Consider the following 245,935-nt stretch of genomic DNA (forward strand, 5'->3'; position numbering starts at 1 on the left):
CAATGGAGATTTAGTGAATTAGCTCCTCCATAAATTAATTGGATTCAAATGGTTCAGCGCTAGCTGTGACTTACTATAAGAAAGACAGAAAGAAAAGCAAAAGCAGCTGAGACCACCATATTTTACCTTTATTATTATTATTGTTGTTGTTGTCGTCGTCATCGTCGTTGTTGTTGTCGTTGTTGTTGTTGTTGTCATTGTCATTGTTTCCCCCAATTAGTGGCAGAGCCATTACTCTGGGCAGCAAACAAATCCTAATAACACAATACAAACAACTCCAATAACACCCACATAATCAGTGAATCTGAAACATAGTAACAAAAGATAAAATACCTAGTAGACTATAAAATATTAAAAATATTAAATACAATAAAGACAGCAAAAACAGAGCAGAAGGGGAAAGCTCCATTCATTGACAAGATTATTCTGTGGTAAGGCCATAGAAGGCTGGTGAGAAAAGCCAAGTTTTAACTTGTCTTCTGAAACCAAGGAGAGATGGGGCTAATTGTACCTCAGGTGGGAGCAATTTCCAAAGTGATAGAGTGAATAATGAGAAGGTCTGGTTTTGAGTGGCAGATTTTCAGGCCTCCCTCGGAGTCACCACTTCCAGCATCCCAGCATATGAGATATGGCTGGGACAGGTAGGTGTTTTGAGGGAAAGTACTCAGACAGATAGCAAGGCCCTAAATCATTAAGATGTTTAAATATTACCATAAGTATTTTGAACTTGGCCCAGAAGCATACAGGCAGCTGGTGCAGACATGCCAGGACAGGTGAAAGATGGTCAAATTCTGTTGTTCTAGAAACCACCTTTGCTGCAGCTTCTGAACTGCCTTCAAAGGCAGCCCAACATAGAAAGAGTGGCAATAGTCTACAGTATTCTCAAGATTACCAGGATATAGACCAGTGTTGTTAGGGACTTCCCATCAAGATAAAGGTGAGTGTGTGCAATCTGCCTCAGATAGTAAAAGATAGACCTGGCCATAGCTGAGATATGATTTCCATTGAGTGAGGCAGGTCCAGAAGCACACCCAGATTTCATACCTGATCCTTCAGGGGGAGAGTGACACGATCAAGACCAGATAAACAGCCACCTAATTGATCAGAGGTCCTCCCCAACAATAGGACCTCTATCTTGTCATGATTCAATTTCATCCTGTTGACCCTCATCCAGTACATGACAGTGGCTAGGCAGCGCTCCAGCATTTCCAGGAAAAGTTCGGGCTTAAAATATCTGGAATCTACTTGTTTGTCTTTCTGGCAGGCCAGGGTATCCGCAAAACTCTCCTTCAGCACAACATTTCAAGCCTGTATTTTATGGCGGCCTTTATCCAAAGGATGGAAAATTAGCTCATGTAACAATGCACCAAATGATCACACTTTTGCAAATATTTGTGTCTTGTATAATGTTTTCTATATCAACATTTTTTAAAATTTTACATGTGGTCATGTTTGTGTTTGTATATTCATTTCGTATGTCAACATACTTCTAGTACAGTCACATAAACAAGTTAGTAACTAGCACCACTGTATGCCTTTCAAAACTAAGACCTCTAAATGTTGGGTCTCAGATGTACAATAGTTCAGCCAACTAAAGGTATGAAATTGGACAGAAAGGAAAATACATGTTTGATGTCATCCTGGGGCTATAATGAAATGTCCTGTGCGCTGAGGAAGGAAATAATTTCATAAACAGGGTATACTCTCTCCTTCATAAACAGGGTGTTAAGTTGTTCATTTATTCATTTTGTTTTTATATTAGGACACTATTTAGAATTAGCAGGTTCACTCAATGCTCACAATTGTGGACATCATTTTCATGTCATCAGGTCTTCTTGTGATCATGGGATAAATATTTAATCAGATGACAAATTTTGAGTTCTGGGCACTCTAGCAAACATTTGCTCATGGCTCTGCCCCTTCTTCTACAGTCCAGTTGTCAACTGAGAAGCCCCGTAATCAAAGCCTAGAAATTTATAATCAACAGCTGACTTTAAAACAGGTGGATGGAATGTTTGAAAGAAATATTGCACCTTGATTTATTCTAGTAAACTACTAAGATCACATTGCTACACCCACTTACCTGAGACTAAGCCCAATGAATGCAGTGACATTTACTTCTGAGAAGACATTATAGGTTTATGCTGTTGATATATTTATTTATTGTGCTGTTAGTCTTTCTACAAAAATATATACATAAAATTTACTTCCAGATAAGCAGTTCCTGCTAATATTTTAAAAACCTCAAAAGTTCTCCTCTAATATGAAATCCTAATTTTGTGCAGGGATTCTCTTTTCTCGTGTTTAAAAAAGAAAACCATGGAGGATGCTGTGCAAAAATATAGATATGCTATGAAGTGATGACTTCTTGTCCACCTAAACACTCTGTATAGGAAAGGGAGTGATTGCACAATAGAAGTATTGCCTTGAAGCACACACAGATTTTGTCTCCTTCTCCCTTCTCCCCCACAGACATTGCAGCTGTGAAATACCTACTATGGGTACGTACTGACACAAAGATTTCTTTCAGTCTTCAACTGAATGCCATGGGAAGCACTCTAAGTCTACTTGGACCAATTTGGAGCTGGTCTGCTTCAACTCAAGTCCCAAACTTAAAACAAGATCCATATGTTCATATCTCCCAATGATTATCCTTTATATGTGTGTTTGTGTGTGAGAGTGAGTGACTGAGTGAGTGAGAGAATTTGAGGAAATGTGCAGATTTAGTAGCAACTTATAGGAAGCTTCTAACAGGAAGCGACAAACTCTCTTCCACTCTGACATTTTCAATGAAAAAACAACACCTTAAAATAATGTGATTTCCCCACTTTTTGAAACCCAAAGCCTGCATACAGGTTTGGCAGGAGTCCAGTGTCAGTTGTACTAGTTTAGGAGGTAAACTCACAACCCTCCAAAGGAGCCTGTTTAATCTCAGACTTTTGGCTTTCTTTTAAGACAAAAAAAGTGATGTATGTGACTGTCATCTTTATTTAAAAGGGATGTATATTTGTCAAGATCAAATTAAAACCATCTGATGTAAACAACTCGAGTCCAGAGCTTGGAAACACCACATTTGTGGAGAGTCTCAGAATCTTTCCAGGCAGATAGGTTGGCAGATGAGAGGGCAGTTTCTGAGAGGCATAGTTCCACAAAGTAACATTTCCAAGTTGTGCTCTGCTCTAAGCATAAGTCTGGATTCACAAATCACACAGCACGCAGCAATGAATGCACAGAGAAGTGCTACTGCATTAATTAGATTTTTTTACAATAAAGGGGGCAACATGTTTCATCAGTAATCCAAGTGTTTAAGGCTAAAGTAATCACACAAATGCTCTATGGTTCCCAATTATTTGCATATTCCAATCTGTGACCCCTTGAGTTTGTCTAGTCCAAATTTCTGAGAGCTCTACTGGCAGTGCCTCCTTGTGTCCCTGACACAGCTCTACACCTAGAGGCAGGTCTAGTGTCCGTCAGAGTATGTGACAAGGTCTATATGTTCAATCATTGGCTGAAGTTTATCTTCTCATAAGTTTGGCATCATTGACTCTCTCCAACACCTTCCAATCGGAATGGAAGTGTCACCTGGCAAATGAAACTCTGCTAATTGGTCTTTGCCCAAAAACCCTTATAGTGATGGGTTATGCCGAGGCCAAATCAGTTGTCAAGCAAAGGATCTGGGACACAGAACTTCAAGAACATTTAGGTTTCCTCGACAAATCCAGTGTTGTAAAAAACAACACCTTTATACTTCCCACCTATATGACCAGTATGATACCACCTAAATCTAGAAGAGCTTTTACCTTAGCCAGATTTCACATGTTGCCCTCTTAATCTCCTGGAAGGGAGATTTCAAGGCATACCCTATTCTGATCGTTTATGTTCTTGTGATGGTGGTGAAGTAGAAACAATGGGGCATGTTCTCTTATACTGTCATTTCTATCGAGATCTCAGCAAGGATCTTCTCTCCCCTATTTTTCAAAAATTTCCTGGGAGGTTTGACAAATTTTATGCTATTTTGCTGCTCTCTGATAAGGTTTCTTACATTACTACGGTAGTAAAGTGACTAAATACTGTGCTGCCACAATAGCTTGTCACACTCCTGGCCACATAAGGTCTTTGAGTGCCCCCCCCTTTAGAGATGTTTTGTTTGTGATGATTTAAAAGTTTTTATATCCTTCAATGCTGCTGGCTAACTCAGAACATCTTTTTAAGTTTAATGTTGTAAAAGAGCCAGAAGGTGCATTGATGGTGCCATGCCTTGACCAATGTCTCTGATATTATGTGATTTTATCTAAATAAAGTATTTTTATCTTCCTGATCATTGACTGTAATCATTATTATTATTATTATTATTATTATTATTATTATTATTATTATTATTATTATTATTATTATTATTATTATTATTATTGATGATGATGATGATGATGATGATGATGATGATGATGATGATGATGATGATGATGATAATAATAATAATAATAATAATAATAATAATAATAATAATAATAATAATAATAATAATAATAATAATAAAAAATCACGAATTGTTCCTCGCATTTGGTTTTTAGTAATTGTACACTTTTGACTATTACGTTCAAATACTGTTTTTTAATTATGTAAACTGCCATGTGTCCTTTTTAAGGAGAAAAGCAGATTAAAAATCAAATAAATAAATGTTCTCTTCTTCTAGGAGCACCCTGGAACTGCCCAGCTTGTCCAAGGCTACATACTCTTTTCCCAACAAGAGCATGTGGAAATCAAACTCCTAACCACAAAGGCATTGCTTTCTGGTGGGTTTGCAATTTTGCTTTACTTGTATGGAACAACCATACATCATCTTTTTTTAAAGAGACCTGACATACTGTACACTAAGTGAAAGTGCCTATTTGTTTGGAAGTAACATGTTTCTATCCACTATTTTAGAATGTGATTATTTTTTCCTGGTGTATACAGGATTGTTTCTATTAGGCTGATTTAGGTATACCTAGGCTGCTTTGGAATGTCGTTGTTTGGTTCCTCTGTCTTGATGGACAGACTGTTGGATGACTTCACGCATTAACCAATCCAGCTCCTGAGGACTGGAATCAGACTCACCCATCATTAATCTCTTTTTCAATTTTGTAAATGTGCTTGAAGGGCTGTGCTGCATATACACAGACATCTTGAAACTGTTCCTTTCTTTCTTCCTGAAAAAGACAGATCAGGGAGAAAGGTGTATGATCTTACATTGGGGGTCTCAGCCTGTAAGTTAATTAAAATGTTCTTCGATTGGCATGGAATGTGAAAAACATTTAGGAATCAGGGCAGCAGATGATTTTCATTGGACTGTATTGCTTCAGTATAAATTTAGATGATTTATTTTCTCTGTAGTGGCTGAGCAGAAAAGCAGCAGAAAATAGTACACTTGGAGATGTCATTGACAGGTTATAAGAAGTGCTTATCAGTGCTAGAGTAGCAGTAGCAACCAGTGACAGCTGCAAAATGCAAAGGATCAGGTGACATATAATAATTTGCCTTGTTCTTCCTAACCGTAACATATTACAATGCATTACGTATTTTCTTCACATGTTTCTGAAAAGTATGTTTACATTCACATTTGTTTCCGACAAATGTCTTTTGCATATGCATGTCCATGTGTGGGTGATTCCGTGGGAAAGGAAGCAAGGAAGCAGTGTTTATCTGACATTAGTCAGTCATGCAAAACCAAAAGGGATTTTCTGGCATCTTAAAACATTACAAGTTTTATTTGGTATAAACTTTTGTGAACAGGAGTTCATGGCATCTGATGAAATGGTGTGCAGTCCATGGAAACTCATGCCAAACAATATGTATTAGTCCATAGCATACCGTTAGACTCTGTGGGTATCTAGTTATATGAGTTTGTGTATACAGTGTTAGATGGGAAAACATCAGGTCCAAGCAATTACAGTATATATTTGCATTCCTTGATCAGAGGTGTTCAAAGTAAAGAATGTTTGTGCCTTCTGTTTCCAGACTCAGAAATGGCTCATCTGAACACTGACATGTAATCACATATTCAAAGTCTTATAATAAAATTAATTCCTTTCATGGATTAATTAACTATGAGGATGCATGACCAAGTACTGAAAACACAGTAGATGTAAATGGGGTTTCTAGTGATTTATTTGTAGTTCTGTTTCCTGAATGTCAATTCAAAAATTTCTGATGATGAAAAAAATGCTGGTTCTTTTGAAGCTGGTGTATAGTTTAGTAAGCTCTTACATAGTTCCAAATCCTGCGCCACTGTTTCCATTGTTAACCTGTCTGGTCAATATCCTCTGACTGTCACACACAATAATAACTTTAAAAATACATTTTGCTCAGCAGTTGAATTCTGGAAAGTTTCCTGCCCACAGCATCAGTCATTTGATCTATATATTCAATTTATTGCATGTTTGGGTAGCATTTGTGTGTGAAACCTGGTTAAGAGGGTAAAAACCTTAAATAATGGTAAACAGTAGGAAATAGCTATTGCATTTACCATTTCAGAAAGCACCCCACTGTAAGAGACTCTGAACTCGTTCTGTCTTTGAACTTTACAGCTCAAAGACCAGAAGCAAGGTTATGCTGTTGAGACGTTGTCCTCCAAGTATATGATAATAGAGATGGCTGATCATCTCTTTAGTGTCCAGGATTGTTCTCCAGAACGGCCTACAAATAAATCATAACAGTGCTACATTTCATCCCATGGCTGTTGGAAACTGTTAGCAGTCTCAATTGGACAGCAACAGGCACTATTTCTTGATTGCTTCTGATTAATCTAAACATGAGGGGGGGTGATAGGATCAGAGGCAAACATTCAGTGGTTTTCTCTCCTCCTTCTCATCAGACACACTGGTAGAAAGGAAAACTTGTGAATCAGAAGGAGCAGAAGCCCTTTTCCTTTACTCCAGAAAAGAAATCCTTTAGTTATGACCACTGCATCCATTAGGAAATTGCAGTTATGAGACTGCATATACAGTAGTGAATACCTCTGACTAACTTACAGAAATGTAAACTGTTTCAGTTTGCATTGGTCCCCCTGCCATCCAAATATAAACCCAGAATACCTATGCAGTCTACATGATTGAATTTCTATGGTAAACATTTTTAGGTTGTGAGAAGCAAGATATTCTTTTAATGGGAACATATCTTAAACTCTTCCAGGTGTCCACGATACTGCTCAGCAAGAGCTAAAAGATGCCAGCATCTCAGTGGAGACAGAAAATCCCAGTTTCTGGCTGGGGAAAAACTCTGACATCTTCAAAGAGGTGAAGCTGCATAAGTCTTAAGTCTGGGGTACCTTATGGCAGCTTCAACGGCTCAGAAGGCAGAACGAGTCCACCTGGTGGGAAGGAGTTTGAACTGAATGGTGACTTTCATGTGCAGGTGTGCAACTTATGACTCTCCAGAGGTTGTTGCCCTGAACAGCCATAATCTTCCAGGAACAGCTATGCTCGCCAATATGGATGAGGAAGATATAGTCCAACAATATCTGGAGGGCTACCAGTGCTTCAACCCCATCGCTTTAATGCAAGGGGGGGAGCCCTTTTCCGGCAACCCACCCAGTCTTAAGCACTTCCTAGCTCTCCAGAAGCATATAGAGACCTGCTTCGTTTGGGCTTGAAAGGGCAACCCGTGGGCCCACCGAAAACAAAAACTTTAGCCGAAGAGAAACCATGGGAGAGATTAAAAAGGAGGGAGGGGGCGAGCTTCCCGGGAGGGGGGACGGGTGTCAGGTGAGCCCTCCGCCGAGCGCACCTGCTCCCTTCCCTCCTGAGGCGCTGCCCCGCTGCAGCAGCTGCCGGCTCCTCAGAGGCGACAGCTGCCAAGGGTCCAGCCCACCCAGGGCTCTTTCGTGCCCTCCCTTGCTGGTGGGTCAACCGCCGCTTCTCGAGGCCACCCAAGCAGCCAGGGCCTGCCCTGCTTGCTGCTCATGCGCCTCGGCAGGGTTTAAAGCCAGGGCGCGCGGTCCCCTTCGGCTCGCAGCGCTGGTCCAGCCAGACCACCACCTCGCGGGGGCGGCGGCAAGTGGCCGCTGCTCTTTCCTCCTCCATCGCCCGCTCCGACTGCCTTCTTCCCGCGCTCGTCTCTTTCATTCGCCGCGGCGGAGACGGCCGGAGGAAGCGCGCTTTTTGCCGGGCGCTTCCTATAATTAGAAAAAAGGGGGACAGCTTTTTACCTCACGTTCTTCTGGGCAAGTTGGACACCCACCCCACCGACCCCCCAGCTCGCCAGTGGTGAGGAGTTCGCCCTGCCTATCAGGAGCCGGAGGGAATTCCACCTTTCCCTCAGAGACGAAACTCTCTCTCTCTTTTTTTCCCCCTCCCCCCCTCCCCAGTTTCTTCCAGTTTGGGGAAGGGGAGAAACCAGCTCCCCTGGTTAACCCTGTCTTGGCTGGTTGGCTGCTTGTTGACGGTGCCTCTTTTCCTCTCCCAGGTGCGGCCATGACGCCTGTCCTACTCTTCCCAGGTGGGTGTCCTGTAACTGAGGCGCGCCTCCTGTGCATGTTTGTGGGGTGTGTGGGGGGGGGGGAGGAATCCCTCGGACAAAATCGTTCGTGAGGGTTAAACGGTCGGAGGGGAGGGGGCGCCAGGAGCAGCCATCTGCCTTGTAGGGGCGCTTATGACCCCTCTCCTCATCTTTGGTTACAGGTATCCTCTTTCTTATCGCCAGTCCTGGGAAGGCCACCGACAGCTCGGGTGAGTTGAGGAAATCTCTTTATAATAACAATAACTTTAGAACTGCAGAGCTGAAGGGACCCTATGGATCACTGACCAGCTGCTTCTCTTTTGGTGATGTCTCCCTTCCCTTCAATAAGAACTTTGTCGAGGCTTTGAATAGGGAGGTGAGAGAATTTATGCAGCTTCAGAGATTTTTATTTCCACCAGAAAAAGTACTGCCGTTTTACTGTTTTCCCGTTTCCAATGAATAATCTTTGATCCACCATAAATTATTCTGCACAACTTCTGGAAGACAGATGTGCCTTAAGAAGGTTTAGTATTTAGTCAGTCATTTTCATATCAGGTGTGCCTCTTGCTTGCTTAGCTTAGATCTTGTTTGTTAGTTTATCCTGATTTTTTTAATGTGTGGGTTTGGCAAAGATAGTTTAACAATATCTTTATCTGTTGTAATAAAGCAATGAATACCAGATTCCTCCCACATTCCACCCACCTGGGAGCAAAAACGTCTTCTAAAAACTTCCCTGAGTTTCAAAACTCAAAAAATACAAAAGTTGCAAACCTGTTTAGTGGGCAAATGTGGTAAAATAATTAGGGGAGGTTAGGTTCAATTCTGGTGTTGTAAGAAATTAACATGTAGTATTATCACATTGTTTCAACATCTTTTCCAGTTTACTAGTGCTATAGCAGTTTTGTTACTGTTTCAACAATATGCATTCAACATATTTGTTATAAAATTTCAGTTTCTTGTTGAGCCATTGGTCTTGTTGTTGTTGTATACTATGCTGCTCCTTTGCTTCTTCTGTGCAGAACTAATAACATGATTTTCTTTAATGTATTGAGGTTCAGGTATTGAATTTCACAATGAAAAGAAACTTTGCCTGTGTCTCTAATGACTAATACAATTGCACGTTTGGTTCCATAGACTGTATGGCAGCACTGTACTCTGAATTTATTTGAGTTAAGATGGCAATATGATTTGTGCCTATCAATGGGGTTTAGATTTGCCTTAAAGATATGAGAAAATAAGAAAAGGTAAATAATCTTGTGATTATAGATGAGAAAAGTAAATAATCTTGTTTTCTCTGCTTTTGTTCCCAATGTGCTGTAAAAATAGATTCTATAATTTGGGATGCTAATTGACAACTAAATGCCACCCAAATTATATTGGCCATATAAATGGAGAAGTTATGGGAAGGAGGGTTAGAGAAATGGCAGATGAATTAGGTCCTAGTGAGGGTCCTGCTACTGTGCCCCAGTAATGGGGTGGGCAAGATTCTTATAAAAAGTAAATAAATACATTTTTCAGTGCTTCAATCTGAATAATAGCTATAATGCCTATACATTATTATACAGTATATATGTACACATTATACATTATAACAATAGCTTACAAAGTGAGATAGTGAGAAACAAATAGGCATAAATCAATAGACTTGAGTTTTAACAATGTCTGAGTACTTTACAGCTGTAAGGAAATGCATAACAGATATTTATTTACTATTCTGAACTGAATGCAAAGATTATTGGGGGGAAAGCCAAAGCAAGTTACAAAGGCATGCTATTGACTTGAATTATACAAGAAGAGTTTTCTTCTATAAGAAGAAAAGAAATACCCAGTAAGCTATAGTCATTACCTAAAGAGAACTATTTAGTCAAAAGATAAAAATAACTGACCCACTGAAAGAAAACAAACTATTGGAACATGATTCTAGTGAAGAATTCATCAGTATCATTCAGTGGAGGCAGACTGAAGATGGGAAGAGTCACACAATTTCTAAACTCCATCAGCAGTAGAAAGAAAACATGAAACTCTTTTCAAAATAGTGAGTGAGGTCTTTTTCTGTGGGTTTTGCAGGGAGTTTTGTATATAAAACACAAAGATTTGAGCTTTGAAAACTGAAAATGCTTAAGATTTAGGATTCATTTTAAAAACCTACAGAAAGTGTCAAATACACAAAGACCCTGAACTTTGTCAAAAAGATTCTTTATACATATTGTGACTGGGTGATGGGCAGCAGTGAAAACTAGAGTCTACTTTCTTTTTCTTCTTGAACAAGTGCATTGAAGTCAACTAAATAAATAGTGATGCTGAAAGAGTTTGGGGATGGGAAGATCAAAGTTAAGATTTATTCCTGTAAGAATAAAATAATTTTGTGCAGTGTTAATAAAATACAGCAGAAAATTACACTTCAAGGGTACTGGATCTACTATTTTGTACCATTATTTCCTTAAGTATTTAAATCAAAAGATGCCCACTTCTGTTCTGTGTTATAAATTCTTGCTGTATTCTAGAGATTGTGGCCATTTTCAGTGCTTCAGTCCTATCATCTTTTACCTGGGTATATCCTCTACTAAACTCAGCGGGATTTACTTTACTTGTATGGCTAATCTTACAAGTGTTGTTTGCAGTTTGTTTCAGGATAACTGAAAAGTTCTAGGTACTTTCAAATTAGTCCCGTCAATAAAATTTTTAAAAGTTTTAAATACAATGCTGAATTTAAGCAGCAAAGTACAGTTTTCTAGGAAACTAAGTAAGTAATATCCTCATAGATAACAGGGTAAAAGTATGAACCAGTTTTACATTGCAATAAATAGTTTGTGCACCAGTGTTCATGAACTTAGCTCTTTAAATAAATATAGCAATAAAATGTTATTGATCCATCAGGACAGCCTATCCTTTGAGTTACAGAAAAGAGAAAAGGTCCTGGAACAAATTGATACAGTAGCTGGAGAACTTGGCAGTGGATGAAAGAGTAGATTTGTTTGTTTTGTTTTGAGTATCCAAGAAAGCCATAGCACTAATATAACACATTTAAAAAATACAGGGCTGAATCCAGCTAGCATCTAGCAACTGGTGCAGTGGGATTTTTATCCTCTACTCTTCCACCTGTAGCCCTCTGCATGGCCTAAACCAACACCTCTGGAGAATTGACCAGCGTTCCAAAGTAGGCACTGAGGGATGGGGAGGGAAATGAAAGTTAGCCTTTTTATCTCACAGGCAGAAGCTGTTCCCTTGGCAAAATAAACCCATAGGACCGTGACCTTAATTTCCAGCTCTCTTTAGTTACGCAGCAATAGGATTTCTTCATGCTGCTTTGTATTCATCTTTCCATGTCTTGCTACTTAACAGCTGTTTGATGTTGTCACAGTGACAATGCTAGGCATCTGTCAATCAGAACAGACTGAACTGTGGAGCCCTAAGAGTTGAGTGCAAATATGTAGCCTCAGAAAGCATGCACTGGACTGGGTCAAAGAGATGACTTACAAATTTTGCACAAGAAAACTGCCATGCAGTTTACAGATGTTCTTTTCTTTTATAAGTTTAGTGCTAAAATGGAACTAAAATAGAAATAAATTGTGCTGATATAAATACATTATCCTAAAGTGGTGTTTTTCAGTACTGTATTCAAGAATCTTGTTTTGCATCCCTTATTTCATTCTAGAATTTGAAGGGTGCAAGAATAAAAGATTTACAATCTTAGTAATTTATAAAAAATTAACCAATTATTCAACAAAGTAATGCTATTTAATTAACAACTATCAATTTATTACAACAAAACTAGATTTTGTAAGCTTTCTAAAGCACAAAAAGGACATATGTGCCTGCATATTTAAAGTGAGAGGAGTACTGAATGGCTTGCATTGTTTTTGGTAAAATCATTCCTAAAATCTGGCTTTTTCTAGTTTATCTTTCAAACTTAATGCTGATTTCTCTCTTCACCCAAGAAATTATTGTGAAACTTTGAAAACTTAGTTAAGATTGTGAATTATTTTATTAGAAAGTTCCTTCGTTTAACCAAAGCATCTGTTTGAACAAAGTGGAGAAGTGTAACTCCCCCCTTTCAAAAAAATACAAATCACTGAAGTGTATAGAATAACATATTATGCTATGAATATACTGTTAACCTTGACAAAGCCTTATATATTTAGAACAGGGGTCTCAAACTCAATTTACCTGGGGGCTGCTGGGCCGCATCAGATTTTCCACCAAGAGCTCGAGGAAGCCACCCAGGAGTTTCCTTAGCCTGGCTGGGGCTTCAGGGAGGAGGAGGAGGAGGGGTGCGTGAGCCCTCCTTGCCGGCCATGACCCCCTCTGGCTCCTTCACTACCACCACCAGCAGGATGAAGAAGCGGAGAAGGGAGGGAGCACCAGTGACCACCTAGCGGGGGGAAGGGCATGAAATATTTTTTTAAAAACCCTCACAGAATCACCTAGCAAAGGAGAAAAGCCCCCACTGGTATCTGCGAAATTAAACAGACTGGGGCGGGGCCCACACAGGTGCGCACGCATGCACGCACACATGCACACACACACACACGGAGGTCCGGCAACCTTCCTCTGAGGGCCCCCCTCAAAAAAAGGCGCACTCAGCAGCAGCAGCTACCACCACCATGACAGGGGAGCAAACTTTGCAAGGTGAGCCCAGGCAGCCTCCAGAGCTGGGGTGACTGAAGCAGGATGAAGAAAAGGAGGATTAGGAAGAGGAGGAGGAAGAGGAAGCACCGCCAGGCACTGAGGCAGCCGCTGGCTGGGCTAGTGCTGGGGGTGCTGAGAGAGAAAGAGAGCCAGAGAGCCGCTTCCCTGGAAGAAGCGGTGGCAGCTACTGTTGGCAGTGCTGTTGGAGGTGCTCTTCGAGGACGGGCTGGGAGTGAGCTCTGCTCTCAGGCATTGCTCGGCGGTGGCTCGGGGAAAAGGGCTGGCAGCGCACCTCACTCAACGGCTCTCCCCCAAGACAGTGCCTCTTGCATCCTCCATCCAGAACTGGAGCCTGCCAGCTGACATACAGGAGGGCTGGCTGGCAGGCTGCAATTCTGGATGGAGGGTGCAAGGGGTGCTGTCTTGGGAGAGACCCGGCGAGTGAGGCAAGGCTTTTTTTGACTCTTGACAGCAGAGGATGCTTGGGCGCTTCGGGGGGCAGGCAAGGCGGGGGCCACAAACCATCATCCGGCAGGCCGCAAATGGCCCCTGGGCCGCATGTTTGAGACCCCTGATATAGAAGAAGCAGTTTTATTTTGCTTTGTTTCTTTTGATTTTGCCTGATGTCCTTGTATACTTGTAGTTAATAAATTTAAAGCAGACAAAGTATTGCTAACTCTCAGGAGAATGAAGAGGAAATATGTGTAAGAATTTAGATCTCACAAGGTATGCAAATATATGTAAGAGATGTGCAATATTTGGATGCCATAACTATATCAAGAGCTATGAATTCAAAAGTTACTTTTAAATGCATTTTAAGGCATTTTTAAAGCAATTTGATATGACTTTCCAGCTTTTTTGCCTTTCTTTTCTGAGTCCCAAGGGACAATAATCCTAAAATATTATTTGGTTAAGTTTTTGTATTTTTATAAGTATTTCCAGGATGCAATATCAGAGAATTGACCACTAGACAGAGCCAGAGGGTATTTTCTTGTGTTTTCAATGGCCTGATGGTAACAGTAATATTAACAACATGCAACAGAATGAATATCACAACAATAATGGCAACCTGTGTGCCAAGAAGTAATGAATAATGCGAAGAGTTCCTTTTAAAAATGTAGCATTCTGATCTCTGCAGAAGTATCAACACGGATATTCTGCACACATAGGAATAAATGTAACTTGCACTTTTAAAATGTAACTTGCGCCTTTAATAACTTAATAACTTTTACCTCATGTAGTTTGTTTCACTGGTGCACAAGAGACCAACACATTTCAAAGCTTGTAAAGCTGATGTACATTCCAGGGAGTCAGTGGAAATTAACTGACCCACTGCATCTTGAATAGGCTGCAAACACATGAGAGACTTTAAAAAGAATGGAGAGGTTATCCAGCCAAGGGCCTGTCACATAACTTTGGGAATCTTGGCAGCAAGCATTGCCAAAGACTCATGAGTTTTTGAAGATTAACCAAATACAAGATTTCCCTAATACCCTGCTATGAGGTTAAAATTACAAATTAGCATCAAGGGGAACACCCGTGTTTCTCCTTGCAAGGACAAGCTAGTTTCAAAGTCTATGTGAAGAGCAATATTGGGTACTCTAAATATTTTGTATCAGGAACACTAACCAACAATTACTAGAGGAAGGTAAGTGTTCATAAATATTTTCTATTTAACATTACCAAAGAGGCAAACTAATGTTCTAATGTTTTTTTAATTAAAAGGAGAGATAGACAAGTGACAGACTATACCCCAGTGACATGACAAATTACAGTGCATTTAAAAGGACACCAGTTTACTGTCAATTTTCTTCTGTGCATGATGCCAATGCGACTAATAGTCCACCAGGGATATATTGCAACTAAATTTAAATTATGGAACATTAATACTTGCACATAATGTGAGACTGTACTGCAGATAGTCTTCTGATTTATCTATGAAGCATATGTTTAATTGTCATTTAGGAATATAGGAACAATGGAGGCTGTCTTAAAATGTGTCAGACTCAATAGGTTTGTATATCTTGGATCATTTGTTTAAATTTTTATACAGTGGTGCCTCACTTGACGAGGATAATCCGTTCCAGCGAAATCGCTGTAGAGCGAAATCATCATCAAGCGAGGGGGGAAAAAAACATTGAAACACATTGAAAACCGGTTCAGTGCCTTCCAATGGGCGAAATACCTCAGCGTCCAGCGAAGATCCTCCATAGGGCGGCAACATTCCGATCCCTGTTAAGTGAAAAATCCATCCTAAAAACAGCGGGGAGCCATTTTGCACAGCGGGTGGCCATTTTGAAACCCAACGATCAGCTGTTTTTTGATAGTCGTAATGGGAAGAATCAGTTCCCGAAGCAGGGAACCGATCATCGTCAAACGAAAATTGACCTTTGAAACATCGTTTTGCGATCGCAATAGCGATCGCAAAAACATCGTCGTGAAGCAATTTTGTCATTTAGCGAGGTAATCATAAAGCGGGGCACCACTGTATAGCCAAATAGTGTCAACTGACTCGCAGCACCTCCCCAGGGAGGATTTTTTTTAGTATATTCGCGAAGGCTTTTACAGCCGGGATCTAATAGTTGTTGTGGGTTTTTCGGGCTCTTTGGCCTTGTTCTGAGGGTTGTTTTTCCTAACGTTTCGCCAGTCTCTGTGGCCGGCATCTTCAGAAGACAGAGTGCTGTCCTCTGAAGATGCCGGCCACAGAGATTGGCGAAACGTTAGGAAAAACAACTTTAGAACACGGCCAAAGAGCCCAAAAAACCCACAACAATGATATTTTTTTTTAGCCTTCCCTCTGGTCACCTCCCATCTAGGCTCTAACCAGAAATAATATTACTAAGGTTCCAAAGTGAGCTTATATTTATGTGTTCAAAGTGGCATTGTATAATCTTTTTCACCCTCTGCAGCCCCCACTCCCATTAGCTGTTTTACAAGAGGACTCGATCTTAGGAATGAGAGAGCAGATGTCCTCTGTCCAGCAGGATGCCCCTCATTTCAGTTCTCTGTCTATGGAAATGTTGTCTATGCCTCCATCTCCAGCATCTGTGGAGCAGCTGTTCACAGGTAAGCTTATTTATCAGTAATGCAGGGGAAATGCTGATGTTAATTACTGGCGTAGTCTACATAGTTCTATTCCAATACATGATCTGAAAGCACATGGTGCAGCAAACTTACTAAATGAAAATAGACTTTGGAAGAGCTGGTGCTACAATTCCCAGAACCTACCAGACAGAAAGGCGGCTGGCCATGCTGTCTGGAAGATCTCTGTAGCCTAAAGAAAGTTTTGGATTTTGAACTGGTCAGTGTTTGCTGGGAGAGTGTTTTGGAAGCCTATGCACACCATTTTAACTTCCACCATCAAAGGGAAATTGGACAGAAATACAATAAATTAATATTTCTACTCTCCAAGTTCCATATCACTGTATTATCTTTTTTGTCCTACTAGTTTAAAAAGTGTGTCCATTTGGGGTCGCCACCTGTGACAGCCTCCTCTCACGTCACAAAGGAGCTGCCACGTCACTCTCACACCCTCACTTTATTCACGCTGCCACCAACCATTCCCTCATAAAACTCTTCAGACAAAAGTATGATTTTTAAAATAAAAAATTATGTTTATTGATAATAACAAAAGGAATGGTAAATCACTATAATAATTAAAATAAAAGGCAATCAGTATAATAAAGTACCCACACACATACTCTCTCTCAGACCTTCACTCTCTCTATATAGCACAGTACTACACAACATGTACAAGCCCTAACTCCCTAAGTCCCTAACCAGACCCTATCAAGTCCCTATCTGACTCACACCTCATTCACTCCCCCTTAAATACCCTAGCTCCACCGTCTTATGTCCCACCTCCCGTCACGCTATTGGCAGGTGACAGACAACCATAGCAATGACGGACAGATGACATCACCGTTACTGTAACACCACCCTTTTTACCCACTACAGTGTTTAAGAAGCCAGGGTTGAAGAAGAATGGAAAATAGTAGAAACAGAAAATGACCTGACCTGAAAGACTTTATGTCCCAATCTAGTTGTGATGGGGGGAGGGTGAAACAGCAGATAGTCAAAAGTGGCTCTCTCTGTTGACTTACTGTACTGCTGGTGTTGAAATGCAGCAAGAAGTAGCTAGTTTTCTAGTTAAGAACAAAGAAATAAGAATTTCTTTCCCTCATTCCTGCAATAGTAAGATCCAGCTGCGATTTTTCTCTGTGACTATCTCTGTTTGAATCTCACAGCCCTTTGTTATATGGTGAGCAAACATCCATTAGACAGACTCAATAGTAACAAGCCCGGAGATAGATTTAGAGGTTGTGCAAAGTAGAAAAAAGTCAATAGGTCAAATTGAATATTACTACCTAGTGATTCCCAGTGTGGTGTAGTGGGTAGAGTGATGGACAAGGACCCTGAAAAACAGAGTTTGAATCTCTGCTCAGCCATGGAAACTCACTTGGGGAGTGGAACTGGTAAAACCACTCCTTAAATATCTCACTTACCTCAAAAGCCCTATTAGGGTCACTAGAAGTCAGTTCTGACTTGACAGCATATAAAACCTAAAAGTCCCAGATCCTGGCACTTCTCCACAAGACCAGTGCTCAATGGCTAGAATAGGTAACCAGCCTAAATTACATGAATGCTTTAAAAAAACTATGGTGGCTACGTTAAATTATCTTCAGGCCATGTCAAAATGATGCCTCATTGACCTCTTCCAGCAGGATTTGGTGTATTTACATCACACAGGTATAGCATTTTGATACCACTTTAATCACCATGGCTCCATCCTATGAAATCCTGAGTTTGTGATTTGATTATGTACTTAGAACTCTCTTCTAGAGTGTCCTAGTGCTCTTGTTCATGGCAGTTTTCTAACAGACAAGTCTAAAGACTTTGCCAAACTACCAGGAAGCTTGCAGTTGAAGTGGTATCAAATTGTCATAACTGTCTAGTGCTGATACACTCACTGAAGTGTCTCAGAGATGGTGCCTGCCACATACTTTAAGTACAATACTCCTAAATCAGATTCTCTAGTGCTGCATTCTTGAATAGACAACTGGAGTTCTGATGGACTTGTAATGACAAATATAGCCCATGTGCTTAGGAGAGAGAGAAAATGCATTGTGTGAACTGTGGGGATTTTTTTTTACCTCAGTGAAAGTTCCATTGTATTCTGTGACATAATACTTAAGTCCAAAAGAGTGCCAGAAAAAAGCAAGGTGAAATAAAAGTAAATTAAAACTGGATAAAACAAAATATACACTTCTTGTGATGTTCAGTTTCTCCTATATAAAACTAACCCACAGAGAAACAGAGTGTGTCACTTGCTGCAGTATGACAAAAAGCATGGAATATGTCTGTTTGGCCCAGTATATTACATTGGCTGGGACAAAAATGGGTCTCCCATTCCAAAAAACTAATAGATTTGTTGAGATAATGTGGGTTTTTTTCCCACTTTGCCCTGGTTGCCCCAACCCAACCCACTTTTATATGAATATATATTAAAAAGAAACAAAGGCTCAATATAAGAAACATCACTGGGACTACTCTACACTAAGCAACAGGCTTTCAGTCATTGTTTACATAGAGATTACAGAGTCATACAATAGCCTATGGAAGTGCTAAAATGTCCACTACTGTTCATTGTCAATTGTAGTGCAGTTCATGAGGTGTGTCATGAATGCACATCACTCTTAATCTTTCCCTAAGACCCATATTATAGTGGCAGAAGATTTCTGAGACATTTGATGCAAGTAACATGCATAGTACACAGATTTCTGTGTAGATCCCCATTGAGAAATACTGAAAGCAGTAAAACAAAATAATAACTCTACATGGAAACGCTAAATAGCTTTCCATGAAAAGATATTGAAAAATTAACTGAATCATCACTTAAAAGGGATGTTTTCCATCTCTGGTTTCAGAAACTAAGCATGTTCACACTCACTCTTTCATAAATGATATAAAATAGAAGATATTATCCAAGTAACCATACAGATAATATCTCTTTGCTACACAGATGTTGTGTATTGAGTGTATTATTCTGGTTTGGAAAGAAGCTGGGTTTGTATAACATTGGTTGGCCAGTTAAATCATGAATCAATTTCTTGGAATAGGATTGTGCATAGGAATGCTTGGCTAGTTCATGGTCTATGATGAAGCCATCTCTCTCTTGAGCCCTGATCAGTTTCCAATGTAGAAAGAAATGAGAGTTTTAGAAGGACTGAAGAAGAGATTCAATATTGTAGAAATAGATATTTTTCCTTCAGCACCCTGTTCCCTTAACATTTCTTCTAGTATTCTAGTAGATCACCAATCCTCTGGGGCAGATTTGGCATACACATAGTGGAGTACAGATGGGAATTATCCTTCCTTTTCTGCTGATAGAAGTAGTTGCATCCACAATTGTGTAGCAATCTTAGCAAATCTTTAAGCAAATAAATATGTTGATGATCATGGATCGGGGGATGCTCTGAATCAGATTGGCCAAAGCACTGGGGAGCAACAATGAATAGTTTTTAGTGATGCGCCAGGTACATACTCAAAGGTACTACTCAGTAACAGGAAAAATCCTTGTTCCATCTTCTTTTTGACTCATACAGTTATATGCGGTTGCCCTTGTCATGGTGGTTTCGGGAAGGGGTTGGGACAGATAACCCACCAAAATTATGACGACTGGCAGGTTTGATCATTAGCAGTTTATGTCTCCTTGGCCAGCAGTGTTTCAGCCCATTTAGGATCCTCAGCAGACACTACTTCAGATTTCACTGAAAAAGACGTGATTGTTTTCCTTCTATTTCTCTGGTGGGAAACTGTGCTACTCGTACCTACCATGTTGACTTCACATGATCTCTGTCTTCCAGCCTTCTAGATGGCAGTATTCTTGGTCCTACATATTTTAAAAGACTACCTGTCCACCATTATATTATTCATGCAGAAAAAGCAACTAAATAATACTATTTTGGGTACTTGATTCTGTCCTTATGTGGCCTGCAAGAAAACTTAAGAAGCCAGTCAGCCAACTCCTTCTTTACACAATAGGAATAAATCATTTCTAATGCTGCACTGCATAGCCATAAATTCCAGATATTTGAAACTTTCCAAAAAGACTGAAACACTCACATCATTCTACATTCTTTCCTAGGAATGTATGATACAGGACATATTTTCAAGAGAAGAATGGTGGTTTTGTTGGCCCTTTAGGGCAACTGAGTTCAATTTTTTCATTCCTTTTTAAGGGCACAGAAATTCTTCATTTAATTTTTCTTATGGAACGACTCACTGAACTATACTTGATCAAGTTCTCACCTTAGATCAAGTTCTCACATTGTCCAAGGAAGACAGAAAAATGGAACAGGTTGTATCTCAGTGCCACAATCCATACAGGAAATCCCAGATTCTGTTCTTACCATTTCTAATTGAAAGGATCTTAAATGACTGGGCTAAGAAATTAACTCTGTCTTGGGCATTGAAGATCTATCACTAGACAACAGCAGTCTAGACAGACTAATATTTTTAGCAGTTTCAATGAATGTCCTTAACAGATAAAGGACCATTCAGATGCTGAACTTCAACTTTCCTGTGTTGTTGTATATTATTATTTCATCTAGGGATAAAAGATAGATTCCATGTTGTACTTGCCTTTTTGTGAGTGCAGCTAATAACATCTCCAGGGGGGAGGTAAAGGGTTACCTTTGGGAAACAGCTGAGGAGATGGGATAAACATCTATTTTTAGTGCCATAAACCCAATAGAAGGGAGAATAGGTAAAGGTTCCCCTTGACATTTAGTCCAGTCATGTCCGACTCTAGGGCACGGTGCTCATCCCCATTTCCAAGTCATAGAGCTAGCGTTTGTCCGAAGACAGTTTCTGTGGTCACGTGGCCAGTGCGACTAGATATGGAATGCCGTTACCTTCCCACCGTGGTGGTACCTATTTATCTACTCGCATTTTACATGCTTTCAAACTGCTAGGTTGGCAGGAGCTGGGACAAGTGACGGGAGCTCACTCCATCGCGTGAATTCAATCTTACGGCTGTTAGTCTTCTGACCTTGCAGCACAGAGTGCTGTCCTCTGAAGATGTCGGCCACAGAGACTGGCAAAACATTAGGAAGAACAACCTTCAGAACACGGCCAAAGAGCCTGAAAAACCCACAAAAACCATGTATATGGAATGTTTCCAGTCTGTGGGTCATTTTTTTGTTTTGCATATTTGTCAGCATATTCTTGTTAGGCTTTTGAAAGATCCAGTCTCTGGGACTTGAAACAGTTCTATTCATATCCCATCTACTTCTGGTGATTTATTTCTTCCTAGTGCTTTCAGAGCAGCTTTCAATTCACGTTCTAGATTTGCAGGTTCTTCATCATTGGATTCCTCTGTCATCCTTTTATCTCTTCTATAAAGTTCTTCAGTGTACTGTTTCCACCTTCTCTTTATTTTCTCCTGATCAGACAGTGTGTTTCCTTGTTTATTCTGCATTTCTAATCTAGGCTTAAATTTCCCTTTGATTTATTGGATCTTCTGGAATAAATCTCTTGCTTTCCCCCTTCTGTTGTTATCTCTTTCTTTGCAATGGTTATTGTAATAATTCTCTTTGTCTCTATGTGACAGTCACTAAAGAACTTCATTTGGGGTTCTGACCACATTTCTGTCACCTTTTACTTTTGTTTCTCACCTGTCATTTGCAATTTTAAGTGTTTCTTTTATCATCCATCAAGCTTTTTCTTTCCTTTTTTACAATAGGAATTGTCTTTTTGCATTCTTCCTAATAAGATCTCTGGTTTCAACCTACAATTCTTCTGATTCATGGTCAATTGTGTTTAGTAATGCAAACTTGCTCCTTATGTGGATTTTAAATTCATCAGGAATGTTCTTTAAATTATATTCTGGCACTACAATTATTTTATTGTTCCTTTTCAGCTTTACTCTAATGGAGATTAACAGTTCATGATCAGTATTACAATCAGCTCCTGGTCTTGTTTTGGCTGAGAGAATACTCCTTCTCCATCTCCTTCTTCCATTTATATAGTCTTAATTTCTTTCTATATTGACCATTTGGTAATGTCCATGTGTATGGCCTCTAACCCTAAATACATGGTTCTTTGAAGGATGTATTTGCAATAAACAAACTGTTGGCTTCGCAGAACACTACGAGTAATTCTTCTGCTTCATTTCTGTCTCCTAGACCAAATTTTCCAACAACATTTGGTTCTGATTTTTTTTTTTTTTTTTTTTTTTTTCATTTCAGTCACTCATGATTATAAACATGTCTTATTTTGTATCTGGACGTTCAGTCATGGCAACTAGACTTCTTTCTTGTTCGGTTGAAACATTTCACTGCTCATCCAGGTAGCTTCTACAGTCTGAGGAGAGTTGGTAGGAGACCCCTGACATATCTTCCACATTGGTTTCACTTTCCCTAGGGAAGTACAGTGGTGCCCTGCATAGCGAGGGTTAATCCATTCTGGATTAACCCTTGCTATGTGAAATCATCGCTAAACGGAATGTAAAAGCCCATTGGGCCCTAAACTTACCGTTCAGCGAAGTTTCCTCCATAGCGGCAGCCATTTTCGCGCCCTCGGTAAGCGAGGGGAGGGTGCGAAAACGCTGCTCGCTGCCATTTCGGGTGTCCGGCGGCCATTTTAGAACTGCCGAACAGCTGATCGCCCGACTCAGTGGGAGGCTTGGGGGGGCGGCAGCAAGAGGAGAAGAGGGAAAGTGGGGGGAGGACGCGCGAGCACGCAGCTTCCCTGCCTCGCCGCCTGCCTGCCTACTACTTGGATGAGTAGTGAAATGTTTCAACCTAACAAGAAAGAATTCCAGTTGCCATTACTCAACTTCCAAATAACCACACCTGGATGACTGAGAATCTTCACAGATATGTCTTATTTTGTTGTGTGATCAATTTCCTCTTGGATGCCTGCATAAAGGCTTTCAATTTCAACTTCTTCAGCTGGAGGCTATTTATCTCAGGGCTCAACAAGCTAAACAATGATCATGCCAAAAAGAATGAATGCCCTACTGCTGGGCCAGAAAGGTGCACGGCAGTTATTGAAGGAGAAAGATAGCTAATTCTAAGCAGAAACATTGGAATGATGGTTTATTTTTCTGATCCAAACTGTGCCATAAAGCCATATACCATATCTGGCCAGTGTGTTTGGTGTCTCAGCTGAGACCATTCTGCCTTGGCAACCCTGCTAGGAATCTAGACTCCTGATGGCATTCCTCAGAGCTTCACTGACACACCCAAACCCCCTCACCATGTTAAGATGTGCATGGAAGAAGAGGAATGTAATTATAATAGTGTAAAAACATTTATAATATCTTAGAAGCAGACTTTTGGAAATGTTACTATTTTGGAGCAGAGCTCAGCATAGTCAGTGGTAACATTTCTAATCTTTTAAAATACACAGTAAAGTGGTAAATGGTAAAGGGTTATTAGCAACTTTAAACTAAAGGGGATAAGAAGAGAGAGGAAATAAGCAGGGCAGCATTTAGTAGCTGTACACTTTTTACTTTGGGCATTCTTCTAATAGATAAACAAAAAGAAGCCCATTGTACTTAAATATATGGAAACACACTGAGAACAATTAATTATTTTCTGTTGAATTGTCTGCTCAGATAGATCCAGGAGGTATGTGTTTTATTTTCTGTTGGATGCACATATGGTTTTTCCATCTGTATCAAAAGAGAGCAAAGTAATAGCATTATGGTGTGTCATTTGGATCTCAAAGGAAACATGATTTTTCTTTGTATCCCAGGACTGAATGATGTGCACTGCTTGTAATGACATGATCTCAATTCTTCCTCTGTGTTATTTTTCAAGCTGTCATCATAGTGGAGTATTGTCTCTGTAGTAAATGTTATTAACCATCTTTGTTTACTTTGACATGTTTTTTCCTGTCTTTGCATGGCAACATTGACTTTGTTCTATTTATATGGACATTGTTTTGGCATCATTTTGTGCTCCCTGGCCAATCATGCAGAGTTGATCATTGCCTTGCTTTGACAGCACTAAGCCTGTCAAGTAAACAGGGACCTGGCCTCACTGTATGTAAGTAGTTTGTGCATAGAGACAAGATGTTTGTGTATCTTGAAACTAGAGCTTGGAAGCAGTTACTCAGAATTCTTTGTCATTGGCCATTGTTTTCCCAAGTGGAAACCCTTTCTTATTAAGCAAAGATAGTTTGTTGGCCTTTTCTTCTTATGCTACTGTTTGTTTGGGATTTTTTCTTGCACAACTGTCTAAGCACAAGTTCTTCCACAGTTACAGTATTAATAGCATACTTTGAAATTAAAACTTCACTGAATATGCAGATAATCCTTCTGATAGAGATATCAGAAGTTAGATATCCCTGTCAGAAGGAGCATCTGCATATTTACCATTCAAGTCAAACTAAGCACTTTTAGGTGGTGGTGATTTCCTTGGGAGAGAATTTAATTAAATGAACTCTAAAATATCAGGTCTGCAATTTTGGTAGGCTCCTGGACCCTGCAATCCCTATGGCCAGGTCTGCCTTCTTGCAACTGAGACAGATCTCACACCTCCTCCCCTATCTCAATGGCTATCTCAAAAGTCCCTAATGACATTGGTATATGCACTGGTAATATTGACTATAGACTGTTGCAATGCTGTCTGCGCAGGGTTATCCTTGAAGGCAGTTCAAAAGCTGCAGCACATGCAAAACGCAGCAGCCAGGCTGGTATCAGGAACATCAAAATATGATCATGTTTCACTAGCCATGGTTTGTTTGCAGCGGCTGCCAATATGCGTCCAGGCCAAGTTCAAGGTGCTATTGTTTACATTCAAATCCCGAAACGGTTTGAGACCCCGCTACCTGTCAGAGCACCTTTCCCTCAGACTGACCTTTTGTCCCATTCATGCTTCTCAAGCTATGATGCTATAGGTAGCCTCTCAAAGGAAGGCCCAGAAATCAACTACTAGGAACTGGACCTTTTCAGTGGTGGCCACCATATTACGGAATTCTTTTTTCTGTGGAAGTACATCAGGCCCCAACCCTCCTTGGTTTCGGAGGGGGAAAGACTTTACTTTTTACTTAGGCTTCTAATAGTCCTGCCCCTATTTAATTCAATGAATTATTTTTGTTTTTATCTCTCTTATTTTCAACAACCCGTAATTTTATTGGCTGATTAGTTTATCACTATCTTGTAAGTTAGTATAGATTTTATTACATATGTGAGTTGAGATTTTGTCTCTTTTCTTGTCTAATGTTTTATTGCATTTTAGTTTTGTTGTTGATGCTCTCATTGTAAACCACCCAGCGTAGTGGCCTGCTCACTAGATGGAGAAAAATTGAATTAAATAAAATAGATAAAATACCAACAGATCTGTAAAGTGCTTAATAGTGAATAGATTGTTTCTTAATTTTTCTGTTTTCCAAGACACCCATGTTATTGTGTTGCACCAGATACAATAACAATGTCTGTGGACTCTTACAGACCAGCAAGATTTTAATTGCATGATCTTTGCTGGACCCAATCCACTTTATCAGATGCAACATGCATTCAGCATGCATTTGATGAAGTATACTGTATCTGTACAAATTTATACATTAATAAATGTTTTAATCCACTGGTTCTTAACCTTGGGTTACTCAGGAGTTTTGGACTGCAACTCCCAGAAGCCTTCACCACCAGCTGTCCTGACTGGGGTTTCTGGGAGTTGCAGTTCAAAAGCATCCGAGTAATAAAGGTTAAGAACCACTGTTTTAATCTACAAGTTGCCACAAAGCTGCTGTCATTCTGTAAGGTGAGGGACACTAGGGGCTCACCTATTATGTGGTCACTGACTGCTGATTTTAAGATACAATACTAAATATTGATGACTTACATTTTCCATTACCTCTGGCACTAGCAGGTTCAGGATTTAGAGGTTGTTGGAGAATATCCTCTCAATAATTAAGACCTTGTTGAATCCACTACAAGTTTGGATGTCAGTCCACTTCTGTTAATGAAGAAAACAAAATAATGTGCTAGTGCTGTGACCGTTACACAATGCTCCACTGCTTTCTCCTCATCAAGGCTTCCTTAATGTTTCTTCTTTCTGAAAGTCATGATCTCATTATTCTACCCTGCAGAATCCAATATGTAAGATTCTCATTAAATAATAAAACATTGTTATGATGATTCACAAGGCAGCAGAGCATTAAAAAATGAGTGACATCTCCAAGGTTTCCCTACCAAAACAGCAGGGCAAGTAATGGGAAATGTGGTTAACCATTAGGTAAGTGCCAAAGTAAGAAAGAGTTATGGAACATTATCAGGGTAACTCTAGGGATGTTGACATGGCAGGTGGTGACAGCTCTGTGGCACACATAATGGGATGACAAGGTGAAAATAAAACCGTGAATTTCATAGGCAAAATTATTTTATTTGGGCAAATTCCAAAGTGTGTTCTGAAAGGCCTCACCCCAAGGCCCATGTCACCCTTATTTGAATGTCAGAAAGATGATGACATTATGAGAAGACACTACTGTACATCTTTATTTACTGCACACCTTCTGGTTCCATGGGGCTATCTTTTTAAATCAAGTATTGCAACATTTAACTGTGCAAATATTTGAATTTTTTTAAATCAGATAACAAAAGCAACAACAACAACAATAGCAATACCACTACAAGCAACACAATACAGCCAAAACTGGATGGTACAAAAATATACATATTTGCATTCCATGCACCAGAGAGGGGACAGAGGAAGTGATGCTCGCAGAAAATAATTTTTAAAAATCCATTTAATTAAAAATGTGTTAGGAATTATATCTCAGAATATCACTGTCTCCTAAAGTCTCCTTCTGAATAAGGATCCACAGCATAAAGAAAAGAGTTGCAGAAAGAAAATTGAAAGCCCTAAATCAAGGTGCAAGGGAATAGAATCTGGTTTCCTACCCAGCTAGCTCTCAGCCCCCCCACTCATTCTGCACTGAAACTTTACAACCATAGATCCTTCTTAAGGATTTCCCTTCCCACTGGATCAAACGAAATAGCCAATGGGGACTACATTTACATCAAATTATACTGTCCCAGCCCAACATACCAAGAACATAATTGCAACTACAGCACAAAATGATTTACAGTGAAGTGAAATCATTATTTTATTATCAGTCTCTATTGAGTCTACCCTATTGGTAGGGTTTCTGGTTTTGTTTATATGGTGAGAAAAGTTGAGGACTTCTTTAGAGGAGGGAGAAAAAGGAACTGAGGTAGAGTTTTTGTTTTTAGTGCCTTGCTAACTCATTCCTTCAGTGGGGAAGTTTGGGAGATCATGCCTTGGTTTTAATTCTCATAATCCAAGTTGATATAGTCATAGTTAAATTACTAGATAGAAAATCATGGTTAAATGTATGAATGAATTTTTCAGATTTAGTTATTTTTTTAGGTTTGTCCCTTCCATTAGCAGAAATATAAGGCTACAACAATATCCTCTGAAAGGAACACATACATTTAAGTATATATTTCTTTTAAAACAAATAATGTACAAAGTAATGAGATTTTTTTAAAAGAAGTAAATGAATACTAGTTTGTCACTTTTTTAAAAATCATGTTTGAAACTCTAGATGTATGCATAATATATGTAACAGTTGAGACAATCCAAGGTTTCTCCTTCGTGGCCTCTGTGAATACATACTAATGGGTTAATCTGCGCTGGAGCAGAGGATTTTCAGAAACTTCCACAGCTTTAAGCACTTAGTGCCAGGACCTCCCCTACACCGGCTATATAACTCTGCCCCCGGCACCCAGTGCCTCAGTTCTTTTTTTGACCGCCACTGTAGCAGCAGCTTTGTTCGGAACTTCACAAATCAAAAAAATTTCTATTCCTTTCCTTTCTTTGACCTCCCCTTGTTCTTTCTTTGTTAACAAGTTGTTTATTCTGCCTTGGGGAAGAGCACTAGGTTTGCAAATCCAGCTTTGGAGCCCTCAGAGCTTTTCTCTTAAAGAAAGAAGGCCTCTTTTACCTTCTTAGCAAGGTTACCCCCAGGCTCAAGAGCAACAGCTATCCACCTGTTTGCAATCTTCCTCTTCATGTCAAAAAAGAAGAGGACTACATCTGAACTAACTCTGCAGAGAGCTGGGCGCCAGCAGCCCTAGCTTGCCCTTGGAAGAAGAAAGATGGTGTAGGGCTTTTTAGTCAGAAAACTGTGGTTATTCTTGATAACCTGCTCAAGCTCCAGAAGGTGGCACGGTCTTTTGCAGTGTAACAGCCACAAGTACCTGGAGATATTCCTACCAGCATAGGGCATCCCAGGAACATCAAAAGCCTCAACCCCAAAGTTACCAGCCGCCACCCCCTAGACATGTGGGCAGGCAGCACCCTGACCAACAGAACCACAGGCAGGACTGCAAAACTGAGCAGTCTTTTTACTGCACCTGACTTCTCTGTCATTGGCCAATCAGTCCGTTTCACCCCTTGTCTTTCCGATTGGTGTTCCTTCATGTCTAACACTTCAGTACTCTCTATCATAGCTACCACTGATGCAACTGAATCCGTTATACCCCCGTCACACGCCAAGCTATGGCCACCCCAACCTCCTCCAAAAAGGATGGAGGCCTCTGCCCATCCTTGATTTTGGAGGCCTGAATTCTTTTGTTACTCTATGTAGTTTCCGTACGGCTTCCTTGGACTCCATTATTCACATGTTATGTCCAGAGAGTTGGTTTACCGTAAGATGCTCACTTTCATGCTGGTATCCAGTCAGATCATCAATGCTTTATCAGGGTTTCAGTTGGAGGAATCACTGTCTCTTTTGTCAGTGTTAGGACTAAAAGTCAACACAGAGAAGTTGACTTTGCAACCTGCACAATGTATAAATTGTATTAATGCGACTGGATACTTTCTTGAAACAGTTTTTTCCCCCTGACAACAAGTCTGTGAAAATGCATGATTTGTTATGCTCCTTTTCTTCAGGTGCTTAGTTCCAGCAACTCCTGGAGCTGATGGCATCTACCACAGCTTTGGGACAGCATGCTCGACTGAGAATGAGGTCTCTTCAAGTCTGGTTTCTCTCACTTTTTCAGATATCTTGCAACCACCCATCCATGTTACTCCAGGTGACTCCAGAACTCACTGCACAACTGGACTGGTGGAGATCTCCCCCCAACCTATGGATAGGGAGACCCTTTGGCCTCTTGACCTGGTTGGTTGAGTCAGTGGTGGATGCCAGCTCGCCAGGCTGGTGGGGGGCTCGGCTACACCACCATGTTGCCCTTTGCCACTGGTCCACGATAGTAGCTGGACTACATATCATTGTTCTGGACCTCCTGGCAATCACCAAGGCCTTTCGAGCCTCTGAGCCCATACTCCGGGATTGGGTGTTCCAGGTCGCATCAGACAATACCACTGCAGTTTATTATATAAACAAGCAGGGCGGCGCTCACTTGTTACACCTTCTCTTTCACACCATTGACCTTTCGGAATGGTGTTATGCTCACCACATTTATCCGGTGGCTGTACATTTGGCAGGTGAGAACAATTCCGTAGTAGGCCATCTCAGCAGACTACAGCCCTGCTCTCACAAGCGGGCTCTTGACGCCGCCATCTTTTGTTGCCTCTGTTGTTTATGGGAGATTCCAGACACAGACGTTTTCGCATCCCGGATGAACAAGATGTGTGCCATATTCTGCTCCCAAACTGGCATCAGCTGAAACTCCCTAGGGAATGCTTTCCTGATGAATTGGTCACAGGTCCTCCGTTACAGGTTTCCACCTTTCCCCCTTCTTCAAAGGACTGTTGTTTGAGTCCAACATGAGTGCGCAAATGTCATGCTTGGTCGCCTCACTAGCCATGGTTCTCGATCCTGCTCCCGTGAGCCGCAGAATACATCAGGCTGCAGCTAGTCCCTCACCTACTATCTCGGGACAAAGGTCGGACATTTCATCGGGACCTCAAGTCCCTCTACCTGTCAGCTTGGAGTCTTTCCTGACAGTAACAGACGTGCTCAGTCATGCTCACAAACCTTCTACCACCTTGACCTACTCCTTTAATGGGTAGGTGTTCTGTCACTTTGCATCAAGATGACATTTGCCTACTAGGCCAATTTATCTGGACGCATTCCTTCAGTTTCTCCTTCACCTGTTTTGCCTGGGACTGGGCCGTTTTACCTGCAAGCTATTTCTCTGAGGCCTGGAGAATATGTGCCCTGCCTATAGACCACTAACACCTCAGTGGTCTCTCCAATTAATTCTTCGGTGGCTTATGAGGCCTCCCCTCAAGCCCTTGGCATCAGTATCACTCCGCTTGCCAAACCTCAAGACTGGCTTTCTCCTGGTGATATCCTTAAGCTTGGAGGACTGGCTACACTAAGAACAGGTCCTCCTTTCTGCAAAGTAACCTTATGGCCAGACCTTACCTTCCTGCCTAAGGTATTTTCTGCCTTCCATTTGAACCAGCCAGCTGTCCTTCTTGTCTTCTTTCCCACACCATCTTCACCGCTTGAGACAGCTCTGCACGCTCTAGACATGAAACGTGCTCCGTCATATTATGTGCATCGCACAACCACTTTTCGTGCCTCACAACATCACTTCGTCACCTTTGCTGGCTCCTCCTTTGGAGCACCAGCTTCCTCTCAGGCCATCTCTAGATGGATAGTCCAGACCATCCGTCTTCTCTATGATTTGGCAGAGACTCCTCTTCCAAAATCAGGGAGAGCTCACTCTAATAAAGTTGTAAAATCCTCAACGGCCTTTCTCCATGGAGTGGACATTGTGAATGTCTGCCACGTGGAGACATGTGCCACTCCATCTATCTTTATCTCACACTACTGCCTGGATGTCCGGCCAAAGGCTCAGGCTGTGGTAGGTCAAGCTGCCATGGCTTCTGCACTTTCGTGACATCCCTCCTCCTGGTTAGTCAGCTTGCCAGTCACCCATTAGTGTGTATTCACAGAGGCCATGAAGGAGAAAGAAGTTACTTACCTGTAACATTGGTTCGAGTGGTCCTTTGTGAATTCACACATCCTGTCCTCCTCCCCGCTGTCTGTCACATGTGCCATGGCATGCTGGACAGAGGCGGTCAGTTTCTTAGGACTGAGGTACTGGATGCTAGGGGCAGAGTTATATAGCCAGGTGTAGGGGAGGTCCTGGCACCAAGTGCTTAAAGCTGTGAAAGTTTCTGAAACTGCTCTGCTCAAGCGCAGATTAACACAGAGGACTACTCGAGGAACCAGAGTTACAGGTAAGTAACTACTCTTTTTCATTGAAAATTACTGCCATGTAACTGACTGTACAGTTGCAATTTTTTAAGTAAATGTTTAGGACTGAAGTGAAAATGCATTTAATGCTTGCTTTCTTGTTTGCTTCTGAAATACATATCTTGCAAGAATTAATACTATATAACGTTTAATGGTAGACATGAAAATTGTGCCCAAATGCTTTCTGCAAAATACTCATGTGTGGAGTTAGACACATCTTTAGTTATTCTGGTAAAAGCAACTATACATAGATTGAAAAATCTTATTTTGCTGCAGAGGTCTGATTGCCAGTTCAGGTGGGCCAGTAAGAGTGCAAATGTTACCAGGACGAGAGAACTATCCTGCAATATATGCTAATGGAGTCCAGTCTCAAGTGCTCTCTAGATGGTCATCATCATTCTCAGTATCCAGTAAGTGAATGACAAAGTCTTACCAATTTAGTAAATGATGATGAAATTATCAGTACAGAATAAAAGTGAAGTTGATGTGTATTCCATTTTTTCTGGCTTTATTTCCTATTTGTCTTACTAGCAACATGCCAAACTATGCCTCTTCATATATTTGATGGAGAATTTCAGGCAAGCGTAGGAAAAAAATAAATCAAAGATTAGTTAAATAATGCACTACCAAGAAAAGGTTTGCCTTTTTAAAGTTGCATGAAGTGAACATGCATGCAAGAATATGTGCAACTGTCAAAACATTGGCTGTTGGATTATTTTTACTCAAAGGATGCCATGAGCAACAGCAATTACACATAGTCTAATTGCTGTTCAGAAGTACCAGTGTAGCTAACATTCTACTGCATAAGCCACAAGATGAGAGAGAGATCTTTATAAATATGTTTATGAAATGTTTGAGACACTGAATAACTAACTCGGTGGAAGATCATTCTATAGGTCAAATTATATGCCATAGATAACCCTTAGGTAGAAACTGAAACCATTTAATATTCCAGAGACTGATTCAGATTTTTGTGACTGATCTGTAACATATAGTTTGGGTCTCTGTCTCAGTGCTTATATTCGTGTAGGGCACTTGTTCATTATAACACTGAAATGGAAGTACAAAGTGATGATTCACACGCGGTGCATCTCTTGAAAGTGTGGACAGGCAAAGAGAACTCTCTGTGTGTCTCTTTTTCTACGCATTAAACAAAGTCAGTAAAACATTTACCGATTTCTATAGTTAAATGATCTCTGCACAGTATCAGGACACCCTCAGTGGCAAAAGAAGATATCATTTCTGGCTTAGAGAAGTCAGTTCTGAGTGAGCAAGGCAAATGAACCAGTTTTCATAACCACCTGAAAGTTACAGAACAGAATGGAGAGATGACTTTTCAAAACAAGTGTGTTTTTCCATCTTTTCCATCTTTTGTATAGGAAGTTGTAAATATTGGCAATGTACTCATTTGGTTTTCTGCTCTCTGCAGTTTTCTGCACTTTTGAAATCATAATACTGTACTATGAAGTGAAAGGGGTAGGAAGTGAAGGAAAACAAGCCCTTCCAGAAAGTAGATCCAACACCTTCAAGTTTCAGTCTGTTTGCAACTTCTGTTACAAGATGAAAGTATACACATAGAATGTATTTTATCACAACATTTATTGTAATGAAATAATGTTTCCCCTCCCCCCAATATGGTAATAGGTATCCAAAGTGGAGCACTTGAAGCAGCAGGGCGGCCAGTTTCAACAGCACGCCCATCCACGGGTGAGAAGGTTCTATCAATATATTTTTTTCTTGTTAGGAGTGTCTTAGAAATAAGCTGTCTCTATGTTTATTCTATTGTTTCTATATAATACATCATCCACACTGTATCACATGTACAAAGAAGCACATAGGGAGCTCTGTGTGAAGAGAAGGATCCCACTAATTTTCAAGACCTGAAAGAATTGTTCAGGTCATAATTTTATAATGTAGAAAAGTCTGGAAACGAGGGCCCTTCAGATGTGTGAAACTTCAGTTCCAATTGTACTATTTCCACTGCCATTATGACAACTAAGTTATGAAGCTCACTTGATTATTTTTGGCATAGCATGGTTTACATATTCATTATGAGGATAAATGGGGAAAAAAAAAACATGTATGTCACCAAACCCCTAAAAGAAAGATGAGATGCAACCTAGCTCTCAGTAGTTCCAATTAGATTCACTTCATGCCACATTATTGTACAGCTTACTTAGCTGTAAATAATTAATTATGTTTTGTACTTTTTAGGTAAAAGACTTAAGAAACCTCTTGAGAAAAAAGCAGGGAACAAAGGTAGGAGACAGCGAAGGCCATGCTACATGAAACAAATCTCTTGTGTTAATTTGACTTTTAATTTAATGTTAACTGTCTTGTGTGTTCATAGACTGTAAAGCAGATATTGCTTTTCTGATTGATGGAAGCTACAGTATTGGGCAGCGTAGATTTAATCTGCAGAAGAACTTTGTTGGGAAAATAGCAACGATGCTGGGCATTGGAACGGAAGGACCACATGTGGGAGTTGTACAAGCCAGGTACCAGAAATACATCCTATTTGGTGCATCACTCTTTCTTGAGTGCTTTAAAGCAGGCATCATTCAATTAAGACCTTTTCTTAATCTACATATTTGCTGTCATTGTTCGGTTCACCTAAGTCAATAGGATAGTAGTAGCCATTTACTGTCATTAATCCTCCAAATTTGTTGGTCTGCATCATATTGTTTCAGCAGTCTGTTTGTCTTTAATATGCTGTCTTTCTCTCCATAGGGGACTCCAGGTTGCTCACAATCAATTAAAATGATTGTAGTAATCACACCATTAAAACACCATAAGAAACAACAGTAAAAAATTAAACAAATAACAATATTTATTAAAACCACAATTAAAAACAATTTTAAAAACATGTATAAATATCTATATTAAATAGATGTACCATTACTAAAAAAACATTTATTTCTTGAAAGCCTGCCTGTAAAGGAAAGTCTTTGCCTGATAATGAGGCAAAGAGAGAATGAGGACAACCTGGTTTCTCAAAGATGTGTATTCCAAAACTTGGGAGCAGCCACAGAGAAGGCTCTTATTTTTTCACCAAGTGATCCTGTGAGAACAGTGGGACTGAAAGAAGGTCTTGTCGTGGAGATCTTAAAAGTCAAGGAAACTCCTTTGAGGTGATACAGTTCTTCAGATAGTCTGGACCCTAGCTTTATAAGGGTTTCTTAGGTCATAACCAATGCTTCAGTTTCCTCCTGGAAACAGATTGGCAGCCAGTAAAGCCATTGTAATAAGGGAGTTACATGATCTCTGTAACCAACACTGCAGTAATCTGGCTGCAGCATTTTGAACCAACTGGTTTCAGAAAGTCAAGCCCATGTAGTGCACACTGCAGTAATCCAGATGAACAATAACTAAGGTGTGTGTCATGGTGGCCAGATCAGACATCCTCAGGAATAGTTGCAGCTTGTACACCAGCTATAATTGTGTTAATGCACTTCTGGCCACCACTGAAATCTGTGCATCCAGGGTCAGGGCTGAACCAGGAGCAAATCCAAACTTGACTGTTCAGGCAGACTGTCAATCCATACACTACAGGCTGAATCCTGTAGGTTATCATGTGGCTTGCAATCACAAATAGATCTGATGTTCATGTTTATATCCTAACATTATTTTGCCCCTTCATGGATTGCTGCCTCATTGTGGCAAAGGCACCTGAGTAATTCAGAGAAGCTATGGGCTATGCTATGCAGGGATACCCAAGACAGACAGGTCATATTGGAGAGTTCTGACTGAATGCGATCCACCTGGAGCAGGAACTGGCAAGCCACTCCAGTATCTTTGCCAAGAAAACCCCATGAACAGAAATAAAAGGCTAAAAGATATGACACTGGAAGTTGAGCCCCTCAGGTCGGAAGGCCTCCAACATGCTACTGAGGAAGAGTGGAGGACAACTACAAGTAGCTCCAGAGCTAATGAAGTGGTTGGACCAAAGCTGAAAGGACGCTCAGGTGTGGACATGCCTGGAGGTGAAAGAAAAGTCTGATGCTGCAAAGAAAAATACTGCATAGGAACCTGGAATGTAAGATCTATGAACCTTGGTAACATCAGAGGACGAGATGGTTGGACAGTGTCATCGAAGCTACCAATATGAATTTGACCCAACTCCAGGAAACAGTGAAAGACAGGGGGGCCTGGCATGCTCTAGTCCATGGGATCACGAAGAATCAGACATGACTTAACGACTAAACAACAACAAACATTATTTTATTAGAGCAAACAGGCTGGAGACTTCAGCGTGGAGAATGTACTGTTGGGCTATTTGTAAGGGCCTGAGCCAGAGAATAATAATCATGTGAGAAAGGAAAGGTCAGTGTAGTTTGTTGACGTCATATTCCTCATCACTTCATAGCCTACCTGGTCTTCCTTAAGCTTTTTGCAATGCTGCTAATGTGCTTCCTAACTTTTTTCCCATTTTTTTAAAATGTATCTTGAAACCTTAAGTTTTTACAAGGCCAAAATCTGCAAAACAAACAAGCAAACACCATGTTTTGGCCTTGTAAACAGAGGGTATAGAAAATTGTGGTTTATATTGCATTATTCTCTTCTCTTTTCTTCTTACAATTCAGGAACCCACTTTAGCTAGATGTTGTAGATATATAGTGTACACAAGTGGACAGTGCCTTTTTTCAATGACCTCATTGCTTAGTCATACTCTCTTCCACAATAGCATCCACCTTTCCACAATAGTCAATAAGCATTTCATGACCACAGAGTATGCTGAACCCTTGATGGAGTTTTTTAGGACTATTACTATCCCATTCCTTTTCTTCTCAAATAATTTCTATGAGCTTGTTGGTACAGTCCCATGTGTGTTGTTGATGCTCTTTCAGCTGCATAAACATTCATGCTCAACTTTGTAAATACGTAGAATGAATTAAGGATAGCTAGCCAGCACCATGACATAGTGAAACATGGTTGTTTCAGTTATGTGATTATCATGAACATTGAAGGGTTATATTTCCTTCTAATATATTATTCAATATAATGGACACTCTGAAAGGCTTGGAGTAAATTTCAGCATATAAAGCTCTGTTATGCCTTTGTGTAACTTCATTATATCCTATATTTCTCCCAAATCATGAGCCCAGAAAGCTCACAAAATGCTGGCATGGAGGGAATGATGGATAAATAAAGCAGAATATTTAAAATGCTTTGAAACTTATAATAATAATGAAAGACCATTAAACTTAAGAGCAGAAATAAAAAATAATAATTTAAAAGAAGTAGTGCAGTACCCTGTTTAACATTCTGTCTGCAACCCAGTCAGCAGGCAAAAGCCTGACTGAAGAGAAAGATCTTTGCTGATGGAAGAACAAGAGGGAGGGGGGCAGCCTAGCCACCAGTGGAAAAACATTCCAAAGCCTGGGAGCATCCCATGGGGAAGGCTGTCTATGAAGTTCTTATTATGCATTTTAAAGCATTTTAAATATTCTACTTTATTTATCTTGTGAGGGCAAGAGTATTGAGAGAAGAGCTTCCCCTGAAGACCTCAAAACCTGGAGAGCCTCATATGGTCCTTCAAATAACCTAGACCTAAGCCATGAAAGGCTTTATAGGTCACAATCAGTACCATTGTAGTGGCCCAGAAATGGCTCAGCAGTCAATGTAATTGAAATAACAGGGGACCTATATGTTCTATAAAGAAGTGCTGAAGCGCATAAAACCGCACATGTCACTGGAAGGCAAAATAACAAAACTTAGACTTAGTTATTTCGGCCATCTCATGTGATCAACATCATTGGAGAAAGATGTTATGTTCAGAATGGTCAGTGATAAAAGATGACGAGGATGCCAAAGAACATGTTGGTTGGATGTAATCAAAGCAGACATCTAGCCAAAATATAAAGAAGCTCAAAGAAGCTGTACAAGATTGGAAATAATCTTAATAAGATTGGAAATAATCATGAAATTGCCAAGGGTCAGATATGGCTGAATGGATAATTTGATTTAATATGTTCTGTATTCCATATAATGGTTCTGAATAAGTCCAATGTGAATAAGCAGATTTTTTTTCAACAGACAGAGGTCATAGAATCTGCCTTATACCAGGTCAGTCTATTTTGACTTTAATAATAATCATGCACCATCAAGTCAATTCTGACTTACCATGATACCTTTTTCTCTCAGGATTTTCTTGGCAGAGAATACTCAGAAGAGGTTTATCATTCCCTTCTTCTGGGGACACCTTGGGACTTTGCAGCTTGCCCAAGGCTTTCTCTCTGCAGGCACAGTGGGGAAATCTAACTTTCAACCTCTAACTCGCTGAGTTGTACCTACTGTTTAATCTCTCTTTTGCTAGAGAAGCCTGAACCTGTCTGTATGCAGAGCATGTGCTCAGCGATTGAGCTGTGGTCTCCTTCCCAGTTTGAAAACCATACACCTATTTAGCCTGCATAATTAACTTGTAAACCGCCTAGAGTGCTTGAAGCGCTATGGGGCGGTATATAAGCAGCATGTTTTGCTTTGCTTTTTATTGAGCGTTTTTCATTCAGATCCCAACATCTGGTCTTGTGTGAAGGGCAAATCTCCAGCACTGTAACTTCTCTGGCAGTTATTTCTGGGCTAAAGGAAGAGTAAAAGCCTATAAATCTTTTTTCCCCTTCTCTAAAAGTTGAACCATATGTGAGATTCCAAAGTAGAGGTTTTTTCCCTGCCACTTTCCTCAACATTTTTATTAAATTATGAACTCTACTATATTCAGTACTTGTCAACAGAACAATGTTGGTTACAGTGTAAACGAAAAGAAAGAATAAGCACATCATGACCATGAGTTATCACATAAGCATTTCAGCCACAAAAGGATTGTTCCAATTATATTTGTTGACTGCACTAGCACCATTAGTGTTTCATCCAAGGGTATTAGTGTCATCTGGTCTCCAAAGTTCTTCAGAAAACTCTTGCAGTGCCAAGAAAATCTTTTGTTTTGAAAGGCTGACCATGATGGAAAAACACTTAAAAGAGATTAAGGCAGGGCTGGACTTAAACTGAAAATAGCACTCCTAGATTTAGTTGAGTCGTGTCCTTTGTTATACAGCCAATAATACAGTCATTCTACTTCTGGTAGTGCAGGTGGAGGGGGGGGGAGTAAGAGATCACAACAGGTGTTGGGAAACAGTTTATTCCAGTGAGCCCAATGCATTTTGAGTGGAATTATTTCTTTGGTGCATCCATGACAGACATACTAACAAACAGAAATTCATAATAAGGAACTTAAAAATACATCCTGTGAAAATAACTTTGCATTATATTTCATAGTCACGTTTATATGAGATGGCTGCTTTTATAACTGCATGGAAAAGAGCACATTTGGCTGAGGGGCTAATAACGCATTGCGCAGAAATGCATGCACCAGAATTCAAACACCCCTTTTTTAAAAAATGAAACAGAAAAAAGAAAATATAACTGCTTCGAAGGAGCAGGTTGCTTGATTACTGAGAATTTGAAGTGGAGATGCTGAGTGTGTGTGCATGTAATGTGTGTGTGTGTGTGAGAGAGAGACAGACAGACAGATAGAAAAATTTTGTTTATGTCTGTCAATTCTGCACTCCCAATTAGTATGTCAGTTGTCACTTCCATGTGGGATGTGGTGGCACCGTCATAAGATCGAATCCATGCAATAGAGTGAGCTCCCGTCGCTTGTCCCAGCTCCTGCCAACCTAGCAGTTTGAAAGCATGTAAAAATGCAAGTAGATAAGTAGGTACCATCATAGTGGGAACATAACAGCAGTCCGTGTCTAGTTGCGCTGGCCACATGATCACAGCAACTGTCTATGGACAAACACTGGCTCTATGGCTTGGAGAGGGAGATGAGCACTGCACCCTAGAGTTGGACACAATTGGACTAAATGTCAAGGGGAACCTTTACCTTTACCTGTCACTTCCATGGCATTCTTACCACTTGTTTGCAAAAGGAGACAACATAAACTGATGGTAAAATAGATTTTTAAAAGACTAATAGATTAAATTGTGTCACTGAAATGGCATAAATTTTAGAATTGCTTATTATAGCACAAATTTGTTCTGTTGTTGCTTTGTAGTGAGCATCCAAAAATTGAATTTTACCTGAAAAACTTCACTGCATCAAAAGATGTTTTATTTGCCATAAAAGAGATAGGTTTCAGAGGAGGCAATGCCAACACAGGTAAGCACAAGATCAGGCATGCAGAAGATAAGAACAGATTTTAGAATACAATTGGGCAAAGTCCAGCATGAAGTCCAGCATCTGCTCCTATGCTCCTCACCTTTCTTTTTCTTCCCATGGCAGTCTGGCTACTAAACATGCTCTAGAGTAGGGGTCCCCAATCCCCGGTCCATGGCCCGGTGTTAGTCCATGGCCTGGGCCACACCAGGCCGCCGAGACAGATCTCCCACCCACCCCTGCATGCACACACACACACCCAGCCCCTTCACGCATGCGCCCAAGTGCGTGCCCCAACCCCTTTGCGCATGTGTGTAAGTGCCTTCAAGCACATCCCACCCTTTGTGCATGAGTTTGCACAGGCCCACGCAAGGGCCCCACTCCTTTGCACATGCGTGCGAACATGGGGGTTGCCCTGCCTTCCCCAATCTGTCCGCAGTGTTAAAAACTTTGGGGACCACTGCTCTAGAGGGTGTCTCTGTAAAGGGAAAGGGAATAAACCCCTCTCTTAGTCATTCCATTGGTGGAAGAATTTAATGGGACACAGGCCTTGATACCCAGCACTGAAGTGGTTGACAACCTAGACTTCATCTCTAAAAATGAAGGGTTTTATATAATTTGCTCTACTGTTGAAATGAATTATCAGAAATGAATTATCACTGATCAAAATTCTTCAGTGCAGAAAACCAGTAGCATAATTGCAGAAGGTCACCTCTATATGGGAATGGCCTTCATTTAGGAAAACACTCAAAGACAGTGGCATCATGACTGTCAGTGCTGTGGTTTAAATCCATGGACCCAATACCCAGCTATGTGCATGAGCCTTGCAGAAAGCTAAACAATAGAATTTCAAATAAGAGAAGAAACACAAGTTTTTAGATGCAACTATACTTGTAACACCATTATTACCACCCTGCTGCTTGAAATGGTTGACTAATCTATGCAGTACAGGTAGGAATATCCCAATAGTTCTTGATACAAGCACTGTTTTGCATCATACAGAACCATTCATTTTTCTATTAATTAGGATTAATTTGCTAATCTGTGACATATTTAGATGTAGATGTCGAACTAGACCAAGCTGTGCTTTCAGTAGATATAATATGATAATAATAACAAGATGATTTCCACTTCTCTCCATATCAGGAAAAGCCTTGAAGCACACATCCCAGAGGTTCTTCTCTGCAGAACATGGCGTACGGAAAGGCATTCCTAAAATCATTGTAGTTTTAATAGATGGATGGCCGTCAGATGATATAGAAGAAGCTGGCATAGTGGCTCGAGAATTTGGTATTAATGTATTCATTGTGTCTGTTGCAAAACCTACAACTGAGGAACTCGGAATGGTTCAAGATGTTGGGTTCATTGAGAAGGTGAGAAGGGAATTTTAAAAAAAATTCTATTTTTTAAGGGGTTTAATTTTGTATCAAACTAAATTTCCAAATTGAGAAATCAGCACACTGCAAACGTAGTTGTGGCCAAGATAACATTTTAAAAAAGGAATGTCTACTAAATGTTAGCAAAAGTTAAATCACAATACGATGTTGGCATGCAGTGGGATTTTTCACTATTTATCACAAATCATGCCATGATGAATAGTTAGTGCCTTGATTAACATTTGACTCAGCACTCACCATGATAATAGTTAAGCTATCCAAAGGTAATAATTTTTCTAAGAGTTAAATCGTACATTTTTGAATTATAGGAAAATGTGTACTTTGCATAATACTGTGCCCCATGAAATGAGCCCCTGCTGTTACCACCATCACTCATCCACACGCAAAGTGGTTAGATAAAATCTATTTCCTCAGCAGAGGTATGATCATCCATGCATTTTCTGTTTTTCTTTTCAATACAGGCTGTTTGCCAAAACAATGGCTTTTTTTCATATAACATACCAAGTTGGTTTGGTACTACAAAATACGTGAAACCATTGGTTCAAAAACTCTGTGCTCATGAACGAATGCTATGCAGCAAGACTTGCTACAATTCAGTCAACATTGCTTTCCTGATAGACGGTTCCAGCAGTGTTGGTGATAGCAACTTTCGTCTCATGCTTGAATTCATCAGTAATGTTGCCAAATCATTTGAGATCACGGAGGTTGGTGCCAAAATAGCAGCAGTTCAGTTCACTTATGATCAGCGCACAGAGTTTGGCTTTACAGACTATAATACAAAAGAGATGGTTTTTTCTGGTCTTCGAGGAATCCGCTACATGAGTGGCGGTACTGCTACTGGAGAAGCCATTACCTACACTATCGTAAATGTGTTTGGACCCGTGAGAGATGGAGCCAACAAAAATTTCCTAGTCATTTTGACTGATGGCCAGTCTTATGATGATGTCCGAGGGCCAGCTACAGCTGCTCATAAAGCAGGTAAATAATGGACACTATCTGTATTCATAGGAATAACAACTCACCAGTTTTTAAAACCTAGGTGAATGACAGATGTTCATTACATGACAAGCAAGTTAGGTTATAAGTATTATAACCTAGGTTTTAAGTATTATATTCATTTAATTATTTAAAATATCTGTACCTTGCCTTCCTCCACAAGGCAACTATACAGTGTAACTAAGGGTGACTGAAATAGATTTCTCCCAAGTGAAAGGAAAATCCAATGCTGCAAAGAAAAATACTGCATAGGAACCTGGAATGTAAGATCTATGAACCTTGGGAAGCTGGGTGTGGTCAAACAGGAGATGGCAAGAATAAACTTCGACATCCTGGGCATCAGTGGACTAAAATGGACAGGAATGGGCGAATTCAGCTCAGATGATTATCATATCTACTATTGTGGGCAAGAATCCCGTAGAAGGAATGGAGTAGCCTTCGTAATCAACAAAAGAGTGGGAAAAGCTGTAATGGGATACAATCTCAAAAATGATAGAATGATGTCAATACGAATCCAAGGCAGACCTTTCAACATCACAATAATCCAAGTTTATGCACCAACCACCCCTGCTGAGGAGACTGAAATTGAACAGTTTTATGAAGATTTACAACACCTTCTAGAACTGACACCAAAGAAAGATGTTCTTCTCATTCTAGGGGACTGGAATGCTAAAGTAGGGAGCCAAGAGATAAAAGGAACAACAGGGAAGTTTGGCCTTGGAGATCAGAACGAAGCAGGACAAAGGCTAATAGAGTTTTGTCAAGAGAATAAGCTGGTCATCACAAACACTCTTTTCCAACAACACAAGAGGCGACTCTATACATGGAAATCACCAGATGGGCAATATCGAAATCAGATTAATTATATTCTCTGCAGCCAAAGATGGAGAAGCTCTATACAGTCAGCAAAAACAAGACCTGGAACTGACTGCGGCTCTGATCATCAGCTTCTCATAGCAAAATTCAAGCTTAGACTTAAGAGAGTAGGAAAAACCACTGGGCCACTCAGGTATAATCTAAACCAGGCTTGTCCAACCCGCGGCCCGAGGGCCGCATGTGGCCCAGGTCAGCTCGTAATGCGGCCCAGTGCAATTTTTTATTTTTAAAGAAATTCCAAAGTTTCAAGTTACACTGCCGGCGCTTGTGGCCGGAATGTGGCCAGGGCATGTCACAACAGTAGAGGGGGAGAGAGGGAAGGAAGGAAGGAGGGGGAGGGGAGGGGACAGGGGGGCCGCGTGACTGCATTGTGCCATCCCCGTCAATAGGTGGACCCCTTCTCGGCCCCATAAAGCCGCCAGAGTCGAAGCTGGCAGCCTCTGCTGTCTGAGATTGCAGCTGCCGGTAAACGCGCTTGGAGCAGGGCTGCGGAGGACGGCTAGGGCTGCCCCCCTATGCGGCCCAAACCAAATGTATGTGCGTCCCAAACCAAATTTTCATCTTCTAATGTGGCCCAGGGAAGGTGAAAGGTTGGACACCCCTGATCTAAACCAAATCCCCTATGCGTACACAGTGGAAGTAAAGAACAGATTTAAGGAACTAGATTTGGTGGACAGAGTGCCTGAAGAACTTTGGATAGAGGCTCGGAACATTGTCCAGGAGGCAGCAACAAAAACCATCCCAAAGAAAAGGAAATGCAAGAAAGCAAAATGGCTGTCCAACGAGGCCTTAGAAATAGCAGAGAGGAGAAGGGAAGCAAAATGCAAGGGAGATAGGGAAAGTTACAGAAAGTTGAATGCAGACTTCCAAAGAATAGCAAGGAGAGACAAGAGGGCCTTCTTAAATGAATAGTGCAAAGGAATAGAGGAAAATAACAGAAAAGGAAAAACCAGAGGTCTGTTCAGGAAAATTGGAGATATTAGAGGAACATTTCGCGCAAAGATGGACATGATAAAGGACAAAAATGGGAGGGACCTAACAGAAGCAGAAGACATCAAGAAGAGGTGGCAAGAATACACAGAGGAATTATATCAGAAAGATGTGGATATCCCGGACAACCCAGACAATGCAGCTGCTGACCTTGAGCCAGACATCCTGGAGAGTGAAGTCAAGTGGGCCTTAGAAAGCCTGGCTAACAACAAGGCCAGTGGAGGTGATGGCATTCCAGTTGAACTATTTAAAATCTTGAAAGATGATGCTGTTAAGGTGCTACATTCAATATGCCACCAAGTTTGGGAAACCCAACAGTGGCCAGAGGATTGGAAAAGATCAGTCTACATCCCAATCCCAAAGAAAGGCAGTGCCAAAGAATGCTCCAACTACTGCACAATTGCACTCATTTCACACGCTAGCAAGGTTATGCTCAAAATCCTCCAAGGTAGGCTTCGGCAGTATGTGGACCGAGAACTCCCAGAAGTACAAGCTGGATTCCGAAGAGGCAGAGGCACTCGAGACCAAATTGCTAACTTGTGCTGGATTATGAAGAAAGCCAGAGAGTTCCAGAAAAATATCTACTTCTGCTTCATCGACTATGCAAAAGCCTTTGACTGTGTGGACCACAACAAACTATGGCAAGTTCTTAAAGAAATGGGAGTGCCTGACCACCTTATCTATCTACTGAGAAACCTATATGTGGGACAGGAAGCAACAGTTAGAACTGGATATGGAACAACTGATTGGTTCAAAATTGGGAAAGGAGTACGACAGGGCTGTATATTGTCCCCCAGCTTATTCAACTTATATGCAGAATACATCACGCGAAAGGCTGGACTGGAGGAATCCCAAACCGGAATTAAGATTTCCGGAAGAAACATCAACAACCTCCGATATGCAGATGACACCACTCTGATGGCAGAAAGTGAGGAGGAATTAAAGAACCTTGTAATGAGGGTGAAAGAGGAGAGTGCAAAAAATGGTCTGAAACTCAACATCAAAAAAACTAAGATCATGGCCACTGGTCCCATCACCTCCTGGGAAATAGAAGGGGAAGATATGGAGGCAGTGACAGATTTTATTTTCCTGGGCTCCATGATCACTGCAGATGGAGACAGCAGCCCCGAAATTAAAAGATGCATGCTTCTTGGGAGGAAAGCGATGACAAATCTTGACAGCATCTTAAAAAGCAGAGACATCACCTTGCCAACAAAAGTCCGAATAGTCAAAGCTATGGTTTTTCCTGTCGTGATGTATGGAAGTGAGAGCTGGACCATAAAGAAAGCAGACCGCCGAAGAATTGATGCCTTTGAATTGTGGTGCTGGAGGACACTCTTGAGAATCCCCTGGACTGCAAGGAGAACAAACCTATCCATTCTAAAGGAAATCAACCCTGAGTGCTCACTGGAAGGACAGATCCTGAAGCTGAGGCTCCAGTACTTTGGCCATCCAATGAGAAGAAAAGACTCCCTGGAAAAGACCCTGATGTTGGGAAAGTGTGATGGCAAGAGGAGAAGGGGACGACCGAGGATGAGATGGCTGGACAGTGTCATCGAAGCAACCAACATGAATTTGACACAACTCCGGGAGGCAGTAGAAGATAGGAGGGCCTGGCATGCTCTGGTCCATGGGGTCACGAAGAGTCGGACACGACTAAACGACTAAACGACAAACGATGTAAGAATTTTATGAGCACAGGAGAAATGGTGGCTGGCATCCCATTCAATATTTATGTGTGCATGTGGAGCTCCACGTGAGGAAGCTGGCTGTGGACTCCAGGGTTGCTGGGAGTCCTCTCAGAATATTTATTTATTTATTTATTTATTTATTTATTTATTTATTTATTTATTTATTTATTTATTTATTTATTTATTTATTTATTTATTTATTTATTTATTTGCTTTTTACCCCGCCCCTCTAGACCCCCTCTAGAATATGGGGAAATGTTCTGGAGGAATCATTTGGTGGATTTCGTCCCTTTTTTAAAGTGTTTCTTTAAATGAAACTGTTATTAAGAGCTGTTAAGATATTTAAATAATGGCCATACTATTATTGGTGTTTGTGAGGTTTGTGTAACTTGCCTTGGCTAATGATGTTCCTGGTCCTCTGCCTAACTGAGCAACCAACATGCACAAACCTTATGTAAATGCCAATAGGATTCAGGGAATTAAATAATATCAGTGAGTTATTTAAAAAGCTGCCCAGAGTAGATTCATCAAATCTAGATGGGCGGGGTAAAAGCCAGGAAACAAACAAATAAAAAGAGGAACGAAAGACCATTGAGTAACAAATAATAATATTCCAAGTTTGATTTTATGAATGAAAATGGCCTTGAAGTTCTTTTCATGTCTACTGTACTTGAACTCTAAAGAGGCCTTCAAACAGCCTTGCTTTTTGACCAATTTGTTGTAGGTATCACAGTCTTCTCTATTGGCATTGCTTGGGCTCCACTGGAGGATTTAAAAGATATGGCTTCTGAACCTCGGGAGGCACACACCTTCTTCACAAGAGAATTTACTGGACTGGAGCAGATTGTTCCTGATGTCACCAGAGCTATTTGCAGAGATTTCTTGAACTCCAAGCAGTGAATGAAAGCCTGCAGATTTCTGCAAATGCACCAGGAAAGCCAAGGTGTTCTCTCTAGAATATAAGACTTTCTTTTATTCTAGCACCAGAGTCTTGACTTTGCTTAAGGCCCACTCTTTTAGGCAAAGTTCCTATTAAAATCAATGAACATTTTGCCTGAATCATTAGTAAGTAGAAAATTTGGCCTGAAGTTATAATTGTATATGTATATTTAATATTCCTCAGTTAAAGTGGTTCAAATCTTTTATTTAGGATTATTCCATATGTATTTTATGTATATATAGAAAATATACCGCTGCTCTTGGCATTAAATGCTATTATTAAGTCTCATCCCAAATTGAAAACAATCTGAGATAGATTCTATCAAGTGTAAAATGTCCTAGAATGGTGTCAACAGAGGTGAAAAGAATGTTATTGAGTATGTACCCTGTTTCCCCGAAAATAAGACAGGGTCTTATATTCATTTTTGCTCCAAAAAACACATTAGGGCTTATTTTCAGGGGATGTTTTACTTTTTGTCATGTACAACAAGCTTTGTTTATTCAAATACAGTCATGTCATCTTATTCTGGTTGCTGCTCAGTGGTGGAGGGCGGGGTTTCTCTTAATTGGGCCTTATTTTTGGAGTGTGGCTTATATTAGCATCCTGAAAAATCATACTAGGGCTTATTTTCTGGTTATTTCTTATTTTAGGGGAAATAGGGTAGTTATCAAACATATTACCAACATTACATTTGTATACCAGGTACTAGTCCTTAAAGAGTTGCATGCAACCCAATAGTTAATCTGCAATACGTAGAGAGAAATGAATTCAAGTAAAATACCATATTAAAAGACTGTGCATTGAGTGTGCTTAAACTATTGTACAACAAAAAGCCCATCAACCTATTTTAATTTCAGAATGCCTTGGTTATAGAATGACCTGCTGTTTTTTTTAAAAAATAAATCCTAAATTGCAACTTCCATATTGTATTGCATGTTTGAAACTTCTGAAATCTATTATGAAAAATGGTTTTGGTAGGAAGCTCTTAGCTTTATATTTAGCCCAATATATTTTTAATAAAGCTGACTCAATTTAAATCCAGGCACTTTAGACTGAATTCACAAAATATACATGGCAAGAATACCTAGTATTTTCTACCTAGTTGTCCAGATTTTTGTTTAGTGTATATAACAATTCAAATGTTCTAATTAAAAATGGATTCTGTTCAGATTACTAGAATTTTGCTCATGGATATTTTTATATGGAAAATGCACCTTACTTATATAACAAACTGTTCTTACATGTTTTTAGGGACTCAAAGGTGTAGTATGATGTAATTCAATAAAGCAGCAGTTTTAAAAATGCAGCTATTCAGTATCATTAACTAATAAATTATCACATGACACAGAATGTCATCACAATGTTTCTTTAAAAGACCAATACTATCAAACCCACTGAAACAGCATACAATGTAATCTTGATGAATTTGCTAGCTATATTCAAAACTGCAATAGGCGTTAGTTGTAGCAAAGGTTTTCCCTTTATATTCTATGAAATAATTTGATGAAATAATTTCAAAGATGAAAACTTATCTAATTTTTTTTCCTGTTTTGAGAGTTGCAGAACCAGAAGAAATCGCTCCTCTGAGCATCAGTGTGCCTTTCAAAACTCTCTGGAACACACTGAGGTGTAAGACTGGGAATGGGACAGAGAACAGAAGGCTCATTGGCACTGCTTAGATGATTTTGGCTTTAGAGAGGACTCCAGAGACCACTAGCAGCTGCATTGTCTACTGTTTCAAAAGTCCAGACCCATTATTAAAACATAAGCTGCACACCTTGTTTTAAAGGTACATCAAGCTTCTTAGAAGCTCCTAAATGCCATTCTTCTTTTCAGAAAATAATGAAACATATAATTAAGGAAGCATATCGGCCATGTGCTCACCTTCTCTGGCTTATGCTCTAATCCACACACAAAAGTGCGAAAATAAATGTATTCGTTGGTAAGATTCTGCAAAAGCAAAATGTGCTGCTTATATATTGCCCAATAGTGCTTCAAGCACTCTATGGGCAGTTTACAATTTAATTATGTGGGTTACACATTCCTCCCCCAGCAAGTTGGGTATTCAGTTTACTGACCTCAGAAAGATGGAAGACTGAATCAGCCTTGAGTACTGTTGAGTTTGAATTCAAGTCATGAGCAGTCTTGATTGATTAAACTTACTTCCACGCTTTGCGATTTTTCCCCATAGGCCCCATTTCCCCCAGCTGACCGGTGGGGGTTTCAGAAGGACCACGGGGGAGGGCTCCCCCGCAGTCCTTCCAAAGCTCCCGCCGGTCAGCTGGGGGAAAATGCCGGCAGGCGCTTCGGAAGGAGGGTGGGGCAGCCTTCCCCCACCCTCCTGCCCGATCGTCGGCCAAAAAAGCTGGCGTGCACTCGGGAGGAGGGCGCGGGAGCCTTCCCCCGCCCTCCTGGCCAAGTGCCGGCCCCATTTGTGGCCAGCTGATCGGCGGTTCCAAAATGGCCGCCACAAACATTTTCGGACGATTTCCTCACTTACCGAGGGCGTGAAAATGGCAGCTCTATGGACGATTTTCGCAGAACGGAGACTTTTCACCCCATAGGAACGCATTAAACAAAGTTTAATGCATTTCTATGGGGTTTTCCCACCCGCACTGCGATATTTCCAGATAGCAACGATTAATCCAGAACGGATTAACGTCGCTATGCGGGGCACCACTGTACTGCTAACTAAAGGAGCCACTGCACAATTTGACTATGTCGTGTCAAGTTTCGTGTGGCTTCATGATATTAATCTGCAGGTATTTGGGAAATATGGCAATTTTCTAACAAACCTTATCTAAAGGTGAACAAATAAAACAAAATTGTAGGCAAAAGCTATAATATAGGGTAACATTATGTGTAATGAAAATGCTTAAGTTTCCTCAACTGGTGAAACATATTTATACTTCATTAAACTTACTTCCACGGTCAGAAATTTATATCCATGCTCCTCATCCAAAGAGAAGTGCAGGGCAACAAAAGCATCAGAGCTGTTTCTACTGTAGTTGTGCAGAAGTGCAAAACCATTTCTGTTTTTGCTTTAATAAAAGTAAATTTACAAGGACTTTTGATTCTGAAAATATACTGGAAAACACAAAGGCCAATGCCTAACAAAAGCCCAGAAAGTCCAAGAAGATACATTTCTTAGTGATTGGGAAATTTCTGTGGGCCATCTCCTGCCAGCCGTCACTACTCAGAATTATGCAAAATAAATCATGTATGCTGGTTTAATCTGAATAAACTTGCTTTTTGGTTTTCTTTTTCCCCATTTCTGATGGGTCTTGTAGGGTTTATTTGCTTTTTGGGGTTCCCCCCCATTTCCGATGGGTCTTACAGGGTTTGTTTGCTTTTTGTTTTGTTTTTTTGCATTTCCGAAGGATCCTGCAGTGTCTGTTTGCTTTTTGCTTTTTTTTTTAATTTCTGAAGGGTCTTGCATGGTTTGCTTGCTTTTCTTTTTTCCTTCTGCTGGAATGGATTAATTGCGTTTCCGAGGGGTCTGGCAATGTTGTGTTTTATTTTGTTTTTTGGTGATTTTTTCCTTTGGTCGGAACAGATTAATTGCATTTCAATGCATTCCTATGGGAAATGGGGCTTTGACTTACAACCATTTTCAGTTACAACTGGAGTTCCGAAACCAATCAAGTTTGTAAGTCGAGGCACCACTGTACTGGTCAGATGTTTACCATAAATTGAAGAGTATGATAAATTTATTCGATGTAGTGTATGTTAAAACAGTTAATTACTTAGGTCCTCTTTACGTACTGCTACATATATGTAGACTCCCTATAAAGCTCATAGGAAGGCAACTAGTGGCAAAAGCATGTCTGAAGCATGAAACATTCTCACAACAGTGCATCAAGGAAGTGGTAATAGAATGCAGCAGTCAACCCACAATCATGCCTACAGTATTTTACCAAAATGCTGAATAGAAATGTAAAGGAAGCAGATAATATTCTTTCATTTATTTATTTATTTTATTTATTAGATTTCAGTGCATTTCCTGCTGACCTGTGTGATGTTGCTGGAAAAAGGGACTTATACCTTTTGTAGTCAATTCTTTTGTTTAAAATATTGTAAATTTATACAATAATTAAAAGTGTATTTTATGTAGGGTTTTTTGCATCAGGGCAACAACAGTCTACATAAAATACACTTTAAATTATTAAAGCATGCATTTATCAAACAGAATATATTAACAAGCATTTGTAATCCTATGAAGTAAATTTCCTACATTTGCAAAGGTTGTACTAGATTAAAATTGGGATTCCTTTGGATGCTGTGATTTTATAAAGAGCCATTACTATTTCCTGTCTCCAGATATTTGTATAAAGTGAAGCTGTTCAGGCTTAAGATTTATAATCAGAGCTTTTTGATTTCTTGAATAGGTGTGATCTTTCCAAATATTTTCTCCCAAACTCTAATAGCATATTTTGCTAACTTAAGAACTGAATCCACTGATCTACTTACTCACCTCTATATCCACCTAATTGAAAACATGCTCATTTAAAAGGCACAGTATATGCATGGAGGTGAAACATAATTCTGATACAAGGGGGTTCTGATAAGTATTGTTAGGAAGCTGTAACTGCCACACTATTCTACATATCCCCCCAGGAAGTCAATGCACTTTCAACATCTGTCCTGCAGCTTAAGTCCCTGCAAATAAAATTCTTCCGACTGCTGGTGTAACCACTCATTTGCAGCATTAGTTGCCTCCAGAATGCTCCCAAATCGTTGTCCCTTTAGGTGTTTTTTGAGTTTGGGGAACAGATAATATTCAGGAGCCAGGTTGGGAGAATAGGGTGGATGGTGCATCACTTGAAAGCCTAAGGATGTCAGTTTTGCCATTGTTTCATCTGCAGTGTGTGACGAGGCGTTGTCATGCAACAGAATGAGAACTTTGGAGAGCTTTCAACGTTTTTCCTTGATGTTTTGCCTCAACTTCATTAATAAAGTACAGTAATATTTTGCATTGATGGTTGAACCCTGTTGGAGGTAGTCCATCAGCAGAACTCCCTTCTTATCCCAAAAAACTGTTGGCATTTGCTTCTGCACCAATCTTTGCACTCGGAACTTCTTTGGCCTGGGGGAACCACTGTGCCTCCATTCCTTAGACTGTTCCTTTGTCTCAGGATCATAACAGTAGATCCATGTCTCATCATCAGTTACCAGTTTGCCCAGGAAATCTGACTCATTTCTTGCAAAATGTTCCAAAACAGCCACCAATGACCACACGTTTCCTCTTTTGTTCGGTTGTCAAAAGTTTGGGGATCTACTTTGCTGCCAGCTTTTTCATTTCCATGTCGTTGTAGATAATGGCACCAATTCTCTCACGTGATATTCTCAGATTTATAGCAATACTTTTGGCTGATATTTGGCGGTCCTCCATGATCATGTCATGGATGGCTTTCACATTTGCAGGCACAGAAACAGGCCTTCCACTGGGTTTCTCACTTTTAACACCGAAATGGCCAGTTCAAAAATTAACAACCCAACATTTAACTGTTGCATATGAAAGGCCACTGTCACCCATAGTTTGTGACATTTCATCATGGATCTGTTTTGCACCTTTCCCTTGGAGAATCAGGAACTTGATTATGGTCCTATGCTCTTTCACATTGAACTTTTCTGGAGGTGCCGCCATGTTCACTTTGGAATGGAAAATGGAAGTTAAGTTAAAATCATACGTACTGTAGTTGATTTTTGCACCATTGAACATAGATAAATTGGCCAATACAGACTGCAATTTATAGCTTCCTAGCTCAATTTTTTCTGGGTAAGGCTCAATACTTACCAGCACCCCGGTGTATCCCAAACATGCATTATCCATACGGATTTACTAAATTCAGGAAATGCATGAATGTGGTAAATGCAAGACAAAAGCTTACAATCTTTTTAAAATGACAAGCCTAGTATCTACCAGGAAAAAAAAACGCTGTTCAAGGGAACATTCTAGTATTACTTCATGAACAACATGCAAAGAGCAAACACCAGCAGTTATTTAACTTCATCCCATTTTTCTGCTTTGATACACACAGCATTAACAATGTCTGAAAACACAACTCTTTTGCCAATAAATAAAAATAATGTTCTGCATCCCCTCTTAACTACTTAAATATATTTGACTTAATACAATTCAAGCTCATAACACACTTCATACATTATTACAATCAGTCAAAATTGATAGAGAAAGCAGATGTGCAGATTTACAGAGACCATGTTAACCCTCTACCAAGAGCAAAAGGCTGGTGTTGTCCCCCCCCAAGAAGGGGGGGACAACAAGCATTCCCTCAGGCCACCCTTAAGGTTCAACAATATTGAGCTCATCAATTTGTCATTGGCTTTCCAGGAAATGTGGGGAGCAATTCTACCATGTTTCGTGGACCACTGGGCCCCACACATAAATATTTATTTCAAATGATTATTAGAGGGCACAAGGGGGCTCCCTCAGTTTAAAAAAGGCACAATTATTGTAAGAATGCTTGGGGTTGAGATGAAATTCCCTCCATGGTCAATAGATACGCATGTATGGACTCCTGATCTCTAGGCCTCACCCACCCCAGGCCTAAATAAATATATGAAGATTAATATATTACTCTCCTTCCATGTGCAGCCTACCTCCACCTACTGGCCAAAACTGCTGCACTGCTCATTAAAAAATAAAAAGAAATTTTAAGAAGGTCCCATAACCTTGGGAAATAGATCTGGATGCAGAGGAATCCTCCATGTCAGCAGCTTCTTTCCACTTGACATAGAGCATACAGCACTGGTTATACTCAAGAGGAAATCATTCTACAGAACTAGAAAAGAGATACCATTTCTCCACAGTGTAACCATTTATAGCAACAGACAGTGATACAATAGTTTTAAATATATGGATGTTTATATTTTAATGTATCCAACGGCTCCTTTCTATTTGTAGAACAGTCTTTGATCTGAGAGAGGGCTCCAATAATTGGCAACAAGGAGAATTTTCCCCTCATATCTTTCCATGTTGCTAAAGAGAATCCATCAAACTACCAAAGATGGGTGGCATACAAAGAAAACTAGTAGAAATCACCTATTAGTAGAATTATCTATTGGATCACGGCTCTTCCATCAATGGAACCACTGAATATGATGTATCTATTCATTAAAGTGTGTTCAGCAGAAATACTACAGTGGTTCAGATACTGCAAATAAATTAAATCTAGAAATATACACAAATACACCTCTTTCCCCACTTCAACATAATTTCAAAGAAAAGCAAAGGTTACATTTGGCAATGTTTATTAAAGAATCACATTTCATTTAAGCAATAGAATGTAGCAGTCTTGAAAATCTGCCAGAAACAATATTTGACTTAAGAAAAGGCAATTATGAAATTACTTCCAATAAAATAAAATTTAAAAAAAACCACACTCTTGCTTGTTAGTGAATGCTTTTGACTGGAAAAAAAAAACCCCAAGAAAGCAATTCAATAGCACGGTTAAAAAAAATCCTACATACACGCGTAACTCTTAAAAGCCTCATCTTGGTCTCAGTTGCCAAGTGTTGTATTTTCCCTTTTATTTACAATATAAATTTAATGCATCACAATGCAAACAATGATGCCATTTATTTAAAAAAAACAAAGTTATATGCAATTTATGATTACATTACTCAGTCAAGGGTACATTACTACTTTTTCCCCTTCCAGTTCAATCCAAGAGATACATTCTCTTTGCTAAACTAGACATAAAAACATGAAAAAAGGATGGCCACTCTTTATAAGAAGATCTTTCAAATTTCAGTAATTTTCTCAGCCACTGTTCCAAGACATACTCATTCTTAGTTTGTACTTTGCTGCTTTTCTCTTTAAGGAATAGGGCTGTGTATAGAAATGTGTCATGAAAAGAAGACAGCACCAACTACTGTGCTACAACCTGTTAGACTTAATTTAAAATATTAACTGGCAGATCCTGAAGTAAAATTTTGTTATTTCATCTACCTTTTAGTGTAAAGGCACATTATCGAAATAATGGTAGGTAAGAAAGATCAAACCTGAAACTTTTATAAAGCCACACAATTAAACTGCAAATCATATACACACTTCCATGTTAGTAAACTGCATTAAGCTCAACTGGGCTTACTTCAGACAAGATATGTACAGGATTGCACTTTGAAATACGCTTCTAATTTTATAGACTGGGGTCACTAGGCCATTATTTCTTAAAAATAATGACAATAACAAGCTGCCTTGGCATTGTATCTTCTGTTTTAAAAACAGATACCAGGAAAGGAAGTGCTATCTTGAAACAAATTCTTATAAGGAGTGGTATGGTGAAAAGTTGTTGATAAAATATTACAAGTGTCCAAAAGCAATGAATTTTATTTAAAATGTGTGACATACTTTTGCTAATTTAAACCTTCATTTTCTAATTTAATTATCTGGAGAATAAAATGACGTTTTAAAACTTTGCAACACAAAATATAGCCAACAGTAACATACAGGTACACCATTTATCATTTATTATATGCATTTTATATACATTTTTAAACAGCTGTACTCTTGCTATGTTGTACAATCTTAAAAATTTGCTGATTCATAGTTTGTAAAACAGAAAACTTACAAAACTCATCAAAACTTGCAAACTGATCAGAAAGATTTTTGTGGAAGACTAGAAAAAATACTTTATTGTCTTAATCATGCAGTTACACACAAAAAACCTTTTTGTTACACCATAAACTGAAGCACGTTTGAAAAAAAAAAGCAGAAAATAACTATTCCAAACACAGCCAATTTCTGACTCCTGATTCAACTACTTTTGCATTCTATTTGAACTGCAAATAAAAACATTTTCACTCCAAAAGTTCTGAAATGACTTTCTGGAATCAACTTTACTCCAGATGCTAACTGGAAAAAAGTCTGTCTGTAACTTTAAAAACTATTTCATGTCCCATTTTTAGTCTATTTTAGACTGTTCAAAGAGTGCCATAATAGATATACAGGGCCCCTTAAAACGCTACATAAAAAGAATATAAAGTCCAACAAAAAGTGAAATAAATAATAGGCCATTAGCCAGATGGGTAATCCTTGATAAATAATCTCGTAAATACAGTAAGATGTACAAAATATCACATAGTGATAGGATGCCAAGATTAATTTTAAAAGTTCATTGGGAAAGCTGGGGGTGCTTAGTTCCTTTGTGTTTCTTTTAAACATTTCTTTACAGTCCTTAAGGAAGCCACTAACTCAAAGAAGATGAATTAGCATCCAGGATGAAAGGACTAAGCTGAGCTCTGTTAGGCAACGAAGAAAACTGTATAGTCATAGGGCAGCAAGATCTCTGTGGTTTAGGGTACTATAATGCAGAAAAAACATCATCCATACAATCTTGAGCACTGTTGTGACAGGCTAAATATATAAAAGACATATAAAAACTAGAACTTTATCCAAATATTTTGTGCAACTAATGCTAAATATTTTAAGTTAATTCCTTTTTCTTTAAAGCAAAATAAAAGTTTAAAAGGGAATCTGTGGCATTTGACAGATAAACAGATGATACTAAGAGATGCAAAGAAAGCTACTCTTGGAGCTCACTTCCCCTTCCCCCACACAAGAGCACCACATTCCTAACCCTAAGGCAGCACAGAGTCCAAAATAAAAGTCTGTAATATCTGACTCCACGTTCGCTCAAAGACACACCTAAAGAACAGACAAACGCTCAGTTCATATCCAGTCAAGGCTACAAATACTGGTTTGCTCCCCCCCCAACCCAAAAATACAGTAATTACAGTTAAATGAATCAGCCGGCATTATCCACAAGATCGTGATTTGACCAGTTTATACCTGCCCCAAACACAGTCTCTGCTGAGGCTGGTCACATGTAGTGTCTCATTGGTAACCTTCTCAGTGATGGCAGTGACACATTTCCTCTTTTTGTCCAGGCAAACCTGCTACATAGGATGTAGGTTTGCTTTGTTATGTCACACAAATACTTTGGCAAGGGCATCAGCGCCTGCACTGGCAATATATGCTTTTGATGGATGGAAAGCTACATCATAAATGGATTCATCAAGCTTTTTCCTATGAGCTGTTATTTCTTGCACACATGTTTTGCTGTCCAGATTCCATAATCTAATAGAACAGTCATGGCCTGAATGAAGCAAAAAACAGAGTTAGGCTTTCAGACATGACAAAATGCATTGCAACAAAATCTGCTGGCAGTACAAAAGATCCTTAACTTACTTCCAGACATCAAGTAGATTCCATTAGGGTCCACTGCTAAACTTGTCACAGCATCCAAGTGAGCAACCATAGAATGGATCATTTTACCTAACAACGGGTACAGAAAATTTAAGAACTATTGAGGATTCATATTCTGACAGAAATACCATAAAACCCCAAAGAACTGCCTCCCTGGGTAGCACTGAGGTCCTTATATTCTAACATTTCATTTCTAACAAAGGCTAGCCAGGAATTCCATGAGCAGGGCACTAAAGTCATGCCTTATCCACGAATCTACCCTTCAGTTGCAATTAAGTGGAAGTATTTCAAAGAACCAGTTAGTTATATCATATTTAGATAATTATGCCAACTTTTATGAGATCTCTAAGATCTCCATGGTGTGACACTTACTAATTAGGATGGGAAAATGTAGGATTTAAGAGGTCTTTACAATTTAAGAACAAGAACAAAACCAGTAAATATATCTGCCACCCACTGAACAAAATTTCAAGACCATCCCCTGAAGTTCTGAATCCAAGGAAATAAGCAAATGTGAGAACAAGGAAAGAAAATATAACTTGGAACAACTACTCTACTAGCAGTTCCTAAGCTACAAGATATAGGTACTTCCTACTAGAGCTTTGGAAGAATAATCATATAAATCTTGTCCTTTAGCATATGACAGTTCTAACAATCACACCACAATCGGTAAGCTCTTACAGAGCTGCCAAGAGAAAGACAGTGAAACACACAGATGAGGAAGCTTAGAACTATTAGTAAAAGGCTAAAAGGAGGCCAGAATGTTGTGGACAAAAGGAAAAGGATGTTGGAACAAGGAATAAGACAAGGAGTAGTGAAAAAAGCAGGTGATAAGGGAAACCCAGGTGGAAAAGATACAATGAAAGCAATGAAAGTTGGGCAGTTCCAAGAGAATACATTTTCATTTCCTTACCCGTTTTATTGTCAAAAAACTTGATGTGTCTATCTTCATGAGCTGTTATTGTTACAGGAAGAGTTGGATGACTTACTACTCTGTTAATGTGATTGGTTGATGGTAAACCTGGAAAAAAAGGTGGGCAACAATCAACTGAAGCAAATTATATACAACTGTCAATAACAAGTTTCATGATTATATTCCAAAACTGTAAGGCTGAAAGCCATAAAAAAACCTACAGTAATGTAACTGCATTACCAAACTAGTCAAACTTGTGGTGTAGATTTTTATTATAGCTACATGTAAGAGCTTGTCTGTGTGCAGCCAAGGGCTGGATTAAATTTGATAAAAAGACACATTGGCTCAATACAAGAATAATGCACAGGCACAAATCACTCTTATAAGAATGTGTAATAGTGAGCTACATGTTCTCATGTCCCCTTCCTTTGTGCAGAAAGGAAAAGGATCACAGTCTCCAACTTCTGATTAACAGCAAAACATTTTTTTAAATGTGGCAAATGGTGTTCTGCTATACACTAAAATAGACACTTTTCATCTCCTTCTGTCATGCACAAAAGAAGCAGCAGCAGGAGAATCTGAGCCCAAGAGCAAAATCACTCTTTTGTTTTATATTCCAGCCCATATTATTTCAAAAGAGAACTTTAAATAAAGCATGTCTGCAAATAATTCATTTGGCCCATTTATTATGGCTCTAGCACCACAGAATTCATGTAATATTTCAGCAAGGTTATGGACCAATGAAGAGTAAGCGGACAAAAGAGAGCATAAAACTGCCACTTCCAATCCTTTAAGCAAGGAGTGGGCAAAGTGCAGCCTGTATGTGGCCCCAAGCCCTTTTTTGTAGCTCTCCAGAATTTTAATTTTAAAAAGAACAAATTGTGGTTTTCTATGGAAATCTGGCAGGAAACCATTCAATTGTCTGCTTATTCAATTCACTAAGTGTTCACTAAAAGAGGAAACTTTTAATTAGCACTTCTCTTAAATCTTAAGCCTTTTTTTAAAAAAAGAGGCTGGTATTTGTTATTCAAATTTAAGTACTTGTTATTTCAAAAGGGAATCATATGTACTCAAAAAGTCACTAGAAAGCCACATCCCTTCTTCTACCACAGTAACAAAATTTAAAGTGAATGGTTTAAGCTGGCTTAAAATTAATAATTTTTTTTATAAATCTCAGTTGGCAGGGAGAAATATCAAATAACATCACACATATAAATTAAAAAATGCAATGTAAAAGCTAACATTTTGCTAGACTTCCCCTTAGGCGGTGCCCCCTTTCGGCATTCAGTCTTTGGATAACTGCCCAACCAGAAACGTAGTCTTCAACTCTACAGATGTTGCCTACCCCTGCCCTGAGCAGAGGTGTCAGAAAGCACGTTTTGAGGTGGTCAAATTATTAATCTCCTTACTCAAAAGGAACTTGTGGCAGAGATAGTTCAATGTTAGCCTTCTTTTAGCAGGAAAGCAGGACAATCATGCCCCCTTCCCCATGTAGTGCCTCCCCAAGACCTCCAAAATGCACTCCAGAGAGTTAGGACACCCCTCCCCCCAGTTGGTTTTCAGACAATTCTGAGGACTTTAATGGGAGAGAAAGGAAGATAGATTGTTCTAGTGCTGCAGAGCCAGAACATTAATTCTGGCCTATGTCAGCAAAAAGCGTATCAGGGCTGTTACTGTGTGATATGGGCCATCTAGACCTAGCACATAATTGTTAAGGTACCAGTAAATTAAAATCGAAGTTATCCATGAACTAATGTAAAAGATCTATTTGAAAAGGAGTAGTTTATTATTATTTACATTAAAAATGCTAAATGCATGGCCTTGTCACAAAACTTCTGTTATGATCAAGTTTCAGCTGTAAAGATGTAAAGACAAAAGCTTATAAAATGTATTTGCAAAGGCTTTCACAGCCGGGATCTAATGGTTGTTGTGTGTTTTTTGGGCTCTTTGGCCGTGTTCTGAAGATTGTTCTTCCTAATGTTTCACCAATAGTCTCTGTGGCTGGCATCTTCAAAGGACAGCATTCCGACTCCTGTCCTCCGAAGATACCGGCCACAGAGACTGGTGAAATGTTAGGAAGAACAACCTTCAGAACATGGCCAAAGAGCCAGAAAAACACACAACAACTTGTAAAAGAGTGGTATAATATACCAGATGGGCGGGATATAAATCAAACAAATAAAATAAATAAAAACGGTTAAAATTTACCAGAATCTGTCTGAGAGGAAAGCAGGACAAGTGACTGGGATGTTTCCAAGTCGTAGATTACAGTGTTGCCAGTGCTAAAGGATGTCACCATATGAGCAGGATCACAGCCTATAAAATCAACTGATGTGGGTATTCCATACTCTGAAGCAGGAAAGAAACATGTTAACAGCAGTCATTTGCCAAAGCAGTATGACTCTTAAAATCATGTATTTTGTTGGAGATACAGACTAAAATAGCCTTTTAGTAGTCAGTACTAGAGATGGGGGTATTTGTATTTAAATACACCCACACAGATGGACTTAAGGAGCCTCGTGGCACAGTGGTTAAACCGCTGTAGTGCAGCTAAAACTGTGCTCACGACCTGGGGTTCAAATCCAAGGTAACCGGCTCAAGGTTGACTCAACCTTCTATCCTTCCGAGGTCGGTAAAATGAGTACCCAGCTCGCTGGGGGGGGGCAATGTGTAGCCTGCATAATTAAATTGTAAACTGCCCAGAGAGTGCTTGAAGCGCTATGGAGCGGTATATAAGCAGCACACTTTGCTTTGCTTTAATGAGGGTCCACTCACCTGTCCGCTGCTGCTCTGGCTCCACTCTCCCTTCCAATTGCTCCACAGTTCGTGATCAACTAGCCACTCCAGCCACTGCGAGCCTCCCTGCCAGGCTGACTAGTGGCTAGTTGATCATGAGCTCTAGAGCTATTGGAAGGGAGCGTGGAGCCAGAGCAGCAGCGGACAGGTGAGTGGATGGTCTGGCCCCAGGGGGCCAGATTCTTGTTATGTTCACCCATCTCTAGTCAGTACAATAGTATGAGCACATCTGGATTAGAGTTATATATTCTACATAAATATTAGGCAAAATCATTGGTTGTGGTTTTGTTTCTCTGTATTTATTAGGTATTCATTTAAAAAGTGTGGTTAAGTTTATTCCAACTGATGGATTGGCTACCCTTCCCAGAGCTTTCAAATTATAAAGTACTCGGAAGTGGTTTACCAATTCCATCTTCTGATGGCACTTTGAGACCATGCAGCTTGCCCAAGGCTGCCTCTTTTGCAGGCAGGCACAATGGGAAATCAAATTCCCAACTCCTGACTCCACAGTTCTAGCCAACTTGTTATTAACTGTCCTGTCCTATGCAAAACATAATGGAAGGGTAGAATGTAATTCTTTTAGTCAATAAATAATCATGTATCATAATTTTTTATTTTTCTGAAGAGTTATGTTACTTTGTCAGATTTCTTTTATTTTTTTAAAAAAATTACTTGCTTTCATTTCAAGAAAACTTTTAAAGAAGTAACATCCCAACTTCGTAACTTACCCCTATTTCCATTGTAAGTGCAAATACAGGGCACTTTTTCAGGTGGATTCCATAATCTAATACTGCCATCTGCTGAGCACGATAATAAGTGATTCTTTACACCACTGTAAGCGAGACCCCAGACAGCATCCGTGTGAGCAATTAATGTGCCAGCTAGAACGTTTGGCTCTACACAAAACAATACAAAAGAAAGAAAAAAGTCAATATAAATCATCATTTAATATACTGTGGGACATAAAGATTTCATCTTATAATAGTTAATCTATTAATGGGAATCACTAAATATCAAGAGAAAGCTTACCATATGTATCATAAGGATCAACAGTAGGGCTAGGCATGTTCCACCACTGAATAGCTGCATCAATACCACCACTGAAACATTGTTCTCCATTAGAACTAATTGCCAACGACAATACAGGTCCACTATTTTAAAGTACAAAAGCAGCATATTAATATTTGAAGTAAAGATCAAAAATTAAAACTTGACTTTAAAGTCACAATACATTATCAAGATAACTAATAATCTTCCTTATAAAAGTCACAAACAACCCTTTTACACACAGGTATTTGGTTACAATTTTATAGTTGATTTTACATATAAATATGGTTTCTGCAGCATTTAATATAAGGTTTTAAACATAATATTTTCAATTCCCTATAATATTTCTTTCTACAAACAGTATTAACTAACAACATTAATAGACTGATACCATCTGTTTCTATGCAGAAAATATGATTAAGCTAATGTTTAACAGGTCTGGAACACGATTTATAGTTGAAGCTTAACTTAATGTTTTGCCATCAGGTGAAAAAAAGATCAAAATCAAAGCCAAGCATCAACACCTGAAGCTGAAAACATTTAACCAAAACATTATGTTGTGACTTTCTCTTAGCTACTTAAATAAGTGTTTGGGAAATACTGAAATTTGAAATACTTACATATGAGCTCTAAATGTGTAGATAGGTTCCACATCTAAAGAGGCACTCCTAAAAATAAAAAAATAAAAATAAAGTGAAAAAGCCACATGTGAGCTTGATATCCCAAATATTACATTTCAGAAACTGTCAGAATATGAAGGACTTTAAATATATACAGTACTTACTTTTTGGCAGGAACTGTTTTTTGCAAGTTCCAAAGTTTTAGAGTATGGTCCTCAGAGGCTGTAACCAGCACAGGCTCTACAGGATGAAAAGCTAATGCCCGCACACCATCAAAATGGCTGCGTAGTGTATATTTAGGATTCCATGTTTTCCGAAAGGCATCTTTGTTGGCTGGTAACTGAAATAAAAATGCATAATATAAAGATATAAGAGGGGCATAAAACTAAGCATTTTTTTCCTTTGGTTTCCTTATTGAGATCTACATACATCAACCATATGAACAATACTTTTTCATTTTCTTAAAAAACAAAAAAAGTGTGTCAGCAATGCCTCTTGAGGTATCTGATATCAGAAGCTACCCAAAAGACCCAGAGGATTCTCTGTGACTAAACAATGCATTCTACTCTAACAAGCACCCACATCCTATCTTCCATTTTCCTGAAATCCTGTTTTTCTCATAGCACAATAGGAATAGTGAGCACATGAACCTACCAATGTTGGGGCCATCAACTCCCATCAATCTTTGTAACCAATAGGGTGAGGCAAGATAGGAAGTGAAGTCCAACCATGTGTTACGATACACCTAAACTTTGAACCACCTTTCTGTTAAATTACCTTATCTTTATTAGTTTCTGATTATATATTTTTTAAACATTCCCATTACAAACTCTTTTCCAAGAGAGGTTTAAGGCTTGGAAAGAACTCAAAACCATTAATCCAAACAGAAAAGAAGCAACTTTGTTTTATTCACATAGAGGTTTCTGATAAATTTATAGCTCCCATTAGAAGCAAGGGTTAGAGGCAGCTCTCATGTAGTAGTCTATAGTACTGTTTTGGAGGAATCCCTGGATCTTTGAAGAAGATTCTGGGAGAAACAGAGAGCTGCACAGAGAATCAGCAAGGAATGCTTGCCAACCCTCAGCAACCAACCGACACCCCCCAAATTTCTGCCAGTGCAGAAATCCCACAAGTGAAATGTTGCTCACGGGAAGTCTGGATCTGAAAAATAATTATACAATAATTGAAAATTTAAGGGTCAGCTACAACATCGTCTTATTAATTCTGCAGGTTTACCAACAATCTTATTTCATGTGTTTTTAATGTAGCCTTTACAGTGGACCCTCGACTTACGGAAGCTCCAAATGGTGCAGAATGCGGCAGCCAGACTTCTCAGTGGGGTGAGAAAATACCATCATATCACTCCCACTCTGGCTGCTTTGCATTGGCTGCACGTTCAATTCCGTGTTGATTTCAAAGTATTAATACTTACGTACAAAGCCCTAAATGGTTTAGGGCCTTGATATTTGGCGGAACGCCTACTCCCACCAAAATCTACCTGTATCACTCAATCTAGCCAGGAGGTGAGATTGAGGAGCCTAACACCGAGGGAGGCCTGGAAGGAAAAAACAAGAAACCGGGCTTTCTCGGCAGTGGCTCCTCGCCTTTGGAATAAACTCCCTCCTGAGATTCGTATGTCACCTTCGCTGGGCATTTTCAAAACCCAATTGAAAACTTGGCTGTTTAAGCAGGCCTTCCCTCCAGCCACTATTTATGTTTTTTCTTTTTTCTTTGCATTTTGAACAATTGATCATTGATGTTATATATTGATTTTATATTCAAATTGTTTTATTTTAAGTATTGTTAGCCACACAGAGTAGTCAACTGATCAGATGGGCAGGAAATAAATAAATAAATAAATAAATAAATAAATAAATAAATAAATAAATAAATCCATCCATCCATCCATCCATCCATCCATCCATCCATCCATCCATCCATCCATCCATCCATCCATCCATCCATCCATCCATCCATCCGTGCTGGGACAGTGGCTGCAGGTCGAAAAGTCCATAGGTTGAGGGTCCATTTCCCATAGGAATGCATTGAAAACCATTTAATCAGTTCCAAGCTGCTGGCTTTCAGCTTCTTGGGCTTCAAAACCCCCTCCGCTGCCCTGTCTCCTGTCCCCTTGGCCTTCTGTCCCCACAGGGACAGAAGGCAGGGGGCACTGGGGACGGGAGACAGAGGGCAGCGGAGACGGGAATCAGAGGGCAGCCAGGGCGGCTTTGAATTTCCCGCACTTTCCCCCTGCCTTTCATAGGTCGACGCTCCGGCTGCAAGTCGAACCAAAATTTTGTGGCCGGAGCTTTTTGTACCTCAAAATTTTCGTAAGTAGGGAACTTCGTAAGTTGAGGGTCCACTGTAACATTAAAAACAGACATAAACCCAGTTTCATACTGGGTTTATGTCATTGCTAGAGCAATGTACTTTCCTCTTTTTCTTTGTGGTGCTCCCCAATGTTTGTAGTACCTTCCCCAGTACTGGAAGGTACTACAGATATCTGGTAAGGTTTTTAAAACTTCATAAGACTGCTCCTGTATTGGTTCCCCTGGCAGAAGATGTTTTGTGGGTTCCTATACAATTTTTTAATAATTATAAACTACTGAATATATGGCACACAACTGTATATTCTAAACATGTCAGTTATTCTACAAATGCATTACTATTAGATGAAAACAAAATTACACTTACGTCATAACTATAGTCTGCATCATTAGCTACAGTCAAGTCTGCAAGGTCCCCAAGGCCCAGTACACTTAACAATACGTCATCTGAACCCATAATAAATGACTTGCCCCCTCCAGATGGAAATGTTATTGGCTCAGCTACAAGAAACAAAAGATAGTTTATTAGATTATGCAGTTAAAATTTTGAAGATGGTAATAAATACAAGTAACTAAGCAAAATATTATTCAACAAGTCTGTAATTAAGACAAATGTCATTTTACATCTAAATAGCTGTCTAATTTCCAATATAAGTGTACCAATTAGGAAATCCTTCTGTATTTGTTGCCACTATCAATATGATGTAATTATCACCACCAGATTTCCAGCAGCCAGGCATGATGGGAATTATAGTCCAAAACATGAAGGGGAACGCTGCTAAAATGAGCTGAACTTTTAAATTAAGCTAGCCAGAAGCTTATGTCCTTTTTATGCATCGTATCTATTTGCCAACTTCAAACCAGCAAGACTAAATATGGCACATAAGCAACACCAGTCTTGTTTTACATTCACTTACCCTTTCTGATGTAATTTCTCTACATTTTAAAATATTTTTCACTGAGAATACTAGGTGGAAGCAAACATTGTACAAGAGCTCGATTTACAGTACAACAATGTATCCCTCCTGTCTGCACCTAATTTCTTTTCCAACTCTGTTCCAAACAAACCCCCAAAGCTCCAGCACAGATTCTGAAAGTACATGTAGGCTGCCTACTCCACTATCTGAAGCCATTCCATTAGCAGGAAGACTGGATAACATTTAGCATCTTAAAGCAATCAAAATAGTGTCATGGAGAATAATTAATTCTACTGCACCCTTCTTGATTCTAAAAGTGTACATTCAAAGGGACTAACCCGGCCTGCCTTCTCTTTCCAGAGAAAGACAGCATGTAAATATTAGAAATAAATATATAAATAACAGAATCCGATTTACACGATATTTCCCTGGAGAAAGGTTGAGACCATACAACCCCCGGAAAGCTGCTTTATTATCAAAATGGTATAGAAATGGTTCTTTAGCTTGCAAGGGGAGGGGGGAATTGGAAGCAAGACACCATTGGACTTTAGTCTGTTAGGCTGGGGGTGGGCAAGTCTGGTTCCAATATAATGTCTTTATTTAAATCCAAAAAGCTGCATGTGTTATGTGCTGTGTTATTGTCAAAAAACCTGATGTGTCTATGTGTTAAAGGCCTATCACTCTGTCCACAACACCACACAGGGTATCCTTCAAAAAGCTAGGATGCTTTAAAATCCCTCAGTTAAAGAGAGAGATTTCTTCACAACCTTTTACCTTCCTTTTCAAACCATCTGCAAAAGAAAGAAATTGATTCCTCCACATTTATTTAGAATTTTCAAAAGAAGATTAGTATTCCTTGGAGAAAATTTTATTTAACCCAGCTGACATTTTCATATGAACATTTTCAGTTTTACTTTAGCAATAAATATATATCCTGTTTTCCTGAAAATAAGACAGGGTCTTATATTAATTTTTGCTCCAGATGACGTTTTATTTTTTCATGGTACACCAATCTACATTTATTCAAATACAGTACTTCATGTTGTCTTCTTCTAGTTGCTGCACAATGGTGGAAGGTGGGGTTTCACTTAACTGGGGCTTATTTTGGGGGTAGGACTTATATTATGAGCATCCTAAAAAATCACATTAGGGCTTATTTTCAGGTTAGGTCTTATATTAGGGGGAACAAAATTATATGTATCCTACAAACATCTTCTTCACTTGATAAACCCAACTTACTGAACAAGCCCGTTAGAACTCCTTTAAAAACGTGCATTTAAGATGCAGAAAAAATAATTTTCATTATGTTTACTTATTTTTAATACAAATTCAGGACATCTATCATATTACAAAAACTTTAGTCTCTTGTATTTTCTATGTTTTTTAAAATTAATGAAACTCTACTAAAAAGAGAAGAACAGATAAATAACCAGGAGATTCAAACACATGCACAGCATGCAATTAAACTAAAAGTAAATAAAATGAAATAAAAATTGTGCTCTGGGCTTTAATAGATTATAGAGATGGTAGCAGGAAAAGAAGGCAAAGTGCAAAACAAGGTGCTATTTTGACTCTCATGCAGTGCGCCAAAAAAAGGAGCGGGATCAACATGAGATAACTGAATCTTGCACTCCAGGAAAATAATGATTGATTCCCTCTATGCATCACAAGCAGACCCATTTTGCACTAAAAACCCTGAATTTTATGAAAATTACTTTTTGCTCCAACATACTGACTCCTCAAAAATATTTTTAAAAACACTGGGGTATAGTGAATTCATTATAGTTCTGTACATATATAGAACAAGACTGACAATATCTAATCTCCACAATGTACTGTTCGGGAGCTAAGATTGTATACAGATTCAAGACAAAGAACAGCAACAGCACATTAATAGAAACGGATGTTGAAAAGTTTATGTGAATCTGTTTTCTCTACACGTTGATTCTGGACTTCATAGCTTGTCACTTAAACATCACCATCTTAAGGGTTCTGAGTTGCAACCAATGAGTACCAATGTGGGGAAAGGTTTCTTACTCATTCACTTCAACAGTTATTTTAAGGGCTGTGATTTTATATATATATAATAAGAAAGACAAATTCAGATACTGACTCTAGTAATTCAAAATAAAAGTTGCAAAATGTAGAGCGGTTGTCTGCAGCAGAACCAATTTGCAAACAAGACATGACATGTTCATGTAAAGCATTCAGTTCAGAGGGACTATGCGTGGTTTTAAAATAAGACCTTCTGAAAACAAAACAAGTAGGTGAATTTGTTGTACCTTCCTCTGCTCTTGCACCTTCATGATCAGTCATTCTAGAAGAGGGTGACCTAGACTGATTAATGACTCCTGTAGGGATGTGGGGTAGCTCATCATCGCCCAGATCAGCTATCATGTCGTGCAGTTTTGTCCTGTTGACCCCTGTAAATTAATGTCAGCAGCAAAGATTCATTTGATTGCTACCGCCTGACATTATTGCTATTTACACTCCCTGTTTGCTTGCTTAATGTGATTTCACTAATATATATATCTATATATACTAAAGTAGAATATGTATGCTTCCATAATGATGTTTTGGAAAATGAATTAAAATTAATCTCTGACTTTAAAAGGAGGATTTAGACTTGGCTTTTTCTTTGTTTAATTACTGTGTTCTGCTTACAGAGGGAAAAGAAACACTTCAATGTGTGAACTCTTTGTAAAAAAAACTTCAAGAAAACAATTCTGGAACAACACAGGTAATATAATTAGATCCAGTGTTTATAGTAAAAGCTAACATCATTGCAAAGGCATAACGCTGGCTTACCAAAAGGGATGAAAAAATATATAGACAATTAGGTGATTGGGAGGCAACAAACATTTAACTTTCCCCCTTGTTTTTTTTAAACATTTGGACAATTTAATGACATTAGATGTACATATAAAGAATATATAAACCATTTAAACTAAACATCCTCTGCTTTAAAATAATTCAAAGTAAGCCAGAACTCCCCAGATAATTATTTAAAATGAAAAATCATAAGTATAGAGAACAAATTCAAGCTAGGACGCAGAATCTCTTTTTTCTATGTTCAGTCAACAGGACCACTAACGAACATTCTTCCTTCTTTGCTGGATCACTATCCAATCACTTTAGGAGCCAATATGACTTTTCCCAATGATTTAGTCCTTAATTACACTTTTCACTGCAAAATTGTTACAGATCTAGCTAGAACATACAACAACAGAACAAGAGAAAACAGTGGCTGAAATCCTTTTGCTTTAACTTACACTGTGAATAAGGCTGATAGCTTCATCAGCTGTGATTTTTCAGAAATTAAAACTATGATTCCACCCTGAAGGTTCCAAGGCTCGCTTACGTTCCCTTTCATCATGGGAAAGCCACTAGGGGCTGTAGGATGGGGGGAGTGTCTTTAACTTCTGACAATCACTTCCACCAGCACAGGGTGATGCCTGCCGACCTGTGGCCAACAACTTCCTCATGATAAGCAGTGTCCCATTTACTGGTCTTTGACCGTAATAAATTCATTCATTCAAGCAGCGTCCCAAGGGAACCTGTCAGTGGTTTGTTAGATACTTTTAATTACATAAAACTCACTGTTGCCAATTATGTCATCAGCCTTACATGGAGTAAGTTGAACAACTAGATTTTAGCCATGTCTTGATACTGCAGGAGTTGGAGCAAGAGAGAGAGAGAGAGAGAGCGCAAAGATACAATTTGCTTCTTTAAAAAAACAAGCAAATAAATAAATAAATAAATGGAGCCCTAAATTTATACTGTATACTAAAGAAGCTATACTAATTAAAAAGCATCTAATACCAACAAAATAAGTATGTGTGAATTTAACATCACTTTTGCAGGTCATGAATAGTTTGGTCATTTACCTTACACACTAGCGTAAGCAGGTCTCACTCTAGACTCATCTAATCAGGTAAATACGATTCCATCAGGAAAAAAAAGGCAGATTGGCCAAGGCTCAGACTACGTGGCATGTTAAAAACTAAATAAGATAATCACCTTTACTTTTAATCACCAGTGTTGAAACCAGTGAAAACTTAGATCAAAACAAGTAAGATGCATAAGCATACTCCCTAGCCACATTATAATTAGTAACAAAAATCTCAGCCCCTTTGTCAAGAGAAAAATAACATCTCCTGACAAATTTAGAAGGCCTCATTCTGACCTAAAGTGCCCAATTTCTAGTTAAGCATCTTAAGATGTTTTACATAATAATGAAAGAAAAAATTTCTATCAGAATGCCGCTGATGCAGCATCAGCAAGAAGAAACGAAAACAGAATTGAGTAAAACAGTGAGAACCCTGCACTTGTACAGGGAGAATGGAAAGGATGGGGCTTCTATTTTCTACAATGCTCCAAATGAGGAACTATACAGGGTTGCTGTCTTTGTGAGACTTTGTGTGTCTCACAAAGAACAAAAACAATGGCAAAAATTGGCTGCAATGTTTTAAATAAAGTCCTGATGCAGACAATGTAAACAGCATGTGACAGTGGTCTAGTGAAACCAGAACCATGAGGATGAAGTAGCAATCTGGCAAGGCATTCCTCTTAACACGCAGTTTTGAGAATACATCTACTTAGCAGAAGCACTGTGTGCACCTTCACACCATTCTTACAATACGGACTACAGACTGAGTGAGTGTTGTTCATTTACAGTTTTTACACTTCTGTTTTGTAATGTATCAATCTCTCTGGAAAAAAATGTAATTGCTTATTCCATTTTGTGAATAATTTTGGAAATTATTCCATGTCAGGAAGCATTTCACCTGGTTTTTTTTCCCCTGAGAAAACATGAACAGCATAACTTAGAAACAGACTATGTCCATAGCTTCCATAATGACAGGGAAGGGAGCTAAGAGGTATATACAACAATATCCAAATTCTTAGATGAAACATGGGAAGTTGCAGAATGACATCTTACAGGCCATGTATCTATAGTGCCCATTAGAGATGTATGCTTCGTATCCAATGGATACATGAAGCATGGCAGCACAGGTACCCCGGAGGTCCTGCCCACCTGGAATCAGCCCGGTCCACTTACGGGGCTCTGCACAGCATGTGCATCTGTCATCGGTGTTGTGCCAACTGCAGTAATAGTCCTGCTAGCATTTCCCATCTCTCCCCACAGCTGCACTCCAGTCAAGAGCTGGAAAGACAAATCTCCCTGTTCAGCGGCCGAGTGGGACTACTGCCATGATTGGTATGATGCCAATGTTGAAAGAAGTGTGTGCCACATAGAACCCTATAAGTGGACTGGGCTAGTTCCAGGGGGCAAGAATGAACATGTGGACACCTACCCGTGCTGGCATGCTTCATATTTGTATCCTCTGGATATGAATACTAAGTACACGTCTCTTTTCTTTCTTTAAATTTTTTTTCTTAAATTTTTTTCTTTTTCTTTTTTCCCCTTTTTACCTGGCCCCCCTGCTTTTGTTATTGGTAAGTTGTGCTATGTACAATTTTTTGTGTAATTTTATTTGTTGTTTATTTTTGTTGGAAGCCGCCTAGAGTGGTCATGGCACCAGATAGGCTGGGTATAAATTAAACAAACAAACAAATAAACTAGTGCCCATTCTTTTAAAACTAAAGGCTGATGTAACTGCTATGTTTTGCAGTGGTTCTCAGATACAGATTTCTTAGTTTCTTTGTCAAATGAAAAAAAAATTCAACAATGCTGAAAATGTTGGGAGAATTTATAAAAGTAGGGATGCTCGATTGCACCACAAATAATAGCTTCTAAGGCTTTGAAGTAGGCCTTTGTATTGTCCAGTGTTTTTGCCTGAAGACTGCTGGATCTAAATTAAATAATGGTATGATATTTATTGTGAAGAGATTCTACTGTGTTCCTTAACAGCAATTTCATAGCTATCATGGTTTTTAAATGAAACCTGAAGTCCTTAGTAAGGAAATGGTGTAGTCCTCATTCAGGAAATGTGATTTGTTTCTATGTTCTCTAAAATGCAGCATCCTGTGAAGAGCCCAACCAAGAAGAGGAACATGACAACTTCTACAAACATGACAACTTCTACAAGTAAGTGATTCAAAAGCTGAAGTCTTTCTGAAATCAGTGTACAATTCTTCTACTGATTAAAATTTTCAGTACTGCTGTAAGTAGAGATTTGGCCTTCATATTATTATGCAAATACAACAGGTGGCCAGCTTGATGAACACCCACCCTCAGACCCCACCAGACCACTTACTGTGTGGCCGGCATAATCTTCTGCACTAAAATTGCAGCAATAGCTTGGCTGCTGCAGCCCTGCCTCCCTATTTGCCTAGCCACTCCAGCAAGGGGGCAGGATGACAAGTCTCCCTGCTCAGCAGCAGAGTGGCTGGGTGAGTAGGGAGGCAGGGCTGTGGCAGCCGAGCTACTGCTGTGATTGAGACTCAGAAAATGACAACGACCACACATGATTCAGCAGGGAATATGAATACAAAGCCCCCATATCTAGTTGGAAGTCCAAATTACTTGTATCAAGATAAGAACTGTAAGTTTGTTTTCCTTTTTCTTTTCATTCTTCCAAAAAAGATTATGTATTTTTACTTAAGGTAGCTTTCCTATCATGAATTAGATGAATTCTGTGAACTTTATTTTATTATTATAAAGTTTTATTTTTGGGGTTTCATCACCTGGAAGATATCATGTACCAAAATCATCAGCTCTCCCAACTTTCAAACAGCTACCATCCTTCCTATACAATTTTTAGTTGTCTGAAGAACTGCACTGTGGATCTTTTCTACAGTTTCTCACAATTTTTCACCTTTAGCCAAAAATGTACACTATTTTATCCAACCTACTTTCAGGATATTAAACATATCCATAGCTCTCCAATACACATGTGTATAAAGCAGTTTAGATTTGGAATAATGGACTGAAATATATAGTGCAAGTGAAACAATTTTACAAAAGAAATCTAGGTATTTTCAGCACAGGATGACGCTACATAACAGGCAAGGAGAAGGCAAGAAACGCCATTCAAAGTAAGGTAATTAGTATAAGGTTAGGTAAACAACACAAAGAACATGCAACACTATGTTTCAAAATTTAAAAATCCATGCACGAATTCATTTATATTAAAATCTGCATATAGAGTAAACCCAGTTAGATCTTTTAGAATATTAGAAATTCCTTTTATGACCACAACTCCTAAAGTACATATTTTACAGGACCCAATTATCAATAAATGTAGCCATGACTAATGTGTAAAAAAAATCCATGGAATAGACATTAATCTTGTATTTCCGTAAGATATTACCTGGATAGGTCAAACCCATGCTAAAATCAGCATTGGCCAAAAAAATCTAGTTTTTCTTCACCTTTTTGCAACTTTCACAGTCAATGCAGCTGTTCTGGAGGCTACAATGCAAAGCCTCTATGTTTGGGCAAAAAATATCTCTGGCTCTTCCTGAAGTGTGGTCCTCTCACTTATATCAACTTTCTGTTCTCATTCCATCTTGTGCCACCACATACAGTGGTGCTTCGCATTGCGATGTTAATTCATTCGCTGTAGAATGAAAACATCGTAAAGCAAAATTAAAAAGCCCATAGAAATGCATTAAAACCTGTTTAGTGCGTTCCGATGGGCTTAAAACTCACCGTCCAGCAAAGATCCTCCATAGGGCGGCCATTTTTGCTACCTGTCTTGCGAGGAATCCATCCCTAAACACAGCGGGGAACCATTTTATTTACCCGGCGGCCATTTTAAAACTGCCGATCAGCTGTTGGAAAATTGTTGTTTTGCGAAGAATCGGTTCCCGAAGCAGGGAACCGATCATCGCAAAGCGAAATTCTCCCATAGGAAACATCATTTTGCAAAAGCGATCGCAAAAAGTTCATCGTAATGTGATTTCGTTGTTAAATGAAGCGATCATAATGCAAGGCACCACTGTAACTTATGCATCATTCTTCTAAGACATAAACTGGGGAAGGCATAATTGTTGCTGATCATCATCATCTTAATAAATATCTAGTGAAGAAAGGCATACCATCTTTCATCATCATATTTAGCTTGGGAGAGATTAAACTTCAACGATAAATTTCAGTTAGAAGTCAGATTTGCCAGTTCCTTCTCACTAACAAAACCCCCTCAAATAATCCATGAATTTCAGGGACCAGGGACAGGGGACACTTTGGCTCTTTCATGGTGACTTTGTAGAAGCAGCTCAGGTTTTCCCTGCTTCCATCAAAGCCCAAGACAAAGTAAAACCAAGCCCACCCCATCTCTGTGTCTTCTGTCATTCTCTACAGCCCAGAAGAAAATTAAGGAAAAGATCGTGCCCCTGTTACAGAGTCCTCTACAAGTGTCAGACATTCTGTAGGAGGGCCTGGGTTTGCACAGCTTTTTTTGAAGTAAGTGTTAGAAATATGAAATGAAACAAGACTTCAAGACCTTGGAATACAGAAAGAATTATAGGGACAGGAGGGGGTAATGGTGGTGATATAAAATTGTTGGCTAAGCAGGTAAAGCCATCAATTAATAAAAATGTGTTGATGAAAATTCTATTCTTTCCATATACTTATTAGGAAACAAAATAAAACAAAAATATTTAGGTTTGGGTAATTAACAAAGTCCAAAGATATACTACAAAACTTAATCAGAACTAATTTCAAAGCATCATTGCCTTTATAAGCTACTTTTAAGTGGTACTGATGCAGCAAAGCATGTTCACCTTCCAAACTTCATCCTAGGCTCCAATTAAAAACAAATTCATTTTAGATAAGATTCTGGTCTGCAGATTTATCAGACGGAAAGTTAAAGTTAGTTGCCCCCCAAAAACGAAATGTTAAGATGGAGGGGGAGGGGAAGAGAATACACTTTAAAAAAACTGTTGTCTACATGAGTCAGAGAACTGTTTCAAGATTCAGAATCTGCACTTACTCTTTACCCCTTTCTTTCCCTTTCGCTCCTTCTTGTACTGTTCCTTCAGTTTAGTTATTAGCCCTTGGTCTACATCCCAAACCTCAGCAGTTGGGGACAGGTCATCTTTGTCTACATGCAGCATGTTATTGAAAGAAAAATAAATCAGCAGTTGGCAATCCAAGCTGTTTGTGAATATTACAAGTTAATCAATAGGAAGTGTTATTCATTTACATTTCAGTATTGTAAAGGTGCAGTTTGTTATAGTTTTGCAAAGTGGTCTAATTTTGCCATAGATTTTCTTCACAAACTTTATGATAACATATCAGCAATGAAGAAGAATTTTGAATTTCTGTTATTACCAATGTGAACAAAATAATGGATTAACACTAATGCATTAAATTACTGCATCTTTAGTGAGACAATATTAACAAATTATTCAGCCAGATCTGAATAAGCAAATAAATATTTTTCATGCAATGCAACTAGAATGCAAACAGAATTGTAAGGACCTTTTTTTCCATGAAACTACCATGCAATTTTGTTCTATTCTTATTCTACATGCAGTAAGATCTACTAAATCTAAAACAGATCAGAATATAAACACAGTTCAGGGATATGTTCATCAATTTTAAATCTTTAATGGTAACTCAAAACATTACAAAATTATTTCAGAATTTTACTGGTTGAAATTTCTCTCTCTTTTTATGTTAAAAAAGCAGACAAAGATTTTTTTATTCTTAAACCCAACCATCCATGGCAAATGGGGAGGGAGTGAACTAAGGAAAGAGGCTTACTTCAGTAATTTAGGAAATTACCAAACATTTAAATTACAAAATATATTACATGGAAACTCCACTGACAAAACTGAGTCTTGTATGAATATATTTTGGTATAATTTCTATTATACTGTATAGCCAGCCTTTTGAATTCTAATACTTATCGTAGAGCATCAGTACCAGCATAATAAATCAAAAGAGACTGCAGAAAAAAACTGGGCACTTATTTTATACAGCAAGTTCAGTATAATGAACCTGCTATTAGAATGATTTAAGGGCGACATCTATAAGTTCCAAGTACAATTTAGCACCTATCTGCTTGAAACTAAGCCCAAAGTGAACTCAGTGTACTTGCATGTAGACAACTGAGGGTGTTACTTAGAAAATGACTGTTTTAAAGTCTGTTTCTCTGAACAGAGGGTATATAGTGTTAGCAGTTGATTTCCTACACAACCAAGTACTTTTCATTCATTTAATTTTGTCTATGCACATGTCTACAAAATAGTCCACACTTTTAGCATAATACCCCATGATAAAAGCTATATGTAAGGAAGGTACAAGGCTCCTTCCTCTCCATCACCTTATAAAGGTGAGAAACTAGTAAAGGACCAGGAGCTCCCAACATACCTACTGATGAAAACCGCAATTCAAGACACCACATATTTCCCACCTCAGCCTTAAATAAATTATGGTGATCCAGAAAACGGGTGGTTTTCAGCTGGGTAGAAGAATACTGCTCATACATGGAGTTCAAACATTGAAAGAGAACTGGTAATTTATAGTTGGCAGAAAATGGAGGTGGCAGGAAGTGATCATTTTAAAAATATGAAAGAAGCTACCTGAAACATTGGACGAATGGTAGCCAAGAAGCAATTCCAGGCAACAGCAGTAAGACATTATTTTCATGTACGTAGATTGGTGACACGACATGCAAACACACTCTTTATTCTAAGATCTGCTGAATGAAGTCTTTTACAGCAACCATTACCTGTTGGCAAACAAGGAGGCAAACCTGGACTGAGGTCACATGCCCCGCTTCCCTTGGCTGCTGATTGGAGTGAATTGTTTTACAACAACTAACTCTTCTCTTGGCGTTACACCGCTAGGGGAAAGCACTGAGACTTTAGCAACAGGGGTATAGCAATTGGCTAGGTTGAATGCTGTAATGAGTCTTCTTCATTCCCCACCTAATTACACCTGTTCCTTAAAGCATTAGCTACTTAAATGGACTGATACCACTGTAGGGATTTGATTGATGATGTCACAATTTTGGAAATTTAGCAGACTGAATCTTTACCCGTATGATAAAAATTATTATTATCGAACCCTCACAAATTAAGAAAGGCAAATTTTATAGGTGAAGGTTTTTCCTTCATCTATTCAATTTTTTTAAATCAAGAGAATATATGCTAGTGGGGCAGCAAAGGGCTCCGTTATGTCATAAAACAACCATATTTATTCTCACTTATGATGCCATATATTTAATCCATACCGGGACACTGTTCCTAAACATTTAGGACCAGCGGAAGTAAGGTCTACCGACTTCAATGGAAGTTGAAGTAAGCCTGATTCTGACGAAATCCTAAAACAGTGCTTTTATGTTATTACATGGTATTTCTCCTATAGGCTAAGAGAAACTTCAACTATTTGGAATAATTTTCCCAATATTCCCAATGGTAAATGTGGTTTTTAACATCTGCTTTATGCAAGTTTGTCTTCAAATAAAAAAGTGTCACATCATTTTAAATATTAAACAAATTGTTTGAAAATAAATAACCACTATTTCATAACTGCAGTTAAGCGGCATTAAGAAATAGAGGACACATGTAAAAACATAATGCAAAAGTAGAAACAAATAACATATTGAAAAGATTCCACTGTAGTTCAAACAGTATGAAACCTACTGTTCTTTTTAATTCCCAGTATTTGTAGCATCTGAATGCCATTAAGTATGGGCGAACTGCTGATGAATACATGTACAGACAAATGTTGCTATCTTTAAATTTGGCTTAATGGCTGCACATCTGAACTTCTTACCCCATTCTGTGCCATCCCCTGAACTCCGTGCTTCTCCAGCTCCTTCTCCATCCTCTGCTGTCACTAAGAAATCAAATTCTTTCAAAGCTTCTTCTGTGTCTGGGTCATCAGTAAGGTCAGCAGCCAGACCTTCATTTCCAATCTATAAGTCAAATGTGCCAGAATTATCACTATGCACACTATGGTTTAATGGTCATTTATCTCATTTTCCCACTAAGACTACATCACTTAGTATATATAACATGCAGATTAACTTCATTAATTTAAAATAAAAAGAGGCAAAACAGCATGTAAAATATGTTCTATCAAATTTAGCAAGACAGATGTTCATTTCTTTCCAGATGTCTTGATTAAGATAGCTGAAGTCAACAAGGGTTATGCTGGGAAGCAGGAATATAAGCACAGATGGCTATAGCTATAATTAAGAATTATCTATACCACTGCACTGAGATGTTTAGTTTGTGATGGCTGAGGAAACCTCCCATCATTTATACATGAGCACTTATATTGATTTAATACAACCAATACAGTAACAGCAATAGTAGGAACTTTAAATTATAATTTATTAAATGATACACTTTCTGAGACATGCTGAAACAACTATTGCTCAGTAGTTAGAAAGATAAAGAAAATGAACAGGTTACTTACCTGTAAACATGGTTCTTCAAGTGGATTCTCTATGAATACACACTGGTGGGTTAAACAGCGCCTGCGCTGGTTCCCCTCAGAATTTTCCAGAGCTATGAGGAAAAAGATACAAAGTTTAGGTTGCCCTGCACTGCGCAAGTGCAGCCCGCCAAAAATCCCCAGTTCCATGTGCCCGCACATAGAGAGAGTTGGAACTCAATCAGCAGTGACGGACACGTGGGGAGGTTGGGCGGGTCGTGTGTATTCATAGAGAATCCACTTGAAGAACCATGTTTACAGGTAAGTAACCTGTTCTTCTTCAACGTGGTTCTCTATGAATCCACACTGGTGGGTGACTACCAAGCTACTTACAGGATGGTGGGCCGTCACTGCAGCAGTGATGTAAGGACAGCCCTCCCGAATCTGGTCTCATTCTTGGCCCTGAGGTCCAGTCTGTAGTGCTTGATGAAGGTAGACACACTGGACCAGGTAGCTGCTCTACATATGTCAGGGATGTCTAGCCCTCGCAGCAGGGCCGTGGATGTGGCAACAGCTCTTGTAGAATGAACACGCAGGTTTTCAGGGAAAGGTTTATGCTGTAACTCATAGGCCAAAGAGATAGTGGAAACCAGCCATCTGGACAAAGTTGAAGTTGAAGCAGCAGTCCCTTTGCGTTGGCCACAGTAGCATAAGAACAGCCTTTGGACCTTTCTAAAGTCTTTGGTCCTGGAGACATAAAAGGATAATGCACGACGAACATCCAAACAGTGGAGCGTGCGTTCAACATCTGAAGAGGGTTCAGAAAAGAGAGTAGGTCACAATAAGGGCTGATTGACATGAAAATCCGACACAACCTTGGGGAGGAAAGAAACATCTGGGTGTAACACCACCTTGTCCTTGAAGAATTGGAGGTAAGGAGAATCAGCCCGGAGAGCAGCCAATTCACTAGCCCTATGGGCAGAAGTGATTGCCACAAGGAATAAAGTCTTTAGGGAAAGAAACTTTAGATCACAAGTAGCCATAGGCTCACAAGGTGGACGAACCAATGAGTGTAGCACAGTCTGTAATGACCATTGGGGCAATGGTCGTCTCACAGGAGGTCTCATATTGGATAGACCTCTGAAAAAAGCTTTTACAGTTGGATGGGAAAACCATTTGGAGGACTGTGATCCCATAGGCTGAAAGGTAACTATTGCAGACATATACACCTTTAAAGTAGACTTAGTTAGACCTAGGTCAAAAAGGTGTCTGAGATACAGTAGTAAGGTGGATAAAGAGACGGGAGATGCTTGTAAACCCCGCTCTGTAGTAAACTTGAGGAAACCTTGCCACTTGTGTTGGTAGAGACGCAAAGTAGAAGGCTTCCTTGCCTTGTCAAGGACTTCCCTTATTGATGGGATATCCTCCACGCTGTCAATTGGAGGGAGTCCACATCTGGGTGGAAGATCGAACCTGAGTCCTGAGTGATTAGGTGTGGGACGAGGGGAAGCTTCACCTTGTCGACTGCTGTTTGCAGAAGTAGAGAGAACCAAGGTTGTCTGGGCCACCAAGGTGCAATCAAGACTGCCTCTGCTCTCAGTTGGAGAGCTCTGACCACTGACTTCTGCACCATGGGAATGGGAGGAAACAGGTACACAAGGCCCTCGTGCCAAGGGATCATGAAAGCATCCCCCAATGACCCGGGGCCCCTTCCTGCCCTGGATGCATAGTGGGGACATTTCTTGTTGGAGACCGTGGCGAACATGTCGACCGTCGGTGTCCCCCACCTGTGGCAGAGTTCCTGAAAAATCTCTGAGTCCAGCTCCCACTCGTGGTTCTGAGTGGAGCGGCGACTGAGCTCGTCTGCAATGAGGTTGACTGTGGTGGCTATGTGAATGGCTACCGGGTAAATGTGCTCCTGGTAGCACCACTCCCAGAGATGTACCGAGAGAAGTAGAAGGAACTTTGACCTTGTTCCTCCTTGCTTGTTCACATAGAACATTGCTGTGGTGTTGTCTGTGACAAGCTGAACCGCCTTGCCTCTCACCAGAGGTAGGAAGGACTTCAAGGCCTTTATGTTGGATAACAGTTCCAGATGATTTATGTGTAACTGTTTTTCCTGAGGGGACCACAGAGCGTTGATCTGGTGACCCTCGCAATGAGCGTCCCATCCTAGAGGACTTGCGTCTGTAGTGACCTGTGCTGTCAGATGGACAGGGCGGAAAGGGCGTCCCACTAAGAGGTGAGGTCGGAAAGTCCACCACTGCAGCTGCTGTGACAGCTCCGGGGTGACAGTTAGGAGCTTGTTTTGACTGTCGAGGAGTGGATTGAAGAGGGACAGCATCCAAGTTTGAAGGGAGCGCATCTTCAGGCGAGCATGAGACAGAGTCGCCGTTGTAGAAGCCATGAGGCCTAACAGGTGTTGTGCAAGACTTGCTTTTACTCTTGCTTTGGGCCTGAATCTTTTTATGGCTTTGTTCAATTTCTGGATGCGTTCTGGAGGCATGAACATCCAACCGTGTACTGAGTCTATTCTCGCTCCGATGTAGTCCATCACCTGAGAGGGATTGAGTTTGGACTTTTCGTAATTTATAGTGAGACCCAGTGACTGCAACGTCTGGAGCACATACTGAGTGTCCTTTAAAGCCTGATGTTTGGACTTGGAGACAATCAGCCAATTGTCTATGTAGGGGAACACCTGAATCCCCTGAAGACGCAGGTATGCTGCCACCAGAGCCATGCACCTGGTGAAAGTCCTGGGTGCTGTGGAAAGGCCGAAGGGCAAGGCCACAAATTGATAAATGGTGCTGTTGAAGAGTAGACGCAGATATTTCCTGTGACTCCTGTGTATGGTGACATGGAAATATGCGTCCTTCAGATCCAGTACCACAAACCAGTCTCCCTGTCTCAGAAGGTGAATGATGGATTCTAAGGTCACCATCTTGAACTTGCGTGCTTTGAGAAACTTGTTGAGGCTTCTCAGATCCAGGATGGGCCTTAAACCCCCGTCCTTCTTGGGGACCAAGAAATATCGGGAGTAAAAACCGTTGAGGACCTCCTCTGATGATACCTTCTGGATGGCCCCTTTCTGAAGAAGAGTCAAGATCTCCTCCTCCAGGGCAGGGTCGAATGATGTAGGGTTGACCTGTCCTAGAGGAGGCAACCTTATAAACTCCAGGCGGTAGCCGGAGCTTATAATGTTCAGAACCCAGATGTCGTTGGTTATGAGAGTCCAGTTGTGGAGGTAAGGAGAGAGGCGGGTGGTGTGGGAGGGTGGTACTGGAATGGTCAGAAAGTCAAAGGTACTGTTTCTGCTTTTTTCCAGGTGTTTTGTAAGACTGCTTCTTACGAGGTGGTTGGGGTCTGAAGACAGCAGATGAAGAAGAGGAGGCCTGAGGAGGACGTTGAGAAGAATTGCCCCCGTAAGGACGGTAAGTGCTAGTGGATGGCTGTTGGTAAGATTGAGTGGTGTATCTTGAACGCCACTGTGACTTGGATTGTTTAGGTGGAGGTAGCACCGAATATGATTTGGCTGTCTTCTTACTCTTGTGCAAGTTTTCCAGGTTCTCATCAGTGTTTTGGCTGAAGAGGCCTGAGGCATCAAAAGGCAGGTTTTCCACTCTAGTTTTGATGTCTTCAACGATGTTAGCTGAGCGGAGCCAAGCATGTCTCCTCAAGGTGATAATAGAGGCAAAATTCTTAGATGTGGCCTCGGCCACATGGCGGGCAGCAACCCGTTGGTACTTGGATACAGTGAGAGCTTCTGAATGAGTATCCAGACAGAGCTGCCTTATATCCTCTGGAGCCATCTGAAGGGCTGGAAGAACCCTGGACCAAAGTTGTTTTTGGTAGGCACCCATGGCCACCAGATAGTTAACTGCACGTAGAATGAAGGGTGACCCTTTGTTGGAGTCTTAGTAGAACTAGATTCTACTATCAAAGAGTTGGGTGCTGGGTGCATGACGAGGAAGGAGGTATTCTCGCCATGGATTCTATAGAGATTTTCAGTCCTTTTTGAAATCAAGGTAGCATTAGCAGGATGCTCCCAGAATTCTTTTATAAGGTCTATCAGTTCTGGTATGAAGGATAGACTGACTGGATATGTCCTTTCAGCATCGATGTCCCCAAAGATGAGATTTTCCTCTCTTCTTGGTGACTGTTCAATTGCCAGCTTCAGAGCTTGGGCCATACGACCAACCATTTGAGTACAGGAAGAAAAATCTTCCGAAGGAGAGGATGGTTTTAAGTTAGCTGCCTCTGGGGGCAAAGGTTCCCCAGGGACTGGGACTTCTAAGGACACTTCAGACTCCTCGTCCTCTTCCGCATCCGAAGATTCATCCCTAGCATGCTCCTCCTCCGATTGGTATGGCGAGGATGGAGGACGAGGTACCTTTGGCCTCGAAGGCGCCTTTTTCGGGCCCGGAGGACACCCCTCTTCAGGCTGTTGAGGTGGCAAGACAGGAGGTACAGTAGGGGCATCCTTCGGCGCCGTGGGTTTGCCGGAGCCTGTGTCCAATGGTCTTTTCGGGGACAGGCTTCGACGTGGAGAATGTGACCGAGAGGATGACGAATAGGAGTACTTAGATCTCTTTCTCCTATGTCTCCTCTCCCTTGAGGTCGAAGAGGACTCGGTGGAAGAATCCCTTCTTCGCCGTCTCCGGTGGGACCTCTTCCGACCACGACTGTAATCTGAGTCGGACGGTGAGGAGTCCCTTCGGCATCGGTGGCCTCGTCGGTGCTTCCTTCGGTGACGGCACTTCTTTGCCGATGGTTCATCTTCGGCGGAGTTAGAAGCTGGGCGCCGAGGGACTGGTTCCTCAAGCGGCTTGGTAAGTCGACCCCATGGAGGGGGAGGAGACCTAGAACGACCCGACTCCGAGAGGAGCGAAGGAGATCGGGTTGTTCGCCCGGTAAGTATCGGGCTGAGCGGAACGCTCTCGGCGCCAGCAACGAGCTTGTCGAGCTGGCTAACCGTAGGCGACCTTCCCAAGTCCACCGGTGGAGGTTGACGAGGTGGAATGGGGACGCCTAAATCGGAGACCGAATCCTGGTCCCGAGAAGAGTCCTCGAGGAAGGGAGAAGGCACTGACGTCGAAACAGGCTGGACAACCAAAGTAATCTCTTTGGTCTTCGATTTAACTTTCGACGCAGTCGTGGATGGTGCCTTCTTAGTCGGTCCCGAGGCCGAAGAAGCAGGAACATCGGCAGATGACTTCTTCCCTGCAGGGAGTTTTTTGGATTTCCCTTTTAAAGTCTTCTTAGGAACTTCCTTGGACGTCGAAGGAGGGGAAGAAGAAACTAAAGTCACCTCCGAACGGACGGGGGAGACTGACTGGACAGATTCCATGTCCGACGGTTGGGAAGCAGACAGAGTCCGATTCCAAAGGAAATACTTGAGGCGTTGCTGACGAGATTTTAGGGTGGCCTTGGTGAATTCTTTGCAATGCCTGCAATTGGTGGGCGAATGGGCCTTGCCTAGACAGAAAAGGCAGAGGGAATGACGATCCTGGAAGGGAAGCTTCCCGGAGCAGGCAGAACAGCGGCGAAAAGGTCCTTTCTTCGCTGACATAAGCCAGGCGGTGAGGAACAGCAGAGAGAGTCGGTAATTGAACAAGTCCTGCAGGCGCGTGACGTCTCAGCAGGAGGTAATAGGCCGCAATTAGGATCAAGCGGGAAGCGAAAGTACTTGCAATCAGAACGCCAGAGGCAAAGAAAGGTCAGCCGGTCCGAGTTCAGGGCAACGGAGTTACGGGTAGACGAAAAACAAGCCAGGTCAAGCCGAAAATTTTCAAAAATAGCGAAAAGAGAGAATAATCTCAAGAGCTCTATCCGAGAGGTTCCAACTCCGCGGGTGGATAAATGGAACTGGGGATTTTTGGCGGGCTGCACTTGCGCAGTGCAGGGCAACCTAAACTTTGTATCTTTTTCCTCATAGCTCTGGAAAATTCCGAGGGGAACCAGCGCAGGCGCTGTTTAACCCACCAGTGTGGATTCATAGAGAACCACGTTGAAGAAACAATACATTTTTAAAGGAGCTGTTAGATCACCCTTTTAAGAGTTACTTTGACAGTGTGCTTGAAATTGTTGTACCAGTAAAATGCAGCAGATCACCGTGATTCATTTTTATTTTTAAATAAGTGCTGTACAACTTAAACATGTGCATTTGAAAGCATACTTTCAAGGAACTGTTTCCATGCTTATAAAAAAGTTAAAGTATTTTGCCCCCTCAGTATTATTTGAATAATTATGTGTCTGACTGTAGAATATGAGGCAATTAAAGGGGGTGGGAAGGGATAAAACATGCAAAAGGATTACAGAGGCCTCCCGGGGGTTGCTCAGCAGGCTAAAAGCAGTGCAAAAGCACCAGGGAAGCTTCTGAAAGTGGCACTTTGCTGCGGCGGGGGGGGGGACGGGCCTTCCCCCCACCCCACCCACCTCCACAGCCAAGCCCCGCTTTCAGAAGCTTCCCCGGGTGCTTTTGCACTGCCTTTTTACCCGATGAGCAAGCCTGGGGAAGCCTCTGAGATGAGACCCAGCGCAAATCAGCTGAAAGGCAGGGGGGGCGGGAGCGGAGAAGAGCAAAAATGGCTGCTACCAAGGCACTGTGAGGTGCCGGGCTCACCTACCAGTATCTGGTAAGTGACATTGTTTTAATTTTTTTCCCATAGGAACGCATTAATTAAATTTCAATGCATTCCTATGGGAAATTTGGTTTCGACTTAAGAACTTTTCAACTTACGAACTGACTTCCAGAATGGATTAAGTTCGTAAGTCGAGGGTTGACTGAGTTTTCAAGATTTCAAAAAAAATGATGTAGGCATACTGTTTATTTTCAGTCTACTTTGCTATTAAGTTGAATGCATTCCAGAATATATGGCTTTACACTCTTCAAATAAATGCAAACACATTTATATAAAATATTTATGAGACTATATTGGCTATATATCAGTAGGGGAAGACAATTTCGAGATGGTATCAATATGCCCATACATTAGGATATCAGCTAGGCTAAGCATCTATATTATTGGTTGCTCAACAAGACAATAAAGGTTAGAATTTTTTACTTTGTGTTTTTTATTTATCCTGTGTTTTTCCTTCCCTTCTGCAATATCTTCTATCATGTCACTTTCTTCTTCTTCATCACTATCATCTGCATTTTCCAAGAAATTAAATGTTTCAAGAACATCACCAGGGTTCCTACAAAAGAAAATTTCTTACAATAACAACGAAAGACTCTGTTTACTTTCAGAATTAAAAGATTTTGTCATTTCAAAGGAGGGAGGGAGTCTAATTCATAAAATCAAAGCGAAGCAGTCAACTGAGATTTTTCTACATTATAATCAGTTCCAGAACTAAAATTAACCAATTATAAATGGTCAGCTGGCTGTAACCACTTCCAGATTTCAAATTAAAGTCTGCAATCTAGCAGTGACATTCTGCTGATGGAAGCAATTCTCTCAGCAGAATTGGGAGGAGGGTCAGCATACAATGACCTCCTCCCTCCCCCAATTCAGTCTGCCCTGGAAAGATGGGAAGCCTCTACAGCGGCCATTCTCAATCTTTTCTTGGCTACAGCCATAAACACAGTATGAAATAAATATAGGCTGAATCAGGATAGTATACAGTGCATAATGAACCTTATAAAATGATGTGAGAAGAAGTGTTTCTGGTCTGTGGGTCCCCAGAGTGCCAAATGCCCCCCCCATTAAGAATGCATGTTCTAGAAAGATTTTCAGATAATGTGAATGGCTCCAGGGAGGGAGTTGAAGAAAATCCTGTTTGCACTACCCGAAATATACTAAAGCAACAGGGGATTTAGCACAATTAAAGCAGAAAATACACAGGTATGATTATCATTTTTTAAAACAAATTATTTAATTTCATGTAATTAAGATTCTTCTCAAGCAGAATACCTCAATAATGAACCAAAATCTCTTTAAAGCAAGCCATCTGACTACAAAGGCAAGAAATTGAATCCAATTTTGATATGGTTGAACTATGGCTTTGCTAAATATTCGCTGAAATCTTGTTGGCATAAGTATACCTCCAGAAGAGTGATAATGTCACCAGCAGGGTATGTCAGTAATTAAAGACTTCCCCTGTCTTTCCTCTGGCTTGTCCAACTTCTGAACAATCAGTTTTGCTGCAAGGGGAAGCTATGGGAGCCACAAAGAAATAAGAAGTCTTAATTATGAAAAATCTCCCTGTTTATGACATCATCACCCTTATATAGTAATTATACCCATATGGTTTCAGCCAGTAGTTGCCACGTGGAAGAAAAGAGGAAATGAGCCAATTAAAAAGTACTGTGTTGCTATCTCCACTGGATATGTTACAGTGTAAAAGCAATTAGTCAACACTACTCATTTAGCCTATCATACATAACTTTTCCATAATAATGTTGATACTATCTGCATTTTCTATTAGCTGCCATTACTATACATTCGACAGTAAGGCTGACATAGAATGCCATCTTTACTGATCTGTGTTACAAACTTCTCATTATTTTAACAGATCTCTTCTTTAAACAATTCATCAACTGAGAGCAGCTCCACTTTTTTCTACAAATATGGAAGGAGCCTTAAACCTTTCAAATTAAAAAAACCAAATCAAACCCTGTATTTGCAAAGACATGAAGTAACAGTAATTTTAAATGCAAATCTTACAAAAAGAATGCAGTGATTTCCTTAGCTTCCCCCATTATACCCAGAATTTATCTGCATCATAAAAATAAAAATGGAATGTACAAGTTTCAGAGGAGTGATTGACAACACAGCTGTAAAAACTCATCAACAGGTATCTTTGTAATCAATTAGTTAGAGAGAATATTGACGTCATAAATCTTACCTTTTCATGTCCTGTCCCTTTTGTTTTGATGCAGGAGATTCTCCTCCATTAAGAATCTGATCCAAATTTCTAGTTTCCACTGAGCCATTTTGTTCTGAACTAGAAAGGCCAAGTAAAGATCTCACCCTCTGTGACCGTACATCCAGTATTGTATCTGTATAACCCACTTCCTGAAGGTACCTAACAAGAGTGAAAAATTATTTTGATACAAACATAAAAGCTAACAATATAAAGCATGGATCTACTTAAGAATATACTTAGCCGCCTAGAGTGGTCGAGTAGACCAGACAGGCGGGGTAATAAATCAAATAAATAAAATAAAATAAAATAAGAAATTATTTTAACATGTCTTTCTCTACTTGATCCCTTCCAGATATACTGTGTTACCACTCTAAGCACGCCTAGCTAGCATGGCACTTTGGCTGGACAGGAGCTATGATCCAATACATCTGTGACACCAGGGTGAGGAAGAGTGCCTTAAATCATTCCCAAACTGTATAGCTTTGCTCATCATTTAAGGCCGCTTAATTCACATGGCATTTCAGATTCTACATAATGGCATTCCTTACAATATTTTCCCATGAAAAAGAGCTCTTACTGAGTTCTTTGTTTTACTCCAACATGTTTTAAGGTGGCAACTATTCCCTCCTCCTTTATTGCTGCTTTAGAGCAGTAAGTCTGTTGACGTGGAAGCTTTCCATGCAAACCAGAACTCCGGAAAATAAGGGTTCAGGCTTGCCTAGAGAAGCTGCACGTAAATAGGAACATATCCCCTGCAGATACATTCTACACAAGGTGAAAGCAATCAGAGAGGCTCGGTGCTCTATTCCAGAGGTCCCCAACCCCTGGTCCGGTGATGGTCCGTGGCCTGACCTGGACCGGTCTGCAGAGACAGACCTCCCCCCACCCTACCCCTGCACAGCCCCTTTGTGTGAGTGTGCATGCGCCTACACAAGCGCTCCCCCACCCCTTCGCGCATGCGCGCAAATGGCTGCCGAGCATGAGCGCTCTCCCACTTCTTCTTGCATGCACACAAGCATATGCACACAACTGCGGGAGGTGACCCGCCTTCCCCAAACGGTCTGTGGGGTTACTGCTCTACTCTAAAGGTGGAGGAGAGAATAGGGTAAGTAACAACTGAATAGAGGTAGTGAGAGAAACTTATTTCAACATACACAATCACATGATGGTCTCAGAACAAAAATATATGGTATAGGGGTATATAAATGTAACACTTACTGTCTTAATAACTGTCTGCCTTGCTTCCAGGTTAGCTGACTATTATGAGGTACTGTAGGAACCTCAGTATCTTTGGTTTCTTCTGAAATGCAAAGAAATACTTTTAATACAAATCTTATATGAAGAAGCATACCATCATTGACATCTACTTCTCTTTTATTTGAGAAAGAAAATTTCTAGTTAATTAAGAACTTGTTCCATTTTGATTCGAAACTGTTTTTGTTTTAATGAGTAGTTTGATTCCAAAACTGGGACTTCAAACAGTAATGGGCAAAATACCCTGAACAAACAAATAAAACAAACAAACACCCTCCTGAGCAACCACTTCAAGATTCATAGTGCTCTTGTACGGTCCCCTGATTTATTAGAATGTTCTAATTCTGTTTTTAAAAGTATATTCAAAGACTTCAATCTAAAGCCAATTCCACTTTCATTTTATATCATTTCCAAAGTTGCAAACTGAGAAAAAGCAGGTGTACAGTATGTCCTGTTTACCACTTCAATGCAGATTACAGCTGGAAGTTCATAGGTTTGACTGCATTAAGTCCCTATAAATGGGAAAGCTAACATATCTGAAATAACACAGAGAACATTTCAACATGCATTATCATTTATTTCTACACAGAATACTGAAATCTGATTTTGCAAGTCAGTCATTCAACACGATGAGTCCAAGAAAAGCCATCAGAGATCCTACTGCTCAATTTTTAATCACTTGTGCTTTTTTTATTTTGTGTGCTTTAAAGTCCGAACCAATTTATAACAAGGTGAAATTTTTAGCAGGGGAATAAAAACAATGGATAAAAACAATGATTTTTTAAAAAATTTAATTGATTTAAATCATAATTTAAATTTATTTTTTAATCATTAAAAATCTGATTTAAATCGAATTTAACTTGTTTCATAATATGATTGCTTTTACAAAATAAAGAGCAGAAGGATTATTAAACTATATTTACTAACCGTATCAAAGACACAGCATTCTGTATAAATTGAAAATGACACCAATAAAAGCTAGAACAAAAATGAATTCATTTTTATTTTAATTCCAGAACTAAAGATAGAGATTTATTTTCAAATAAAATGTGAGCAGTAGAAGAAATTAAAATAAATGCAAATGAACTATTACCTGATTCAAATGTTGGCATTTTCAGGTCACCTTGGTTCAGTTCTGTGCCATATTTTAGTTTATGATATTTTGCCCTTAAAAGTTAAACAAAAATACATTATCAGCAAAATCTCCCATTTTTACAATCAACTGCATTTAAGCTATATCCATACAAAGACATCCGCTAATCCTTCTCACTATAGCTGCATAGATTTTCTGTAAAAGGTTCTGCATGTCTCTACTCTCTGGAAGTGTGCATGATGCTTAAGTTGTAGCCTCCTCTCCTAGTACAAATGCATACTTGTCTGGCATTGGTTAGATTAATTTCAAGGTATTTGATTAATGAGTATAAATTATGGTGAGGAAAAATGGCAGTTTGGCCAATGATATTGTCATTTTGCATAAATACACTGGTGAATGAAGGTCAATCTAACTTCACTGTTGGAGGGAAGTGCAGATAGCTGTGTTGAGGAGAATTTCCTTCTGCAAGCCTCCTTATTAGAATGGTACTTTGTAAACTATAGGCCAGTGGTTCTTAACCTTTTTGAAAGAAACGCCCCCTTGAGCCATTGAGGAAGTTATCATCGCCCCCCTCCCCGCAGTGATGATTTATTTATTTATTTATTTATTTATTTATTTATTTATTTATTTATTTATTTATTTATTTATTTATTTATTTATTTATTTAAAATTCAATTGCAAGAAAATGAAATGCCCCCAAAGAGTAACATTTTATGATTTAGTTGCAAGTGAATTTTAAGACGCAAAAAGAAATATAAAAAGGGCATAAAACAAACCGCAATGCAGGAACTAAAAATTTCAAGACGAAAACTCTGAAACTAAATTAAGATTGGAGGAAAATATATATTCATGCACACTGTAAAAAGGCTGCAGCCATCTTCACAAGTTTGGCTTGCTCCTACGCCCTCCTACCATCCCCCTTCTGCTCCAGCGCCCCCACGCCGCCCCTTTTCGTTCTACCGCCCCCCTGAAAAATGAAATCGCCCCCTGGGGGGCATTATTGCCCACGTTAAGAACCACTGCTATAGGCTACATGCTGTCCCTCAACCACTTCTGACTACTGTGGTTTTCTCTTTTAATTAAGAGCCAAAAGCATATACTGTAACTCAATAGTTCTCCCTGACTGTGACATCGGGGAAATGAGAGTCATGTGACACTTTACTGAAAAATTACATTGTCTGTAAAGACAAATGAATAACAAGAATACTAACAAAGTCAGCCAGCCATTTTCTGAAACAAATAGGAAATCCTAATCATTAAATATCTGAATGGATTTTGTTTTACCCTGAAATACCAAACCAAAGCCTACTGGTCCTGAGATGACCTTTCTTTAATCCCTCCACAAAATAAATATATTTTCTAATATAATTTTTGCACCTGAGCAGCCCATCCATTTCCCCCACTACTGGAACTTCCAACAATTGTTTTTGGATGGTTAATTGTAAATAGAAACACTCAAGATATTATTTGAACCTAATCATTTCTAGCATTTCCTTTAAAAAGTGAATACATGCAATCATTAAACAATGTCCTGTTTGTTTACTTATCAGATGTCTGGACAATTGAGATTACAATCATCCTAATATTACCTATGCTGTAAAGCAACAATTCAACTTTGGATTCAGGAAATTTAGACTTGCTTTCATTTTTCAACAGCAATTCCCATAGAAACTTTAAAGTCTCAAGTGGCAGAAATGCTTCTATTAACTTTCCACCTTTATAATATGGTATCTTTCATATTTCTTTTCTAATGAGTGAAGTGATAACTTTTCATAAATATTACTCCTGTTAAATTTCAATTATACTGTCTTTCCACTGTCATGATTAATTTACTTATAAGAAAATTATTAATATTGCACAATACATTGTCATAGGAAGGGGATATTTTCACAAGTATTTAGGACAAATTGCTATGTCTCATCTCTGTACATTTAGCTATCCTCTGGAAACAATCAATCTCATTGCTTTAGCCCACATGTCAGCACTTATATGCATAGTTTGTTATGTCAAACAAAATCATAAAATGCTAATTATTTATCTCACACTCCTGTCAAAATCAGTATTACTCAATCCTCTGAATTTATCAGACTTCTTTCAATTTGGTGCACAGTAATTGTGAGAAAAATTATGACCAAGAGAACAAGATCTCAAATAATGCACTGGCAAGTTACAATACTCTGAAATGCAACCAATGGACTAAGGAAACAGTGGAAACTTAAAAGTTATATTATGCTCCAGATGCAGTTTCCAGTGGTATAACATTTCAGTCTAAAAGGATAAATCAGAAGGTAATTCAAAATTAGATTACTGCTTTAGTTTTTTTTAAAAGGCATTCCAACTCTTATGAGAAATAATCTATGGAATCTATAGACGAAAAGATGCCACCATAGGTGAATAGGCAAGTGATATGAGCAGATCCAAAAGAGAAAGAAAATTATGCTAAAGCTATATTAAATAGATTATTTTTATTTATATCTCTAAATCCTCTAAACTGGGACCAATTTTCATAAACTTCATTTAAAATATTTAGATATGAATTGCTCCATTCAGAAAGATGACACACATACCTTTCTTGTTTTAACGCATATTCTAACATTTTTATTCTTCTTACTAAGTCTTTCTTCAAGTTTTCTTGACCCTTTCTTTCTCCTTGCAAAAATGCTATCCGTGCCTGAAAATATAAAACAGGAAAATTACATTAAATATTTATTCATGTCTCATATACAGTATCATTTCTGGGGCAATCCTATTACATGTAAGTTATACAGACTAAAATGGGGGTTATTCCCAAATAATTCCCACTGGACCTGGTGATCAGCAGGCAAGGTCTTTCTCTCAGTTTTACCATTTCCCAAGGCTTGGCTTCTGAAGATGTAAGAGGGCCTTCCTTGGCTACTTCAGACACCCCTTCCTTCCTTGGCAGGCTAAGAATTTGTTATGGCAGATCTTCAGTAACTGATGCCTAATGGCAAATGATACAGGACTCGGTATGCTAAGTCTGTTGTATTTGTAATAGAAATTGTGACATGCGTTCTAAGTTGTTTTAAACTATTTTAATTTTAGTTAAATTATATACGGTACTGCAATAATTGTATTTTACTTATAGCAGCCAGACCCCAATTGGTTCTGTGCAGCATAAATAATTAATAACGCAATTGAGCCTGCCTACACTGCTTGAAAGCCACTGTGCTACTTGGCTTCTTCTGGTCAGGGAAGCAGCTGCGTGCTCAACTGTGCGATAAAAAGCAAATCATGATGGAAAATTGACCACAAGATTTACCATTAAGTGTACAGCTTTATCAACAGGATTTTAGCTACTGTTTTTTTTAAAAAAAACTATATTATAAGCAGGGTAGATTTGATCTGAATTTAAATTTAAATATATATAATAAATATATATTTATATAAATAGTGATTTAAATCATTTTTAAAAAATCATTGATTTTTATCCACCCTGGTTATAAGTCACCCTAGATCCCAGTTTTGGAAGCAGTATAGAAATATAATAATGAAATACAGAAATATAAAATGCAACACATATATTTTCTCCCTTGCAATTTTCAAGGCTTATGTTCTAAAACTATACAGAAGTGGGCTGGAACATACTGCTGTATTTTATGAAATAGATTAAACACATAGTTATGTTTCATAAAGCAACTTCTCAATCAAAGCAAAAAAGACCTGTTAAACATTCTTATTAAATAGCATAAAAGAAATGTGCACACTTACTTTCCACACCTCAGAATATAGTAGAAAATGTTGTCCCTATTATCTTTTGTCTTACTGGGATTGTCTTTTATCCCATGATCTGTCCCCCTCTTTATATGATTTAAAAAGACTGTGGAGGCAAAACATTTCTGGTGGGAATGTCAACAGTTCTTGTGATGAAGCATCATTTTTGAACATTCCCTTCAATGGAAGTTTTGAAAATGGAGCCTTCTGACTATTATACCTCTCTTGAAGGACCCCCAAAAGACATTTCCGGGAACCCCTCAGTACCACATGGGATGCATAAAAGGAAGATATGGATCCATGGAACCAGGATGGAGCACCTCATGCACAATGCTCTGTGCAGCTGTTATCATTCACCCATGTGTGAATTTAATTAAATTGGTGCTTCAGTTCTCATAAAAACAGTGGCATTAAAATCAAAGCGCAACAAAGTCCACCAACAGAAAAAGACCAAAGGGGGTTTCGTGCCCAATGTTCCCCCCCTCTTTAGTGACATACTAGGCTCCCCCCCCCCCCCCCGGGCTACCAGACAGAGAAGAGCAGCTCTCCTTAATTAAATTGCTTAGTTCATACAGCAAAACAAATGCAGATTTTAAAACCACAGTACAACTTTTACAGCAGCTAACATTCTCTTTTACTTTTCTGTATTAGACTGCAATGTCCACTAAAGGCCAATTCGAAAGCTAAAAACAAAACATCGCAGACAGTATTTCAGATATCCCTGAATATTTGAAAGCAACAGTGAGCTTTAGGTACCACTCCATTCAAAGCACAAAAATTAGTGCTGTGATGATTTGTGTTTTTATGTGTATTAGAATGGGATATGTAGTCCTAAGATTGTCCCAATAGCATCCATTTTGATTTAAAGTCTGTTCTGTAGTAGGAAAGTTTTACATGCTGTTTCAGAGAAGCTTCGCTCTCTGGTTATCTCGTTGCTAAGCTGAGTAGAGAGCAGAGACTTTCGTAGTCAAAATAATTCTGCCACAAAGTATGATAACAACTGAAGCTCCATGAGAAAGTTAGGCGGAACAACAAGACCCAGGAGGGGGTGTTCCTTAAGAAGCATTCTGGGAAGAAGAAGGAAGTTAGTAAGGAGTTGGAAAAAGATGGAGTTGGTCTGAGAAAGGGCAGACACGTGCTTTTCCCATAATGGACTATTTTTCCTACCTTGGACTGATGGAGGTCAACTGGTTTTCATCTAGCATCAGGCTATGAAGACCCAAGACACGTGAGATGGACTATGTTACCCTTTATATTAGTTAGCATAGTTTCATTTCTTTATTTTTCCAGCTGGAGTGGGGGGAGTGGAGTATTCCGTTGGTCTTGAGTGAAAATGTACCTACTAAACTATATTACTATCAACTGAATTCTTTTCTAAGCAATTCTTTTCAATAAAGCAGTAATGAATAAATCTGCATGTATTAGTTCTTGCACAGACTGGCTGTATGTCTAATTGGCCATGTGTATTCGCTACCGAAGATTTAGAGCCAGATTATTCTGAGTATAACTCAAGGATGTGTCTGTGTGTGTTGCTTTCTTAATAAGGAGATTGGCTTTTTGAGGAAGAAATTTAGACAGAACCTGGCTGAGATCTAAGTGGCTCGGCTCAGCAGTTAGAGGTTTGTCTGGATTTCGTACTCATCCCAGTTTCCGGCACCCCCATAAATCTTCTTGGAGATAAGGGGCTGCTTACAAGTGCCACCTGAGCCTGTAAGGTTCTCTTCCTCCCACTGTGAATACATTTATAACTACAACACATGTGGGTTGTGATAAGGAGAATAGAAAAAGAGCAATGCAATGACAGCCAGCCTACCTATCTGTCATTGTGAGGAGGAACAGTACTAAACTGTGATCTGTTCTAACAAGGTATTCATAAGCATCTATGTGATGCAACGGATTATTAACCTTAGTCTATACCAGGAAAGAATTTTCATCATACAACATTGGTACATTAAAAAGGGAATAATCTAGAATGAAAATAATAAATTAGAAAGCATCAAACTAATATGGCATATTTTTGCCTCTGGCAAGCAATTTTCCATTATAAAACTTTTTAAAAGCATTCTGTCCATAAAGATGCTCCGCTTATAGTGCAAATTATCTATGATGTTTAAGGCAGCTATATTTCAAATACAATATTACACAACTATCATTTGACTTGTTGTATACTTCCACAATTAAAAATTAACCAAAGCTTCAAAATCAATGTTAAAGTAACAATTACCTGTTCAATGTCATTCAGGCATGGAGGTAAAGACATTATCAACATTCCCACTTAAAACAGTAACAACACTGATAATATTTTTCCTTTGGCATATCAAGTAACATTTATATTCTACTCTTAAAATATTACTTCCAAGAGACTTTGGGGGCATTTGGGGTAATTTTTACACTTCCAAATGTTTTCTTTTAAATTAAAAAGTAAATAAAATGAGCAATCTCCAAGTGCCATCTTCAACTGTCCTGCTCAGTTCTACAGGGAGTCAATCCACTTCATATTTGGTCCTCCTTTTTCCTGCAGCACCCAACATTTCCCAGAATTATTGTCTTTTTGAGAAAACCCTGCCTTCTCATGATGTACCCAAAATAGGACAACCTCAGTTTCAACATTTTGTCTTCCAGACATAGGTTCCAGCTTGATTTGGTCTAGAACCCACATGTTTGTTTTTCTGGTAGTCCAGGGTACCTAGCTACAAAGCTCTTCTTCGGCACCATATTTTAAACTGACCATTTGTTTTCCTGTCAGCTTCTTTACTGTCCAACTTTCACCTGAATATAGTGATCAGAAATATAGCGTGGATGACGTTGGGCCTTGGACTCCAGTTATACAACCTTATACATGAGGATCTTTTCTAATTCCTTGCTGCCTTTCATGTCTGTCTTCTTCTGATTTCTTTACTGCTGTCTCCGTTTGGCTTGATGACTGAACCAAAGTATACAGATTCTTTAACAATTTCAATTTCTTCATTGTCAACAGTAAAGTTGTGTAATTCTTCTGTAGTTATGATTTTTGTCTTCTTAATTTTCATCTGCAGTTCTGCTTTGACACCTTTCACTAAAAGTCATTTCAACTCATTGTTGCTTTCTGCATGTATTCAATTATGGATTTTCTTTCACCAATTTTCACTCCTCCTTCATTTGAATCTAGTCTGGCTTTCCATATGATATGTTCTCTACCCAGAGTGGGCAGATACAGAGATAAAATGCACCCTTGTCTGATATTGTTGCCTATAGGAAACCATTCTGTTTTTCTGTTTTTTGCTTTAACAATAGCTTCTTGTCCACAGTACAGGTCATGTATCTGGACAATGAAAGACTGAGACACACCCGTTTCTTTCAGAACCCATAGTTTTTCATGATCCACAAATCAAAGGCTTTGCTGCAGTCTATAAAGCACTGATTGATATTCTTCTGTTTCTTTGATGTGTCCCAGTAGCCAGTGGATATTTGCACTTTCACAGGTGGGCTTGGTGGGGACACAGAAGGTCTTCTCTGTTGCTGCTCCTAGACTTTGGATATGCCTCCCACACACATATATGAGGCAAAAACATTTGTGGCCACATGTAAATCAAATCGCTTGCAGTTCTTACAGCCCTGGAGGCAATGCTGTTCAAATAACTGCATCAATAGGCAATGGAACAGGGCTTTTCCTGTCTTGATTGCCAGTTTCCAACTCAAGAGCTTTGTTAGTAAAACTGTTAAAAAATAAAGAAAATAAACAGGAGTGTTGCCCAGGAGAAACTTTTAGTTTAAAAAAAAGTCCTGGAGAGATGGGGAAGTGTGGGCTTGCACTGTGTAGTGTGTACATTTGCTCATGAGGTAAGAGGCCAGAAGTAAAGTGAGTTGTATGTACACACGTCTTCCCTTTCTGCATCGGTTCAAGCAATCTCTCTCTATCCTCTCTCTTTTTGTGCTTAAAAGCACAAACCTTTGTCTGAGGGGTCTGTTTGCTAGAATGGTTGCAGGAATTGTGTTTTGTTTTTGTGTGTGTGTGTTTTGTATTCTGTGGCTCCTAGGGTTTGTGTACTTTGACCTCTCTTTTGTTTTAAAAGGTGTTTTAAAATGTGTTGCTTTAAAATGTATTGGTTTAAAATGTGTTTTATACTCCAAGGTCTCCCCCCCATTGTCTTCTCTCTCTCTCTATCCTCTCTCTTTTTGTGCTTAAAAACTTTGTCTGAGGGGTCTATGTGCCCCAGTTATGACCTTCTTTCTTTCCGCTTTTCCCCACTGTTCCCTCCCTCCCTCCTTTCCTGCCCTTTTTTAACCTAAGCCATCTTTCCAGTGAGAAGAAAAGCTCACTAGAAAAAGCAGTAGGAAAAGAGGATGACTATACATGAGATGAATTGACTCAATAAAGAAAGCCATAGTCTTCTGTTTGCAAGACCTTTTGTTTGGTGTTGCAATCAAAGCAGGACCAGGTGCAGAGAGACTCAGATTCAGATTTGGGAAATAAACTATGATACTCTTGCCTGCTTTGGGGATGAGAAAGAGAAACACAATTGCTACACACTTCGGACATCTAGTCTCAGATGTGTCTGTTGTCTTTTACTAGGTGTTAGCTGTTAGCAAGACTCTGCTAAATATTCCAGTTCTGCCCAGTTCAATATAGAAGGTTTCTTTTTTCATGGCTTTATGAAAGAGTCAGTATCCCTCTGTCTCTGTCTCTGTCTCTGTCTCTGTCTCTCTCTCTCTCTCTCTCTCACACACACACACACACACATAGTGGAGATTAATTCTGGAAGTTTTTTTTTCATGGTTTTATGAAAGTGAGTCTCTCTCTGTCTCTCTCTCTCTGTCTATCACGCACACACCCTAAATTTTGTATAATCAGTTGCTTCAGTTCAGTATGTCCCCGTTTCCTCTCATTACATGTAAACAAGCTGGAGGAGTCCACCCATCCCTCCACCCCTATTGCTTTATCCATCCGCCCCTCTCTTGCATCTTCCTTCCCACCTTCACTGGAGTCTTTATTTATTTATTTATTATTAGATTTCTATCCTGCTCCTTTAGACAGAGTCTACTCCTTCCCTCCTGCTTGCAGTCATGTCCGGCGGAAGTAGTAATTCACAAGCCAGATTGACTGCTGCGGCAGGAAACACTAAAACAGTGTTATCTACGATCTCCAAAAGAGATCCAAGTGCCACAACCAAGGAAGGTAGCAGGGATAGGTTGCTTACAATCATGCAGTTTCTGAGGTTTGTTTTGAGGGGGGGGGGGGAAGCAATCTGGCAACTGATGGCTCATGTGCCCACAGAGAGGTCTCTGCATGCCACCTGTGGCACGCATGCCATAGGTTCACCATCGCTGTGTTATGAGGTCTTGGAAGTCTCACTGTCCTTGCTTACTTCCCAAATAAGTTATCTAACAAAGGAAGCAAGTTACAACAGCTTCTGTGTTATGACTAAGCTGAAAACCAGGATAAAATCTGTATCATCTAAGACAACCTGTTGCATGAATGAAAACAGATAATCACAGTAAACTAGAGTCAGTGTTTCTATCAACACATCTGAGAAAATTATTGTGCATGCCCTATGAACCTGAAATCTAAGTGTTCTTTTTAAATAAAATATATTGGAGTGAGCCTTCTCTTATTCCACTAAGAGTAATAAGAATCAGCCCTTATTGTCTTGTGTGTCTTCCTCAGTATTACAAGCCTGAATAACTGATACAAGTTTATACCAGGTAATCGTAAACTAATACACAAGGTTGGGAATACACTGGATGTGATATTTTAGTAATCTAAGCATGAATGTGCCAATTACTGGTTACAAAACTTTAAGACTAGAGTACCAAATAGTCAAAATATTGTAATGATATACTTTCTACTCATACTTTTATAGACTCTTACTTTTTACTAGTCTATAAAATATAAACAGTAAAATAAGTTAAAATAAGCAACAATAGCAAAGCATTTTAGCAAAAGAAGAAACAAGTGTTTATCCATTTATTTCACGTCCTACAGTAAAACTATCAATTTTTCATGTGTATAATACTTTTTATACACCCATTTTAGCAAATACCATACACTCAGTATGGTTTAAAAAAAAAGTCCAAAATGCTGGATTTAAAACACCAGAATGGCTTGGATCTAGGTCCCCTTCTTCAAGGAGAAAGAACAGAATCAATTTGTTCACAGAACTGCTCTTTTTGTTCACAGAAAGAATGGGGAATCCTTGGAATCCCCTCTACAACTATGCATGCCTCTTCAGAGATTTCCCCAATTCTCTGGAGCAGATTTTCAAGCAGTGCCAGTTGCTCAGGTATAACTGATATGAGTATTCTCCCTTCTGTTCTCAAGAGCCAAATTCACTGTTAGTGAAAAATCAATTTTTTTTCTTGGAGAACTGCAGTTCATTTTTTTCAATAAAATCATTTAAATGGAACTTGCTCATGAAGGCTGACAAAAACTAAGCAGAGAGAGGGAAGAAAAATGAGTACAACAATAATACATATTGAATTTGTGTCCCACTTTTCCTCCAGTAAGCTTAAACAGCTTTACTGAAAGACCATGTTCACTGTATTTATTTATTACAGTCAAGTGACCAGTTCGTAAACATATTACTGTATATGGCTAAACTATATAAAATACAAATAAAAGTGTGTACAACAGACCATGTTGACTAGACTCTTCTTTCAAAAGTACTTCTATATCAGCTGGACATCATGGCCTAAATTCAGCTGTTAGTTCAGAGTAGAATAAACCCACTGGATTATTGGAACTTAACATAAGATTTGACTTACCAAGTTTCCACTGATTCAGTCAGTCTGTTCTAGCCAAGACTAACAACTGGATTTGGGCCAATGAGAACAGCTACCTGCTGGCTGAATTTGCTCCCCAACTCATTTTACTGTGTTTCCCCGAAAATAAGACAGGGTCTTAAATTCATTTTTGCTTATTTTCAGGGGATGTTTCATTTTTTCAAAAATCTACATTTATTCAAGTACAGTCATGTCATTTTCTTCTGGTTGCTGCACAATGGTGAAGGGTGGGGTTTCACTTAACTGGCGCTTATTTTTGGGGTAGGACTTATATTATGAGCATCCTGAAAAATCATACTAGGGCTTATTTTCAGGTTAGGTCTTATTTTGGGGGAAACAGAGTAGATGGTCTTGTAGATATGCTATTTGGTTAGGACAGAAATGCAGAAGCACAGATACTTCCATATTTAAAGACTGCATGTGACCCGTATCAGAACTTCCTGTATCTATATTATACAAACTGATACTACACATCAAGTGGTTAACTCACTCTCCCTTAAGTTAAACTGATACCTCTATCTCTAATTTCCTCCCCATTCTTTTTAAAATGCTGATTATCAATGAAAGAATAGTAGAGAATAGCAGCAACAACAGGGAAGAAAAAAAAGAATAAAGAATACTACATAGAAGCAGAACAGATCAAGTGTCTTTTCTCTAAAGGCTGCAAATGGCTTTCTTATAGAGCATTATTTAAATGAGCTACTTGCCTCAAAAGAAGTTGGATGGCAACTGGACTGAATCAAAGCCCCTGAATAGAAGCAATTATTTTATAGAATGGTATGTGAGATATTCAGACATAAGTCACAACACAGGGTAAGATACAGAACTGAGCAAATCCTAATTTCAAAGGCTTTATAATTATCTTTAGTGTTTGTTTCATAATTTGTTAAACCAAAATTGGGAAAAAGATTTAATTCTTTTAAAAATATTTCTGACACACACTCAACCACAGCTGTCACAAAACATTGAGATGCATGCCACTGCTACCATAGATTTTGTACTGAGCTCTTCAATCAATAATTGTATGAATCGGCAAAAGAGAAGATATTCCTTTCTCTTCTAAAATCTACCACTTGATGTTTTGAAGATTTTTTCCCTTAGTGACAATCCAAAAAGTAGTGCAACCTTGTTCTTCTTTAGACACAGATTTCTTACTTTCCGTTTCCCCCCATATGAATAATTGTATCCCAAGTTCACCTTTTAAAAAACAAAACCGATTGTGTCTCTCCCTTCTCAGGCTACCACATCTATAGAGCTAAGAACAATAGAACATAGATACTGTATAAGCTTTAGGAAAACGGAGTTTGGGAAAATCACCATCATTATCCAACTTAATCTGCAGAAATACTGCACTGACCAGAAGGTTGAACTCAATGGCCTTGCAGGCCTCTTTCACATCCATTATTCTATGATTCTATGAATACTGTTTCAAATGTGAACATGACCAAAATGCATCCATAAGGTTCTCTGAACTAAATTTTATCTTAATCCAAAAGCAAATGCTGTATCTCTATTTGATTTACACACTTCAATAATGCAGGCAAACAAACTGAAATACTAGCATGCTATTCCTGTGGTCTCGCAGTCAAGCACTGGCACTAATAATAGCAACATAAATTGGTCTGACTATGGTCTCACATGAGATTTCATTCTGAGCAGTACATCTAGTGCAGTAAGAGCCTTTCCAGCTCTCAACTTAATTAATGGCCAATATATGAATCTAACCATAATTAATAAATATAGATCACTTCAATTTGATCATGCAACCCAATCTGTCACCTCTAGATACTGTCAGACTAAAGCTCTTCGCATTCCCCACTACTAGCAATGTTATTTAGTTATCAAAGTTGCAATTTAACAAAATATGGGTTACAAATTGCCCATGCTGCTGAAATCCATCTACAGTGGTGCCTCGCATAACGTTTTTAATTGGTTAAAAAAAAAAAACCTTATGCGAAAAAAACTTTATGCGAAACACCATTTCCCATAGGAATGCATTGGAAACCGGTTAATCCGTTCCAATAGGCACGGATTGGCGTCCTTAAGCGAAAAAACCCATAGGAAACATTGTTAAACGATACAATGTTTCCTCCATTGGAATGTATTGAAGCCGACTCAATACATTTCAATGGCTTTGCGAAGTCAATTTTTGCAAATTTAAGTGTGTCATGAAAGGGTCAAAAATGGTTTTAAATGCTTGGATTAGCTTCTGCACCCTCTAAAACGGATGCAAAAGTTAATTTGGCTTTGATCTGACTTTTCGTTAATTTATGGTGAATTTTTTCCCCCCAACTTTTGACAGCTGTCAAAATCTGACAACTCCATTGTTTCCTATGGGGGAGAAAAAAATTCACAAAAAATTAACGAAAAGTCAGATCAACGCCAAATTAAGTATGCACACATTTTAGAAGGTGCACTAACGATTCCAAGCATTTAAAACCGTTTTTCAACATGTTAAGACACTTTTGTAATTGAAAAAATGAACAAAGTGAAATGAAAAAAGTGAAGCAGGGGACCTAAAACCAAAAACGTTAAGTGAAGCATGGTCCCAAAATCGCTATGTGAAAATTGCCCATAGGGAAAAACGTTATACGAAGCACAATCTGACTCTGAAAAAATAAACGTTAAGTGAAAAAAACATTAAACGAAGCAAACGTTATGCGAGGCACCACTGTATATGGTAATACTGTACACTTTTTTCAATCACCATTTTTATCTTAAGCAAATAAAGTAACCTCTTTTAACCACATAGGATCTGTAACAGTGTAAAACTTACTTGTTCTGTGACATGTTCCACTTTGAATACTGACAACTAAAATGGACACTGTACTCCAGATGTTGTTCTACATATACCTTGAATAAGAGTTAACAGTATCCTAAACCATATTAAAACCATTTTGCCGGAAATGTCAAGATTCATAGTCATGAATTGTTCATGTATGTAGCACTTGATAAATGTATCACTCTGTGATTCCATACATTAGATAGGCTTTAGAAATATTGCTTCAACTTGCAGCCGGAGCTTCGAGTTGTGATCAAAAGAGGCAGGGAATTCAAATTAGAGGACTAACTGTTGGACGCCGAAGAGCTTCTTTGTAGCTCTTTTCACCCCAACGGTTAGAGTGTGTGCATTGGAGGAGGCTTGGAACTGCCTGGAGCTGCTTTCTGCTTCTGGTAAGTACATTTGATGGGTGTCGTTAGTACATTTACAGGGTTTTGCAGGGTGGGTTTGGGCTGGGGGGGCTATGTTTCTGTGCTGTGATTTTTTTTGTTTTTGTGTGTTTATTTTTTTCAGCCCCAGCAACTTCAGATGGGACTTGCTGTATTTATTTTTGGTTTTTTTTTAAAAGCCCCAATGACGGAGCTTGCTGTGTGCTTTAGTTTTTTGTTTTTTGTTTTTTTGCCAGTACGGATTAACCACGTTCCAATGCATTTCAATGGGAAATGGTGCTTCAACTTATGACCATTTCGAGTTACGTCCATCTTCTGGAACGGATTATGGTCGGACGTCGAGGCACCACTGTAGTGTGAATTCACTAACTGGGTGGCATATAAATTAAACATTGTGTAGCTAACATGTAGAGATAAAATTAGTCCAGAAAACTATAGTTACAAATTTATAATGTATTGATACTTTGGTTTAAGGCCAAATATATACAGTGGTGCCTCGCACAACGAGTGCCTCACACAACGATGAATTCACACAACGATGCCTTTTTCTGTTAAATTTGCTGCCTCACACAGCGATGTTTCCTATGGGGGATTTTCACACAACGATCTCCCTTTTCGCTCCTGTAAAAGTGTCTTACAATGTTTGGACGCTGTTTTAAATGATTGCAATGGTTAGTCCACCTCCTGAAACCTATGCAAACTGATTTTGGTGTTGTTCTGACACTTCGTTAATTTATGATGATTTTTTGAATTTTCTCCATTGGAAACCATTGGATGGTCTGTCTAATGGTTTCCAATGGAAAAAACAAAAAATCATCATAAATTAACGAAGTGTCAGAACAACACCAAAATCAGTTTGCATAGGTTTCAGGAGGTGGACTAACCATTGCAATCATTTAAAACAGCTTCCAAACATTGTAAGACACTTTTACAGGAGCGGAAAGGGAGATCGGGAAAGGGCTCTTTGATCTCCGTTTGCCTTTTAAAGTTCTTCCCGATCTCCCTTTTCGCTCCTGTAAAAGTGTCTTACAATGTTTGGAAGCTGTTTTAAATGATTGCAATGGTTAGTCCACCTCCTGAAACCTACGCAAACTGATTTTGGTGTTGTTCTGACACTTCGTTAATTTATGATGATTTTTTGTTTTTTCCATTGGAAACCATTAGACAGACCATCCAATGGTTTCCAATGGAGAAAATTCAAAAAATCATCATAAATTAACGAAGTGTCAGAACAACACCAAAATCAGTTTGCATAGGTTTCAGGAGGTGGACTAACCATTGCAATCATTTAAAACAGCGTCCAAACATTGTAAGACACTTTTACAGGAGCGAAAAAGGACTTCGCAAAGGCATTGAAATGTATTGAGTCGGCTTCAATACATTCCAATATAGGAAACATTGTTTCACTCAACGATGTTTCCTATGGGGATTTTCACTGAACGATGGCAATCCGTTCCAATTGGAACGGATTAACCGGTTTTCAATGCATTCCTATGAGAAATGGTGTTTCACAGAACGATGTTTCACACAACGTTGATTTTTTTGGAACCAATTAACATCGTTGTGTGAGGCACCACTGTACTTTCGTTCATCTTCAGAATAAAGGCCAACATGAAAATTCTTGATGTACAAGCCCTTTCATTAGTGGAAGAATTCTTTCTAGACAGAAAGAATCTTTGGTCCCAACATTATATGAACAATTCTACCAACTTGTATTCTCGAAGACTTTCATGGCCGGGATCCGATGGTTGTTGTAGTTTTTTTGGGCTGTTAGGCCATGTTCTGAAGGTTTTTCTTCCTAACATTTTGCCAGTCTCTGTGGCTGGCATCTTCAGACGACAGGAGTTCGAACTCTGTGTTCTGGTATAGTATGTGGGATAGTTGAGTATTTATAGCTTTGGGATCAGCTTTTTGTCCTTTTCAGAAGACTGGGTGATTATGATGATCAGAGTGTTTTTGTTATGGGTATATTGTTGTGATAAGGGGGGGAGATGATCTGTCACTGTGGTTGATGGGTGTCATTAGCTAGTATTTGTGTGCAGGCCTTGTGGCTGGGTAGAGTTTGTTGACCTTTAGCAGGCTGTATTTTTCAGTGCTGGGAGCCAGGCTTTATTGAGTTTTAGACTTCTTTCTTTTTTTGTTGAAGCTCTGCTGGTGTTTGTGGATTTCAATGGCTTCCCTGTATAGTCCTAACATAATGATTGCTGGTGTTGTCCAGTACTTCTGTGTTTTGAAATAGAATTTCATGTCTAGCTTGTTTCAGGGCATGTTCAGCTACACCAGAACACAGACAGAGTTCTAACTCCTGTCCTCTGAAGATGCCGACCATGTTCCAAAATGTTCCAATTTTAATAAATCAGCTTCTTACTAATGTACCACAGATAATCCACATGCTAAAATGACAACATTTTCCAGTTATTATATTTGTAATACTTTAACACCCAATCTATTTGGGATTTAAGTTTTGTTTTCAATTACAGCTATTCTCTTGTTCAAAGAAATTATCTTCTTAAAAAAAAAAAAGAAGTGATGGAGGAATCAATTCATTCAAAATGTGGTCCTAAAGAAAAGCTTTACAGATACTAGGGACTGCCAAAAAGACAAATAAGTAGATGTTAACTCATATCAGGCCTGAGTTCTCTCTAGTAGCAAAATGACTAAACTATACTACTTTGGGTGTATCATAAGAAGGCCCATTGGAAAAGACAGTAATGCTGGGAAAATTTCTCATTAGGCATCCTTCAGTCTCGAGAGACTATGGTAACATGCTCTGTATGGAGGACTTGGAACAGTTAGTGTGGCTAAGAAGGCCAATTCAAGAGTGACAATCCCTTCCACACTGAAGACAAATCCAATCTCTCCCCTGTCCAGCTCCCTGATTTTGCTGCTTTTGTGACTGCCTCTTTGCCTCGGCCTGCTGGACAAGGGTCTCTTAAAATTGGGAGAGGCCATGATGCACCACCTGTCTCCAGGCTGAAAGCTCAGATGTCAAGGTTTCCCATCTGTTGAGGTCCATTCCTAAGGGCTTCAGATCCCGCTTGCAGATATCCTTGTATCGCAGCTGTGGTCTCCCTCTGGGGCGATTTCCCTGCACTAATTCTTCCATACAGGAGATATTTTGGAATCCAACCATCAGCCATTCTCACAACATGCCCAAGCCAATGTAGACATCGCTGTTTCAGTAATGTATATATGCTAAAAATTCCAGCTCATTCTAGGACTACTCTATTTGGAACTTTGTCCTGCCAGGTGATACCAAAAATGCGTCGGAGGCGACACATATGGAACATGTTCAGCTTTCTCTCCTGCCGTGCACAAAGGGTCCAGGACTCACTGTAGTACAAGAGTGTTTTCAGGACACAGGCTCTATAGACCTGGATCTCGGTATATGTTGTCAGCTTCTTATTGAGCCATACTCTCTTTGTGAGTCTAGAGAACATGGTAGCTCCTTTGCCAATGCGTTTACCCAGCTCAACATCGATTGATTGATTGATTGATTGATTGATTGATTGATTGATTGATTGATTGATTGATTGATTGATTCTTGTGTGGAGATGGCAATAGAGGGAGGTGAGTCCACGCCCTGGCCCATGACTTGTGTTTTCTTAAGGAAGAAAAAGAACAGAGTCCAAATATGGGATGAACAACCCAATAAAGCCACAGCTTTGAGACTAGAAGAGCTGAGCAGGGCTGTTAATGACAGAATATTTGGAAGTCACTAATTCATAGGGTCAACACAGGTCAGAAAAAATCCGATGGCTCATAACTAGTGGGGGAAAACAGTACTAATCAGAATCAGAATACTGTATGAGGTTCTACAGATAAACCATCTCCCATACACAGTCAGTATCAGTACAGTCGTGCCCCGCTTAACGACTGCCCCACATTACGACGAATCCACTTTACGACGATGTTTTTGCGATTGCAACATGATGGTCTACATGAGGGAATTTCGCTTAGCGATGATCGGTTTCCCTGCTTCAGGAACTGATTTTTGCTTTATGACGATCAAAAACAGCTGATCGTTGGGTTTTCAAAATGGCCACCAGGTGCTTAAAATGGCTCCCCACTGTGCTTAGGGATGGATTCCTCACTATACAGGCACCGAAAATGGCCGCCATATGGAGGATCTTTGCTGGACGGTGAGTTTTTAGCCCACTGGAACACACTGAACAGTTTTCAATGTGTTTCAATGGGTTTTTTTATTTCGCTTTATGACGTTTTCGCTTAACAGCGATTTTCCTGGAACGGATTATCGTCATTAAGCGAGACACCACTGTACTGGTAGAGAGGTAGATATCTGAAAGAGTAGCACCTTAACTAAAGGAGAAGCAACTCTCTAAATTCATAATTAGCTTTAACACATTTGCAATTAGGATAACAGCAACATTTTAATCATTAATATGGGGGAGGATTCCAAATGAATAGATTTTCATAAAGAGAAGGTATCTCAGAATTTGCAATATATTAAAATATTGAATATATTTTAGTTCTGAATTCTGATACTGCTCACAAATGCCAATGAATTCAAAGCCAACACATTTGCTAATGTCCTGTTGCAAGAAATACACACATGTAAAGGCAACTGTAAAGTGGTTCCCCCATCCAAGGCTGTCCTTCAACAGATTTGTTTGCATGTCTGATTTCCCAACTGTGAATGCAAAGTACAATTCCCCAGAGGTAGGAAATGCTTTTGCAACTGCCTTTGCACAACATTTCCCTAACAGGATTTTCTAAAAGGCAGGGACAACATCTCTTTAATTCAGTGTCCTAGAAACATAAGGAAGTATCACTGGTGTAATGTGCTCAATGCTATCACTACTACTATACCATTTAATTAGTTAACTATATTTGCAAAATTGAAGGGATGGGGAGAGGGAAGTTTTTTTTTTTAATGCTGTGACCCTATAATGAAAAATGATCTATTACAATGTGTGCTTTTGTGGATAAAAATCCACTTCTTCCGATGCATGGTGTGAAAATACATGTCCTCCATATTTATCAATAGTCCCATGACCAGATGATAGTAGATGAAAAGACAATTGTTTGTCAACATACGTAAGAATAAGACTATCAGGCTTCAATCAGCAGCTCATGGATAAGGTAATAAACTGTATGTCAGACACACTTGGCTGTCATGGGAACGATGAGCTGTTTCTGGGACTGAAGTCATAGTTTGTCAAGGGACACAGGGTGGATTTAAATCATGATTTTTTTAAACAAAAATCATTTTTTTACAATTTAATTTTTAAAAATTAATTTTTAATTTAAATTGATTTTTACAAATTATTTATTTTTATCCACTCAGCAAAGGAGACAACTATTTTGTACACATATATATAAGACAGGGGTCTCAAACATGTGGCCCGGGGGCCATTTGCGGCCCGCCAGATGATAGCTTGTGGCCCCCGCCTTGCCTGCCCCCCCGAAGCGCCCACGCATTCTCTGTTGTCAAGAGTCAAAAAAGGCATTGCCTCGCTCACCGGCTGTCTCCCAAGACAGTGCCTCCTGCACCCTCCATCCGGAAATGCAGCCTGCCAGCCAGCCCGCCTGTCTGCTGGCTGGCAGGCTGCAGTTCTGCATGGAGGGTGCAAGAGGCACTGTCTTGGGGGAGAGCTGATGAGCGAGGTGTGCTGCTGGCCCTTTTCCCCGAGCTGCCACCGAGTGACGCCTGAGAGCGGAGCTCGCACCCAGCCCATCCTCAAAGAGCGTCTCCAACAGCACTGCCAACAGCAGCTGCCACTGCCTCTTCCAGGGAAGTGGCTCTCTGGCTCTCTTTCTCTCTTGGCACCCCCAGCACCAGCCCGGCCAGCGGCCATCTCAGTGCCTAGCAGTGCTTCCTCTTCCTCCTCTTCTTCGTCCTGCTTCAGCTGCCTCGGCTCTGGAGGCTGCCTGGACTTGCCTTGCAAAGTTTGCTCCTCTGTTGTGGTGGGGGTAGCTGCTGCTGCTGAGTGCGCCTTTTTTTTTGAGGGGGCCCTCAGAGGCAGGTTGCTGGACCTCCGTGTGTGTGTTTGTGTGTGTGTTTGTGTGCATGCATGCATGCATGCACTGTGGGGCCCCCGGAGCTTTTCTCCTTTGGCAAGGAGAATTCTGTGAGGTTTTTTTTTTTAATTTTATGTCGAGCCCTCCTCCCCACCCCCCAGCTAGGCGGTTGCCGGCGCTCCCTCCCTTCTCTGCTTCTTCATCCTGCTGTTGCTGGTGGTAGTGGTAGTAGTGAAGAAGGAGCTGGAGGGGGTCGTGGCCAACGACGAGGGCTCGTGCGCCCCTCCTCCTCCTTGGAGCCCCAGCCAGGCTAAGGAAACTCCTGGGCAGCTTCCTTGGGCTCTTGCTCTGCTTGGTGGAAAATCTTAATGCGGCCCTGCCTCACCCAGACTCTGCCTCCAGCAGCCCCCAGGTGAATTCAGTTTGATACCCCTGATATAAGAGATCTACTGGAACTTGATTAAGTAGCCAATTTCTGCTGTCCTTCTCTGAAGGCTCCCTTGGTAGTTCCTTTTTCCTACAACATTTTTTCTTCTTTGAGACCCATAACAGAGCATCCTAGGAGACTGGAGTATTCTGAAACTGGTTTCTGTCACATTTCCTGATGTCAGATTTGTGACCTTTCATTCTTTTGAGTAGAGATTGTCCCATGTAGAAAACAGAGGGGCATGGCTGACAAATGCCTCAGATCCTATTATAAGATGAAAAAAATAAGCAAACACCTAATGATGTGGGGACCTGTGATGGTTCTGCTAGCGTACATACAGGAGGCACAACTAGCATCTAGATTTGTGACATTGTGTTGTTCCTCTCTCTCTCTCCATAATGTGTTGCCTATTCCATGTCGGTATATGTTTAAGGTGTCTGTAAGCCAGTATGGACTGTCATTGCTAATCCTGGGAAAGCTAAGTATTGCTATCCAGAACAAGCTGCAGGCTACTTAGTAGTCTCAACTGAGATTTGCAGGTAACTGGTAATGGTATGTTGTCACTCCCTCTATCCTGTCTGTCATGTATCAGGCAGTTTCTTGGAACCAGTCTGGTTTTGTCAATTTCCTTTTTTACCATGCTGAGTGGATCAACAAACATGTCAAAACCCAGGATCAACTAATCTTTTCCTATTATCTCTGCACCTTCTGGGCTCACATCAGGTTAGTTAATCACCTGCATTCTCATCAATATATTACTACTAAAACTTAACCATTTACTTCTTTTTTACCATAAATGATGTATCTGATGGAGATGGTCATATCTGAAAACAAAGGACAAACTATTGTATCAAATGGGTACTGTTTTTTAAGAAATGCTTGCTCTAACCTCATGTGTTTTGATTCTCTGTCCTATGTTTCTCAGCTAATCTGGACATAGATAAAACAACCCAAGCCAGGGGGCAGGGCAGCTCTACAGAATTTATACTACCAGAAGCCATCTCCTTGTGTTTCAATACTTATTCAAACTTATGCTTCTTTAAACCAGGCAAGCTACAGTTCGAAAGATGAAGACAGCTCAGTAGAGTCTTGTGATCCCAGTAATGGCATAACTTTGTTGTGCCATTACCAACAGGTAATGATACTGTTACTTTAGCCACAAGAAGAACACTAAGCTTCTGATTTAAAAACATACTCAGATATCACAAAGGAAAGCAGTGTTAGGCTGCCACTGATTTCTTTCTCCATGTCAGATCATTAGACCCATCTGAAATACTGTACTGCCTTAATCCTTTAAGAGGACAAAAAGTCAGATATAGGATTTCCTAAAACACCAAAAACCATGTTCAAGCTAAAGAAAACTTATTTTTTTTTTCAAATGCATCTGTAAGGTTACTAAATAATAAGAGAACTGTCAGTAAGAATGCAATATCCAGCATTTTAAAACCAAATTGGGAAACTATAAAGAACTAAAAGAATAGAAAGCTAGAGTGTACAACTTTAAAATATTGGGAAACAGCCCTGGAGTGACCTGGTAACATGCATCTTGTCAAAGAGGAAAGGACAGTGAAATCTTAATTCCTTAAATGCCTGTTGTGGGAAGGGGGAAGATATGGCAAAAGTACTCCTCTTCTGACACTACAAAAAACCCTGAAAAACTACAGACTTCCACTGACACAAGGCTACAGCTGGTCTCCAAAGAGGATGTACTGCAGCAGAGTAGAGGCAATCTTGGACAGACTAGACCCAAAGACCACAGGATTCCCATAGGGCCTTATAAGTGGACCATACAGCTATGTCTGAAGGCCACTGTAGTCAACAGGAAGGAAACTGAGAAAAACACACTGCTGGGAAGGGCTTCAAATATGGTGGGATATTTGACATGCCACTTTCCTTGACTCCATATACTGTAGTAAGGTTCTATTTCTCTAATGCTCTGTGTTTTTCATTTTTTATACTTTGAACCTAACAGATTTTAATGGCTCAATTAAGAAAGGTCAGAATTAGATCTCAATGGATCTTACATTTTAAATATTTGATTCTGGATGCAAATGTTGGTACAGATAATCTCACAAATCAAGATGCCAAAAGTTAACTTTCTCTTAAAAAATTAATCTGCCCACAGCATCGCTTAGAAATCACCGAGACCCGTCATCAGTAACACTGCACTACATCAAAAAAGCACTCTTCATTTCAGGCTATAAAACTTTTGGAAGACAATTGTTAAGGTATATCACCACTATGCTCTACCCCTACACACAACCTTAGAGAGACAGATTACATGAATTTAGACAGGTTAGCACACATCCCTTCGGGTTTCTGAAGTATAAATTTTTACTTCCTTGAAAACCAATCACTGTATTCACAAAAGGCAGATTTGTATTTTTAAAACACGTGATAACCTTATAGCACAACCCCATTAGCTATACGTACATATGCCCCAATAAACAATGGGATACCATCTGTTAAGCAAATATACTTTTACACCTAAGGATCGAACTTTGAGTGCCCAGGCAGTGGCAAACTAGGATAACCACCTAGTACTGTACTGTACACGCTCAAGGAGGGAGATTTTGGACAATCCTTGATCCCCAGATGAGATACACAACATTCTGATCTGCTGCTACTTTTTATTTCACACATATAAACAAAATCACAGTGCATGAAATAATCAATTCGCTGAATTTATCAAGTCATCTTGTGCCCCCCACTTTCTTTTTTAGGTAACAAGGCCATTCATTTGAGTACTGAAACGGAACAGAAAGGGGATAACACGCCTCCTATGCCGGTGGAAAGAAGGCGGGTCCCTTGATCCGGACAGACAAGAAGGATGCGCGTGATTCACATGCCCAAAGTGGCAGCTGAGCATATCTTCGGGTGTTACGCACAGTTCCCTCATTGTGCCCTCACTAGGTATGACTTTTGTCTTCAAAGCCTCCGATATGTCCGGTGGGCTCCAAAGCCACAGTTGCAAACGCTGCCGCCTGAGAGCCGGTCAATGTCAAGGCTCCCGCCCTGCCCTCGAGACCCAGAGACGGTGCTTCAAATCCGGGGATCCGGAGGGTGGGCGGCGGCGGCGGCGGCCAGACGGCAACCCTCCTCTTCCCCAATAAGTTTGACAGGCCCAAGCAAGGCGGGCGCCATGCTAGATACCAAAATGGCTGCCCCGGGGAAAGCGGCCCAACCCGAGGAGCCGTGAGGGGCTGTGCCGAGTGACGCCCGCCGCGCCTCTCGCCGGACCCGCCACACGCAGGTATTTTGCCCTCCCCTCCTCTGCCCCACACCTGCCCACCCACTTTGCCCAACGGTACCCACCACGGTTCCCACATCACCGCCCAAAGCGGCGGCGGCTGCCTCCTCCTCCTCCTCCGACCTCCCCTTCCAACCCGGCACCGGCCCGTCGCTCCCTCATTGTGTCTCTCTTCCCCCCGCCGCGGCCCTCGCCCAGCCAAGGCCACCCGCTCTCGCCTCACCAGCGGGCGCCTCGGCCCTTACCTGGAGCTCGGCCCTTTCCACTTCCCAGTGGGCGCGCTCCATCTCGAAGCGAGCCCACTCGTGCTGGATGTAGTGCAGGATCCCCGGGATGGTGTAGTGTTGAGGCCGGGACAGCTCCGAGCCGCTCCCGGGGCCCACCGCTTCCTGAGCCGCCGGGCCTTGTGGCGGCGGCGGCGGCGGCTGTTGGGACGGTAACCCGCCGCCGCCGCCAGGCCCCGCACAACCTTGGCTGAGCAGCTGAGAGTTCACGCTTCCTCCGGCGGGTGGCAGCGGCTGCTGTGGAACTCTCGGGGCGGCCCCCGCCATGATCCCCCCGCCGGCGCCGGGATGTTCGTCCATTGTCTGTGGGGAGTCCTTCCCCCTTCCCGCCTGGCGTGTGTTCCTGACTCCCGAGCGGCGCTGGCGTGCAAGGTGGGACCGGCCCCGGAAGGAGGGCCAAGGCCAAGCGGAGGAGTAGGCGGGTGTCAGAGCAGCACGGAAGCCGAGCCGCCGCCGCCACTGCCGCCGGCCGCCATTACACTCTCAGCTCCATCATCGGCCGGGCAGATTCACTCAGCTCGCCAGCCCACACCGGGAGGGAGGCGGGGGAGAAGACGCGGGGCATGCTGGGAAACAGCACCCGCCTTGCTCTGGCACCATCGCTGCCTTGCAGCGCGCACGCGCCGCCCTTGTCTGAAGGGAACGGAGAGGAGAGGAAGGGAGAGGTTTGTGGGATCTCTGGGTGGGTTTGTTATCTTTCAAGTTTCCTTCCACCGGTCACAGTCTCTCCTGTTTCCCGTCGGGTTATGCGCTTTCAAGCAGTCTGGCCACTACTGGCTTGTGCTTTTCAAGTCTACTGTCCATTTATGGTTTGGATAGTGACTGCTTCCCATCTGTACAGCGCCTGATACTTCACCCGTCTTAAACGAGTAGTAATCTCCTGTGAGTAAAATACCCTCTAGAGACATAGCACCCTGCAGAAACATCCCCTCGTTTTTGGTCGTTGCTTGTTTTAGTAGGAATCTTAGTAATATTTAATAGTACGAATAGTCTGTTAACGGTGTACGGAAAAGAACACTTGTAAAGTGGTCCCAGATAGTCAAAATATTTTATGTACTGTATTGATCTGTAATTGTTCCTGTAAGGTAGGTCAGTCGCAGATATCAGAGGAGCAATTAAAATCAGGTGGTTTCTAATTTGTATTTGAGCCAGTGCATTGCACCACTAATTAGTGTATTTGTTGATAGTTAGGGTCTATGTACAGCTGCCTTTCTTCTTGAGGAGGAAATCCTCCTGTTACCATGTTACAAGTTCTACTTTCAGAAAAGTGACACAAATGGCAATAATACGTGCTGTTAATCTATAAACTCCTCCTAGAAGTTCAAACTGGCACTTGACACAGCTACACTATATCTGTTCCTTATTTTTGAAAACTATTCTTTGCAGTGGGACTATCTTTTTAAAAAACTGCTGAAGAGGACCATCCATGCTCCAATCCACTTCCAAAGACTATCAAACTAATTTCTTCCCAGTTTATAGCTTTTCCGTAGGCTGCTAATCTTCCCTGCAGCTTCAGCTTGCTTGAAACGGTCTCCTCTTGATGATTTGTGCCAACAAAAGATTCTTGGCATTGCAGTTGCATTCTTTGCATGGCTACAGCCAGCTTCTTGAGATGGACAAGTAGACTATTTCCCCTGCTACATATGTCCCCCATGCACACACACTCTCCCAGGGCATTAAGCATGTTCTGTTTTCCCCGCTGATGGTATTATTACACTGTCACCGAAACCAGCAAGACAGCAAATAGAAATTGGAGTATGGGTAGCCAGCAGCCTAGTATCAAATTACTACTGTGAGTATGAGATTAAATTAAAAGAGGTTAACCTTTCTCTGCAAAAGGAGGAAGAGCTTTCTGATCCCTTGAGGGAAGCAGTGAAAAATTCCCTCGCTGAGACATGCTTACTCAGAGCACAAGGGAACATGCCTTCTTTAGTCTTGATTAAACTGTCTGTAACCTTTCTTAAAAGAAATATTCTAATATATGAACTATATATGGGAGGTGTGCTGATACAGTTCAACATAACAGGTTTCCTTTAAATAAAGGAACTGAAGTGTCCTTTCGTACCCTGCACACTTGAGCACGAGAATGTCTCATTGAAAAATACTTCTTACTCCAAAATAAATTTTGATTAAAATATTGGGCCTTTAACTTAATTGAAATGTTTTGGATACAACCACTTCTTACATCATGATCTCTTCTGCTCTGTTCTTTAAAATTACCTTATATGAGTCATTCTTAACATTTAATACTTGCCTTGTTAATTTTAAAACAGAAGAAGTCATGCTAAAAAGCCACCTACTCTTGCAGACCCAGCCACAAAAGTAATAAAACAAATTTTCACTTTACACTACTCAGAATATAATAGACTAAAACTTATTTATTACGGTCAGGTGACCAGCTCACGAAACATATCCATGGCTAAAACATACAAAATACAGTTTAAAAATATGCAAACAATTCACAAAACATACCATGTGGCCAAAATACAAAAAATGCAGTTCAAAAGTGTATAGCCAATCCATAAAAAGAGCCTCGTGGCGCAGTGGTTAAAACGCTGTACTGCAGCTAAAACTGTGCTCACGACCTGGGGTTCAAATCCCAGGTAGCCGGCTCAAGGTTGACTCAGCCTTCCATCCTTCCGAGGTCGGTAAAATGAGTACCCAGCTTGCTGGGGGGGCAATGTGTAGCCTGTATAATGAAATTGTAAACTGCCCGGAGAGTGCTTGTAGCACTATGGGGCGGTATATAAGTCCAAAAATAAATAAATAAAATAAATAAATAAAACACACTACATGGTCAAAACACACAAAATGCAATTTAAAAAGTGCACACACAGGCAATCAACCGTACACTGATTGTAAAACACAAGCACCTCTACAGCTATCCCCAGGGCCATTGTCCCTTCGATTGGGACCATAACACCTCTCCATGCTAGACAATAAACTACCCCCATGTCAAAACCAGTCAGCCTGTGACCTTAGGAGACTGCAAGGGAGCACTGTGCCATTGCTGCTGCACAAATTACACCACTCAGACAGAAACCTTCTTTCTCTTTTCCCTTGATGGGGGGTGCTGGCAGACAACACTCCACTTCTACTCAGGAGCTACTCACATCAGCAACAGATCATGAAAGAAAAGTGTGCAGACAAGTTCTACTTCAACAAACCCAAACTGTACCTCTTGAGCATTACTTATGAGAGTAAAGTTCTAGTTAAAGGCACAATAGACTGAAAAGTCTTAGCAGCACCTTGCCAGTTGACACTAAACAGACAAGCACTGCCTGTTTTTAATGTTAAAATGTCAGATTATATCTGAAAAAAAAAGAAAGAACACCTCAGAAAACACTGCAAAACTGGTTGAACAGAGAATGGTGATTTCAGATGAGAAATATTTTTCTTTTTATGAAAATTCATTACTAAGAGTAGTAATCCACTCTAGATCACCAGAGGTGGTTAATGTGGAATGCATCATACTATGTTAACTAGCTCTTGCTTTTATTATTTATTTTCTGTAAAATAAAGATAGAACTTTCATGAAGTCCAAAAACTGAATCAGTATCGCTGTAGATCTTAAGTTCTAAACTATGGCTAAATCAGTGAAAGTAAGGGCAGTTTCTTTCATTATACATTTAATTTGCGCTTGAAACTGTAGCTAGTCAGTTCCCAAATGAAGATATCTGTATTGTGCATATTTTTATCACATAATGAACAAATTAAAAAAACTGTCTCAAAGTATCAACACAGTAATTAATTTAAATTGATAGAAGATTTCAGGACAAATAAAAGGAAGTACTTACATGATACATAATTAACAGAACTTATTTCCATAGGATATTGTCATATTAGTGTTATTAATGGTGATAAAAAGATTTAGGTCATTACACAGTGGAAGTGTGGCCAATAGCAGCAATAACAACCACCACGAGATGTGTGTCCAGAGACTGTGTACCAAGTACAATGCAGATATAGATGGTGAGGTTCAGACCTTTCTAGAAGTAATAACTTCTAGCCTGGAGGTAGTTTGACACTCATTGCCTTTGTCCATACTGAGTGGTCTACACAACTTTTTGAATACATGTTCCCTTGACCAACTGTTCTGCTGAAAATAGATTTCAGAGGTCAGTATCACATATTATGATCTACTAGTATCTGTCACTTCCAGATATAAGAGTAGCATATGTGGAAAGCAGTGGCCAGCCTTGTTTCCAGAAAACTCTTCCCAGCTGCAAGCCACTGGATATAGTAAATAAGTGTCGGGTTTCACTGCTACATGAATCATGTTCAAATCCTGGGGCTACAGATTTCACCTCTATAACGAACAAACCGTGTAGCTGTCCATTTTAGGCACTCTGGACTCTCTTCCTGTCTCCTCTCTAACTCTAAAGTGTGGTTATGAATACTAAACTAAATGCTGATATATATATTCTAGATTCATTAATTCTTGTGGAGAAAGCAACAGAAATAAACATACCAAAAACTGACATCCCAATATGTTAAAAAGACTTAGTTGTCAATTATTTATATTTATTTTTAGTTCTGTCTCTAAAGCTTTGGAGTGCCCTTTCCTATCAATCACTTATCTGCCTCAGAAATTTTATAGCTAAACCCATTAGCAATGGCAACAACCTGCTTTGTGAGATTTTCAGAAGATTTTTCGGACTTAGCAGTTGAATTATTGAGTCATTAGGAGGAAGAGCTGTATTCTATAACATCCCTATAATACTCTGAGCAATTTCCTTATTAGGATTGATTTGAGTTTTTCGTTTGTTTAGAATATACTGTCTTTATTTATAAAGTATTATTATTTATCATCATTTATTTAAATAGCATAATCAATGTACATGGCTCTATAAATAAGTACAGTACTGCATATAGTTTGAATGTTGGCAATGATTCATGCGTGAAGAAATCCAGCTTCCTCTTATAAGTAAAATCAGACATTAGACAAATGATTGAATGCATAAGACTTCAAAATAGGGCTGGCAGTGATTCATACTGTGGTAACCATAGTTACTGTGTATAATGCAAATACTGCATGAAGTGCAAGAGTAAGTTATTTGCTTGGACATTGTTTCTTTCATTTTAGCCAGTAGGGTTATATTGATGTAAAGAAATTATTTCTTCTGCTTCTGTCTACTCTTATTATTGTATGTGCCCAAACATGTAGATGAAAGTTTAAGTTTTATTATGTTGAAGAAATTATACACACATACACCTTTCTTCCTTGAACTGCAAAGGTTTGCATAGCATGGTTCTATTTATGCATGGATTATTTTCAATAATTAAAATAAATAAATATTTTAAAAATATTTAAATAAATAACTAAATAAATATTTAGTAAATACTGTGCTGCTATTTGTCTCCCAGAAGTGACTTGAGAAAAGTGGGTCTTGGGCTTACTGAGACCCCTTTTGTTGATGGTTTCGCAGCTTCTGGTCCAATGGCAGTGGGTTGGCTGGCCCCCATCTTCTGGTATGAAAGCTTCATGTTTTGGCCAGGGAGGGTGCTGGCTTATGCTGGGAGGCTGACATGGTTCAGAGGATTTCTGTATGTGTGTGTTAATCAACTGTTTATGCTTTGTAGTTGTTTTTGGCACATACAATTCATACAAAGATTTTTAATTATTTGAGGGGTGGGTGGTCCGGTTCTAAACAGCTGTATATTAAAATATCACTTTCAGTTGCAGTTTTCAGAATCTCTGGCTTCAGTCCTATGTACAGTATATCTTCTCAGGAGCAGGTCTCAATTAAATCAATACATTTTGCTAAGTAGGAATATTTTGGGATAAGTATGTTATTTTTAATTGCACAGTAGTGTAAGCCTGTGAAGGAGGGTTGTAGTTCACCAGATTATCTGAAAGGTTTTGGCATGGGGGCACAAGCATAAAAAGAAAAAGATTTGCATTAAGGGTGAGCATTTTAAAAATGTAGTTTTTGAAACAGCATGTTGATGTGAATACAGTTTTTGTTATCTAATTTCTTGTCTGGTATCCAATTTATTGTTTTGGGACTTTATGATTTACCTTAATGCTTTTTTTCATTTCTTAAATACTACTAAAGGAGACAAATGTGGAAGGGTGGCATTCATAGTGTGACTTTGCATGTTTATTATATATCTCCTCCTTTATGGTGTGTATTTAACAGTCTGTTTTATTTTGTGTAAATATTTTGGGGAGGTATTGGATTAATTTTTCTGTATTTCCAATTTGTTATCATATATAAATAATATAAATAAAGAAAATAAATAAATATCCCAATTCACTTATCGCTGGCACGGAAGCACAATTTCTCCTCCGTGTCAATGCTGAAGTTCATCCTCAGGATGTAACTAATTATAAACAGTATAGTTACCTGCAACTAGATTCTTTTGGGTGACCAGTTTCTTGGAACGCTAGGGGTTATACAGTTCTTTTTTACTTGTGATAATTAACATTTAGGATACTCAGATGTAGTAAGTAACACTTAGGTGTCTTAGGAGTAATGAATATTACCTTTTTTCCAAACTTATCCGTTACGATAATTTTCTAGTTTTATACACTATTCTCTTGTTAAACCTAAGTGACAAGGAAAATAGTTATTCTGTCTTCAGTGTTTTATAAATATATGCAAAGTGAATATCAGGACTAACTACTAGGGAGTACCAGAGAAGATTTCCTTCAGTTTTTTTCTGGTGGGCTAATAGCAACAGCAAAATGTGATACATTTCATTTCCTGTGAAATTTAGATTACTATTGGAAATATTTCATGCTCTGCATTGCAGGATCATTATGCACGTTACTCAATGGCTGTAGTATCAGGTCATGATTTCTTTATGTGAAACAACCGTCACAAATAAAACTCCAAGTTTTTATATCAGCAGTGATTATTTCAGAAGTAATAATGTTTAATGTACTCAACTCATCTACAGGTCATTAGGTGATAAGCCACCAAAAGCTATACAGAAATGTGTGAATTGGGTTTTATGCTGTACTAAAATACTGGTAGAATATTATCCCTAGATAATGTTATTCCCAAATAAATGCTCTTAATCATATTTTCTTGGCATGATTATGAGTCACAGCAGTGCAAGTCACCTCTGCAAGTTTATAGATTTAGATTATTATTTATATCTGAAAAGTCTGGTCCAAAAATGTTTCTGTGTAGCGTGGATGAAACAAAATGTAACTGCTAGCAGAAGACATCTAATCAGACTCTCTGATAAAGCATTCCATTCAAGCATGTCATTTTAATTAAAACTGCACTAAAATTACTCCATGTTTCCCCTCAGTCCATATTTGACTATGACAATTTTGTATGCTCTGTATATTAAAACATCAGTACACAATAACAGAAATTGCAATATGTTAGTTCTACTTGGCCTGGAACGAAGAATTTCAGGTTAAAATTCTTTGTTTCTAAAATATGTAGAATCCTTTGCATCGCTTAAGTATAGGTAACATTTCTTTCTGCAAGACTTAAGTAATTATACAGTGATGCAAGATGAAAATAATTCGTTCCGCGAATCGTTTCGTATTGCGAAAATTTCATCTTGTGAAGCATGGTTTCCCATAGGAATGCATCGAAATGTAATTAATGCGTTCCTATTCGTCTTGTGAAGCATGGCCATAGAAAAATTTGGCTTGTGAGTCACTAAAAAAATCACAAAACACTTGCAAGTTTTTCATTGTGAGAGGCATTAGTCTTGTGAGCATCACTGTAGTTACATTTTTAACTTGCTTGTTAGTTAGGTAGCAAATTTGAAAATACAAATATTTAAGACATTTAAAAAGAAATTCAGACCAACTTCAAGAATGAAGATGAATTTACTTGTCCAAATAGGTGGGATAATGTGATTCTGTTAATCAACCACAGTTAGTATTTCTTGAGGGCTCAAGGAGAAAGAAAAGTTACTTACCTGTAACTCTGGTTCTTCGAGTGGTCCTCTATGAATTCACGCTAATGAGTTAATCTGCGCTCGAGCAGAGCTTTCTCAGAAACTTTCACAGCTTTAAGCACTTAGTGCTGGGACCTCCCCTACACCTGGCTATATAACCCTGCCCCTTGCACCCAATGCCTCAGTTTTAAGGAACTAACCGCCACTGCCCAGCATTCCATGGCACATGTGACGGACAGTGGGGAGGGGGGGGACAAGTGAATTCACAGAGGACCAGTTGAACCAGAGTTACAGGTAAGTAACTACATTCTCCTTTGTGGTCTCTGTGAATACACACTAATGGGTGACTGGCAAGCTGACTAACCAGGAGGAGGGACGGCACAAAAGTGTAGAAGCCAGGACAGCTTGACCTACCAAAACCTGAGCCTTGGGCCAGACATCCAGGCGGTAGTGCAAGATGAAGGTAGACGGAGTGGCAAATGTGGCAGCGTGGCAGACATCCGCAATGTCCACTCCATGGATAAAGGCAGTTGAGGATGCTACAGCTCTAGTAGAGTGAGCTCTCACTGATTCCTCTCACTGGAAGAGGAGCCTGTGCCAAATCATAGGGAAGATGGATGGTCTGGACTATCCATCTAGAGATGGTCTTAGAGGAAGTCGGTGCTCCGAAGGAAGAGCCGGCAAAGGTGACGAAGCGATGTTCTGAGGCACGAAAAGTGGTTGTGCGATGCACATAATATGACAGAGCATGCTTCATGTCTAGACCGCCCAGAGCTATCTCAAGCGGTGAAGATGGTGTGGGAAAGAAGACAGGAAGGACAGCTGGCTGGTTCAAATTGAAGGCAGAAAATACATTAAGCAAGAAGGTAAGGTCTGGCCATAAGGTTACTTTGCAGAAAGGAGGACCTGCTCTTAGTGTAGCCAGACCTCCAGCCCTGCAAGCTAAGGTTACCGCCATGAGAAAGGCAGTTTTGAGGTTTAGCAAGCGGAGCGATGCTGACGCCAAGGGCTTGAGGCCATGGGCTATAGGCAGGGCGCATATTCTCCAGGCCTCGGAGAAATAGCTTGCAGGTAGAACGGGCCAGTCCCAGGCAAAACAGGTGAAGGAGAAACTGAAGGAATCTGTCCAGGGATTGGCCTAGTAGGCAAATGTCATCTTGATGCAAAGTGGCAGAACGCTTACCCATTATAAGAGTAGGTCAAGGTGGTAGAAGGTTTGCGAGCATGATTGAGCATGTCTGTTACAGACGGGGAAGACTCCAAGCCAAGAGGTGGAGGGACTCAAGGACCAGATGAAATATCTGACCCTTGTCTCGAGCCAGTAGATGAAAGACCAGCTGCAGTGTGATGTATTCTGCAGCTCACGGGAGCAGGATTGCTAGTTTTCAATTTGTGTAATTTTCATGTGGAGGGAATGCATGTGTTGGGAAATTGATTGCTGTTATCACAGATAAATATGCAGAAGAGGAGGTGAGATTTCCATCTGCACCCATTCACTTTACTTTCTATAGCAGTTTTTATAGCAATGCACTATACAGGTCTGTGGGAAAGTGGTTAATGAGTTATTACTCTGAGGTTCCCAAGATTGAACTGCAGTTCCCAAAAGATTTTACTTTTGATTGAGATGGGAATTGTAGTCCTAAACCACTGGCACCTAAGTGTGGGAATCTTTCCTTCTGAACCAATTCTTCATCGAAGATGTGGAAAGTGCGAAAACATATATGTCTGCTACAGAAAGCATAGAAGTAAGGAAACAAATTTAACAACTGAAAAATCATATTAATCTTACTTTAAAGTTATTGGTTTTATACCACTGTGTTTATTCATGACGTTTGGCTTGATGGGCCAAAAAGCATAGAGTATTTTAGAGTCAAACTGTATGGGAAGAGCTTGAAAATAAAGTGTTATTTTTCAATTAGTTAAAATTAACACATTAGCTGAAATCCTGTTGTGTAACTGTACATTTGTAAATTCTGATGGCACCACCAGCCATGGTCATCAATCTTTGTGTTAAAGTTTTCTATCTTCCCCCATCAGAGTACCTCTTCAACCAGGAAAGCCTCTGGGAGCATTAAAACTTGGAAGGGGACACCTTTAATGTCTGAAACTCACTTCTTCTGGTCCTGTTGAGATTTTTAGGAATTCAAGGCTTTCCCAATCCTAGGATTCCCCAAGGTTTCCACAAGTTGAAAGGAATCCCTAGGAAGCCTCACATCCGGGAGAGATAGGGATAGAAAACTTTAAAGTAAAGGTTAATATTCAAGGGCTGATGACATCATCAGGATTTATGTGCACGCACTTGTACAAAAGGATTTCAGTCATTATTTTCAAGCTCTGTCCAGAGGTTGCATAATTCCCATTCCTGACTAAATAAGTAGACCTAAAAAGTTTTTGTGTACATAAGAGTTAAGACGGCTTCGTCTCTGTTTTCTGCATCTGTGTGTTTCAGTGGATGGCTGTATTTCTGAGTATGTAAAACAAAAAATTAAAAATCCTCCTCTTTCTATTTTCTAGCATTTTGATGATCTGCAGAACACCATTTTTCCACAGTAACTCTGGCTATGTGTTTTCCTCCCACACACTTGCTAAACATATCTCCTTGCTGGAATTTGGTGGATGAGGAGGGCTTCTGTCTGCTATAATTTATATGCTAGTTATGCATTAAGTACCTAATGTTCTCTTACAATACCTCAAGCCTGTAGAATGCTACATATCATCTACCAGGCAGTTGTTTAGGATGGCTTGTTTGAATTCAGACGCCTTACTTGCCTGATCCCATAGTTCTCAGTTGAGAAAGTTGTTCCCTGAGTCAGTTCAGTGTCATCTAATTTGTATTTCTGATTTCTTTCCCATCAGTTTCGAAATCTCAGGAGGATAAATAGAGCAGACAACAAAAGATGATCAAGTTTTTCTTAATGGTGAACAAACAAGGCCAAACAAGACTCTCTCGTTATTATGAATACATGGGCCTTCATAAACGAACAATATTGGAGACTGAAGTAATCAAGCATTGCCTTTCCCGTTCAAAGGAACAAGTATGTTTTTTTTCTACTGTAGATATTTTAGAGTCAGACTTATAAATAGTGGACATACCAGTCTTTTTGGACTGCAACTCCTGGAATCCCCAGCCAACATGGCCTGTAGGAGTTGTAGTACAAGAAAGTAACATTTTCCAAGCTCTGGTAAACTAAGAGTATGTAGGAGTGTGTAACTATAACTGGGATTAAAATTGTAAATGATGTATACACACATGTGACAATGAATCTATCATCTACAGTGGTGCCTCGCTAGACAGTTACCCCGCATGACAGTTTTTTCGCTAGACATTGGCTTTTTGCGATCACTATAGTGATCCGCAAAACAGTGATTCCTATGGGGGAATTTCGCTGGACAATGTTTGGTCCCTGCTTCGCAAACCGATTTTTGCTAGATGATGATTTTGACAGCTCCCACCGCGCTCGCAAACAGGTGTTTTCGGGACCTAAGCTTCGCAAGACAGCGATTTAAAAAGCTGATCTGCGGTACGCAAAGTGGCTTTCCTGTGACCGATCTTTGCTAGACAACAACGATTCTTCCCTTTTGGAACGCATTAAACAGGTTTCAATGCATTCCAATGGGGAAATGCTTTTCGCTAGACAATGATTTCGCTAAACAGCGATTTCGGTGGAACGGATTATCATCGTATAGAGAGGCACCACTGTAGTCTCTGCTTGTGAGCCCCCTCCCTCTCCAGCCATATTTTGTCCCAGACAGTTTTTCCCCTCACAGGAATCTGGATAGAAAGAAACTGGAAGAAATGATCTAGGTAGAGAGAGAAGGAGGAGCAGTTGGTTTATTCATTTATTGTTTATTTAAAATGTTTTTATCCTGCCTTTCTCTTTTAAAAGGACCTAAGGTCATTTAAAAATATTAAAAAGACAATATTTAAAAGCTAAAAACAGTAAGTATACTAATGTTTAAAAAGAGTTAAACAAGTATATTAAAAACAGTAGATAAAATCAATATTAAAACACATTTAAAGCAACAGAGCACAGCAATCTATTAAAAACCCCTCTCAAACCATTCAGGAAAAGCCTGCCTGAAAGGAAAGGACAGCAAAGATGGGGCCAGCCTAGTTTCCTGTGGGAGTGTGTTCCAGAGCCAGGGGTCATATTTTTATACCTGTGCAATTGATGTTTAAGAAATTGAACCCAGTACTTCACATATTATGAAAATTAGTGTTTTGAGGTTGCAACTTGGGTGTTTTTTTGCAACTGCTGTTTTCTGTTCTTTAGTTTAAATTCTAATACTCTAACTAGCACTGGTCTGCTGCTTATAGATCTATGTAATCTCAAAAAAGTCATTATTATTTTAAAAGAATTATTACTAGCCATTGGCATCTCATGATTGGAGGAGGTGGAGTGCCTGTGCCCAAATTTGGGGTATGGTGCCCCCATTATTAGCCAGTTTTCCTGTATAAACTGTTGCTAAGGCTGTTGGAAGTCACTCTGATTTCAACAAGACAATGAAGAGCTTTGTAGTTCAAAACCTGTCCTTTTTGTTTCAGTTGAGGCTTCCCAGGGTAGGGATGGATTTTTGTCGCTGGCATCTTTTCAGGCACCTCCTAAATGCTTTTGCATCTGATAGGACTTTTGAGTCAGGTTAGGTCCTGCTGAGAGTGAAGCTAAATCTGATAAGGCAGCCACCGACATGATGCCCATTTGCAAACAATGAATGCAGGATGTGTGCTTTGTGAGATGACCACATAGAAGAAAAAAGGAAACTGCACTCGCCGTCATCTTTACTGCATCTCATTGTTTTAAGCAGTTTTCTGTCAGCCAGTGTCTGATTCTAGAAATGCTCTTAATAACATTTAGTTTATCCTTGCATCCAGTTGTCATATTTGTAAGCCAATTTAGGAACTGGTAAATAAACTCTAAATACAGCATACTAATGGGTTATTCTTCATTTCTTATCACCTTGCTAGCTTAATCACATTCATGATTATGTACATTGAAAATTATCCAGAGATGTACATTTTGGTAAAATAGACAAACAGTCCAGTTAATTCAATAGGCAAATATATTAGAGCAAATCTATGTATCATATATTAATATTTGCATGTTACTTTGTGTCTTTCTTCAGTGTTCCTTCATTGAATACAAAGATTTTAAGCTGGTATATAGACAATATGCTGCTCTTTTCATAGTGGTTGGAATTGATGAAACTGAGGTAGGTCGCTTGCTTTTTATTTATTTAAGTAAAGAAAAAATAACCTTGGATCTAGGAGCATGCTTATTTCCTTGCTCTCTTTCTGATGTTCTTGTGTGATTCTCTGTCTGCTCTTCATTCTTTCCCTTCAAACACTGTTCATCTTCCCTTTCTTGTCATCCTTGCATAAAAAGAGATGGAAAACATCTGCCTTTTGGAAGCAATCTTCTTCTGTTGTCTTTGATTTGTGATTGAGGATAACAGGGAGCAGGCTGTTTAAAGCCCAGGATGTTGCTGCTTGGGTTTGAGCTGTGCATTGTAACCAAGAAACCTTTTTCCAGGAGCTGAATTCTGGGAGGAGCCTAGAAAAGTGTTGCATTATAATCTGTTCTTGAATAGACATGTGCACAGTTGAGCTGTGTTTTATATGCCTAATGGAAAAATGTACAAATTAATAAGAATTATACTGAGCTTTTCCAACTTTGCTTTGCCTCCCCCATGTCCTTAGCTCCACCCACATCTCAAATATGCCCCCCAAGACCTTTTAGAAGTTAGAATTCATCCATTAAGAGCTTTTCCACCTCTGATGTATAAGGACAAGGGGAACTCACCTCTCAAGCCATCTGAGCTTAAATGCCCTTCCATCATCCTGTCTCGGATAACATCCCTACCAGATGCTTGGGGCTTACCTTCTAGATGATCCTGTAAAAAAACCGAAAGGTAGAAGCGGATGGTTATACATTTTTGCCCCTGTTTTTTTCTTTTCTATTTGTAATGTGCTCCTGCAGTGGCAGGGGTCAGAGCTTAGGCAGGTCTGCTGTGCTATCCTGTAGTGCCCAAAACAAAAACCTATGCAAATAGGACTAGACTGGAAAAATAATTATAAATTAGTTTTACAATGCCAGAAAATATGCCCAGTGACTAGCGTGGTTCTTTAGGCTTAAAGTCTTGAAGGGATGACAGCTGAGTTCAATAAGACCTGGGACAAATTCCAGTAAAGTCACAATGTCCATTTCTTGCACAAAATCCAAGAAAAACAGGTTAGCATGAGCAAGAATCTACAAGTAGAGACTTTGTTTATGTTCTGGAATGCACTCATATGTAAGTTGTGAAGACTGAACATCCTATAAGATTTGTGTGTATGCTTGAACCTTTCTACATCTGTAGGATTAATGGCTTCTCATTAAGCTTATTTGATTTATTTGTGGTATGTGTTTATGAACATGATAAAAGACAAAAATGGGAGGGACCTAACAGAAGCAGAAGACGTCAAGAAGAGGTGGCAAGAATACACAGAGGAATTATATCAGAAAGATTTGGATATCCCGGACAACCCAGACAATGTAGTTGCTGACCTTGAGCCAGACATCCTGGAGAGCGAAGTCAAGTGGGCCTTAGAAAGCCTGGCTAACAACAAGGCCAGTGGAGGTGATGGCATTCCAGTTGAACTATTTAAAATCTTGAAAGATGATGCTGTTAAGGTGCTACATTCAATATGCCAGCAAGTTTGGAAAACTCAACAGTGGCCAGAGGATTGGAAAAGATCAGTCTACATCCCAATCCCAAAGAAAGGCAGTGCCAAAGAATGCTCCAACTACCGTACAATTACACTCATTTCGCACGCTAGCAAGGTTATGCTCAAAATCCTACAAGGTAGGCTTCAGCAGTATGTGGACCGAGAACTCCCAGAAGTACAAGCTGGATTCCGAAGAGGCAGAGGAACTCGAGACCAAATTGCTAACTTGCGCTGGATTATGGAAAAAGCCAGAGAGTTCCAGAAAAATATCTACTTCTGCTTCATTGACTATGCGAAAGCCTTTGACTGTGTGGACCACAGCAAACTATGGCAAGTTCTTAAAGAAATGGGAATGCCTGACCACTTTATCTGTCTCCTGAGAAACCTATATGTGGGACAGGAAGCAACAGTTAGAACTGGTCATGGAACAACTGAGTGGTTCAAAATTGGGAAAGGAGTACGGCAAGGCTGTATATTGTCCCCCAGCTTATTTAACTTATATGCAGAATACATCATGCGGAAGGCTGGACTGGAAGAAACCCAAGCCGGAATTAAGATTGCCGGAAGAAATATCAACAACCTCCGATATGCAGATGATACCACTCTGATGGCAGAAAGTGAGGAGGAATTAAAGAACCTTGTAATGAGAGTGAAAGAGGAGAGTGCAAAAAACGGTCTGAAACTCAACATCAAAAAAACTAAGATCATGGCCACTGGTCCCATCACCTCCTGGGAAATAGAAGGGGAAGATATGGAGGCAGTGTCAAATTTTATCTTCCTGGGCTCCATGATCACTGCAGATGGAGACAGCAGCCCTGAAATTAAAAGGCGCCTTCTTCTTGGGAGGAAAACGATGACAAATCTGGACAGCATCTTGAAAAGCAGAGACATCACCTTGCCAACAAAAGTCCGAATAGTCAAAGCTATGGTTTTTCCTGTCGTGATGTATGGAAGTGAGAGCTGGACCATAAAGAAAGCAGACCGCCGAAGAATTGATGCCTTTGAATTGTAGTGCTGGAGGAGGCTCTTGAGAATCCCCTGGACTGCAAGGAGAACAAACCTATCAGTTCTAAAGGAAATCAACCCTGAGTGCTCACTGGAAGGACAGATCCTGAAGCTGAGGCTCCAGTACTTTGGCCATCTAATGAGAAGAAAAGACTCCATGGAAAAGACCCTGATGTTGGGAAAGTGTGATGGCAAGAGGAGAAGGGGACGTCCGAGGATGAGATGGCTGGACAGTGTCTGCGAAGCAACCAACATGAACCTGACACAACTCCGGGAGGCAGTAGAAGACAGGAGGGCCTGGCGTGCTCTGGTCCATGGGGTCACGAAGAGTCGGACACGACTAAACGACTAAACACACACACATGTGTTTATTCCATTTTTTATTTGATTTGATTTGATTTTTATACTACCCATCTGGCTATTAAGGCCACTCTGGGCGGATTACAGATTCGAACATTATAAAATGTTAAGTATAAAGAATAACCAAGTGACAACTTAGAACAAAGTGCAACAACAGCGAAAAATAAAACAATTAAAATAATAAAAAGGCACGGCTTTTGACTTCACCCCATGCATCCCCTCACCATTTTCAGTGTCCCTGCTCCTGGTGAAATAGTTTGTGTTCTATTGAAGCTGATGCCATAATTTGTTAAGAAGCCCAAGTAAAACAAACTTAATTTTCTATCAAACAACAGATATGCAAAAAGCCTCACTTTACAAACTAGCATTTTATGCACATTAATGTCCAGTGAACTCTTCAGAGCCGCTTCAGTAGCTGATGGAGACCTTAGGTAGGCACAGTTAAAATTGGTGGATCTGACTTCTGAGTAAGAAGTGCTACAAGACAAAAGCTTGTTTGTACCTTAGACTCCTGTCCATACCAAGATTACAACAGGTTCCCTGGTTCTTGGTGTAGCAGGAGTCAGCAGCACATCTCTGGGTAGCCCACACATTCGTGATCTTGAGCAGACCATTGAAAACATCAAGGTCTGCCTGGATGAGAAATTGTTATAGAAAAAATTCATTAAGTTGGCATAGAAGTGATTGTCACTAAAGCTAGCAGAATTATATTTCCAAGTTACAAAGTGAAAGTTATCAGAAGGAACCTCAGGACAAAGAATCTCTTATTGATATTTTCCCAGATGATAATCATCAATACAAATTTTGTGACAATAGCTGGTAGGAGGAAAAGCTGAGCCAGGAATGCTGAGAGGTACATCCAACCAAACTTACTGGTCACAGGGCACACTGTCCAAAAGGATCCAGGTGGTTGTGGGTGAGCTTCAGTTTTTGAAACTATACCAGCCGGTGTATGCAATGTGAAGAAACTGAAATAGTTAAATGCAGTTGTATACCTTGGTTCAATCATAAATCCAAATGGAGATCACAGCCAAGAAATCAGATTTGGAAGGTGTAAAGGAAAAGTAGATCTTGAGGGAGGAGCTGAGGGTGCGCCGTCTCCTCAAGTAAAGGAATCGGTGAAAGAGAACACAGAAGGGTGGATTATTGAAGGAAATGAGGAGAAAGGAGTGAAGGTAGAAATCTGTTTAGTGGAGGAAGTAAAGGGTAAAGAAGGGGAGGATTTAACTTTGCCTATGTGGGAGGAGAATAAGAAGAAGGGTGAGAGTATTCAGTGTACCGGGAGGGGAGATGAAAGGAGGAGAAGAAGGAGAATATAAGAAGTGCATGATCTATTACAAGATTTTCCGAGCCTAAAAGTTGGAGGTTTACTGCCAGATCCTACCCAAAAGAAGGAAAGAGTGACCGTTGCTGAGACTTCAGAATGGAGAGTAGTAGTCTTTCCAAGGGGGCATGGTCACTGGAGGAGGGTGATTCATCCGGATGCCTCCTTCAATCAACCACCTCTTGAGGAGGACTGGGCACGCCACCCATGTTGTGGCACAATCTGTGCCGTGAGGAGCGCGCCACCACGGAAGCCAACGGACAAGGAACATTTTGGTCCAGCTCCGCAGTAAAACCGGACAATTCTATCTTTAAAATGTTACTTGATTCTTATGATCATCTACCAGAATTGAGTTGTTTTGAGCCTATAGAAGTTGTTATTGATTCTTCAGAAGTTATGGTTAATAAATCTGATAATGTTAAAAAAGACTCTTCCTGGTTATTTCCCACTCAAAGAAAGGAGCTGTCTATCTATCACAGAACCCAATCACGGAAGGGCATTAATGAAGGAATTAGAAAAGATAATCAAATGTAAGAATGTGTCGCTGGAGTTCCTGATCAAAATAATCCACACTCTCATATTTCCTTTCACCATGTATGGATACGAAAGTTGGATAGTTGAAAAAAGCTGACAGGAAAAAGAATTATTTGTTTAAAATGTGCTGGGGAAGAACTTTGAGGATACCTTAGAGCAGGGGTCCCCAGCCCCCAGTCCGCAGCCCAGTGCCGGTCTGTGGGCTTGCTGAAACTGGGTTCCGGAGAAGGATCTCCGCCCTCCCCCATGCATGGTGGGTGTGTCGCTCTCATGCAGGGGTATGTTGTGCTCGTGCAGGGGGTGTTGCACTCACATGGGGGTGTGTCATGCTCACACACAGGGGCACAAGCGCAACACCCCCCCAGGCACGGAGCCCACCCCCGCAACTGGTCCATGGTCCCAAAAAAGTTGGGGACCACGGCCCTAGAGTTCTAGAAATACGAGCAAGTAAGTCCTAGATCAAATCAAGCCTGAACTATCTCCAGAGATAAAAATGTTGAAACAGGCTGTCCTATTTTGGGCACATAATGAGAAAGCAAGATTCTCTACAAAAGGCAATAATGCTGGGAAAGGTTGAAGGCAGCAGGAAAAGACAAAGACCAAATATTAGAAGGATTGACTCCCTAAAGGAAACACAGATTTGAGTTTGCAAGAACTGAGCAGGGCTTTTGAGGAAATGACATTTTGCAGATTGCTCATTAATTGGGTCACCATAAGTCAGAGGTAACTTGATGGCAAATAACATCAACAGTGCCAACATATTAATTTGCAGCTCCTCCTGCCATGGCATTCAGTGTAACATCTTGGTTTATGATGCTGCACTTTTGCAGTATGCCAGCTTTTACATTTATTTGGCTGATATATCAACTGAGAAATGGAAAGAAAGAAAGGGTAAGATTCTGGAGTGAAAGGGTAAGAATTTAAAATGTTCAGATATATCACGGTTGTAATCTGTATAAGGAATATACAAATATTAGCAGACTTATTCACTTTTTTCTTTTGATGTGTTCTCAATTGAATTTCAGAATGAAATGGCTGTGTATGAACTGATTCATAATTTTGTGGAGGTTTTGGACAAGTATTTCAGCAGAGTGGTAAGTGTGATTTTGAAAAAAAAATACAAACAGCTGTCTTTTTCAGAAATCCTGTTGCTTAGTGTAGCAAATTACACTAGAGTAGGTCCATTGAATCAACAGGGATGTGGTGAGTTAAATTTTCTGTAGACTCCATTGACTGAAGTGGGCCTGGTGTAACTGACCTACTGAGTAAGTTGCAGTTCAAGTAGGCCCATCTGAATCAGTTGAACCTATGAAGGAGTTGACGCACCACATCCCCATTGATTCAGTGAGTTTACTCTAGTGAAATTTACAACATTAAACAACAGGGTATTGACCAGTTAAGTAAGTAGAATCTCACAGCAAGGCCACGCTAAGTACATAAGTGACTGCAAATATGTATCATTGCATGCAAATACAATTTTATTTTTGTATAGTGCTTGTATTGAAGCAAAGGAGAATCAGAGGAAAAGCTGCAAATGAGACAGATAATTTCTCAGGGCTTCCATTCAGGCTTCAGGGGAAGTCCCATATCTGAATGTAAACTCTGCAAACGCCATCGGATAAATATAGCACTTTGAAAGAATGCTTGAAACTAAAAATACTGGGATGACAAAACCGCTCTCTCTCTAGCAGACGTTATTTTCTTTCCCACAGTTTGTTCTTTCTCTGTCCTCCATTATTGCCCTCACTTGGGCCACTGCCAGAATTCTACATAGATGATGTGTTAATTTAGTACAGAGGCTAATTGCTCTAATTTTTGTGGTTTCTGTTATGTATCTCTTTGGTAATACTGTAGCAGCCCACTAACAGTAGTGACTTATTTACTCTATATAGCTTTTAACATAGAACTATATAGAACAGGGTCTCCCCATCATCCCCCACCACCCGTTTTTCAGCTCTCCTAGTTATAACAAACTGGCACCTCTAGGGAAATTTCAGTCCACTGGAGTGTTGGAAGCTGTACATGGCTATTAGCCTGCATCTTTTAATCTGTAGGTAATATTTCAGAAATAGATATGTAGCATCTGTTCAATGTGATATAATCACAAACCAGCCAAAGGAAGTATTAAGGGAAGGTGCTTGGAATCAGGCATGCAGAATTTCCAATATATATGTTGGTGTTTCCTTACATGGATGATGACCTCAGCCATGCAAGCTGGGGCTTTTTACAGTGTGCATGATGGTTCTTGACAACACATGAGCTACATATGCAGTGGGGAATGCTGTGGGTATTTTTAAACTGTATTGCCACATAACACAAGAAGAAAAACATATTTAAGAACATACTTAAATCAAGATGTGTGTACATTCCCTCACTTTGGCCCAAAGATTGGTTTAGGGCATTGAACTCGGTAGGTGTTCCACTTTCATGTAAAGCTTTCAGAACATTTGTAGTGTGTTACCCAGACTTCCCACAAACAGAGTTCTCTTCATGGGACAATTTTCAGGAGAAACATGGAGGAAAAGATTTGGACCAGTTCCTCATGTGGCTGCCAGCACCACTTTCATACTATCTGGATAGGCCAAACCTCTCTGGAGCAGTGTAAGGGGGAGGAGAGATATTGAGGCCATCACCCTCTCCTCCCTTTATTCAAGAGAAAAGTCTGCCACTTTTTTGTCTCTTCATGGAAGGGCATACTTGATACAACTCTTAATCCTTCTGATTGCAAAAGCTATTCATGAAAGTATGAGAACAACATCTGGGGAGGTTCCCAAACTGAAAGAGGAACACTCAGTTGGATTTCCCATGCCAGTAGTTGCAGTTATCTGCATAGTTCATAGTCTCATCCCAGACAGAGCAGAAGGCACAGAAAACAGCTAGCTCACCATGTTGCTTGAAGGAATTTAGCTTTACATCAGAACACTGACCTGCAAACATCTGCAAACATCTGGGGAGGCTTTTTTAAAAAAATAGTCTAAGCTTTGTGGTGATTGCTCAGGCCAAAAACATTGTATATAGATTGTTGTTTAGTCGTTAAGTTGTGTCCGACTCTTTGTGACCCCGTGGACCAGAGCAAGCCAGGCCCTCCTGTCTTCTACTGCCTCCCGGAGTTGGGTCAAATTCATGTTAGTAGCATTGATAACAACTGTATAAGGATACAGTTTAGTAAATAATGGTCAAACATGAAATAATATGAACCTTACGCTCTTTCTGAAACTGTTTTTGTTTGTTTTTTTAATTTACAGAGTGAATTAGATGTATCCTTTCCAGTTCAGTCAACTTACTGTTCATTATGTTCCTGTTCCTTCCTGCCTCTTCCAGACTGTTTGGCCTACAGCTAAATTAAAGTGGTGCCAAACTTTGATTTAGCTGTAAGCAGCTAAGTAAGAACACAATGGTTTGGAATATCTGACAGTGTATAGGTGAGTCAAAGTTATAGGTGTTTGTACAAGTAAAGTAGGAAGCTGCTTTGTAGCAAGTCGAACTACTGGTCTGTTTAGCCAAATGTTGTTGACACACAGGAGCTCTCCAGTGTGGAGAAGACAGGTATTGAGCTTGAGACCTTCTTCATGGGAAGTGTGGGTACTATCATTGAGCTATATCTCTTCTTTGGAAAAGGGGATAATGGGATACTGAGACCTCTGGCTCTTTAGTCCAAAGGTAGAAAATTTGCAGGCAGGACACATTGCTCTTCCTTTGGTTCCACCTGCCATACTCCTGTTGGTAGTGAAAAGGGTTTGCTGAGGAGGTTTGGAGAAGAATGTCAGTCGTTCAGATGTGAGAAAAGACAAGGAATGTGAATTCAATAAAACCACTATTCAGATATCCTTGTAGTCCATTTAAATGAGCATGCAAGTAGGAGGGCATACTAACACTGGTTGATTTAAGCTGACCGATAGAATCTCTGAATACTAGTCTGCTTCCCTATTGCAGTAGTTCATGTTGATGTGAAGAGTCTCTTCCTTTCAAAAGGAAGCCCCTGTTGTTTCTTCCATCATCCTTAGAGGTGCCTTTGGTGATGGCATGAGGTCAGGCCTTCTTGGTAGTTGGACTGTCTTCTTAGGAGAGAGTACAACTACCAAGAAGGGTTCCCTCTCTGTGCAATTTTTGGATTTTTATTCTGCCATGTCTTTAAAGTTTTTTAGCCTTCTTTCATGACAATGTATTTTAAAACAGATTTAGTTCTCTTATATCCTTCTCTTGCATTTTATTATATTTTTAGTGTTCTTGACATGGAAGCCACCCTGTGAGTCCTTGTGTGGACCAAAGGAAATGTCAAAGTATAATTTTTTTAATATAACAACCAGTACCATTACCCAGGTACTGGGGAGGTCTATAGGTAGCAGAATGGTCTATGGATATGTAGGCTAACAGCAATGGTACTGTAGTTCTTTGTGGCCTCTGTGAATCACACTGTGCACTCGGCAAAACCTATAGCTCAAACTACATGTAAAGCCACCTCACAAACCAAAGCCATGGAAAAAGCCATTGCAGAATCATCAAAACATCGTTCCTCCGCTACTCCATCTCACTCTGATGCACCTTCTAAAACTTCTATTACACACAGATCTAAACAGCCGACATCGAAAACTTTAACATAGAAGCCTTCCAAAACGCAAAAGCCTCCTCATGATCTGGTTCCCGGTCCCCCACAACCGAAACAATCTAAACAAACCAGATCTAAGACCTTGGCAGTCCCTCCACAGCAGGTTTCCGAACGCAGCGATTTAATTTCTGTAGGTTCACCCTCTGATAATGAAGGACTCCCATCTCATCAATTCTTAGTCACTGACATGGGACGAGCGAGTAGACCATCTTACTTCCTTGCCTAATAGTCCCCAGCATTCTATCTCTCTTCCTAATCCGTCCACTGACGCCTCCCCAGAGAGAGAGGAACCTGAGCTTCAGCCAGACACAGTGCCCTATTCTATGCCATTGGGCCAGCCTCCACGGCCACCAGTGTGCTATCAAGCACATCCAACATATGAAGCAATTCCATAAGTGTGTGTCAATCAATCCCATGCACAACACCTTTGTTGGGTAGACATTTGCCCCGATCAGTGCTTCTCTAACCTGCTGGCTGAGGATGCTCGACCAGCTGCCTCGTCCAGTCCGGTATTAGCGTTGTGTCAAAAACCTCCATCTCGGCAACCTTCCATGTCAAAGAGGTCTTATCACTCAGAGGCACGCAGCCGTCACATGACTCTTCATCAGCCACCGGCGAATATCAGGGCAGGCAAGAAACACACTTCCACCCGTGAAGCATTTGCAGCCCCTGTGACTACATATGTTCCAGCTCAAAATGATGGAAATTATTCCTCTTGCTTGGCATCCCCAGCCTCAGTTTACTCTACAGACCTACCTATGCGTCCACCGGATCGATCTCGGCCACCTTTTCAACACCATAGAGACACTGGTTCCAATATCGATGACACTCGATATCCATCCTGGTCCATGGATGGCCCACTTCAGTCTCGGTTGCTAGCCCTCAACAACAGCACCAACCTAGACATACAGTCCGTCAATATTGAGATGAAGACTTCAACACCAAGATCCCATCTTGTTTACCTCCATCCATGGACGCACCTTCAACATTGATACCGGTCAACAACTGTCAACAGACATGCCAGACTCACTCTTCAGTGACACACCACTATCAATATTACTTTTACTACAGCTCTTTCCCTGCCATCAACCCGTCTCTCTCCTTGGTTCTCCGATATTTGGTCCATCTCAAATCTTCTGGTCTTTCTCTCTCATCTATTAGAGTCTATCTTGGTAGTCGTCTCATACCAACCATCAACCTCTCCAGCGGCTCGATTTTTCAGACATCCCATGCTCAAGCGCTTTCTTAAGGGATTATGACACGCTTACCCAGACATTCACCTGCCCTCTCCACAATGGTTCTTGACCTTAGTCTTGCGACAGCTCACTAAACTTTAATTCAAACCACTAGCCTCAGTGGATCTCCGTCTACTTTCCTTCAAAATGGTCTTTCTCATTGGAATTACTTCAGCTCACCGAGCAAGCGACCTTGCGGCCCTATGCTGTGACTATCCTTATATACAATTCTATCCTGATAAAATAAAGGTGTTCCTCGATGTCTCCTTTGTCCCTAAAGTAGTGTCTCAATTTCATTTCTCTCAACCATTGGTTCTCCCATCTTTCTTTCCATCACCATCCACAATCCATGAACGACTTCTTCCTATTTTGGGCATCAGGAGGATCTTCTTTTATTTGTCATGAACACAACCCTTTTGACATTCCCCGTGCCTCTTTGTCAGTCATCAACTTCCTAACAAGGCCCTACAAGTCACCTCCCAAACGATCTCTCGCTGGGTTGCCTATACTATTCGGCTTACATACCAGCTTGCTCAACAGCTGGTCCCTCAAGCTATTCACCCTCATTCCACCAGGGCATTGGCAACCTCTACAGCATTCCTATGTGGTGTGCCTGTCCCCAACATCTGCGCCTCATCTACGTGGGCACAACCCACCTATCTTCATCTGACATTATAGACTAGATGTTTGACAGAAGTCTGATGCGGCATTTGGACGTGCTGTTTTGGCTTCCGCCTTGGTATGACACCCTGTCTCCAGGTAAGACAGCTTGCTAGTCACCCACAGTGTGATTCACAGAGGCCACGAAGAAGAATGGCAGGTTGCTCACCTGTAATTGTAGTTCTTCGAGTGGACCTTTGTGATTCACACATCCCAGCCGACCTCCCCTCTGTCACGCCATAAAATATTTTTCTCCTTGCGGCGGTTGACACAACTGAAGGGAGAGTCCTGGTGTCAAGGTACTTATACCGAGGGGGAGGGGTCAATTCTAATGTGGTTTTTTGCTACCACAGAAGCTCTAGAACAGGCTTGTCCAACCCGCGGCCCGAGCTTGTAATGCGGCCCAGTGCAATTTTTTATTTTTAAAGAAATTCCAAAGTTTCAAGTTACACTGCCGGTGCTTGTGGCCAGAATGTGGCCAGGGCATGTCACAACAGTAGAGGGGGAGAGAGGGAAGGAAGGAGTGGGAGAGGAGGGTACAGGGGGGCTCCGTGACTGCATTGCGCCGTCCCTGTCAATAGGTGGACACCATCCCGGCCCCATAAAGCCATCAGAGTCGAAACTGGCAGCCTCTGCTGTCTGAGATCGCAGCTGCCAGTAAGCGCGCTTGGAGCGGGGCTGCGGAGGACGGCTAGGGCTGTCCCCCCATGCGGCCCAAACCAAATGTATGTGCGGCCCAAACCAAATTTTCATCTTATGTGGCCCAGGGAAGGTGAAAGGTTGGACACCCCTGCTCTAGAATATTCTGAAGAGGCTCCGCGCAGGTGCAGATCACCCACAGTGTGAATCACAGAGGTCCACTTGAAGAACTACAATTACAGGTGAGTAACTTGCCGATACGTAGAACTCTTGAGCTGTCCCAGACCAAGACATCAGTACTAGCAGGTTATGGGAATGCTGTCCATGGCAGGCCTGCACCCATTAAAAACCAAACAGGCCCAAAGACATAGCAAGGAGTCACTGCAATGAACTAACTTTTCCCCTCACTGCCTTGCAGGTAGGGGTCAGGTTCCTAAAAGCTAAAGGAAGTGAAACCCCAATAAAAACCATTGGCACTGACTCAAAGGGGACAGTAGCCAGTGGTGTCTCTATCCTCAGGTTAAGAGTGGCCAGTCACATACTTGGCTGTAGATAATAACAACCTGCTTATGTGTATTTGCGTATGAGTTTAAGTCTCAAAAAAAAATTCTATACTGTCTTGGCTGTTCTCTGGATAAGCAGAGGCCACATTCGACACCTAGGAGACAGACCACAGATGCAAAGTCAGCTGCTTTCTCCCTGTAAAGCACATATTGTCATTGAGCAAGAACACATTAAATGCTATTTATGAAGACCAGTGCCATCAGGCAAGCTCAGATATGAGCAACCTTTACACCCTTAACCCCCACGCACCCACCCAGGACTTTGTGCTCAACCAAGATCTAAGCTAGAGTTTGCCTTCAGTACCAGGAACTCGAAAGAATGCCATTTCACAACAAGGACAAGAAATATATAATAAAACAGTAGGGCAAAATAAATGGCCAAAAGAAGATAAAGTGATTTTGCACCTGTTCTATAATCTTAATGACTGTGAAGACCTAGAAAAAGGATGGAGGCAAAAGCTACACAAAGCTTATACAAATGTTTACTAAGAATGCACCTTTTCAGAACAGAATGTTGTAGACAAAAAATGCATTGCGGTTAGAAAGGGAAGAAGTGGGAAGTGTTTTGGTCAAGAGCATTTCCCAGAGGAACACAGCAGTTCTTTAAATAACAAAAAGCATCCTGAAGTCAGTGTGGCAGAAATTTCTGAGATATTTGGCAACCCACCGAAAGGAACAGAGAATAAAGAATTTTTGCAGAACACAGTGTTCTATAGCAACCTTGCAAAATTTCATAGACCCTCCCTATCGACCGAATTTTTCTCCCCAAAATAATAATAATAATAATAATAATAATAATAGTAATAGTAATAGTAATAAGTAATAGTAATAAGTAATAGTAATAAGTAATAAGTAATAAGTAATAGTAATAGTAATAGTAATAGTAATAGTAATAATATATTGAAACCATTCCTAGGAGTAAAATGAATATATATATGTTCCAAAGATATACTGTAGATGTGTATCTGTATCTGACTGTTTCAGCATTTGTTGTACAGGAGCTGCTGACCTCTGTGTTCCTTAAAAAGAGCCCCATAAATCAAGGTACTCCAGGAGGTAGATTCAAATCTACTGGTAGATTTCAATAGATTGACAACCATTTCTAGTTCTTGGGTTTTTTTTAGCAACAGCAGCATCAAAAGCATCCCACCTCATGCACTCTAGATTATGCTACTGAGACAAAGGAAACTTTTGGCAGCCAGGAGTTAATCTTTCTGCAGAAGAGGACTAAAAGTTGTGTTTCCTTCTGCTGTCCAGAATAATTCTTGGGCACCTCTCTGCTTTTAAATCTGTCCCCTTTTTGTCAAGATCCAGTTTGTGGATCTCCGTGTTTGGGTTGAAAAATCCCAATAACACAAAGGCTGATAGCTACTGACCTTGATCCTATTGATCTCTTTTAAAAAGGAATGGGCAGCATGTTGAATTGGCTAAATTTGAGGTGGTTTTTCAGAAATTGTAATATTCAAAATAACACTTAGAACCAGAGATGACAATATACATGGTGTCTGAAACTAGACAAAGTGTGACATTTTTAGTACTTTCCTGATTTAATACTTATTTGTTTCAGAAAGTAAATTGTGCAATGAAAAGGAGGCTATTTAACAGTTGATTTAGGGCCCACCTTTGATGGCTGCTTATTAGGAATTAGTGTTTATCCAATTACAAGTGCATGTGGGGAAAAAACACATCTGGTACTACAGCAGCAGTGAAGCAAAATAAAACTACAATCTTTTTTAAATGGCTGGTATGTAGCCACTTTCTCCTGTGGTTTGAAATCTAAAGTGCCACCACTTAACATCTTGGGATGTTTGACAAGTCCCAGCTTTGTGCACGGAGAAGTGGGCGGAATTGTATTAAACTTTTTAAAACAACTGCAGTAGATGCTGCTTTCTGAGAGAAATGAGTCATTTAAACTAAAGAAGTTTACAAAAGGAACTGTTGAAAGTCATTGTAGCAGTTTAATACAGCAAAGCCATCATCTTGAGTGGGAGTTTTTAAAAATGAGATGAATTATAATAGTGTAAATTGGTTCTCTACTGTACAGGAATTCTTCTTTGTAAGGAGAGTGAAGCTACATATGTAAGAAGCAAAAGAAGAGCAGGTTGCTTATCTGTAACATTCTTCTCATGGTCATCTGAACTCATACAGATAGAGTAGGTAAGCAGTGTGCAATGTTTGGTATCTGCTAGTGCCCATCAAAGAGGGACGTGGTGGCGCTGTGGGCTAAACCGCAGAAGCGTGTGCTGCAGGGTCAGAAGACCAAGCAGTCGTAAGATCGAATCCACGCGACGGAGTGAGCCCCTGTCGCTTGTCCCAGCTCCCGCCAACCTAGCGGTTCGAAAGCATGCAAATGCAAGTAGATAAATAGGGAACACTTTGGTGGAAAGGTAACAGCGTTCCATGTCTAAGTTGCACTGGCCATGTGACCATGGAAAATTGTCTTCGGACAAAACGTTGGCTCTATGGCTTGGAAACGGGGATGAGCACCGCCCCCTAGAGTCGAACATGACTGGACAAAAATTGTCAAGGGGAACCTTTACCTTTAGTGCCCATCAAGATGTATTTTGCCAGGCAACCTGTTCCTAAATACTGCACCTAAGTAGCATGGGTTCCCACGGTTTTCTCACTTTCACGCCCACTGCAGATAACAGTGGGAAAGTGTGAATATTAGAGGATAGGAGGATGGGATGTGTGAATTCACAGATGACCACTTGGAGAATCGTACTTACAAGGAAGCAACTTGTTCTTTGTGCTCTTTGTGACTCATGCAGTTTATTAATCCTCCATCTGTGTGAGTCACACAGATGGGGAGTAAAAAACGGTGCGAATCACGAAGACAATACAGTACCGTACTTCTAAATGTGGCATCTATCTTTGCTCTGATGTCCAGTCTGTAATTCTGGACAAAGAGAGATATCTGTGATCATGTAGACATCCTGCAGATGTCAAAGCAGTATGGCATGAAGAATGCAGCAGATGTGACAACACTTCTAATTGAATGTTGAATGATCACAAATAGCTTGTATTACTTGCCTGGCTAGCTGGTAGAGAAGACCAGTACTGACAGTGGCTCATTTGAATGGGCTGTGATGAACTCACTTTTCTTGGACCAGAGTAGCAGACATACACATGTTGACTTTGGAGGAGAACAAAACAGAACTCAAAGCAAAAGGTAAAAACTGTGATTAATCTTCGACTTAAGAAAGAATTGGGAATGTTCCTGATGAAGCTCCAGTGAGGGGACAAATAGAGGAAAGGCAGAAGGCCACTTCCAGTCGTATGCAGTACAAGTAGGCTTGGTTTTTACTGAGATAAAGTGTGTTCACCTCTAGATTCTGAATAGTCCATGAAGAATTCATCAATTTGTATAAGTCCCAGAGACAACAAACACTTTTTCTAATGAAAGTGAAACAGAAAATATGTTGATGGAGCAAATATGGATTTCTGCCTAATCTGCAGTCATGCACATTTATGTGGAAGTAGGACCCATGGACCATGCTAGGACCGCATTATAAATTTCATAAGGATGTTAAGTGTTCATCTATTCCCAAACAAGGTACAGCATTTAGCTTTGGAAGCCAACTTTCAATTAGTTTAGAATAATAAATCAGAACCAAAACCCAATATGAATACAAGATTATGTCGTTATCACAGTTCTGTAACATTTCTAATACAGCTTCTCCAGGTGCAAATATTTCAGAGGTATGGTCTAAAGCAAATGGTTTTAGGGACTGAAATAACCATGCCATATACTGGGGCTGAAGGGCTACTTTATTCAGAACTAGAAATAAACATTATGTGATATTAGGCATATATATCTTGAATCAAAAAACGTATAGAGTTGAAAGATACACCAGCCCTTTGCCAGTTCCGAAATGAATCTTTTAAATGAATAAATGAATCACTGTATGTGATTTGATCACATAACCTTAAGCTTCCTAGTGTCAAAAAAGAAGCATTGTTGTGTATGGTCAAGTCACATCCAACATACGGGAATTCTAAGGTGTTTGATATATATGAAGAGTGGTTTTACCATTACAGTACCACCCCTCAGGGAGTTTGCGTGATGAGATGGGGATTTGAACCCAGGTCCACCGAGTCCTAGTCTGTCATTCCATCCACCAAATAGCACTGTATACCAGTGGAAACAATTAACCTGGGTCATCAAAAAGTTAAAGCGTTCGTGTAAAGTACTCTGCATGTAATTTAATACAGTCAGTTCTTATGTGTTCAATGTATGGCTATCTAAACTTAACGGATATATATGCCCAGATCCCTAGTTAATTATCCCTGACTATTTAATTGCTTTATAAAATTCTGTCCAAAATCAGCAAGAGTTTTGCTTCTTTTAAAAGTTAAGGTTGGGCAGCTGTTGTCTGCTGAGGAGTGGAATTATGTAACCACAAAGCTTTTGGGAGGGGGCACAGCCCCCAGAAGGGCTTGGCAACTGCTCTGAACATTGGCCAACAGCAAAACAGGCCAATGAGGAAGGAATGAACTCAAAGGGAAGGGATTGCCTATGAGCTACAGGCACTTGATTCTGAATAGCACATGAAGTCCTTGCCGGTGGAATGCAGAGTAGCTGGTTGGGGAATGCTGCCTTAACAGGGAGTGGCTAGCTCATATCTCACTGGGAGATAGAACAGATCTGGTTGAGCTTCCTGTTATAATATCAGCCTCTATCTGCCCACACAAAAGCTTTTTTAAACATTGAACTGTAAGTTGGAATGTACATTGCATCAGATTCTGAACCAAGAAGACATAACATCAGATTTTTGAAATGTAGTTCTTGCTTGTTATGCAGATTCGTTAATTGAACATTTAAAGGTGGCAAGATAGTTCTACAGTCAGAAGCAGTTTATAGACCATGTATGCTATCTGTGAAACAAGCAGGTTGCGAATAGTGAAAAGATTTTATCTTTATAAAACTGGTTTCTTGTGACACAAAGCATTGTTTGCTGTGCAAGTGCTGATTTACTGTATAAAGAAAACGCCTTCAGTAGTTCTATATAAGGGTAGCTTCTCAAGTGCTTGTGATGATTTAGTGATAGAGCTGTTCTCAAGTTAATACATGCCTGGAAAGATAAAGTTTGACTAAAAGCTAGATTATACATCATTAGCTGAGCATATAATATTGGAAGAGAGTTTTTTTCCCAGCACTGATGCCACCTCATTTCCACATGTAATTAAATTTCCATATTCGTCCTTCCTGGAGAATCCTGGGGACTATTGTGTTCTGGGGAAAGCGGAGAAGGGGGTGTTAAGGAATTACTCATTTAATTTCATATTGATTTGCTGTCAGGGATATGCCCATTATAACACTAGTGGGATAATTCTTTTTAAAATATTATAAAACTAAGGTGTTCAGCCCATTTGAGAAACCCTTCTTTTCCACTCCCTTGCCTCAGTGTGCTTTTTCAGGTTCACACAAGTTAAAAACCTCTAAGTCTCCCACCTCCCTGCCACCCCCGTGCCATTTCTCTCTTTATCTCCTGCCTCACGTTCGTTCACACTGGTCTCACTCTTTCTGTACCCCAGTATTGATTCAGTATGCACCAGTTTAACAGAAGACACCAGCAAATGCCCAGGAGCAGAGTTGTAAAAACTAAATTTTAGTGGGCAGCACTGGGCCTCTGATGGACTCCCCTTTGAGATACAGCATAACCAATTACTTTAAGTGGTGATCTCAGAAGCATCCATGCAAAATACTGTTTATAGCTTTTAACATTTTGAAGGGTTTTCAGGACAAGTAAAGAAAATAAGCTTGGGGGAAACTGATTCGGAGATGTAACCTCCTCAGTTATTTACATTGTGAAGTCAATGGTATTTGTGCCAAATTTCATGTTTCTAGCTCTTACCACTTTGGAGAGCTTTGAAGACAAACAGGTCTGTGGAAATATTTGTGAGTACAGGAGGACATGATTTTCTCTGAACAGCACCCAGAGCAGATCACTACCATTATTAAAAATAGAAACATGCGCATAACAGAAGTGTAACATGAGAATGATTTAACTTGTCACCAATATTCTATGCAACAATTTGTTTAACAGCATTGTGAAATGAAGAGCTCCTAAATGGGCAGCTTTCCACTTGACCAATGCACTTTTTCTAGCATTTTAAGCAATAACCTTATTAACTCACATGCACCAGTTGCTCGGTTTTTAAAGCTTGCCTTGAGTGAGTTATGTGAATTGTTCTGACTGCAAGGAGAACTCCCACTATATTGAGGGGTAAACACTGGGATACTGATTAGGATCAGGGTTTCATTTACACTTTTATTATGTGATCCCAATGAGATTTCAACTGACCCCTCTCAGTGGGGCCACTTTACTGACAACTTCTCTGTGTCATGCTTTGTTGAAAAAGGGCCGGGTACTGCTGTTTGTTGTCCCAATATTTTATATACAGCTTGGTTGGGAGGAAGGAAGAGGAAGGGGGGAACACATTTTTGGAGGCACTGCTTTTTGTCCTGTCTTGTTTTGTTAAATGAGCAGGGCAGGTAGCTGACACATGGAGACATTGTTTATGACAAAGTGACAAAATGTCTATATTGTAGGCTTATCATATGACAAAATGTGTGTGTTGGAAACTAAAATGTCTTATCCTTATATTATGAAGTGGCATGCAACTCCATGAATTAATGACTTCCAAAAGAATGAACTGGGTTAAGCAAATATGAAGGCCAGTTAAGTACTGTACATAAAATAAGTTATTGCATGCTAACTTTAAAATGGCTCTAAATGCAAGTTACTAGAATAATGCAAGACTAGAATATGCATTAGATTTCTTCCTTTCCAGAGCACTTTTAATTCACCTGTTTTTATACAGTAATTGTATTTGTATATGAAATATGAGTCAGAATAATTTTGGCAGTTAGTAGAAGTCTCACGTTAGAGGTTTGTGGCTGTATAGATTGTACTAATAAGATTATCCTTAACTTGGTATGTATACAGATCATGTTCAAATTAGATAGAGTACACATAATTTTGGATGAAATGGTATTAAATGGTTGCATTGTAGAAACCAATAAGACCAGAATTCTTGCACCTCTTCTTGTTCTTGACAAAATGGCTGAAGGCTAGAACATACGTACCACTAAAATATGTATTGATGTATCATTCTCTAAACAACAAATCCCTGACACTATTGTAAATGAACTGAAAATATTTCCCTTCTTAAGGCTGAAAGAGCATTGAAGTGAACAAGTGCTCAGCCTGTATTCTCTCACTGTGAAATATTTACTTACCTGTAATGAAATATTTCGTGTATCCTGTATGATTCATGTTGTCTGTAATCCAGGAAAGAAAGAAAAATCTTATATACTATATATGTCTTTGTTTTCTGTGGGACAATCAGAACTAGTAGCTAGATGGCAAAAGGCTACAAAATTGTGTCACACATGCTTAAAATTATGATATAAAATCAGACAGCTAGGTGTGCCAAAGTTGCAGAATTATCATCTGAAATATTCATTGCATCTAATGAAGTGCATTGAAGCTCACCAAAGCTTATGCCATAATAAATTTGTTAAGTGTTAAATGTGCCTTTTTGCTACACTGGAGAAAGCTACCCCTCTGAAAGTTATGATGTTTGTCATCAGCAGAGAAGTCCCAGTGTTCACTGAAGCACGCAATTCCTTCTCTCTCCAAGAGATGCTCCAGCAATCTTGGGAAGGAAGCTCTGTGTATACAGTATAGCCACTTCATTCAGTGGTGTAGCCAGGATCAGGTCAGAATACGAGGGTCAATAGCCTTCCCCCTGACTTCATCACAAGAGCTGACATATGTAGACCTGAAGGTGTTTTTCTCTGAATTTTAACAAGCAATTTTAATGAAGCTAAGTAGTAGACCAAATGATATTAAAGATGGACTCTGGCATTTGCTGACACAAGATGTCTCCACCAGTTCATGTATCTTGAAAATAAGGCGTATCAGTTTCACAGACAAGGCAGCTATAAAGGTTAATACTGTCAATGAGCTCTTAACTGGTTGCACTTATTGATGGAAGACTTGCCTATATTTTTAAATTTTTTTAAATAATGAGTAATTTCTAATGGTAACCCTCAATTACCTTAAGCTCCCCTTCCCATTCTTGGTCTCCAGATGGTTTAGAACCCTCTCTACCATCTCAACTGGAATATTCACTCCTTCCCATGTGAAGATGGGTTCTGATGAATTACATTGCAAAGAGTTGCTATTTCATATCCCCCATTTCTTTCTGAGAAAATAAATATTTAAGGGGGGGAGATACTAGTGTGATCGGGTTCTGTGGAAAGACCCAGCAGTTCCTCTCTTCCGGCGGGAATAACCATAGGAATTACATTTCTTTTATCTGAGTCTTTATTAACAGCTAACAAAGGAGAAACAGCCACTTCTGTGGGACCAACATGGCCAACCTCTAATGGAAACTCAGTCCATGACGTTAGTCCAATGTTCGAACTTTATTCCTTCAGCATGGAGCCAGCCCAAAACGTTCCTGGCTGGTTGGCTTCCTCAGGGGAGCACTCCTCACCGCACAGATGGTCCCGACTCCAGACGGATTACCTTCTTCGAGGGACCTTGCCCGTGGTGAAATAGTGAAACAATCCATTCTAACGGGTCCAGTCCTACTTATATTCCCATTCCTGAGGCATTTTCTCTTCTCTCACCCGTGCTTCTTCTTTCTTTTCCTAATTCCTCTTTTCCTGGCACCTTGAAGACCTGAGGTCCTCCTTCCCTTCTCTTTTCCTCCCAGACTACTACTATTTTTTGTATCTCCCACACCTAAATTCAATTCCTCTATTAGGAAAAACATCCACTTTCCTCCCCCTTTCTTTTAGCTCTGCCCCTCTTTTTTTCTCTGTCACTCATCTATCCACAGACTTTCTACCCCACGTGACACATCGGATACTGCCTTTTCCTTTCCTCCTGCCTCAGACATGTGAGGGGATGGCTCACTCTCTGCCTTCAGCACTGCATCTGTATTCACCTCAACAACCAGTCATGTTGGCTATAGTGGAGCAAGAAGTACACAGGTCTTTCACTAACAGTTGCTAAAGAGAGGAACCAGTGTTTGCTAATGTGTTTATACTGCTTGTGATCTCTGCAGAAACATCCATTTGATCACTGTGCAAAGAAAATGCTGGCATAGAGAGGTTTTTAGTCTAATTCAGGAGAGTACATATTCTTGTACTTCAGTGGAACCTAATAAACCCACAGGTATTTCAGACAGGTCAAATTATAAAACTTAGGCACTGAAGCTGAAGACACCCTGTAACCTACATTCAACAACGAAGGGAAAACTGGCTCCTGAGACTCAACAGATAGATCTTAAAACTTTTGACACTGTCAATGGATGTAATTGCTTCTCCTTCATTGTTTTTTACAGTAGATGTAAAAGCAAGGAGGCATTCTCTCCCCGTTTCTCTCTTCAAGAGAATCCAGGGAGATTCAGCTTTCTTTTAATGGGAACAATTCTATTTAGTGTCCTGCTCAAAATGGTCCCTCTGAATCGGCTTTTGCTGATTTCCTCTTCTGCTGATGGATTCCCAAGCTCAGTAGGGCAAATTCATGAGTAACGCGAGGCAGGGGTCCCCAGCCCCTGGTGCCGGTCCATGGGCTTCCTGGAACTGGGCTGCGGAGATGGATCGCCACCCCCCCCTGCACGCACGGTGGGCGTGTCATGCTCGCAGGGATGACACGTCCCCCGCGAGCATGGGCATACCCCCCCGTGCACGGAGCCCACGCACCTCAACCCGTCCACGGTCCCAAAACGGTTGGGGACCACTGACGTAAGGGATTTAAGTATAGGGGAGATTAGCAAAGATTGTCACCTTGCACATTCAGCCAGCAGAAAACTCTTATCAAAAACCTCTTGTTACAGGCCTTTGCCAGTTTACCTCATTGCTTTTAAAGGCACAAGCATTGATAGTTTACTGACTTTTGCCCACGCTGTGATGCCACCAAAATATGAAATGATTTGTGATGTACTGTTGCTTGCTACTGAAATGTGTAAGTAGTGAAACAGTGCAATTTACCTGTGGATTGTGTTAGTGAAAGATATTTTGAAGATTTCATCTAGTATAAAAAAACTGAAAGCACCACTCTGTCCTACAACATGGCAAAGCAACTAGTCAAATCATGAACAAAAGGTTTTGTAAGCTGCAAACTTTTTAATGATTATTGTTGAGCATACACATTGGAAATCCTTTTTTTCAATTTCAAACTGCAACAAGTTAAATAAACATTTTAATATACAAAGAAAGTACAACCAAAAGTAGAACTTGCTGTGAAGTGTGCCTTGCACCAGGGAACAGTGTCTTTAAAAAGCGTTATTGTTGAGCTGCACACACGCACACGTACACACATTTAAGGATTTGATCTTTATAGCAGGGCATTTAGAAACCAAAACTTATTCCCACTTGAAATAATAAAAGTTTGTGCATGATTATATGCAAACCTATCCTCCCCCGCAAACACTAGCTTACTCCCATAGTGCAGGCACCGTTAAAGAAAGGAAAGGAAGCTTGGGATGCCCAAAGACTAAGTTAAAGAAGCAGGTTTCTGACCAGTCAGCTTAAAGCCAGCAAAACAGGGATCAGTGATGGCAACTGTAGTGGTACAGGGTATTAATTGCTAAACTTTACACAAATACACTGTTAGAAATCTTGTAGGTGAACACTGAAAATCTGCAGAGCTGCTCTTTGGAACAGTCAAACATTTGCTTCAGCTTCTGGTTGCACAAGCCCTTGGAAGCATCCACACAGTATTTTTGCCTTTTTCTTGCTGGCTGTGTAATTCATTGGGATTTCTTTTATCATTAGCAGCTAACAAAATTACTCCATGTGTTTCCAAAGCCTCATGGGCAGGAGGGAAAAGGCAAGTCTCATTAGAGCACAGTGTGGAGATTGTATTTTTTTTTCTGCACATACAACACAAGAGGCTTCACTAGTTATGAATGCAAAACCAATCTGATATCCCATGTCACATTCATCAGTTCAGTTGAGGTGAAAGCCTTTCTCCATGGTAGCAGCTAGCAGGCGCTCTCGCATAATCTCTTCAGAAGAATACTCAGGCAACTTAAGGTAATGCACACAGGTATTCACAGACGGATAGCTTGCATCTGTAGCATCAACCTGTGGGAAAAAAAATCCCACAATGCACTTTAAAAAAGAGAACTGAGTGTAGAACATGGTTCCATTTAACATTCACAACAAATCAACCCCTTACACTTGCTAATCAGCAAACGCGTGCTTCAGTCACAAATAACCACAGCTGTAACACATGGTGACTTGCATGCTGTGAAAGCTGTTGCAATACTTGTGTGGAACATGTTCTGTTAAAATACTCTTTATGTGCTCAAGCAGGTTGCCCAGCATGTGGCCCCAACTATTAACAAAAACACAGTCTATGAAAATATCTACTAAGCAGGGCTTGACTGTTGCTTTCTGGCATACAAACAGCTGTCTGGATCAATCAAAATGAACCCTCTAAAAAGGAAAAACCTCATACAATGCCTACATTTAAGAAATATTGGCAGGTTTTGTTTGCAAGAACTTAGGAAATGCTTGTACCTTGCGTACAACTGTGAGACGGGGATGTAAGTTAGCCAGACCTCCTGGGGGAAGTGTTGAACAGCCGGTTGTAAATTGTAGGAATGCTTTTCTTTCATCTGAAGACATGCCGCACAAAACTCTTACAAACCTCAAAAATCCAGGGCTAAAACACAAAACAGAATAAATGCAAGTCAACCAGATATTTAATTTAAACCAAAAGTTTAGAAATGTTCATATGTTAAATATACACATTAGTAGCCTTACCAAAATGTCAAAAGGTAACTATTTGCTACATTCCCTTGGCTAGCCACATCTCAGCCTTATGATGGTGTGACATTTAACCATTCCGATGGTACACAAAGAGCTTACAACATCATTCTTTTGCACAGATCTTCTATTATGAACTAAGATCCAATTGTGCAAGCAAATGAGTTTAGCATATTCTTTCGTGCTTGATTTTCTGCTGCAACCAAACTCCCAAATTACTGATCTTTGTCACCCAGTATCACTGAAATCTAAAAAACAGGTTTTACTTTATTTCTATGCAGAGCAGAAATTATTATTTTTTATCTGCCAAACACAACATAGCAGAATTCGTACATAAACACAAAATTCCTTCCCATCTGCTCTGCTTTACTGGCCTAAAAGTTTATTTATTCTTTGCCTGTGTGCTCCCAAACAAGCACCTTCCTCCTTACTTCCAGCACTGTTATGAATATAGCATACTGCCTTCTGATTTGCCAAAGTCAAAACAGAGAATTTGAATGCAACAACTCTGCCAGGAGGGGAGAGAAAAATGGGATCAGCTACAGATTCTGCAAGTACCTGCTTACTGTCCCAGAATATTTTATCTAACCAAATCCTTTGCATGTAAGATGTAGAAAATGGCCATGACTGACTTATACTCATGCAGGCATCAAATCACACAAGATAGTTCATATGTGGAATCTACCAAGTCCTAAGGGCAATTCTGCACCACAGCCCATACAGGGAACTGCTAAAGCATGCTGTAAAGTATAATAAAGCAATTGTGCATATTTCCAGATATGAATTAACTGAGAAGAAAAAAACATGGTTTATGGACTGAATTGGTTGCAGGATTTCCTTTGAACAGTAATGATATACATCTAAATGTTTCAGCACTGGACCTCTGAACTACATTTACCAACTTTCACCAGATAAATTGAATTGGCTTCTTTCTACAGAACTCTGACATAAGCAAAAGGTTTAAGCAAAATGTAAGACAGAAAACTGATATTTAAGCCCCTACATAACACAAGCACGAATCACTTATATCTAGGTTTAGATATGCTTACTGTGCTGGCAGAACTGAGTCTTTTCCATTCACTCCAGCACTATGAAAAGGCTACAATGGTTTTTGAACTTTGATTGTTCAGCAAATTCCTGATGAATAGTGTGGGGCTATGATATGGGAGGCTGGGTGGAAAGAGGAGCATTTTCAAATCTGTGCTCTTGGGAAAGTGCTCCACACCACAGCAAGGTCTCCTGACCCTCTTTGTGACACCTTCAGAAGGCTGGAAGTATAAGCTGTCAGAGGTTGGGAAGCCTGCCTCTGCTAGCCCAACTGCATGTGCCCAAACCAGGATCCAACATGCTATTTAGTTTGTAAGTCTAGAACAGGGATCTCCAAACTACTGCCTGCGGGTCACATCCAGCCCACCTTGCAGTTTTATCTGGCCCATTCCCTTCAACCCATGCTTGTGCGGGGGTGGGGCATGTGTGCGGGCAGGCATCCACGTGCATACACATTCCTATTCCTTCGGCCCTCAAAGATGCTGAAAGTATCCAATGTGGCCCTCACGGTCAAACGTTTTGAGAACCCTAGTCTAGAACATTCCAAGTTAATTTTGACTCACCTCACATTTTTCTGTTTGCAGAACAACAAAATTTCATCACCTTTGCCACATCATGCAGGGCTATACTTGTGTTTAAACGGAAGGTCTCAAAAGAAGCCTGCAAAGCTCCTTCACCTGAACGAATTAATAGGTTCTCTGCAGACCTGAGCATTGACCGTGTCAAGATTTGAAAGATTTCCTGGACTGGCAGGGATGTAGGGTTCAAGGCTTATATTTGTGTCCCCATCCCTACCACCCATTTATTTCTGCAGAGATACAGGAAAAATGCCTGACTAGGGTCTTTTGTTTTGTCGCACCAAAATCTTTTGTAAGAAATAAACTTTAGTCACCCAGAGTAGTGCCTCAGCACCAGATGGGTGGGGTATAAATGTAATGAATGAAATTAATAATAATGTGCTTGCTTGGGTCCATTTAAGGAAAAATGTAGGGTAATTTTTAAAATAAAAATAAAAACATCTAAACATCTTCATTAGTTTTTTTTAAAAATCCACACTGAAATGGGTTATTTTATTCTCATAACAAAAAAATATAAACTATAAATTTTTAAAGCAGAAAACCAAATACACACCACCTATTTTAATACATCAAATAAACCAAGAACTTGAAGTGGTCCGACCCAACAGTTTATTTTATTTTATTTATTTGATTTTTACCCCACCCCTCTAGACAGTGTCTACTCGGGGCGGCTTAAAAAGGTTAGGATCACCATTTAGGGTGTGAATGAAAAAAGGGGTAAATACAGTGGTGCCCCGTATAGCGAGGTTAATCCGTTCCGGATTAACCCTCGCTATACGGAATCATCGCTAAACAGGTAGGGGAAAGGTATTGGAACGCATTAAACTTTGTTTAATGCGTTCCAATACCTTCGTTACTTACCCGTTCAGCGAGGATTCCAGGTGCCGGCAGCCATTTTCGCGCCTTCGCTAAGCGAGGGCAGGGCGCGAAAACGGCTGCCGGCAGCCATTTCCGGGCTTCCGGCGGCCATTTTGGAACCGCCGATCAGCTGTTCGGTGGCTCCAAAATGGCCGCCGCAATACCCGATCTTCGCAATACGGGTTTTCCCCATTGCGAAGATCGGGTATGTTTCCGTATAGCGATCCCGAAAAAGGGATCGCTATACGGAAACATCGCTATACGGTGCACTCGTTAAGCGAGGCACCACTGTACAAGGAAACTGTATTATTGTCTCATTATATCAATTTTACAGTTTCCTTGTATTTACCCCTTTTTTCATTCACACCCTAAATGGTGATCCTAACTGTTGGGGGGGGGGGGACCACTTCAAGTTCTTGGTTTATTTGATGTATCAAAATAGTCAAATACTTCTGAATAATAATGCCTGAGATCTTACCAAATGGACATGCCACTGTAACTGTCAATGTGGGAAAACTTTACAGAATGAAGCAGTACACAAGCCTGCCACCCACTGGAAAGGCACTAGTATATGAAAATCTGAGGATTTCAGGGCAAGCAACACAGAAACAGAATACCACTGTGATGATGAGTGTCTTTTGCATCTATGAGCATCCCCATCTATGTACCTCTGTCCTAGCTTTTTTACTCCACTTGGAACATCCACATCGATAGACGGGACCTTACAGTTTTCTTAAATTTCCTCCTCACATTTTCCACAGCAATTCAGATTGGAAATAATATAAAAATACTTTGTTGATTAGGATAAGGTGTTAAACAAACTATAATCAACACCTTTGCAATTTGACAGATTTATTTTCGCATGAGCTTTTGTAGATTTCAGTCTGCTTCTCTTCAGGCACTCTCTTCCAAAAAAAATCATGCTAAAATAAACCAGTTAATTCCAAAAGTGTCACCAGACTGTAGTGTTCTATTGTAATGAAACAAACATCGCTAAAAACAACTAAAAGATGACATCTAATACAGAAACCTGTATAAATGATATACATTTACAATGCAATTTCAGAACACTATTGATCAGTTGACAATTTAAAATGGACTTAATTAAAGAAGCACTAGTCAATATTCTATAAATCAGCACTTATGTAAATCCCACTCAGTTAATGAGTTTATCTCTAGTTGGGACAAGAAGCACAGTACTGGCTATTATTTAACCAACTATGTATCAGCTCTTAAATTTTTTTAAACAATTTAGAAAGAAATATTTGGGCTTCAGTGCCATGTAGAAGTGTTCCTGTTTGGAACCTGCGTGGTTTCAGAGTCAGAATCCTACTATATGGTGAAGTACCTGTCCCGAGTATAACCAAGCTTAGGTTCAGTGTAGTTTATTATATCTTCAGCTGCCCAGGATGGTGACTGATTTCCACAAAGAATCATCTGAACTTCTTCGTGGCTAAAAGAACTCAGCTTTTCCATTGGAAAGACTCTGTTGAAACCATCTTTAAATATAAAAAGATAAAACATTGGAAATGCAAGTTAATATATCATTTAAAATAGTTAATAGGAAAAAAGCATTGTGTTATTAGTTACTTTTCCTACATTCCCTTCTCCACTTTCTCCCCTCCATATGGGATTCCTGCAGGACACCAGTTCCAAAGTAAAATACCTCACAAATTTCCAGTAGAAATGGAAGAATCACAATGTAACTAGCAACACTGGCTAACTCAAATAATTAATGGCATAGCCATACATGCACCCCAGACAACAAAACAGGAGAAGGAAGGCATTTCCCATCACTCAACAAGAATGAACAGGTCTGAGATGGAATTACCTCCAAAGAGGAGGAAGGGACACAAATGCAGTGAATATACTGTTCATATATTCATAGAAAATTCAGAGAAGCAGAGTTGAAATTAATCTTGCCTACACAAATACAGCAGCTGAAATACACAGACTGCCTATGAAATGTTTGAAAAACATCTTTTCCCAAACTGATAGTACAAACTGTTGGTCATTTCTTCTGAAGCAGAGAATTAGCCACCTTCAAATAGTCAGTTACATACCTCTAAAAGCATCCATCTGCTTCTGTATGCCAGTGTGCATGCAGAAGTCAAACATCAAATCCACATATTCCTCTGCATTATCCATAGTTACCAACTATAACAAAAATGTTTGTAAATGGTCAGAGAGTGTCCATATCATAACACAGAAGTTACAAAATTTCTTTTTAAAAATCGAACTTCTAGAATTGTTTTTCTACCTCATCTTCACCACCAGGCTTGAGGTCCACAGCTGTAAAGCCATACACTCTAGATGAAGGGCAAAACTGGAAATTAAGGCTGCAAGACAAGAGAAAGCATCAGTAGAAACAATGGAAACCACAGATTTTTAGAAGACAAGTTGAAAAAGCCACAGCTAGTAATTCATTTGCAGGAGCGAAACTGTTTGAAGCAAAAAGCAAACACAGCCTCCATGTTGACAAACTCAAACTTTTTCAGAGATTTCTCAATTACACAAAACATGTTTGGTAACATCCATGAGTTCTGAAAGAATGTTACTGCCCATACATGTATCTAATCAGATCTCATGAGGCATATTGCCTCTGGATCTATCCATATGATAAAACTTTTAATTTGGTTAATTCTTCAAACTCAGTATTTAACCAGGTGAGTCATTTTCACTGGGTGACATCAAGAGAACAATAAAAGAGAATAATTTATTTCAATTTGCTTTCTTCACCCATCATCATCCTGAATCAGTCCTTACATGTGTGCAAAATATGCCCAGAGGCTGCTTCCTCCAAGGCAAGAGTAGGCAATTAATTTCTGAATTGTGTTCGGGGGCCAAACCAACTTTACTTAAAAGTAAAATGAAATAGTGATGTTACAATTGTTTTTATTTTAAACTTGTTAGTCTTCACAAATATTAAAGAGGTTTTTTGTGATACATTAAAGATAAGCAACTGATCAACTTTAAACAAAAAGCCATAAATGGTTTTGATGTTCATAACTGTCCACGGGCTGGACAGGAGCGGCTTGCAGGCCGTATGTGGCCCTTGGGCCGCACTTTGCCCAGGTCTGCTCTAAGGGGATCATGAACAGACCATGATCTTACCCCTAAATTCTAGCTCTCATTTGCCCAAGTTCATATTCCAAACAATTAAAACATGCTTCCTTAGTCTTTATCCTATATGCTGTGCATCTATTTATGCCTGGAATCCATACATGTATAAATCTTGGGAATAAATTTTCACACTGAATAAGAAGTAAGGGAGTTCGGAGTTGTGGTTGTTCCCTTATGAATTTTTTGTTACTAGTCTATGAATAAAACAAATTTGGCTGCAACACTCGCCATCCACCCACCCACCCATCCATCCATCCATCGTAATGTGAAAAAGAAAATACACCTTTGTATTCTATGTTTTTACCTATGAAGATATAATAAAATTCATCTAGTGCTTAGCAGGTCTGGAAATTAGGTAAATGCAACATCAGATGAACAACAACACATTACAGCGTGCCATGATTTATTTTACAGAAATAAAGCCAAAATAGAGAAACTATTTATGAAAAACCAAGTACACCCTATGATTCAATAACTTGTACAACCACCTTCAGCAGCAATAACTTAAAGTAATCGTTCGTATGACTTTGTCAGTTTCTCACACTGTTGTGGGAGAATTTTGGCCCACTCCTCTTTATAATGTTGCTTCAGTTCATTGAGGTTTAGGCATTTGTTTATACATAGCTCTTGTAAGGTCCCATCACAGTATTCAATCCGGTTGAGGTCACAACTTTGATGGGGCCGTTGCAACACTTTGATTCTTCTCTTTTTCAGCCATTCTGTTGTAGATTTGCTGGTGTGCTTGAGATCATTGTCCTGTTCCATTACCCAATTTCAGCCAAGCTTTAGCTGTCGGAAAGATGGCCTCACATTTGATTCTAGAATATTTTAGTATACAGAGGAGTTCATGGTCAACTCAATAACTGCAAGGTGGCCAGGTCCCGTGACTAGCAAAACAAGCCCAAATCACTACCCCTCCATCATTGTGCTTGACAGCTGGTGGTTTTGTGCTGATATACTGTGTTTGGTGTTTGCCAAACTTGGTACTGTGCATTATCACCAGACATCTCCACTCTAGTCTCATCTATCCAAAGGACATTGTTCCAGAAGGTTTGTGGTTTGTCCAGATGCAACTTTGCAAATATAAGTCATGCTGCCATGTTCTTTTTAAAGAGAAGAGGCTTTCTTCTTGCAACCCTTCCAAACAAACCATATGTGTTCAGTCTTTTTTGGAGGGGTGTAAATTGTACTGTCATGAGCTTTAACACACTAACTGAGGCCTGTAGAGTCTGAGATGTAACTCTTGTGTTTGTGTGTTTGTGTGTGTGTGTGTGTGCGTGTGCGCGTGCGCGTGCTTTTTTGCAATTCCTCTGAGTATTGCACAGTCTGACCTTGGGGTGAATTGGCTTGGATGTCCACTCCTGGGAACATTGGCAACTGTCTTAAATGTTTTCCACTTGTGAATAATCTTCCTCACGGTAGAATGATGGACTTTAAATTGTTTGGAAATGGCACAAAGCTTTTCAGATTGATGGGCAGCAACAATTGCTCCTGTACGATTATTGCTGATGTGTTTCCTCCTTTGTCCTTGTGTTAAGACACACCTGAATGTTCCAGATCAACAAACTGCTAAAACAGGTGGTCACACTTGCTAATGATTAATTACTCAAGGGCTTTTGGTTAGCAGCACCTGGCTGCTACTTAGCTTCTTAATACCTAGGGAAGCAGCAAGGGTGTACTTAGTTTTTCACTCATGGCTTCTACATTTTAGCTTTATGTTTGATAAATAAATAGTGGCACAGTGTAATATGTCACGTGTTCTACATCTGAGGTTGTATTTACCTGATTTTCAAACCTGCTAAGGACCAGATTATTTTTATTACCGGTATGTCTTGATATGTAAACCATAGAAGTATGTACTTTCTTTTTCACATGACCATATCTCTGTGTGTGTTCTATGTATGATTTTCTCATAGAACTGGAACTTAAGATAGTTCAAGAACAGTCACAAACAACAGATATTTAAAGTACGATGGAATTACAAATTTTAAAATTAAATCCATTCTAAAATTAAAACTAATTAAAACACTTAACAATATTTAATTAAAAATACAAATACAAATCTTGTAGTCTGAGGCACTTAATTTTCAGTCTGAATAAAAAGGTTTTTGCCTGCTGCAGAAATTTAAATATAATTAGTGAAAATTTCATTTAACCACTATCCTGAACATGTAAGCAACAATTGCTTCTCTATGACCATAGCCAATGTGTTTCCTCCTGAACATGTAAGCACTCATATATTATAATTATCAGTAGGCATGGCTCCAATCCCCATGAATATTTTTCAGATACTGTATAATATGTAATTTAAAATATTTCTAGTCTCTCCTCAACACTGCCATCCAATAAGCATTCTTCTTCTGTGTACTGTGTTTGCCCTTTTGAGAATCATTTCTAACAGGGTGGGTTTAATTAAATCACAATTCAAATTTTTTAAAATTGGATTTTTGACTGTTTGAATTAATTAATTAATTTGTTTATATCATGGTTTAAATCAAATTAATTTTAAAAAAATCATTGCTTTTTGTCCCCCCCCCTTTCTACAGATAACAAATTATGCTGAATTACAAGGATGGCCCTGCAATTCAAAGACAATAAAATTGGGTGCTTTGCTTGGAATGATCTCCTTTAAAATGACCCTTCCATCTGTGTGGGAATCATTCCAGCTCAGCCCCCCAAAAAGAGAAGCCCAGCCACTGGACCAAAAAGTTCCAGTCAAACTGGTTCAAGATCACCTGTATGTTGTGTGACTGCTGGGAAATCATGCTACAAGCAGTCCAAAATGTGTGCTATTTCCCTGTCTAATAGAGCATTAAATCATTTATAATTTTTACTGAATGTTTTCCTTGTCTGTAATATGGCTGTCTGACTGCAGGTTCACAGAGCAGAACTGAATTCCAATCCTTTTATACTGAAGAAAGTCTGCAGTACATGCTATTTCTTGCTACCTGTTCAAAGAGTACACAGTTGGAGTTCAGTGCAACAGCACATACTCTGCCTATCTCTCACATATCCAGTATCCTATCTAAAACTCAGCTGTCAGTCAGTGTAGATAAGATGACAGACCTATGGTCTGAGTCACTGTAAGACAGCTTTCTGTGTTCCTGTAGAAATTATCTCATGGGGTTTATACAGAAGCACACAATAAATGAATAAATACAACAACCTGAATGTTTACATTAATATTTTCTTTGTCTAAGTGTTACATACTAATTTCTTACACACAAGAAGGCTGAGGCATGTGCAAACAGTAACCAAATAATCAACTTACCCTAAATCTTCTATACTAAGTGGGGGCCCTGATCCTGATGGATTCTTCATCATTAGTTCTTGCAGTTTGGTATTCTTTTCATCTTCTGAAAGGCTTTTGTTGCTTAGGATTTGACGTCTTTTAATGGCAAGATCCTTAATTTCTTTCAAAAATCTTGCTCTGTGAGGGTTTACCAACTCAAAATCCTCCCACGTTAAGATCCCATTGAACCATGCTGGAGGTTTAGGTTTGGGAGGATCAAGGATGAATTCAGATTTAGAATCTTCTTCAAAACTTCCTACTGAGAGAGAGTCATGACCTTCTTCTGTAGAGGCCTCTGACTGACTTTCTGTGCAATGCAAGTCTCTGTCACCCCGGGATTCATAAATCAATTTACTCATGTTACTTTTAATGTCTCCCATGCACATGAGTTTAAAGAAAGGCTTAGAAATGGGCAAGTCTACTAGTCTATTGTCTTGGATGCATTTGGCTAAGAAAATCCCCAGGAAGTGAAACAGTTTGGTTATTCTTTCAAGTTCATCACTATCCTGTGGGAATGGTGCTGTGAAGAGCCCACAGGATCTCTGTACATAATATCCTGGAGGTTTTAATCCACCACCTATATCGACCTATTTTTAAAAACAAAACGGAGAAAAATGTTAGGTATTGGAAGATATATACACCACTACCTTCCTTGTTCTACTAAGTACAAAAGCAAAATATACCTGACGTGATTCATCATCTGGAAAATCATCATCACAAAGCCACGCTCCTAGTTCTGTCCGCTGGAATTCTGCTGCCACCAGTGCATAGAATTCTAAAGTGGGACCCAATCCAGTTCCTTCTTCTCCCAAAAACTCTACCTGGAAAACAGAAACCAAAACATGGGCCTAAATTCAACTGTTGGTCCCAACAAGAGTAGGCGTGCTTAATCAATGGGAACCAGGAACATCAACTATTACTTAAGTTTTGTTAAGTTAATGGATCTATTCCAGTTGGACTAACAACTAATTTTGGTTACTGGTATTAACTTGAATTGCACTCTCCTCCCCCATGTCACTAGCCTCTCAAAAGACTCAGCCAGACTGGATTAAGAGTTGCCCTTTAACAAATGCATGGCCTTCCATCTGCAGATCAGAACAGCAGCACAGTGTTCTGCTGGAAATTGTGTGTGCATGGATTGCAGTTTCCCATTTAGCCCCTCTCAATGCCACTGCCCATTTCATCCCACCTGGCCCCTGGAAGAGCTTTCCAGAGTGCACAAGAGAGTGCAAGAAAACATCATTTCTCTCCCTTCTTCCACTAAGTGATTCCAGTGGAAAACAATTCTGTATATGGGAAGTCTGAATGGTAGTTAGTATGAATTTTTTTCCTTAAGAAAGCATGGGGGATAATTTACCTCTAGTACTGACTTTCTGTCTGCATGAATCTGCATGACATTTTCTGCCCACTCCATCAAAGATTCACCACGTGGAACTTTTACTCTTTCATGTTTAAGCCGCCCAACTCTGAATTCTCCAGGATCATCTCTTCGCACAGTGCTTGTAGTGCGTGTCCGCTCAACAGTGGCCTCACGTCTATTTTGTAGCCAAACTATTGCTCTGGTAATGGGAACAAATACAGATTCAACAGTTGATTCTAAGAGAGCGAAACCTGCAAAGCAAGTGGGAGGAAAGGTAGACTAGAGACCAATGACCTCTAGTTTATGAGAGAACTGAATCTAATAGTTAAAATAATCACAAAGGATTTTTTACTTTTTTTTCTGGGAATATTGCAACAATTGTTTCATATAATTTCTCCTATTTCCAAGGTTCAGGGGGTGAGTACCATTGCTTATGCTACCCAACTGACATAGAATATACACAAGAGAAAGGTATCATTAAGCTTGGGGCACTGCAAAGTTTGAGAAAGTACTGATACTTCTGGAAGATTTTGCTACTTCTGCTTTTCCCCCCTTGCAAGAGAAAAGCAACTTCGGTCATTTTTCAGAGACTCTCAGCATTGATATATTGTTAATGCTGATGGTAAAGAACTTCAACACACTGAAGTTATCCCATATGAGCAATTTCTTATTTATCAATTTCTTACCTTGATGCCCCAAATGCTGTGCATGTGAAATATAGTTGCCTAGTTTCAAATGGAATTAAGAAAGGGCATTTGCTAGTTATTTGTTCACACCAGTCTGGCAAAGCTCCACTCGCTAGTGCCAATGGTTCCTGTAATTGAATATACAAGTCATTTAAAGGATAAAAATTGAACAAAATGCATGATGGATAAACAGATTTTCAATAATATCCTTGCATTTCCTCACACACCCATTATATCATGACAGATTTTGGGAGCATAACTGCCATGATTAAACTGAAATGCTAAATCAAGATACACTTTCTCAGATGTTTAATTTTTTATTTTGTACTATTATACAAATTGTGTCTATTACATTTTTATGTCCTTCCTTCCTCCCACACTTATCCTGATCTTTCCCTCAAAAAAAATTCTGAGACAGGTTAGGTTGAGACAAGAGGATTGGCCTAATGCTATTCAGTGACCTATATGGCCGAGTCAAGAGTTGGATCTAGTCCTTGCAGATCTAGTCCTACACTCTAATTCTCCCAGCCCCTGGCTCTGCACCTAAGAGTTCTCTGGTGGCACACTCTGTCTCTCAGACAGAGTTCTCTAGTGGCATACTTAAATCTTACTCAATACTGACTCTCATGATTTTTCAAATTGTCTCATTCAAAATAAACAAAACATTAAATCAATATTTAAATCAAGACTTACAAGACTTTACAGACAATTTAAGCCATTCAAGCACATCAGTGATTTCTTTCCACAAACATTCAACATTCAAGATTAAAGCTGCAATCCAAAGAACTGTATGATTAACCCCATATATCTATCCACTTGGCTTTGGACATACCACCACCACCACCACCACCACCACGGAAAAACAGCCTATCAGGCCACATTGCAGTACTCTTTTGAAACTCCAGAAGCTTCAAAACTAGTCTGTGAAGGGACATGGGACCATTTAGTCTCTCTCTCTCTCTCTCTCTCTCTCTCTCTCTCTCTCTCTCTCTCTCTCTCTCACACACACACACACACACACACACACACACACACACACACACACAAAATCTTACCTGTATATGCAAACAAAATATTGCAAGTAAAGGAGCACAGTAGCTTTCATAAGTCCCTGAGACCGTTTAGTGTTTTAGACTATCTTCAGTAGCATAAAGCCAAAACACATGAAACATTATCTCAAAAGAGATATAAATTACCTCAATCTGTTGAAGAATTTTTGTAGTGATTTTTTTGCTTGTGAATTCATCTGGTGGAAAATTAAACTGAAGCTGTTCATCTCCATCTGAAATTATTAACAGAAACAGTCATTACATGTCTCCCTTAAGAGAACTTTTAAAGGAAAAATTTGGTGTACTCTGCTTACCTTCTTGAGATGTTCGAATAGCATAAGGATCACTTGCAACAATATACAAAATACGGAGCAACTGTAGGACATCTTCTACTCCACAGGAATTCTGCCCACTTCCAGCTTTGGCTTGAGGCTGTTCTTTTGTTGAACTAAGAATGTCTGAGGTTGGAAGTGTGGAAATAGTTCCTTGGCTCAAACTAGACTTTGATCCATGCTCACAGAAATCCTGTATAAATGATAAGAAATTAAGTACATACTAAATTTTTATTAGAATTGTAACATGGTTAGTTTCAGGGAGAGAAAATGTGAATGTATTTTATGCAATGCATTCTATTCAGCACTTACAATTTTGTTAGGCACTATGTTAATAAGACATTAGTGTGCCTATTCAAGAATATAAGAAAAAAATGGAGCTGGTAAAAAGCTAAACATGAGAGCAGCATATAAACATTTTACTAAGAGAGCAATTCTACTAATCTAGCATGATGCCAAAACCAAAAACAAACAAACATAAAACAACAACCCCACCCTCCCGAAATATACACGTTCCCCAAACCAATACTTTTAGATGCGGACATATACCTTGTATGCAGCTATAAGCTGGGAACAATTTCTGTTTTTCCTAATGCTTTTATTAGTGCCGGTTAATTTCCAGTGGCGCAGAAAGGCTGAATCCGCATTCTTCTGAAGGTAGGTTATCAAGTCATTCTTTGGTAATTCATCAGTGCCAAGGTACTGTTCCACATGCTCTATTGACCAGCAACCCTACAACAGGAACCACCAAATATTGGTTCTTCCTGATTGTAAAGTTTGAAAGTTTTCACATGCACTACACACATTTCTTTAGGAACATGCATTCACAAACATTCTTTATCATATTCCGTAAAAGAACCAAATTAGTGCAATTTTTCTCCCAAGCTGCCATTTTTAAAGTGCCCAAAATGCACAGAAATATGCTACATCCATGTAATATCAAAGTGCTTAAATTAATCTCACCATTTTCCCATTCTCCTTTTCTTTATCAGAGTCTTTCATTTCTCTGTATACAATTCTAAAATCAGAAAAATCAGGGTTACATATGTCTTTTAATGAGCTTCCCACAGCAAAATAAGGTATAAAGCATGGCTCTTCGGACATACAGTATCTGGATTATTTTCTGCTAGCACTCTACATGCTAACTTTGATTCTGAACCTTTTGTTGTTTTACCATACAAGACCTGCAAGGGTTGGCGTTCCACCAATTCAGTTGCTGATTCAGAAATTCTTGGAACTTGTCACTAAATTACAGAAATTGTAAAAACAATGAATACATTTTGGATTATACAATAATTTAGGGCCAAGTATAATTTTGGTAATGAGGGCACATGTTTTCCAAAAGGCAGGACACAATTTAAGAACAATAATAATTAGAGATGAGCTGAAGGACTAAAGCAAGGCTATATGTATCTAAACACTGCTACTGTACAATTATCATTCAGTAGGTACAGAAATGGTAAAAGACCAAAAGGAACTTGAAACATTCAATAGATCCAATTATGAAAGACACCCTGAGACTTCAGTCTTTCTTTTATAACTGGACAGAAATGGTAAAGCAGAAGTGCTCAGACTGCTTGCAAGAGTGTTGATCCAATTTTTAAGTAGTTTATCTTAGACAGTAAGCCTTATCAGACAAAAAGAGAGAGGGAAAAAAAAACAAAAGAAAAAACAAGAGGCAAAAAATTTGTTGTGGCACCTTAAGGACTAATTGCTATATTTTAATGTGAGCTTCTGTAAGTCAAGTCCACTTCCCCAGACATAGCTATTCAGAGACATCTTTACTCAAAAATAATGTCTAGAATTGCTTACTCGGGACGTGGTGGCGTTGCGGGTTAAACCGCAGAAGCCTCTGTGCTGCAAGGTCAAAAGACCAGCAGTCGTAAGATCTAATCCACGCGACGGAGTGAGTTCCCGTCGCTTGTTCCAGCTCCTGCCAACCTAGCAGTTTGAAAGCATGTAAATGCGAGTAGATAAATAGGTACCACCATGGTGAGAAGGTAACGGCGTTCCGTGTCTAGTCATGCTGGTCACGTGACCACGGAAACTATCTACAGACAAACACTGGTTCTATGGCTTGGAGATGGGGATGAGCACCGCGCCCTAGAATCGGACACGACTGGACAAGGGGAACCTTTACCTTTACGTATTGCTTACTCTCCAGTAACAGCATACAAGATTACAGACTTCAACTGACTCAAAATCTTGATCAAATTTTGGAACTCTTACGTGTATGTTGGTTCCCAAATCCGCCTAAGCTTATCAGACTTCACACTGCCATTGCAGGAAAGCTGCAACAATTTCTGTACATAGTAGAAGATGGTTGATCGGAAATTTGTCAATGGTAGCTCAACTTCCCGAGATGTACCAAGGCCTGTAACTTTCAAGGTAAGTGCTAAACGTGGTGATGGTGTGCATTCAACTTCTTCCAAGAGTTCTGAATGAGGTGTTCCTGTAATTGGTAGTGAATTAGTGACAGATAAGTTTTTATCATCTTACATAAATTACAGTTGCTTATTTGTTGTACCCTTCGTGTATGACATACTTCCTACTGTCACACAAAAATAAACTTCTTAGTAACAAAACCCTACGAAATTTCCTGTGGGGTGTCATGTTCTAGCTTCTCTTTTCTTGAGTCCCCAATCTGCTCCTTCACAACTCCTTTGTTTCAGCCTCAGATGCTTCTTCTACTCAGCATACCTCTTCTCCAGCTTTTTCCATTTGAAAATTAATTGTGTCCCTCTACAGCCTAGGTTTCTGAATGGAGCAAAGTGGGGAGAATGGTGCATTTCTTACACTTACTCCCCCACCACAGCAGCTGGCTTCTGTGATGGAAGGAAGAAAATTTAGTTCAATGTGCTGAGGTTTCTACTCCCTTATCCTGCCCAGTCTTATTAATCATCCTATTAATATTTATCCAAGTTTAATATCCAAATGCATTACCAAAGCAACTATCCCACCAAGGAGGTAAATTTATAGGGTGGACAGAATAATCTAGTGATTCCTTCTCTGAAAACAACTGCCAGTATATGGAATAAATTGCCTCTTCTCTATCTTCAATCTCATTCTTACATTCCTCTGACATGGTAATGTGTTTAAACATGTGCATGCTTCCACATATTTTACAAATTGGTTTTAAATATACCTGGGGGAGGAATTTCGAGGTCAGTTGTCTGTTGGACATTAGTACGGCCAGGTCTAGGATCAAAGGCAGGTACTAAAGCAGAAAATTGACGCTTCAGAACATAGTCATCATCCCATGTTCTTCTACGGCCTCCTTTAGTTTCATATTCTTCTTCTTCCTATTAAAAACCCACACAGGTAATTAGGAATATTAATTAAATCTATTAGGGAGATATATTTAATATATAAAAATATATTAGGCATCCCTTCACCTAACTGAATTAAAAATAAAATTTGCTATTCTTTGACATGCAACTGAAACAAATTATTTGGAGTAAGCCTTTAGAATTATTTTGCCAAAACAACTTACCGAACTACTATAGTCATGGAGAAGATTTCTACCTGACCACATTCAGTTTGTATATAGTATTTGACAAGGAAACTGGATTATCATTCAAATTTAGGAAGTTCAAAAAGTTTTTGGAATGTCTTGGAAAAGCTACAGACGCAATACTATAAAAATTAGCAGATCTACACTGTACCATAACTTCCTCATACTCCTGATCTTCTTGATTGTCATCTTCATTTTCATCATCTTCTTCATCTGGTTCAGGGAGATCTTCATCATCATCTAACTCTGCCAACAGAGTACTGGCCCGACAGCTATCTAGAAAATCTACACAGAAAAACAAAGTAAAAACCTCACTAAGAACTCCTTCTCTAAAAAACAACAACATAGTTGAAGGATGAAGTGACTATAAATACAAAGCAAGAACAGGAAAAAGAGGTAGCAGAGTAATGTTCAAGGCAGCAGGACAGGAACCTATTTCAGAAATTATGACAATGGAAAGCTGAAGAGGAGGACGGCTTGAGAAAATAACCTGAAAAGGAATGGAAAACTGTTGTGTTAAAGTAAAACATGCAGGTGGACTGATCCCATTTTTGAACCCACACTAGTGGAAATTAAAAAAAAAACAAATTCATTTACTCTTCCCCACACAATTTATTTAAATGTGCATTTCACATCATGTCTTTTCTCAGTATGTTTTCAGAAGCCTGAACATGTTGCTTTAACACCAGCAATTTTTTCCATGGTGACATTAGAGACTTTATGTGACTAATGGAGCTCACTGGAGTAAGATGAAATTGAAGTCAAAAGGGCTGCAGAATCTAAATGTAAATCTAAGCCGTGTGTGTCACATAAAAGAAAACAACACACAAAAAACTTCACTAGCATTACATATAAATTCTATAACTGCTAATGAAATATAGCATCTACTGAAGACAGATTTCTACTTTTTATTTTCAATTTCTATCACTATGCCACCCCTTTCTCCTGTTTCCACCTCACTGAACAGGCTGGTGGAAAGGGAGAGAGTGCTTCTGCCAGGAGGATGAAAAAAATTTGCTTGACTTCTATCACTCCAACATCCTATAACCCCATACTTGCACTCTTTCTCTGGGTCCCTGCCACTGTGTGACTACTGTCAAGACCAGTGTGTTCATCCGTGAAGGAAACTGTTCTCTACTGTCCGGCAGGCCTTCGGAAGTATCATGTGAAAAATGCACGTAAGATTTATCATGTACTCATGATGGAAGCCCCAAGAGACACAGACAGGTGACTTCATGGCCTTAGTCCTGTTAGATTGCTAGATTGTGTGAGACTTGTGTAACTTAGTGTAGCTGATTGCATCTTACTGACAAGATCTCAAAGCATCTCTCAGTCACATGACCAGTCACACACCTTGCTACACAACCAAAATGTGTTCTGGCAGCTCACCACTTAACAGCAGTTAGCTATGCCAAGTTATGCAAAACTTATATTTACTGCTGCAACAGTATAACTGCAATCTCTACACAGAAGTGACATCCATACAAAAACAAACCCAACTTGAAATAAAGAACTCTATTTTTGCATTTCATTAGCTTTTCTCTTAAACAATAGTTTCATGCAACCACTGTGTAGATGTATAATATCCCTGTCATAAAGTTACTTCATTTCTAGCACTGGCATGATTTTAATAAAATCTTCAAGAAGCGAACTTACTATACATGTTTTATGTGATGCACATCTGTCTAAGCATCCTACCAGTAAGATATTTACAGATACTTTGAAATTAATATATTGAAATAATACATTAGCTATGCAAAACTACTGTAGCTTGAAAAATAAAACAGTAGGGTGAGGTGACCTTGCAAACATTTAAAACATGCAAACTTAGTCAAAAGATGCTAATACAATTTGCTATATTGTGTTATTTTAAAGCATAAACAGCATTACAACACCAATGTGAAATAATCTGTACAGTAAAAAAAAAATCTGAGAAATACTTTGCTTCTACCTCTGCTTTGTATTGCAAACAAGGGATTTAACACATAGAAAGAAGTATATTCTGCCATCTTCCCAAGTCATTCAGGTCAAAATCTTATCCTAAGTTGTCGAAGCCCATATGGTTCCTTTCATTGTTCTCTGTATTCTGAAATATGATTTATGCAGAACCCCTAGACACCCAAAGATCATAGGGACAGTCTTCTAAGTGGATGGTTCTGGTATGACTGTCTTTCCTATGCATACCATCCCTTAGCACATGAATTACTTTGAAAAACTTGGAGTGTGCTATAGAAAAATTAATTATTAACTGTAAATGCCTTTCAATTTTGAATATTACCAATAATGTAATATTCACACAATGAAACATACAAACTTTGATACAAGGTCTTCCACATTCTAGAAGGTCCATCAATCCACCTGGGGTGAGTGGTGAGAAGGACTGCAAATTTGGAGAAAATGAGACCCTCATTGCAAAAGGTAAATTCTATTTAACACTCTTTGGATCTATGCCACAGTTGTTGGCGTGAACAAATTCCACAAATCATCTATTGGAAAGAGCTTTCCAATAATGTTGGAAAGATTAGTCACAAATTTTTAGAAAATGTACATATATGGATGTTTGCATTTTAGAATATCCCTTCAATTATTATGAAATTCAAAGTGTTTATTACTGTACTTTGACAACAGAAAGTCTATCATCAATGAATGGCACGTAAGAGAGGTTGTGAGAAACTAAAATATATGTTAATACTGGCATTAGGCCTAACAGCTTTCCCTGGCAAATCTTTATATAACTAGTAACAGGAAAAAAGCTCAGTTATTTTGATATGCTTTAGTAAATGAAATTACTAAGTGAGAAATCCATAACAAAAATTGGCAAAGGAAAATCATTAATGGGAAATCTGCTTATGTTTATTTAAAAATGAAACTTACCATATAAAGAATATTCTGCTTCCTGACCTGTATCGCTTTCACTAGATGTTGATGTTAGGCTAGTAGTTAGAGTGTTACTAAGGGACTGACCAACAGATAAAACTGTAGTTGCTGTAGCTACATTGCTGCTGCTAGTAACACTGGATGTAGACATGGTCACTGTTGATGTGGTACCAGTTGTAGTCAGATTAGGAAAACTTTGGGCACCCATTAGAGGAGAAGCTACAGATAAAGATATGGTAAGATAAAATAAATGATCCAAAGTAGTACAATTTACATTAATGAGTGTTGTGTTCTAAGCCAATATTTTTTAAAATAAAGAGTCACTATGTCTATTTGTATTTATCAATGCAGAATTACAGGACAATGAAAGAAAGGGCTTCACATCAAAGAGAACAACAAAGTATAGAAACGATCATGTTTCTTATGAAGCAATCAACATTTTTTTACAAGGAGTATAATATAATGCCTAAATTATACTGAACTCCAAACACAAAATCAATGTTCCTGAAGTTGTATGTAAACCATGATCTTTCTATGTCTTCTTTCAGTCTCCCTGACTGAACCCACAAGCAGAATAAGGACACAATAAGGACAAAGCAACATTCCAAAATTGGTTTGTTTGGATATAAACACCAAGTCATTGTTTGCTCATTCTGATGTCACTACTTACAAACCAAGATTTTTTAAGTGACGATAGATCAGAACAAACCATGATCTGCCATTGCATCTGGCAGATCATATATCTTATACTCAAATTTCATGACTCCTAACAACCAGTCATTATTTGTTCTTTCATAATAGATAATATGGGATAGGAAAAGTACAGCACAGCTACATTAACAAATTTAAGAATTATCAGATTACATAGCATCTACAGCTGATTCGCTCCATTAAAAGAAAAATTATTAGTATAACTCTTCTATCATTTACAAAATGCTCAGATTTTAGTTCAAACAGGTTTGCATAATTATATTCTGATTCAACGCTTAACAGTAAACTAAAAACTGACTGCCTTTTAGTTCAACAAAGTGCTACCCATAAAAATTCCAAACAAAAGGGGAATTTTAAGCACCCTCAACATGTTGATGTACTACAGGCTGCAATTCTGATTCCAATGCCAACATTAGCTTTCTGTTCTCTTCCATGAAAAACAAAAACACATTTTCCAATTCTCGTGGCAAAAACTGCCAATTTCATTCATTAATTAGGAAAAATCTAGAATTCAAATGGACCTTCCAGCCAAGCATAGTTGCCATGAAATAAAATGGTGAAATGACTTGACATATTCTTATTCCAGTATAAAATTATAAGCAGCATTTTGGGTCTATCAAAATACAGTGGTGCCTTGACTTACAAACACCTTGACCTACAAATATTTTGAGTTACGAACAGCTCAGTTCACAAAATTTTGCTTTGAACTGCAAATGGAGTTTTGACTTACAAACAGAAAAAAGGCAGGGGAAAAGGGCGAGAAATTCAAATTGCTAACTGTAGGTGGTGAAGAGGCTGCTTCTTTGTAGCTCTTTCACCCCAGCAAGTTAGAGAGTGCGATCCGAGGAGGTTGCCTCCTAAGGTAAGGCGCTGCTTTATAATTTTTAAAAACTGTTCTGGGTATTTTTCCAGCCTGATTTTTGACAGGGGGTTGTTTCCATGCTGTGATGGATCTTGAAGGGTGTTTGTTTTTTATTCCCCCCCCCCCAATTTCCGATGGGGGGTGGTTCCTTTTTGGAGTGTTTTTTCCCCATTTATGATGGGTCCTGGGGAATCTGTTTGTTTTTTTGACCCCCCCCATTTCCAATGGGACTTGGGGGGTTTGGTTGCTTTTGGGGGGTTTTTCTCCCATTTTCGATGTGTCTTGCATGCTTTTTGCTTTGTTCTCTTTGCATTCTAATCTGCTCCGTTTGTTTTTGCAATGGTTCATGCATGCTTCCTTTGCAAATCAGAAAAGTTTTTGCAAGGTTCTGTGCTGGCTTGGTCTAAAACGCATTGGTGTAAAATGTGTGGAGTTAAAATGTGTTGGTTTAGCATGTGCTTTAGACTCCAAACTCTCTCCCTCACCCAATGTCTTCTCTCTCTGTGTCTCCCTCCCTTTCCTGCCCTTTTTTTTAACCTAAGTCATTTTAGGTTTAAAAAAATATTCTCCCCCTAGTGGTAGAGGACAGATTAACCAGTTTTGCATTAGTTCCTATGGGAACAAATGCTTTGACTTACAAAACGTGCCTTGACATAAGAACAAATAACGGCCGGAATGGATTAATCGCATTTCAATGCATTCCTATGGGGAATGCTGCTTTGACTTACGAACGTTTTGACACCATTCCATTACGGATTAAGTTAGTAAGTCAAGGCATCACTACAGGAGTTTTGTTTACATTCTTATCAGTTCAGTACTGTAATCAGAAATTCCAATGAAAGATATTAACAAACAAAACAAAGTGAGTTGCACAAGATATATTTCTGCTATAGTTTTGTCCTTGTCTATAGAACTAAGCATAAGTAACCAAACATAAGAGAAGCAGTATAAATACATAACTGCTTTCTTTTATCCTTTCTCATATTGTAACATTCTGTGATTTCACTAAGCAACCAAAGTTAAACTTAAGTTCCATACTTAGAGATCAAGGGAAAATATAAAAATTACATAGTTTCAAAATTACATTATGAACAAGCATTGCATTATATTCTAAGATGATTTCATGAGATATTTCTAGGGACTTTTGTGGTTGGTTAAAAGTAAAGACTTTACTTCAAAGGGAATAAAGGGCTATATCACTTTTTGTTGTAGGTTATCTTCCTCTAAAGAAGGTTATGATAATTTCCCATATAGTACTGGGTAAGTGCTTGGCCCTAGAATCATCATACTACTGCATTTACATTGATTTCACATACCCAGGCCCACACAACATTGTAGGTAACTCAGCAACTCAAAGCTACAAATTTTTACATCTTTCTCTCTACTTTCACAGAAATGCGTATGTCAAACAAAAAATATTTTTACTTACTTGCAGTGCTCATGACATTTCTTCCCAAAGTATTAGTGTTGTTATCACTGCTACTTCGGCTTAAATTCATGTTGTTAGTAGCATTGGTGCGAGCGATGTTTGCCACTCTTCGGACGAAGGATTCCAAACTAGAGGTTTCCCGAGAGGATAAGTTAGGAACACTTGCACTGGAACTCATTGGAGCTCCTGCTGCCAGCAGTGAACTTACTGAGAGTCTGTTACTTGCTGAAGAACTAAGGGGTCTCTGGGAAGTTGCTTCTTTATTAGTTAGCTCAGATACAGAACTAACATCTGGAGAACTCACACTAACAATTCCCATGGATATAGCATTGGACTCCCCAGTTGCACGTATTGAGTTGTCAGGTCCTAGTTTTCTTTCAACATTTTCATTTCCCACATCTGCCGTTAAGGTGCTGGTACTTGCACTGGACGTTGACCCTACTTCAGTCTGAGGCATGCTATCAGCAGAGGAAAGTACAACAATTGGCTCATGGACGTCAGTGCCTGAAACTATATTTTGCTCCATTACATTTTCAGATCTCCGCTCCATTTTGGTCGAACCCAAGCTGATGTCGCTGCTACTGGCCACGCTACACACAGAACTGCTACTTCCTTTTCTACTTGAGGAGCCTGCAGCAGCAGTCATCTTGTCTGGACAGTTGTTTTTCACCAAGCTGCTCCATGACTGCGTTGTGCCTGAAACAGTGGATGAAACAGGTTTGGGTGATGCCGCTGAATCAGGGTCGTACCCTGGGGCAAGCTTGAGGTCAAATTTTCCTTCTGCGCCCATACGGTAAGAGTTAGAGCCACCAGCATCCCAGGTGACATCAATCCAGCCTAGAAAGGGACAGGAGTTTGTGAGACCCAGCAGAAAGCAGACAGGAGCGTGTCAGACAGTAGCTCCACAATATGGGATCAGCTTCTTATTGGGCCACTACCCTGAGTTACAGAATCTAAAGCCAAACAAAAGTTTTGACTAAGATATGTGATTGTTGTGCATGTACAAAATTAGACTGGCAGCTCTTAACATCGTGCTTGAGGGTGGCTGCCATCTATGGCTTTTTATGCTAAACAAGACATGCTGGTCTTCAATTTGCCACAGTACTCTTTATTACTCTTGCCACAACACACAAGCACAGCTAGGTACCCTTTCACCAATTTTGACTGGATCCCAGGTTGTCACAATTTAAGTGAATGATGTTAAGAGCTGCCAGTCTAACTCTATCACATGCTCAGTTTGTTTCTTGGCTGTGCAACTAGTCATGCAATACAGGCTGGAAAACAGTGCTTCCACAGTGACCTTTATGTGCACAATTTTTAAGAATGGAATGCTGGCCAAGTGCATAGCGGTCATAGTGGTAGCAGGTTTCACTTTTCCAGCTGGCTGTTGTGCATGACTAGTTGTGCAGTCAAACCAACTGATCATGTGACCAATATTATGCAAATAGGACACTCCATAATCAGGTACACAAAGGATTCTGGGCATGGAGTATGCCTTCACTGACAGATTACTGTATGTTCACTTGGGTGGGTTAGAGATTTAATCAGCGAGGTGAGGGAGAATAGAAATACTGTACATTGGAATGGTTACAGACATTCACACATAGATATACTGCTTAATATATGCATTGTAATGAAAATCTGTCTTATTCAAATGAGCACATAAAGTTGAAACTCTAGATGCATACTTGTGGGTGAGGAAATCACAATTAGCATAGTCAGTGATAATCAGGACAAAAGCTTTTATTTCACTACATTTGTTTATCAGCTCATCAACACTAAGTATGCTTATATAGCCAACTACTGTTTCTTGATGTCCTGTTTTGGGTAATTACCACTGTTTATCCTTTTTGTATTTATATTCCCTCTGACCTCATTAACTGCAATCTCTGACACACTGCACATCTGATGAAGTTGGCTGTAGTCCATGAAAGCTTACGCCAAATTGCTAGTCTTTAAGGTGCTACAAACTGCTGTTATTTTAGCTAAAATGTAATTAGAGAATGATATCAAAGTATTTCTTTTAGCATTTTAAAGCTCCTTAGAAATACATTTTAGTCAAACTGAGATGTGTGGGTATTTAAAGGGTTTGGTAACTACTGTGTGTTCTACCTTCTATGATCTCAAGTCACTGGAAAAGAGAACTTGGTCTCAACTACTGCTCACTAGAGCAGTAAATTCAATGAAAATTCCACTAGAAATCAAAGAGCCAGGTTTTTAAGTACAGTGGTGCCTCGCTTAATGAGCGCACCGCATAACGACGAAATCGCATAGCGATCCGTTTTTTCGGATCGCTAATGCGATCGCTTAACATTTTTTCGATAGGGCAAAATTCGCTTTGCGAAGACCGGTAAGCGTTTCGCTTACCGATCTTCGCAAAACGAAGCCCGCCGATCAGCTGTTCGGCGGCCAAAATGGCCGCCAGAAGCCCGGAAATGGCCCAAAATGGCCGTGCGCAGCGTTTTCGCGCCCTCGTTAAGCGAGGCGAGGGCGCGAAAATGGCTGCCGGCCATTAAGAAGCTTCGCTGAACGGTGAGTATTTGGCCCATCTGGAACGCATTAAACCATGTTTAATGCGTTCCAATGGAAATCCCTGCCCCATTCAACGATGCTTCAGCATAGCGAAGGTTAATCCGGAACGGATTAACCTCGCTATGCGAGGCACCACTGTATAGGCTCCTGCTTCTGATTGCAACCAGGCAATTCAACACCTTACCGTAACTAAGGTGAGGTGGGGAAAGAGGAGAAAACACATCAAGTTGGATCCAGCAAATATTCTTGCATCTTCTTCCTGCTACCAATCTGAAGATCTCTCTGTGTGCATTTAAATTTGTTTTAAATAATCAGGCTCCTAGTTTTAATTTTTAAAAATATTCATGGAATCAGAATTTGAACTCTGAATGTATTAACATCTCCATGACTTTTTTCACCTTATTCTATTTGTTGTTTGTTGTAACCCACTACAAAGCATTTTACACATAACATGCGATGGCACGTCAACTCCAACGTAAGTTCCATTGGCCCTATCCTGGTTGTGACTTATTACATAAAGTTGCAACTAGAGTAGGCCCATTTGAATAGGTGGAATTTATGGAAGAGCTGACTCACCAAATCTCACCTGATTCAATGGGCCTGCTCTACTGCAACTTACTATGCTATGCAACAGGATTTCAGCTGATCCATTATACATAAATGTGGATGATCCAAGATGATAGACTATCTGGCTTCAGTACTGCTAACTAAAAGCACTTGACAAAATACTACATTCAATATTTCCATTTCCATTTCTTTTCAGTGTGAATAACAGCATGAGGAGTAAAGTTACTTATAAAAAAGAGTGTTAAAGCAGAAGTAGATAAGGCACTTTATACCAGAGAGACCTACAGGATGATGTAGACTTTCAGTGAAATCCAGTTTTCTTTTACTAATAGAACTATTTCCATCAGAAGTGGGGAAAAGATTATCCTCCCTTGCCTCTGCAAGCCCTCAAAATTCAATTTAGGTATTCTGGTTACTGTTTCAGAGTAGATATAAGGGATATGTGGGGAGCTGCAAGGAGGAGGAAGAAGTCCTACTACACAAATGGACTGTCACTTGCACAGCACTAGATTCCACCCTCTGTTTAGTAATATAAAGTCATGTCTTTTGTTCAAGAACAGTAATATAATTCTAATCACTATGAACTGGTAATCTGAGAGCATCCGCTTAGCACTACTCAATTAGATGTAATCAAATGTGTCACAAAAACAGCAACTGGATTCCAGTGAAGCTAATAAAATATGAAAAGATACAGAAAACTTGACAAACACCAAAGGGAAAAAGCAAGCTGCAAATGCCATGCCAGAAGAGATATAGTAAAAATTTTTGATATAATATAGAGGAAATATTTATTCAAAAATGGATCATCACAAAATAAAGTAGTACGATGGTCCTCTGCATAAGTGACATGTAATTAGCATAACTTCCTTTTAACTTTCAAAATGCCATGCTGTACATAACAAGCATGTAATATAACTCAAATACAATTCTTTGTTCATTCATAACATGCTGTGCTGCCCCATGGAATTTTGTTCCAACATATATACAACCATGAAGTGTTCCTAGCCATCTACTTTCTTAAACACATTTTTTAAAATTCAGCACAAATTTCTTTGACTAAGGAGGTCAGATCTAAAAAACTACTTGTATGGGTTCCTTGAAGATCGTCCTGAACAGCTCAGTTTTTGGATACTTAATTGGTATGAAGCCTAAACTATGTACCTTCCTGGTTATTACAACACAATAATTATCTTAAATGAACTTGAATCAAAACTATCTGAAGGCCTGCATCTCGATGAGACTACCATTTTTCTCAGTCCTGTCACTCTCACAACTGCTTTTAAGTGAGGACATAAGAGAGGACCTTGTTTGTTGCTCCTCCCAAACTGCTGAACTTTCTTCCACAGAAGGCGAGGCTGGTCCCTTTTTCCCCATCCTTATTTTTAGTTAGTTTCTAATCTTCTTTTTAAAACTATATAATAATCTATACATATATTTAGCTTTTAAAATTGTTTTAGTACAGTGAGTAGCCTTGGGTCTTCTCTAGGAGAAATGTAGGCTATAAATATTTTAAATAAATAATCAAAGGAACTTCACTTCCTTCTTCTGCAAGTATTTAACACCCTAGTGGCCCAATTTGCACAATGGCCTTTTTCCTTGGCAACAATATTAAACATGCTTATCTTGTAACAAATTCCATCACAAATTGGTGAAATTTACTTTGAAGTAAGTGTATTTACGATTATGCGCCTAACTATATTTAAAGAAGCTCAAATAAATTGTATTTCAGCAGGATTGCTAGGAAAAAGATACAGCACAATCCTAATTCAAAACAGCCAAACAGGTCTCTGGCAGGGTACAGAATAAACTGAGCAATTTATTCAGGTAACTATACTACTTCCTGCCTTCCTTCTAATTTCTTCAATGTACACTTCCCTATCACAGAGTGAGAATATGTAAACCTACTTTTAAAAATTGCTGATTTATGGAAAACTAATTATTTATCCATTTGCTCACCATTGTGCAATTCACCAGTAACAGTGCCTTCACCTTGTGGACTACCATCCTGATCTCTCCACTTCCAGTCAATTCCTCTGATGACACGGGCACCTGGAACCATGTACTTCAGAACCTGAGAACGAACCAGTCTTCTTTGCCTTCGCAGATTAGCTTCTGCTTCTTTAGCAGCTTTTCCTATACACAATTGAAACAGTGATTACAGACATAGCTTTTTAACCGATCTGTACAAAGAATACACAAATCCGACCTGACTCAAAATATTTGAAATATCGTGGATGCAATCCAACTGACACTGAAAGCACACTTAAAACATAGTGAAAATATCTGAATTTAAGGCATGACCCAGTGTCTTTTAACTTGCACAAGAAAGTTTGTGAAAAAGTTCAGCATGTGACATATATTACTATGTTACCAACAATCAAAAACCAGCTCATTTTATTACTTACCTAGCTGATCTTCACACACACCATTCACAGTGCCATAAAGTTCAAATCCAGACAGAGAGAGGTAGTGCGTTTGACCGCTGGCATTCTTTCCCATCTGTTTAATTCTTATATGTCTCCAGCCTTGCTTCTCGTCCTTTGGTGGGTCTAGTGGCCATGTTGCTGTTGACCTTAACATTGGTTTGGTGAAATCAGATGAAAACATTAAGATACTGGTCACTTTAAAAAGTATGGCTCCTGACTAGAATAAATAACAAGTTGCTAATTTTCTGCTAGTGCTCTATGACTGTTAAACTGACTCCATGAGCAGAGGAAACAGACTATCCTGTTCTTCTCTGAAGCAGCTCTCACATGGAGAAACTGAAACCTGGAAAGGAGGTCCATCTCTATCTGCATGTAATGAGAAAGTCTAAAAAAACAGAGCTCCTCATATTATGAAGATACTCAATGAGCAGAGAAGCCCTCCTCTACAGACTTTAGCTTGCTACACACAAGATCTAGCATGGGGAAGAGGCAGCTACCCTCCTCCTTCTATTCATGGGTTAAAAGAAATCCTTTAACTGAAATGCCTGAATAGGGCTATACAGTGGTGCCTCGCTTAACGGGCGCCCCGTTTAATGACAAAACCACATAGCGACGATTTTTTGTGATCGTTTTTGTGATCCCATTGTGATGTTTTTAATGGGAAAATATCGCTTTACAATGATCAGTAAGCTGTTTCGCTTACCGATTTTCACACAGTGATTTCCCAACAGCTGATCGGCGGTTCCAAAATGGCCGCCGGGTTAAAAAAAATGGGCGCCCGCTGTGTTTTTGCCCGGATTCCTCACTTACCGGGCAGCGAAAATGGCAGCCGTATGGAAGATTTTCACATAAAGGTGAGTTTTTTGCCCATAGGAACGCATGAAACGGGTTTTAATGCATTCCTATGGGCTTTTTTTTCGCATAGCGATGAATCCGTATAGTGGCGATTTTTGCTGCACGGATTATCGTCGCTATGCGGGGCACCACTGTACTGCTACTTCAAAACGACAACCAAATTTCAATACTGGAAAATTATTCTCTCCAGTTCCCTCAGATGAATCATATTTAAACACTGGTACTGGCAGCGCACTTGGCACTGCTGATACTGTACAACACCTACTACTACTACTATTACTACTACTACTACTACCACCTACTATTAAATTAATTCATTAGCATAGTAATATACTTCTGAAAAACCTGGCACACAAAGTCCAGTACATTCATAGCTTTCTGACAGATCCTTCATTCAATACTCAGCCCACTGATTTCAGAATTCTCCATATTATTATAGACAGAAAGCACAGACTATTTTCACCTAATTAGAGGCAAAAACACTGTGCAGCTAATAATATAGAAATACTCAGCACAATTACAAGTGAAAGACGTCTGTTTTAAGGTACTGAACAGAAGCACACTGACATACCCTGGTTCATTAAGACTACAGTCATCAACGTGAGTATATAGAGTTGTCCAGATCTGTCCATCCTTGGATACTTGAAAAACCCAATTTCTGAGAGCAGATCGTCCATAACCACGAGCATGGCGTAATGTGTACGCTGATGGTATTACCCAAAGGCCAAGGTCTATAGCAAACCATGCATTTTTATCATCATTTGTATGACAATTTAGAGCTGAACTATCACGACTTAAGATGTCTTCCAAACGCCCATATGGCAAATTTCTTCCTTCTGAAGATGTTACTACCACTAGCCCGTAGGCAGCTGGATTTACCCATTCATATGCTGTTCTACAATAGAAATAACAATATAGTTACTCTTGAAAAATACAGATTAAAACAGACAGCTTGAAAATAACTTGTAAATAGCACGGCAGCTTGTTATTTCTGTTGTTCATGTAAACAGCACATTATCAAAAGCCATCCTAAGCTATATACACATACCTTTTAAAAATGTCTTAGTTGCATAACAAACTAAGGGCAATTAAAACTGATTAAAAGACCTAAAATATATAAAATATGTATATGCCTAAAAAAGTCTAAAGACAGTTTCTTCTGAATAATGGAAACCAACTTAAATTATTTATAAGAAAATTAAAATAATGATATAAAGGTCTTGCAGCACCACTGCAAAATATGCAAACTTGTATTCTGGTATGGATTTAAAATTGTATTCTACTCTGCTGTTTAAGAGATTTTCAGTACAGTGTCACTTTGGGATAACTCAGATCTTACTTTGCATTTGTTCCAATCCAGTAAATAATGCCATTTTCATCAAAATCATGCTGATGCCTGAATACAAATGTCTGGCCTTCACGTAGCTTTCGTACAAAAACGAATGATGCTCTGTCAAAATCATACCACTGCTTTGCCACCTGAAGAAAAAGGTAACAATGATTAATATATCAGATAAACAGACATTTCTATAAACATGGTAAATTGATTTTTGCTCACCATTTTTAAGAGGTATTGTTCTAAGGATTCTACGGTTGCCAAAGGCTCCATTTTCAACATTCGACCAGTTCTGTCTATCAAAGCTGTCTCTCCAGAAGCACGCTCCAAACGAAAACGTAGCCGTCGTGTTAATATCTAAAACCAATGTATGAAGTTTTATTTACTTTGGTCATACATTTCCAAACTATATCAAATGAATATTAGAAATCACAAAGTTAATTGAAAAATTAGGGAAATCAAATACACTTCATAAATTGCAGGCAACTAATATGCCTGTGAACCTTCCCTCCTTTACTGAACCACCTTCTTCTGCTGTATTTTCCTTTGCTCTGGACCAATATGATCATTGCTCCTGATTTCATCTCACTGCCCCTTTTCTGAACACACCTGTATTAGTGGTGAAATTTTTGTGGTAAAACTAAAAATGGAATACCGTATTTTTCCATGTATGAGACTATACTTTTGTCTAAAATCTTTAGACTAAAAATTGAGGGTTGTCTTATACATGGAAATAAGCTGAGGGGAGAGAGAGAGAGAGAGAGAGAAGTAGAGGGGAAAGCAAGGATCAAAGTGATCCTGCAGGGCTTTGATCCCTGCTTGCTCCTCCACCCGCTAAGCCTTAGCAAAAGGAAAGCAAGGATCAAAGCGCTGCAGGATGGCTTTGATCCTTGCTCTCCGCTCTTCTTACTAAGTCCCATGGGGAGAAAGTGTAGGGGGAAAGGATCAAAGCAATCCCGTGGCTGTATAAGGGGGAAAGGGATCAAAACGATCATGCTGTCATGGGATTGCTTTGATCCCTTCCCCCCTCCTTTTGCTAAGCCCTGCAGGGCTTAGCACGAAGGGAGAAAGCAGGCATCAAAGCGATCCTGCAGATCGCTACACTTGCTAAGCCCCACTTAGATTTCTTAATTTTGGGTTAGAAAAGTGGGGGTGTCTTATACATGGGGGCGTCTTATACACAGAAAAATACAGTACATTTCCATAACACCCCCAAATTACCTGCAGGTTATATGTTGATCCTGGGGTATCATACAAGTGCAGAGGTAGACGTTCAATAGATTCTAATACTGCTATCAATTTCCGAATTAATGCAACTGCTGGGCGACTATGAAAACAGAAAAGAGAGGTTACAAATATCTATGAAATAAGATGTTTTGAAAAATGAATGGAAGTTATAGATATACTTCCTAATTAATTAAAACGTTTGTTAGAAAAAAACCCACATCTATGAACTCCATTATAGTTATCTGAAGCCTTCAACTGGTAGTGGAAGCATAAAAGGGAGGGGACCAACCTAAATCCCTAAGGGAAAGCATTTTACAAACTAGAAGCAGACAGAGAGAGAACGCATTCTTGTGTTCCTGTCAAACATGCCTGCAACAGCAGTGCGACTGAGCGATGGGCCTTTTCTGAAGATATTATTCCAATTTTGTAAAGAGTCATAATTTCCCATTTTGTCCATTTACTAAAAACACCAATTTCTTATAAACTATGAGGACAAACTTTGAGTGCCTTATTTCTGACAATTTGTTCCAACTCAGCCAACTGTTATTTCATTTGAATCAGGATTCTAGTACATTCATTTCTCAAACTTCCATGCTCTTAAATTTTTTTGTCTATTTGCTTTGTTCTACATACTTCAAGCTACAGTACAGAATAATTTTCTAAAATTTAGCAATTTAAATTCAAAAGTAGAAAAATTCCAGAAAACCAATTTCATGATACAATACACAACTTAAGGAAAAACAATCCTAAAAGTGTATCAGTAAAAATAATAAAGTTCAGTACCTACCCATTAACTACTAAAAAAATAGAGATACTTCTAAACAAACAGTTGCTTTAAAGGAAGATTAATTTCACTTTTACTGCTAGAAGTAATTTGTAAAAATTATGTATGCATATATATTATGTATATACATTATGTAATTATGTATGCATATACTGCTCATATAGTCAATAATTATAATATCCTACCTTTCATCATCTTCATTTTCACTGAATGCTGTTTTGAAAACATTTATTCTCTCTACTAGCTGACTACAATCTTGTTTCAAATCAAAATCTACATTCTGAGATAAAACAAAAAAACACTATTAAATGGTTGCACAAAACATTAGACCATATTATAAGCAAGATGTAACAGAATAAGAAATATTTGTATTTACTATGAATTAGATTCTCTACACCTTAAAAAATAAAAACTGCGTCTACCAAATGCACTATAACTTATTAATTCTGAAATACAGCCTCTTAAACCTGAATGTTTTCTTCTAACAAAAGAAAGGGACATGACAGTTTTGGATTCTCTCGTGTTTCCTTCTTTTGTTTGCCATTTCCATCATCTTTCTCTCACACTGTCCAGAAAATGTTTAATAAAATAGTATCACAAGGGCTGCTGTCAACAGAACATCTGGGAGGGAGGGGATTTTGAGTTATAAAAGAACAGAGATTGATTGTGGAACTCAGTGAGTGATAGTCTTTGGTTTCAGTCCCTTATGGGTGGAATCCATGTGTTGCTCAGCTCAGTGGTGTTCTCCACCTTGACTGTGCTCTCCGTAAGTGCCCGTTAATCCTTTTCACCTTTTTTCTGTTTTTTGTTTTTGTTTTTTGGTTGTTCCCCCTCCCCTCTGCCTCTTTTCTTTCCCAGATTATTTTTACTGCCTGTTAATGGTGGATTCCAGGAAGAGAACAGAGACAACAGATGGTGGAGAGAGAGAAATCTCCCCAAATTCCAGTTGTTTTGGCTGGAGGCAGTTTCTAACTGTATCTTTTGCCTCTACAGTAGTACCTCGGTTTACGAAATTAATCCGTCATCCAGGACATTACGTAATGTGGAAAATACGTAAACCAGAACACGGATTGCCGTAGAAATGGGGGCGGCGCTAGAACCCTCCAGGCGCGATGCGTCCTTTTCGTACTGTGAAACGCCCCCCCCCCCCGTAAACAAACATAAACCAAGGCATTATTTCTTATGGATTTTGGCTCGTAAACCGAGGTGTGCGTAAACCAAGGTATGCCTGTATCTATTTCCTTGTTGTATGCAATAAAGGCTACAATATCCATACAAAACAGGAAGTGGAATAGGGTTCCAAGGCTGAAAGCTTCCTGGCTTTTTCCTATAACAAACTACTCAGGCACAAATATATTGGAATAATATACCAAGGAGGTATTGAATAATATGCCAAGGAGGCAGAAAATATTGATCTTCTTGCCATTTTACAAGAGAGAAAGCCCCTGACACTCAGTACTGTGCAAATTTCCTTACCAAAACACTATTGTAATTAACACAACAATCAATTTATAAATTGTCTCTACAGCTGTTTTTGCCTTTATATCTCAGTGCAAACAACCTCACATCTAAGCACTGCACTGAGTGAAACATACAGGGCAAGTGATTTGTACTAAATGCTAGCAATGATGATCATATAAACCAAGCCAACGATTTTGGACTTCTCCCTTTTTAGATTATTTTAAGTGTAGCCATTTACTCACAGAGAACCTATCCATGATAACTCAAAAAACTTTTAAATGAACAGTCCCTCATCTGTCTGCTTTTGTATTCTGCCCTTTCCCAGATGAGCTCTGGGTGACACCTACTTTTCACTCCATCCCCACACTATTCTGCAAAGTAGCTTTGCTGCAATACAGCAAATGGTCTAAACTAGTCAATGAATTTCATGTCAGAGTAGAAATTCTAACCCTGGCTTTGCCAAGTCCTGTACTGCAGTGGTCCACAACCTTGGGCCTCCAGATGTTCTTGGACTTCAACTCCCAGAAATCTTGGCCAGCAGCGGTGGTGGTGAAGGCTTCTGGGAGTTGTAGTCCAAGAACATCTGGAGGCCCAAGGTTGGGGACCATTGCTGTACTGCACTGGTTGTTCCATAAACTTACATTATTAAGCACAGTAAGAAGTGCCTGCACTAAGCCACTGCTGCACATTTCATATGGTGAAATCGTATTTTCATCTTTTAGAAGGACAATTAAATTTTCCAAAGCAGTCTTCATTAAATCTCTCCAAGTGTTTTCTCCCTCAATGAACTGAAAAAGAATCACATAATGGCGTTGTTAACTTTACACTGCAATCAAGAAAAAAAAGATATTTGACAAAAATGTGTTTCATACATTTGCAATACAGTACGTTTCATGACAGTTTGGTGCAGATTAGAACTAGAATTTACAGATTAGAAAAAGCAGATCCTCCTGCTCACCTTTCCAATTCTTTTTCTACCACAAGTATATTCCCCTCCCTCCCTTCCTTCCTCCCTTCCTTCCTCCCTTCCTTCCTTCCGCCCACAGTCTGCCAGAGTCTCTGGGCGGCTTCAAACATCAATTTAAAACAATTCAATTAAAACAGACACACTGAAAAACCAATACAGAAAAAAATCTACAAAAACAATCTAGATCCATAACTATCAATTAAAATTAAAAACCTTCAATTAAAAACTTCAATTTAAAACTTCCAGAACAGGAAGGTTTTAACCTGGTGCCAAAATGTCTGTAATGTCAGTGCCAGCCAGATGTCATTTGGAGGACATTCCAAAGACCGGGGGCAGCTGCCGAAAAGGCCCTCCACCTATAGGCCATCCCTCTCACCTCACTGAGGGACAGCTCTTTCAGGAGGGCCTTCTGGCTATATCTCAGCTACAGGGTAGTTTCGTATGGAAGGAGGAGGTCCTTCAGGTATCCAGAGCTCAAGCCGTTTAGGGCTTTATATGTCAAAACAAGCACTCTGAATTGGGCCCGGGCAGCAACTAGCAGCCAGTGTAACCTGGCCAGAATTGGCTGAATAGGGTCTCTCGTACTCCTCCACTCACCAGTCGCGCAGCTAGATTCTGAACCAGCTGTAGTCACCGGTTCATCTTCAAAGGCAGCCCCACGTAAAGCACACTGCAGTAATCTAAACAAGTTGTTACCAGTGCATGTGTGACTGTCATGAGGCACCATTCGTCCAGGTAGGGCTGCAGCTGGAACAGTTTCCACAGCTGCAGGAAAGCACCCCTGGCCACCGAGTCCACCTGAGCCTCCAAGGCCAGACTAGGGTCCAGGAGCACCCCCAGACTGCAGGCCCTGTCCCTCAGGGGGAGTGTAACCCCATTCAGGGCAGGGAAATGGCCCTTTAACCTGTCTGACGAACCACCCACTAACAGCACTTCCATCTTGTCTGGATTAAGCTTCAATTTATTAACCTTCATCCAGTCCATTATCAGGTCCAGACATGAGTCCAGCTTAGAGATTGCCTCGCCTGGATTGGTGGAGAAAGAGCCTCTCCAATATACCAAGTAAATTGCCATTATCTTGGGTATATTTCTAAACTCATTTAATTTGCAGATACTAAACTGGGGGCAGAGGGCATGACTTTATTTCTATGTATGAGCTAAATCAATGCTGAAAGAAAAAATGGTATAGCACAAAGCAATGTAAGTCACATTATTAATTATTAGGACAAAATGATAATACTTGCCTGCCTGTTTGTATGGAGCTCCCATGCCGATTCTAATTGAGTTGCTATATTCCTCAGAGTTACCACTACACCTCTAGGCATACTTTCAACAGCTTTAAAATGGTCATCATACAAGTCTCTTGCCATAGTTCGGACCTAATTATTATTCAGGAAACCAGAATTAAACTAAAAATATTTACTTATGCTAACCCATTACAAACCTAATCAAGTATTTTCCAGAGATTTACACTTGAAATTACCAGGTTAGTTTCACTCAAGAGTAAGTAGTACAAATGCTCACACAAGACTCCTGTCTTCTCGCAATGGTTATACTTGAATGGTATGAAAAATCAGGAAAAAAAGAGGTTATTTACCTGTAACCATGGTTCTTTGAGTGGTCCTCTGTGAATCCACACAAATGAGTTTACTGCACCTGCACAGGACTTCTCGGAATATTCTAGAGCTTAAAAAGACGTGATTAGTAGGACACTGCCCCGTGGCGCAGATGTTCCGTCCACCTGTATTACCTCAGTTCCAAATGTCTGCCGCTGTCAGAGCTCTGACTACCACAAAGCTCAAGCCAACAAGTGATGGACAGCAGGGAGGGTCTGTGTGGATTCACAGAAGACCACTCGAAGAACCATGGTTACAGGTAAGTAACCTCTCTTTCTTCTTTGTGGCCTCTGTGAATCCACACAAATGGTTGACTAGCAAGCTCACTTACTGGCAGGAGAGCTGTCATGATAACAATGACGTCAGCACAGCCCTTCCAAAATTTGCTTCGTTCTTGGCCTTGAGGTCCAGATGGTAGTGCGTCACAAAGGTCGATGGTGTGGACCAAGTGGCCACTCAACAAATGTCAGGGACTTCAATGCCACACAACAAAGCTGTAGATATTGCCATCGCTCTAGTAGAGTGTGCCTTTAGCATCTCTGGTGGAGTCTTGCCTGCCAATTCATAAGCCAATGTAATGGTCAAGACAATCCACCTCGAGGGAGTCTGCGAAGAGGCAGAAGAACCCTTTTGTGAGCCATGGAAACAGACAAAAAGTCTGGGAGAGATACGGAAGACCTTGGTTCTAGAAACGTAAAATGCCAGGGCATAACGAACATCAAGGGAGTGGAGCGTGCGCTCAACATCAGAAGATGGATTGGGAAATAATGTTGGGAGATTAGAAGTTGATTAACATGGAAATCAGAGATCACTTTGGGAAGGAAATATACATCTGGATATAACACAACCTTGTCGGGGGAAAAACTGAATATAAGGAGCATCACCTCGAAGAGCAGCCAGTTCACTTGCTCGACACGCATAAGTTATCGCGACAAGGAACAAGGTTTTGATAGAAAGAAATATGAAGTTTGCAGAAGCCATGGGCTCAAACGGAGGGCGAGCAAGTGCATGGAGAATAACCTGGAGAGATCACTGAGGAAGTGGAGGTTGAATAGGGCGCATGTTCCGCAGCCCTCTTAGAAATGTCTTCAATGTGGGATGAGAAAACAAATGGGAAGCTTCAGACCCTTCAGACTGGTATGAAACTATTGCAGAAATATAAACCTTTAATGTTGAATGGGCCAAACCTTGGTCAAACAGGTAACAAAGTAACTTATGAAGGGTATCCAGGGAAACTGGAACCATGGGTAATTTCTGTGATTCAGTAAATTTGATAAATGAGTTCCATTTAGATAAATACAATAACTGAGTAGATGGCTTCCTTGCTCTATTCAGGACGTCAGTCACATTGGGATATTCTCCACGCAATGAGATGTAGAGAGCTGAGGTCGGGATGGCAAATCTGACCCTCGTCCTGAGTGAGAAGGGACAGCTGAAGAAGTAATCTGAGAAAGTACAAGGCCATGGCTCTGAGAATTGTGAACCACGGTTGACGAGGCTGCCATGGGGCTATCAAAATGGTATCTCGATCCAGCTGATGGATCCTGATTATCATCCTCTGGATAAGTGGAATGGGTGGAAACAGATAAAGCAGGCTGTCGTTCCAATCTACCATGAAGGCATCACCTAGAGAGTTGTCTCCTCATCCTGCCGTGAGCAGTATCTGCTGCACTTGGTATTGGTTTGAGTGGCGAAGACATCAAGATCTGGCATCCCCCACCGATTGTAGAGAAGGGAGAAGACAGCGTTGTCGAGAGCCAATTCATGAGTCTGGATAGTAAGACGGCTCAGACGGTCGGCAACCTCGCTGTCTTTTGTAGAAACATGGATATCCACTGGAAACATATGGTGATCATAACACCATTCACACAGTTGGATCACTAGATATAGAAGATGTAAAGAGTGGGCGCCACCCTGTTTGTTGATATAATACAGGGTGGTCATATTGCCCGTGATAATCTGGACCCTGCAACCAGCTATGAGGAATTGGAAGGCTCGGAAAGATTTGATGACTGCTAACAACTCTACTTGATTGATGTGAAGCAGTCTCTCTGACCTTGACCATAAAGCATGGATCCTTCTGTGACTGCAGTGTGCTCCCCATCCTGTTGGACTGGCATCCATTGTGACTTGCACGGGAAGCTGGAGAGGCCTGAATGGGCCGCCTACCAAGAGGTGAGAGACAAAGGTCCACCAGGTAAGTTGGTGAGCCAACTCCAGAGTCACCGTAAGACGTTTGGATGGGTGGTATATCAGGGGGCCAAACTGGAACAAGTACCATGCTTGTAAGGACCCCATCTTCAGTCTGGCATATTGAATAACTGATTTACCTAATGCCATCAGGCCTAGCAGGTGCTGTGTATGGTGAGCGGTGACTGTGCTGCAACGCCAGAAGGGGCGGGTGGCTTGCCTTAACTTGATTATCCGTTCTGGAGGGGTAAACACTCTGGCTATGACAGAATCGAGATGTGCCTCAATATAATCCATGATCTGAGATGGTTCCAGATGAGAGTTTTTGTGACTGACCTGAAGACCAAGCTCCACCAAAGTCTGTAGAACAAAAGTAGTGTCCTTTATGGCTGCGCTGTGTGATTTTGCTACTTTCAACCAGTCGTCTATATATGGAAACACTGTGATGTTGTGTAGATGGAGATAGGCAGCGACTGGAGCCATACACTTTGTGAAGGTCCTTGGAGCAGTAGGCCAAAGGGAAGGGCACAGAATTGGTAAGCAATGTCCGTGAAGAGGAAGGGGAGGTACTTGAAATGATTTTTGTGAATTGAAATGTGGAAATAAGTGTCCTGTAAGTCTATAACCACAAACAAATTGCCTGGTTGAAGCAGAGGGATGACTGATATGAGGGTGACCATGTGAAAACACCTTGGCCCATAAGTGTATCGTACACATTTGTGATATTGATAGTATTCTGGAGCAAACGCTGAGTTACATTGTTCGTATCAATCCCACTGATGTCGATACTGATGGTGACTTTGATTTCGGAGGCTTAGAGAAAACTCTCGGTGATGGTGCGGGAACCACCAGAATGGAATATTTAGACCGAGGTGGTGGAACAGGGGTGAGTTCCATAGTAGGGCTGGTTGGTAAACTGGACGGAGCTAAATATCCTTCCCACAAATGGGATCTCAGCCATTGAAGCCGGAGTTTTAGGGCTGATTTTGTTAGTTTCTTACACTCCGGGCAATTCTGTTTGGTGACTCTCGCCCAAAGAAAAGAAGCAGCAATCGTGGCTGTCGGAAAAGGGAATTTTACTGGCACACATTGCACAGAGCTTGAAAGGGCCTGAGGAGGCCATTAAAAAGGGCGGGGGGGGGGGGAGAGGGAAAGAACAAAGAAAAATAACTCACAGTGAAACGTCCAAAAATGAAAAACTTGATTGAGTCCGTATCCAAGAGAGTAATTGTAGACAGTCCAAGAATCAGTATACCGTTAATAATCAGAAAGAATCACAAGAAGAAGCTCTTAAGTAACAAGAAGTCTGATTTCAGCAGTGGCTAAAAGGAACTGAGGTAATACAAGAGGGCAGAGAATGCACGCCACGGGGCAACATCCTACTAATCACGTCTTTTTAAGCTCTAGAACAGGCTTGTCCAACTCACGGCCCCCGGGCCGCATGCGGCCCAGGTCCACTTGTAATGCGGCCCAGGGCAATTATTTATTTTTTAAGATGCTGGGAGTTGTACAGTAGTTCCCGGCAAGAGGAGGCAGCCGGCGAACATTTCCAAGCCGGGGCCTCTCTAGCAGCTTCGCTCCACCCCTTCCTGCCCCAGGGGGGCCGGAGCGCAAGGCCTGATGTCCCTCCCCAGTTCTTTTTTCCATCCCAGAAATAAATAAGTTTATTTATTTATTTATTTTTATTTACTGCACTCCCAATGCGTGTTGAAGCCCTCCTACCCTGGGTGGTTTGCGATAAATACAGCACAAAGCCAAACCTGACAATATAAACACTAAACAGTAGCAAGTAAGTTTAATATGTTAACTATGTTTTCTATGTTTTTGTTTTTTTTAGGTGGGGGATGATCAGGTATCATTACTGCTATTTTATTTGATGTGCGGCCGAAACTAAAATTTCATCTTCTAATGTGGCCCAGAGAAGGTGAAAGGTTGGACAGCCCTGCTCTGGAATATTTAGAGAAGTCCTGCGCAGGCACAGTAAACCCATTTGTGTGGATTCACAGAGGTCACAAGGAAGAAGTGTGGCTTTCCAGATTAATTTATTGAAGTTTCACAGATTTTTTTTTTAGTGTTCTACATGAGACAGTCTGAAATGGAAAGATGCACTATTTTTGAGAAGAATAAAAGGTACAGGAGCTATAGAGGACCACAGAAATAGGTTCTTTTTATTATTCATCATTACTACAAGCATAAATATGCAGTGGCATCTTTAAAAGGATGTGCAGCCTTTCATTTCTGTCTACGTAATGCCTAAAAGGCTACTAGGAACCGTTAAGCTGTATTCCAAAGCTCCCAACAGCAGCAGCAGCAACCTTTATCCAGCCCAGGTAGACCAAAAAAATTTAAAGAAGGAAAATTGCCCCCTTTGAATTCTACAGGACTAACTAACTATTCCCTTGCAAAGCAAAGTCTATACATTTGGATGCATTTCTATCAACAACAGAATTTCTTCACCTGTTGATGTCCACTGTGAAAATATGTAAAATCATAAATTGTAAAGGTTTTTCAAAAAACAAAAAAGGAACTTTGGGTCACTTTTTTAAAAAATCTTCATTTAAAAATGCTTTTAAAATAAAGCATACTAACCTTTTGCTTTGTTTTTTCCAGTTTGGACTTTAATTTTCTGCCCCTTTTGCCAGTCCAGCCAGTCACAAATTCTGATCCTGCAAAACAACATTTATATGTTGGCAGGATGTCACATTACTCCAAAAGTGGATTACTATTAGATGTCACATTCCTGGCCCAAGAAATCATACTTTGCTCAATCAGGAAAGCAACAAATGCTCACACATGACTCCTGTTTTCTCATCTTGTGTTGCTGGCTTCTAGTTTGTTTAACCACAGCCAAGCCAGGAAATAACAGTCTGAGTAGTCCTTAAAAACCAGAATAATTCCTCAGTGAACAAGTCACTACTTACTGAAAAAGTCTGCTTACTCTGGCTACTCAGTGTGTGTAGCTTCATGTCTTTACCTAATCATTACGTAAGATGGTATACTCACCCAGAGAGGTTTCAGCAGTAAATGAATGTTTTGTTCCTCTGTTGGACTCAAAAACAAAACCCGGAAGATCTTCCTTTAATATTGTAGCTTGCTGACCATCTGAATTATGAATAGCAATTTCTCCTTCCTTGAGACAGGTGAGAGACCAATTTCCCACTGTAAGTTTAGCAGATCCTGGGGCTGATAAAATTGGTTGGCTTGTGGTGGATGGCTTTACCTGGCTTCGTGCTCTCTGCAGTTTCTCTAAAAATTCACTTCGACTTTCTATTTTGAAAGGGGGGAAAAAGGTAACTAATATTTGCTTTGACCATCAAGAATATAATCATTTAATTTCCACAAAGCAATGTGTCTCTGCATTCAATGCAAATTTCCATTAGAGATTCAAGTTCTCAGGATAAACTGAGCACTCCCTACTATGGAGGGCAATGAAAAATATCTACTGGTTGTTGGTAGGACACAAATATTTCAGAAAAAAAATCATTTAGTTTAATGTTAAACTATTTGTAAAGGCCAAATACAACTGCTAACATTCTATTTCTACTCTTCCTAATACTAAATCCATCTGCAGAAGACCTCAGGATTTAGCAGAGAAGGAAGGTGTCCATATTTTGAGAATTGAAAACTAGAGGATGGACTATAGAGCGGGAAAAGCAATGGAGAAGAAAAACTAAGGGACATTACAGAACAGTTAACCAACCAGGAAAAACATATGAAATTGTAGTTATTTGCTATAATAGTATAAAACATAAAGACAGTGTGTTGCACATAGATGTATATTGCTTACATAGTGACCAAAATCCTCTTGCCAAGTTAGACAAATGGTGCACATTTGGATATTAATTCCTCAAGTTAAGAAATCACTACAGACATTGGCTAAATCCCTGTTGCCACAAGTCATGCTGCATAAGGCTTCTTATGTCATCGGTTGCAGCAATTTTTGATAAATAAAACATTTCTAATTTCTCCCCAAAGTTCCTGAAGTTCTCATGGAATCCCTTTAATCAACACAAAGCTGTTGGGGACAACGGAATGGGAGTGGAAGATTTTATGAAAAATCACCACTGCCAGGATGACATTGTCAGCCTTACATGGAGTAACATATGCAACAAGATTTTAACTACTACCTGTTGCACTCTGAGTTGTTCAACACTGCATGAAACATAATGTCTACTGCAATTTCTCAATGGGAGGTGGTTTGACTCAAAAATTTATGTCATTTGTGTTACATAGGTATAACTATGCAAGAGGATATAGACCAGTGCTTTTCATTAATTTATTTAACAGCAGCATTTCAGATGCCCAGCCAGGTACAGTGGTGCCCCACACAGCAAGGTTAATCCATTCCGGATTAACCTTCGCTATGGGAAAACATCGTAAAACGGATCCAAAAAACCCACTGGAACTCACTAAACAAAGTTTAATGCGTTCCAAATGGGGCCAAAACTCACCATTCTCCGATGTTTTCCCTTGTTCCGGCAGCCATCTTGGGTGTACCGGTGGCCATTTTGAGCGTCCCAGCGGCCATTTTGGGTGTACCGGCGCCCATTTTTTGTGTTCCGGTGGCCATCTTGGGTATGCCGGCAGCCATTTTTTGTGTTCTGACAGCCATCTTGGGTGTACCAGCGGCCATTTTGAGAGTCCCGGCAGCCATCTCGGGTATACCGGCACCCATTTTTTGTGTTCTGGCGGCCATTTTGGAACCGCTGAACAGCTGTTCCCCCATCGTAATGCGAGCATGCCCTCGCATTAGCGATGGGGAAATCCGCATCGCAATGCGGATTCATCGTTCAACGGTGCACTCGTTATACGAGGCACCACTGTATTGTCACAACAGAGGAAACACATACCAACAGCACCTCCATACAAGCATGGACCAGCCATGAGATTAATAGCTGCTTGGCATACCCAGATGGCTTTCATAAATGAACCAATATATGTGAGCTGATCAATATCCTAAAAGCATTTGTGGAGAGAAAATCAAGCCAACACTGTCCCTTGTCAAAAAGGACTGACAAGATCAATTCTACATAACTGGGATAATTAGAAAAATTAACTAATATACTTGGATTAAACCAAACCAAAATGAAGTCATTTTAAAAAAATTCTCACTGTGAAAAAAATAAAACTTAACTATTATTCAATTATAGTAATTTACTGTCCTGAACCCAAGCATTTACAGCAAACAAGCATTGCTTTGAAAAGTGGGAAAGGGTATATTTTCTTAATTCCTTCTCTCTGAGATATCCCAATAAAGAACAAGGAAAGCCAGAGATTTTTTTAAAAAAATTGCTAACATTATTTCCCATAACCTAACCCCCACTCTTCCGACATACTTTTTGTAAAAGAAAATCATGTGTTTCAGCCTGTAATAATCTTTAAACAGATACACTATTCTGAGCTTCTAAATCAAAGTAAACAACAAAGATAATACAGTGGTGCCTCGCTTAACGAGCACCTCGCTGAGCGATGAAATAGCTTAACGAGGCGCTCTGGGCCATCGCTGGAGCATTCGCTCAGCGATGGCCCCTATGGCGATTTTTCGCTTTGCGATATACGCTAAGCGATTCGCTTAGCGAATATCGCATAACGAAGTGGGGGAGAACAGCTGATCGGCGGTTCCAAAATGGCTGCCGGAAGGTCCGCGCCGCATTTTCGCGCCCTGCCCTCGCTTACCGAGGGCGCGAAAATGGCGGCGCTATGGAAGAACCTCGCACAGCGGTGAGTTTTCAAGCCATAGGAACGCATTGAACGAAGTTCAATGCGTTTCTATGGCTTTTTTATTTCCGCACAGCGATGTTTCGCTATAGCGAAGGTTAATCCGGAACGGATTAACCTCGCTATGCGAGGCACCACTGTAACTCTTTTTTTTTTTTTTTTGCATTCGATGTGAATGCTCACTGTAGACAGTAAAATCCATTTGCAGCAAATGGAATGACTTACTCTAGATCTGCTGCTGCCCAACCAACTTACTCAAGATTCCCCTGTGATCTCTGAGTTTAGGAAAATCTCAAACCCTCTGATGATCATTTTTTAAATTGTATTCTTTTTTCAGTTGAAAAACTTTTATACTTCTGTGCTCCTATAAGTATACAGAGCACACTCCCTTGACCCAAATACCCTTCTAGATTGAATCACATTGCATCACACAAGCATACTACTAGAAGAAATGATAGTATGACAGTTTTTGCCCACAGGATTCTATCTCAGAAGTACCTTCAGTGTTTCTACTCTTGTGGTAAGAATATGACACAGATTAGATGACAGGGATAACACTGTGTGTGAGGGAAGGAGAATCTCCTAGTCCAAGCAGCAAAAGGACTGCCTTGAGCTGATAAGGGTACAGAAATGAACTCTCAGAATGTACATGTATAAATGGTCGTGCTTCCTTTGTCTGCTTGGTTACCCTTCTCTTGCTCTCAGGCACAAACTCAGAGACCTAGATCCTCTCATCTGCCAATCTGTTGTCGAGACCCTTCTGTCTGAAACTTACCAGGAGACATAATAAGATATGCTGTATTAAGGAAAGCGTTCATTAATACAGTGGTGCCTCGCATTGCAACGTTAATTCATTCCGCAAAAATCGCTGCAGAACGAAAACATCACTATGCGATATTAAAAAGCCCATAGAAACGCATTAAAACCCGATTAATGCATTCCTATGGGCTTAATACTCACAGTTCAGTGAAGATCCTCCATAGCGCGGCCATTTCTGGTGCCTCTTAAGCGAGGAATCAGTCCCAGAAAACAGTGGGTGGCCATGTTTTTTTCCAGGCTGCTATTTTGAAACCGCCGATCAGCTGGCTGAAAATGGTCACTTTGCGATGATTGGTCATTGCAAAGCGAAATTCACCCATAGGGAACATCGCAAAGCGATCACTTTTGCGATCGCAAAAAATGCGTCGCAAAGCAATTTCATCGCTAAACAGAGTGATCGCTATGCGAGGCACCACTGTACTATAAGAGAAATCAATACATACACACTATAAGGTATCAGTATATTGTAGATGTCTAAATTCCACAAGGCACAGGGTAGCTTTTATAGAAAGTTATACAAAACAACAAAAACAAGTATGATAAACTGATTTTCTTTCAAGTAGTCTTTTCTTTCATGATAAATCCAAGCTGAAACATTTCCTTGGCATCTGGCCTGTCCACCCAACATGATAAACAGGTCAATAATATGTTTCTGCTAATTGTTTTATGCGGCCTTTTTTTACAACAAAGAAGATGAAGGAATGCCTACACCTCTTCATTCTTTACAGAGAATGGATGTTAACCCATAATACGTTAGGTTTAACCTGATGTAGAGAGAGCAGACTGGTTATTTTAGTACTGTATGCTAATATACTTGCTAAGGTCTAACACATATTGTTATACTTTTAAGACTTACAATGAGGAGGAATCACTTCACCATCAACCTTTTAACCCAGCATCATTTCCAGTATAAATTGAAAAAATCATCACAATTGCTAAGATAAAGTTGAACACAAAACATGTATTTCTGGTTTCCTATGTCTATCTTAAATGCTTAGCTGAAAAATGTGCTGCCAACAGTGGTTAACATAGCCTGTAAATTCTCATATTACTCCAGGGCAAATAGAAAAATTGATATAATTATGAGGGAATTGTAATGTTACCTAAGAACAAAGAAGAGTTTAACAAATGTTGACAGAATAACTTTCAGAATTAAGCCCCATAACCAGGCTGCAGCTTAATCACCACTAGAAAAAGACATTTCCTGAGAACTTGAATCATTAGATCTGTCACAATCATTGTTTAACAAGATACAGCCATCCTACAGTTCTTTACATACTTGCTCTAATTACTACTATTTAAGCATTAGTTGCTTCATTAATAAAAATATAAAAATACTGAAAAGGAGGCGGCAAGCAATATTGACTGTGTTTAAGAATGACAGATGACTCAAGTAAAGCAAAACCCATCTACTTCACTGTCTGCCACAGTTTCTCATCTTTGAAGATAAACTTTGTACTACTTTTCACACACATGCATTTTCACCCATCTAGCTAGATGCAAGCCACATCATCATTCCAACTTGCTTTGCCTGGAAAGCAATTTATTACACATTTTCTTTAAGGATTGTTTGACTGATATTAGTATACACAGAAAAGAATGACGACAAAATGAATGCAAGAGGTTCATTTAACACAGTTACTAAGTAGTAAGTTACTGTGACATGCTAGTTGGCAAATGCATCACAAGGAACTGACCACCTTCCACCTGTTTACATCCTTTACTATTTAGTGAGGCAATTCCTGTAAAATAAAATGTCTGAAAATCAAATCATGTAAAATATAACGTAGTTATGAGCTCTTTATAACAACAGTTATAAACAAGACTGTACCTGAACTATCAGATCCTCCTTCAGGACTGCCACTGGAATACATTGTAGCTAGCTTTCCATCCAGGATAAATCTGAACCAGCCATTGCTACCATTAGAAAGTTCCAAAGCAGCAGCATCACTCCAAATATACAAGCAGTCTCTTCCTCTAATGATTGACCAATCTCTCCAGTGATACGGTTTACCCTGCTGCAATTCTTTGGCATCCTCTTGAGGTTCATCCTCCTGTAAATCAAGATTCTTTACACTACTTATATATGAATTTCTTTATTTGATCACTCAAGAAGTCAGAGTATATGCTACACTGTGTTAAATGCTATTCCGTTTGCTATTACTTCTACTACAATAATATATTTAGAGTGACTGAATTCAATATATACAAGAACACTAAAAATAAGAATCTTAAAAGCAGAGTAGGGATGGGACTTATAATTCAAGTGCATTTGCCATTTGCTTTCATGCAAGCAGAGGACAAAAGAGAACAATTCTAGAAAGATTTCTTAAATAAGTATGAAGGTAAACAGCGCGAGTCTGAAGAGGCATTTATGAGCATTTCCAGCTGAATATGTTTACAGCATTTCTATGATTAGAAGCCCTGATAAGACAGACTACCTAACTGTGGAAACATTGCAAGAGTGTTCAACTGAATGGGCTCACAGCCGATGTAGGTGAGATCTTCACACATGGGGGGGGGGCAAAGACCTACAATTATCTCCACCATGGCCAGAACTCTACCACCTTTCAGGCTATAGTGTCTGAACACATTCCACTGTACTGTATTCAGCAAGGGCTTTTTTAGTTGCAGCACCTTAGATGTAGAACAGCTTGCCCTGGATGCCCAACTGGCACTGACATGTCCCTTATTTCAGTCCCCATTTAAAACCTGGCTGTCACCCGAGCATTTGGAGATGTGTAATATCGTGGTCTGACTTTCTATCCATCAATTGTGGCCTGGGCTTTGTTTTGAATTGCTAAAACTGTTCCTTACACTCCTCATTGAGATCTACTTTTACAAGGAAGATAAGAAATACTCTGAATTATTAATAAATGATACTACGACACAAGCAAAAATTGAATTTGCAGGAAACCTCAACAGCCCCTTCCCATGTGTGAGGTGACATCATTTCCAATCTGCACATCTATTGGTCATATTACATGAAAATGAAGCCCAACACTCCTAGAGGACAATGGGTGGTGAAGAGTGGGGTAAAAATTGTTCAAGATGCTGATATGCCAACAAAGATCAGCATCTTGAACCAAAGAAAAAGCTCATTAAGTGACTACACATACAGAATGATCAACCACATACTTTTGATTAATACAGGTAGGGAGGTAAATTTGGCTTACTGAATCTGCTTGTGCGGCATACTTACCACAGAAAAGTATAGATCCCCTTTAATAAAGAAACTCAGAAACCTTTAGAAATTGGATCTGCTAATCATGTCAGTTGCCTCATGACTTCTTAAGCCCAGAACATAGATCTACCCCAGCATAAATAGCTTCACTGATGCATTGTGCTGATTCAATATATTATCCTCAAGCCTTCTGAGTCAGCAGGATATTGCATTACTAAAAGAAGATAGTGCTTCAATGGTTTAATATACTGTACCAGGTGTTATCCAATTAACCTGTCCTGCTAAAGAAACAATTTCTATTAGTATAATAGGAATGGTCACCATTCTTCCTCCTACAGTACCCTGGGAACTACAGAGCTTAGATCACCCTCCAATTTGGCAAGGCACAGAGGCTGCAGAGCACAGGAAAGAAGGGAAAAGTCTTGTTGTGTAAAGAGAACTCCATTTCTACAATAATGGTTGAAATCCTGTTGCACAACTACACTAGGCATAAATGGTGATGTCATTACTCCCTTTGTTGGGAGAAATGCAGCATTGTTGTTGTTTAGCCGTTTAGTCGTGTCCGACTCTTCGTGACCCCATAGACCAGAGCACACCAGGCCCTCCTGCAGCATACAAATAAACAAATAAAAAATAAAATAAAATAACTCAGCAATACTAATCTGTAATATAATTTAATTTAATTTGCCTTATCTCTCCTCCCCTTCAGGATCTTTTTTGTCCTGAGGAAGCCTTTGGAAGTCACAGCAGGGAACAGGAGTGAGAGACTTTAATGTCTGAAGATCACCACCAGATCACTGTCAGTGATCCCAATCTGGCTATGGGACCTCCAGCAGCCATTTCCCAATATTAAAGGCTTCCTCTCTCATGAGACTTCAAAATGCTTAACAGAGGCAAAAGGGATCCAGAGGCAGCTTTGAAACCTGAAGGGCAGATAGAAGTTTAAATTAAATTATAACGAAAATTAACATTGATAGGAGGTGATGTCATCACCATTTACACTGTGTAGCTGCACCAACTGGATAAGTCATTGGGCGGTAAAATCATTATCAGAACCTACTATATTTCCTACTGGATGAGATGGTTGGACAGTGTCATTGAAGCAACCAACATGAATTTGACACAACTCCGGGAGGCGGTGGAAGATAGGAGGGCCTGGCGTGCTCTGGTCCATGGGGTCACGAAGAGTCGGACACGACTAAACGACTGAACAATCTATCACTTCAAGACATTACAGTTGGCAGACAATGTTCTTACTTTCTCTGGTTTAGATTCCTCTTCATTCTCATCATCAGAAGATGGTCCTGCCAAAGTGGACACTTTGCTTATTACACCAAGCCGAGCAAGCTGATCCAAGAAAAGGTCACCTCCTTTATCAACCAAATCTCTTATGATCTGTAAGGCTAGTAAGTGACCATCATCATCATCCTGAACAATAAAAAAGTAAACATAAGGAAGCTATATAGCAATTCAATGTATATTTGATTTTCAGTATATTTTCACTGTATATTTGATATTATTTCTTATGAAATAATATTCCTAATATAATAAGATTCACCTGTACTCAACTGGAAGTCTAAGCATCATGTTACTATTATAAAATAGCACTGAGTTTTGACAAGCAGCCCATCACTAGAGTCATCAGTTATTATCACAAGGTGAGAACTGGGAAAGAGACTTTCCACACCACACAGTAATAAATGTGAAATTCCTACATATTGTATAGACAAAATCAGCCAGTCAATTCCAGCTCCAACAAGTGCAACTAATACAATACACATCATACTGCTCAAAATGACTTTAAGTCACTGACTTTAGGGACAGAATAATAATTTCTTTAGAGGCATATTTAATTTGTTCTTAAAATTCTCACTGAAATTTAACCCTACTTCTTGATTCTGCCACTTAGATTAAAAATGCACTAAACTGATGAAAAAGCGTAACTTTAAAAAGTAAAAGCAGAAAAACACCAAGCACAATTACCTCTTGATCGAGAACAGTAGCAGTGATCTCTACCAGCACTGTAGGTAAATTATGCCCAGCATCAGAATCGCAAACTTCTTTTAAAAGAGCTTCAGAACAAAAGTGAATCATTTTTCTGATAAGAGCAAGACTTGCTTTCCTTTTATAGAGGGGAAAAAGAGTATTTTAAGAATTCAAACAAGGAACATATACACGCTAATGATTTCAACTTCAACCTTCCATGCTCAAATGCTGCTACTATCCAGCTGGAATACGGTTTCAAGCTCTAGCCAAATAACTACTCATAGCTCTTCACACAGTACAGGCCATTCACAGAGACAAACTACTACAGCTGACCTTTCTTCCCTTTTTGCCCTACAGTATGTGAAACTGACACATATGCAATACCACCCTAAGCAAAAAGGAGGCCACGGTGCAACACAGCAAGAAGCTATTCTCTTCCTGTCTCCTCCTCCAGCCCTGTGAAAATTTCCTAGAAGTAACTTAATAAGACAGCATGAGTTTTCTTAATCTGTAATGCTATACTACTCTGTATCACAAAATACTACAAACACCAGTACTCCTGTATGCAATTCCAGTTTATCATGGAGACTAACCATCCACATTGGGCTTTGATTTTGGCTTCTCCTCTACAGCACCAATTCTTCCATCATCCTTACTACACTAAATTCTAATACCTCCAGAATTAACAATGTCCTGAAAACACTGCTTTTACAAATTAAATCAAAAGACATGTTTACAGAGTTCTTCTTCCTTATTACCTTATTGAAGGCAGCATAGTTTGTTGAAACGTTTGTGCAAACACAGGCAACAGTCTTTTCAAGTATATGGGTGCCATTTCGGGATCTCCTTTGGGTTCATTTGATTCTTCTTCATCTTTGTTTGCATCTTTCTTTTTCTTTTCATCTCCTTTGTTAACAGGACACATCCAGTCACCTATGATTTATTTTACAAGACCTCTATTACCATTTTATTTTTAACAACACAAATTACTTTAGAAATACATTACAAAATATTCTCCTCACTCTGGGAACAGTAACTCTTTTCATAAGTTTCAGCTGTTTTAAGTGTGATAAAAATGGACATTCCTGTAACTTTAGTACTGTATTTACATATTGGTGGACTTCACAATTTACTCACAACAATCAGGAGTGGTGAAGTTTTTATACTTTTTGTACTTCTAAGGAATGACCATGGTATGCCAACAAATACTTACACATTTTACCAGGATTTTAACCTGATGTTTCAACCTAGACCAATTCCCGACATAGCCAGCAGGGACGGCTGAGGGGACTGATGCCGAGGGAAGCCTGGAAGGAGAAAACTAGAAACTGGGCCTTCTCGGCGGTCGCCCCTCGGCTGTGGAACACCCTCCCTGCTGAAATTCGGCTGGCACCCTCGCTGGGTGCTTTCAAAAACCAATTAAAAACTTGGTTATTTAAATAGGCCTTCCCCCAGTCAATTAAGTGATTTTTCTTTTCTTTTTCTTCTTTTTTGAGTTTTGCCATCTTGGAAACGTGTTGGTTAGTATTATTAATAATAACTGCATTTTGTATGTTATTTTAATGTGTTTTAACCTATGTAAGCCACCCCGAGTAGACGTTGTCTAGAGGGGCAGGGTAAAAATCGAATAAATAAATAAATAAAATAAACTTTAAAAAATCTTACTGTTTTCCTTTTCTCTGAAAATTGTCTTAACAATGTTTTCACTAATTGTTATAAATCCTTCTGTAAATTTGGAACTGATGGCCAATAAAGGTAGCTCTTTAAAATCATCTTGCCTTTGTAGGAAGACTGCAATCTGACACCTACCTGCTCATGTCACTTCTAACACTTACTTATTTAAAATATTTTTACCCCACCTTTCTCTTTAAAAAGGACCCAAGGCAGTGTAAAGCATTAAAAGATAACATTTAAAGCTAAAAACAGTTATGCAGATGTTAAAAAGGATGAAACAAATACCACACTAAAAATAAGGAAACAAAAGCAACATTAAAAACACATTTGAAGCAGTAAGGCACCACAATCCATTTAAAATCCCTAATCAGGCAGCCGGTCACTAAGGGAAAGCTTCCCTGAAGAAAAAGGTCTCTGTCTGCATGCAAAGAACAGCAAAGATGAGGCCAGGTTGGCTTCCTGTGCGAAGGAGTTCCAAAGTCTGGGATAAGTGACAGAGAAGGCCCTCTCCTGTGTCCCCACCAATCACATCTGTGAAGGTGGTGGAACTTTTTTTTTATTTATTTAAGGACAGGTTAGGGAATACAAAAAGTAAGAGGAAATAGGGAAGAGGGAAAAAGGGTTAGGGGGATAGGAGAACACAGAGTATACCATCATCCAATCAATTCCTATTACAATAACAAATTAACTTTTTGCTTTTTCACAGTTTGATTATCCTCCTGCTTTCATCTTATCATTTAATTTTAGTTTAATTCTATGTTACTCCAACACTATCTGGTAACTGCAGCCATTTATACAATGCATCCCATCATTCAGTTTCCTTTTGAATTGAACAGTCTTTCAGCCCATCTGACAGAATATCCATTTTTGTCACTTCCCATATTTTCACAATAAGATCCTCTTTTTTCAGTATCTCTGCTTTCTTAAGATTTTTATTTATTTATTTATTTATTTATTTATTTATTTATTTATTTATTTATTTATTTATTTCTAAAGAATGAAAAGACAATCGAACATTTTACAAATATTAAATACAAAACTATTCCCCACTTTTCTCCAAATCACATATATATACCTTTAACCATCACCTTTTAAAAAAAAATTGACCAACAATCTAAGTCTCTTTTCAAACCACATGTCTCCATTTTATCAGCATATTTTAATAATGGCTTCCAGTTTTCCGTGAATTTACTATGGCTTATTTCCCCTCTATATACTCTAACTTTATTCGTCATTTTTTCCATCAACAATGTATGCCATATTTTACTTGTGAATGCTTGCAGTGAGAGATCTTGGGCTTTTTTCCAATTTTTAGCTATTTCAGATCTTGCGGTGCCTATGAGATTTGCAATTAATTCTTTATATTGTAGTTTCTCATTTCCCCCCGTGAATAATGAAAATAACAATAATGTTTCATTAATCTCTATTTTTTGATTAGTCAGTGTTTCTATCCATTTAATTACCTCCAGCCAAAAAGTTTCTATTTTGGGGCAAGAGATCCACATATGTTCCAGAGTTCCCTTTTGACCGCAGTTCCTCCAACATTTATCGGATATATCTTTATTAATTCTGTGTAGTTTTGTAGGGCATAGATGCCATCGGTGCACTACCTTTAGAACCGTTTCTTTTGCACTTGCTGAAATAGATTTATATGGATATTTTTTCCAGATTCCTGTCCAAGTTTCTTCAGGTATATTAATATTTAAATTTGTTTCCCACACTGTTTTAGATCCTCCACCTTTTCCATATTCTTTTTCAATAATACTTTTATATATTAGTGAGGTTAATCCTTTCTTTTTCTTTTTATCTTTTTGTATACAATATTGTTCGAATTCGGTTAATGTTCTTAGAAGGCCAGTTTTTTGTTGTAAGTGAGTAGCGAAACTTCTTATTTGTTTTATTTGTAGCCAATTGCTTTTTATTTGCTTTGTTTTCTCCTCTATTTGTCTGATAGTGAGTGGTTCCCCTGACTCGAATAAGTCATTAATTCTATATATTCCAATTTGCTTCCATTCCTTAAATTGTGCATATTTTTCTTTAGACTTAAAATCTGGGTGATCCATGAGGGGACATAAAGGGGATACTGGGGGGGGCAATGTTTTACTATGTTTTCTCCATATCCTTAATGTTTCAGAAATGAATGGGTTCTGTATTTGTTCTCCTTTTCCAATTGTTTTTGTAGTATAAATATACTTGTTTACTATGTCCATTTTCATTTCACTTTCCATTTTAACCCAGTCTGAATTTTTACAAGTCTCGTCAATTTGTATAAATTTAATAATTTGGTTTATTTGCAAAGCTTCATAGTATTTTAGGAGCTGTGGTATTCCTAATCCCCCCTTTTGACCCTGTCTATATTTGACGCTATTTATAAATCTTATCTTCTTTCCCTTTCCTGCAATAAAATTTTCTAGCTTTCCTTGCCATAGTTTTACTTTTTTTGTATCTGGCTGTAATGGGATATTTTGGAATAGAAATTGAAATTTTGGTAATATATAAGATTTAATCAGAGCAATTCTCCCCAACACTGATAAGTTCAAATTGACCCATTTTGTCATTTTTTCTTTTGCAAATTTAAATAGATTTTTATAATTTCTGTAGATTAATTGATTAAGATTTTTTGTTACCCATATTCCTAAGTATTTAAAACTTGAATAACATAACTCTAAATGAGATGCATCTCTAATTTCATTTTGTTCCCTAATAGGGATATTTAAACATAATAATTTAGATTTTTGGAAATTAACTTTTAAACCTGTATATTGACTATACTCGTCTAATATTTCTTTTAAATGTTCTATTCTTTTTAATGGGTCCTCCAAAAAAAGAAGCATATCATCTGCATATAAGTTAATTTTGTGTTGTCTATTTTTTGTGGACAGTCCTCTAATGTTTTCACTTTCTCTTATTTTTGTCGCAAGAGGTTCTATTATTAATGCAAATAGGATTGGAGACAAGGGATCGCCTTGTCTAGTTCCCCTAAATAACGTAAATTTTTCAGATTCCAATCCGTTAATAAGTACCGTAGCACCTGCTCCTATATATAGTTCCTTTAAAACTTTAATAAAGTTTTTACCCATACTCATTTTTTCCAACAGATCAAACATGAATTTCCATTCCACCCGGTCAAAGGCCTTAAGAGCATCCAGTGAGAGTATTGCCATCTTCTTTTTTTCTTTATTGGCTGTGTATATAATATTCAATACTCTCCGGATAGATCTCCCTCCAATCTTTATCCAAACATTATAATATAAAAATCACTTTTAACCCAGCAAATTCAAAATCAAATAGAACAGTGGCACAATTATTTCTTCTTCTCCCGAGTTTAGCAAGCTTCTACTGTCAGTTTCACACGCAGTCCGGCAAACAAAACAAAAATCACAGACTCTCAAACTGTCCAGTAGTTGTCCTTGAAGCCCGGCTTATGATCTTTCCATTAACACCTTGATGCTCCTCAGTCCAATCGACCATGTCGGCTCCTTCTTTCTTCTCCAGAAAACAACCAGATTCTGTTGTTAATAGTTCAGAGTCCAGGAAAAGGCAAAGAGAAACATGTCCCAGCCAAACTGCATTCACAAAACTCACGTCTCTTAAATCCTGTCCGATGGTATTACCATCTGGGATTCTTTTCCAGAAACATAAGATCTATTTTTCCGTCTCACTCTCTCGGCTTTGAAACCAGCCTGCTATATTAAGAGTTCACTTGGGGAGGAGAGTTAGTTTTGCTTTTGAAGCAAACTGATAAAATATGCTCGCCGCTGCTTTTCTTCTTTCAGCCAAATATTTTCATTCTTATTTTCAGCTTAATGGGGCTGTTTCATAAATCAAAGGCTTCAGCTTACTTAGTTGTTATATATTTTAAGCTTATATTGGTTGTTCTCCTCTCCCTCGATAAAGGGTTACTCATGGCTCCATGCCAAATATGGCTCCTGCTCCGATCCGTGCTAGGTGATTTCTTTAGAGGGAAGAAGTCCGGGTTTGCCTCCCATTCTTCTCCTTCTGCTGCTCACCATCTGCTTCAGAGAGACTTCTTCTAGACACTCCTTCGATTCCCATTTCAAAAGGGGGATCCCGGACCAGACGGTTCCAGTTTTTTCAGAGAGAGCTCTTCTCTGGAGCTACTGGCAGCACCGCAACAAAGCCCCGCCCAAGATGGTGGAACTGAGAGAAATTCTCCCCTAATGATCTCAATATCCGAGCAGGCTCATAAAAGGAGACAAGTTCCTTGAGACAGCTTAAATCGAAGCCATTTAGGACTTTATAGGTTAAAACCATCACTTTGAATTGTGTCTGGAAAAGGATCAGCAGCCAGTGGAGCTGTTTTAATGGGGGGGAGGGGTTTTATATTCCCTGTAACCAGCTGTAGTTAGCAATTTGGCTGCTGCATTTTGGACCTGCTGAAGTTTCCAGACACTTTCAGAAGCAACGCCATGTACAGCATGTTCCAGTAATCCAGCCTGGATGTAACTAAGGCATATATCACTGTGCCCAGATCAGAACTCTCCAGGAATGGGTGCAACTGGCACACTAGAAACACTTGCATGTGCAGCTTCAGAAATAGATGAAATGAGCAATGTCATGTGCATGTGTAAGCCGTATTCACAGCCTACCTTAATCCCAGAACCACACATACTGCTTATCACACTGATTTTTACAAATCAAAACACGGAGCTGCCACTACTAGATGAAGGAAGCCACTACTACATGAAAACATGTTATTATTGTTCAGATAGTGCAGTTTCTGATTTTGAAACAGAAACTACCAAAGCAGATACCTTCTAGCAGAATGCATTCTCAACAGTAAAACATTTAAAAAATTCTTCTAAATAAAGATCTACTTCTATATTTTTATATTTAACTTAAATTACTACTTTTGTCATAAGAAAACAGATTGTCACTTTTTATACTAACCAGGAGACTGAAGGATGGCAACTACTTCACTGTGCCCTCTTTCACGAGCTTTGTCCAAAGGAGTCTTTCCATCTTCATCTCTCAAATCTGGATTGGCACCATGACGCAACAGAGTCTTTAAAAAATATATCAAATTTTAAAATCAACATAGCTTTGTTCTCTTTACAAAATACATAGTCAATGTAGTAACAGTTGAGATTTATTTGACTTTGCCTGAAGACACATGTAATACAATCTCAATATACTTTTAAATCTACATAGGTTTTTAAAGCTCAAAGACCACATCTAGTCTTGGATTGGAGGCTTAAGGACACAGGTATGCATGTACAGTGACACAATACAGTGACGCTCCCCTGTAGCGACGATAATCCGTGCAGCAAAAATCGTCGCTATACGGATTCGTCGCTATGCGAAAATAAAAAGCCCATAGGAACGCATTAAAACCTGTTTAATGCGTTCCTATGGGCAAAAAACTCATCTTTATGTGAAAATCCTTCATACGGCTGCCATTTTCGCTGCTCGGTAAGCGAGGAATCCGGGTGAAAACACAGTGGGTGGCCATTTCTTACCCGGCGGCCATTTTGGAACCGCTGATCAGCTGTTGGGAAATCATCGTTATGCAAAAATCGGTAAGCAAAACAGCTTACTGATCGTCACAAAGCGATTTTTTCCCATTAGAAACATCGCAATGCGATCACAAAAATGATACCAAAAAATTGTCGCTATGCGGATTCGTCGTTAAACGGGGCGCCCGTCAAGCGAGGCACCACTGTACGTAGCTGGGAAGCTACTAGTTTCAGAGGCTACACAGGGAATAGCCAATAGTTTACCCTTAAAGTGGGAGAATGTGCATTGTTGATTTGGTTCAGTCTAGAAATAGAATTATACCCTTACTACAGAGAAGAGTGGATGTAAATTTCTTTCCTCCATAATATTCCAAATCCTAATCTGCAAGACAGTGTGAATACAGCCACTGGGTGTGTTCATCTGACACAGTAATATCTGCCATATCTTTAGATTATCATGGATAAGCTACAATGCTGTTGCATACTGTTTGAATGTTCTTGCTTGCCTCATTTTTGGCAACATAAAACAATGAATTTCCTTTCTGGTTTCTTGGGAGATAAATAAACCACATCAGTTACTGCATCCATCTTTACTTGACCCAATTAACAAATCACAAAGCAAAGCTTTTTAGCTGCTCTTATTATAAGCAGGAGCAAGTGTCCATCAGTGCTACCAACCAACTACATCCACCAGCATCCTGACCATTTACGAGAAGTCCACATTCCCACAGAACCCTGACTTGTGCTGTGAATATATCCAGTGAGTCACTTTTCCATTTATTCAGTGCTATCAAACATTTGAACGCACACATGCCAAACACAAATATGCCCTACTAGAATATCAGAATAATCCCCGGGGCAGAAAATTGACCCCAGACCCATCAGAGTTGTCCATTAAGTTGTCCTCAGCATTTACCTCCAAATTCCCTCTTTTTCTCATCTTCTTCCTTCCTTATATTTGTTACAGATCATTTACATTAAGAAGAGATTTGTTGGAACAGATTAGATGAATTGTTTAGCCTTTACTTCAGTTGGCCAAGATGTGTTTGTATTGCTGTATTTTTTAAAGTTTAAATGAATATGCAACAATGAAGTCACCTTTGCTACTTGAGGTCTTCCAAAACAAGCTGCATAATGTAAGGATGATGATCTTTGACCCCTATTAACATCTGCTCCTCGTTCACAGAGAAATTCAACCTGTTTACAAAAGAATAATTTATTTTTAATTATACATTTTTCTTTATACAAAAATTAAAAACATTCTTTTTTTTGCTCTTTACCATTTCCTGAGTTCCAAAAGCTGAGGCCCAGTTTAAGAGAGTCTGTCCTACATCATCCATAAAATTTACTTCAAAAGCTGGAAAAGAAAAAAAAATGTTGTTCTAAATTTGTAATATAATTGTCACAATAGAATGAACTCAAATGGTAACTCACAGCATTTGCCTCTGCAGACCAGACAATACACTAAATATTGTCTTCAGCCAAGACACACAAGACCAAAGTTATCAAGACAACTTTTTTTCAGAGGTAGTATATTTTAAGGGGGAAAATGAACATTTAATAAATGCACAGAATATGATGACATCAAACAAAAGCCTTTCCCTTACCTCCTGTGTCAATAGCATCTATTAGGGCATCAGTATCTTTGCTACGGATGCAATCTATCAGCTGTCGATGAGAACGTTCTCCAGTACTATCCAGTCTGCGCAATCCTGGGATTCTGCCTGTAGATCCAGCACTAGATTTTGGCAAGGCTTTCCGTCCTTCAAACAGTAGCACCAAAAGAAGATCTACCAAACGCATGGTATCAAGTACACATCTTTCATCACCCTGCAATGCACTTTCTATAGAATCTGGTAGCTCAGATCTTAGGAGATCCTGGAAATAATTAAAAGTCTGAACAATAAAAATATACAGGACTTTAGAAAATCCAATGAGAAAGGGATTACACCTCTATATGAAAAAGCTAAATTCTGATAAATGAAAGTCAATGAAAAATAGTAATACAAATTTTAAAATGTAAATATAATGAAGGTTTATACCATAAAAAACATATTTCTTTAAATTCTTCATTATCATTATTCAAAATACAGAACACTATGGAAATGTAAAATGTGGCCATAAAATTACACACCAAAAAGACACATTAAGGTTAATTACTAATGTTTAATTGTATTAATGAAATTCTTACATGTGTAACTACTGGAGAGCCTCTGCAGAGTGTTGATAATAGGCTTACAATGGTTGACACCTGATTGCTTAGTTTAGAGTCTGCAGTTGCAGATGGTGCCCCTGTACTACTCCGGCCAGGTTTGCATGCTGAAGATGGTCCTGAAATTGTGCCACCTGCTGCAGCCATGCGAGATAACAACTCCTCAGTTAGACCATGTTTGGCTAGTGGTGCTGGATCAACTCCACGGCGTGTAAATCGATCAGCTAAGGAGGCAAAACATCGCAGTGCACCATCTGAAACCTGAAGGATATAAAAATACTTAGGATGAATTACTCTGGCCATGATCAGCCAAGGACCAATTTTAAAGGAAAGCACTGATATCATCATCTGGATAGTTCAGTGGTTTAGGTACATAGCTGTGGAACCAGAGGCTGGGAGTTCGGATTCCCCACTGTGCCTACTTGAAAGGGGCCAGACTTGATGATCCAGCTCTGCAGTTCTAAGATGATGATGATTTAGGAAAACTAAAGAAAGAAATACTACTTGGGACAAATTCAGTATGTCACTGCCATTTTGTTAATTAATGACTCTGTTAGTAGTCTCTTCTGATGTGAATCTATCTGTGGAGTGTGTGAGGAAATTGGCAAAAGAGGGGTTAATAGGTTTCAGTTGCCCTGTAAAATTCAGGCCTGTTGGCTTGTGCAAGAGAGAAGCTTGGAATGAGGTTAGGAGACAACTCACAGATGGATGTTATCTGCCAGTAGCCAAGATCAAAACACTTCTTTCCCTGGTTCCTTAACTAAATGAAACTGGCTTCAGCTGAACTAAAGGGAAGGGGAAAATAGCCTGATGATTAAAATTACTCAGAAGAAAAGTTACTCCCTTCTAGAAAATTCAGGATAACTGACAATCTGATTGGTAGATTACTCTCAAAAGGTCTGGAATACTGATGATGGGTATAAAAATGGCACAGAGAAATTCATGATTTACATTAGCTTCTCTTAGTAGGCAATTACAGTGGTACCTCGACTTACGAACGTCTCCACTTGCGAACGTTTCAAGTTACGAATGGCTCCGTTCACAAAATGTTGCTTCAACTTGTTAACAGAGTCTCAACTTACAAACGAAAAGAAAAAGAAAAAAAAACTTTCCTGCCTTTTGTTTTTACCTAAGTTCATCTTAGGTCAAAAGAAAAAATAAAAAAATTCTCCCCCTAGTGGTAGAGTACGGATTAACCGGCTTTTCATTAGTTCCTATGGGAACTAGTGCCTCTACTGTACTTAAAAACAGCACTTTGACATACGAACGAAAAACAGCCTGAACGGATTTCAATGCATTCCTATGGGAAATCTTGCCTTGACTTATGAACTTTTTGATGTACGAACACCATTCCAATACGGATTAAGTTCGTAAGTCGAGGTACCACTGTATGTTCCTTTGCTATTTAGTAGGCATTTTGTATATGGTCTGGAACTATGATATGCTTCTGTTGTGTTACACTTAGTAGCACAGGATAGCTAGCTTTATTAATTTCTCTGGCAGCTATTCTTGAATTGTCTCTCAGCTTCTTTGAATAAGTATTGGCTTCACAAATATTGATTGCTTTTGGAATTTTTGAACTGAGTTTTGAAACAGCTTTTGAACTTTATTTTCCTTTTTCACTTTTTTGCAACTCCTTCGATAAAATAATACAATTTTCACAGCAATTTGTTTATTTTTGGGAGAGGGTTTGTTCATAACTAAATCCAGATCCTACATTGGGGAACTACTGGATCCTTTTGCATTTGTGGATATATTTTTGCTTTTCCTGCATGGTAAGGTTGACATTTAAGTTAAAGCATGCAATTTTGTGAGTTTTGGTATTCCCCAAAGGACTTGGGAGTCAGGGTGGCTTAGAGCACTGAGAAGAGGCCAGACATGTCCAACAGCACACTGACCCCTTGAAAGGTACCCATATCAGGAAAAGTAAAAGTAGTGTGACTAAGTGGACTTCTCTGTCCCAGTCATAATCTTGATGAAGTGTAACGGGAAAAACAAGACCAAACTTTCAAATAGAAATATGTGGGATAAATAGCTATTCTCAAAGAAGAAACACTGAAGATGTTCTTCCTGGTTTATTCTTTAGTTACAGCAGTCTAAAATTATTCAGGGCAGTATACAGATAACTTTTAAAAAGTCTAATTTAACAGTTTATAAAGTCTTTTCCTTGGAAAAAGAACAGATTGATATCATGTTTTCTTATTGGCTAATAAATACCAACTTGCTTAGCTGTGACGTTCCACTACATATGAACTTGGAATCCATAGTTACATCACACTATCCTTTGCTCCCTGCCCCCTCCCCATTAGCCTTCAAACCTGATCAGGGTAGCCCAGTTTGTCTGTACTATAAGATATATGATATTTATAAGAGGGCAAACAATCACAAATATATACTGTATGCTCATCCCTGATCTTTGTATAGGGTTTGAAGGGGGCACAGGAATGCAGGCAAAGTGAGGAAAGATCATCTCCCCATTTTCCAATTAAACTGAATTCTGCTAGTCCGTTAATAAAAGTCCATAAATATCTGAACTAAATCTTATGCAAAAAGTCATACAGCGATATGTTAAGAGAATCTGTATCCTACATGCATTACTTTCCCTCTTGTGAGCGATGGAACAAGATAATAGCTTTATATTTAATGTTTGTTTTTATTGCACAGTGCTCTTATGCAAAGTATAAGCATGAGTTGAAAGGAATCTTTCTTCAGTCCAATGATTTCAACAAGAATAAAAAAAGAATCCAAATAATGTAAGAAGGCCAAACATATTAAGAGTGCCAACACTTGCATCCAATATATTTGAAGTCTGTTACACTGGAAACAACAAATTAGCTGACATCAGAACTGGGATGTATAGACATTTCATTTTTCATCGTATTTTTAAAGCTATGGTAGAAGTCATCCAATTTTGTCAACTACAGAAATACAAATAGTGGAGAAATTCTGAACTGCTTACCTGGTGGTCTTCATGTTTTAACAGACTTGAGAGAGATTCAACACAGATCTCTAAAGAGGAATCCTGAGGTTCCATTTTTCCACAGAGTCTGGATACCACTGCCATAGCAGAATGTAAAGTATCTTTGTGAACTAAATGCCCACTGTCACGAATAAATGTCAACACACAGTTCAGTCCTCCAGCTTCAAACACAGCACCTGACTCACGAGTACAAATGAGTTCCAATACCTAGCATGAAAAAAGAATTAGAATAATAAAATATCAAACATGATTATCTACTAAATATAATGTCTGTTGCAGGAATAAGAAAGCTTATTGTGCAGATTATGCAGAGATTAGAGGCATGCATAAGTAACAGACAGAAACAACTGAAAATAGGACTAGAAATACTACCAATGTTGTTATAATAAAAACATATTACAGTGGTGCCTCACATAGCGACATTAATCCGTGCAGCAAAAATCGCTGCTAAGCGATTTCGTCGCTATGCGATTTTTAAAAGCCCATAGAAACACATTAAAACCTGTTTAATGCGTTCCTATGGGCCTAAAACTCACCTTAAAGTGAAGATCCTCCATACGGCGGCCATTTTCGCTGCCTCTTATGCGAGGAATCCGTGCAAAAACACAGCGGGTGGCCATTTTTTTTACCCAGTGGCCATTTTGGAACCACCAATCAGCTGTTAAAAATTTTCGTTTTGCGATGATGGGTAAGCGAAACAGGGACTGATCATTGCAAAGCGAAAAAAACCCATTTAAAACATTGCAATGCGATCACTTTTGCGATTGCAAAATCTTCATCGCTATGCGGTTTCGTTGCTAAACAGAGTGCCCGTTAAGCGAGGCACCACTGTAAATATAAAACAACTGAATTCATGGAAGTATCATTATAATGAAGTGTGGGGGAAAAACACAATGACAGCAAACAGACCACTATAAGTGATTTAAGTGTGTGATGTGTGACCAACTAAGAAAATATTAGAACTTCTGTGAAGATTTGTAATAATTATAATAATAATTTATTACAATCAATGACCAGGAAAATAAAAATACATTATTTAGATAAAAACACATATCAGAGACATTGGTCAAGGCATGATACCATAAATGCACCCTCTGGCTCTTTTACAACATTAAACTTAAAAAACATGTTCTGATTTAGCCATCAGCATTGAAGAATATGAAAACTTTTAAAACATCACAGCAGTCACATGATGTAGGATGAGACTAGGAGACACATAGAACCATCAGTATGCCACCCCAACTCTGCTAGAAAGTAAGTTAAACAAAACTTCTCCAAAAAGGGGGGGGGCACGCAAAGACCATATGTGGTCAGGAGTCTGTGGCAAGCTATTGTGGCAGCATAGTATTTGGTCACTTTACTACCGTAGTAATATAAGAAACCTTATCAGAGAGCAGCAAAATAACATAACATTTGTCAAATCTCCCAGGAAATTTTTGAAAAATAGGGGAGAGAAGATCCTTGCTGAGATCTTGATAGAAATGACAGTATAAGAGAACATGCCCCACTGTTTCTACTTCACCACCATCAAAAGGACATAAACAATCAGAATAGGATATGCCTTGAAATCTCCCTTCCAGGAGATTAGAAGGCAGCACATGAAGTCTGGCTAAAAAAGCTCTTCTACATATAGGTGGTATTATACTGGTCATATAGGTGGGAAGTATAAAGATGTTTTTTACAACACTGGATTTGCCCAGGAAACCTAAATGTTCTGAGGTTCTAAGCCCAGATCCTTTGCTTGACAACTGATTTGGCCTTGGCATAAGCCATAGCTATAAGCATATTTGGGGAAAGACCAATTAGCAGGTGACACTTCCATTCCGACTGGAAGGTGTCGGAGAGAGTCAATGGTGTTTTATTTTAGTCATGTCATCTTCTGGTTGCTGCAAAATGGTGGAGGGCGGGGTTCCACTTAACTAGAGCTTATTTTGGGGGTAGGGCTTATATTATGAGCATCCTGAAAAATCATACTAGGGCTTATTTTCAGTTTAGGTCTTATTTTGGGGAAAACAGGGTAACAACCAACACCATAGTTTTTGAATAGTTAATAGTTAGCTACTCTTTGTTATAATAGCTGTGAATATCTGTTTTGACTACCAAAAGAAGTCTGGGTCGAAAACAGATTCCAGATGCCAAGTTAGATGGAGACGGTGTGAGAGCGCTGCAAAGGGCTAAATCCAATGTTAGTTTTTTCTACAGGAGACACACTGAAACAGTATTAAGTTTATTTCCTAAACTTAAGGAAAACTTAATTCTTTTAAATAGGACTAATGATGGGTTTAAATCAGGGCACCAATTTCTGGAGGTCCAGAAGACTGCACATTCAGTTTGTGCTTGTCCATCTCTGATTTAGACTTCTGCATCTCAATGGAAGGACAGGTCCTGAAGCTGAGGCTCCAATACTTTGGCCATCTCATGGGAAGAGAAGATTCCCTGGAAAAGACCCTGTTGTTGGGAAAGAGTGAAGGCAAGAGGAGAAGGGGACGACAATGGACAAGATGGTTGGACAGTGTCATCGAAGCTACCAACATGAATTTGACCCAACTCCGGGAGGCAGTGGAAGACAGGAGGGCCTGGTGTGCTCTGGTCCATGGGGTCATGAAGAGTCGGAAATGACTTAATGACTAAACAACAATAATCGCAAAATAATTCTTACTCTGAAATATAACTAGCACTGATACATGTGATTTAGAAGTCTCAAGACTCAAATATGTATGGGTCAAGTTAAGATATAATGCAGGAAACCCATGAATAAGATCACACTGTTGTATTAATACAGTATTAGTAACAAATGTAGGTTTGAAGTTGTATTAGGACCACTGTGCTAGCCAGAGATGGGGGGAGGGGAAGTCCCCTTCTATGTCAATCTGCCGTGAAGGCAATACATACAGGTTATAGTCAAGAGGTGCTAAAACATGTTTCCTTATCTCCACAGCTGCTAAAAAGTGGTTGCTTTTAATTTCAGGAAATCTTATCCATGTCTGAAGCCTAGATGCTATATTTTAATTTGCCTGCTAAGGGTGCTTAGAAGCATGAGATATTATATTGTTACACTTCCGCATTTTAAATGTATATGAATGCAAGCGAGAAAATGATCACGCGCTTATATAAACATATGAATACCATCATAGTCTGGCACAACATAGAACAAGTACAGTGACGGCCTTGAGAAAAACTATTTGTCCTTTAATACAGTGGTCCCCAACCTTTTTGGTACTGTGGACTTGTTGGGGGGGATCGGGGTCTGTGGGAGGGGGAGCAGAGCACCCCCACGCTCACACGCATGTGCGAGGGGGCTGCACTCACTTGCACAGGCACTCACACATGCACAAATGGGTGGAGGTCCTTATGCAGCACACACACTCATGCGCATGCGCAAAGGGGCAGGGAGTGCTTGCAGGGCACGCACTCGTGCACATGCAGAAAAGGACTGTGCGGGTGGGCTTGCGGGGCATGCAGTGGGGGCGGAAGATCTGTCTCTGCAGCCCAGTCCAGCCAAGGCTACGGACAGGCACCAGGCCACAGACCAGGGGATGGAGACACCTGCTTTAGTACAAGTGCTAATGGGAAGTGGTTCCATAAAGTAGCCAACAATGTTAAAGTTCATTTTTTGCTCTTATTTAAATCCTTTTTTTCCACTGGGGCCTTCTACAACAGACTGTTGTCTGCAGTCCAAGTAGAACTTATATCAATTAATAAAGAGATATTAAGGAGAGAATTGCTCTCTTCATCTTGTGAAAATAATTTCAACAGTTTATTTTATGCTTTTTAATAATATTGAAGCAATTCATGCATATTATTATTATATTTCTGATGTAGGAGAAATTGCTGCACATCTCCAAATAATTCCTGACTTGTATTTGTATACTCAAAACAAAATGAAAATACTAGCCCTGTGTACATCACAACTGCCAAATATGTGGTTTCTCCTGAACTGATTATTATCTGTGTAAGGAAAAAGCATCATGTGCAAATATGTCAGAGGTCTTGGACCAGTCTTTCCAAATCCTGTTTTGCCACCTGCAGCTATTTAGGAACATACTTGCTTGTGGTTTTGTAGAAGTCTGAGTGTATTGATTTGATGAAAAACTCAAAACAATGACATCCTATTGACTAGAGTATACAACTCTAATAAATGCAGTTTACTCTCATGAAGCTTTCCATTTTATGACAAAGAAAAATCCATGCAACATACCTTGACACACTGCTCAGCCAAGTCTCTGCTAGTTCTGTTATTAAGTTCAACAACTACTAAACGATTGCAAAGTGCTTTGATAGCACCATCTACCCCTACAATTCGGCGGGTGCATTCTGCTGATACATCCAAATAATAAGTTATGGCACGGGCTGTAACCTCCAAAACATTGTCAGGAGCACTTTCATCAAGAAAAATTTTGCACAGTGCTGGCAAAAAAGTGCGAGGCGGACATCTGAAAGAGAAGAAAGACTATTAGTATTCTGGATATTCATTTTTCAGAGGATATTATTTCTCATATCTACACATCAACAGATTAATACCTGAACTAAATGAGTGTATTTCAAACAGTGTTCCAATATAATGTGCTGTATCCTAATTTCCAGTCTATGAAAAGAACACTCAGGCACTTTTCTCCATGCTTTCCCCAATAATTCCCTCTCTCCTTTAAAAATTGTTCTTGAGAGCTGGAAGACTGTTAGACGAAGTGGTACATAGGAAAAAAAGAATTGGTGGGAATTGGTGGAGGGAGTCCTTTCTATTCATATACAGGCAGTAAAAACCAATATCACATACAAGTCAGTATCTACAACTGCAAACAACAACAAAAGTGGCTATAGGCACACTATCTACTTCTGGAATGGAAAAATAAATCTATCTGGCTGTGCACAAATTAACTCAACAGGAGACCCATGCATTGCTTTTAGATGCACAGTCTAATTGCCACAATTAAACTGAACAATGAACTCAGTAATCTGAGGTAACAAAAGCTCTATGGCATTGATAGATGAAACTACGCTGCAGATCTGAAGTGTATTATGACAGATTTTAATCCTTATGGTCTGCATACCTTCAAATTAGCATCTCATTATACATTTACAAGGTTAATTCAATAAACCTTCAAATCTACAAAGGCTTGTCTTACTGACAATAGGGATCGTTTCTTCACTCTATCTAGAGTGAATAATGAACCCAAGATGAAACATATTTAGACATGTAGGTTGAACAGTGCTATACACGAGACTAGAGAAAAGACCATACTAAGTAGGAGAATACTTCTTTTGCATGTAAACATCCCGTATTCAGCCTGAGATACTTTAGGTATGAAAAAGATCTGTCTGAAATCGTAGAAAACTGCTGTGAGTGAGTGCAAAGAATACTGTTACATGGAGTTTATGTAGGGCAGCTCTTCATGTTCCGTTCTAGGGCGGGGAGAGGTAAAGGTAAAGGTTCCCCTTGACAATTTTTGTCCAGTCGTGTTTGACTCTAGGGGGCAGTGCTCATCCCCGTTTCCAAGCCAAAGAGCCAGCGTTTTGTCCAAAGACAATCTTCCGTGGTCACATGGCCAGTGCGACTTAGACACGGAACGTTGTTACCTTCCCACCGAGGTGGTCCCTATTTATCTACTCGCATTTACATGCTTTCAAACCGCTAGTTTGGCGGGAGCTGGGACAACCGACAGGCGCTCACTCCGTCACGTGGATTCGATCTTACGACTGCTGGTCTTCTGACCCTGCAGCACAGGCTTCTGCGGTTTAGCCTGCAGCACCACCACGTCCCTAAGGCGGGGAGAACACTGAGGCAAATATCCTATGGAGCTTAGCTGAGTATGAAGCTTCGCCAGTGAAGTAAGAAGAAGTCAGGCTGCCTGTACAAACATTAGTGTTGCACAAGAAGTAACCTCCATTAAGAATACCTGTCCTTCACTTACAACATAAAATGACTGCACAACTGGTGCAGTTACAAATCACTATGCAGGCAAAACTTTCTGCTGAGCAGAAGGTAAACAGGATTTTGGCCTGAATACTTATCCATTATAACACATTACTTACATGTTACTGTGCTGTTCTATGCATTCAATTTCTCATTGGATGCTGTGAATTTTTAAGCTATTGTAACAAACTACATTTACACAGAAGAGCAATTTTTCCAGTGCACCTTTCCGAAATCTTTATCCAAAATGCCTCTTTAAAGACAGTATACTTAAAAGTTTAAATGCAGTTAATTAAGGAGATAAGGAAACTCATAATGCCCATTTTGTAATGAAACAGGAGCAAGAAAAGCAGATCACATTTTGCTTGTAAGCACAGAACATTACAATTCAGGCATGAGATAATCAAATTACTAATGCAGTATTATATAAGGAAAGATACATCCTATTAAAAGACATAAAACTGAACAAAATACTTCACTAAAATTATCACTGGAAAAGGTTGTTTCACTGAACATAAGTAGCACTGAAAACAGCTTGTACCTTCATCTGTAGGGTGCCCTTTCCACAGTGAATTTTGTTATGTGCATTATCTGCAACAGTCTGTACCATATGATCTGTCACACACCCAACACATAAGGCTGTAAAAAGAGCTGTACCAATTCACACCTTAAGATTTTTCAAGTCTAACACTCTGTTCCCATTGTGGTTAATCAGATGTCTATAGGTACTCCAAATCAGGAGATAAGCACACTATTTGCCTGTGTTCCCTAGCAACAAGTATTCAGAAGCAAGCACTACGGTTAATGCACAGCCATGGGTTGCAGTTACTGACTACTTAACCTCTATGGCCTAGTATAAATACAACTGCTACTCTCAACTAGAATAAAGCTACTGAATCACGACAACAGGAATCTCATATTTGTAGAAATCCCACTGATTCAGATGCTATAGTGGGGACTTCCAAATGGTTTTAGGCCCACAGTTCTTTTTTATCCTGGTTTAAACCCATCTACATGAGCTACCATTAGTATATCTATGTGGCAGCTAATCGTATAATTTAACTAGATCCCACTGAAAATGTATCTGGGCTAGTTTTTTTTAATAGCCCAGCATTCAGCTTCTTTGTGTCAGCCTGTGTTTCAAGACTGGGAGAAAATGTCTCCTTACATACTTTTTCCACAACCTGGATAACACCTAAATGCATGCAGGGTGCCTGGAGACAAACCACACTAGATGCAATTTAACTAGGACAGCTGGCACACACAAAAGGTATATTGCACAGATAATTAGGAAAAGCCCTAAGCTGCCAAGGATTTGAAACAACCTGCAAAAACTGTTAATATAGTACTGTATAAGTAATGTAAATATTACCCCTTGTAGTAACGAAATAAAAGTATGTTCATGCTAACTAATTTATATCCCACCTAATCATTTATTTAAAAAAAAAAATCTTAACCCCTCCTGCATCAGGATTAAAAAATATATACTGAGTTCTGGAGTATTTACTGACCCTACTTACAAAGAATCAGCATCAAGTTTAGTATACAGTATAATATACTTATCTTGTATTTCTTAAATAATTACAGCCACTCACCCACCCTCCACCCTACTCACATAAACAAGGCAAACCTAATGCCAACCGGAGTCTTATCAGCTCTGCTTTTCAATTAAAAATTACACAGGACACTTTTGGTCTCAGTACACTGCACTAATTAGAACAAAAAAAAAAAAAACGCTTTGGGACAAATTGTGCCACAGCAAATGTTAAAAAAAAAAACACCTGCACATGACTACCATATGAAACTTGTGTTACTAGTTATAACAACTCTAGTGACAATATTTTAGATTCTTTACCTCAGATCTAGAAGTGGATTCTACAAGAAAATATTACTCTGACTGGATTATACTGTGCCAACCAAGTATGCATGAAGATTAAGGACACAAAGTAAAAATCCCTTGCCATGAACATACAATCAAAATTTAAACTGCAAAGGAAGAGAGGCAAGAACACAGCCTGAAAACATTTTTATAAAATTGAGTTATATTTCAATACTGAGCAGGTAAGAACAGTTTTGCCTGCTGTTTGCAAAAGTATGGTTTGACTATCAGACCTTAACTTTTATGGGACTTTCCTTCCATTTTCTGAGTTAAATTTTGCAACATTGTGACAGTCATATAACATTAGGGAAAAAGGTTCTTTCTACCATCAAATGTAATTTCATGGGAATTGTAAAGGGTAAAAACACCTTCTTTTACAGACATCCCCTGTTCTCTTTGCCACCACTCCATTCTCCAAAATTAATCAAGTCAGCAGGTTTTAACCAAAAATTGAGTGAGGAAAATTTACTTCCACATGATTGGAGCAGAGGTTACTAAACCCTCTTTGACCTGATCTGTATTTACCAAAAGCTACTATTTACATACAGTGGAGTCTCGACCTACGAACGGCCCGACTTACGGACTTTTCGACGTACGGACAGCTCCAGCCGCAAAATTTCGGATCGACTTGGCAGGGAAAAAGGGCGGGAAATTCAAACCGTTGGTGGCAAAGTGGCTGCTTCTTTAGCTCTTTCACCCCAACGGTTTGGAAAAGGGATGCAATGGGAAAGCCCAACCAGAGCAAGCAAAGGGCAGCGCAGCAGCGGCGGGGAGAAAGTCTTGCTCCCCAGCCGGGGAAGACTATTAAGGAGAGACTCCCTAGCCATTGGTGGGAACCCACCTCTCCCCCCCTGCTCAGCGCCCAATACCGATGGATTCCCCCCATCGCCGGGCCTCTTACATGCAGCCAGAAGCTGGGCTAGCCGTCCCTTGCAAGCCGGGGCTATTTGCAGGCAAGTTCTCCCTGGCTTTATCCCGCCCGCAACGTCAGCACTAAGGGGAATCTCCTGCCACCCAGGGCCTCTTTGGCACGGTGGTAACTGGCCAGCCCTCGCCCTTGCTGATAGCTGTAGGCGCGTTGGGGTGTGTGTGGCCGCTGCAGGAGGAGCAGCGGAGAAGCTGCAAAGCTGCCCGGTGGGGGGAAAAGCCCTGATTGGCTCCCGCCTTTCTTCCCCGCCCCCCGCCCGGCTTCTCCGCTGCTGAAACCACCATTGGGGCAGCCCTTTGGGAGAAGCCGGGTGGCGGGGAAGAAAGGCAGGAGCCGATCCGGCCTTTCTCCTCCACCGTGCGGCTTCTCCCGAAGCACTGCGCCCAATGGTGGTTTCGGCAGTGGCGGGGGAGAAAGGCGGCGGGGGTGGCCAAGCTCGGCGGCCGTAGCCCTGGCCCGGTGGCAGAGGCCAGGCCCAGCGGCGGTGGCCAGAACCTTGGCCCGGCAGCGGGGGTTAGAATCTGGGAGGCCTCCTGGCAGCGGCGGTGCAGGTAAGGTTCTGCTTTTTGTTTGTTTTTTTAACTTTTGGGGGTCTTTTGCAGGGTGGGATTGGGCTGGTGGGGTTATGTTTGTGTTTATTTTGTTTTGTTTGCAGCCCCCAGGGGCTTGCAGCGTTTTAGTTTTGGGGGGTATTTTTTTCCTGTGGGTCTGTGCTCGATATGATTGTGTTTGTTTTGTTTTTTTGTTTTTGTATTTTGCAACCCCAGGGGCTTGCAGTGTTTTAGTTTTTTTTTGGGGGGGGGTTATTTTTTCCTGTGGGTCTGTGCTGGATATGATGCATGCACGCACTGGGCAGAAAAATGGGCTTCTGATGGTTGCTGATGTTTCAATGATGTTTGAATCAAGCAAAATGAGGTTTAAGACTCCAAAAATGTTTTTTTCCTTTGAATCAGAAAATTTTCTGCCCATGATGCATGCATGCACTAGGCAGAAAAATGGGCTTCTGATGCTTGCTGATGTTTGAATCAAGCAAAATGTGGTTTAAGACTCCAAAATGTTTTTTCTTTGAATCAGAAAATTTTCTGTGTGGGTCTGTGCTGCAAAGACTGGGCTAAGATGTGAATTCCAGAGTCCTGCCTGTCTGTCTTTTTGCTGAAAAATTCTTTGGGTCAGAATGTTGGCTTGCAAAGACTGGGCTAAGGTGAATTCCAGACTCCTGTCTCTGTGTTAAACATGCTTTAAAATTGGCTTCGTTGAAAAAATGATTTCAAAAGTGCTTTTAAAACTGTTCCCTGCCTTCCCCCTCCTTTCCTGAACTTTTCTTGATCTAAGAAAAAAAGAAAAAACCCCATCTAGTGGTAGAATGCGGAATAGCAGCTTCCCATTAGTTTCTATGGAACGGAAAACAGCAGATATGGATTAAATAGTTTTCAATGCATTCCTATGGGAAATGCAGATTCGACCTACAGACTTTTCGACTTGCAGACCACCTTCCAATACAGATTAATTACATAAGTTGAAAAAGATACAGTGGTAGCAACTACAACAATTAGACTTGGATGGATCCAAGTTTTAAAAATACAGTGGTGTCCCGCATAGCGACGTTGATCCATTCCGGATTAATCATCGCTATCCGGAAACATCGCAATGTTTAATGTTGTTTAATGCGTTCCTATGGGGCGAAAACTCACCGTTATGCGAAGATCCCCCATAGCGCTGCCATTTTCACACCCTCGGTAAGCGAGGAAATCGCGCGAAAATGGTTGCGGCGGCCATTTTGGAACCGCCGATCAGCTGGCCAAAAATGGGAGCCGGTGCTTGGGCAGGAAGGCTGCACCGTCCTCCTCCCGAGCGCACACCGGCTTTTTCAGCCGGCTGACCGGCCTGCGCTTGGCCAGGAGGGTGGGGGAAGGCTCCCCCGCCCTCCTCCCGAGCGCACGCCTGCTGTTTCAGCCAGCTGACCGGCCGGCGCTTGGCCAGGAGGGTGGGGGAAGGCTTCCCCGCCCTCCTCCCGAGCGCATGCTGGCTTTTTCGGCCGGCTGACCGGCTGGCACTTGGCCAGGAGGGTGGGGGAAGGCTTCCCCGCCCTCCTCCCGAGCGCATGCTGGCTTTTTCGGCCGGCTGACCGGCTGGCACTTGGCCAGGAGGGTGGGGGAAGGCTTCCCCGCCCTCCTCCCGAGCGCATGCTGGCTTTTTCGGCCGGCTGGCGCTTGGCCAGGAGGGTGGGGGAAGCCGGGAGCAGCCGAAACGTCCGCCTTTAGGGACATCTGAGGGGCGGGCGTTTGGGCTTCTCCTGGAGAAGCGTTTCTCCGGAGCAGCCCCAACGTCCGCCTTTAGGAACAGCTGAGGGGCAGGCTACATATACACATAAGCTGGATACTCAATTTACCAACCTTGAAGGATGGAAGGCTGAGTAAACCATGAGCCAGTGACCTGAGCGCATCAGTATCAAGCTCAGGTCATGCACAGATGCTTAACTGAAGTATTGCAGTGTAACCATTGAGCCATAAGACTCCCTATGCACTTATATGCATACAACCTATGCCCCACCAAATGTACAAACGAAGATCTAGCAAATGGCCAATATAATGCCACTGAAGTAGCAGGCTTCTGGTCAAAAATAACCTAATTATCTTAAAATGTTAATTTGTTTTTAATTTACCTACATTTCATATACATCCATAATTTTAAATTGTACAACACTCTGTTAAAAATAAAGAAAAATATGTATTTTAATCACTATCAAATACACCTCTGCTGTTATTAATTGGCATTATTCCATTATTTGCTCACATTTATTCTTATTTTGTCATTATGCACCATCAAATCATTTCCAAACTATGTTAACGATATGAACGATGTCCAGAAGGTCCTCTCATTAACAGCCTTGCCTTGTTAGAGGTCATGCATAAAAACAGAAGTGTGCACGAAGGATGCAACAAGACAATTCCAGCACACAAAAACAACACTAGGATACAGATTATGGCAATCACAAACCTACCCCCAATATAGTTTCTATAACATTACACAACTCACACCTAGCTTCCCTTTGCATTTTAGAATACAGTGGTGCCCCGTTTGACAACGATAATCCATTCCAGCAAAATCGCTGTAGAGCGAAATTGTTGTCAAGCGAAATAGAAAACCCACTGAAATGCACTGAAAACCAGTGAATGCGTTCCAATGGGAGAAATACCTCACCGTCCAGCGAAGATCCTCCATTGGGCGACTATTTTCCGGTGCCTGTATAGCGAATAATCCATCCTGAATACAGCGGGAGGCCATTTTCTTCAGCCGGCGGCCATTTTGAAACTCAGCGATCAGTTGTTTCCTGATCGTCGTAAAGCGAAAATCGGTTCCCAAAGCAGGGAACTGATCATGGTTAAACAAAAAAAAACCATTTAAACCATTGTTTTGCGATCGCAAAAGCGATTGCAAAAACCTAATCGTACAGCAATTTCCTCGTTAAGCAAGGAAATCGTTAAGCGAGGCACCACTGTATATCTCTATGTACTGCTCAAACGCTCTTCTCACAAGAAGGGGGCAGTTTTCCTTTTGCAATGGGAGGGGGAGGGGAGGTCTGCAGGATTAGAGAGACAAGCAGAGAAGAGGGAGGGAGGGAGGGAGCTGTGACTCACCCAGCAGTATTTTTCACTCATTACAGACAAGTGGACGAGTGCATTTTTCAAGCCCTACATATAGCCAACTTCACAGTCCACTAACTGGCAAAATGATAGCAAACTACCTCACTAACAAGCCAAATGGCAACAGCTGATCTTTAGCAGACTAGTTTCTAACAGTGGCCTAAACACACCTGGGCACAGAGGTAATATTGACATATAATGTTAAGATACCTAACCATGAAAAGGGTCTTCCACAATGACACTACAATGGAAGAAGTTTCAATACTCCAGAAGAGGGCAAAGTTTTTGGACTACAACTCACATCAGCTCTAGCCTGCTTGCCATTAGTACAAGATAAGGGGGGTTGCAGCCCAAGAATATCTGAAGGGCCACAGATTTACCCTAGTTATCTACTCAAGAACTCCATCACAGAAAAGTGATACCACAGTTCCTAGCATCATCCAATTCCAATTTATTAAAATGGAAGGGGGCCAAACTCCTACTCCCATAATTCAGCAGGAATACCCTGACCAAATTATGGGACAGAAACATCAAAACACCACGAGGCAGAGCAGCCCTCTTGCCTCCATGCCATTCTCACGCTACTTCCTTGAATCCTCTAAAAAGCACTCTGAGTGCTTCTGCAATCCATGAAGATTCCTTGCTATTTGCAAAGGTGTATGGGAGAATGTGAGAAAAGAAGACTCCCTGGAAAAGACATTGATGTTGCAAAAGTGTGAAGGTAAGAGGAGAAGGGGACGACAGAGGACAAGATGGTTGGACACTGTCATTGATCCTACCAACATGAATTTGATCAAACTCCAGGAGGCAGTGGAGGACAGGAGGGCCTGACATGCTCTGGTCCATGGGGTCACGAAGAGTCGGACATGACTTAACGACTAAACAACAACAATGGGAGAATGAGTTCCAATGGAAGCTGCCTCCATAGTGCCCAAAGTCAGCTTCTGTCAGAACTCATTCCCCCATGCATCTTCGTTGGAACCCATTTCCTCATGCATCTTTGCAAGTCACAGGGAATTCTCACAACTCACAAAGGTGCCCATAATGCTTTTCAGAGGGCCCAAAGAAACAGTGCTGGAATGACATGAGGTAAGAGGGCTGCTTTACCTCCTGGCCTTTTGAGGCTTGCAGTCCTGTAACTTAGTCTGAGAGTTTCCTGCCACACTATGGGACTAGGAGTTCACTTTTACCAAAAGTCCCATCCCTAGATAAAATTCTTTGACACTATTCGAACAACCATCATGCAGAAGGCATGTTTTGAAACCATGCAACTAGTTAACAAACACACCAATAATTTTTAACATAGGGTTTGAAAAAAAAAAAGGAAAAGTTTGTCATCTAGTGTACTTGGAATAAAAAGTTTTTACAAGATTGTTCACAGCCCTTAGAATTGAAATGGAAGTCTTTTTAGCATTATCTTGCATACTAAAGCTATCAAGCTCAACTGTAACAAAATCAATTTGTTTTTACCCTACTATCAAAACTGCATTCACAACTGTATCTCTACATTACCCACTTTACTTCTGATGCTAAACAGTTTTGATAAAGAAGAATAAATTTAATTCAAGACTGGCTGAAACACTATCTATACTTTTCCAATGAATCACACACAAAACCTGTGTTTTCTCATAAAGGAGCTGAAGTAAATATGACCATAGATATTTGATAAAAGCAGGAAATTTATTAAGCTTTTTTAGCATAATTTATAAGCATGTAATTGATACAATGGATACCCAGTGTGGTTTAGTGGACAGAGTGATGGAGTAGGACTCAAAAGACTTGGTTTCAATCCCTGCTCAGCCATGCAAGCTCACAGGAGGGGGCAGGTGGTACTGATAAAACTACTCTTTAAATATCTCACCTTGAAAGCCCTATTAGGGTCACTGTGCATTCGTTCTGACTTGAAACACAACACAACAACAATTGCTGTAATAAAATGTATTATGCATGGAAACTCCCAAATCAGATTGGTGAAATTTCTCTAATATTATGACAGCTGATATTACCTACATCAGTATTATCCATACATACACAGCAATTTAAACTCTCATGAACAGTTATTATGCCAATATCAATGAGTAATAATCAACCCTCATGAATCACTGTCACTCAAAGGTGACTAACAACCAACAGTAGGTCAACATGAGTGAAATAATCATCACTTTATTCTCTCTGCCATACTGACTGCAAGCCTGCAGATTAACCAACTGATTGATAATCTGTAAACCAAAATGCATGAATTCAATTCAACTACTTTAAATTCACTAAAAACCAAAGTACATAATCTCTAGTGTCCTTTTTGCTATGCTCCCCTTTAAATTATTGTTTCTTCAGCTATAAGCACACCAATTATTTTTATGACAAAAATTGTTTGGTTTCCCTTGATTTTAGGTAAAATACAGTGCTGGAACCAATGCAGACATACAGCCACTCCTCTATGAAAACAGGAAAGGCATTCATATTGTAACTTCCCTTGTTGTTCTTACTTTTATTAATTTCAAAAAATAGTGATATAAATTAAGCCTACCCTATCTGGATCTATATTTAATTACAGTGGTGCCTTGCTTAACGACGAAATCGCATAGCGATTAACTTTTTGCGATTGACTTTGCAGTGATTTTTGCTGCACTGATTATCGTCGCTATGCGAGGCATAACTGTACCTCTTTTCCCCCTAGTGATCCACATGGAGCATAGCACAGCCTTTAACACAGATCTTTTTGTTACATCAGGACATCTGAATAGTTGCTATAAGCAACAAACTACCAAGAATAAAATTACCCCAACAAAAACACCTTTGGACCCCAGTGCTTTCACCAGGAATATAAACTAATGATATGAAAACTATATTACAGCCATCCTATTTGACCTCTCCTAGAAAATATCAGCAGTGTCAACTGATTGGAAGCTATGATTTCAATGTCGCTATAACTCTAGCCATAAGGGGTCTGCTTATAATATATTCTGCTTATGTATAGCAACAACAGTGTTCTAGGCACAAGGATTAAATTCATGAGCAGACACAAGTCTGCATAAAATTATCAAACGGAAAAATTACTTACGTTTCAAAGCATCGATCTACATTGTCTGACATCAAAAGCAGCATACATAACTGCTCCAGTGCTATTAGTTGCATGTCTCTTTCATCTCCTTGGCCCATCTGCAGCCACTCAAGCAATGTGTCTGGGTCCACATCTGCCATGATTTCAACAGCTGCCTTTTCTTAACTTAAAAAAAGAACTCAAAAGCTTGTAAAAATCCAGTCAGAATAACTTGTGTCCAATAGATCTTCCACTCTGAGATGGCCCTGGGTTTTTCAATCTTCACCTGAAAGGAAATGGGAATCCATCAGTAATATGCAATTAAGTTTTCTAACTCACTTATGTCACTCCAGAGATTAAGGGATTCAACAGTAACTTGGAAAAGTGGGAGATTTTTAGTAACACCAATCCCCATATTGCAGTCCTCTACAATACGTCCCAAACTGTTGTAAAGAGTCTCCTAACTAACAGACACTGTCAACAAAAACAATTTCTACTGAACCCTGCTAATGGTGTTGGAGATGTCATAGTCATGGCCACCATAATTTTAACCCTATATTTTCAGTTAAAAACTAGAAACCTGAATTAAAGTATATCTCAGGCTACAAATAAATGTTTTCCACAAATATAATCCAACTAGAGTAATATTTAGAAATAAACATTTTACTAGCTATTATGTTTGTAATATTAAAGGATTTTCACCAGTGATATAATATGCCAAGTAGTTTACAGTGGTGCATCACATAGCGATGATAATCAGTGCAGCAAAAATCGCTGCAAAGCGATTTCGTCGCTATGTGATTTAAAAAGCCCACAGGAATGCATTGAAACCCCTTCAATGTGTTCCTTTGGGGTTCAGACTCGCCTTTAAACGAAAATCCTCCATACGGCAGCCATTTTCACTGCCCGGTAAGCGAGGAATCCATCCCAGAAAACAGCGGGCTGCCATTTACCCGGTGGCCATTTTGGAACCACCGATCAGCTGTTAAAAATCATCGCTTTGCGATGATCGGTAAGCAAAACCGATTTTTCCCTATTTAAAACATCACAATGCGATCGCAAAAGCAATCGCAAAATCTTCATCACTATGCGATTTCATCATTAAACGGGGTGCCCGTTAAGCGAGGCACCACTGTATCTCAAATCTAAAAATGTTCTTGGTGTTGAAATAAGGCAACTTGTTTCCTAAAATTCTGATACCTTTTAATAAAAGGAATACATATACAGTGGTGCCTCGCACAACGATTGCTTCATACAACGATGAATTCACACAGCGATGGGTTTTTTTGAGGAATTTCCCCCATCGTTTAACGATGTTCTCTATGGGGGAATTTCACTTAACAATGTCCCTTTTTTGCTCATTTAAAAGTGTCTTAAAATGTTTGAAACCTGTGCTTGGATTCCATAGTGCACCTTGTGAAACATGTGCAAACTTAATTTGGTTTTGTTCTGAGTCTTCATTAATTTTTGGTGATTTTTTAATTTTCCCCATTTAAATCAATTGAATGGACAGTTCAATGCATTTAAATAGGGAAAACAAAAAATCACCAAAAATTAAGGACGACTCAGAACAACACCAAATTAAGTTTGCATAGGGTTCAGGAGGTGGGCTAACGGAAAGTTAAACGATTGCAAGCATTTAAAACCTGTTCCAAACATTGTAAGACCCTTAAAATGAGCGAAAATGGAAGAGCTTCAAAAGCACTGAAGCCGGCTTCAGTGCTTTTGAAGTCCTTTCCGATGTCCCTTTTCGCTCATTTTTAAGTGTCTTACAATGTTTGGAACAGGTTTTAAATGCTTGCAATCGTTTAACTTTCCGTCCAATGCATTCCAATGAGAGAAAATTCAAAAAATCACCAAAAATTAAAGACGACTCAAAACAACATCAAATTACATTTGCATAGAGTTCAGGAGGTGGGCTAACGATTGCAAGCATTTAAAACCTGTTCCAAACATTGTAAGGCACTTTTACAGGAGCGAAAAAGGACTTCGCAAAGCCACTGAAATGTATTGAGTCGGCTTCAATACATTCCAATGGAGGAAACATTGTTTCACTCAACGATGTTTCCTATGGGGTTTTTCACTTGAAGACGGCAATCCGTTCCAATTGGAACGGATTAACCGGTTTTCAATGCATTCCTAAGGGAAATGGTGTTTCACAGAATGATGTTTCACACAACGTTGATTTTTTTGGAACCAATTAACATCGTTGTGTGAGGCACCACTGTATACAACCTCTATTACAGAAGCAAAATCATCTTGACTAGTTATGCCAGTTTATGTGTCAGCACCGTATTTTTCCGTTTACAAGACGACCCAAAGTATAAGACGAACCCCCCTTTTTCTAACCCCAAATTTAAAAAAGCAGGGATCAAAGGGCTTCCTTTTTGCTAAGCCCCGTGCCTTGCTAAAAGGCAAGGAAAGCGGCTGTCAAAGTGACTGCCATTTTTCCTCACCTTTTGAGGAGGAGGTTAGCAAAAAAACGGCGAGGGCGCTCTGGGTTTAGCAAAAAAGGAAGGGAAGCCATTGTTGCCTTTCCTTAGCTAACGAGGCAGGAAGACGCGCCCCAGCGTGGGCCTCCTGCTGCCTCCACTACGGGAGGGGACAAGGCAGTGGTGATCGGTAATCGGGCGGGAGGGCAGCAGCCGGAGGCACCGAAGCATGTGTGAATGCTCCTTCGCCTATGCTTCCTGCTGTCTTCGCCCTTGGAGGGGACGGAGGGAAAAAGGCAGAGACTGAGCTGAGCCCCTCAGTCTCTCTGGAGGTGGTGATCGGGCAGGTGGGGGGAGGCAGACATCAAGAGGTGCCGGAGCGCATGTAAATGCTCCTCGCCTCCGTCTCTGCCTCCTGCTGCTGCCTTGGCCATGGAGAGGACAAGCCGTGAACTCTGAAAGAGGCAATTGGGCGACAGCGGCAGCTGCAAGAGGTGCCAGAGCGTGCGTGCGTGACTGCTTCCTTCCGTTTATAAGATCACCCTCAATTTTTCCTCTAAGGATTTTAGGAAAAAATGTTGTCTTGCACACGGTAGTTAACAAATCACTGCTTGCATTCCTCATCAAATGCCAGTTGTATGAGCTGATGCATAACGAGGCATACAAACAGCAATTTGTTAACTAGTGGCAATTGCAACTACACTAATGCCAGGCAGCATAACTAACCATCAGGATTACAGTCCATATGTATAACATAACCAATTGCATCACATTATAAGAAAAAAGAAAAGACATAACAAAAGCAGCTCAAGAATTAACATCCTTCCAAAAGTTTTCTCAGAGTCAGAACATCTATTAAAACAGTGGTGCCCAACATTTTTAACCTTGTGGACCGGTTGGGGAAGGCGGGGCACCCCTCACTCATGCGCATGCACGAAGGAGTTCTCTCTTTCTCTCATGTGCACATGTTCATTCACATGCACAAAGGAGTGGGAGGACGCTTGTGCGGGGGTTGCTCTTGAGCATGCGCAAAGGGTGGCGTGGTGCTCATGCACATGTGTGAAGGGTGGTGTAGTGCACAGTGGGCACTCATGCACATGCGTGATGGGGTGGGTGTGCGCAAGCGCAAAATTGCTATGGGTAGAGGTCTGATTCCGCGGCCCAGTCTGCCTCAGGCCACAGACCGGCACCGGGCCGCGGACCAGGGGTTGGGGACCTCTGTATTAAACCATTTATGATTTGCAACATTTGATTGTAAGCTATTCAAACAAAGAGTAGATACAAGCAGAATCCTGTGAACTCAGAACAAATATATTCTTCCCCCTTGTTACTTTTAGCTCTGGAATGCTTCGAGAATGTCAGCGCAGGCGCAGACTAAACCCATATGTGTGTATTCACAGAGGCCACGAAGAAGAAATATAGGTTTTTTTCAATATTCAATTCTTCAAAAACCTCCAGTTTATGAACATGGGACATTGGGTTTCTGTACCCACAATTCACAAATTCAGGAAATAGTGTGAAACTGCTATACAATATTGTGCTCATGCTACCAGCGGGAAAAAGGATACCAAGTTTCACAAAAGGCAGTGTAAATGGTACTCAGTACATGTGTTCTTGGGCTGAGATTCCCAGAAGCAATGCTGGTCAGGATTTCTGGGAGTTGCAGTCAAATGACACATGGGTTACAAAATATCATCTTCTGCTCACCACCATTGACAAAGTGACACCATACAAGAGAAAATCCCAGAAACTGACTTCCCTTTTCATCAGTTTACCACTTCAAACCCAAAGACAAATCAACTGCCAGGTCAGCAACAAAATTCCCTCAATACACTGTCCGTTTAAACTATTATAACGTATTGTTAAAACAGACAGGTGTCTCAATTAAGATGTATTAAATTGTCAGTTAGAAGCTACACTACAACTGGAATCACTTTTTTGGGGTTGTACTAAATGCATCTGTAAACTACGCCAATTTCGCATTTATATAAACTAAATTCAGAAGGGCTTATTTTTTTATGTGTGTTTAAAGTTTTAATGTAATATTTTTTAAAATAATACTGATATTGTTGTTTGTTTTATTTGACTGGGACTATGAGCTTTCACTTAACTGACTGATATGGTAAAAATGTCTTAATTACTTTAATATGATGCTGATATGTCACATTACTATACTTTTTAATATTTCTTTTACGCATTAAGCTACCTCAAGAATAATTTATTATGGAAAATCAGTATACAAATAAAATGATCATGAGTTTCAACAAGTGATACTTGAAAATATCACAAAGTTAAGGCAAAATGCTGTCTTTCATGACAACTCTTGTACAAATCTACTCAGAAGAGTTCAGTGAGGTATATTCTCAAGTTTTCATATGGTGGTTGCTTTAAATGACTTGATATGTCACTGTAATATTTATTTATTTTTGTAAATTTAATATAATTGCTGGTTCAATTAAATCATCAACATTACTCAGCTCTAAGCATGAAAACAGTAATGTGCTTTTTCACACACCCTTTAACCTTCCAGAAATGCTAACAAAAGTTAACTACATGGGAGTTTTTCTGGCACCAACATATTAAGAAATATGGTTGTCGGCCAGAGTGGGCAGACTTGAACTTTGCAAAACTGTTGTTGTTTTAAACATAAATCTCAAAATCATCTAACTGAAGCCAACAATGAAACAATGGTTCAAGTGGACAACTGTCTTTATAATTATAGAACAGGTGTCTTTGGGCATATGCTTGGCCTAGGAATTTATTTTAAGCAACAGCAGCTTGAACCTCTTCAAATCAAAATCCACTCCTTGCTTTCCCTCAAGCTGTCTTAGCTTTAGTAGCTTATTTCTTAGCCGAAGAAGTTGTTGATTAAGAGAAGGTCAGTGTCCATTGATTATAAAGCCCGAAAAGATCTACCAGCACAACCTGGTCTGCACTCTAGGCACCCATTTTAAACGACTGCTTCTTGGGCAATGTCTAGTTATGTTATTTACTGTGATTTGTTTGTGATTTTTAAAAAGTAATATACAGTATTTAGAAACACACAATAAAGCACACAATAAGGAACTCCAGGGCATGAGAACAGACCAATCTCAAGGTACCAAACACAACACAGTCCTTTTTTAATTCCAGTCATCCAAAATTAATTCACAGACCACAGTAAAACATCTTCTGGGCTTAAAAATCCCAGGCGACAAAACAAAATGAACTGGCCTTTTACCCGACACGCAAAATCATCTATGCTGTTACAAACACTTCAAAGGTTACTATTTTGCATACAAACACACTTCGCAGCGAAAGTCACAACAGGTTTAAATAGGTAGGATTAAAACACACAACAAAACGAGATGCTCGACGCGCTTTCCCCACACAGCCAGTCCCAAAGCGGACAAAAAGGCCACAGCAAGGTGGGCAAACGACTTCCACATGCTCTGCAAGCACAAGGCCCCTCGGTGCGACCCCTCTACCATCTCGAGCGGAAAGGTGGTGGTGGGGAAAGCCCAAATCTCGGACAGACAGACAGACCCTTTGTATCCAGGCTGAAGATAGCCAAGGCCGGGCCACCCACCCAGGCGCAACTCTCCTACAGAGTTCTTCGTCCCTCTTTCCTCTGTCCCAAAAATAAACCCTTTCTCCCTATCACAAGAGACGGGAATATACCAAACACTCCACAAGCAGAGATGAAACTGACGCTGTCCTCACCGGTTAGAGGGCTCAGGGCACAAGTCTGCGAGTTTCCCGGGTCCCCTGCTCGCCTGTCCTCCAACGAGGCCCAGAGGGCCCTAAAGCCAGAAGCAGGCCCCACTCTAACTTCTCCACAGGGCCGGCCGGCACTTTGGGCCCGACAAGCGGAGCCGCTCCCCACTCTCCGGTCTCCCAGACCAATCCCGCCCCCGCCCCCGCCCCAAGGCCTACAGACCACCACCACAGCCGCCCTGAGGCTCTACGCGGCCACTTTCTAGACTCCCTCCCGCGCTTCGCCATGCGACGGTCACCTTCTCTCACGAAGCGTAGACCTCCGGCCCTCCAGCCGCAGGAGCGACGCCGTGCTGGAGTCGCCTCAAGAGTCGAACGATTTTCTTCCCCCCCCCGCCTTCGGCCTGTCGCGGGAGTCGAGTTGTCTGTAAGCCGCAGGCCTCGTAAGGTGACCCGGGTAGGCGGCTTAGGAAAGCCCGCCGCGAGGCCCGTGGCGTTCGACTCCCTCCTTGGCTGGCCGAGCGAGACGCTCCCCGCGGCGCCCCGGCCTTCTCTCTCCGCCTCCCACCCGCCTCCCTTACTCCGCCGCCAGACAGCGTCGCACCCCGTCCATCTTGATCCTCCCGGCGGAAGATGAGGAGACGAGGGACGAGAAGAGGAGGAGGAGGAGCCCGCTAGCTCCGGAGTCAGGCCGAGGCCGGATCCCGGAGCAGCGCAGAAGAAATACGGCGAGCCGGCAGAGAGGGCGCTGCGGAGGTGGCCGACAGCGCCTCAGCCTTCTACCCACCCACCCCTCCGTGCCGCCTTTCCCTTCGTCACGGATGAGGGGGAAAAACTCGCGACGTCCCTTAACTCGTTCCGCTCTCCTCTTCTCCGCGGTAATTCGGGACCAGCGTCAGGAAGTATGGCTTAAAATAGCCGCCTGAACAGACGGAAAATAACTTGCCGGTTTCTCAGAATGGGGCGAACCTGCTTTCTTCTCATGAAATGTGAGGGTAGCCTGTCCTTCTCCCACCTCTTTTTATTGTGAAATATCTTGGTATTCCTGTCACAAGAGCGTAAGAAGAGCCCCGCTGGATCAAGCCAAGGGCCCATCTAGTCCAGCTTCCTGTATCTCTCAGTGACCCCACCAGATCCTTCTGGGAGACAACTAGATACGTGTCTCCTGTTACCACTCCCTGCGTGTAGCATTTTGAGGTACCTGGAGATCATGGCTTGTTACCTGCAATGGACATTTCTTCCAGGAATCTGTCCAATCCCCTTTTAAAGGCATCTAGACCTGATACTATCACCACATCCTGTGGCAAGGAGTTCTACAGATTAACACACTGGGTAAAGGAATATTAGCAGCCCAGAGTAGACTTCGGTCTAGATGGGCGGGGTATAAATTTAATAAATAAATATTTTCTTTTGTCTGTTATTCTCTCAACACTCAATTGGAGTGGATGTCCTTTGGTTCTGGTATTGCATGAAAGGTTAGGCATCCTTCAGTCTCGAAATACTATGGTAACGTGCTCTGTATGGAGGACTTGGAACAGCGTCTAGTGTGGCTGAGGAGGATGATTTGAGACTGACAATCCCTTCCACACTGAAGACAAATCCAATCTGTCCCCTGTCCAGCTCCCTGATTTTGCTGCTTTTGTGACTTCCTGCTTGCCTCGGCCTGCTGGGCAAGGGTCTCTTCAAAAAAGGGGGAAAGAGCTTCCCTTTATCCATTTTATGCATCCCTTGCATAATTATCCTCTGATCTTGTTCCAATTTGTTAGCATCCTTCTTAGATGATTTTCTTTCCTACTTTAACTACTTGTAGAGTCATTTTTTTAAATTAAAAAATATATATCCAGAATGACTCAACTAATAGTTGCAATGGAACTTTTAAAAAGGGTCAACCAGGCTGAACTATATACTTAAAACTTTAGGGTGCCAGGGAGTTAGCATCACTTCCAGAGTCCTGGCAGGGGGGTGGGAGTGAGCTCCTATTGTCTCTTCACTGAGAGTGGAGCCCTGCCTCCTCTACTTCTAGGACACTGTGCAGATGTGCCAGGTAGTGGTTAAGAATAAGTTACGCTTGGTCATCTGTGAAGGAGAACAGGATACAAGTGTGCCATCCTCATCAACAGGACCCGAAAAGGAGATCAAAGAAGGTGGCATAGAAGGAGTCATGGGAGTGTTGGGGGATGGGAAGAAAGAAATAGAGGTTTGTTTCGTGGAAGAAGGAGAAGGAAGAAAAGGGGAGGAGTTGAAACTTTATGTGGGAGGAGGAGATAAAAGAAGGGGGAGAACGGAGGTTTAGCAGGAGATAGAAAAAGGGAGAAGAGAGGATCAATCGGAGATAGATTCAGGGAATGTTGATCAGAAGCATGAGCAAGCACACAACCTACTTAAAGACTTCCCTAATCTGAGAGTAGGAGGTCTACTTCCAAATCCAGACATTCCTAAAGAAGGAGTAACAGTCTATGAAACACAAGAATGGACCGTGGTTGTGTTTTTGCGTGGACAAGGACATGGGAGGAAGGTGATTCACCCCGATCCGATATACAGTGGACCCTCGACTTACAGACGGCTCGACTTACAGACTTTTTGATTTACAGACTTCTCTGGCCGCAAAATTTAGGTTCAACTTGCAGCCGGAGAATCGACCTACAGACCAGGAAAAAACCAAAATGGAACAAAAACAGCAGGTTACGGGATTAATCGGTTTTCAATGCATTGTAGGTCAATGGAGACTCGACCTACAGCCACCGTCCCAATACGGATTAATTCCGTAACTAGAGGGTCCACTGTACAACAGCCCACTAAAGGAGGGAGATTGGGCACGACACCCATGTTGTGGGACAGTATGCGTGATGAGGAGTGCTCCCTTATGCAAGATTACCAATCGTGAATGGTTTGTGTCAGCCCCGCAGTGAATGGACTGAAATTGGATGATGAGTCCCAGTTAACTTGTTATGGACAGTTACCCGATTTGTCGTGTTTCGACCCAGTTGTTATTGATGTTGAGAGTCCACAAGAGAATAAATCAAAGATTGTTAACCCTTTAATTCAGTCTCAGTCTCTCCTTCCCGCCAAAAGTGAGGAACTGTCACCATTTTTGAAAGAACCCAATCACATCATCACAGTGGCTGTCTTTGTAGAGTTGCATGTCCTTTCTGGGAAGGGCATACATTAGTCACAAAGAACTTAATAATATAATTAACGTAAATTTATAGCAGGTTTCATACTCATTGCTGACTACATGGGTGATCCTTCCTGAAATGGAAAATGGGTGTATGCAGAGAACATGAAGACCATGGAAAATTTTACACACACACACACACACACACACACACACACACACACACACACACACACACACACACACACACACACACACACACACACACACACACACACACACACACACACACACACACACACACACACACACACACACAGGTACTAATATGTCACTGCTCTAAGATCACTAGTTAAATATCATCTAAGGAAAGGCTTTAGTTACTCTGTGTAATGTGATGTATCAGCATCCTCATATAGTACGTGTAAAGTAATTATGCTGTTCTCCATTCTTTATCCCATTCTCTTGGTGACCAGCTTTCTTGGAGAACATTTAGTCAAGAATTTCACATCTGATGCTGCAGTTAAAATCTTTTAAATAATACAGATTTGTATAGGAGTGATTACCTGGAGATTCTCCCTAATTTTGGTCATTTTGAAACTTTATTGATAGGTAATTAAAACTTGATAGGTAATAAAAACCCATTACATTACACAGTGCTCCCCCGCCAGTATTGCCAGAATCAATATACAGTAGTGAAACACTGTTAATTTTGGTTGTGATGTTTTTATCTATCTTGTCACTTTGAAAACCTCTTATTATTAAAAGGATGGAAGTTTGCGTTTTCTTCCTTTAACATAATGAACTAACAGGTCCAACAAAAAACTGGGGTTGAGCAGCCTTTCAAGATTGATTGTAAAATAGAACATGCCTGGAATTTAATATATATATATATATATATATATTGGCTTTTTGGTATCCTAAAACATCAGAAAAATCATTCCAGATAAACATACCTCCCTTTTCTGTTGGTTTCAAATCTAATGGTTGAATTTTCACTAGCTTTATAGTTAAATGATGCGACTGAGAAGAAGCTAGTGCTTCTAAATACTGTATATAAAACCTGCTTAGAATGTAGCACAAGCACTCTGAGTGACCATGTAGATCTCAACCACCTGGCTTGGAATGACATTGATTTTCAAGGACAAGCAAAGCAGAATGCATGTAATATGAGCACTGATATTATGCTTATATTCTTATCAATGTTAGTAAATATAATTCTGTTTCAGTCTCATCTAGCAAGTCACCTTTTCCAGAAATACATTCTAAAACTAGGCAACATATAGTTTTTTATGTTAAAGAAACAGATATTGCAACCTTTCATGCTTTCTGTAAATAGCAATTCCTCTTCAGATTACATTTGAGTTGCACTGAAAGGGACAAGTAAATATTAGGTACTTACTTGATGTGTCCACTGTTAGAATTGTGCAGTAAAAGGTCATTTTCAGTCTGGCAGGCTTTTCATCTTCTTGAAAAATACTTCCAGACAGCAAAAAAAAAAAAAAAAAAAAAAACCCTAAGTTTTACATCTTCTATTTACTGTATATAGTAGTTCACCTAACTCAGATTAATTTAACTTCTCTCTTGGTTTTTCACCTCTTGGGGTTGTAAGTGTGGAATCAACATTTGGGCTTGCCTGTCATGTGTTGGATCCTGGAAGTCACAAGTGTAATTCCACGTCGACCATAAAAACAGTGTTTACCATTCACTAGGTTGTGCAATATGCCACTTTGACAAGTGTGTGAAAGGTTGCCTATTACATTCCTTAAATGCTTTGATTAGTCATGCCTATGTGGTTTATGCCTCAGGACTTTACATAATGCACTGTGTTAGAACTTCTTCCCTTTAAAAAAATAGTGGCAGTTTCCTCAGATTTCTGTCCACGTGATTGCGGATAGAAGCAGGAGGCAAAGTGAGCTTCATAATCATATCTCTCTCTTTTTAACTCGTTGATTGCCTTTTTAAAGGTTCTTGGACTCTTTTTTACTATCTGGTCTTCTCAAGGTTCATCTTCAACCTTTAGACACAGTAACGAGAATTTTGTCGGCATTCTTTTTTCCTACAGAAGAGCGAAGCAAACATCCTATTGAAATAGCCATTTCAAATTCTTATGTCTAGCAGCAGACAGGAAGTGAACTCCCTGTTTAAATATCCTGCTTGTGCTGTGCTACTCGGAGCTGAAGTAAGGAGGGAAGGCTTCAACTGCTGGTTCAGCCAATCAGAATTTGCAAAGGGATGCTGTACAATGTTGTTATTCCTGTAAGACATTAGTTCTGTTTTATAGGGCCAAATCTATTCTAGGATGACTAATTCTTTTTATTTATTTTTTTGCTGCCTATTTTATCCTTACCATAGTAACTCTGAAAACCCCTCTGGGAGCTTTTGTGTTTGTCTTTTGTTTTGTCAAACAATATATTCTGATCTTTGAGTAATTTCAAAAAATAATTAGCAAAGTGGCATAGAGTAGAATGGTCAGGGCTGCCATGTGGATGGGCCAACTTCTGTGGATGTAACATCTATGAACACAAGTAAGTAAGGGGTGTGAACTGTAGTTGAGTGGTGAAAATAGATGTTATGGTGGAAATAACCCTGAATTTCCTTTTTAATTCTAGTGTAGCAGTCATGGTAAAGGAGCATTTGTAAGGGATACTCATATGTACAATCGTATGTTATGCTTTCCATCCATGTTGGTCATTCCTTGCAAAAGTTTAACAGATAAACTTTTAATATTTTTTTACCATCTAAGTGGAAAAACCAGAAATGAACACAATGCAGGGAAAACAACCTCAGTAAGGAGCTTGCAGGACATAAATGATGGTTGAAGAAGCACATTTTCCTGCTGCTCCTTGGAGATTCTCTGTAAGAACTTTCCACAGATTTTTCCATTATCAGCACAAATGTTCAGTTAATATTTAATTTTGCCTTTAGTCTTTTTTTAAAAAATGATCAGGTATATGCAGAGTTTGAAAATGTTATATTTTTGGATTAAAACTGCCAGAAATCCCTGCTCTCCATAAATTCCTACAAGCACTTCCAGTGGATTTTGTGCTCTCACTGTGCTGAAGTGACTGATTAACATGCTAGCCTAGAGTTGAGTATATGTCCATAGCCTCATCAAGAGTGTTTTTTTTCCTTGAAATATAATGGGAAGGTACTCTTGATTTTCATGCTTGAAAAAAAACTTTTCAATTTTTTGAAGGAACATGTAAAAGCAAATTTGTGATGCAGACACTGACTTGGCAAGTTCCTGTGATGTCACATCATTCTTCTTTGGTTATTCTGTAGATGCTTGGGAAATCTTAGCAATGACTGTTGGAGTGACTAGTCATGATGAGAACATGTTGTACATCCTGTCATCTGCTTCTGTTGTCTTTGTATTCACAGCCTTTTTACATGGTCACATCAAAACAATCTTCATAACACCTCCCCTCTCCCTCCCCCAGCTGGAATATCTAGGGATAAACATAAAGTTAGCAGTGTGCACACAATTAGCACATGTTTCTTGTCATGGAAATGCCATCCTCAAAACCATGGGGGGAAAGGAGAGGACATTTAACTCTTTGTTTCCATCTCCTCCAGCCTACTTTCTATAGCTGCTACTTGCATTTCAGAGGAGCTTTTTATTAGCAAGTATGGAAACTTTTCTTAACGTGCAAACAGTAGGTTCAAGGGCGTTTCTGTCAGGAGCAGGGCAGACGGAGAGAGTGCATTAAACACATGTTCATGCACACTCTGCACTGCTCAAGTTTCCTTGATGCTTTTATTTCCTTAAGACAAATTTAAATCTGAATTGCATTAATGCAGTAACTCTATTTTCACCCTAAGTCCCCCCCTTTTTGGATTCACACCTTAGTGTGATGAAGGAGGTTGAATGTGCCTGAGTAGCTGAGAACAATGTCATCAGGAGGTTAGACTTCCATTATGAGCCTGGATTCCTAGCAGAGTGTAATGTTCACAGCTGAGGTACTAAACTAAAATGCAGCCGCCCTTGTCAGGAGCAATGGTCGCATCAGCAGAAGAGAATTGATAGTTCCAGTGATGATGGGGGTGGAGAAACTTCTCTAGGGTAGCTTCTGGGCAGCAGCAGTAGCTGAAGGTGATGCTGGTGGAGGATCTTTCACAGAAAACATCTCAAGTGTTAGTGCTATGCAGAAGAAGGCACTGCTGAACATTTCTTATCTGGAAAATCGTATGATGAGATAGATTGATTCCTTAAAGGAAGCCACAGGCTGAGTGGAGCTATTGAGGACAGGGCATTTTAGAAATCACTCATTCATGGGATCACCATAAAGTGGAAGTGACTCGACAGCATATAACAACAACCCTAAGTGTGCAAGGCATTCTTAAGCTTTCTTTCTAACAATGTGGAAGAGTTCTCATGTCACCCTTATAACAAGTAAAAGTTGTGAACCTCATCAAGGTTTTCTTCCCTGGACCCATAGGAGTGCTGCACTGATTTTAGAGACTGTTCTTTAAATTGTTCTTTTAAAGCTATGGAAGACGGTAATGCATGCAAGTCCAATGGTTCAACACAAATTAAGTTTTCTTGTTTTCACTTTTGATATGAAGGAAATTAGCAAACGTCCTTTAAAATAAAATAAGAAAACAATCTCTTCATATCTTATTACTCAGATGAATCAGCATATGTTACTTCACAAGAAGAAAACATACAGGAAAAATGTGTTGCAGGACCATCCTATGAACTCTAATATATGACAAAAATACAAATTCATAAAGTTTAACTAATTTCCCTTACTATTTTGAAATGTTTTATAATGCTAATGGAGCAAGAAAGTGAGTGCCTGGTAGGGAATAATCATCACATCTAGCTTCCAATGTGGTCCAAACCATTTTACAAAGCTATTCAGTGATGAAAGATTTAAGCTTTAGTGTTTGGAAAACCTGGCTCATTATCATTTGCCTATTGCTCAGCTCCAACTACATGCATTCAAATCTATAAAAGATAAATTCCAAACCATATGAAAAGCAGTTCACAATGATGGGGTGACATGTTCCAAATTTGTTTTAAGCTTATCTCAGAGACAGACTAGTCTGAAATGGTCTTGGGATCACTTCTCCACATGCTCAGATTGAAGACAAGTATAATTGAGTTTGGAGTTTTAAAAATGGACATGTAATGATTCTATGGCACACTGAGCTTGTCCTTTAGCCAAATCAGTCAAAAATTGCAATGCACCATAGGACTATCTTTTCTTTTGACTGGTGTTAAAAGTCTAGGGACATTTAAGCACATTTAAAGTAGACACACATTATTCAATGAGCAAGAAAGTTATTGACAGGCTGTTTCTACAAAGTATTATTTAATATGGTACTTAGTCCCAGTATCTTAGGAAGAGATAGATATAAAAGTGCTGCTTGTCTGACTAGGACGTTCCTTGCTGTTCCTTGCTATTCCTAATCAGTCATATCTGATTTACTTCATGCATCAACATAAATCCCTAGTGTTAAACATATGTACAATGGCTAAAGTATTAAGTGACGGAATTCAGCATATAACCCTGTTTAGTCTAGTGTATAACATTTCCTTTTTAAGATATAAAAAATGTTCTATAGTCATCAAATGCCGCCAGCTCAACAGAGCACTAAATTAATAGTTTCTGCTTTTAGTTCAGTATCATTCTGTTTCAATAAGCCTGAATCGCAGACAGAGATTTTAGCAATTCGAAGAGATTTGTGTGAAGTAGATTACCAGCAATGTGTGTTATTACGTCAACATGTATAAAAAAATAAATAAACTGATTTGTCTGGAGCAGAATGACAGTTTTATGCAGAAGAAGCACAGTATTTGAGAGAGCTGATAGCTCTTCCCCCAGTTAAAAATGGATATGGGGACTGAGTGTCACAGTTTATAATTTCACATGAGAATGAGTTGTAATCCCGCACATCTCAATATAATTAAAGTATGTAGTTGACATTTTTTCCTCACATCCTTGTAAATGACTGTACAGTAATGGCTGGGCAGTGGTAGAGGCAGCAAATTATGTTGTAAACAGATATGGCATGCTACATATTTTATCTCAGTTTTAGAGTTAGGTGTCACATTGCAGCATATTGGTCATTGGTCATGAAGATTGGTGGAAGGCTCTGGACAAGATCTTAATCCTAAAATGAAGGATGCTTTGATCTTTGCATTGTTTTTTATATTTTGTCCTGTCATTGTTTGGTCATTGTTTGGTTAACTGCTCATGTTATTGAAGTATATTTACATCCAGTCTGAAGTTATGTGATACACTTAGATAGCTTTGATGACTGTTTGGAAATTGGGTAATGCAATGGCAGGTAGGGCTCCCACTTGTACAAGGGAGCTACCTTAGAAACTATGGAAGTTTCCCTTGGCCATTATCAGTGTATCAGTGAGCTTGCAGAATCCAATTTATATGCCTGGGACATCATCTAGACATGCAGTTGAAGACCCCTGATATGATAAAATTCATCTGTACAACTGCATGTATATGTAGAAGAAAAACATGGACAGCATTCAGAGGTAAAACCTATGCAAACAGAAAATTAGCATGCTAAGTTTTTAAAAATTGGATTAGCCCTTGTGGCGCAGTGGTTAAACTGCAGTACTGGACCCAACATCTTGCTAACGAATCTGAGCTCGACCCCAACAAACTCAGGTAGCTGACTCAGCCTTAGATTTTTTAATAATCAGTCAGCTGAGTACCCAGTTTATGGGGCTGCGTGTGGGGGTAATGTGCAACTTATGTAATTAAACTGTATACTGCCCAGAGAATGTTTTAAGCACTATGGGGTGGTATATAAATAGCACATTTTACTTTTTAATTTTTTTATTTGCTTTGTTTGCTTTGATGTTCTCAAGCCGCCTAGAGTGGTCTTAACCGACCAGATAGGCAGGATATAAATAAAATAAAAATAAAAATAAAAATAAATAAATAAATAAATATTTTCTGTCTGCAGGAGAGCATTGGGAAAAAAACAGTTCTCCATGTACAGAAATTTATTCTACCACTTCAGGGGTCTTCCACTGCTCTTTTCTGCTCCCTGTGCACATAAAGTATAGGTCAGTGGTTCCCAACCTTGGGCAACTCAGGTGATTTTGGACTGCAGTTCCTAGAAGCTTTCATCACTAGTTGTGTTGGCTGGGGTTTTTGAGAGTAGTTGTCCAAGAACACCTTAGTTGGGAACCACTGGTCTAGATCACTCGTTCATTAGCTGGTTATTATTCAACCTTCCTCACAGTGACTAAATAGGAATACAAAGAGAATCAGGTCCTAGCACATACTGTTTTCTTTGTGGGGGCCATCTGCTTGAGAGAGGAATCTTTGTTTGCAACCCAGTGTGGCATACAATTGTCTCTGGGCTTGGAGGTTACTTGTAATCTAACAAGTAAAGGTTGCACTCTGCAAGTGCACACATTACCAGATGCTGCTGTTTGTTTCTAGTCCCCACTCAAACAAATGACCAGCAGCCACTACCTATGAGTATTTTTGAAGTAAATATCTTTTTTCTATCTGTATTAATCAAAGAAACATGTTTTCTATCAATATTAAATCATAAAGAAAAAAGTAATCTCCTTTATTCAATCAAGATAAATAGAAACAATATGTTTTCTTTTATGAGCACGGCCTTGACATTGGCACATGCAAGTAATTCTTATACTGAATTAAGCCCTCAGTATGTCTGGCTTTCATCATTTCAATCTGTTTCCTCCATCCATGCTGATGTCAAGCTAATGGCACAAAGGTATTATCAGATATGTACTAGCATAATGCAAGAGGAACAGATGGGAAGTCTGGAGTTTCTCAGAGATCCAGGCAACACAGCCTGTAATGGGCAGCTTTTATCAAGCCTGCTAAAATAGGCTTTGTGCCTGAGTTTTAACTTTAGAGAGAGAGAGGGTTTTGGCTACAATTCAGCTTTAAATTTGTTGGTGGACATTCATCAATGGAGATCAATGCAATGAATGAGACGTATTTCATTAGTAATTTCAGAATTCTGAGGGCCAGAGCTATAATAAAATAAGAATGGAAAGTGGAGAACAAAAGAATAAAATGGTTTAATGTAATAGTGCATTGCACATTGGTTGTCAGATTGCTGATAGCAGTGCTGTCACTGCTGAAAATAAGTGCTGATAAAATTGCAGTCTTCTTTTGTTGATCTAAGGAAGCCCCTAAAATAACAGGATGTCACCAGGTGCTGCTGTGCTTGTGTCCTGCATGTGAGCTTCCTATAGGTATCTAGATGGTTACTGTGGAACTAAAGTGATGCAATAGAGGCCTTCCATCTGATTCATCAGAGCCCTTGTTTTCTTATGATGGTTGGGCAGTCGTCACAACAGGAACAAGGCAGAAAGCATAAAGAAATGACTGTCTGACTGAATGCACTGCCTTAGCATTAAGCCTCAATTGGATTTCAGTACAGTTGCCTACAGGTGAATTGTTAATCCACCTCACTTCCTTTTTAAAAATGCTTCCTCTTTCTGTTTAGTATGGGCCATGAAGTCAGAACTGACTTCTAGTAACTATGGTTGGGCCTTAAGAGTAAGTGAGGTACTTAGGGATTGATTTATACCCATTGCACCCTGTCAATGAGTTTCCGTGGCCAAGCAGGCATTTGAACTCGAGTCTACTCCATCATTTTATACATCACACCACACCACACCACACTGGATATCCTGTTTCTGCTAATTTCCAACAAGGATTGGGAGTTTGTATTTCCTTAAAAAAGAAAGAAAGAAAGAAAGAAAGAAAGCTTCAGCAACTGAATGTGCACTAATATCCTTAGGGGAAGCCAGTCAAAATTGTGAAAGGAATTCTGCTCATGTCATGAAATGCTTTTACTTAGACAACTTTATACCTAAACTATAAGCTTTTTGTATTGTTTGCTAAGCATATGATTTCTGTTAATTTGCAGTATACAGGTAATTAATGCATTTCAAGTGAGCATAGGTTTGCTTTCCTTTGTGTAATTATTATTATTATTATTATTATTATTATTATTATTATTATTATTATTATTATTATTATTATTATTATTATTATTATTATTATTATTATTATTATTATTATTTTATTTTATTTTATTTTATTTTATTTTATTTTATTTTATTTATATCCCGCCTATCTAGTCAATTAAGACCACTCTAGGCGGCTTACAACAAGAATATTACAATATAATTAGAAACAATTTTAAAATAAGGGGAAAACTTTAGGCAAGATGGGAGAGACACTAGGAGAAGGAAAGAAGGGAAAATCAGGAATTGGCTAAGGGGAAGGCCTGCGGAAACATCAGTGTTTTTAGTTGATTTTTAAAAATACCCAGCGAGGGAGCCGAGCGAATATCAGGAGGTAGATTATTCCAGAGGCGAGGAGCCACCGCCGAGAAGGCCTGATTTCTTGTCTTTTCTTTCCTGGCCTCCCTCGGCGTTAATTATTGGATTGTCCTTGCTTTTTAGGGAGAGGTTTGGGTTTTTGCCCTTTTAAGAAGAGAACAGGGTGGCATTTCCCTGTGTGTGCCAAGAAAGAAACTATACTAGGAGAACGGAATTAAGCTACAGTACTGAATAATTTTCCACTTGGAAACCCACTGTAACAGAACAGTGAACGACCCTTTATCAGTAACTTGTAGTGAGAAAGAGAGAATTTAATTGTTGAATGTAGAAATTCCAAATTATACTTTATTTTCAATATAGTTATTGCACAGATATTAGCTGATTATACTTAAATCAATGCAGGTACATAGTCTTCATGTTTTAAAGACAAGGATTTTTTTTTAAAAAATTAGTCTCTAGATAACTGAACTGCAAGAACTATGGCAACACATTAGGATGTTACCAATGGACAAGCAAATATAGGCTTGAAGTTACTTTTTAACTCAATGGTTATGTAAAATAGACAAGTCTTCTGTATTATTGATCTTACATACACTTTTGAGAGAGGTAG

The 245,935-nt window shown here is 39.9% G+C and overlaps 4 protein-coding genes across 29 annotated transcripts; 2 read left to right on the plus strand and 2 right to left on the minus strand.

The window, feature by feature from the left end:
• The first annotated feature begins 8,115 nt into the window (after window positions 1-8,115).
• Window positions 8,116-47,709, plus strand: COCH (cochlin). The gene is made up of 11 exons (XM_020788409.3): window positions 8,116-8,475; window positions 8,658-8,705; window positions 16,014-16,170; window positions 31,591-31,724; window positions 32,959-33,021; window positions 33,529-33,573; window positions 33,665-33,812; window positions 39,369-39,472; window positions 40,616-40,842; window positions 41,328-41,844; window positions 46,144-47,709. The coding sequence occupies exons 1-11, from the start codon at window positions 8,451-8,453 to the stop codon at window positions 46,317-46,319; spliced, it is 1,644 nt and encodes a 547-aa protein (XP_020644068.2). The 5' UTR covers window positions 8,116-8,450; the 3' UTR covers window positions 46,320-47,709.
• A 5,905-nt stretch (window positions 47,710-53,614) lies between these two features.
• STRN3 (striatin 3) lies at window positions 53,615-112,808 on the minus strand. Of its 4 annotated transcripts, XM_020788449.3 has the most exons (18): window positions 112,293-112,808; window positions 91,294-91,397; window positions 88,727-88,800; window positions 87,598-87,679; window positions 86,359-86,538; window positions 84,576-84,708; window positions 76,906-77,047; window positions 74,111-74,221; window positions 67,493-67,633; window positions 64,661-64,794; window positions 62,131-62,306; window positions 61,967-62,014; window positions 61,329-61,450; window positions 61,028-61,195; window positions 59,712-59,852; window positions 57,504-57,611; window positions 56,573-56,659; window positions 53,615-56,480 (listed from the first exon to the last, which is right to left on the minus strand). In XM_020788449.3, exons 1-18 carry the CDS (start codon window positions 112,629-112,631, stop codon window positions 56,311-56,313), a joined length of 2,460 nt encoding a protein of 819 aa, XP_020644108.3. In that variant the 5' UTR covers window positions 112,632-112,808; the 3' UTR covers window positions 53,615-56,310. The 4 variants fall into 4 exon arrangements, with proteins under 4 accessions (XP_020644108.3, XP_072842433.2, XP_072842434.2 ...); XM_072986332.2 differs by lacking the exon at window positions 74,111-74,221 and having other exon boundaries at window positions 112,293-112,776; XM_072986333.2 differs by lacking the exon at window positions 67,493-67,633 and having other exon boundaries at window positions 112,293-112,776.
• On the plus strand, window positions 111,540-158,079 carry AP4S1 (adaptor related protein complex 4 subunit sigma 1). Of its 10 annotated transcripts, none has more exons than XM_078392271.1 (6): window positions 111,540-111,710; window positions 123,060-123,238; window positions 125,328-125,414; window positions 131,158-131,226; window positions 133,378-133,389; window positions 144,789-145,160. In XM_078392271.1, exons 2-6 carry the CDS (start codon window positions 123,101-123,103, stop codon window positions 144,915-144,917), a joined length of 435 nt encoding a protein of 144 aa, XP_078248397.1. In that variant the 5' UTR covers window positions 111,540-111,710; window positions 123,060-123,100; the 3' UTR covers window positions 144,918-145,160. The 10 variants fall into 10 exon arrangements, with proteins under 10 accessions (XP_078248397.1, XP_072842441.1, XP_020644083.2 ...); XM_020788424.3 differs by lacking the exon at window positions 111,540-111,710 and adding an exon at window positions 111,911-112,050; XM_078392265.1 differs by lacking the exon at window positions 111,540-111,710 and adding an exon at window positions 112,860-112,996.
• Window positions 147,966-237,736, minus strand: HECTD1 (HECT domain E3 ubiquitin protein ligase 1). Of its 14 annotated transcripts, none has more exons than XM_078392108.1 (42): window positions 237,412-237,736; window positions 226,788-227,052; window positions 215,563-215,797; window positions 211,344-211,571; window positions 208,364-208,645; window positions 207,780-208,050; window positions 207,453-207,529; window positions 207,271-207,369; window positions 205,607-205,721; window positions 199,780-199,954; window positions 199,019-199,157; window positions 198,293-198,463; window positions 195,683-195,905; window positions 190,318-190,581; window positions 189,904-189,980; window positions 184,753-184,887; window positions 183,183-183,329; window positions 181,266-181,360; window positions 180,291-180,396; window positions 179,292-179,426; window positions 179,073-179,212; window positions 178,305-178,628; window positions 176,858-177,024; window positions 176,409-176,585; window positions 171,354-172,190; window positions 168,349-168,570; window positions 165,626-165,759; window positions 165,106-165,262; window positions 164,190-164,412; window positions 162,924-162,978; window positions 162,510-162,692; window positions 161,943-162,153; window positions 161,776-161,861; window positions 160,580-160,707; window positions 159,891-160,092; window positions 159,217-159,354; window positions 158,513-159,120; window positions 154,379-154,457; window positions 154,182-154,275; window positions 153,467-153,617; window positions 149,387-149,531; window positions 147,966-148,948 (listed from the first exon to the last, which is right to left on the minus strand). In XM_078392108.1, exons 2-42 carry the CDS (start codon window positions 226,925-226,927, stop codon window positions 148,811-148,813), a joined length of 7,713 nt encoding a protein of 2,570 aa, XP_078248234.1. In that variant the 5' UTR covers window positions 226,928-227,052; window positions 237,412-237,736; the 3' UTR covers window positions 147,966-148,810. The 14 variants fall into 14 exon arrangements, with proteins under 14 accessions (XP_078248234.1, XP_020644089.2, XP_078248238.1 ...); XM_020788430.3 differs by having other exon boundaries at window positions 207,780-208,068; XM_078392112.1 differs by lacking the exon at window positions 237,412-237,736 and adding an exon at window positions 233,499-233,632.
• Window positions 237,737-245,935: the final 8,199 nt, after the last annotated feature.

This window comes from Pogona vitticeps, chromosome 1 (genome assembly GCF_051106095.1).
Source record: "Pogona vitticeps strain Pit_001003342236 chromosome 1, PviZW2.1, whole genome shotgun sequence".
Classification (NCBI taxonomy): Eukaryota; Metazoa; Chordata; class Lepidosauria; order Squamata; family Agamidae; genus Pogona; species Pogona vitticeps.

Bases quoted from the DNA above. Each gene is read 5' to 3' on its own strand.
- HECTD1 (XM_020788430.3), bottom strand. From the start codon at position 226,927: ATGGCAGATGTGGACCCAGACACATTGCTTGAGTGGCTGCAGATGGGC. The intron at 208,646-211,343 runs GTAAGCAGTTCA...TATATCCTTCAG, and splicing joins TAAAACATGAAGACCACCAG to GTTTCAGATGGTGCACTGCG. The intron at 207,530-207,779 runs GTAAGGGAAAGG...TTTCTTTTCCAG, and splicing joins AGATGCTATTGACACAGGAG to CTTTTGAAGTAAATTTTATG.
- COCH (XM_020788409.3), top strand. From the start codon at position 8,451: ATGACGCCTGTCCTACTCTTCCCAG. The intron at 8,706-16,013 runs GTGAGTTGAGGA...CACCCTCTGCAG, and splicing joins GAAGGCCACCGACAGCTCGG to CCCCCACTCCCATTAGCTGT. The intron at 33,813-39,368 runs GTACCAGAAATA...GTTGCTTTGTAG, and splicing joins GTGGGAGTTGTACAAGCCAG to TGAGCATCCAAAAATTGAAT.
- STRN3 (XM_020788449.3), bottom strand. From the start codon at position 112,631: ATGGACGAACATCCCGGCGCCGGCGGGGGGATCATGGCGGGGGCCGCC. The intron at 56,660-57,503 runs GTAAGGAAATGA...ACCCGTTGTTAG, and splicing joins GTTTTTTGACAATAAAACGG to GTAAAATGATCCATTCTATG. The intron at 56,481-56,572 runs GTAAGTTAAGGA...TGCTTCATTCAG, and splicing joins AATCTACTTGATGTCTGGAA to GCCATGACTGTTCTATTAGA.
- AP4S1 (XM_072986340.2), top strand. From the start codon at position 123,101: ATGATCAAGTTTTTCTTAATGGTGAACAAACAAGGCCAAACAAGACTC. The intron at 123,239-125,327 runs GTATGTTTTTTT...GTCTTTCTTCAG, and splicing joins TTTCCCGTTCAAAGGAACAA to TGTTCCTTCATTGAATACAA. The intron at 125,415-131,157 runs GTAGGTCGCTTG...ATTGAATTTCAG, and splicing joins TTGGAATTGATGAAACTGAG to AATGAAATGGCTGTGTATGA.